The sequence below is a fragment of the Polistes dominula genome, unplaced genomic scaffold (assembly GCF_049000335.1).
Source record: "Polistes dominula isolate Pdom_NZ unplaced genomic scaffold, Pdom_raw_medaka contig_21, whole genome shotgun sequence".
NCBI lineage: Eukaryota > Metazoa > Arthropoda > Insecta > Hymenoptera > Vespidae > Polistes > Polistes dominula.
Genome location: NW_028301061.1, coordinates 4,238,524 through 4,446,294, shown reverse-complemented (window position 1 = coordinate 4,446,294; position 207,771 = coordinate 4,238,524). Strand labels below are relative to the sequence as shown.

At 26.6% G+C, this 207,771-nt stretch overlaps 3 protein-coding genes across 6 annotated transcripts; 2 read left to right on the top strand and 1 right to left on the bottom strand.

The window, feature by feature from the left end:
• Positions 1-320: 320 nt before the first annotated feature.
• Positions 321-183,667, top strand: LOC107065360 (uncharacterized). Its single transcript, XM_015318978.2, has 5 exons — positions 321-681; positions 125,991-126,283; positions 135,502-135,710; positions 173,364-173,707; positions 180,355-183,667. Exons 2-5 carry the CDS (start codon positions 125,992-125,994, stop codon positions 180,482-180,484), a joined length of 975 nt encoding a protein of 324 aa, XP_015174464.1. The 5' UTR covers positions 321-681; position 125,991; the 3' UTR covers positions 180,485-183,667.
• On the top strand, positions 60,259-64,670 carry LOC107065361 (cytochrome P450 4C1). The gene is made up of 12 exons (XM_089176059.1): positions 60,259-60,578; positions 60,652-60,758; positions 60,862-60,952; positions 61,210-61,392; positions 62,112-62,181; positions 62,271-62,397; positions 62,501-62,570; positions 62,675-62,781; positions 62,858-62,926; positions 63,035-63,209; positions 63,908-64,084; positions 64,172-64,670. The coding sequence occupies exons 1-12, from the start codon at positions 60,407-60,409 to the stop codon at positions 64,333-64,335; spliced, it is 1,512 nt and encodes a 503-aa protein (XP_089032185.1). The 5' UTR covers positions 60,259-60,406; the 3' UTR covers positions 64,336-64,670.
• A 10,858-nt stretch (positions 183,668-194,525) lies between the features above and the next one.
• LOC107065362 (uncharacterized) lies at positions 194,526-202,184 on the bottom strand. 4 transcript variants are annotated; one of them, XM_015318984.2, is made up of 3 exons: positions 202,020-202,184; positions 197,068-197,489; positions 194,526-196,859 (listed from the first exon to the last, which is right to left on the bottom strand). In XM_015318984.2, exons 1-3 carry the CDS (start codon positions 202,046-202,048, stop codon positions 196,852-196,854), a joined length of 459 nt encoding a protein of 152 aa, XP_015174470.2. In that variant the 5' UTR covers positions 202,049-202,184; the 3' UTR covers positions 194,526-196,851. The 4 variants fall into 4 exon arrangements, with proteins under 4 accessions (XP_015174470.2, XP_089032377.1, XP_089032378.1 ...); XM_089176251.1 differs by having other exon boundaries at positions 194,526-197,489; XM_089176252.1 differs by lacking the exon at positions 202,020-202,184 and adding an exon at positions 201,625-201,998 and having other exon boundaries at positions 194,526-197,489.
• Positions 202,185-207,771: the final 5,587 nt, after the last annotated feature.

Genomic DNA, 207,771 nt, shown 5'->3' with positions numbered 1-207,771 from the left:
GAGAGAAAAAGAGAGCGAAAGAGAGACAGAGTGTGTGTTTCTAACTGACAGAGAAAGAAAGAAAAATAAAAAAAGAGAGATAGAGTTACTTGAGCACCAATGGAAATGACAAAGATAGAAAAGGAAAAAAAAAGAGAAAGAGAAAAATGTGAGATACGTGATAGAAAGAGACAGGATAGGTAAAAGAGCACTATTTCTATCTTCGTTCAAACTCCCAACGCTCGTTACAATTCTCTCTCTGTCTTCTCTCGCCACCCCTCCAGCTCGTTTCCGATCTCGTTCACCCTTCCTCGGTCCTGCTCTACCTCCCTCTCTTCGCTAAGTTAAGCTCGAACTCGGTTCAGCGGAGTTCAGTCGCGCTACTCGGCCGTGGTGTTCGCGTGCCGTTCGTACCTCTTTTCGACGATCTTTACGATTTCGAAAATCTTATCATTAATATCTTGTTGTATTTCGTTATCTTTCTATCTATCTATCTATTTTTATCTATATATTTGTCTGTCTCTGTAATTAAATAAGTCATTTTAATAAAAAAAAAAGGATATTATTATTTTACATCAAACTGTGTCATCGTCATCGTCAATTGGTGTTTCTATCCGGAGAAATTCGACCGGAAAGGGAGAAGAGGAAAACCAGGGTGTAGGTACGCGTTCGATGTCCTCTTTCGCGGACATTCGCCTCAAGGTAAGAATCTTAGTACACTACTTGTCTTATCTTACTACTGTTTGGATATTTTTCTATTCTTAAAAATGTTAAATACGATACTGTTTATTTACACGTTTCGAAATTGTGTCGATCGTTGAAGATACTTATGTAACTTGACGATTAATTTAAATTAATTGATTTTAATCGTATGTTATTATAATTTATATAGTATCAAATAAATTGTAAAATCTATTTTTTTTGGTTAGTAATTTTGACAGTGGATCAAGTTAAAAAAATTGTAAGATAATTAATATTTTACGATTTATTTTTTAACGTGTATAATTGTTACGTCAAAAAATTATAATCGATTTGAATTTTATACATTTATTTTTTCTAACAATTATTTTCATTATAAAGTCGACATTTTTAACAATTTTATGACTTACATCCATTTTCATAATTAACAGCATATAATTATAATTTTCTACGATTGATCCTGTTGGATTAAGTTATTTCGTGTTTCTCTCTAGCAACTCATTATTCCGTATGTATACGCGTTTTTTCTATGACCGCGTGTTCTTGTTTATGCAAAGTTAGACAGAAAATATAATATTAAAAAAATATTCAAACTTAATACTGACAATTTTGTGATACAAAAAATGTGATGAAGTTAACTTTTTTTTTAATTGTGTACTCCTTTCGTACTTGTCATTAATTTTTTTTTTTTAAATAAGGAAAAGAAAGACAAATATGTATATGTGTTCGCGTTGAAACAGTATAGAACGTGTAAGATGCAGCTAGTATAATATAAAGCTTTGAAGTGTTAATTCAAGAGGTAGAAAGAAGGAAAAACTTTATAATGACACAAGCCAAGGCTCTTTAAAGAGATAGTCAAACTTCGAAAAGGCACGTTTTTCTTCTTCCGGTTTCTTCCGTCTTTCGTTTTCTTCTATATTCCGAATAGGGAAACTTTCGTATTATAATATCAATCCTTTAAAACTAGATAAGAATATAATCAATTTTAATCGAAGCTTACTAAATGTTCAAACATCTTTAACTATTTGACTAACCTAAAGATCAATAAAAAATCACATAATCTAAAATAGTGCAAAGTAAGAAAAAAAAAATCAAATATTTTAGAACCAAATAATAAGAAATTCAAAACAAATGTAATTGTTTAAAGAAAGTTCAGTTCACGTTGAGACTTTTTTTTTTAGCTTTGTTGATTCAACTGTTATTTATTTGGTCGATTTTAATCATTGATAAAAAATACGACGAGAGAGAAGTGAACAAAGTTCGTGACATCGCATTGATAATTAGTGCGTCTATATTTATAGTTCGTTTCGTTTTCAATAGGAATTCTCGTTGTAAGTTGCAAGCGTAAGCGATTAACTTGAAGTTTCATTGAACGTACGTGCCGATTCGTACCACTTGCTTGATTGCTTTGACTCATTCAATGAAAACATTTTACGGAAAGTTCATTTAATGTCCCGAACTATTTTTATTTTTTTTTTTATTTTATATATCTTACTTCCAAAATTATTTTCCATTTCTTTTTTTCATTTCTTTCTTTTTTTTTATTTTCATTTATACTTTTATTTTTTTATTTTCGTATTATCGAATATACATATATCGAGAATCAATGTCAGAGGTTTCTTATCGTACGAGTCTCGTAATACAAATTTTAACATCATTAAAATCTAGATTATTTTTCATCATTTCTTTTTCTTTTTTTCTTTCTTTCCCTTATTTTTGCACAGCATATCTCTGGCAAGATTTTTTTCCCTCGTTTTTTTTTTATTCCCCTTCTTTTTATTTTTCTTTGCTCTTTGCATTTACTGCAGTCAACTGTAACCGACGATGCCATTGTTCGCACGTTTCCATTTCTTGGAAACTAATCTCGTTAATGAACTTCCGAAGTTTGGAAAAATGAGTCTACCGAGCTTTCTTCGGCCCACTAGTTTTTTCTTTGTTTTCTTTATTTTTCTTCTTCTTCTTCTTCTTCTTCTTCTTCTTCTTCTTCTTCTTCTTCTGCTTTTTCATCTGACAATTGTGTTGCTCAGTCTCTGAGAGTTAGAAACAGTTTTAGAATAAATTTATTATATGTATGTATAGTTGTTATTTGGCACGCCACGATATTACACAGTTAAATTATATGAGGTAGCTAATTTTTAATTGAATTTAATAAATATTGTAATATTATCGAGTTTGTTTGGTTTGAAATTCCAATTACCTTGATAGAATAAAAGTATTAATAATGAAAAGTTTCGTGACATAAGGACTTCACGTTTATTGTTTAAAATTAATCATAATTTTGATCAAAAGGAAATAAATTTTGTACAAAACTATTCAAAATTCATATTTTGAAAATATATGGTATCGATTTATACGCTTATGTTCGATAAACATAACCATTTGCAATATATCGAAAGTTATTGTAATCGAACTTGGGGGGAGAAAGGTAATACATTCGCGTGAATTCGATGCTATTGAAATTTTCAAAATGCGGAATAAAAATTGAAACTCGAAAGAATATTATATGTGGCGTTGTAAGATATTTTACAAAAAAAAAGAAAAAGATGGAAAAGAAAAAGAAGAAAAGAACATTTTAAATTTATCGAAAAATTCTCGATTTCCTTGAAAGGATCAAGATTATTATGATGATACGAATATTTTAAGGAATCTTTCCGAACGTATGACGAAAAACTGAAAGAATGATAAGAAGAATTTCTCAATATAGAAAGAAGAAGCTCCTACTTTTAAGAATGAAAAGAAAAAGAAAAATAGAGAAAATAAAAAAAGAAAGAAAAAAGAAGAGAAAAGTTAGAATGAAGGAAGGAAAAGAAAGGATTGATCAAAGACTATCACTCTCGAAGAACTTTTCGATCCTGCTAAAAGAAAAGATGATGAGTAAACGAGGATAGTCGAAGCAACTTCTTTTGCTGGAATAGTCAGAAGAATTCAAAAAAAAAAAAATATATCCAAATTAGTCATGTTCATTCTGGCTCGTCGATGAACAAAACAAAAATTAATATGATCACGAAACTAATTAAAAATAATCTATGGAGAAAAAAGTAAAAGAAATAGAAAATATGGAGTGCCGATTCGTGGATGGAATTCTCTCGAAAAAGGCTAATTTTTGTTTTAAAATGCGACTCTCCTAGTTGTTCGACCACTTTAAGTGCTCCTCAAGAGTGCCTTTCCTACTTTTTCTATCTTTCTCCCTTACTCTAAAATATGTCTTTTAGTTCTAAGGTCTGTGTTTCTTTTCACTGCAAAAACTAACCTTAAAAGAAGAAAAATATAAAGATTGACAATTACTTTGTTTTTTTTACACGGTATACTGGATTTCTATTTTTATCATTTACATTTTTATTTATTTACTTACTTATTCTTATATATTTACACTCACCATAACCATTGTTTGAGAGAGTTTTAAATATTTTGATTTATTTTTGTAACATTATATGTACATTGATAATATTACAAAATACAGTGAGTGTCATTTAACATTGTACATTGTTACGCTTACTAGATTTTTATTTCAAAAATATTGATATAATATGTTTAGAATAAAAAAATTTAGAAATAAATACATAACGTTTTTTTAACGTTTATGTAATTGTTTACAATAAAATACATATGTTTTTAATAAGGATTGTATTACATATATATATATATAAATATGATGTTTAAATAAGAAAAGTATAATTTTTAATCTTATTTATTATGAGTATTATTTTTAGTATACATATATTTTTTTGTATTTTTATTTCTTTAATGGATATTAAATTGATATTGATATTAAAAAAAACATTTAAATAGCAGTAAAAACAAAGGATGACCAATCGTTAGACATGATATTCTTTTTATTTTTACAGTTATAAAAACATGTACGATTTTAATGTACGAGCTTTTTTCCGTAAATTATTTTTGTCTTATTTGTTATAGATAAAATTTTCTAATTAAACTCATTAAAGGTGTATTTAAAGTAAATTATTATATTTATTTTTAAATTGTTTTCACCCTAAACACACTGTATCAATAGTTTTTAAGCCAAAAAGTAATAAGAGGAATGGTGTATGATTTTAAAGGATACTGACTGTATTATTATTAGTACTATATAGTTTCTTCACTTATTCCTTTATCTATTACTATAATTTTATATGTGTAAACTAATTTATTTATTGTGTATTTATGTCAATATTTAATGCAAATAATAATTATTACATATAAGAAAAATAGATGTGTAATCAAAAAGTCAACCTTATAAGCCTTTTTTTTTAAATATATGACGGTTTTCCAAATTTAGACAACTATACTTAAAAAACCTAATTTATATACAAAAAGAAGAGAAAAATGTTACATCAGGAATTTCAGTTTTTTATTGAGTTATACAAACTTTGTGTTCCCGAAATGTGTAATTACGTATTTTCCATTAGAATGCACAAAAGGTCCAATGCGTTTATATGTTTTGCGTAGATACATTTTTTCATATACTTTAATTATATATAAATACTTCTTTTAGGTTGAGTAACAAGTTTCTTCGAATTTTAATGTAAAAGTATGATGCATTTTTTATATATTTTCTATGTAGCCTTTTGCAAATGATCTAACATTGTTTTCTTTTTTTTCTTTTTTTTTTATTCAAAATAATGATTCCCTTTCGGGATACATGGAGATCTAAAATTGTTTGGTAATCAATTTTTAATTTCTTACCGATATCATGGCCATTAATATTTTAATCTTACTTAATTTTTCCTGTGATTTTAACGAATTTTTGAATGAATGGTCGATCAGAGAGAGATGTATTTTTGACATCAAAATTTTTAGATTAAAAATGTTTAAACTTTTTTTGTGCCACAAATACTGATACTGTATCTTATTCATGAGTATCACAAATTTTTTTAGCAATTTAATTCGTATTTTTCATTTTTTCTGATAAAATTTCAAGATATTTCGAAGTTCTTTTTTATTTTATTCATTTTCAAAACGCAATAATTTTTTACCGAATAAATAAATCTAATGACATATTTTTTTGTTATTATGATAATGTTTTCATTTAAACGGATTTATTTTAACGTACTTGAACTTGAACCTGAATGCGTTATGTGCAAACACAAATTCGGAGATTCTCTATTGTAATTTATTTTTTTATAATAAATGCATAAATTTATCTATAATTATATTCTAAATATTTGAAGTACGATAAGAAAATTAATGAAATAAATATGTAAATTCATTAACTGGGGATACCATTAATGAAATGATTAGGAAAACTTTAGAAGTCAAATTTATAATTATTTAAACATTAAACAAATATGAAAAAATTAATAGTGTTGCTTGATTTTATAATTAGTTGATGAATTCACCATTTGTGAAATAAAAAAAAAATACTGACGATTTTTACAGTTCTAATTACGAGGTTTTCATTTACATGCAGCTTTCGTAGAACCAATTATCTGTGTAAGGAAAAAGATTTCTATACTTTATGATATGTCACCTTTTAAACTCATTTAAGTTTTGTCAAATCCGATTTTTATTATCACAATTATACGATCCCAAGGCTATTTACCAGAAAAATACAAAGAAATTTTGTATTCAACCCAATAACAACACAATTACTTTATATATTTAGATAAACATTCAAAATGGCAAGAATGTAAACTAATGAATCATAGTTATATATTTATTTTGTCTATTATATATAGAAAAAAAATCCTTCTATTGCTTTAAAAAAATATATGGAATATTGTTAAACATCATTATTATTTATTAACAGAAAGAAATCTTTGATACATAAATCAGATAAACGATATTGGGGACAAAGAACCTCAATCAATTGAAAATAAACCACGATAAGCTAGCTGTTTCTCCGACATGTGCTTCTTCACTACTTCGACGTCAAGAAAATCGCAGCTGAAATGCATCCCTTATTATTCGAAGTTTATGGTAATGAAACCCCATCGGAAATAATATGTAGAGTTTGATTTGAATGATATCGAAACGGTGATTTTGACGTAAGAGATAAAGTACGTTCCTGACAATCGAAAAAATTTGAAGATGTTCAGCGGCAAGAATTGTTTGATGAAAATCCAGCTAAAACGTTTTCATGCCATGAGGAAAATTCATAAGAAAGAGAAATAATTATCACATATTTTAAAAACTAATAAATGGCATTATATCAAGAATTGCAATTTGAAATCAATTAAAAATAAAAGTTTATTTTAAATATGTACGATCCGAAAAGGATCGTACGGTGATTAGCGGTATTCGAAATTCGCGCGCGTCCACTTCCATCGATTGGGATTCTAGATCGATACTCATTGCGAGCATCGATCAACTATTAGTAACTATCGAAGCGTTGCTCTAGCTACCCCCACCTCTCGCATCCCCACTTCTCATCGCCCTAGTACGTACGTCCTGCTGGGACCGTACAAAGGGGCATTCTTTCTATTCTTCACCGGACGCCTACGACTACACATCTTGAGGGATTATAGAGGCTTAGGAATTCACAAAGGACAACGAAGAGAATATCCTCATCTTCAAGACTCGTGAAAGTGAGCCTATTCAACATCACAACCCTTAAGGTTGTGATCGCTATATTTGCGGAGTGCGAGAGGTGAGATCTTTCCAATATATATATATTTCACATCGACGGTATTCTCCCTCGTGGTAACGCCACGTGGTGCATTCTTATTGTATAATCAAGTAACATCCAGGGTTTTTATGCCGCAAGGCTTTTCCCTGACGAGCCAATAAAAAAGGCATTGTTTCTTTGGTTGGCTCAACCACGTGTTTTATTTTACACCTTAACCTAACCCTTTATTCTCCACTTCATAGCATAAACAAATTGCCAGAGGACTCTTAATTGAGGAATTTCGGCCATAACAAAATATCTATGTTTATTAGTATTAATGCTACATATTTTATGTACATGATTAATTGCAGATCACGATTCTTAGAGGAAAATTTTCAATAATGGAATAAAATTGCAGTTCTTGTTTTTATACTACATATTTGAGAAATTAATAAAATAAGCTCAAATTGTATATTTTATATATTTCTGAAATATCGTTTAAATAATACATTAATTTTAGCCAACTAATGAAAAATAATAGTTCCTACCTAAAACAAATGATTTAAAAGTGGTTTACGATAGTAACTCATATTTTACTCTTAATTTTACATTCCTTTAGATCATAATTTGTTTTCTTATAAAATAGGAATAAATGTACTGTTTTTCTTGGAAAACGTAATATCGAGCCATATCAATTTTCAATAAGACGATAAGATGGAATTTTTAAAGGGAATAAATTATTTTAATGCATGTTTTAGCAAAGTATGAGATTTCCTCTTCGTCAAGTGATATACCAACGTTCGAAAAGCCAATAATCCGTCAGTTCTCTAGTCCTGTATGTTCGGTAATACACACACACACACACACACACACACACACACACACACACACACACACACACACACACATGCAACGTAAAAATTTTTATTCATTTTCCTTCTTCTCAATATCTCATAAATTCTGATTAATATGTACTTTCGATCGCACTTTGGTATTTTTAATCAGAAGTTTGCAAAAATTAAAATAAATCTCAAATTAACATAAAATCTCAAATGAATTATAAGGGAAGTTATTTTAAAAGAATGCACCAATAGTTTCCAACTTGTAATACGTGGGTCATATACGACCCACCGCTGAAATGGATGCAACCCGCTATAAAATTATAAATTTCTTTTAAAAATATTTTTTACATAATTTACTTCCTTCTGTATTGAAAGAATTTCATTTGAATCACTATATTTTATATTTGCTACCCCAGAAACAATTATATTTTTTTTAAATGTGACTCAAGGAAGCTATTACATCATATAATGATTTTTATAATATAAGAAAAATATCTAGCAATTCATAGTATTATCTATTGTATTTATTAGCTATACAGGGTCCAGTTGAATAAAATATACAAGCTAAGATAAGTTGTTTTTTTTTACTGAAAAAAAGAAAAAAAGAATACGATTATTTTATTTGAGGCTTTGTTTCCAAGAATATGAAATTTGAATTTTCATTCTGTTTACATTCTATTCTTATGAGGATATGATGAAAATATAATTCTTTCCAAAAATAGACATAAGAACATAACCCAATAAACTACAATCTTCCATCATTTTGAGAAAAAAAGATTTATTCTAAGAAAGTTGGAGTCTTATGTTTTTGGGAGTACATTTAATAAAGAGTATATATGTCTAATCTTTTTATATATTGTTTATATAGTTTTTTATATACATTGGTTCCTCATAGTGGAGGGTAATATGATCTCTATAAGAAGTTTAAAAAAAGAAATAAAAATAAAGAAAACAAGTTTTATAATTTTCCTTCTTGTGATATAAAAAAGATGTTACATTAATCTTGATTTAAAAATAGTATAATGCAACGATGTTTCTATTTTTGTCGATATTTAAATTTTCGTGAAAAGAAAAAGAAAATATGTGTTCTTCTTATTTATAAACTATTAACACTATATTTCTTTACTTCTATGTTATCAAAGAATTTATTTTATTGGGTTACTACATTAACATTACTTTTGTAAAAATTTCTAAAATATATTTCATATGCATTTTCATAATTTTCACTATTTTCATAATACGTATTAAGTCCGATTAGATTATTTTTTTAATTTTTTTTAAAAACCAAAATTTTTTTTATTTAAATTTTAAATAAAAATTTAAAACCGTCAAAATTATGAAACGTTTGAATGAAATATTAAATTGGAAGACTATATTATCACTTCTTTCTCTATTTAATACATCAAAGAAGATATTCTGTCTTCAAGATATGGGTTTGAAGGGGGAAGGGGGTGCTGTAGACGGCGCTGGGTGAGTGTATGTGTGTGGGTGTTGAGTAAAAGGGAAAAGGAAGACTTTGCATCTACTCTTCATTCTCCCTCGACTTATTCGAGTACTTTTGTAAAGTTTTCTAACCGGTCATAAAACAGTCATCTGAAATGGTGAGTGAAGGTAGTAAAAAAGAACAAAATTCAATAGGAGTACGGCCGTGTTGGAGTAGGAAAAAAAATTTATTCTACGTGCCTCATTCACCGAGAATCTTTTCCTCCTTTTTTTTCTTTTTTTTCCCTCCAATCCCTTCCCTTTTTTCCTTGTGCACAGTATCAGCCAGGAAAAGAGCTTCTAGCAAAATTGTACTCCGAGACACTCGATTTTTATCATGAATACCAACATTTGAGAACGGCCGATGAGATGAGAAGGAGCGTACGTGAGAGAGTATCGAACTGATAAAAAGAAACTATGACATACATATATAATGCATTAGAAATCTTCAAGTAAACTTGAAAATATGTCAAAGGATTTGCTGTGTTAAGATACTTTAAAATTTTTCTTCTTCAAGTGTTCAAAATATCGATGTCATTTTAAAAATTTAAATATCCTTGAATTGAGAGCGGAATTCTTTTTTTCTTTTTTTTTTCTTTTATCCATCCATCTTGTGAAAAAAAATGTTCTTTACAATGTACGTTGTTGAAATATTAATAGTTATGGATACAAATGATTTTATATTGCCTAATGTGTGTAATATAAATCATTATTTTCAGGTAACTTCATTTATATTTTAGCAATATCGATAGTATAGGTGTAAAAGTTAAATATGTATTTTACAAAAAAGACTCACACACCCACATCGAATTTTACTTGTAATGATTTTCATTTGTTTTTTTTTTCTTTTCGAATTCCCACTAATTAATAGTTCTTGTTTTATTTGTTTAATTTCGTTTTTTATTTAAATTAATTGCAGAACTATTATTAAAAAATTATATAAAAATTTATGTTAATAAAAAATCAATGTATATATACCAAATTATAAGTACTTTGCTACAAATCTGCTGATTAGTATTTTCTATTTTTAATAAATTTTTTATTACTGAGAAACATTTTATTCTTACAATTAGAGAAATATAATTTTATATAAATAAATAATAAAATTGATCTTACAAGAATTTTCTTACCTACACAAGAAATAAAAAAATACAAATATTATTTTTGGAAGTAGTACTTTTCTGCATTTTATAATACTTTTGAGAACATACTTCTGTGAGACCTATTTTCTTATCATTTATGCAAAATTATATTTCTTTTAATATTAAATACTCTTTAGAAATAAGATTTTATATCAATTTTCAAGTTTAATAATCATAAGATACGTTCATTTGTTTTATAATTTAGAAACATTGCATTATAAGTATATATCAATTTTTTTAAATTTACAGTAGGGTACGACTATTCTTATGTGACTCGCTGTATATGTAAAAATGATTGGAACATACAATAACTTACAAAAGTATTCGAACGATCACAATTAAAACTTTAAAAAAATTAAAATCTGTCTTGTTGACTAATATTCTTAAAGTAATGGTGCAATTACTAAAATACACAACTATCAAATTATAAATATAAATTTTGAAGTGATTTATATAATATTCTTGGAGCTTATGAATAATTCATTGCAAACATGTATGAGAAAACAAGATCACAAAAATCTATCAATGGTATTAGTTATTCACACCTAATGTTGCATTAATAATTATAGAAATCCTTTTTGTGTTTTATTACAACCTTGATGCAATGCTGCATGCTGTGAACAAACTTTTCGGTTATTGCAGTTTCCTGTCAACAAATTCATGATTGAATTAATGTCTAAACTTCGTGGAGGTGTTTGTAGAATATATATATATATATATATATTGTGTATTATATAATAAATATTCTTTTACAATATTTGTAAAATGCTTGAGGCCAATGACTTGCTAGAAATAAACAGTTTTCAACCATATCAAATTTATAGCAATTTCTTTTAATTTGTTATTAAAAATATTTGAATATTTATGTTTTATCTCAAATGCTATTTATAAAAACGAGATTTCCAGTACTGTTTGCGACACTGAATAAATCCCTTCAACATAAAACTACAACTGTATTTTATAGTGGAACGTAAATTTTTAACTTTCATTTCAGAATTGGGTTTTCTCCAAACATAACGACATCTACCCAATCCAACGACATTAAATTTACTTCTTCAGAAGATATTACTTTATTCCAAACAACATTATATCTATATTTATATATTCTTTTGCCAATTTTAAACATTTAGCAGGATTCGTTAAGTTATTGAAAAATTTTCTTCTTGGAATTTTACTATTAAAAATCATTAATATAGAAAATCTTGAAGATATAATTTAAGATAAAAATCCTATTTAAAATTGTTGAGAACCATTTGTGCATGGTTTATAACTGACATATTTTAATTCTTTTTTTATTTCGTTTAAAATAATTTTTTTTTTTTCTACTAGTTAGTTTTTTTTGATGGACTTATACCGCGTTTGTTCGTAATTGTTTCTTCCGTTCTTTATTTTCTAATAATATATTGTTAATATACATTTTTCTACTAATTATGCAATCTGCCCATTTGATTTACCTTCTTTTTTCATTTTTAATCTAAATCTATCTGTCTTGTTTCCGGTTTACTGAAACTTATTTTCACTGATAATAAACCATGAATATTGTGCTGGGGAAAACATTTATTTCTATTTACCCAATAGATGGTCTCTGGTTTGCATTATTTTGGCAATATTAAACGTATTTAGCAATACTTGCGTGCATTTGAGAGCGAGCATATCATAGAGCAATTTAAAACAATAGTGATATTAGTTTATTTAGTCAAAATTTTTTGCGTTTCAAAAATGGGTGAAAATAAAAAGAAATTGTATGAATTCGAAATTCTATTATAGTTTTTATATAAATTTATATATTCATATATAAATATAAAAAATACGATTAAGCTGTTAAAATATATTGTGCCGTTTATGAATATGATACAACATCAGTCTTAGAGTAATCGCAATATTACTTTTAGAATTTTAGTCTAATATACATATTTTTAATATTTGATATTTCATTATAAAGCATTCGAATACATTTATTCTTTCAATTTTTCATTTGAAAAAAATATAAAAGACGAAAAATATTCGTTATGTTTTCATTTATTTGTGTAAATATAACTTTATACTTTTAATGTTACTATATAAAATACAAACGAACCAATTTGGTTACTTTCAACATTAAACCAAAGTAAAGCGAATAAACACTTTTTGTATTTATGATTAAATAACAACTTTTTAATCGTCATACATAAAAACTTATAACAAAAATCAATAAAAATAAATACAGAAATTAGAATAAACTATGAATATTTTATGTATCGATGATCGTTCCGATTACATATTATTTTTTAACAGGACAAAATTATTGTAAACAACCTATACAAGACTACGTTGATAGGATCCCTGTTTATAAAATGTATTAAAAATACGATTAAAAATATTGTTACATATATATACATTCATATCGACCAGAAAATTATTTTAAAAATAATAAATAAATATGAACAATTTAATTCAAACTTGGAAAAAAAGAACAACAGAAAGTTTAACAAATTAAATCGTTTTTGTCCCTCTTTGTAGTAAGCACGGCACTTACCACTATGCTGTTTTGATACTGAAATATGTATTAAATTCTTTGGTACTTGCCTATATGAGCAACAATTCAGGACCGTATCTATGCTTAAAATAAAAACTATTATATAATATATTATTTACTAGTAACTTATTAATAGGCTTTATGCTGCTAGTTTTAATTAACTAGTAGCCGAAAAATAAACTTTTCGTTGATTTCGATTATTAATTACTCGACCAAGAATCAGCTCTACCTAAATAATTAATGTTTTATTTCTTTAATATTTTATATTTTTATACATATTATTTTTGTAATATAAAAATACAGAAAAAAAATGTTTTGTTATTTCACCTTTCTGAATATTGTTATGAGTAATTATTCACATTTTTTGCAGAAGAAATGATGTATTATAGATTTGTTTTTTATTTTCTTAATACAAGCTCTTCAATGTTAATATATAATCAAATTACATATTGATAAATAATTAGAAACATTGCTAGACTTGACATAATTAATGAATATTGTTTAATTGACCAATATGCAAACTTTTAATTTTCTCGAAACAATAAAAAATGATGAAAATAACAAAAAAAAATTTGAAAAAACACTTTCAAAATAAATGGTTCGTATAGGTTTTTCATTTGATTCTCATTATAACCTCATATAACTTGTGTAATCATTGATACGAGAATCGTCAGAGTTATTTGCAACCGAAATTCGTAATTTCAGCTCTCTTTAAGACAGTTAAACTGTTCTTTAATTCTTAATTTAACAAAAAAACCTTAATTAGGCTTTTTTGGAATAATTGAAGATTTCGGATTGTTTAATCATCAAGAAAAGAATGTTTTCCTTGGTTTTATGAGTTATTGCTAGGAAAGATTGTTTGCAGCTTAGGTTTTAAACGATGTTTTTATTGTACGGTTCGCTAATTGCGATAATATGTCCTAAGTAAACCGGGACTTCAAATAGGTTAGTGAAAATAAGCTTTTTCTAAATCAACATCATTCAAACTCTCTTCATTCCAGCAAATAATCTCAATAACTTAATTCTGGCAACATTGTGAACTCAATATCTATGATGACCTGATCAAAATTAATATTATTTACTAAATATGTTCTTGAGGAAATTTAATTATTTTATCTTTCTTTCCATTTGGCTCAACAATAAACTAATAAATAATTTTTGTAATAACGAGATAAACTAGATGAGTAGATGAGAATGATATGACTGCATTTTTCATAATTGCGTAATTATGGTAATGAACTTAATTGATTCGAAAGAAATTACGTAGTTTATACTATTTTATTGAAATGCTGCATTAATATTTAAAAAAAAATATATAAATTATATCCCGCAAATTTATTATTTACCAATTTTTTATGAATTCTTTCTATGTGTTTATTATCTCGTTTGTTAAAGATTCATACCTAATTTGTAGGAAAATATTTTCGCATAAAATGTATCTATCTCTTTTCTAAACTAATAAAAGGTAATCGTTTACTTTTAAGAGCAAAAATTATTTTCACGAATTGCTCGATAAGGTAGAAGTCAAAGTTTTTAACGAACTAATTGTAAAGATGGCGTGACAGGGCAATACAAAAAGAAATTTCCTTGCTGCTTCGGAAGCGATTTTGTACCTTAACTTATTGCTGAGATGCAATATATAGCCTTAATGTACTCCTAAAACTGTGTTAAATATTAAAAATTCAGAGCTTAGTACTTTTAATGTGTCTTCTTAGAAACAAATTTTTTTGTCTAGTAAAAGTATTGTTCAAGTTTATTTTTTTTTTTTCATTTTAAAAAGAAAACTTTTTTATTTTGAGGAAAAATAGATAAATTCTTAACAGAAACCGAACACAATGTCAATTTTTATAGTAACAGAATAATAAAATATATCTTTAATTATTAATAATTGAATTCGTGTCTTTTTTTATATTATCTTCCTCTGCTCTTACAATTTTGAAATTTAAGTTCTTATAGTCAGACAATTAAGAAGGCAATTTTCATAGTACGAAAAGTGAAGATTATTTCATGACTATACGAATATATATCTGTGGTGGTGTGCTACACTTACAATATCTTAAGAATTTCGTTCCTCCCCCTTTTTCCGTGTTTTAAACAAAGTTCACTAAAGCAAATTTTATAAATTGATCGAAGCTTGTTAAGCTCTTAAGCACTGCTGAATGCTGCGTGGGGTTATTTTTCTGTACGACAAGGTTAACACAACTAGAATTACGTAATTTTTTATGTAAACGATAAAACTATAATGTGTGACGAACAATGCTGTTCTCTTCGCAAATACATTTTAATGAAATTTTTAATGATTACATTATAATTTTTCTTAAAGAGATGGTAAACATATAGTTTAATTTTGACAATTTACTTTAGTAATTAATAATAAAATTAAATATAATATATTTTAAAAGATGTTATCCGCGAAAGCTACTATAGTGGAGCGTCGTACTGGAAGATTATATCCACAAAAGCCACTATAGTGGCGCGACGTGCTTAGAAAGTTAAAGACATTGTATAGAAATTTAAAAATTTCCATGCTTTGTTTCGCTTACACGAGGTAAAAAATATTCCCCCTTCTTCGTTCTCTAAACATAATCAAAAGAAATTAATTTTATAGATTGATCAAAACTCTTTGAATATTCTATAGAATGTTCTACTCGATCAGATATTCTATACAATCCGTTAAACAAAGTTATAATAATAATGAATGATATCAAAGTTTTTTATACTTTTACGACGTTCTGAAAAGTTACTATAAGACTCAAACTATTCCTATACCAGTTATCAAGAAAGAAGATTTCACTTGGGCACAAAGTTGCACGAAAAAAGCCACAGTTTTCTCAAGCTATTTTTGCAATACATTTAAACCAAATATAACGATCTCCTCTGAAGTCACTCCTTACCAATCCTTATCGTTATCAAATAAACCAAACCGCATCAAAAACATAGCACAAATCACAGCCAAGGAGATCGTTAAACTTATCAATGAAACACGAAACAATAAGTTACCTGCAGTAGACCTGTCAGCGGCAAAACACTCAACCAACTACTAACAAGGACAATAAGAATGTTCACTATAATTTTTAATGTTGCCTTAAGAATCAAATTTTTCCCATCTTCTTGGAAAAAAGTTCAGTTTATTAGGCTTAAAAAGTCAAGAAAAAGAGATTTTCACTTTTTTCTTTAATTATGAAACTTTTAGAAAAGATAATACTACATAGAATGAAAGTACTAATCAACGAAAATAAAATAGATACATCTCAACTTTGGAATTAAATTCGCTATGATCGACAAATTCATCGAATGACTAACACAATACATCGGCTATTGAGAGTAAGGACTATTTTATTGCTATCTTTCAAGATATAAAAAAAGCTTTTGACAAAGTGTGGTACGAAAATCTTCTATCTAAAATTCAACCAAATTTTCCTCTGTCCTATTACTAACTACTACTTTAATATTACCCAGAAGATAAATCATTTTTTTTTTTTTTGTAAAAGTCTAAGATTCTCTTATTTAAAAGCATTTAACGTTGAAAGTGGTATTCCCTAAGGAAATGTACTGGATACTATTTTATAAACTCTATTCACTGCAAATATTCCTACTATTCATGATATTGTAATATTAACGTTTACGGATAACACAGCTATCATAGATACTCAAAAAGATCTCATATCAGCATACCTTTTATTTCTAGCAACATAAAATTACAATAGAACGATGGTTAAATCTATGGAAAATAAAAGTAAATACCAGCAAATGTGAGTGTAAATACCAAAAATCATTCATAAAATTTTTTAAATAAAATACTTAGATATTCGCATAGACGCAAGACTAATATGAAAACAACATATTTTTTTTTGTTATTAATAAAGGAATATAGAATGAATTCTCAGCCGAGAATTATAAGTAATTTTTTTTGACCTGATACATTGACATGAGTTGTTAAAAATAAATAAGTATAAGCTTAATTTTTAATATTTTTTAAAAAATTACTTATGTCTACAATTTTTTATTTGCCATTTCGTTTTTCTCAATCTACATTTTTAACTCATAATTAGCAATTCGAAATATTTTAATATACAACTTCTCATTAAAATTGTAAAATATATTCATATATTGATCTACATTTTTTTAGATTTGTGGCCATAGTGCAATAATGATAAATCGATAAAAGTGATATTTTTTTTTCTCGTTATCAAGAAATTAAAAATGCAGAATATAAAATATTCTTATCGACGACTCAGATAATTTTATTCCATATTTAATATCATTACTGGCTTGTGATTTTCTTTTTTATTAAATATTATACTTCTCTTTGAATCTTGCAATATATCTCATAATAAAAATGTGACAATTATTTTTCTGAATAAAATGAAACATATACTATAAATATTATCATGTTCAGTCCAGACAAATACGTCCCTTCTAAAGGAACTAACAAAAATAATCATGTTTACTAGTATTTGTTAGATGGTATGTACACTACTAGCGCAAAGTTTCGTATCACTATGTAAATTAAGAGAAATAGTATATTTAGAGGAAAAATTGAATGCTTTTAAAAATTTAAAAATTATTTTTGTCGTAATTCATGGTATACATTTCTAAAGTTTTTCAATAGAAAGTCATTTTAATTGAAATGGAAATTGACCTTGTATAAGGTTTTTTAAAAGCATAATAAATTCTCATGACAAAGCTTTGTCTTATTGATGAGGAATCTTATAGAAATTTTCTTCATCGGTCAACATAATTGATTTCAAATACGTTTGTAATATTACAAAAGCATTATAAATCTGTCTGTGTCTACTTTGTTATATTGAATTTAATTAGTTTTACTTGTTAGTTTGCATTTAACGTTTTAATTGCATCTAATTAGTTCGTCAATTGTATTGAGTAAAACTTTATGCTGTAAAGAATGTACAGAATAGAAGAATTCTAGATTCCGAACGTTTAATCGTTTTATCTGTAAGAATAAGTTTAACGGTGTGGAAGATATGTATTTAAAATTTTTCTTCTCTTTAAAAATGTTAATATGTGTAGATTTAGGAATAGCAGGAAGCGCAACAAAAGCTTCAAATTAATTCTTGAAGAAACATTTTTAATTGTAGTCAAATTTTTATAATTATCCTTGACTTTTCTCTTGAATCTTTCTTTTTCGAAATATCTACAAAAATTGTATCTTCACTGCATTGTTTTGGAGCCGCATGTTAAATAGCAGCTATAGTCAAACAATTTATTTCTAAATCAACTAAAATCTTAATAATAGCACCGTGTTTCTAGTATTTCTTCAGTTGTAACAACTTTTGTAATAAATTGGTGCACTAATTATTGATAAAATGCTTCGATTTGGTACTACTTTTTTACAATCCGACATTACTTTCACTAAAATTCCCCATTTTCTAGAAACAGGGAATGTTACTTTACTTTACGAAAAAAATAGAATATTTTTCTGATTAAAAAACTTACAACCAAAACATATGTCTGCCTACTGTCATCCGTTATCTGACGATTATCATTAGTTTCAAACTAAGGTTACTTTAATTGTTTACCATATCTCTTAATATTAAATGTTTTGAAAAATGTATATCATATTTTCGGACACAGATAGTATTTCTTTATAACACAAATAAATGATTATTTTTCTTCAAATAACCTTTTTATCAAACAAATCATTTTTATTTTTAAATATAGCCGTACAATATATGTATGTTTTAGATTTCTACAATATGGAGTCTTGTCATTGATTCAAATATGTTTAATAGAAATTAAAGAATTTTTTTTCTTGTTAGGAAGAAATCCTTTTTTACTGCATATGAAGACTCAAGAAAAAGAAAAATCAACAAATGATAGTAAACTTTTTGCCGGTATCGTACTTCTATGTTTTCTTTCCTGTCTTTCTCGTTTATTAAATTCCTTTTTATAACATTTACGAATGTATCGTCGCGCGAAAATAATCAAATGTATGCGTTAACGTAGAATATAGAAAAAAATATAAAGGATAGTATAAGAAGTTGATAAGACAAGATTCCTTGTTATTTGTTTATAGATAAATAATGTATGTTTTACGTTTGATAATGAGATCAGTCACGTGTTTTCTCTTTCTCCCTTTCTCTCTCTCTCTTTTTCTCTTTTCATTTTTCTCCATTTCTTTCTCATTTTCTTTTTCCTTCCTACCGTCGCTGTTTTTGTGCCTGCATCTTTTCACTTTTTCGTTTTTCTTTCCATTCTCGTTTCTTGTCTACAGCATCAGGACTTGGCGTAAATCTTCATTCATTTTCCAGATATACGAACAAAAGCTTCGTATGACGTAAGCTTGGCACAGTCTATAACAGCCTAGCCGTTGTTTTTGCTTTTTAAGAATCGTGGAGAAAAACTTGCATGCTCCTTGTACCCTTCCTAATGCGAATACTTTAAATACAAAGTTCTGTAATTTCTCAGAATCTTTAAATAAGCATCAAGGATTTCTGCGTTTCTCAACTAATTTCGTAATTTATGAACGAAGATGAAGATTTTTCTGAAATTAAATAAGATATTTCATTATTTCAATGTAAATCTTTTTCTAATTGAAAAGAATAACCATTAATTATAAAAATTTAGAAATAATTACAATGCAAAAAAGTAAAATAATCATAATAATTTTAATACTTACATGTTATTATCTTATTTTCTTAAAACAGAATATGCACAATATTTTTGTTCTTCAGAGTTATATCAATGATTTCTTTTTTAGTAAAGTAACTTTTCAGATATCTTGAATTTAAATGATTAATAAACAAAAAATTGTTATTTAAATAATAAAGTATAAATCTAATAGAAATAAATGTTAAGTGATTCTATAGTAAATGGTTTTCTTCATTTCATAAAAACTAAAAACGACCTGGTAAAGCTTATTTCGTTTTTTTAAACGTCGATAGACATGAACACACCATCAATTTTGCAACATGCTTTGATTCATTGGCATCTTTCAACGTTAATCCTAAACAACGTGATCGTGCTACGTTACGCTTAAACGGTTAATTAACGTCAATTAAAATCTTAGAAACTGCCTATAATAATAATCTGCTAGAATAAATAAATAAAATTATTGAAAATTTTGTAGGTAGGTATTTAAGCTGCAATTATGAATCTATTGTTAAATTCTTGTGATTATGTATAATTAATCATATTTTATTAATCATATATAAATAACCAAAATAAAGTATCAATAAAAACAATAAATATAAATATACAGCACTTTTATTTTAAAATTTATCAGGAATAAATTAATTTCTTATTACTCATGCGGGATAAGTAGTATCTTAGCCCCCGCTGTTGCGGTTGAAAAATAGCTAATTATCCATTTTACAATTACAACATGAGTTTTGAGCAAATCAAACGTTTATTTGTGTGCGATCAGTTTATTTGTCGCACGCAAATTTTACTTAGTTCACGTAAATTATATTTTGCTTATGCAAATTGATAGAAAAAAAATGAATAACGAAACAAATTACAATTAAAGTGCCAATATTTAAAAAGTGTAGTTGGCAATTAAGAAGCTTATTTACATAAAAATAAAAGTAATAAAATTAATAAAAAATGAATTCTAATCCCGATCTGATCCTAGAAACTGATGAAAGTTTTGACGAGGAGTCTATACCACCTGAAATAGTAGTAATTTTTTTTAATTTTCAGTTCTTTGATTTTGGTCTGGGGGGGCTTCGCCTCCCCCCAATCCTCCACCGGGGCTTCGCCCCTGGACCCCAAAATTGCTTGAAAGCATGGCACCGCATTTGTAATAAAAAATAGTATCTGCAACTCGTGCGATATTGTCGATTGCCGACTCGAGCGAATGAGTACACTGCACTCACTTCACTCGTGCGTTCAACTTCGCTCTCATGGGAAATCGACAACTTATCGCACAATATACTAATAAGTAATTTTGATTTTAGATATCAAAGAGGAAGCTCAAAACAATATTAATACAATTTTACGTCTCACTCTTGCCATGTATATTTTAAAAATTTTAAATAGTATTTCTATATTTGATAGATCATTTTAAAGATAATAAAAATTTACATTTAATTATAATTAAAAATGTCTTTGGATATATGTATTATACTTAAAGATGGTACAAAATTTTGAAAATAATGTAAATCAAAAATAAAAAGTAAAAAAAAGACAAACGAATTATTTAAATGGAAGGATCCTTAAGATTCATGCATATGCTGATCTCTTTTCTTGGTGGTACTAAATTTTATTCCCGGACTCTTAGTGAAAATCGTTTGAAAGTTCATTAGTTATGCATGGAAATGTGTACGGAAAAAGTCGATAATTTAAAGGCTGGTTTGTCAAAAATTGACTTGCAGTTTTCTTTGAACGTATCTTCCTTCGATTAGAAGAGAAAACTTCGTATTTTTTTATCTTTTTATTGGAAAATTTGAAAATCACTCCTGAATTGTTTCCTTTAACGTATAACCTTTGATAAAAGGTTCACGTACAATTCTAGTAACTATGAGAGACGACGGGTTACATGGGATGATTTATGCTCACATATGCGTTGAGGTTAAACGTCCGTTATCGTTACTGTACAAATTTATGATAAATATACAATTTGCTGATATACGTGTTCGTAAAGCGAAAGGCTTTTCTACAATTTTTCTACAATGCTAGAGTACCAAATTCATGTGAAAAATGAGAATCGAATTTTTCTTCCTTTCTTTTTCTTTTTGTTACCTTTACAAATATTCCTTCTAAAAGTATTTCGAATGTTTATATTAATGCAATTATTTGGAAGTTAATCGATTTTAGATTACCAGCTCAAATTTAACAAAATATAGTTCAGGGAAATGCTGTACTATTTTATCGCATCATTATCAATCATCTAATAGATAGCATGGTAATTGTATTACAACTGGACAAGAGATGATTCTATGTTACTTATCAAAATTACAAAATTTTAATATAACAAATATTTTTCTTGGTAAACTAAAAAGAAGATATATTTACAAAATATTTATATATTCAACCATCTTATAATACGATGTTCGGTAGTATTACCATTATCGAATTACCTTGAGTATTCGATAAACTATAAACACAACGAGCTTATAGATATTGAAAACATTACATAACGTGGTGGTAGTGCTATCAATAGTTGATCATTGGCTTTTTATATAGAACGTTAATATCGTTGGATAGAAAAATGGTGAGGTCTATTTCATCAAAAGATTTAACCTAAATTATAATAACCTTTCGAAAATTCTGCTAGAGGTTTTTTATTTCTAAAATTTTATTTTCTTAAGGTCATTCTTTCACAAAATTCAAGGTTTTATATTTGAGTTTTTTTTTTTTTACATAGAAAAATAAAAACTCTAGTACGATATCTCTATCTTTATCTTATCCTAATTCTTATCTTTTCACCTTCTCTTTTCGTTTGCACTTTTTCTTCAACAAGAGCAAATAATTACATAACGAAGAGTCGTTTGAAAAATTTGAATGAGCCTTTTTTAAAAATGCAGTGATCCACTTGAGAAAATCGCTCGGTGACCTGGTGTTTAATTGAATAACCACCAACGCGGATTCGAGGTTTTTCTAAATTTTTTTCTTTTCCAGAATTTTTCAGACACGAAAAAAAAGGTCGGATTCAAATTAGATGTATCTCATTAATGACTTGCTTCGAGTCCGAGTTCGAGTCGAGAATCTTAGTCTTCGATAGACACAAATTAATCGATTATTGTTTCAATTTCGTCAGAAAAGAAAATTTTCCAGTTTCTTCCAATTTTAGTGTATGTCATTTATGTAGCAAAATCTGGTTTTACAGAATAATTTGACTTAGCTTTTGCATCTATCATATAACGTTCCATGAAAATGTATCAATATTTTTACTTTAATCTAAATTTTTCTTAGAAATTTTAATGCAACAACGGAACAAATTTTTTTCGTATTTTGTATTTAACAATCTTCAAATTCTTCAAAAACTGATAATATGCCGACCTTGCTCTTTGGTCGATATGGTTCATTTTTAATATAAAAATTTCTAAATTGAAAATGCTTGAATCATTTTTAAGTCATGTGTACTGAAACTGTATTATGTTTGTAAACATTAAAAATTATTTTAATAGCTTGAGTCGCATTATTTCTTTTTTATAATGAAATTTCGTATGTATTAAACTTCTTTTATTTTTAAAACGTAAGAACTGTCAACTGAATAAGCGAATATCACAACTTTTATACTATTTTGTCTATGCCATATTTTAAATGTACTTAAATCCGATTAATATTATTGGAGTTATGCGATCCTAAATTCATTAACTGCGAAAATATGAAGAAACTTGTTTCTCAATCAAATATTTCTAATCATCTTTTCAATAAAATTAGTATTTTTCTTTATAAATTATGAAAAATTATTTCATTTATCAATTTCATTGTTAATTTTTACTTATTGATATTCCTTTAATTTTGCTTACATTTGTTTTAAAATTGTGCAGTCATGTGATTATTTTTTTTTAAATGGTCGATATATTCTTTATTACATACAATTAAATCCTCTACAATTAAGAATTTATAATCCCTTACAAAGTATTTCTATTACATTAACCCACCAAAAGTTTTTATTTCCCATGACAAATTCGTCTTTTATTTGCAAAAACGCAATTACTTTCTGTCACATCCAATATTTCCAGGTGTTTGATTATTCTTTTTTGCGTCTCTGTATTTTTTTGTTAGAATTATTATCTTATCATCGTTTGCTCTATTCTGTATTCATTTTTTTTTATTACAATTGCTAACAAATTCCTGAAAATTTTAAGTTTCAAAATATTGTGAAGCAAAATCATAGTTTGAAATTTTTTTTATGGATTATGGGATTTTAAACATTCCATTATTTTTTAATATTTATAGAAAAAGAAATCGTTTTGATCTTTTTTAACCATATTGTTTACGCTATCGGATTCGATAAATATTATCTAACTTTCAAAATCCTGAAGCCATACTTCAGAAAACATGAAAGAAACTTTTCTCCTAACCTAATATTATTTTATAATATCTATTTTATTTTTCGAAAAGATATATGGATCTTAGTAAGAGGACATTATTTGATAAAATTAATGAGGTTTAATATATATTGTATAATGTTATTAGATACAAGAACATGTTTATCACAACTGTGATAAACAATATTAAATATCGAAGAAATCAATAAAGACAAACCCTAAACCACAAAAGCAACGAACTAAATTGGTAAAGTCGTCATCTGTATTACATTAACGTAACGATTACTATTAATTTAACATAACCAATAAAAACTTCTTTATAGTGTGGTTATAAAATCTAGCTTCAGCTATCAAAAAAATGAATAACTTTGAAAGTTATTCATTTATTTTTTATTAGTATTTTAAAATTTAATATTTATTTACTCCGAATGATATATATTCTTTAAAAATCACTAAAAAAAAATTCGAATTATGAAAAGTTAATTAGGTCTAATTGTGACGTAAAAAGAAAAATCTGTTGGTTTGCTTCATTACCTTTTTAAAAAATCATAAAAATAAAGATAAAGATAAGGGAAGAGTTGATGGTGTGGTTTCATACAAAATATTATAGTCTCGTTAGAGGACCTTAATTAAAATTTCTTAGTGTTGCGGAACGTCGTTAGGCACCTGCGCAAAAAAAATAGCTCTGCGTCTTCCTGTCGACAAGAAAAAATAACCGAGTCCTGTAACTTCAATCCTTTTTCGTAAAATTTTGTTTAAAAATTTGCGAGTTTGCTTTCTTTTTTTTCTATCTTTTAATCACTTTTTTTCGTCTTATTTATACTATCTTTAAAAGTAATTTCTCTATGTTGCAAATATCTTCCCAAAGTTAATCAAGTGTTGATTACAAAATTCGTCTATTTAAAAATTTAAAAAGAATTTTTTTATGAATATTTTATAAAATGTACAATCTCTTCAAAGACGTTAACATATTAAAAAATCAATTTGTCAGATAGTACGTTCAATTCTTGAATATGATAATATTATTTGGTCTCAATAATTCTGTTTTTATATTTATGACGTAGAAATAGTTCAAAACAAATTTTTAAAACTTACTAACAAACATAAAGGAAAACTAATGTCGCTCAATGTTGTAACTATGATGACATTATTAGGTATGTAAATAAGAGGATAATATCTGAGATTGTTTATTAGTAAAATAGCTAAAGGCCTTCTCAATAGTTCAAATATCATGAATTTTTTCTCTCTCAATTTTCCATCGAAGAATCTTCGAAACCATCTTTACTATACACTAAACATCACATTAAATATGGTTACTATATAATAGCTACTTAAATATAGTTATCATTAATGTTATTTTTTATCAATAAAATATTAATTTTATTCGATTAATCTATATTAATTCTAAAACAATGTCTTAAGTGTTTCTCATTATAACTTATTTTATAATATTTTTATTTTCTGTTCTCTATTCTCAAAATAGTTGATTTGAATTATACATCAAAAGGTAGATCTCCTTAATAAATAAATAAATAAATAAATAAATAAATAAATAAATAAATAAATATATATATATATATATATATATATATATATATATATATATATATATATATATTATATATAAATGAATAAATATATCCATATTACTTTTTTTAAACGTTCTGTATCAAAAAAGTGGTAACAATTTTTGGTCTCTTTTAATTTCACTATTTTCTTTCGACGATTTCATTTTTATCACACAAAATAAAATTTAAGTTAAACAAACATCAAGTTATTTAATATTTTCGTTTGTTCTTTTAATTCAAAAGCGGTTTTTTGTAATTGGAATAAAATCGATTCGAATAAATGAACTTCATCAAAATTATTCGATGAAATTAAAAGCCAGTAAGTGTTCTGTGAAAAAAATAGAGAGAGTTTACTATCTTCATTTTTTTTTTTTAACATAATAAAAAATTTGAGAATTGTGCAAATTTTATCACGTGAAGAAATGAAAACAGATTATAATATGAAAGTTTAATAAAATAAAAAAAAGATTTGATATAAAAAAATCAGAAAAATAACATATATAATAAATTTTAGCATATAGGAAGCGTTTGACCTAACGAAACTTAAAACAAAAAAATTGGACTTTTTCTGTTATTTAATTACTTCTTATTATTAAATTTACTAAATCTAACAAAAATAAATACTTGTTTTATCTTCCTAACTCTTATATTTACCCGTCTATTTATTTATTATTAACCTGATATATAAAATAGATAAAACGTTCCATTAAAATTTCATTCCTTATAAAATGTTCCGGATAAAAGTTTGGAAAGAACGTTTGGGAAAAAGTTTGGCAAACGCAGGGGATAGTTATTGACATTTCGTAAATGTTACAGTAGGTATCAGTTACATCTTAAGCGGTTCTTAAGGTCAAATATTCTTAGCTTTTAATAAGGAAAATATTAGGTATAGAATATAAAGAAGAAAAGAGAGAGAGAGAGAGAGAGATACATAAAGATTTAGGGATAGAAAATATTGATTTATTGTCTATAGGAAAATATACCTATATTGTATATTCCATTCAGAATGTATTGTATACGATACATTCTTTTTCATGGGTTCTCTTGCGGCTAATACAACTGGCGTTTCTTTAGAATAAAAAAATAAAAAGAATTTATAGGAAGGAAATTGTATAAATGACGTGAAATCGTGGTCGATGCAGGGACATGTAGCAAATTATGAATATAACGAACCATAGCCGTTTTTACGTAATTATTTTAAAGTATGCATGTGTAAGTCGCTATTGTATTACATTTATAATGATATTTTTGTTAAAACTATGTTTAATAAAACTTTTTTTACTCAGTACAGTGTATTCTACATACCATATAAATATTGAATGGTTTATTTTGAGCATTCTTTATATAACTCGTTTATAATAACATTCTTTATACATTAAAATATAAAAAGAATTGTTAATTAATCGATGGAAATGTCTATTATTACTTGAAAACACCAAGTATATGATCGGAGTACTGTCTTTCTCGAAATTCACCATCAGACTGGCAGGTTGTTCTCTTTCTCTCTAATTTCTTTTATTAAATATTGTTTATATGACTTTCCGAACGTTGTTTATGTGTATAAGGATAATAATATTCATAATAAAGAGAGTTTAAGATTATAACGTTCCAATTTTAGTATTTTTTTAATTTTTATGTAATTATTTTAACGCTCCTTCGCAATGATGACTTCGAGAGTAAAAATACTAAAATGGAAACGTCATAACTTTAAATTCTCTTTAATAGGAATATTATTACCATTGTATACATGCGCAACAAACGGAAAGTCATATAAACAACATTTAATAAAAGAAATTTCATAGAGAACAACATGCCAGTCGGTACTCCGATCATATTTTTGTTGTTTTCAAGTAACAATAGACATTTTCATGTATTAATTAACAATTCTTTTTATACTCTTATTCACTCTACTTATATTATAAGAGTTATTATATACGAGTTGTATACAGAATGTTCAACATAAACCATTCAATCTCTATTTTTGGGAAAGTACCTTAATTTACTATATATATATATATATATATATATATATATATATATATATATATATATATATATATATATATATATATAGAGAGAGAGAGAGAGAGAGAGAGAGAGAGAATATTCATATTCAAAAATATAATGAACCTTCGCTTAAACGATAACATCAAATAAGGAAACATATTTTTCGTTTTTGGGTTTAAAACTGTGCAAATATTATTCGGGGTTTGGCAAAGCTGTCTATAGCCAAAGATTATCTTTTAAAATAATATCGGACAAGGTTTATTTCCTATTTATTTTGAATTTTCCTCACTCATAATATAATCGTCTTTTGTGAAAGACAACGTTCGTTTAATTAACATTTGTATAGAAAAACCAAACTCATCCAAGATCAATGGAAAATTAGTCCTCTCTTTTAATATTTGATTGCAAGTTGCATAAGATGACTCGAGATATTCTTGAATAAATCCTCGTTTAAGGCAGTCATATATATTCGGTCATACTAATTTATACTCATTAGGCAATAATTGTTTTCAGTCAATCTCATTTTTGTATCTGTTACAATATAAACTATATTCGTTCATGTCTGATAATTAAGGTCAAGCTTGTTTCCATTTATTTTACAACTTTTATTGCGTTACCTTAACGGTCATGTGGTAGACATCGGAAATCCGAAAGAAAAGGTCTTTGTAAAAGGTTCGGTTCTAGACGTGCTCGATAACATTGAGTCGACACGTCGTATCATTCAACGTGAATATCTTTTGTTATATGTATTTAGTACTGCATTATTTCTAGTAAAAGTAACTTTATATTGTACAGTTAGTTATTTTATATTTATTACTACACTATTTCTTGTTAAATCCTATTTTGTGAAATTTCTTTCTTTGTAAATTATATCTTAATGTATATTTCAAACATTGACAAATCACATAATCTTAGTGATGTAAAATAAAAATTTTTTTATTTAATTAAACTAAAAATATTAAATGAAAAAACGATTTTGCCCTAAAAAAAAAATATTAATTTTTATTAAAAGGCGGATAAAGATGATAATAGTAATAAATTGTCTTTGATGATATTATTTTTCCACAGAGAAAATTTTCAAAGAAAAGTAGTTTCATCGTTCTTTTAAAATATGAAACTCATTTTATTGAGAAAGTTTGTAGATACATTTCAAAGTTGAGGGACATGAAAAGTAGTATTCCCTATGCGGTTAAAATAAACTGATTATAATTTTTATGAAGGATAAACTCGAGCATTTCATTTGAACACTGTCCGTAGATGTAATACGAGTGTATAACTAGTACTTAATGAGAATTCCAGATTTTTCCTTTCTAGACGATGTAGATATTTCAAAACTTATTCTTGTGCTCTTGTTGTGTAATGTAGGTTATTGTTTCTTTTTTATTAGTACTTTTTTCTTTCCTTCTAATATAAATGGAAAGTCTCTCATTTTCTCTACACTTCGCAGTCTCATTAAAAATGTAAAAGGTAATCAAGACTTAACTTGAAGACAATAAATAGAAGAATATTAAAAATTTATAAAAAACATGTAAATATTATTTATGTTTATATCTATATATTGTATATATGATTATATATATATATATAAAACACGCATATATGTTATGTATTTATGTTTCCGTTAAGGCGTATAATTTTGTTGAAACCTAAAATAACTAGAACTAACATGCAATAACTTGGTGTTTTAGAAAAATCATATAAAAGAGGATTTTATTTTACACTAAACAAGTTATTTTATAAAATTATTGGGTAATATATGAATTCGTGAGTGTCAATAGTTAATGGATAAAATTAAAATTTGATCTATCTTCAAAGTATTTTTTTTTTTTACAACAATACTCGTTGTTATCCATTCTTATCTTTTCAGTACTTTAAAAATCAATGTTGTGTTAGCCGTGCTGTTCTATTGGATCTAATTCACGAATCGAATTTCAATTTCATACTTTACTTACTTGCCTCTCGTGAATTAATATGTTGTCACTTAAATTATTTAATTTTACCTTATTTAATATTTTAACTAATTGGTATAGTTATTTCATATATTCTCTGATATTTAGAAAAGTAAATTTTCCAAGATTGTAAATTCAATCAAGAGAATTAACATATTCAATAAATTTTATAGGTTATTTTTTTCGAAAACAAAGCTTCATATAAATGAAGTTTATTCTCCATTTTCGACTTAGTTTTCTATGTAGACTTACCCCTTGTTCGTTAGTATCATCAATTAAAAGACATCCTGTATATAGTAATAGTAATTGTCAAACTCTGACACGAGCGAAATTTAATTATTCAATTTTTTTTCTTATATATTGAATCAAGGAAAACATTTCTTCGTATTTTTTCCGGCAAATGACTTAAAAATGACATAATTCTGATAATAATATAACTAAATTTGGTATTACTTTCGTGCATTCGAAAGCAAACATATTACAGAGCAATTTAAAAATAATCGTGATATTTGTTCATTTAGTCAAAATTTTTTGCTTTTAAAAAGTGAATGAAAAAAATGTATTCGAATTTTTATTATAAAATAGAAGAATGCAACTGTAACTAATAAAACAATTTGTTACGTTTATGGAGATGATGGAGTATTATCGATACGCGTAGCCTAAAGATTATTCAAGCGTTTTTAATTTGGAAATTTAAGTTTAAAGGTCTAGGTTTAAGATTCTATTTACATATCGTGTTATTTAATTGATTCCGATCAACTATAAATGGTTCTTAAGATAGAAGTATCTTGTAAATAGGGGAAAACTTTTAGACTAAACCTTTAGATAAATAAATAATCTAATGCACTTGCACTTATCTAAAATTATGTTTGAAATTTCTCATCCATTACTCTTAAACTATCTTTTACTCTCTTAACCGTTAATTAATACATAATTGAATAAATATAGAGGAGATGAGATAATATTATGGTTCTCTTTTAATTTTCGTAATATATCAAAAATATGATTTATTATAATATTTGTTTAATCTATTAACTATATATTATGTATATGGGAAATTATTTATATTAGGTTGAGTATAGTTATTGATTATAAACATAAATTATTATACTAGGTTTAGAATTATATACTAATTATATATATTTGGTTGAGTATAGTTTTTGATAATAAATATAAATTACATAACCTCAACAACAACATTTGCTTGTCATTCCAAAATAAAAGGATTAGTTTTAGGTTAAGAAAACAGAAATGTTAAATTTTTTTTCTTATTATATTTGATAAAGGCACGTAGATATTTATAAGGAAAGTCATATATATATATATGTAGGGATAATTTATTTAGGGTGAGAGGTGCGAGGTGAACATACACCCAGTTTAATCCTACTAATAAGATTTATTTAAAACAGGTATTAGAAAAGGTACAATATTAGTTTCACAATCTTACGGTTACAACTTAGATGAGCGACTGAATTCTTACGACTGTTACAACTGATACAACTGCGACTGTTACAACTGATATCTAACTACGGCTACGACTGCTACTACTTTACTTCTACGACTGAGACTACATTACTTCTACGACTGAGACTGCTTTACTTCTACAACTCAGACTACTTTCCTTCTACCACCGAGACTACTCCTTTCTTATTCCTTTCCATGTCTTTTATATCAGAAATCGCCTACACCCCTTTTTGAGAGGGAAGAAGCTTACAAATCTTACTGACCAATAGCCTAAAGATCCACCCCATAGTCCACCGACAGGTACAGCCTATGGTTTTCGGTAGTGGGAACTATGTATACAGAAACTTAATCTAGCACATCGGAATGTTACCCCATTTTATGGCATCGCATATGTTTACACAAGTATCTGAAATTCTTTCAAAGGTCCCTACACTGCACACATGGTTTTTTATTACACCAATATCCTAATAACCTTCAAGGTTCGTTTATGGTTTTATAGCCCACCTAATCTTTTCTTTTAGTCTGAATAGATTTTTCCTTTACAATAAGATCTACAGAAAGGACTGAATACTAGTTTTTGTCTACCTCTGCTACACTTAAAACTCTCCTACATATATATATTTATTTATTTGTTTCTATTATCAAATATAAATTGACAATTATCGAAACTATACATCCTTATAATATTGATCCTCAATAAAGTCATATAACTTTTATAAGAAATTGTAAGGAAAAGAAGAAAAAAGAGCCGGTCAAATATTTATTGCTAATGGTGGACCAATTTATGGTTTTACTTTTTACGATGAAAAAAAAGATAGTGTATTAATTTATCATTGATAATAATATGATAAACTATTGGACACACAGATTTTGTGCTCATAGTATAAAGAAAAAGAGTACATGTATGATTTTCATTTATAAATAATAGAAATTTTATTAATTTATTTTAACATAAATAAACAATTATTTTTTATAATGTTTGTTAATGTTATATTACCTTCACTTTTGTAAAAAATTTTGTGAAATAAATATTTTTCATTATACATGTTAAATTCAATAAAATATTCTTTGTTTTACTTTAATTTTTACTCATACATATCTTTATTAATTTACTTACGTTTAAAAAAAATTATTAAAATTAATTAAATTATACTTTGTTCTGCAATATTTTCGAAAATATCAAAAATGTTAAATATCAGTACAAATAACACTAAAATATCTATACGGAAGCAATCGTTGCATTCTATCTCACGGATAAAACGAGAATTTTTTAATTGTTTTCTGTTTTGGATTATTTTACGTGCAATGTACACTACAAACATATCTATATTCTAGTCTACCCAAGATGGAAAGTAGATAAAAGTACAAGAAAAAGAGCGAACATGCAAATATGAGAGTGGTTTTCGGGGAAAAATGGAAAATACATAAACCGAACTAAAATTTACCATTCTATTATTTTTATTTTTTCACTGTTGGAAAGTGTCGAGAAAAATGCATGCGATTCTTTACAACATTCCAATGTTTAAATTTTCACAACTTTATATATTATCGTTGCCTTGTCATGCTTTCCATATTATGGTATAATTTTTTTATTTCTATAATTTATGAATCTATATTATTAAATTTATGTTTCTTTTATTTCTAAATATATTTACCTTTACATAGATTATTATATACGTGTCTATAATTATAACGATAAACTAAGTGAACAAATTTTTCTTATAATTTATTCTGTAATACAATTAAATTTAATTATAATATATAATAAGTAATTTATAATAATGTATTTCTTATATTTGTGATATATACTAACAATAAGTAAAAAATTGTAAATAATGTTTTAACTATATCCCCTGTCATAATTACCGGCACGAATATATTTTTTTGTAACGTTCTTTTTTCTCTACTATTCTACAATTACAACATACATATACAATATATATAAATACGAATTCATATCTCATTTTATTTCACATATAACAAAAAATATACTGTTTTCTAGCTCTTCCCTTTTATGAAATTGTTTTATAATATAAATGAATAATGTTTATCTTTAGATTTTAATTATTTTTTTTTTGCCACGAATATTTTTTTTTTTGCGTGATTCACAGTTGTTAATTTTGTCGTTTAACTGAATATGTCAGCACATAATAATATAAGTAGAATCATTTAAGTTTAATTCGCATAAATTTAAAGCCGATTCGTGAAGTTCACTTATAATAGACTTTCGCAACAGATTATGTATACAGTCATTATATCTTTTATAGAGATAATTAAGGAAGTTTATTATCACGATTGCTTTTATTTTTTCATTAAAACTGAAATGTTTTGAAATATTTAATATACGTTAGGGTTATAAATTAATTTTGTGCTTTTTTTAAAAAAGTATTTATTTATAAAACTGAATTAATTTTTATTAATATATAATAATATAAGCATATAATGTTACGTATACAATTTTAAATAATCATATTATTACTATAAAAGAAATATTATTTTGATACCTTTCACGACAATAAACATCCTCAATAAATTAAATTTGTGTTCAATAAATTCATATAATTGAATGAAAAAAATTAATTTTTAAATAAATTTGTACCAACAATGTTTTTATTTTTAATTCGATTTTGTTTTTGACCCATACGTTGTTTACTAATGAAAATACTCTTTCAATAGTATAAGTAGATCTAACCCTTAACACTTCATGTGTGCCTCTTAGGCACCATCGATTTTCGGCGTTCTACTTCAAATATATCGTTGGGTCGTTATTGGTAATTATTACGAATCAAAAATTATACTCCTCAGTCATTGACAAGCGTCACTGTAGTATTTAAAATCAAAATTAACACTTCATTGTAGTATTTCAAATCTTACACTTTAAATTTTGTAAGTCAAAGTATGATTGTTAATTAAAATTCGGAGCGTTAAGGGCTAATAAGAGGTAACAAGAAAAAATTTAATAATTTTTAAAGAAAGTTTCAAGATTTATATATATGTGTTGGCATATGAAATATTTACAAATTTCAAATCATCTACTTTGGCAGGTCTTGATAATTTATTATTTTACTTTCATGAATAAGAAAAAAATACAAAATGACCTTTAAAAAAATTTCTAAAGGACAATGCAGTAAAATAAAAAATCATATATATATATATATGTACTATTTAAGTAACAGTTATATTTTATAAGAAAATGTAAATTATTTTTTATAAATTACATGCTTAACGTATTAAAATACTTTCATTGCACGAAAAAATTTTCATGTTCCAGATTGTTATAAAAATGTATATTTGTAAAGAAATTTAATTAGTAATTATTTACATTTATATTCAAAAGATTGTAGCCATAATTATACACTTTTGCAGTGATGCGAGACATATTCTTTATTAATGTCAATTATAAAATATCCTTTTACCAATTTTTATATATTATTTCTAGCATATAATACTGTGTTTTTGTACCATAAAATAAAAAAAAAAACAATAATTTTTTGAATCCTTCAAAAAATGAGGTATATTTTTGAATAAAAATTTTGTTTTTCCAGCTTATTGTAATTAATTTAAGACGAGCGCGTCAGCCCTTTCCAACACTTTTTGCATATGCATGGAGTAGCGCAACGGCGCTCCTCGACATTCAAAGGGTTAACTCTTTCATCCCAACGTAAGTACGAGCGAGCGTGCTTTCTTTATAAAAGGAGGTCTGCCGCAATTGTCTATTTTTTAGATAATTGGATGCACCTATATGCAGTCTAATAAAATAAACTTCTATAATTTAATGAAAACGAAATTTGAAATAAAAACAAATATTTTTTTAATTACATTTTTTTATTTATATACTTATTTTTATAATAAATTATAGCAAAAAACAATTCAAAATATAATTTTTATTTATATTAAAATCAATTCCAATAGTTTTTTTTTAGTTTTTGGTAAACTATTCTACGAATATTTGTTTTATTTAGCATATATATATATATATATATATCATACTTGGCCATACTGAAAACAACATTCAATGTTCATCTATTCACTGTTCATCTTTTAAAATTTCTATAATACTGAGTGCTTAAGTGAAAAAAATAATATCGCTCGACTGACTAAACCGGAACTCAAATCCAGTTCTTCCACTTTCTGAGCAACTATTCTATTCATTGAGTTATCCAGGATCATCGATCAACCTCTTCACGAATACCTGTTTTATTTAGCACGAACGTGTTCGATATCACAATATTGTTATAATATACTTCATTCCATGCTACTTTTACGTTTTAGGTTAGGTCGTGTTCTTTTCTTTTTACATGCAACGTTCAATATTTACGAAGACTATGGTCAAGTAACCCAATATAGGTTTTTTTATATTATATATAATAATATTTATTATTTATATTATTTATGTTATTTATTTAAATTATAAAAATATATATTATATTATTACTTAATCTAAGGGTTATCATCGACCATAAACCAAACGAACAAAATAAATGAAGAACTTAGGAAAAGATTTAGGCAGTGCATGCTTTTATTCGGTCAATAAATTATTCAGCTCGCTTTTGTGTGTCTGGGCGCTTAAAAATCAAAGTATACAGGAGATCATCCTACCGGTAGTCCTTTATGGCGGCGAAACGTTGTCATTTACGTTACGGAACGAAAAGAAATTTAAGATATTCGAAAATAAAGTTCTTCGTAAAATCATTCCGATTAAAATGGGCAGGTCACATGGCGCGCATGGGGGAGGAGTGAACAGCGCATAAAATACTGATTGGTATACCGAACAGAAAAAGACCAGTCGATAGACCGAGACGTAGATGGGAGGATAATATCAGGAGGGATCTTAAAAAAATAGGCTACGAAGACCGCGAATGGAGGGGTCGCGTTCAGGAACGGGAACACTGGCGGGATTTAATATTTGAGGCAATGAACTTTCGACTTCCTAACGCCGATTAATAATATTAATAATAATAAGGAACGGGATGATAAACATTTTTTAGAAACCCGCCTTACTGTTCACAAAGAAAAGATTTACATAATTTTAAATAAACATCCTGAAGATTTCGTTTTTGCTATCGTTCACGGAAAATACAGATTATTCGATGAAGGATCAATTATCATATTCATATGCAGAGACTCATAAAAATTCGTAGATTCTAAAATCGTCTGGACTTCACCTCCAGAAGGTAAACTCTTTGTTGATTCATTAAACCATTGAACCTTGTAAGCTTTAATATCATTACCCAATAAGGAGTTGAATTGGGTGCTCTATAACCTGATTCGTTATGCAACGGAGTAACTGATCTAGAAAATGGGAACAGAAATAGGTTTGTAAAGAAAGTCAGGAAAAAAAGCGGAACATTTCTAATTCTTTTGTTGAATTCTGTACTTCTGTTACAATTAAGAAGTCTGTATTTTGTTTTTAAAGTCCGTATTCTGCATTCTATAAAATCAGTGAATCATTTAATAAGATTGATCAATAACGTTAAATAAATAAATATTGAAGATATACGAATTTGAAAGTCATTAAAATACAGTTTTTACTTGCGACTAGAACTATTTTATTGTTTTTGATTAAAGTATTGATAGAAGTCTATTCCACCAGTTACAGGAAAAGATAATAATTTTACTTTAATTCTTAATTATCTACCTTTACTGTAATATAATTCCAATCATATTCCTACTATAACTAACCTCTTAGACTTCTAATTACCATTTATCATACATCCAAATTTCATATCACTTGCCAACACAGTTACAATTCTTTAAGTCATTCTCTGGTAAAGGTTTCGCAACTTGACCAAAAATTGACCACACTTTTTATTACGTCCAAGGAATTAACACTACCTTTCCTCTTCTATCACTTATAATTAAATTCTCTTACATTTATTATTATTATTATTATTATTATTATTATTATTATTATTATTATTATTATTGGTTGATTATTTTAATCTTTATCGTATTGTGTCTTTATTATTCTCCCTTTAAGGGGTTTTGAGTCACCATTCTACAACACCTTCCCATACATTGCCCACTTTTCTAATAAATTCGTCATTTTATTTTTACTGCCTTTCTGAAATTAACAGCACATGGTATTTCGAACGGATCATCTATGAATGTATTAAAAATATCCATCGTTTCTTAACTTTAATTATTATACAATAATTAGTTTTTTCAATCTGTCGAAGCAGTTAACTGTCTTTTACCTTATAATTACATTTTCTTTAAAAATTTTAACAGTAAAAAAAAATAAAAATCCTTATTTATGGTAAACGATTAAAAGAACAAAATAGAAATTGTTTATTGTTTTTCTTTAGAATCATATTATCATTATTTTTAATAACTATAGATGTAAAATAGAATTTGATGAAGTTATTTATATTTAAATGTTGAACAAATATTTAAAAAGGTAACAAATTATTCTGTTTTACATAAAAAACGAGTTAATGCTAAAATTACCATGACCGGTCAAATGAACTATTTTAAATTTTAAATTGTAAGTAGTATTTAGCCCTTTTTTGCATTTTATATTACTTTGGAGATGATTGGGCATAGTCTTGAAAGACTAATTTTCTTATCGTTTATGTAAATTTATACTTCCCTTACAACAAAATGCTCTATTTCAATAAAGTCGATATCAACTCTTATAAGCTTAATAATATTGAAATAAGTACATACGTATTTATGTATAAAAATTTCGAAAAATTAAATTATAAACAAACCTAAATTGTTTAAAATTAATATTTGGGATACGAATATTTTGATGACACATTGTAATAAAAAATTTGAAGTTAGCCGAATAATATTTTTAGAAGTTATGAAACATTTATTGCAAAGATGTATTAAAACAGGGTCACAAAAGTGTTTGAATGACATTAATTATGCGTTCCGTATTTTATATTTAACATTTGATTGTACATTCTTTGGCTTTAATTACGGCTTTGAAACGATATTGCATAAAGCGCACTTACTTTTTAATTCTAATTTTGATAAAATTCCATAAAATTAATGAAAATATTTCGTAGTATTTTAATCTCTTGTTTATTTTCACTCATAAATTATTCAATAGGATAATACCGTTTAAATGATATTTTTATTTTTTTATGTACATACATATCAAAATGTCGAAAAAGAACAGTCAACAAAGCGACTTAGCGCAAAAAAAAATCTCCGAAATGCGAAAAAAACATTTAAACAGGGAATTTTCAAGAAAAAATTATTGAAAGATGACATATTCCATTTTCTACGTATTAAAATGTCCTGTTTTTTTTTTTTTTTTTTTTTGTTAAACTAAATATTTGTCTTTGTTAAAGATTAAGCCCTGTTAAACGTTTGAAAGGACTTGGTTGGGATCCAAGATTTTTAAACTTTTATCAAACTTTTCGCAATGTTGATGCTCTTTTTTCCAACTAGTTACGAATTTCCCAATTCTTTGGCTTTTACAAATATTCTTATAGATATATCACTAAAAACATAAACTATCTTAAAAATTATTCAATATCAAACAAATTTTGTTGTTAAGAAATTGCATTTAATTGAAATTCTTCTAACATTGCATGTTTTGAATACAACTGACTCTTTATAAAATCTTGCATCAGTCAGTTTTGTAATTATTAATATTCCATTTGTTTTACGAAGGAGTAAATGAACCAAAAAGTGGGAGGAGGTGGAAATAGACCAGAAAGAAAGATTCTAAAACCAAAAATGTCACTTATATTTTCCTTGTACAATCTTACACTCCCAGTGTTTAGTTAGTAAAACTGTATTCTGTATACAGTATTCATTTTAATTGATATTAGTTATTAAGTTTGTATATTGAATCTTCAGGAACTTATAATAAATCGATAAATGAATCTAACTTTAGCTTAACAGAATATCCTGATTCATGTGTTAACATGTATTATATTTTTGTTCAACAATGATGCGAACTATGGTAGAGGCAACATTCTATTAATAGAAATAGTAAATGATTTTACTATCCATTTTAATAGCGTGTTCTTTGTTTGCTAGAATTCTGACCTCTCTCCTATTCAAGAACTTTCTCTGTCATCCTATTCAACTATATCGTATGTATCGTCACTTTCTGTCGAACTCATTTTCCTAAAGATTATTTTCTGGTAAAGACCTCGCAGCTTGACCAAAATCTGACAAACATTATACAAAGTGGACTAATTACTTTTAGCACCTTAAATATCTCCGTTATGTTTTACATTATAAAAAATAGTATATATACAAAACTTCTTTAATTGGAAGGGAGACATAAAGTAGTGTAAATATTTTTTGTCATGGTTGCAGACGTATGAAAGTTTTCAAAGTCAACTTGGTTTTTTAAATGGAATTATATATTTTAATATAATCCATTTTAATATTAATGTTATTAATATATCAATATCAAATATATTATAAATTAAATTATGTATTTTTTTTGCGATATTCTAATACTAAAAAAAAAAAACGAATCAAAATGATCTCACATGAACATTTCATTCTGATGATTTACTTTTGAGTCATTCATACTTAAAAATAATTACTTTGTCCAGTATTAATATCTGTTATTTGTAATAATCAGAGAAAAAATGTTTATAGTACAGAACCTAAATGGGGAATATTGCGATGCCTGTTTTCTTTCCTTAGGTAGAGACATAAATGAAATTTCAAGGTCATCTTTATTATTTTAAATGGGATGACCTACTTTTTGTTACTGCTTTGCGATAGTTAGTTTTAAGACAATTTCAGTAAGCCATTAGTGATCTTCTATAATGTAAGAGCGTTTATTTTATTATAACATTTAAGTTTGAACCAGACATGTAACATTTGACAACAGGATTTTGCAGAAAGAAATAAAACTTGGTAAAGATTGATCACTTAAATGAGTTTTATATAAATAAGTATGTGTATAAATTGTTTATTAATTCCTTGTTAAAATTTTACTTGCACTATTATTGTTTTTCTTCATTTGATATTAACTGTTATAATTATAAATATTTGTTATATTATTTTATTATTAACCTTTGAAACTCAAAATATTTCCTGTCAAAATTTATTAAAAATGGTAAAATTTCTTAATGGTAAATAACTTAATAAATATTATAAATAATAGGGGAAAAGCTTTAAACTTATATTTTAAATAACAAAATATTCACCTTTTAAATCAATACGTAAAAATGAAGAAACTTGTAGATATATATATATATATATAATATTAATAAAATTTAAATTATTTAACTATTTGGCAATGAATAAACATATTTTACTTTAATTCCACTATAATTAATAATTCATCTATCTATGACAAATCTCAAAAGGATATATATAAATAATAGTAAAGAGTATTCATCTTACACAACATATAAAGATAATTGCATTTATTCTTACTGGAAGCAACAAAATTATATTATTATAAATTATATTAATATGCATCTATAGTCCACATCAGTAATTTTCATTGGACGCATATACGAGTTCCAAGTGTTAAATAAATTATTTTTTTTATTACTCGAACCAATATCAATTTAATTATTGTTTGCCTTCAATTGAAAGAAAGAAAACTTTTTTTAAAATGACTTATTAATTTTATAAGAAATAAAATTATTCGACTTTTACGCCAATTATCGGCGAGCGTTACATAAATTCACAATTCACGCTATTGTTTATTTCAGACAAGATATCCTATTGAATTTATTCAACAAAACAAAGAAAAGCTTACAAATGTATTGTAGAAAATAAAAGAAGCTCGATGATATTCGTATTCTCTTATTTTTTTTTATAAGTATTTTGTTGAAAAAAAAAATATTTTGAAATTTTTCTCATTCCATTCTGTTTTCTTTTCTCATGCAATTTTCTAAATATGAAAAAAGTTTTATTAAAAGGAAAAAATATAAAAGGTTGAGAAGGGAATTAGAAAACAAAAACTACGGGAAATAAGAGAAAGAATAGAAAATATTATAAGATGATATGAAAGAGAGAATTTGTACTTTTCCCTATCTCTCTCTTTTTCTCTCTTTCTTTCTCTTTCTGTTTTTCTTTTCCTACTTATAAATGGAATAGAAAAGAGATCGAATTTTTATCTTTTTTGTCCTTATCTTTATCTTTTTCGCTTTTATGTAGTTCTGAGACCGTGAGACTTCCAAAGATGTTTTCAAAGTCTTCAATAAAATAATCTTGAACTATGAAAATTGTTGAATGAATGATATACAGCTGCGTGAAATATAAAGCGAGAAAGAATAGACATTCTTTTATGTATACATGGGGATGTGTGTGTGTGAGTGTGTAAAATTGAACGTAGTAAAACGTGTTATTGAGGAAAACGATGGGACTCAATGCAAGATTACGTGAGGAGAAAAAGAAAATAATATTTTTAAAAGAGAGAGAAAGAGAGAGAGAAAAAGAAGAAGAGAGAATAGAGAATGAGAGAGAGATAAAGTGAGAAGGAAAGAAATAGAAAAGGGAAAATAGTAATACCTACCACGATATGCTTACCATAAGTGTTCTTACACTATGACCTACGGTACTTGAACTTTATCGTCAGAAAAGATGTACCTTAATAGAGAAAACGGAACACGAGAATAATACATCCCATTCCTCGATTTATGTCGTACTATTTGTGGACGAGTTCATTTTTTTTATTTTTATACAAGGTAAATAATCCCAACGTTACGTGACCAGAAAAATATATTTTTAACATTAGTCTCACTTCTTTAAAGTTTGAATGATAATTGAGTTACTTTAGTATTTCAAAAAAAGTACAAAAATTTAATTATAAATATAAAAATAACAAGTACGATTCATTTTGGTTTTTTTGAATTTTTCTTATTTTATTTCTTTTTTTGTTTCTTTTAAAAAAAAATATGTGAAATAAAAATTTTCATAACGGAAATCGATGTTTTCTTCTCCTGATTAATTCTATTAACGTTATTTTTAACAGATATAAAAAAGAATATATATATATATATATATCCGTGTAAATCTGTGTAAAATGAAATTACGATAGTTGAAATTTATCGAAAAAATTACATGAATTATTCGATAGTTTTAAAATTAGAGAGTTTTAGGCTTTGTATTACTGAGTTAATTTGAACAATTATTTTTCACATTTATTAATAAATAGGATCTCTTTTGAATATTTATTTACTATATTAAAAGATTTCAAAGCATATACCTCGGTGTTTTAGAAAGTTGCAACTTTCTTACAAAGACATCGTTAAATATTAAGCAATTTTCATTATTTTAAAACATTAACGACTTCTTATTTGTGTGAAACTTAGGTTCCAGCAGTTTCTGTGATATTATACAATCTAGATATCGAACAAAACTCAATGTGAAGACAAAAATAAGGATTACTGTATTAAATTTATTTCCAGAATTTAACACTTTGTCGACCGGCTATTTTTTTAAGAATTTATCTCATGTCACCGGCTATTACTTCGTAACTGAATTGTAAAGTAAAACAATATAAGTAATTTTTAATAAATTTTACTTATTATTAGACTTTAAATATTTATTCTTTGTATGATAAACAGTATAACAATAGTATAAAAAACTCTGTTACTATTGTAATATTTATTTTCTTTTAAATAGCGTGATGGGAAAAAAAAAGCGCATTACGATTTAACTCGTGACCGGTCAGCAACGTTCGGTTACAGAAACGCGAGTTAACTCAAAACCGGTCAACAAAGTTTTAAGATAATATAAGTTGACCAAAATGCTCATCAATCATAATATTTAAATCATAATTGTTATATTATAATTAATTAAATTTGTTTAATTATTTTTCTTGAGATCAGAAATGCGTTTCATTTATTTTTGATATAAATTATTAGCTTTTTTGCATTGTACATTTTTTATAATAAAATTTGATATCGAATCCTTAGAGAAATTTGAATGCAACAAAATTGTCGACAATCGGAAAATATTAAGATCCACTGCATTACAATATTAGTTTATTATATTCTTGTGTTCTCTTTTTTATAAATGTAGATTCTGAAATAGTATAGCTCAGACAAAAGATAAACTATCTTTGTCTTGAACTATTTTTTATAAAAGCTTAAATTTTAATAAGTATAATTGAAAGGTACGTCTAAAAATCTTCGTTATGTATTCTAAGTTTTTTTTTATTAAATATATGACTAAAAATGATACTCTAGGTTTATTATTTTTCTAATAAATTAAGACTCGTGATGCATTTTATATTCTGAAAATAATAAAATTGTACAAAAAATGGTAAAATATAATAAATAAAGAACTATCGCAGAAATAATATTAGAATTTTATATTAATAATAATTATAATATTAATAATAACAATAATGAGCTTTCGGGTGTCAAAAAAGAAAAACTATTTTTAAAGGGATGCTTAAATAGTAGCTATTTGATTTAATAATATTTTCAATTAACGTATAAATTTTAATATCCGTGGATTTATTCTAATATCAATGAAAAAAGAAATATACTCATAGTTATCCATCGTTATCGAATATTATCATATTTCGATAATAATTTAATTCCCATTTAAATATTTTTGATTTGAATTTGCATAATATTATAATTAGGAAGGTGTATGGTGCCAATTTTATATTCAATTATTTGAATATCGAATCTTGTTGACACAAGTTAATATACTATGCTTATATACAGGGTGATAAGATAATCTTGGTACAATCGTGCTAGTGATGAATAAAATAAACATATTACGTAACATTTTTTAATCTAAAAATTTAATATAAAAAATACTAATATATATTTATTAATATGTAAATATACATATCAATAATATGTTAATTGAACAAATAAATGTAAGAGTTAAGAAAACAAAACAAAAATTTGTTCTTTCTAAATTTGGTAAATTTAATGACAGAAAATAGTTAGCTAAATTTTGCTAGCCGTAAAGATTCTTTTCTTTTATTTCCAATTTGATTAAATCAGACATTTTTTTATATGCTAATATTTATTTTATATCTAAATGTTTTCTCAGACATTTTGATATCAAATCATATTGTTCTCTTATTAAACGTTCATATTATTCTCTGATTTTATATTTTTACGTAACAACTATTGCACGTACGATATATGATTTCTTCTAAATTTATAAGAATTCTCAAATTTTTATTCTGTTAATACAAGAAAATAAAAATAGTTTAATTTGTTCACAAAACATTAATTGGCTTTTAACAGAACATAGTTTAAGAAAATGACGCACTATTACTCCATATCGGGGCAGTAATTGTAATACAACCAGACAAAAAATGATTCTATGTGACAAAATAAAACAAAATTTTGATATCACATTTTTTCATTTGAACCTTCGTTTTAGTAAAAACTGTGTTTGATAGTTGAACAATTAAGTACGATCAATTTATAGTTATTCTGATTATTGTTATTTATCTTTATGCAAGATAATGTTGATAAACATCGATGATAACATTATTGTAACACAGAAATTGTAGTTTATCAGGAAGTGTAACAGTTTGTTTCCATTTATCTCGAATTACCGTAAAGATATAGCAAAATATTCTAATCGAGATCATATGAATAGAGTAATACATTTAGGAGAAAAACGATTTCGGGAAAAATATTGTCAAAACCACTTGTACGATAATAATATAAAGTAATAGTAGGCAATAAAAAATAAAATGTGATTATATCACTGTCAATATTTATAAATACTAACAATAAGTTGCATAGAAACATTTGATGGATGAATAATGGAAAAAAAATCAAATTTAACGATTCGAAAAATTAAATTTATTTTTTTGGTAAATAAAATTTCAGATGAAAAAATATTTATTAACTTTATGTTCTATTTTTTTCATTCCGTTTTTTGGTTGTACAACGATTTCTTTTTCAACCTTTATATGTATATAAAATATTGCAAAGATACAAAATACGCGACAATAAATGTATTAATAGAAATATTGTTCATCGGTCACGCGGGTTAACCTCGTTGAATTGTTATTAAGCTATGAATAAAATTAACCATCAATTTTTAATAATAATATTATTTGTTAATATTATATAAACTGAACAAGAATTATATTGGATTTGTTATCCATTTAGAACGCAGCGAGACAGGAAACGAGATGTAAAAAGGAAGTGAAAAGAGAGAGAGAATGGGTGGGAAGGAGAGGAAGAGATACAGAGCTCAGTGACCTGATACTGACCTGATTTTCAGGCCTCCGGCAAAATCCACCCGCGCAGAACCTCTAGCATCGACTGTATATACAAACCAACCTACCTAAATGCAAACCCAATTTCAGCTTTCTCTTATCGACGGTTAAAGTCACTTCTGTATTGTTGTTTCTATCGTTTTATTATTAAATTTTCTAGTAGTTTCGACTCCTGTTATTCGTCGTATTACTTGTATCCAAAAAATAAATCCTATCATTGCACCCTTTCTCCTTCCCCCTATAATTATCTTATTTTTTTCTACTATTTATTAGGTAGTAAACTTAATTTCAGACATTTTTTCGTTTCTGAAATATATGGTAATAATTTCTATTTCTCATGAATTTTTTTCATAATGTGCAAATATCTTGAAACAGGCATTGGACTAACTTTAAAGCTTTCGAAAAGTTGAAAAGCATTTGAGCTGCGTTTTTACAGTGAATTCTTGTAGCTCAGCAACTTCAAAAATTTAGGTTATACTTTTTAGTTCTTTGTTTCTTACTTTAATATTACCACTGTATCGAAAGCGTTCAAACCAATCTCTAAATGTTCTTATCGATGGAGTTTCATTACCATAAACTTCAAATAAAAAGTTATATTCTCCACTGTGGTTTTCTTGAGATTGAAGTAGTGAAGAAGTTAATGTTGGAAAAACAACTTATCGTTGTTCATTTTCAATGGATTGATAAATCTTCTTGGTATCGAGAAATTCAATCTGTAAAGACTGAGTCCCTTTCAGCAGTTTCTCAGCTACAAAAAACATGTGACTTTACCGGCAAAACTTATTAATCTTAGAGTGACTAATACTTTGTAGTAGCGACTAACAGAAATTAAATTTATCAACTAATAAATACACTATATAATATTATATATATTATACTTACTATATTATATTATATTATAAACGATATTAATATATATAATATACTATAATTACAATAACTACAAATATAATATATATATTATCAACTGTGATATACACACTTATATTTTTATCAACGGTCTTACCAAATTTCATTATTAGAAAATTATTTTTTGAGGAAGAAATAGCACACATCAGCAAATTAAACAAAGCTTTAAGCTCATAGAAACTATTGTGTAAGGAATCTTTAATAGACAATAAGTCATAGGAATATTCTTTATTGTAAATTTAAAATAATTAATATTTTGTTATAAAAAATGCAAATCTTTAAAATTTTTATGCACAGATATTGTAGGATTATCCAACTTTTAAATTGATTTTTTATTACAGAACATTTTATTCTTTGAAAAATATAGTTTTTTTTTAGTAATACAAAATTCTCTACATTTAAAAGACATTAAATCTCTTTTAATATTAAATACACATGTATTCAATATTTTTCAATATTTTGTGTTACTAGGGTTGGTGGCCCAACAGTATTTGTACTTACGTAAAATATAATAAAAATATAATTATTATTTTTGTAAGTAATATTTAGTTAGATTTGCTTTGCATCTCATAATGCTTTTGAAACGATTAAGCATATTTTACGAGACCAATTTTTTTACTAATTATGTAAAATTTCACTTCTCTCTTATAATAAAATGCTCTTTTGCAATAAAATTGATGTGAATTGAAATGTTAAATATTCATAAAATATATTTATGCATATAATATTTATTTTTATAACTATTGGTAACGTTGGTCCCTCTAATAAGGTTTAAGTTATATAAGGTATTCGTGATGATCCTTAATAAGGTGTTATTTAAGACAGCTTTTCTGCTTCGGCCCTTGATAAGGTAGTTATAGTGGTAATAGTTAGTAACGTTAATGCCACAGGTGTACACTTAAGCGAGTACATGTAGGTGTTACTCTATTCTTAGGTAGTATGGCTAAACGAGCAACCCCCATAGGTGTTTACTATCGTCTAGTATTATCTTGGAGGTATAGTACAAGTAAGTAGGTAATCGGTCAGACGAGCTATTCCTAGGTATCTAGGATTGTCCAAATTACAACATTGTGGCAAATTACAAGATAATATCACGTTATTTATAATAGAAAACACTTTCTAGCTATAACTTTGTAATTTATATATATATATAATAGTATATAGTATATAATATAATATATACTAATAAATATAATATAATATATACTAATAAATATAATATAATATAATATATATATATATATACTTATTTTATAACTCTTTTGGGTCATATTTATCGTTTTTTTTTCTTAAGTGTGGATGGATAGTTCGTAAAGATTTCTATTTCTTTGTACCTGTACTAATTTAGAAGTATGATTATTGTATAATAAATTATTTTAAATATTTCACATAGATACGTATTCCTTTAGCTGTATTAGTGTATTAGTCTACAATAACGACACTGTGTGTGTCTCAGAAGTTGTCGATAATTATATCTTATTTTATATTGACAGAGAATTAAGTTTGTTTTCCATTTTGAAATAATTTTGTTCTTTTTTTCTAATTCTCCTTTTTTCATGATTGTAAAGTAAGCTTAATAAATGTTTTTTTTTCTTTTCTTTCTCTAGAATATTTTATATTAATTTTATAAGGAATAAAATTAAAAAAAAGAAAGTGCATTTGTATTATAGGACGTCTAAATTTGTGTGTGTGCTAACGTTATCAATTTCTATTACAAAATCAACATTATTATGCAAATAAAATGCAGTTCATGCTGAAAAAATGTATGTTTCGTGTGTCAATGCAACGAATATCATACTGAAAAATGTATCGTTTCAGGTACGGTAAAAATTAATTTTTATTATTTAATTTTTAATTTTTTTTATTTATATATATTATGTGCGTAATAATGTGGATTTCTTAATAAAAGGCAAAACGCTCTTATTGCCTTTTACTTTTTATCATGAAGTCTAATCGGTTTCAAAGTTAGTAAATAACTAAATAGTTATAGCTTTTTAGGGTAATAGTAGAGGGTAAATAGTATTAGCTTTGCGTGTTTCAGTGCCACGAGTGCATTTCACGTGATTTGCCTGCCACGCTAACATGAATTTCTTATTATGTGTTTAATGCATTATTTGCGGTGAGGTCACCGGTGACCACGGATGCATTGTACACCATTTTTGTGATTAGCAATAGTTTAAAACTGTCCAAAAATGGTAATAAATTAGAATTTATGGAAATCTGTAGTTGATTTGTTTGATCAAATGATTGCTTATAGTTCATTACTGCGAAAAGCTATAAAATGTAACTGGACATTTGACAATAGAACTTTTACAGATTATTTATGTTGTAAATTAAATGATGTTATACAAACAAATAATTTAAAAAATATTTTAATTCCTGATTTTAGGATGAAGTTAACGATTTATTTAGTGAAATGTTTTGATGAAAAAGATTGCATTTTATCAAGCAATTACATACGAGAAAAACCGTTGTAATATGTCATGCACATTTTCTTTTTATTAATAAAATTATTTTTGCATGTTCTTTAGGTCATTATTTTCTTCAAATCTTTATAAAAACAATGGTATTATTTTAAAATTTATCAGTATCGATATTTATTTTCACCGGTGACCTAAACGGCAGTCAACGTGTTAACGACTAATATCGCATATAAGATTTAATAGACTGCTAGGTGAGAGAGATGAATATTTATAGAATAAATATTGTCATATTTAAGCACTCACATTACAAGAATTGTAATTGCGGAAAGATTTTTAATGTTAATATAGCGTAGCAGTGAAGGTAAATACTAACATGAGACTGTATGGAAAAAGTGGGGGAAGGGGTTGGCATTAACTTAGGTTAGCATTGCTTTATTAGAAAAACATCAAGTTATTATTCCTTTGTTATATTGTTTTAAATTAATGATAGTGTTCGTTATTATATATATATATATTAGGGTGGGTCAAAAAAATGACTTTTTTTTTTTTTCAAGTGCCACGGAAAAATGGGTTGCTATACACCTTAAAACAATTCTCAACAAATATGAGCTCTTAATTTTAATAGGAAGATCCTCCGAATCGCATTTTCTTATTTTGTTCTCAGTCCAATAGAATAAAATTCATACCTCATCATTAATTGATTGTACAGAAAAATGTTCAAGACGAATTTTGTAGGAAATTTACTGTTCTACTAAAAAGGTATCTTATATTTTTTCCGTAAACCTCACCATTTGAATGATATTGAAGATTTGAGTTTGATGATTTTTAGACAAATTTCATTTTTGTTTATGAATTTTATAACTCGACAATAAATGACTATTAAAAAGTGCACAATACAAATTTTTGTAGGAAATTAACTGCTCTATAAAAATGGTGTCGTGTGTTTTGGCGATTAAATTAAGCGTTCAAAAGATATTCATCATCAAACTTTCATGTGTACTGATTTTTGTATCTGAATATAATATGGTAAATAAACATTACTTTTAATAACTTTAAACTAAAAATAAGTTTAATTAATATAATAATGTTAAATACAAAATTTGAGTTGTTTTCTGACACACCTTCTATAGACGTACGTATCATGTTTAAAAATTGGTAATTAAAATATTTATTTGATAAATTTTAAGAACAGATAATTAATAAATAAAAATAATAATTTTCATTAACATCATGATTTTGTCCAGTTTATTTTATCAAATGTTTTGTCTCTTTTTTATATTTTCCAGTACTGTTTTCTTTCAACAATTTTATTTTATAAATATCTTAAAAAAGTATGCAATAAAAGAAACATTTTAATGAGCATCAAGACCTTGTTAACTTGTTCCATTTAGTGTTTTAGAATCCTTTGTCTAATTTCCTATCTCTTTGTGATTGTTAAAAATGTATTTTTTTTCTTTTTTGTTTTTTCGGATATATTCAGGAGTCTATCGACTAGCCGATAACACGATACGTTACCGCTTTATCAGAAAGTTGATTAATCGCGTACAGTATGAGACGATTCTATTCGATAGAATTGAATTTTCCGTAAATCTACACTGGAAACGATTGTTGATTCTATTGACGACTGCATAACTTCAAAACCTATTTCTCTTTTTATATCTCTTTCTCTGTCTTTCTTCTTTTCTTAATGTAACTGAAAAAATATTACGTAAAGAAAGGAACCATGGGAGAGATGATTTTTTATGACCAAGAAAATAAATAAAAAAAGAGAATCGAAGAGAGAAAGAGAGAGAAAAAGTAAAATTAAGACCGGGAGTTTCAATAAATAAAAAAGAGGTCAGACGTTTTGTAATATTCTGTACTTGTATACGAGATAAAAAAAAAATCGTTTCACTCGTACGGTCTCATAATAGTGGAAATCGTGAATAGACCGTTCCTCAAAATCTTCTTTAATTTTACCCTTAGTCTTTTTTTCTAATTTTCTCTAGACTTTTCGGTTTTTCTAGAGTCTATTAACTTTTTCTCTTTTTCCATTTTTTTTCTCTCTCTCTCTCTCTCTTTCTAGAATTAGATTTATTAATTGACGGTTTTTAAGAATAAATTGAAATAAAACATGAAGTCTTAAAATACGTTTTTTTACTACTTTTCTACATACAATTTTTAAATAATTCCAATCACAATAATTCCCGGCTCATAGTTCATACTAACTTTTTCATAACAAACGGATTCATAACTAACTAGTTGTCTGAATTATAATAATAACTAATCTTAATAGAACAAATCATTTAATCTACAGATTAGCTACGTAATGGGCACATTAACGGCTACCGAGCTTTAATAACATAATCACAAATCCTAGTTACAGGATCTTTTCTTGTAATTAATCTTAAAACATATTATATCCCACATTGATACAATCTTGATTAAATTTTACAAGAACATTTGGTTGTCCACATATACAATGTTTATTTAAAATCAGTTTCACGACAAAATTCGATTTTACTCACTACAAATCTCGACTCAATCTCACAACACCACATTTAGTTAAACACAGACACAGTTTTGATTCATTGTCAATCTCAAGTTATATTCAATCGCATTTAGATAAAATCTGGACTTTCAATTAGTCTCAAAACACATTTAGTCGCATACGATTCTATTTTCAATACAATCTCATTTGGGAATATAGTGTCAGTCACATTCGGTCTCTCATTTGTAAACTCTGAACAATTCATGAATGACACGTAATCTAAAATTGTAAATCACGAGTAATCCATAATTCGTATCTAAAATAATATATATTTATTTTGTTATTCGAATTCATGTAATTACAAATAAATATATTTTTTTCTCTCATTCTTATCACACAAATATTTTTTGGTACTTCGAGAGTTCTATACATTCAATAACATGCAATTCGTTATAAATTCGAACATTATTTTTTTTTCTTTTCCTTGAGTTCTTTCTTTATGTTACTCAAGTATTTCAAATACTCTATTTTCTTCATTTAAAGTTGCAGATGCAATGATAAGATTGTTATAATTTATAATGAATAAGGGAAACAGACAAAAATGAGAAAATAAAGTTAAAAAGATAAGAGAGATAGACAAAAAGTTTTTCAACAAATATCGATGTGTAAGTCCATTTCTTACGAACTCATAAAACTTTTTACATTTCTTTTCTTTCTATTTTTAGTTAATATAATAAAAAATAAGAAACATTTCTACAGAATATAAAAAAAAATTTAAGCAATTTATTGAATAATGAAATATAATTTGAAACAAATTAGCATTTTCACTAGCTACCTTATTCTAATCTACGTGATTACTGTTCCAATATTGTTAAACATTATCTTTATTCTAAAATTTTTTTCTAAATATTTTAGAATTTATATATTTATAAATTATTATAAATTTACATATTTTATAATTTTTAAATATTACATAATTTTTTTTTCTAACTGTGTCCAAAAAATAGTTTAAACAAAGAGATATATAGAAGCAATAAAAAAAACACCAACCATTTTATAATAGAAGTTTATGATAAATTTAACAAAAAATGATTAAAGAGGAAACATTCTTCATATTTAACAACAAAGGACTAACTAACAGAAAACGAAAAATTTTAAATGTCATCCTAATTCTTAGGACTGATATTAACGTAATAATGGATTTGAAGTAATCCAAAAATTTACCAAATGTTGAATATGAAAAATTATAATTAAAATGAAAAAAATTAACAAAAAGACACTTCGTATGACAGACATACGAGAAATGAAATTTTGTTTTTGTTTCATAAATCAGTGTAGGTAAGAGGATAAAATATAGAATATTATTTTATTCCATTAATTCAGGATATTGAAAAAAGTAAGACATATGAGAAATGTAACCATTTAATAGAAGGTTAGTTAAGGAGAAGAAAAGAGAGATAAAAAGGGGATAGTTCAAGGAAGCAACGATGTTTCGTGTTTATTCGTTAACAAACGACGTCGTTTGTTAATAAAACGACGGACATATAATACTCGCTGTATCATACGATCCATGTTGCATTACATTCTTCGTAATGTTTCTGTTGTCACATTTTTTTCACGTGTTGTTTCCATTATTGCGATAATCTTGAAAAATTCATTCAAAGTCACTGAACAAGTCGACAAAGAAATTAAAATATTATAAAAACAGAAGAGACAAACTTTAACTTATATTAGCATGTTCGATATTAAATCGACTGTGATAAGTTTTTTATTTTGCAAATTTGGCCACTGCAATTGTTTCGTAAAATAATGCACAATTGTACTTGTGATTTCAATCTCAAGTTTGCAGAATTTTTATAAAAATTTTCTTTACACAAGCCTTACATTTATCGGTGATTAAATGACAAATTATTTTATGGTTCATATCAGCTTAATCCGAAAATCTAATTTAAAGAATAAAACACTCCACCATTAAGTTTAAAAAAAAAAACATCTGATTCATAATCAGAAAACCCAGAAATCTTCGAATAATACTTTTAAAAAATATTAAATTAATTTACTAAAGAACAGTTCGCCATTTTCCTTCTAATTTTTTGTTTAAATACAAAAATTTATTTTAGATTCATAATCAGCGAGCTCAAAATCTCTCAAATATCAATTAAAAAAAAAAAAAAACTATATCTTCACATGAATCCTACATTTTCGGGAATTGGGTCTATTATGGGCTATTTGGCTTGGTTAAACTTAAAGATATATTATATAGACTTATCTCTATTAACTATCTGCTCTTGCTGGTATTTTTGATTGCTTCTACTCGACAACTTCATAAAACTAAATTTTTCCGTTGTTTTTCCAGAACTAAAAAAAAACTTTCTTTTTTTTCTCTTTAAGTATGTGTGGACAATTCCTAAGAAGTTCTATTTCTTTTAATCTATATTAATCTTGAAGTATGATTATTATACATGTCAGAATTATGTGTAGAAAGTGAATTAGTAGCAAGAAAAACTTTTACAAACTTGTTTGCATGAAAGAATAGGATAAAAGGGTAAATATGAGCCGATTATTTTGAAAGTGGCTTAAGTCCATTTATGTTCGAATATAGATATTGAAAGATTTGCGTTTGATTAAATTTAAGAATACATATAATAGATAACATATACATATAATAGAATAATTTTTCTCAGTTTTCTAAAGGTGTAAAATTTATCATCTCAATTAGCATAATTAGCATTATTTGGAAAATAATATGTTTTCAATAGCTATGATTGGACTAAAGCCACTTTCAAAATAAACTTTTTCATCATTTTATTAACCGGCAAATTTTCGTGTTTACCAAATCTTAATGCATTTAAATATATGAGTAAAAAGTATCATCTCAGAATGAAAAGAGATCATGTTAACATGTAACTACTATGTTAGCTAACTTAATCTCTTTTTGAAAATGGACTTAGGCCACTTTTAATGATCAATATTAATGATCACAATATTATATCCATGCACCACAATATTAATGATCATGTACAAAGAAAATAATGATCATAAGTCAATAGATAAAATGTTGCGTTTCTCAGATAATATCAATGTTACTCTCAATGTCATCGGATTTCTATCAATTAAGTCGGCTTAAGTCGAATTCGGTTCACTTTGAATTTCTATTCAGTTTATGGAGATAGTAATTTGTGTCAATATAACAGGTATACAGGTATAGAAATATATCAAATAATTGATTCAACGTTTGGTAATGCAAAAGCTCCTAACTACGAGTGACCCATTATACGAATCGTCCATGCAAAGGTCTCGTATGACCGACCGATTCATGTAGGGGTCATTTCATGCGAAGATACGTATGTACGAACAAATTTATATAGAACACAAGCTCTCTTGTACATAATACCGATAATCTCACTAAAGCTTGCCTAATGGACATAATTAATAGTGAAGGTAACTGAACAACTTACTGAAATAAAACATAATTTCTTGTATGCATTTTTGTAATACTTTATCACAAATAATTATTGAGTTTCGGTTTTTTCAAATAGACTGTGTAAATTTATACTACTTTCATTATACCTAAAGTATAAAAAATTTGTTTTCTCGGAATCACAAGACGAGTAGATGATCAAAATGTAGGTGAGTATTCAATTAATTAATTTTATTCTAACTATTACAATACTAAATAACATACTTAATCATAAACTTTATTTAGGGATTCGTGAACATTGATCTCGTTTATTTCTTAGAAAACTTTTCATTTGCTACGTGCACTCGTTTTCAATGTATCAAAGGAGTATTCCTATGTATAACTATATATACCTAATGTAGTAACTTTACATTGTAAATTTGAAATAATTGATATTTGTTTGCAACGTAAATTTTTAAAATTTGTATGCACAGATATTGTAGGATTATACATATACATGTAAATATCAAATTGATTTAAATTTTATTCTATAAAATTTTATTTTTAGCAAAATATAGTTTTTTTTAAATAATACAAAATTGATGCCACAAGAGTATTTTTACTTACATAAGATATACTAAAAATATAATTCTTTTTTTGTAACTATGCAGAATTTAACTTCTTCCTATAATAAAATCTTTATTTGCAATAAAATTGATATAAATTGAAAAGTCGAATATACTTAAAATATATTTATGTATATAAGAATTTTAAAATATTGTATATAAAAGAAAATATTGATTTTTTTTTTAAATTAACAGTAGGGGTATGAATATTCCTGTATATTTAATAAATTCACCGTACATTTAAAATAACAATCTTTAAATATGTACACTTATTTTTTTACGCATATACAAAAAAAAAACTATTGTAGAAATCAATAGAAATAAATAAAACAATGAGTTTCTTTCTGTATATCGATAAAGTTTTTTTCCCATTGTTATGCAATTTGATCATAAAAATTCATCGTTACCGAAAATTTTCTCGTCTCTATTATTTTTTTCGTAATCCGCAATTGCCGGTGAAACCGCAGCTTTTGTTTCGCGTTAAAAGCCACTCTACAAACGTTCATTTCCTTGGCTTCGACGGATCAAGGGTTTTAGGGTGCTTTTCAGAGGACGTAAACATACAGATACATACATACATACACACGCACACACACATATACACAAATGTATTTTTACCTACTATAGATGCCATCGATTTAGGCATGTGAAAGTAAATACATATATATATGTATTTGCATACGTATATGTATATATATATATATATATATATATATATATATATATATATATATAAGCTATTAACGGAAGTGAAAATGCGTGGAGGCTCGTTCAAACGTCGATCGAAGAGACAAAACCCGTGTTTCTATCATTCATCGTTGAAATTACCAAGAACGAAGGAAAAACGACGAGGATTTTCTACGGTTGATACCAGAATCGTACTTTTCCGATATTTTTCGTGCTGTCAAGGATGGATCGACAAAATGGAAGTTGATCAACGAACGTCACACCGAGACTGACAGAGATAGACACAGAGAAAACGAGAATAAAAGAGAAAAAAGAGGAAACAATTGAAAAAAAAAATCAACGATTTTTACTCGACAGATTTGTTAAATTGAATTTTTTCCTTTTACTTCTTTTTATTTTTACTTTCTTTTTTTACAATGCTTTCGATCGAAGTTCTAAGTATTACAGTAATAAACTATCTCTGTCAAGAGTTATCCTTGAAATTAATGAGATTATGATTCGTATATTATGTTTAATAACAGGTAAATAAATAGTTAATCGATATTTTTAATATTATACAATACATAAAAATATTTAGTAGATTTTTAATTTTTCATTAATATACTTATAAATACAATGCAGAACAATATTATTGAAAATTACATTGCTGTTTTTGTTTTCTTCATTTTTATAACACTTTCCATTACTTTAAATTGTTCGCATCAGTAATAAACTATTATTGTGAAAACATATCTTTGAAAGTTGATAATTTAATCCAATACTATTGAACAATATATACTTGTTTAATTTTTTTCTTAATTTTATCAAATTTTTTTATTTTAATTCTAAACAGTAGTGGTAAACTTTAACTGCAAAGTTATTTTTAAAATTAATAAAGCTGTAATTCATCAATTTAGTTGGTCAATGAATATTATCGAAAGTTTTAATATTATTTACAAAATATGTTAAAAAATATAAAATCACATTCAATAATTTTTCATTACAAATGTAATATAATCTAATACTACTTTTACGTCCTGTGGCGTAATAAAAAATGTGGTCAATTTTTGGTCAAGCTGCGAAGAATTTATTAGGGAACGACCTAAAAAATTGCGGCTGACTTGACGAGTGATGAGATTTAGATGTGAGAAATTGGAGGAAAAGAAGATAGTCTAACTATAAATTTGATCGAAATTCTATTGCAGCGAAGATAAATAATTATGAATTAAAATAAGATGCTTACTTTTGCTGTATCTGGTGTGGTAGGCCTTTGTTTCTGCTTCGATCAACAGAAATAAAATAATTTTAATCTTTAAGATTATTCTTTTATGTTATCGATCGATCAATCTTATAAAATGTTTCATTGATTTTGCAGAACAGAATACAGACTTATTACAATAATTGAAACACAATACAAACATATAATCAAAACAGAAATCAGACTTATCATTGAAACTGAATACAGGCTTATTAACTAAAGCAGACTTACGATTAGTATGAACTAAAACAAAAATACCGAATTATAGAAAAATTATCTATAATTCTTTCCTATATCAATAATCCTAATCAATAATATTATCAATAATCCTTTCCTATATAATAATTCTAATCCTTTATCAATAATCCTAACTTTTCTTCCTGATTTTCTTTATAGACCTATTCCTACTTCCACTTCTTAAATCAGTTACTTCGTTGCATAACCAATCAGTTTGCAGGATATAAAACTTTGTTTCTTATTGGATAGTTACATTGACGCCTACAAGGTTCATTGATTTAAAAAATTGATAAAGAGTATACATTCTGGGGGTGAAGTTCATACGATTTTATAATCCACAGATTTTTATGAGTTTCCACCTGCGAATATGAGAACTGATTCTTCATCGAGTAGTTTATATTTTTGAGAATAATAGCAAAGTCAAAATTTCCAGGATGTTTAACCTTTTATTTGTGAAAGAAATCTTAAATCTGAAAAATGTTTGTAATTTGTTTTCTTAGTTTATATATAAGCCTTCAGCAAGAAAAATATTGAGCGAGGCAGGTATAGAAAAAAATAATCATGTGTGCAGATCACACGTGTTAGAAGTGAAACCTTCAAAAAACTAAGTTTCGAGAGAATGAGACAAATGCACAGTTTCAAGAATAAGATAATTGTAGGATTTATTTATTATAATATTATAACCATATATAACAAAGGGCACCAGTATGATCAGTGGGTGGAATAGCTGATAAAAACTACACTTTTCCAAATTCTATCAATTAAGATTGGATGCTGAATGCCATAGCCATAGATAGAAACAAATATATATATTTAAAATCTTATGATAATAATCGATATACACAACTGCAATTTTTTAATTGAAAGATGATGAACAACGACTGATGACGATTGGCGACTGGCGACTTTTCATGATGATTCAATAATCGCTTCTTTATTTCCATCCGCACGCGGTTCTCGAATTTTCCAAAACGTCCGGTCTGATGCAATAAACAAAGCATCGGTATCGTTCGGGAACCTTCCTGACTCACACAGACTTACACACTTTATATATAATTCTTCTTCGTTCATCTTGCAGTGATAATTTTTTAAGTCTTTCTCCAATATTTAATAACATAATTTTACAGTATTTTTTTCTTATTCTCTGCACTGTCGACTAGCTAACACTATAATTTTTCGCTGTCTGACGTGTTGATAAGCCGTCATTCAAAAAAGAAATTACTTTTTTTAAACAATTTGAAGACATTACCTTCATATTTGCTTTAATTTACTTGCGTACTTTTCTGTTTGACTGATTGCGAGAATTGATTTTGTTGCAAGTAGGGTAATTTTTTCGATGCTCTTTAACAAAAAAGTTTGATGATGAATATCTTTTGAACGCTTAATTTAATCGCCAAAACACACGACACCATTTTTATAGAGCAGTTAATTTCCTACAAAAATTTGTATTGTGCACTTTTTAATAGTCATTTATTGTCGAGTTATAAAATTCATAAACAAAAATGAAATTTGTCTAAAAATCATCAAACTCAAATCTTCAATATCATTCAAATGGTGAGGTTTACGGAAAAAATATAAGATACCTTTTTAGTAGAACAGTAAATTTCCTACAAAATTCGTCTTGAACATTTTTCTGTACAATCAATTAATGATGAGGTATGAATTTTATTCTATTGGACTGAGAACAAAATAAGAAAATGCGATTCGGAGGATCTTCCTATTAAAATTAAGAGCTCATATTTGGTGAGAATTTTGTTAAGGTGTCTAGCAACCTATTTTTCCGTGTCACTTGTACACAAAAAAATAATTGATTTTTTTGACCCATCCTAATGTTCATTTTTTAATATTTATTTACATTCTTAGCAATAAATAAAGATTTATATAAAACTAGTAAATATTGGTTCAGTTATGCTCTTTACTGTATGTTACATGGAGTTGAATACAGGTTATAAAGAAAAAAAAGAAATATATCTTTATCTAAGTATCAATTATTTATAAGATATTCATAAAACAACTCGTCAAAAGGCACATTAATATGCATGTCGAGGGCATTTATAATATAAAAAACTTGCAACATATAAACATTCTCTATAATGTATTTTCTTAACTCATATGTTTAGCATTTAAAAAAAAATAGAAAAAACTATTTAATTTTTCTCGAATAATTAAAGATAATTGCCGTTTTTATGTGATGAGGTAAAATAGAATCACATTATTTTTATATGTGAATAAATATACGTCTCGCTACTCCTCTAGTTTTTCTCTGCAGTAGAACAAATTTAAAGAAAAACTAATAAAATTTTTTCAAAAATCGACTACGTACATTATATTTATGTTGATCCAACTAGCATAAATGTTAATTTCTCGCTGTTCCATTTAGGACATCAAAGTAATTTAAACGAAGGAAAAGTGTTGAGGAATTGAGTAGGCTTAATGAGAAGAACGCCGAGCATTTGCTGTGAGTGGTCAGATTTATTTAAAAACGTAAGCAGACAAGCAGATTAAATCCCAAACAGAAAAGTGTACAAGTTTCGTGGTTTTAGAGAAGTATATTTTAACCAATCTACCAAAAGCCTCAGTTTATTGGAGAATAATTTTCACAGCAGTTACCGGTGCAATGAAAAAAATACGGAAAACCTAACTATGAATATTATATCAAGTTAATAACTCGTAAGACAAAATAAAAATAGACTTATCTTACATATTGTAAAAAAAACTTAAATATCGAGGTAAAGAAAAAAAAGAAATATAAATCATGTGACGTAAATAATTAGCATTTCTTATGAATTTCTTATTATCCTATATATATAGCATTGAGCAATGTAAAAATTATGTACCTAATTTATTTCATATACTTATGCAAATATCCATTCGAACAAAAAATAAAATAAAAATGAGATTTATTTGTCCCACCTTGCGCACTGAAATCATCGTCTTCTTTAAATAAACCAAGCTCTTTTTGATTTTCTTTCAATCATTGCTAAGACACGAAGATAGCTTGAAGTTTCTGTGCTTTGTTAAATTTTCTGTTCCAAATTTACATAAAAAGGACTTAGAATATTTTTAAACCAAAAGACTATCTCTATAATATTTTTTGATTCAATTAAAACAATATGGAATTTATTGAAAAATTTATTAGTTTACCAGTAATAATACTTTTATTATACTATGTGATAAAATATTTAATAAATAAAATACATGAATATAATTTGGTAAAAGGGTTCTCAGGACCTAAAGCATATCCTCTCATTGGAAATCTACATACATTTCTTGGTGATACTAAAGGTTAGTTTGCCTCTTATGTTTATAATACTTACATTCTTGCAAATAGTATTAATTGAATTTATCTTATAATTAGACATAACTAAAAAATTATTAAAAGCAATTGAAAACTCTCCATCACCATGGAGATTTTGGATAGGGCCAAAATTATATATAGTCTTGGATGATCCGGAACATATTGAAGTAAGATTCATAAACATTTCTATAATTTCCCACGATGAATTTTTAACAGTTAAATTCTTCTTACATTTTTCATTTTTATATTTTTGAATTCTTCTTTTTCTAGATTATTTCTAAACACTCAAATGCTTTTGAGAAAGGTCCCATATATGATTTTATGAAACCTGGTATTGGTAATGGTTTGATATCTGCTTCAGGTAAACTATAGAATTATACTTTTATCTTTTAATTGAAAGAATTATACTTAAATATATATTACTAACATAGAATTCTTTTTAAAAATAACCTAAAAATAATTGCTAATTAGAGACTTTTCTCTTTCTTTTCGCATATGACGTGTACACTAATGCATGAAGCATACATCTAAAACAGTTATTTTTTTCTATATCGAAACTTTTTAATATAAAAAAGAAAAATATACTATACTTGATTAAAACATATTTTTTATTTAAAGCATCAATATGGAACAAACATCGAAAATTGTTGAATCCAGTATTCAAAATACAAATTCTTTCTGACCATATGAGTAAGATAATAAAACAATCACACCGATTAACGAAAACTATTGAAAGTTATAATGAACAAAAAATAGACATACTACATTACACAAATCTTTTTACTTTGGATACGATATATGGTAAGATTTTGAAATATTTGAAGTTTAGGAAATTTCTTAAAAAACAAAAAAAATAAAAAAACTCCCTTATTATAAAAAATTTGTTAATATTTGTGTGAGAGTGAGAGAAAGACGAAGAGTGCGAGTGTATGGTGTGCGTGAAAACAATTGGTGAATGTGAAAGATGTGTAAGAGTATGCAACGATATCGGTATAAGTGTGAGTGCACGCAGCGATATCGGTATAAGTGTGAGTGCGCGTAGCGATATGGATATGAGTGTGAGTGCGCGCAGCGATATGGGTATAAGTGTGAGTGCATGCAGCAGTATGAATATGAGTGTGTCTAGTAAGAAAGAAAAGCGAGCGTGCACCCCGAAGTCTCTCGAATATTCCCGAACCGGAAATCGGGAAAAGGTCTTCTGTTTAATCGGTCGGGAATAGTCTGGAGATTTCGAGAATGATTGACGGAAGTGATTGGGACCATTGGTGGGGTGAATGTGTATATAAGCGCGGCGAAGAATGCAATCTTCGCCTTCTTGATTCGGTGCGACTATTTGTGAGTGAAAGAGTGTAATACGAGTGTACTTAAGATTTCTAACTATTGTTACTTTCTTTTCTTTTCTTTTCTATCTCTTTATTATTATATTAAACCTTAATAATTAAATATTTGTTCTATTATAATAAATATTTCTATTTTAAATTTAAATAAATCTTACATTTGTTTTCTTTTTGTATTGACAGATACAATGTTTGGTCGGGATTTTAATTTCCAAAATAATCCAGAATGTAGACTTCATGACAATATTTCAGAGTAATAATAATAATAATATTTAAAAATTTTTTTAAATATCGAATTTTATGACACATTTTGATTTCTTTCTGATTTTTATTTTTATTCAGATTAATAGGCATAATTACCCAAAGGATCTACAAATTCTGGTTGCATCCGGATATTATTTTCTACAATTTACCTATAGGAAAAAGATTTCGAGAAACTTTAGCACACTTGGATACATTAACCTGGAAGGTATAAATAAAGACAAAAATTATTTATTAAATTTATCACATTGTACATATATTATTTTATTACTGCATTAAAATATATATATATATATAACTCATTTGTTAAGATAATAAAGGAACAAAAAGAATCTATGCAAGAAAAGAAAATTAATGGCGAAATGAAAGAAAAAGATTCAAGTAAGAAAAACTATTCAATAATCTAATTCTATTTTTTAACAAATTGTTGCAATAAAATTTTCTTAACATGCTAAAAAGTATATTAATTATTTTTTTTAATAAAGCAATAGATACTTCTCTATTTCTTGACACGATATTCAAATCATTCTATGAGGGAAAAGAATATACGGAACAAGATATTCGAGACGAGATAAATACAATAGTTACAGCTGTAAGTAAGATTTTGCTACTTTAAACAAAACTTTGATTATAAGAAAAAGAAAAAGAAAAATTTTTATATTTTTTAGGGAAGTGATACAAGTTCTATTTCAATTACTTTTGTGTTGCTAATGTTAGCTATTTATCCAAACATTCAAGTACGTATGAGTAAAACTTAATTGCAATATTCACTGTCACTGTTTTTAAAAAACAACACATAATTTTATACTAAAGTTGAATCAAGTTTTCCACATCTTAAATTGCAGGAACAAGTATACGAAGAGCTCTATCAAATATATGGTTCTTCCGATCCAGTAGATGAAAATACTTCATATCAAGATACTAAGAATTTAAAATTTTTGGAAAGAGTGATCAAAGAGACTTTTCGTCTTCTCACACCTGTTCCTTTTATAGCACGAAGTGTATGTGAAGATATACAAGGTATTCATACACATACTGAATAAATATTTGTATATACAGGGTGATTCTTGTAACGGAGGCGGCTAATAACCTTTTTTTTAAGTAACAATAGAAAAAAATCATAAAGGAAAAACTTATATAGCACAACAAATGTCAACTTTCTATGACCTTACTTTTTTTGAAAATATTATTCCAATATTAATCCAAATCAATCAAAAAATGTGATGAAAAATGTAAAAAAGCGCAATAAAATGTGCGTATTTAATTGTTTAGAATGAAATGGAGAAACATTCGAACATTTATTGTAATAAAATATATTACTGATATTAAACTTCAAATATCTCATAAACTATTGACATTTCAATGACCTTCATTTAATACTTTTTAACGCAGAATAAAAAAAAGGAATCGAATAGTATAAAAAAAAATATAAAGTTCCATTTAAAAAAAAGTGCAACTGCATCTAGCATGTGCATCGATGCATTTTCAAAAAAAAGTAAGGTCATAGAAAGTTAACATTTGTTGTGCTATATAAGTTTTTCCTTTATGATTTTTTTCTATTGTTACTTAAAAAAAGTTATTAGCGGCCTCCGTTACAAGAATCAACCTGTATATTTTTACAATTTACGTTATTATTTCATATTAATATATTTACGTTTAATACGTTAAATAATTTACGTTTTATATAGTAATTGCATATATTTATTAATTTTTTAAAGTAAGCGAGGGTGTAATAGTACCAAAAAATTCTATTTGTATACTCATGCTTTACGCACTTCATCGAAACGAGAAATATTGGAAAAATCCTTTACAATTTAATCCTGATAGATTTTTATCTGGCAATTACAATATTAAACATTTTTTACCATTCGGCACTGGACCAAGAGGATGTATTGGTAACAGTATATATTTATAGAATCAAAAGAGTGTATAATATAGAGATGATTATTATAATACATGTGCAATGAATTTGATTTTTATAGGTTGGAACTTTGCAATGACTGAAATTAAAGTCGTAGTTGCTACTGTATTGAGAAAATTTTCTGTTCATGTAGATGTCCCACTAAAATTGGAAGACATAGCTGTACAAATGGGTATAACAATGAAACCTACGAAAAAGATTTTTTTAAGGTTTAAGAAGCGATAATATTTATTATTATTGTTATTATTTTTTTAATCTTTTAAGAAATTGTTTTAAAATAAGCTGTCTGAAAACATTTCTTATGTCTTACCAGTCTTTAATGTTATCGGTATTTTTATTTTAAATTATAAATGATTCAATAGATTTATTAACGAAAAAAAATAATTATTAGAGGAGTAAGGGGTTTAAATAATTATTATTATTATTTAGGGGAGTAAGGGAGTAAGGGGTTGTGAAGTATACTAATGAGAATGTATAGGTAAACTTTTAAGAGAAACTGTTTGCACCATGTTAATCTTTATAATTCTAGAATAGTCAAATATATCTTTTATTATTAATAATAAAAATCATGTCTTTTTTCTATATTACCTTCTCCTCTGTTCTTACAAATTTGAAATTCAAGTTTTTGGAGTCAGATATAGTTAAGAAGTTGCATGCACAGTGCGGAAAGTTCTGGTAAAATGCAATGAGAGATCTAATAAAGATATTGCCTAGAAATGTTTTTTCAATCTATAGCCTGTCACACTTCGAGACCCTTATTATTTATAACATATTTCGTCTTTATTCTTTGGACCACAAACTTATCTTTCTAAATACTCTCGTCTAAATAAAAATCTGAACAACGAAAAATCTAAAAAATGCATTGAATCGTATCGCTCTGTCAGCTTATCGAATTGTGTACACTACGAGTCTCAAATTTCAGCCCCGTGGTAAGCTCCACCAATTCACGCTGGGCGTTCAACATCTTAAAAATGATTTTATTTTATTGAAACATTAGTATAAGTTTCTTAAATACGCAAATATTACAATTAATAATATAATTTTCTTACATGCGACTTAAAATGTGACAGTAACTTACTTGCTTTTGAATGGAATTTATCAGCTGCTCCTAATGTATTCTACAGTGTTCTCTAATTCTTTTTCTCTGATGTATCTTATAATAATTTTTTTTTTGTAAAATATTGCAGACAGTACATTTATTATATTCTATACATTTCATGATTATTAATGATAATATTTGCGAAATAAAGAATTTAATATAAATTTTTCAATAAAATAGAAACATTTTTTAATAGAAATAGAAAAATAGAAATAGAAAAATAGAAATAGAAAACTAGAAAAGAAATGACACGTATATATATACCTTCCAGACTCACACAGACTTACACACTTTACAACTTACAAAGACAGACTTCATACCTTCTTTCTTTATTTCGACCGTCGGTTCGTTTGGACCTTATACTTTTGTTGCATACCTACGTGCTTACCTCTGTTTATTCTTCTATCCTTCTATCGCTCCTACCAACAAACATTTTGAGTATCGAAATAATATGTGTCCACGCTTCGTAGTATCCAGTCGCAACAAGCACACACATATACAACCAGGAGCGATAACTACGAAGCAGAGCATAAAAAGGAGACCGAGAATGGGAAAAACTATATAGCTATATTCTGTCTCATTCTCTCGCAGGCTCAATCCTATATGTTTGTCTCTATTTCTCCTCTTACTAAATATCGTGGCCGTTGCCAAGAAGCCCACCGCTCCGTTGCCTGAACCACCCGCGTTTCATTTTTTTCAAATCATTCCCTATTCTAAAGAAGTTTCCACTTCAATAATATAGAATTATTTATATATATATATAGAATTAAATTATATATTGAATTTTATTAATTAATTAATCATTTTTGTTTCATCGGTTTCACGTTCTTCCGTTTTACAATTTTCAAATCACCCTGATTCTAAAGAAGTTTTCACTTCAAAAAAGATTTCAATAGGTTTTATACTTTAACTACCCTGTTTCACTTCAGTTTTCGCATCCAAATCTCATCACTCTCAAAGCCACCCACAATTCCTTATGACATTCTCTGGTAAAGGGTTAATTGCTTGATCAAAAACAGGCCACATCTTTTATTACATCACAGAACTCAACAATATTATTGATTTATATTTATAGTATTTATAATAAACAATCGTAACCAAGGATTATATTCATTTGAAGTTATGATTCAAGTATTGGGTTGACTAATAAGTTATGTTCGAATTTTCTATATTTCATACTTAAATAAACACAAAACTAAATAAGATAATTTTTTATTTATAATACTATACAATGGAAGTAATCTAATTCAATGATATCATAGATATTACTCTTTTATCAACACATTACAAGTGAACTTCATTCAATACAATACAATAATGTTCTATACAATTTAATTTTCCTAATTTACATATAAAATATCACAAATTATTAGCGACATTATTTATTGTAAACCCAATAGAATATTATTCCCCGTTGAATCAAAAAGTTTCATTTGCGTGCAAATTTTGTAATTACATATTAACTCCCACCGAACTTACCTAGCGAAGTAATATTCTTTCGTGTTCTTTAATTTCAATCACAAGAAAAAAGTATTCGAAATATGAAAGTCCTTTTAGAGAAACAAGAGGAAATAGTCGGTAAAGTAGTTATCTACGAAAAAAAATTGATATTTTAGACAAACTTTAAGTAGATGTTCGTATTAAATTTTTTCGCAGAAGAGCAAGAGGGCGAGAAAGTGAAAAACTGAAAAAGAGATAAAAAAAAGTAGAGAGAAAGAAAGTTAGCGAGAGAGAGAGGGGGGGGGGGGAGAAAGGAAAAATAAAAGGAAGAGAGGAAACAAAAAGTTTTGCGAATGAGCAAGGGGCGCGTTATTTATTTCAGCCACCTTTCTACTTATCATCACGCTCGGTCGGATTCGAATCGTGACTATATCCTTTCTTTCCGCGGAGATGAATAAACTGCGATTTAAAATCTGGGTCATGCAACACGAATTTTCAATGCTTTCGTTCGTACAAACAAGAGCCAACTAGTACAAGAAAGAAAACAAGCCGTGTACAGAACACGTATGAGGTTCTTCATATGCATATTTTTATGTATGCATATGCTAATATCAATATATTACTGCGGCCATTGTATAGATTGCCCACTGAGATTGGGCAATGTATATTTTGTGCATGTTTTTCATACATGGCAATGATCAATCTATAGAATACCCAAAGGTTTTCGATCAATCAATAAAATGTGTCTCAGTAGAGTATGTTTAAAGAATGGGTTGGGTGGGAAGGGGGTGAGAGTGAAGTAATTTTTTGAGGAACAACAGTTAAACTTTAAACAGAAACCGAACATCATATTGATTTTTACAGTTACAGAATAACCGAATGTACCTTTAATTATTAACCCTTTCTTATCGGTAGTCCAGTCTACAAAAGTACCGTCACTGATGTTTCTGTATATACGTTATTCTAAATCTTATATAACATATAATCTTATATAAATTGTGTTGAATAAAATAATCGTTGCTCTAATATGACAAATATAAGTTAATTTTTAACATAAAATATATTACAAAATTATAGGTAATATAAGTATTTCTATATTTACAAAACTTTACCTGTAGACGACATATATATACAGCGCTCATACCCACAGGTCATCTCGTGGATGTCGAATATATGCGGAGCTCGAAGCGAAAAAGTTAATAACAGAATTCGTGTTTTTTTCTATGTTACTTCTTTCTACTCTTACAACGTTGTAAGTTTGGAAAATCAAGTTCGTAATAATACCGAAAGTGAAGATCATTTTATGATTGTACGAACATACACCTGTCGTAGTTTGTTTCACTTTTAAGTGCTTAAAATCACTTCTACTTTCTCCTTCTCCTCTTTTCTTCGTGTTTTAAACACACTTCACTGAAACATATTTTATAGATTCATCAAAACCTTCTGGGTATATTATAGATTGACCGGGTAATGTATAAAATATAATAGTTAATATATATACTGTTCAATTTTAGTGAGCATTTTATCGAATGCCTCAGGTAATCCATAAAATTCTCGAAATATATACATTGACCGCCACATATACATATATCTGTGTATGTTTTTTTTTTATAAAAATCTGTATTATTGTATAACAACGATAATGTCGTTCAAGGATGAATCTCCAAAAAAGAAAAAACCAAAATACATGTTTTACTGTGGAAATATTTATTTGTAACGTTCTTACTATATCCCATAACTCGGACATAACTTTACTAACAAAAAAGAAAAAAGTAAGGTTAGACCTTTTCTACTCAGAAGAAAAAAAGTCATTGATCATTTTATCACAGTACATCATGGCAATCTATATTTACATGTAAACGCCTATTAGTCAATGTGTGTTTGATTAATTAGATTTCGGCTTTCATTACAATTTATTACTAATTCCGATAAATATAGTGTATATTTCTCAGATTCTCATGAGACATTAGTTATATTTAAAAAAGAAATAAGGAAGAGAAAGAGAAAAAGTACCTATGCTACTATACAGGGTGTCCCTTTAAAACACCCTATTAAATATCCTATTAAAACATCTTATAAGCTATTTAAATATATTCTTTATTTCTGACAATACAAACAAATATTGTTCACTTAATTCAAATAGTTTCAAAAGTATACAAAATATATTTTTTTTATAAGTGTAGTTGTTTATAGATTTTTTCTAGGTCAACCATGTAATAAAAAGTACATGTATCCGTTTATAAATTTATTTTGAAATATTCTTGGATGCAAAAAATGTAAAGATTCGTGTAGAATTTATTTTGTAAGCGATATCAATCTTTAAGCACAAAAACTAATCATATCTTATCAAACCAATAAATAAACAGAATTAATATTTCTATAAATTTTTACCCTTGAAGTACTATGGATGCATATATACGTCCAAAAACAAAACAATCTGTATGAACTAAGAACTTTTATTTATTTTTTCGATATTCTTCGTGTTTGGGGGATTTTTTTTCCTTTCTTTTATTCAATCAAAATAGTTCAAATTATCAGAACAATTAATCCGTTCTTAATAATTACAACCCTTGCAATCACTCTCTTCTTAAAGGGCTAATAAGATGTTCTCTTAAGTGATAATATTTACTTACGATAGTAGCAATGTTTTGATAAACGTTAACAGTTGCAAATGTATATTGTTTTTATTTACAATTGTATTCAGTTCAGTATTTTTTTAATCACTACAAATTTTTCTGTTTTAAGACTGACTTAACATTCTAATTTAACATTCAGTGAATACTTAAATATTTACAGAGCAATGTTGATTGTTACGATTATAATCATAAATTGATGATTATAATCTTTCCTCTATTTTAAAATATGATATTTTACTGAAAATAAGTTTCTCACAAGTTTTCTAATTTTAATATTCAAAATTATTTCGAGATCATTTTTTATACTTACAAGTACAATATTATATGAACAATGACACAAAAACAACAAAAAATGTGTTTATATAACATATATACGTAAAAAATATGAATAATTTTATAAAAATAATTAAAAAATTAAATTTAAGCAAAAATTATTTTTTCTTGCATTTAATTAGATTGAAATCCTTGAAATTATTTAAATAAGTAGACAAATATTTTAAATATTATAGCAGATATATGAAATATTTTAGTGACCTGTTTTTAAAGGAAACACCCTATATATCGAGCAGGACGGTAGGAGATAGTAGATTCGGATATAACATCGTGTTCATTGTACCACATACTCGTATGGAACGAGTTCGTATGTACAATTCATGTAGAAATTCGTTGAACTAACAATTGTTATGTGCGCAGTGAACGAATGGACGAGATTTTAACTACAGCCGAAATCTAGGACGAACCGCATGCCTATCTTTAAAAAGTTCCTATCATTGAATGACTATCGAGATATGTTGTATACAAGGTGGGCTAATTTAATTAAAACATTTTTAAAAATATATCCATTATTGACGATTAAAAAAAAATATTTAGGATAAAATTGGGTCATTTAAAAGGTTCGCATGTAGAGGTAAGATGATTTTATTTTTTAAATCATTCTCTTTTTCACACAAATTTTAAAATATTTGTTATTAAAAAGGAATATGAATTTAAATTTTTTGCAAATGCATACATACGTGTACTTCTGTACTTGTGAAAAAAATATGATCCTAATTCTGTAGATCATCTTTAGTTTTTTATCTTCTTTTCTCAAATAATTTTTTTTAATTTCAACTAAAAAAGACGAAACAGCTTTTTATAGTTACGTAAGAGATTCAGACATTTTTTAAAAATATCCTACTAATTAATAAACTTTTGACGTTGTACCTTAATGCTTTTTTTTTGTTCAAAAAGATTTAAGGAATAAATTTAAGGAAAAATGTTGATATTATTGCTTATAAAAATATCTATAATTTAAAAATCTTATAAAAATGTGACTTTGACAGAAAGGTTTTCTTTACATATGCTTTTTTAAATACTGTAACTTAGCTTGACAAGTTATTTCATAAAACTACACATTATGGAAGTGTTCTGATTTAAATATTTCACCCTATATATATATATATATATATATATATATATATATATATATATATATATATATATATATATATATATATACATAAAGATCAAAAATCGATTATAAATATTGAACAAATCTTAGAATTTGAATATTCGTAAAAAAAATAATTAAACACAATAAAAAATTAATCTTTTAAATTATAAAATTGTTTTTACTGAGTAATTTTAATTTCATCATACTAAAAAAATGTTATTGCTCTAAATAATTTTCTTCTACATAGAGAACCTGTCAGTTATATTGAGAAATCGTTTCGAAATACAGTCAATAGGCACAACAGGAGGAAAACGAATAAAACGCGAACAAGAAGAAAAAGAAAAAAAGAACTATCATTCTGTCATACGAGAACACGTTCATATTCTCGTAAAATTCTCATACGATTGGGAATTTAATCTATTGAGTTCTTGTTACGCATTGAAATTAGATATAGTCGGCAAGATAAACAAGATTTTTGCAATAAAGATATACAAGTTAAAAATACATTATAGAAGTTAAAAATAAGAATATGAATGTTCACGAATAAGTAAATAAGTTTTATTATAAACTACGAAAGAGAGAAAAAAATGAAAAGAGTTTTGTAAAAATCAATTATTTGATTGAATTGTATGACAAAAATAGTCTAACATAAAGACTTACATTTGGAACACGATGCACAAATTGTAAGTTTTTTCTAAAAACATGTCTTATACTTTATACAAAGCTTGTTAAGAAAACATAACCAACACCATAATACAAATTGATCAAATAATATATTAACACAGAACATTTCTTATTAAAACAGTTTATTCAATTTCAGAAACATAAATTCATGATTGTAGTATGTTCTAGGGTTTACTATTTCTATACATTTAAACTGTTAACATTTCTAATACTCGTAACTGCATTTTTTACATTTGCCGATGATACAACCATTTTAGTTAGAAACACAAAACTGCAGACTGCATCTTTTAAATTTTACAAACACTTCTTAAAACTAGAATATTAGTAAAACGTATGGAAAATAAAAATAAACATTGATAAATGTAACCACATAACTTTCACCTTAAAGATAATGATTATTCCAACAATATTCTTAAACAATAAAACTATACCTAAAATGAAAATAGAAAAATATTAAAGTATTGGCGCAGCAGGGTTAGAGTAAATCACGTTTATTTGAATGTATATGGGGTATTCCATACCAAATCAACCACTTTTGACCCTGACCCTTTTCGATTTGGCTGAAAGTTTTTCATCCTATTCTACCCTATGAAAAACAGTTCTCTGAATTTTTTCAAATTTTTTTACCAAACCCAAAAAAATTATTAATTTTTGAAAAAATGGCTCTTTTTTTTAAATGGCTATAACATCATCAAAATTCAACCTATTGAAACGCTTTTTTTTTTTAATTTTTGTTTTTACGAGAAAAAAATACAAAAAAATTTTAAGATGATAAACTCCCTGAAATTTTCGCACTGTTTGAGAAAAACCGTTATTTTCTCGAAGTTCGTCATTTTTAATTTTTTTTTATTTCCTGAAAAAAAAACTTTAACTAATTCTGCGATTATCCCCGAAAATTCCAGAGTGGACCGAGTAAGTTTTCTATTTTTTTTTATTTAATTGAAAAAATATTTTTTAATTTTTTTTGTTTTGAAAAACTTTGTTTTTTGAGACTATAAATTGAGTATATAATATTGTAAAATTGTTTAATTGCATAATTTTTAACTACAAATTAAAACAATACAATTATCCTAGTGACTTTACTAAAAATTTCACGGAAAAGATTAACCCAGGTGAATGCAGACAAAACAATGACCTCATATCTTCACAATTTATGTTCTAGTATTGTACGAATTATTTCTTACGAGGAATACATTTATGTGATATAAATACTCAACATTGTTAATGGAATTTACGTAATGTTCTTACTGGACAAATTCTAAAGCTTTAAAAAAAAAAATAAAAAATAATAACAAATAAACGATAGGAAATACGGTTTTATATTTATTCTGATTACTAAGGAAAGTCAGAACTTCACGTTCATTGTTCGAAAAATTTTTTAAATGATATTTAGCCCATGTTTTGGTACACTGTACGTGAATGCAACTTATCAGCTATAAAAAATATGGCGTATAACTTTGATTATTATGATTATTATAGTTAAGAAAATTTTTCATGAGTAAAGAACCTTGCTATTCTATTTGTATAAATTCTGTACATATTTGTTAAGATGGAAACTGATCTTGATAAAGGAAAGTATAAGATAGCGTGGAATGAAATAATATTTCATCAAATTTATAAAAGTATTTTATTTATTCCAATGTAACAATATGAACACTAAATTAATCACACATTATTCGGTACCAAATCATTTGTAGACGATAAACTTATATTCAGTTATTTTTTCTTATATTCAATTTCAGTTGAAGAAAACCATACGATAAGTTTATAAAATCAAATATCATAGAATACGTTAGGCCTTAGATATAAGGTATCGTTTATTTAAAAGGTTCCACTCAAGGATGAAGAAAAATTATGATGGTCATAAATTCTCAAACCAATTCAACGACCATCGAAACATATTGGCGTAACTAAAAAGCATACCAATGTCGGGTCCTTCCAGTGGTATACAACACTTAAGTAAATATGAGACAATGCACATGGGAAGGGTACGGAAAGGAAATTTCTTATATTCCCAGAAACCCCACACTACCATCCTTCCCAAAAACATAAACTTTCCCATCGGGTCACTCTGGTGGGTGGACCCTCCTACTATTGGTTAATAAGTTTCATTCAGTTCCTTCCCTTTCCAAAGAGGTGTAACTAATTTAGATATAAAACCATGTGAAATCAAGTAAGAACGGGCTGTTCGTAATGCATACTGTCTGTTCGTAATACATCTACTTTGTTAATACGTCTTCATCGTTATACATTCTATTCGTTATACATTTTTTGTTATACATTTTTACACCTCATACTTTATACAGTCCACATCGAACAATTGTAACACAGTTGCCAAGACTTAAATTAATAAATCATTGTTTACTAAAGAATTGCCTTTAGTATACTATAAAACCATTCACACCGTAGTAATATACCGTCGTGAGACTTCCGTACAGAACGCGCGTATAATTGCAACTTAAAAATTGTACGTTAGTTTGAAACGGATTCTCGTCAACATAACATATAGTGCGCGCGAACATATTTTGGTCCTTCGAGCCGGATATATTAGTCGGACTTATCAGTCGGATATATCTACTGCATACGCAAGTGCGCGATCATACTCACAGACAATCAGACATTAAGTGAAGAGTTAAGTGAATAGTGAAGTGAAGAGTGAACATAAAACAGACTTTTGTATATGCTGCCGAGTGGACAATCTATTTGCTGCTATATGTGAAATCAAACTCAAGAATGCTCGTTAATGTATTACCAATGAGGAAATGACCAGGTGTTAAGACAATAGGATCGTTTGAATCAGAGGAAATAGGAGTAAGTAAGTGAGAATTTAGTATTGTTTCAACTTCAATGATAAAGTATTGAATTCTTTGAAAATGCATAGCTGATTACTACTTACTCTTTTTACGTGGCGTTTAAAGATTTTACACCTGCCTCCCAAAAGTCTCCGCAGTGTGGGAGCGAGGCGGTGAAAAGTGCCACGTAATGGCTTGATCTGAAAGATAAATTTGACTTTCTTTCTATGACCTTCTTGGTGAAGTAAAGTAAATCTCTTTCATCTCATGATTAGTTCCGACGGACATGGTTCCATTGTCGGAATAAATGTCCTTAATTTCCTCTTCGAATGATGAATTTCTTAATGCTGCACTAATCCTTCAGTGGTCATATCACTAACGATTTCCAATATAATATTATGTAATGTATTATATTATTTATTTATTTGTTCTGATTTTTGCATAATAATTTGGCATAATGATTTTGCATAGCAAGTTTGGCCGTTGCAATAACTGTACCAGTGAAACTTAATTTAATTGAGATTGCTATAAATTTCGCATGATGATTTTCCATAATGATTTTGGCCGTTACAATAACTGGATCAATTAAGCCTAACGGATCGAATATTTTCGCAATGTTTGATAAGACGATCCGCTTGGTGACGTATATGTGTGATAATTGACGCTACCATGTATGAGATACTCGTCTCGCGAATTTCAATCAATCCCTAATGTTTTGAATGTGTCCTCGTTACTCAGTTGCAGTTGTATGTTGACACTTTGTGATGGTAACCCATATGTGAGTTGAGACTCATTTGCAGCCTATTGACGAAATTGAACCTTTCGAGCTGCAGAAGTTTTATTAACTCGTCTCGTATATGCAAGGCCTTTTCGTAAGATTCTGCTCCTGTAATTAGATCGTCGACATATAAGTCTTGTGTGACGATTTTGGCGGTTATTGAAGTTTAAGACCTTCATGTTTACCAATTTATGCAATATGCGACTTGCCAAAAATGGTGCTGACGCAAGACCGAGTGTAACGGTATTCAATTCGTATGATTTTAGAAAAGTTGTAGCGTTCGTGATTATCGATGTTGATTGCAAGGCTAATGGCTGCTTGCAAAACAAATGGATGCTTGCAAGGAAAATGGCCACTTGCAAGGCGAATGCTGCTTTACAACAACGAATAGTATAGTTGCAATTTTTAATGTCTACAAATAATACATGTTTATATTGGCGAAAGCGTAAATGCGTGAAATATGTTATCTTGAATTGTGGGGACGACCATAAGTGAGTCATTCAAAGATACCCCGTGGCTAGATTTCGTCGAGCCGTCGAACACCACTCGTAATTTCGTAGTAGTATTTGTTTCCTTCCAGACGGCATGATGAAGTAAATAGATTCTCCTTATGTGAAGTGATCCTCTTGTGTTTTGTCCTATGTGGAGATCGATGTATCCTTGCGTAATTGCAATATCTTATTGCATGAACTTTGGATTTTCTTCAAGGATCTCTGCAAAGCGTTGAACTCTGTGTTCAACTGTTTATCTTGGAGTATCGCAATTGAGATTTTTTATGTTGAATAGCAATGCCATAACGAACAGTTTCGTAACGTTTGACATTGTCTTTTCAAGACGTTGAATATGTGTTGATCTGTTATCTTGAAGTCTTGCAGTTAAGATTTCTTTATGTTGAATACCAATGTCATAGCGACCAATTTCGTTACGTTTAATATCGTTTCTTCAAGACGTTGAGTCTGTGTGATTCTTTGATTTTAAAAAATTTAGTTATGTTAAATTACAATGGTGTAAAGTGATAAGAATTCTAATTGTGAATGATTGAATGGTCGACTTGGAAGTAAATTTGAAATGTATAGTACTGTGTAGAAACGCAATGTTTTTACATAGTTGTTGTATCGCGATTGTATTGTAGCGGTTACTAAATGATTTGTGTGATTGTGGTATCGTTATTTAAACCACCAAGAGTTATATCGTATTTCTTCATTGTTAGATTAAATTTCCTTGCTAAGTTTACTGTAATGAAATTTAAATTAAAGTATTTGTCCAATAAAGTACGACATTGAAAATTAGCTCTTGATATTTATTTAATATGTGTAACCGCGCGATGATGATAAATTCGTGTGTGTGTATGTTCCAACTATCAGAGTACTTCCAGTAGATGATGATATTTGTATGTGTTGATAATCATTCTTATTTGAGAGGAGGAGATTCATGTGCTGTCAGCAAGTGTACTAGTGAATTGTGTTTTTTTTACATATTTCACAACTGCCACCTTTGCATTGCATTGTTTTGTGTCCCATTCGTAAACAATTGAGACAAATATTCGCTTGTCTTTTCGCTTTGTAAACAGGATATGGTTAATTATTATCTGCTACATATACTTGCTTTATTGGTGTCATCCTTTAAGGTTCGTATCTTATTGGAGATTCTATGGTTAAATCGTTTTAACATGTCTTAACGCTATCACTTGTTCGTTATCATAATTTACTTTCAATACATTCCATGCTTCTTCGTAATTCTCATCGGTGATGACGAATGAGTCAATAAGCTTTGATGTACCTTCAATTAAAGCTGAGCGTAAGTACTGGAGCTTTTGCGCGTTTGACAAGCTTTAATGCTGATGTATAATGGTCTTGAATGAATTTTCGAAAGTTCGCCAGTGCTAGTACCTTCTGTCAAATTTGGGAAGTTTTATCTTTGGTAATCTTATGGTAGCAGTGTTATTCTGCGATTCGATAGACGTTGGTGTATGATTGACTTGCTCACGTGGCGTAACCGTATGCCGCGTATCTGTATATGATATTAACCAATCCCTGGCATCTACCAGTGCATCATAGAAATGGTCTAGTATTTCGAATCGTGTAGAAAGGTGATCTACTGTGGGTTCTAATTTTTACAATTGAGTTTGTATGTCCTCAAATGAAGTAAATGCTTCTTCTAATTTTTCAACACGAATCGCTAATGCCGTCTTATTGTCATGTTCCCCGAATTTATCAACAAATTTCTTGAAATGTGTTACTTTGATTTTGAAAACATCACGTCGATCGATTAATTCAGCAATTTGTTTTGCACTTTCATTAGCAATGATTGATGTAGGTAAATAGAATAGGACAGGAAACGATAGACTTGGTAACTCTTTAGTATAACGAGCTTACCTTGATTGATTCACAATTGATGATTTTGTGTGAAGAGATGTGGTCAATGTTGCCAATGTCTTTGTTGTTATTGACCACGTATTGAATGACTGAACTGTCCGTAACTTTGTTTTATGTTCACTCTTCACTTCACTATTCACTTAACTCTTCACTTAATGTCTGATTGTCTGTGAGTATGATCGCGCACTTGCGTATGCAGTAGATATATCCGACTGATAAGTCCGACTAATATATCCGGCTCGAAGGACCAAAATATGTTCGCGCGCACTATATGTTATGTTGACGCGAATCCGTTTCAAACTAACGTACAATTTTTAAGTTGCAATTATACGCGCGTTCTGTACGGAAGTCTCACGACGGTATATTAATACGGTGTGAGTGGTTTTATAGTATACTAAAGGCAATTCTTTAGTAAACAATGATTTATTAACTGAAATCTTGGCAACTGTGTTACAATTGTTCGATGTGGACTGTATAAGGTATGAGGTGTAAAAATGTATAACAAAAAATGTATAACGAATAGAATGTATAACGATGAAGACGTATTAACAAAGTAGATGTATTACGAACAGACAGTATGCATTACGAACAGCCCGTTCTTACTTGATTTCACATGGTTTTATATCTAAATTAGTTACACCTCTTTGGAAAGGGAAGGAACTGAATGAAACTTATTAACCAATAGTAGGAGGGTCCACCCACCAGAGTGACCCGATGGGAAAGTTTATGTTTTTGGGAAGGATGGTAGTGTGGGGTTTCTGGGAATATAAGAAATTTCCTTTCCGTACCCTTCCCATGTGCATTGTCTCATATTTACTTAAGTGTTGTATACCACTGGAAGGACCCGACATTGGTATGCTTTTTAGTTACGCCAATATGTTTCGATGGTCGTTGAATTGGTTTGAGAATTTATGACCATCATAATTTTTCTTCATCCTTGAGTGGAACCTTTTAAATAAATGATACCTTATATCTAAGGCCTAACGTATTCTATGATATTTGATTTCATAAACTTATCGTATGGTTTTCTTCAACTGAAATTGAATATAAGAAAAAATAACTGAATATAAGTTTATCGTCTACAAATGATTTGGTACCGAGTACACATTATTAATTATTAATCATTTTTGATTAATAATTAAGTTAGTTCATAATTATACTATCTTTTATTATTAATGAATTCCATTAGCATTAATTATTTCGCGTTTGACAAGTTCGCGAATGCGTTGTTCTAATTTCTATTTGAGTTAATGAATTTAATTTTTTTTTGCTAATAAAAATGGTTTATTATAGAGAGCTGTAAGATCTTTGTGATCTATTAATTATACAAAATAAAAATTAGTTCAAATAAGTATGGATTTTTGGCAAATTTTGATAAAGATATTAACATTTTCACGAAAATTGTTAAAAATCTGATCTGGTTTTCTCAAAAATCTGGTAGTTGATTATGTAACTTGACGAAGATGATAGTATAGTAGATCTTTCACAACTTGATGCACCAAGTTTCTTGTTAAAAAATGTCCTATCATTTATTAAATTTGCGTCTATGAGAGGTAAGACATGTAATCTTTTATTTCTTTTGATATCTGAAGAAAGTAAAGATTAAAATTTATCGTTTAGAAAGTAAACAAAATGTTCTTTGTATAAAAAACTTCTTTTAAGGGAAAATAGCACGTATTTTTTTATTTTTATTTCGATTAGAATTGAAAAAAAGCTAAGAAAAGTTATCTTAATTACTTATCGGATCTAAAGTAAATTTAAGGAAGTGTAGGAAGCATTAAAGTTCATTGTGGAATGAACAGATGTTTTAAAGCAAACTTTTATTTTATATACTAGTCCTTGGTATATCATTTTAAAGATCATTCAATGCTTACACTTAGATGATATTAGTTAAATCTTATATTGTAACATTTATACTCATTTACAGTTCATTAAAAGAATGACATCTATCATTAAAAATCACGAGCTATAGGAATTTATTTATTGGGGTAAAAAGTTTCTTCGTATTTTAAAAGTGAAACAAATTTTTTCTGTACTTTGTATCAAGCCTTTTCGAAATAATTAGTATATGGCTTTAGGGATCGTATAACTTTGAAAATAATAATCGGATTTGCCAGTAGAACAAATATGAACGAAAAACATCAAACAGATTTATTTCACTAAAAAAAAAAAAAAATATTGAAAAATATTGAAAAACTCGAATCTCGTAATTGAATAAAAAAAATACTTCAAACTGATTTTACTTTCAATAATATTTTGAACATTTGTATGAGGAATGCCATTAGAAATTGTCGCCAACTAGGACGAACATAAGCGTCAAAGCCAACGATGACAAAGTGATAATTTTAGCAAAAAAAGTTCGGAGACAAACGAAAGAATAATCAAACACCTAAAAATATTGGCTTGGACAGAAAGTAATTGCTTTTTTGTTTCTATGTAAATGAATGGTGATTTTTTTTTTTTTTTTATGGAAAACTAAAACTTTTTAGAAGGTTCATAAAATAAACTTACTTTCACAGAGATTATACATTTTCAATCGTATGTAAATTTGATTCTTTATGATAAAAAGTGTATCGACAATTTTAAAAAATAGTCGTATAATTGCAGAATTTAAAAACAATTATAACATAAATCAGTACAACTTTATTTAGTGAAAATTAACAAAGAAATTGATAAATGAATTGATGTTTCAGTACTTATAAGAAGAAATAGAAATTTCATTTAAAATATGATAAGATACATTGGGATGAAGAAAACGTTTTTTTCATATTTTCTTGATAGATTGTAAAAATATTAATCGAATCCAGCAATATTTGTTTACGTTTAAATGTTAACATATCATAAAGAAATTTAATTAAATTTAAAAAATTTTGTAATGTTTATTTAATCAAAAATTATTTCTCACCATCCTATGATTCGATACATAGGGAATTTTTTTTAATTAAACATTTTACTGACAACATTTTATTAAATTTTCTTTAACCTTAGTCATCTTTTATTTCCAAAAACAATTTTCATCCACGTAAGTAAGAAGAAATGTTCTGTAATCCGTTGGAAATATACATATATACAGGATACCTGTAATGTATGATTTAATGTATTTTTCTTAGAAATAAAATAAAATAATTAAACTAAGAATAATGAAAAAAAAACACAAACATCAGTTTCAGATAAAAAAACAAATCATGATCCCTTAATGCTTCGGTTAAAACTTATCAACTAAAGTCGTAGGACGGTATTCATTAAAAATATAATTGTTCAAGTATTACATTGTATTATAAAAAAAATAAGACAATAATTAATGTTTTAAACAAATTTTTAAAATTACATCTCCTCTACCTTAATGTCGATGTAGATATAACATAAATAGCAAGAAATTCTGTTACATCCACTTTAATATCTCTGAAAACGTTTTGATGCAATCCCAGGCAGCACAAATTCTTATCAAGAAATCCTCTTCATTAACTGCAGGTGTTTTATAGACAACACTTTTTACTTGACCCCGTAAGGAAAAATCGATAACTATTTCTGATAACTTGTGATCAATAATAACAGCTATGGTTCTGGATAAATTAATCATTTTATTTTTTTTATTTTTTGTATACATAGTAAAAGTAATATTAATACTTTTGGTAATACTTTGGTTCGTAACTTGGTTACGAATTTTGTTTTCATTATGATATTAAGATAAAAATAATATTATTTCATTTTTTGAGACAAGCGATTTTTTTTTCTTTGTAAATTACATCATACAGCAAAAACATCTTACGATTCATGGTTCTATGAGTTACATCTTTTGACTATACAGGGTTAGTCAAAATTAATCGTATAACTGAATATTAAAAGTATGCCAAATATGAATATCAAAGTTAATGTCAAATTATAAGCACAAAAAAAATATAATAAATAAATCAAGTGACACTTTTAAAAAAAATATCAACAATTTATCATTTTGTTTTCATTTTTTTTTTAAGGAAAAATTTCAATCTAAAAAGATAAAAAAGAAAAAGCTTAAGGTAAAGTATTCTTTACGCAAGTAATCAAAAGATTCGTAGTAGAGGATTAACTTTTTAAAACTTTAAGTAGCCTGGGGGATGCTTTGTTGGACAAGTTCATCTTCCGACAGCCGGATATTGGTAGAACGTACAGGAATAAGGCATCGTCGGCCATAATCCCTAATGATCACTACCTAGGTCTCGAGATTCTGAAGCAGGTTCCTAATAATCTACCACTGAACTAATCTAGTCGACCTCGATTCCCTAAGAGAACTGATCTACGACGTTAAATTCAATGTAAGAAGCCGATGATGATATCTGTACCGTTATTTATTCGATCCAATCATACTTTCATCATTTCCATGATAATATTAAAGAATTTTTCAAGATCTTTTAGGAAGTAAAGAAATTTTTCTAGTATCTAAACGTTAATAAAGCTAAAAACTTGAACCGAATATATTAACGTTTCTGTTAACTTGTCCAATTAGTGTTATGTTTCACTTATGTTTTACCTCATTTCCCATCTACTACTACTACTTCTACTTACTACTATTACTAAAACTGATATTCTGCTATTACATCTACTGTTATTAGTATTATTACCATATTATCGTTATCATTATTATATTTTAATGATAATTGTTATTATCACATTTTCATTATCGTAATTATTATAAATTGATCAATATTATTATCATATTACGATACCATCGTTGTTGTTATCATATTATTATTGTCATTATTATCATCGAACTGTTATTATTATTGTATTAGTACTATTATTTATTACTATTTTTATTATTGGTGGATTGTCAATTGCTGGATCTACACATTTTCTTCATATCTTACATAATTTATTTTATTTCTACTTAAATTAGATTCTTTTCTAATTCCAACAAATTTCTATAACGAACTTCACCATTTCTTTTATCCAAGAACTAATTATATTATTTCAAAATCTACTCTTATAAAAAACAAAACACAATAATACAATAAACTAACTTATATCGTAAAGCAGTAGATCACAAAGTATTTCGATTTTCGATGACCTTAACGAATCTAAACTTACCTATGGCACCTGATATCGAATTCTATAATTAGAAGTACATTTTGCAACAATTTGTAGCAAGGATTAGATAAAAATCAATAAAAAAAAACACTTTTAGATCACAAAAAAATTTAATTCAAATTAAACTAATTAAAATAGTTATTGGGATGGATGAGTTTGTTGGTCACAGCACATTTTCTCAAATCGTGGATTTTAAACACAATAATCCTCATTTCCTTCTTCAGATTAATTTTCAAGCAACACATCAATTTTATCATAACAATTGACAAAAATCCAGCTTTGCACAAATAAATAATCGCAAATAGAACTAAAATGAAAATATTTTGCGGCGCTTATGTAAGAAAGTTTTCATTTCCTCAGATGATTAGGTCTATATTTCGAAAACTATTATTCTAATGTATTACCCTAAATTTATTTTATAATGATGCAAACTTCACGATATACCAGCCAAAATTTCTTCAAATATTCTTTTTTTTTATTTTTTCCATTCAAATCTTTTCCCAACTCCCACGCAAATTTCGAATATGTTGATTTTTTTTCATGTCTGTTCTAAGTTCACTCAACAAAGGAAAAATTATTCACCTAAATATGCCTGATGTCGTTAACGATTGTCCAACTCGAAATATTTCCTTTTGCTATTATCGCTCATATACATGTACATACACATATAAATTCATATATATTTATATTAATACATAAACACATAACTATTAATCTTTATAACAATGAAAAGAAAGAATTATTTTATGTGTTCTCAAGTTGTAACAAATTTTTTGAAATACTATTTACTGATGAACATTGCAAAATAAAGTGCAATTAATTAAATAAGATAAAGTAATATTGTTAATGAAAATTAAAAAATATTCCTCCTAATTTTTCTAAAAATTTACGACAAATACAATTTAATTTTCGACTCAACTATATTATTTCAAAATCTATTCTTAACTATAAAAAAAATTTCTTCAATTATTAATGACAAGCTTAATAAAATAAAGTACACGTATTAAACGAAGTTCTAAAGTTTTTTTTATTGTATTTCGAAGCAAACTCATACCAATTTGGTTACTTTTAAATCTGATACGTAACATCAGAAACGATCAAAGTGCAAATTAAGAACTTACAAGTACAAGTTAAAACAATTCTAAACGAAAATCCAGAGAATTTCTACAATCAAGGAATATAAGCTAATGCGAATTTTGAATAATAAAAAAACGAGAATAGCTCCGTGAACTATCGATTAATTTTGGTTGAACATTTCGATAGGAATTTAATGCAAATTCGTGGTTTGAAATCGAAGAAGTTTAATTCGAGTCAATGGTAATGTCGAGTCCAGCACGTTAATTGGAAATTGTGTAGATCGAAGCTTGTTCGTTTAGCAGCGGTGACAACATGCAACCATGTAAGTCCTTCGAGCGATTAGTTTCATTCAAATGAATCTAACGATTTAATTGACAACATCAAATTATGAAATTAATTTCGATCAAATTATAAAATTTATTTTTTCTCTTAGAAAAAAGGATACGTTCAAATTAATTTCTAGTAATCGTTCGAAATAACTTTTTTTAATTGAATCAATTTTTTGTTAATGCAAATAAATATTGTGTTCGGAGAAAAACAGAAGCAGACTGTTAACTACTGTAGACTCACAAAGGTCTACTCAAGAAATCAAAATTAACCTAGGTTTGGGTTAGTTTTTGCAAATCCTTTTTTCCATTTTGTTGAAATACTATCTTTGTATCCTTTTCTAAATAGCAAAAATTATAGACAACAGATATTAAAGTATTTGTTATTTTATTTGATAATTTTAATTATTTTAATTTTTATTTCTTTATCTCGAATGGGTCCCTATGATAGAATGACCCATAAATATTATGCTTAAGTCCGTCCCTGTAGCACTGAATATGCTGATAATGTTTTGGAATTATGATTCATTAATAACAAACTTCCTTATCACTCTAATAAAAGGCAATATTTCTTAACAGATGTTTATGGTAAAAAGATTACTTATACAAATCGTCGTGCCTATTATCACGATTAAAATAAGTGTCTTACTAATAAATGGGCTAAACACACTATTGATTAATAAAAAAAAAGCTTATTAGACTGCGGCTTAATATTTATCATTAAAATTAAAAAACTTGAAATAATTTTTTATAAATATGACTGGTTGAAATAAAATGAATCTACGTTAATTTTGATTCCCTTTTTTAATCATAAATATGTATAATATTTTGCATATATTTTTTTCTATCGCCATTTATTTTATTTTAGATTTATATTAAATGAAAATTTAAAAATATATGAATAAAGATTTATTTTTCTTGTATAATGTATTTTACATTTTCAGTTATTTTAACCGATATGGTAGAAGTACGGTGAATAACAAAAATATTCTGACAAAAGCTTCAAAATCTGTATTCTTTATTTTAAATAAATATGAAATAAAAAAAGAAACAGCATTTTGCAAAATTGCAATAAAGTTTATTAAATAAGAATATTTTATTTATATTTGTTACATTTATACATATAGTGTACATATATAGCTGAAATATAAATAAATTTTAATTAACATAATTGGAATAATACATTTTATATAATTAATAAAATTATTAAGAGTCATACCAAAATATTTAATACGTTCATCGTTTTGCCCCGTAGTGAGATCAATTGATAAATTTAATTTCGTCGAATATACATTTATTTATTTATTTGTTTATTAATCATTCAAAAAAAGTCTCATTTATAGTATATAAAGGGATAGTATATAGTATATAAAATAATCGAATGATATTTTAGTAAATTGTTTCTAACAGTAATTAATAAAAAAGATAATCACAAAAATTAAAATGTTTTAAACTTATACAGATTGAGTCACGGGAAATGTGACGTTTCAAAATAACTCGTAAAATATACATTGTATGAAAAACTTTTTTCATGCATAGTTAAACAATTTTAGGGAGCGGATGTAATGGTAAACAAAACTTTTTTTGAAGGTCATTTTTTTATAAGATATCTATGTCATCGGTTTTTTTTTTTTTAATTGAAATTAGTAATTTCTTTTTTGGATTGTGATAAAGAATCAAATTCTGTATAAAAAATTATTATACTATGTTGGGCCTAAAAGTAAAAATAATTTTGATTTATAACGTAAAAAATAACGTTAAAATATAACTTTAGAAAAAAGTTTTGTTTAAAAAATAAATAGATTAATACAGAGTATTAGATAGGTTAGTTCAATACTAAAAAATTAGAAATATCTTTTTAGCAATTATTTTAAAACTAAATTGTGTCCCATACTTTTTGAATTACACTTTAAATTACACTTTAAATGATCTTTAATTTGAGAATTATATTTAAAATTACAAAAATAATTTTAATTTTATTATTAAATCGTTAATTGGCTGCAAAAAACATGTTGTTAACATCAATACGTATTTATTATCATTGTTCAGGTTAGTTGAAATTATTAAAATATTTTTATTTACCTAATTGCTTGTATTAGAGTACTAATGATGATTATTATTAAGTTACATGGTAATAATTTTTTGTTGTATTTTTGTTTTTATTTTTCAAAGCTATTTATAAGCTACCCTGCATAAATATTAAATGAAAATTTAGAACAAAATGTGATGAAAGAAAGAATATTAAATTATGAAAAGTAAGGAAATTTTAATATAACTCTATTTTAATTTTAATGAATACGAAGAAATACGAAAGTTCTCGAGTATTAATATCATCAATAAAAGGACGAACGCGCTTTAAGTCAAATGTGGTAAAAGGTGCAATTGTTCAAAGAAATAATTTTATAAATTAAAAGAGAGCTTTTATTGCCAATTTTCCTTGACGTACAGATATCGTCAAACAAAAGCCAAAAGCTATTCTTCCCTTTGATCATGACGCTATTAAATAATGTTATTACGGTTTACTCATAATTTCTTTAATATTTAGTCACTTTTATTTATTATCAATTGATAAATTGAAACAAAAATTACTACAATTATAAACAGATAAAAATTTCTTTTATGCTTAATACCATATTGATCTTATGTTATCGATCATATTAGACACCGAACATTTTCACAAAGATTTCTACCTTTTTCGTTTTCGATACCTCACATGACCGTTACAGTAATCCAGTAATTTAATATATTAAATGAAATAAATAAATTAAATAAAAAACAGAATTAGAAATAAATGGACACCAGTTTGATCGTTTAGAGGGTTACTCTTTACCTAGATTTTTCTATAAATCGAAAATAGTATTTTTGTTTAAAAATTTTTTTAGTGTCTTGAAAAATGGTTGAAGAATTTTTATTGACGTGACTATCACAGAAAAACCAATTTTAGGTATCTTTGCCTAATCCCGTACTCCAGGCTATATGAAACTTTAAACGCTTATATCTAAAAGCTATATGGTTTTAAATTGCTTTCAGATTATGACCACAGGTTCATGACCGATTCATTTACAATTTATACAGGTCCTATTTAGCTTAGATTTTCTATTAAAATGCATAGAATTTTTTTTTTCATCTAGAAAATATTTTTTTGATAAAAGATTCTCTATAAAATTATACTTTGAAAACTAGATATTTCTTCTATCATATCATCCATTATTTTCACAAAAATCAATATTTTAAAAATATTCTATGCTCTTCGATAGACAATGTTTTTGTACAATTGACAAAAGGAAAGCTAAGTTAATAGTATACTAATTTTTTAAAAATTATAGGTATTTATTTGCTGTAAGATGCCTTACTTAATTGTTTCAAAGAAAACTAAAAGAATCACATGCACTATTATACATCAGTTCGTTTCATATTAGATAGAAAAAAAAAATTGTATACACCCCAATTCAACAAAAAAACAAATTATAGAAAAAAATATATATGGGTAGATTAAAAAGTTTTGAGTCTATCACAAAGAGGACTGAAAAATGTTGAGTTTAGCACGACAAGCTCAAAGAGTTAAAATAGATGCATTATCCTTAAAATTTTCCTGAGCTATATTGACCTTCGCTGCTCGACTATACTATTTGTAGAATTGGTCCAAAATAATAGAAAAATATTCTTTGGGAATATTTTTCGTTTCGTTTGAGAAAGTTATTTCTTGTTATTGTCAGCTCGACAAATTTCAATCTGTACTTGCACAATCATCAATTCGGAAACCAAAAAATATACTTTTATTATTTATATACTTTTGAGAGAAATTTCATTCATTTTTTTCAATTATTCGCTATTTTTTTAAGTGATTAAACTAGGTTTATAAAAATAGAGAATACTAAGAAGGAATAAAATGATGAAGTACGAGTTCTTAATTACGATAATGTACGGTAGATAATTCTCTTATTTTCTTTTCATCAATGAGAGAAATGGATTTTTAATAGTTTCCTTAAATCTTCGTTAGGATCATATGGACCGTTTATTTTGAAAAAGTGGTATAAGTCCATTTAAAAAAAAAGGGATATCACGTAATCTATGAGACAAACAAAAATATAATATAACATTTCAAAAAAAAAAAAACCACTTCTATTTTATTTCTCGTTATTATTTGTAAATAAAATTGGATTAATTTGAAATATATTTTAAGTGACATTTGATTTTTCAAAGTTAAAATTAAACTATTTAAACAACTGATAAATTTAGAAAGTGGTCGAAGTCCAATTGCAGCCTGAAAATATACATTATTTTTGTTAAATTAGTCTAAAAGAAATATATATAATCAAATTATAAATCAGCCCTTTGAACTAGAAATTTTTTTTCATTCATATTACCAGCAACTAAAATTAATTTCAATAAAAAAATCATATTCACATATTATAGATAAATGACATATGCGAATTAAAAGAAAAGTCATAGTTAATATGTTGTAGACTAAATTGAATTTGCACTAGTTTTTTCTTTTTTATATTTATTTTCTTCGTTGTCTCATAGTGAAGCCCTCTAATGCAAAATATTAATGGAAAAATTGCCAGATTTGACACAATTAATGAATATTTTTGAATTGGCCAATATGAAAACCTTTCATTTTTTTGAAACAACAGAAAAATGACTTACATTACTTTCAAAATAAACGGTCCATATCACAAATCATTTGATGTGATTGTTCTGTAGATAATCGATTGTATATTTTCTTTGCTTTCTTTTTTATTAGTGGGATTTAATTACCATGCTCAAAATTAGGACACTATAGGTTCATACTGGCTTTATTAAGGATCTTATAGATTTGCAATTTACTCTGTTTGTGTTCAATTTCAAGGCGCTAGTTATGAACCAAGATTTTCTGATTATTTTATCTATTTGATCTTTTCTTTTACATATAATTTTCAGTTTAATTTATTATCCAAACGTAGACCGAGATATTAAACGAATTTTATTTGTGAGTTTTACATGACGTGAAAATCAATTTTTGGTAATCGTATTTAACATTTAGATTAAATGTGATTAGTCTTGAAATGAAAGATAAACTATTCTATTAATTTATATTTACTTTCGTTTTTCCTTAACTTTCTTTCAATCCTTCACCAATCTCTTCTTTTTGCCATCTTTCTCTATGTCTCTCCCTACTATTACATTTTTATATTAATGGTAAAGAAAAAAGAACAAAAACAAGAGAGCATAGAATAAAAGTTAAGATAAATTGGAAGATAACGAGATAAACTTGATCGTTTCAAAGTTTTTCGATCATTAATCGACGTTTCTGAAATATTTCTTCGAGAAAAAACCGGGACACGAGCCAAGAAACTTGCAAAATTTCGTTTCAATGATGTTAAAAGATATAGAAAGATGATAAGAACGAATAAAGTAAAAAGGAATAAGAAAGAGATAAATCGAAAAATGCGATACTAAAAAGCTTTCAATGAGAAGAGTCGATGAGAAAAGGGTGAAACTTCGAATTAACTTTGCCGAGCGATAAGAGAAAGAAAAAGAGAAAGAGAGAGAGAGAGAGAGAGAGAGAGAGAGAGAGAGTGGAAAGAAAGAAAGCTTTAACGAGTGCTTAACTTTGATGACTATCGCCCACCTCGATGCTGTTTTCGCTCGAGCAAATTAAGGGTGGAATAATATAGGTCATAGTGATCGAGCGTAGGTAATTCGAAACGGTTTTTCAGTCTGGTAAAAACTATGCCAGAAAAACTTTACTCTCAAAACTTTTGTCTATCAAGTTAATAGAACTAAATCGAGAAGTTTTACTTATGCAATTATTATTATTATTTTTTTTTTGTATTATAAAATATTATCTGTTTTTTTGTTTTTTTTTTTTCTGATAATTAAAGAAATTACGATGAACGAAATTATTTTTGAAATATGTATAATGAATAAGACTGGTTTATGCTAATGACATTAAAGATTTTCGAACTTTGATGAGAAATCTGAAGAAACTTTGGAAACTTCAGAACAGTTCAAATATGAAAGTTCTATTGTTGAAGACGAATATTAAGTATATTAATTGCTCTAAAACTATTATGAAAAAGATATAATGTCTTTTAGTTTCTGAAGAATCTTAAGCATCATTATGTATATATAACGATTAAGAAATTACTTTATCAAGTTGTAGAATATACTATGAAATCGGATGTAACACTTATGTTAGAATAAGTACAGACAATTATTTATATTTATTACATTGATTATAATTTCATTCGCATGATTAATATAAATATATCTTGAAAATAACAAACGAGTGCTTGAAAAGAAAAGAGGTTAAAGTAACATTATTTTTGTAGGGTTCAGAGAAAAATAAAAAAAATAACAATAACTGATAACTGATACAGAATAACAAATAGACGAAAATTAACTAACAGACCGAGATTAACTTAACTTCTTAACTTAACTTCTTAACTTCTTTACACATATTTATACCAAAAGTATTCTATTTCCTTTTGGAGAGGGACAGGGAACATATGAATCTTATTGGCCTCCGGTATTACTAGAGGTGGGGCTGTAAATCAGAAAAAGATCGGACTCTTTCGGAAGCGGCAGTCTTTTATTGCCGGCATCGCTTTAATGTTACCGCTAACGGTTTCTCTTAAGTAACTGATACCTTTATATCCTCAAAACGCATCGAAAAAATCACAAGGTTTTGTTTAACGAAGATTTAAGATCGCACTTCAAACATTTAACAGGAAATTAAATAAATATAGAAAGACAGGAAATCATATAATATAAGGCTTATCGCTTACAAAGAAAAAGAAAATTAAAATATGTAACATTATAAAAGATTTATTGTCTACATTTTTTAACTTGAAATAACTGCATAACTACAAACTTGATTAGATTGTATTATTTAAAAAAATTATTATATTAATTATATATAACACAATTAATATTTATGCAATTAATAATAATTATAATAATAATAGATATAATTAATATTATTATATCAATATTTTTTTTATAATTATTTTATATTATTATTGGGTTAAGTATTAAGTTTCTTCATATTCTACTTTCTCAAAAGATGAAATTAGAAACTCTTAGAAATCTAACTGAATCATTTGTTTCACAAGCATGACTATGGGGACAAATAACAGTAAACCTCATGATAATTAATAATTTATTAATAACATAAAAATGAATAATTTAAGATCAATAATTGAACAACAAAAAACGACAGATATAACTATTCTACATGAAAAATAAAATGACTATTAAACTAATATTAAAATTTATTAAATCTTCATGAAAAGAATTCAGAAATTTGTTCCTGATAAACTTATCCATATTGTGAAAGATATGTAATTAACTGATAAAATTACATTGAAATTTCTCATGTTACCATTTTCTTTTCTCTCTTTTCTCCTTTCCTTTTTCCATCTTTGTGCAAAGAGATTTTAATTTCCTTATTGACGAGCAAGTTTATAAGGCAAAGCTTTGGATAAAGCTTCAATGCTTCATTTTCAAATTACGCGTATTTATACCTTTGATCGTGATAGGACATACTATTTCACTAAAGCTCGAATCGATAGACGTGACATTTGCTTGAAACGTAGGAACTTTATGGGAAATGCACGGAAGGACAGGATTAAAGCTTCTCGTATATTTTGTCGAGACGATTGCAAAAAATTCTATATTTGTCGTATGAAACCCGAAGCTTACGATTCCTGATTTGTTCGTATGCGTAGCACGATAAAAGAAAGATCATGAGATTATCAATTATATTTCTATCTTTGTGTAAGATTTCTTGAATAAATTAAAATTAGTATATTTCTATAGCAATTTTCTATATCTGGAAGTAAAGCATTAATAATAGAAATTTTTTTTATAAGTTTCAAACTGAAAGAAGGAAGTAGCCGAAGGCCAAATTTAATAATGCGTGTTTCTGAAAGCTTTTCTGCATCTTTAAACAAATCTTTTTTTATCAAAAACAGTACTTTAACCTCGTGGGATTTGTTTTTAACTGTATTAAAAACTTATTACATGTCTAATGGTTGTTATAATATAAAAGACATTAAAATGATATTATTAACATTTTCAAGTTATATTTCCTTCTATTATAGATCGAGGAAAACATTTTTGTGTACTCTAACATAAAAGTAAAATATATTTTGTATTCAACCCAAATGGCTTTAGGGTCGATATTTAGTTTCTCATTGATATTATGATAGCTAATAGATTAATCTTGTTAAATATTTTCCATAAACTCATTGATTTTTTTAGTGATAGGTAGATCAGAACTACGTTCAACTTTGAAATCAAAATTTTCAAACAGAAAACGTTCAAATTAACTTTATGCTACACGTAACGACATTGCATTATAGTTAGAAGCATCATAAGTGTTTTTAATAATCTGAGTCGAATTCTTTTCTTTTCGATAATAAAATTTCTAAATGTAAATATTTTATCTTCATTTGTACTCATTTTTAAGATGATTAATCCATGATATGCAATCATTCATATGCACGCAAATATTATCAGACTCGATTAATATTATTAGAATTATGTGATCCTAAATTCCATTACCGAGAAAATATGAGAAAATGTTTTCCTCAAGTCTATAGCTTTTTTCATATTTTTAGTGAAATTGGTTTTTCTTCTTACGCATAATTATTATTATTATTATTATTATTATTATTATTATTATTATTATTATTATTATTATTATTAACTGGCATTAGGAACTCGAAAGTTCATTGCCGCAAATACCAAATCCCGCCATTGTTCCCGTCCCTGAGAGCGATCCTTCAATTCGCGGTCTTCGTATTCTATTTTTTTCAGGTCTCTTCTAATATTATCCTCCCATCTACTTCTCGGTCTACCTAGTGGTCTTTTCCCGTTTGGTATACGGACCAATATTTTGTGCGCCGTTTGATCCTCCCCTACGCGCGCCACGTGACCTGCCTATCTTAATCGGCGTGATTTTACGACGTTAATAATGTTCGGTTTGTTGTACAATCGATGTACTTCTACGTTAAGGAGTTTTCTCTCTTCGCCCGTTTCCTAAACGCGTTTTGCACCGAAGATTTTACGAAGAATTTTATTTTTGAAAACCCTAAATTTCTTTTCGTCCAGTAACGTAAGCGACCACGATTCGCTACCATAAAGGACTACCGGCAGGATGATTGTCCTGTATATCCTGATTTTTAATGGCCTAAACAGCAACCGCGAGCTGAGTAATTTGTTAACCGAATAAAAACATGAGTTGCCTAGATTGATTCTTTTCTTAATTTCTTCGTTAATTTCGTTCGTCTGGTTTATGATCGATCCTAAATATACCAAAAGTTGCTGACTCGCTCAAAAGTTTTATCCCAGACGACCAAAGTTCCAGTACTAGGCCTATTCTGAACTCTATCGGTTACCATATATTTGGTTTTTTCCGCGCTTATTTGCAGTCCCAGATCTTTAGTATTATCTTTTTACGCATAAACAATTATAAAACATTAACTTATTTATCAATTTTTCTATTACCTTCTATTAATTAATATTCCACTGATTAGATTTATAATTGTTTTTAAATTGTGCAATCATGTGAATACTTTATTTAATAGTCAATACAGTCTTTGTTGCAAAAAATCAAATTTTGATACGATTGAAAATTTATAATTCCATGGAAAATATTTTCATTGCGTTAACCTACTGAATGTTTTTTTTTCTCATAAAAAATTCACCCTCCATTTACATAGAAGCAAAAACGCATTACTTTCTGTAAAATCCAATATTTTCAGGTGGTTGATTATTCTTTTGTATGTTTTTGCATATTTTCACAAGAATTTTCATTTTTTCATTATTAAGCAAAATCAGTGATTGAAATTTATTTATGAATTACGATATTTGTTTTTTGTTAGATCCGATTAATATTACCAAAGTTATATAATCCTAGAGTCATCCACCGGAATGAAAAGAAAAATCTTATTATGCAATATGAGACATATTATACATGATTATTTCCCTAACTTGACCACCTTAAATATATCTTATTTTGTAAGATAAACAAAAAATCTTATTTTAAAAAAATACGATTATCTTTATATCTTGAAAAAAATGACGTTGAGAAAAAAATTCGGCCCATTATCTTCTGGTCGTGTTTTCGAACAAAATATTTTTTTTTGCCAACATTCTTTTCTATTGTATGAAATAAGCGATATGTTGAATATAGTCAAGTTAATTGAAAGAATCTGTATATTAATAATCTCTGATTAATTTTCTCAAAATTTAAATTTAATAATTCAATTTTTTTTAAATAATTTGAAAATTTAGTCTAGTGTAAAATATAAATAAATATAAAGTTTGAATATTTCTTTTGACATTAAAATGTTAATTTTTTTTCTCATAATAAAAATATCGTCTTTTTAAAAATCTTTTATGCATAAATGACATTTAGAAAAAGAATAATTAATTAATAACAAAATGACATCTTTCAGCTGATTTTTGAAAAGACAAGTACAGTAAACAGTATACTTTATTTTAGATATCAAAAATTGTAAAGATAGGTTGATTTCAATTTCATGTCAAAATCTTGAACAATAAGAATAATTTCGAGAATTTCCCGATCTAATATTTAAGATGTTTGTATTTACTATTTTATTTATTAAAATTTCCTAATATCGTTCATAATCAGATATTGTGAGGTTCATTTGCGGTTTTTGTGGAAGACTTATTTTAATATACAGAAGAGCTTTCAAAGCGTTGTTAAATCTTTCCTTTATCTTCTTTTTATGAAACTTTCATAATTTCATAAAGATATTTATTCTTTCTTTATTTACTCTTTTATACAAATAAATAATACTGTGTAACTACATAATAATACATAATCGAAACATTCAACGATGATAGAAATAATTTTGATAATTGTACAAGCTTACACTTATTATCAAACAAAAAATAAATCAGTAAACGAAAATTTTGGTTTCTCATATGACAGACACATGATTCCCTTGCATTTACCTAATCAAAATATATTTGAATGAAAGTTTCCATCACCATTACACATTTAATAAGTTTTTAATATTATTAATAATCAAATTATCTGTGGCTTTAACAAATCTTGTCTAAAATTGGCTTGTTCAATGATAAAGGAAAGCTTTCAGAAACACGCGTTATTAAATTCTGCCTCTAGGTTCTCTTTCTCCTCTATTTTAAAATTAATTCTTTTTTTTGTCACTTTTCTTTTCAGATATAAAAGCTTATGGAAATACATTGACCTCGATTTCTTTGAATAATTTCAAAATAATAGGAATAGTCTTGATAATTTAATGATTTAACTTTTAATGTATTACAAATGAAGGATCACCAAGCGGAAGTTCTGGGTTTTTTATACGACAAATGCAGGACTCTTTTGAAATGATTCGAGAAAAATATATATAAACAAACATATCTAACGAAATATTATATTTCTAGTGAAAAGCACTTAGAATTTATTTGGTATTATAAATCAGCAATTAGAAATCTGAAATAGATCATATGGTCTCATTCAAAATTTTTAAATTGTCTCTGATTTCAACTTTTTCATGTGAAAATTGTTTTACGCGTTACAAGGTCTACTAAACACATTCCACAGGGTTAAAAGTCCTATGATAAAAAACTTTTTTTTTATTTTATACTAGCGACAGGAATTAATAATTTTATTATGTTAATAGAGTGATATATGTTTACACTTATCATTGTAATGTATCATACTTATTTTAATGTATCACATCAGAAAAAATTACTTATAATTCTCCCAGAGTATTAATTATATTTACTTCTTTTGATAAAAAAAAAATTACCAATATTTTCGACATTTGGATAGATTGTGAGTTGTTGCTGTGTTTTGTTTCGTCACTGATAATGAATGTTTTCCAAATGTTAAAAAAGATTCCAATTAAAACTTTTATATCTATTTCATTAGTGATTACAAGTCAATTGTTTATTTCTGACATAACATTCTAATAATATTGAAACATAATATATATTATATTAATTTACAAAATCACCACACACACACACACAAAACAAAATTTAACAAATAATTATTACATAGTTATATGCGCACACATTGTAGATATAATGAGAAAACGAATGAAAATAAATGGTTTTAAATATATGTAAGGTGAGTCACGGAACATAACGTTTCAAAATAACTCGTAAAATACACATTGCATTAACAAATTTTCCAACATAGTTAAATTATTTCCGGGGCGGATGTAATGTTAAACAAGACTTTTTTCAAAGGTTAATTTTTTATGAGATATCAAGATCATCGATTCTTTTCAAATAGAATGTCTAAGTTTGTTTTCTTGATTCTGATAAAGAATCAAACTCTGCATAAAAAGTTAATATACTATGTTGGATCTAATTAATTCAGATGAGACTTTATTGTATTTGATAATAACAATTGATTTGGTGGTAGATATATTTAAACGTTGGTGAATGTTTCCGATAATTAACCAAGAACGAGGAAATCACGTTGCCGTACGTCAAGCAATTAATAAGCAAAAATGAATATCTTCATAAAGGCTTTAAAAAAGGAAAAATAAAATAACCGATGGTAAAAATTAATTAAACATATTTTTAAAAACTGTTGTTTATCTTGAAACCCCAGTCTTTTTTATGAAATACATAGATTGAACCTTGTAAAATTTGATTATTAATAGCATGTGAGACATTTATTAAAAATATTTAATATGCCTACAACAGAAAATTGAAACTCATTTGTGACGAGGAAATAGGAGAATGTGTGTGTATGTAAGAGTGAAAGAGAAAGGGAGAAAGAGAGAGAGGAGGGGGGATAAAGGGGAAAGGTGGAAAGAGGATGTGAGAGAACTTTACACCTGTGGAACTTCCTATAGCTACCGCGCGTGCCGTACATATTGGATTTGACCTCACAGATCTATTGAAGCTTTGATCAAAGAACGAAATTCAAAACTGCTCCTGTTACGAACATTTCGATTCAATTTTTGATTACTTTACAAATCTTTCCTATTTATTTACTTCTTTTTATCTACTTTTAATTTGTTACCCTTTTTCATGTTGTTTGTTTTATCGCATTTGTTTTTATTCTTTTTTCATTTTTTCTTTTAATCTTAACAGAGTAAGAATTCTGTTTTATTTTTGAATATGCACTCGTTTCTCAATTATTTCTATATATATTATATTCTCGATTATCAAAATAATAATTTGAATCCTGTAATATCTACATGATCCTTAATTATTTAATATTTGCATAACTTTTTGTATTATTATTTAATATTCATAGGATAATGTATTAGAATATTTAAGCATTTAATCCATAAGCATTTAATTATAATAAATTAATAAGCATGTTAATTTATTACATTTTTTAATACAATTAAATAAACAAAATCATTACAACAAAATTTCTAATCGACTTGAAATATTTCATGCTGTCCCCTCTTTTGAAAAAATCTTTTATCTCTTTCATTTCTTATTTCAATATTCATCGATTTGTTTAGGTCTAAGCGTAAGGTAAAGGTTTAGTATTTGAGTGCAGTTAGAATTCGTCTGTATTTTTTTTAACTTGTTACAAGAACACGTAACAAAAATAGAAAAAGGGATAAGAGCAAACCCAAATAAATGCAGTCCACCTTTCACTTTCGTATTGTTAAAAAAAAGGTTTCCCGAATATTAAACTAAATAACATAGTTATTTCACAAACAAAATAGATCAAATAATTAGGATTATACTTATTGTGAGCTGCATTTCAGGAATGGTTCACAAAACCAGCGAAAGATTGTTTTCTGAATCAATCACGTTGTGGATCCTTCCTCAAAGGATAGAACATTCTGATGTTTATGCTGATATAACGAAACGGAGGGACGCTCGTAACCAATGGGGGGTTTTCTACCCCCTCCATTCCACATTTTTGGGAGGAGACATGGACGAACAACTTGGCTAGGTATAGAAAAGGTTTTATAGTTCGACCAATAGACCTTCCAATTCTATATTAAAACGTTAACTGCCATGTTGGTCATATGTGATCGGCCATAGTTTTTCTAATGATGCCAGGATGGTCATTGATAATCAAAACGTTTGAACTTTTTATAATTGTAAAAATTAAATAAAAATTGTCAGTTAGTGCATTTTGAATATACCCAATAAATAGAAGATACTTTGAAATAAAAAGTGATCCATTGAACACTAAAAAATTTTTATTAGAACATCAATAAATAAAATATTGGAAAAAATTTTGCATCTAACGGTGCAGTGTCTTCAAACACTTTAAACAACTTGGTTTGTGGTCAACTTCTTGGTCCGATTTTTAGCAATTTTTCATCCTAATAGTTTAACATTTCTCTTATAAAATTTTCTGCAAAATTTTCGTACCAGGTATGTTTTCTCTTTTTTTCTTCTGTATTTCGTGCCGCTATTTTCGGCACGAGTGAGTGTATTTGATTGCATTGCACTGTATAAGATGTATTGCGAATGCTATTCTAAATTCTAAAACCTCGATTTTTGTTTTTATGCTGGTTTATAGAATATCGTCGCGTTTGAAATTGATGTATTTAATAATAATTCTAAAGCTAATGTTACATAACACTTTAGGGTTTTTCTTTGTGATGTTGAATATACTAACATTTTATCTGATAAATCTACAGTACATTTTCCTATGTTGTAATTGGTTAAGAATTATTCGTTGCAACAAATTCCTCAACCTTTCCTGAAATTTGACGGAACACAAATACCTTATTATTATATATTGAATGAGCAAATACTGTTTACTAATATCTTTTACACATTTCACCAATATATTCAAGACGTGCGAGACATGTCTAATCGGAATTCTTCTGTTTGGTGCCAGTGGTTATAAAAACAATTAAATTTTTTTTCAATGTTATCCATGTGTAATTTAATTATTTATTTTGTTTGGAAAAAGTACTAAACTTTCTCTCTATTTCGTAAATCTTTGACATATTTTTTAAATGGATTTTTTTTATGCGGTCTCTCATAGCACCACAGTTATTTTACCAGCGCTTGCCCAATTGTTTTGCGCATGTTACCAACGTGTTGATATTTTGATATTTCCCCGATATTTTCACATTATTCTAATGTTGTTCAACCAAACGTTATAATGCTCGAAAATTGCAAATTTTTCAAAACTTCGATCTCTGTACAACCTATAAAAGGAATATCAGGATTAGCAAAGCGAATCTACATCTGAAAATTAATATTCCATATATTGAAAAAGCTATACACTTTCTTATTAGCAATAAAAATTAACAAATCAAGATACATTATAACCCACTCTTGAAATAGATAGATTGAACTGATAAAAACAAACTTTCATATCGACATAACATGAAACTATTCAGTTGTTATCCTGTAACTTAATTCACCTGACCTGCTATTTAACACTTTCCACCTAGAAGCGATTTATCATCACTGCTAGAAGATCCATTCTCCTTTTGAACAACTTTACCCTGTGTCAGGAAATTGACATCATCATTTACAGATTCACTGGACCATTGGACCGTTAGACCATACTCGATCGACGATAAAGTACCCTGATTAATCTAACTACGGACAAATGATCGTTATTTTCTTCAGACATGCTTTACGTTTGATATTTGATGTAATTACTTCCTGCTGGATAATGATATCTACACTCTTCATGATATAACAGGTTTTTGAAAGTTTTTCCTTTAAAATACTTAAGCTGTTTATTTTGGAAGTGGCCTAAATTCATTTATGTTCTAATCGAGATATTGAAGGGTCTGCGTTTGATTAAAAAGTGAAATTTATCATCCTAATTAAAAGAATTAACATTATTTAAAAAATAATATATTTTTAATGACTATGATTGGACTTACTCTACTTTTAAAATAAAGGATTCAATTATTCTACAAACAACATGTTGACAAATATTGAAACAATAATTCAAGATAAGTACAAGTTAAAAAGAACATTGTTACTCAGGAACTGTGTACATACACACAAAGTAAATAACAAAACAAAACAAAAAGATCAAGGAATCGAAGGGTTGAAAAATGTATAACTGATATAACTAAACTAAATATACTTCGTAATGTAAGAAGCTAACCTTTTAACGTGTTAATAAATGAAAGTTATTTTGTTCTCTTAATTATAGTCATTTAAATACTTATTGTTTTTAGATTAAACCAAATTAGCAATAAACAACTGAAGTAATTTTTTACAATTTTGATACTTTTCATTATAGTAAAAACTATACGTCGCACGAATAACAAAATAAGACGAATTTAACTACGAACCTTTCAAAAGTTCATTATTCAGTGAAAACGTTCGACGCAAGACAGCATTAGTTTTCCTTTCTAGTTAAATGAAAATAAAAATAATAACGCGGTACTAACAATAGCAGTGATGAAATATTGTTTCATAGAGAAAATTGCTTATTATATTTTTTTAAAACATTCGACATTTAACGTACCACGAATAGTTTTTAATTAAAAATTACATTTTTCCATTCAATTTTATTGATTTTCTTCATTTGATTTTACTTTACAATTACAATTTTAAATATCGTTTTATTGTTATTTAAAAATTATTTTATTCATTATTTAATGCAATACCAAATCGATTGTTATTTCAATTCAATTTTTAACAGTAGGATTTTGTTTCAGTACCGAACAGTTGACCGATTGAGGAATAAATAGAATTCAAAATTAATATTATTACTTTTTTAATTTTACTTAATAACAATTATAAATTTATAGTAATATTATAATGTAAGATTTAAGAATCGATCGTTCTTTATTTTTGTAATTGTAAGGATTTATAGTTTTGTTTGAGTTAATGTTTTAATTCTTCCGTTAAAAATAACCCACATACGTATCGTCCTTGCGAAAATTTAATTACATTAAGTACATACATTTATGCGAATTTATATGGAACTATAAATTTAATAAAAAATAATGAAAAATGCAATTATCTTATTAATACAAAATTACTTTATCTATTACGTATGCCAATATTAAATTAATTATTAATCGTATTTAATTTGAAGAAATATAAATTTCGTAAAAGACTAGTCATTTAGTAGATTAAAATATAAATAGGAATATTTAAATTGTTTGTAGATTTTATGTTAATTATTAATATTTCATAACTACGTATAAATACAATGTGATTTTATAAGTTGGTTAACCGCAATGATACTGATGCAAAGTGCACATGACTCTGTCTTTGTTCCAAAGAAAAAATCCTATTTAATGTGCATAAATAAAGTTTTGAATAGACTTTTTTTCTTATGCTAATAATTTAAAAACACGTTGATTTAATTCCATAATAACGAGATGTCGGAAATCTCTAATGTAACTTTAATTCGTTATTTTCTTTTAATGTTTTAATTTTTACACTTTTTCAATCTTTTCCATATCACCCTTTCATCATAAATGCTTCCATCTTTTTTCTATTTCAAAGTAATTATATTTATTATCTTCTTTTCTATGAAAACATGTACGCGTGCTTTATCATAAAGAATAACAAAAGGATTACGTAGGTAAACATAATATTTCTAACAAGTGTTTTTTAAAAGAGAATTGTTTTCCTTTACCGTACTTTTAGAATAAAAAGAAATAACTTTGTTCAAATTTACACTATTAACGCTATGTAGAAAATTACATTATATGCACAATAAAACGCATTTCTGTGTCTTCTGTAGGTTTTCATTAAATAATTTCTAAATTATTACTTTTGATTAACAACGTTCACTACATTGTTATTACAAATTTGTAAAATCATTTGATGTTTAAAATATTTTTTAACAATACATTTACAGTTTTCAACATTATTATATAGGTGACCCTCCTGTAATAATTTTTAAATATGTAAAAATCACGTTATTTAGTGCTGTAGAAGTTCAGTGTTGTATAAAGGTTTTCGCATTTTTCTTATCGTGTAAGAGCGTTCTAATTATCTTTACAATGTTCTAATCGTGTTTTAGGAGGGTTTACACAAATTATGAATCGTGATATAGCAAAATCGTGTTATACGAGAGCAATATCTGTTTGTATAAAAAATTAAAAGTTATGGGATTTTAGATGTAGCTTTGAAGCTAAATCTAAAAATTTATATATTTTTTTTTATAATTTCTATATTTTTATATATATAATATTATTATGTAATATTATTATATATTCTAAAATATATATTTTTTTTTTATTTTTTTCCATACATTTTTTATTTCTATTATAATTAAGCGTTCAAAAGTTTCAATGTTAAAAAACAAATTCATATTCATTTTTACCTCATAAGATCATTTAATATTTTTGAAATATTCTTTGAGAATTATATGTATGTTTCTTAACATAATCGTATTTTTTTTTTTTTTTCAAAAAAATTAAAAGATCATAGAATTTCAATGTAGCCGCAAAAAAACATTTTTATACTTTCTCGTTAATTTTCAATTCGTAAATAAATTTCCGGTAGTCTCGTTATAAAAAAAAAAAAGAGGAGTAAAATTATTTCTTTTTTTAGAAGTTACTCGTAGAAATGAAAAAAAGAATAGTATAGTAAATTTTAACAACCGGCTAGTAGAAGCGTAGTAGATATTATATTATTATTTTAGATGAAAATATATATATATATATATATGTCGAGCTTAGTTCGAGTTTTGAGCTCTCGAAATTGTAACTATAGTAACAGTATGGAAATGGCTGGTAAGCTCCGAACTTATGAACCGCCATAGTTCTAAAAGCGATTATCAAAAGTGACATCGAACTACTTCTACTGTTCAGGAATACTCGAGCAACACGAGTACACATTTAGTATGACTACTGAATTTGATCAGAATATCAAGAAATCCCTTCTTCCTTCTGAAAAGCGGTCTAGACAAATCTGGTTTCACTCTCAAATCATTTCTCAACAATTATATTCTCCATTATAGTTTCAAACTGTTATCAAATTGTTTTGTCGAAGATTTAAGCATAACCTCAAATAACTTATTTTTAATTACATTTATTCTCGTGATTTTAATTTTATAAATAAATAAAAAGTTTTAATAACATTCATATTAACTAGATTAGATCAATATCTACTTAGACAATTACAATGACAATACATTTGTCATTGAGAAATGGTAATTTTTGTGTTAAAATGAGTATATTTATTACGTGGAATGAATAATTACTATTTTCTACAATATAGAATAAGAATAATTATTATTTTCTTAAATATATATATATATATATATATTTAAATTTTAATTTTAATGAAAATGAAAATATATATATATATATATATATATACATTTCGAAATGTTTAAATATTTAAACAACAAGACTAAATAAAATGAAAAATACAAAATATAAAAAATAATTAGGAAAATACTTTGTATAGTGCGAACAAAATAGAACAAACTTGGCCAACTAAATCTAAAGCTACACGTCTATTCGAAAAACATTTTTCGGGTTATATACCAAGCACATCGTCAAAAAACAATAGTACAAGAAATTGTTTGCATTATTAAAAAAATAATATACAAAAAGAATCAAGAAATTACAATTCAACTAAGGAAGTGCAATTATGTATTGTACGTTGCTTTAATAAATATCATTCAAAAACAACGAATAAAATTTCTAACTAATTATTTTTCTAAGTACAGGTACTTCTTATAATACGGTAGACAGGTTTCTAGAAAATACAGTATTTTGTGAGACCGTATTATATAAGACACAGAGTTTATTATTCCTTTGCTTCATTATTTCAAAGTAATTAAATTTTTAAATATGTTAAGCAACCATTATTTTATCCAGTGCTGTAACAAGATTTTTGCAATTTTTTTATCATGTTACAATGAAACCGTTTTATTGGATGTCATGTTGTAAGAGAGCTACCTGTAATTGATTTAGGGTTTGTTCATTTCCTACAAAAACTATGTGACTACATTAAGTAAGTAAACAAATGTTAATAATAAAATAATTATTCTTATTAAAAAATAAAGCAATCATTTGATTACAACTTAAAACACAATATAATAACAGCTGCACACTATATGTTTGACGAGTATAATTGTAATTGCTTCATTTTGGATACACATATTACGAGCAAACTTTTCAAAGTTCATTACAGCGAACTAATTAAAATATACAACAAATTGAAACAATATATTCCCTAAAAAATTTCTAGTATCTATTTAATAATACCATTATATTTACTATTTTAATATAATTTATATTATTTTTATGAAATTTCCATATAGTTGTTTTCAATAATATCTTGAATAATTTATTAATAATAACGTTAATTCTAGTAATTAAAATCATTCACCTTGAAAAATCGTACTTATTCTATCGAATTATAGTTATTCAACGAAAATTTATTATTTCTTGTAATAATTAAACTGTGAATCTGTATGTACTGAAAATATGCCAGTAATCTATGAAACGTTAACAGGAAAAACGTGCAAATATGCATAGAAAATGAAAGAATATATCCGATTTTGAAGATTTAAGGTATTTATTTAATAGAACCATTATAACTATTTCAAAAACACATAAATTACTGACGTTGTGCTAATTAGGAAAACAGTAAAATGAAATCTGTTTGTACAAATTCATGCTATTTATACAGAATAGGAATAATTTCACTGACTTAGATAAGTTTGAAATATGTTTGTAAGATAAACATTCTAAGCATTTTTTCATATACATAATTGTGCTCAATTTTAGAGAAATACATACAAGTATATTTCTAATTATACGTATGTATTTAATAGTATTATTTTTATTTTAAGGTTTAGATTAGAGTCTTAGAATTGAAGTATTTAAATAATATAAATCTTTTAAAATTAAAATTATATTTAAATTTAATTTGGAAATTGATAGCAATTTAAATATAATTACAATGTATATGTAAATTAAATTTTATTGAACCTAATTCGGTTTTTAGGATAGATAGTAAGTAGAAATATTTCCGCCATTATATAAAAGAAATGCTATTATATATCTAAATAATCAATGCTATAGTGTAATTTGTTTATGGATTCAAACAATATTTCAAATCTAAATAAAATTAGATTACTTATTAACCATTCCAATAAGTTATATATTAATATCAATTAAATCATCAAAAATAATTTCACTTATAATTAAACTCTATTGCAAATACTTGAAAAACTAAGACCAACCTAAAATACATATGTGTAAGAAAAAAAATATTTAGAATCTTGACTTTGACAGCATACTTTAAGGTCATAAAAATCGATAAAATTTAATTACTATTTCGCATGATTAACAAAGTATGACTTTATTTATTTAATAATTTGTCTTATCAAATTAAAATTTCAAAAGTATCTTTTAATATTTCTTATTTTTGGTATGCATCTTATTCGAATTCTCTGACGAATCATAAATACGTAGAAGATAAGCCATAAAGTAGATAGAAGAGACTTATAACAGAAACAGCGTATCATGCTATATGCTTGACATATTTTACCAGGAACGAGAGCTTATTAGGTTACGAGATCTATCTGGAAATACGGGGAACGAGTAAGCACGGAGTGAAATGATAGAAAATAGTAGAGCGGTTAAACGAAAGTTAGGGGAGGGAGGTAGAGGGTAAAGACCAGGTGAATCCAGGTCATATCGGGCGAGGAACCAGTAACACCGGGTCATGAGCCACCCTTTTCCACCCTGTTTTAACTAGGTCACTTGTCAAGGCCTTTTCCCTTCTCACTGAACGAACGTTAACCCAAAACGAACAAAGTTGAAATAAATTAGAAAAAAATGTTTAATAAGAATATAAAATTTCGATATACATGTTTGATATGTTTATGTGTGATGGCAAAGTGCTTGATATATATGTATATATATACATATATGCGTCGTTAGCAATATGACTGATAAAAATAATTTTTTTGTCGGTGAAAAGATAATTAATTTCTTCGGTTCTGATTTTCACGGATGCGTAGATGAAGTACAGCACTAGAAATGCTGAGAGGTACTGAGAAACCTAGCAAGCATTTGCAACAGTAGACTCAGCATTCACGAATACTTAGTATAGGATGTAAAGAAATTAGAAAAATTGTAATGACAGTTAGTTAGAAATTTCAAGAGTATGAAAATTAGAATTCAAAAGGATGTCAATATCGTTTATGTTCAAATAAAAGTCATTAACCAACATTGATGCTATTATTTGATAAATAAAATTTTTAATGAAAAATATCAAATTTTAGAAAAAAAAAATTTTTTTTGATTAATGCTTTCGCACACCACTATTGATTCTTTTTGGTGAATACTGTATAGTGTATTCAAAAAAATAATTTTCTCACAAAAAAGATGAAAGTGTTATTATTGACTTTTGGTTGATAAACTAAATTTAAAAACACGTACTTACTTAAAGTAATATGAATTTTTATAATCAATTTATAAAAAATAAATAATCTAAGAATATTTTTATTTTAATAATGAAAAATGCATAAAAAAATAATGAAAAATTATTTTATTGAAATAATAATAATATAATGAATTAATATGTATTTTCAAAAATGTTTCTTTACTTTAATTTTTATATTATTCAGTTGACGTCAAACTTATTAAAAACTATATAATAATAATAATCCTACAAACCTACAGAAACATTTTAAAAATAATTATAAGTCTTATTACATTATTCTAATGAAAAAAACACAAAAAATTATTGATTGCCTTAACTGTCGAATAAATTTATAATAGTTTTCCTTGTTTTTTAAGATTTTTTTTTTTTTGAAATCTTGTATCATACAGAAATTATTATCATATTGACTTACTGTTACTATTGAAAAATATGAAAACAATGTTTACTATTTATTATATATAAAAATCTAATATTTCTTATTACACATTAAATATTTGTAATATAATCTACATAAATATTTTATATTAATTATATTATAAATATTTTTAATGTAATTAAAATATCTAAAGAATTAAAAAATTTGTGATTCAAATAAAATTTAAGTAAACACCATCAGTAACAATATATAATATGTTAATGACATCTCGCACAATTTTATACTGTAATAATTACATAAGTTTTACGCACGTGTAAACACGAGAATACTAGTAATCAGTCAAGAACGTATTATAACACATTATTGATTATTTTATCAAAAAACTTAACGCGTTTCATAATAGCTGTATTATAAATTATAATTGAATTAAAATATTTAAAAATCTAGAAAATTGTGTTTTTCTATATATATATTTTTTAGTACAATTAAGGTAAATATTATTAAACACAAATTATATATACGCTGCAGATTCTTCTAGCATGAATAATATTTTCGTTGTTTCGAATAAGCTGCTGTACTGAAAAAAAGGGTTACATTAAAGGAAGTTGTGATTCAACCAATATATAGGGTGTCTGAAGTTTTACAAATGGTAAAAACATTATAATTGTATTCGATGCTCAAAATTAATACAAAGAAAAATGTCATATAAAAATAGGGTATTTAAAGCTTTATTCAAAAATTATAACATGAATAGTATATTTATCTAAATAAACTATTCAAAATGTTACCCGTCTATGAGAGTATAAGTTCAACACCACTGCAGTAAGCTGTTGTTCGGACATAGGAAATTTCTTGTGGATTTCTATTATTTTCTACAACTGCATCCTTAATTACTTTTACCAGTGTAACTATCTTAGTTGTATAAATTTCTTGTTTTAGTTTTCTTCACAAATAAAAACCAAGTAGGGTGAGGTGATTCTAGGTAGCCAAGCTATTGTTCAGAGAAGAATAGCTTTATTCATTTCTAAATAGTAAACATAGTACACAGAATCGCTAAACATCATCTTTAATCAGAACACTTAGACAGTTATACAATTTATGTTATAACTTTTGAATAAAGCTTTAAGTAACCCATGTTTGTATAACATTTTTTTCTCTTATTTTTGAGCGTAAAATACACTTTCAACGTTTGTACGAAAAAAACTTTAGACACCCTGTATATATAAACATCAAGCGTATATTTTATACTCTGTGGATTTTAATATCACTTGAAATAAATTCAAATAATACGAACAACATCAAATAGTAGATGTTATTAATACTAGCATTATATATAAGGCTAATTTACTATTTACAAAAATATAAGAAATAGAGATAATTAAAAATGATTATTTAAAATAAATATAAATAATGAAATAGATACACAAGATTTATGATATTAAATAGAATTAAACAGATATATATTTCCCATATTAGGAAAATTATTTATTATTTATGTTGATTTTGAAATCATTGCAATTAAATTCCATTGATCAGTTTTGTGTCTAATCTTTTATGGATGCATAATTGCATAAGTATTTTTTTGTATAAAAAAATGCCAATTAATAATAATAATTATTATTATATGTTATTTTTTATATTTAGATTTATTAGATAGAATTTGTTCTCATTACAAAAATTATCATAATGAAAATTAATATTATTCACAGTGTTCTTTATTATCATGTAGATAAAAAATGTAAAAAAATAATAATTATTAGGCGAATAAACGAATAATTTTTTGTTATGAACTTAGTTGTATTTTAGCTCTATATTTTTAAGACAATTATTACGTTTTGTATTATTATTGATATTTACCTAATTACGCTTATGTTGTTAATCCTTAGAATTAAATTATATTTAAGAAAACTAATGAAGCGTAGTTGTTTTATATTTTTCGTTTTTAGATTGATATTTATTTCGATAATTAATAAATCGAAAAATTATTCATTACTGAGCGCATTTTAATGAGTTCGCCTCCCGTTTTTCATTAACGTTTTTCTCTTTATTTTCTTTTCAAAATGCATACGAGTAAACTATTGAGGTAAAAAGTGAAATATTTTCTGATATATATTCAGAATTACTCGATTCGATATTTTTCGGCCAAAAAAATATTTATTGTAACTTATTATTAATTATATATATATATATATATATATATATATATATATATAAATTTTTATATATTATATATAATATAATTTATAATATATATTTATTGTAACTTATTTATTCATGAAAAAAATTAGAGAAATAAACTTATGTTACTTTTTATAAATTATCAATATAATTTGAAAAATCATATTTATCATTTCATTATTAAATTGAAAAGAAAAGGCTTGATATTATAGTACAAATTAATTATTCAATTGATATCATATTGAAAAAAAAATATGTAACTAAATTTGCTGCGATACAGAATGATTGATAAAATGAGAAATAATTTGTTTAATATAATAATATTATTAAAATTATGACCAAATAATATAAATACATTTATTTTTTAATTAGTTTAATAACTAATTGTAAAAAGTTTAAAATTAACAATATAAATACTTCTAGTCGAAGTTTTTCGTTGAGATGGAATATTTTATTGTCAGAGTAAATTTCCTTGATTGATTATACCAGGCGTAAAACAAAATTATAATCGTTTTTCTTTGAAATTAAATAACACAGAAAATTTTAGTGTGACAAGACTCGAAACAATGATCAATACGCAAACTGATATTGCATTCTTTGCCTTGATATAGATAAAAGCATACATATATGCATTTATTACACTGAAAGGGTTAATCCTTTATTTCTTCTAACACCTGTTTGATAATTCAGCAACTGGGTTAATAACACATATATAGCATTTTAATCGATAACACCTGTGCACCACAGTATTTACAATTAGAACAATGGGTTTGAATGCGAGTGTATATGAGTTTGAAAAGACAAATCCTTAATATATGTAAATAATATTGAGGTAAAATAGTAAAATGAAAACAATTTCCTTAATAAATAGTATAGCTAACGTTATGAACAATTAGGATAATTACATTTGTTTCCACTGTTAATTAAATATTAGGAAATAGTTAACTACATTGTAAATAAACAATTTAGTTACTTTTATTTTCCAATAATAATTGATAACAAAATGTTATGTATTATACTGTTTTAATTATTTCTTTCCTCAAACAAAAAATTGTTTATTAATTCAGTAATGAGGAATAATATACGGGTTTCGATCGGTGATACGTATACAACAAAATATTTAGAGGGTTAGGTATGAGAATAAGAATATGTGTGTGTCAAATGAATATGAATTTAGAAGTACGAATCCTAGATAATAAATAAAACTAATGGTGAGTAAAATAAATTGAGAAACAGTTAGTCTAATTGTTAATATAATTAACTTTATGACCAGCTGATACAAATACGTGGCAAGTTTAGAGTACTTTATAAATATTATTTGAAGCATGTTACTATATTATATTTATATTATATATATATAATTTATAATATTATTAAATTATATCATGCGTATTGATAAATATTAATTGACGCAATTCTATCAATATTTGTTATAAAATTGTGGAACCTTTCAAATATTACTCACTTTTAATTAAACGTTCAATAAAAAGTACCCTGAATTTTTCAATAATTTTTAAAAATTTTATTTACAACAAATAACACACATAAACGAAATAATATTATTAATTACAAATTTAGAATTGACAAAACAAAATCAGATTTAAAGAAAAATACCAGACCTCTTTTAATGATAAATATTATGTAATCCTATAGTATGAGATTGTGTTCAGTTACGATATTCGTGTTTTCTTTTTTAAAACAATTATAAAAAAAAAAAAAAAATATTGTAACTATGATGAATAAGAACAATTCTTTCTCATATTGCAGTTTAGATTTCAGATCTGCAAAAGTGATATAATATCAGTTACATATCGATTCTATGATCGTTATTTTTTCGATTCTGCATCTCTTATAATTCACTTCAATATAGAATATAACAAAATATATAGATGCACAGTATATACAAATATAATATTGATTCAATTTTGGTTTTATAGTTATTATTTTTCGGTTCTTATCGATTCGAACAGTAGCCAAAACATAACTACAAAATATTAGTTATAAAAACAATATACAATCGATGCATGATTCTAAAGAACTGTAATAAAAACTGGTAAAGAGATAAAAAATAATTGTTATAGAAACAATATGGAACAAATATAATATTAGTTTTGATATATTTATAACTTTCTCACACCAGAGTACTACAGTTTGTACTACTCGTAGTTCCCGCATGTTGGTTCCACTAGGCGGTTCGTAATTTTGTTGATCAAAATTGTAACCTATACTAAATCAAAAAAATAAAAATTGAATGGGTACCTAAAAGAATAACTTATAATAAATTATTTGTTATGAATGTTAAAAATTGCCAAAGCTTGCAATACATAACAGAAGCCCTTCATCCAGACATCAAATCAATTGTAAAACCATTATAGAACCGATGTATTATCAGTTCTAATATTGAAACCAATATGAGATAAAATCGTAATACTTAGAATAATTATAACTTAGTTCTTTTAAGTATTTCAATCTTACATTATTCGATATATAAAAATTTGAAACAGTTATTTTCAGAGTACAACTTAAGCCCCTAGTCTTAAGCCTTTATCTGTATTTCTATACAGGGTGTATCTTGTAACTGGGACAGGCAATAACTTCTTTTTAAGTAACAATAGAGAAAAATGATAAAGAAAAAGGTATATGGCACAAAACATGTCACCTTCCTATGACCTTACTTTTTTTGAAAATGCATCGATGCACCCTCTAGATGCAGTTGCACTTATTTTTTAAATGAAACACTACATTTCTTTTTATACTGTTCAATTCCTTTCTTTATTCTGCGTAAAGAAGTATTAAGTGAAGGTCATCGAAATGTCAATAGTCTACGAGATATTTGAAGTTTTATATCAGTAATGTATTTTATTACAATAAATGTTCGAATGTTCCTCCATTGCATTATAAACATTTTCTAATGCGTTTTTTTACATTTTTCATTACATTTTTCGTAAAAGTGAATTCATCTGTCCATAATATTCTTTGTGCAAAATTTTCCCTTCGTTGTACTTGTCTAAGAAAAAATTGATAAAAATGCATTGTTCTAATATCATCCTCCACATGTAAAGTGTGTCCTATCGAATAATGATATGGATGATATTTATATTCTTTTAAAATTCGCATTACAGAACTTTGACTAATATTTCATTCCCTGACTATTTCTCGTGACGAAGCATTGGGATTCCCTGTTACGTATACCAATACATTGACAATTATTTGTTCACATTGAACCATTGGTTTTTCAACTACTCGCTTTGGTTTAACAAATGAACCGTGGGCACTCAAATTTTGTTCTATTTTATGAAAATATGATCGTTGCGGCTGCCTGCGATTAGGATATCTCTGATGACATGCATCTTTGGCGGTAACTGAATTTTTATTACATTCCACAAACACAATGAACATATCCACTCTTTCGTCGTTTGTAAAGAATAACTTAGCGATATCTAAGCAAATACTCGAAAATCATGACGCTTTATTGATAACTAATAATCAACTGACTGAAATGTAAATCAAAATATTATGGATTCTAGCTAGTAAGAAAAACATTGGCAGTCAAAGATAAATACAAAATAGTAAATACGGCATTGGTAGTATGTACAATCCGTATTAAGAGTTTCAGCACTTATTGTAATAAAATACATTGCTGATATAAAACATCAAATATCTCGTAAACTATTGACATTTCGATGACCTTCACTTAATACTTTTTTACACAGAATAAAGAAAGGAATTGAACAGTATAAAAAAAAATGTACTGTTTCATTTAAAAAATAAGTGCAACTGCATCTAGCGGTTGCATCGATGCATTTTCAAAAAAAGTAAGGTCATAGGAAGGTGACATGTGTTGTGCTATATACCTTTTTCTTTATCATTTTTCTCTATTGTTACTTAAAAAGAAGTTATTACCAGTTACAAGATTCACCCTGTATAATACAGTATTCTATATAATACGTAATATTTAGAATAATTATGACATTTTATTAGTACTTTTAAATATTTGAATTTTACATTACTTGACATAAAAATTTGAAACAGCTATTTTCACAGCACAATATAAGCCCCGAGTTTTAAGCCCTTATCTGTATTTCTATCTATTAGCTTGTACTGGTAACTAATACATGTTTACTTTAATGCCTACCCGATTTTACGATGTCGCTATATCATGGCTCCTACTATAGATAGTCCCGTATAAGCCTTAAGCTGCTCGGTGTGGTATCATCGGATTGTTATCTGGTAGGACGGATACAGATAACCCCCATATAACAGAACACTCCTATAACATGACCTGAGAACTAGGGAAATTTCAATATAACACAAGGAAGTAGTGAGAGAATTTAAATACAAATATTATATTTTGTAGGAAAATGATAAATGACTTTATTAAAACCTGAGTACTATGTCACATTTGTTTACAGAACTTAATAATATTAAAATCATAAATTTTTATATGTAGAATAAATTATTAGTTTATTATACAATTTATAAAAAATAATTTGATTTATTAGAAAATTAACATTATTTCTACCGAAGGTGTCAAACAACACTTTTTAAAATTTTTGGCTGAAATTATAATCATTAGATTATTTGATTTTTATAAATAAATTTTTGACTATTTCTATAATCGTTGTTGAAATTATTATATATGATATCTTTTTTTTCAATATTAAATTAATTATTAATAATTATTCTTATGATATTAGAGATTAGTTATACACACGTCAAAAGACACCTTTTTAAAAAGTTTTTTAAATTATTTCTGTCGAGAACTATCGACGATATCAAAGACACGACACCTTTCTTGAAAAATTTCTACGTATGTTTTTTCACAAACGGTTAAATATCTAGCTTTTTTAAAAAAAGTTAAACGAATATACTCAAGAACTATTACAAGTGTGCAAGGTTTGGAAAAAATTCGAGAGGGGTTACTCTGACGGTTCTCTTGTAAGCGCCCACAAAAGTACCTGTTCCCATTATTTACAGTCGATAAATCTAATCATAAGTATTTTAAAATCCTTGTACATATTTACTTTATGAATAAGAGATCCTATGGTATATCTTACATTTTTTTTATTAATAATAATAATCAATTCTCAGCCGAGAATTATAAGTAATTTTTGCTGACGTCATGTATTGACATAAGTTGTTAAAAATAATATTACAAAGAGATAAGTGTAAACTGATATAACTGTTATAATATAACCATATTATTATTTAAGAAAATTGTATTCCTAGGTAGCAAGGGTAGAACCTTTTTAGTCTACGTACTAAATTAGTTTCCCAGAAAATTATTAAATAGATTTTTCGGATGATTTGCTAAATTATTTGTTTAACATTTATTGAAGTTTAAATGTTTCTTTTATAATATAATAGAAATTCCCCTAAATATTTATGGATTTGTTCATTAGTTACGTACCAAGAAGCACTGCAAATTTATAATATATAATAAAATAATTTAGAATAAATATATCATGTTATATAAATTAGAATAAAGATTTTTACTTGAAAACTATTAATATACAGTCAAACTTTGCGTTACGAATAACTTGGTTTACGAATGTTTCGCAAGATGAGCAAAATATTTGAATTTAATAAACGAATGATCTTTTGCAATATGATCAGTATGAATACGCTTGTCGTCTGCTAAGTGTATTCGTAATAAGTAAAGTATAGATTAAAATGTTTAATTTTCTCTTAGTATTTTTTATTTCATATCATTTTCATATAAATAAATAAGTGTCTTATTTTCCATTATATTTTCTTACGACGAAATTCGCTTTGATATATGGGTGCTTTGGACTAAAAGGACATTTCTAGAATGAATTATGATCGCTAACCGAGATTACACTATAATGTGTTTAGAATGTAGACAATTAAAAAATAAATACCCATCTTAATTACATATTTAATGAGTTAAATTTGAATGCTTCGTTTATAATAAATTAGTTAAACAAAGACCAAAATAATGTACAGAAAACACCTTTACGTTAAAATATCAGTAGTACACCTGTACCAGGGTGAATTGCAAATACTACATAGTAGTTTTAATTGAAATCGTTGTAAAATTTCGATGTTAGAATTACCAACATTTCCCCATAATGTATTTTATATGAACAATATCTATTGAAACGAAGAAATACAGAAAGACATTCTTGTCAGCGGAATTTGAGAACAGTGTAGTTTAATATGAAAAGCTGTTAGCTATGTGTTGAATAGACATAGCAGCACCTTAGCACCAAGCTGATAAAGTGTATTGATTGTAATTAACGAAACGACTTTAAATATACTTTAATGTATATTTAAACAGCTTACGTCGAATCTTCTGAAATATTCTGAAATGGCAATTGTCCATCCTTCCCCCTCCCCCTCTTTCTACTCTTAGCTTCGTATAATGAACTCCTACTCTTAACTTCGTATAATGAGCCCCCTTTTAAAACTTTCGTACTATTCTTTTGCCAGACGTTCACAAGGACACATTTTTGGACACAATTTATCATTCATTGTTGCATCAAAAAAAAAACCCTTGTAAACTACAGCAAAACGAATTTTATCGAGTGTGAATAAATATCTCTATATTTAATTCTAACAATCGATAAAACAACTCGCAAAATGTTTCACGAGACAAATTGAGGTAAAATTTTGGGAGTTAAATAAAAAAACGTGTTGTAAAAAATTCAGTTGTAATCTCGATTATTCGTTGAACCATGATTTATTTCGCTATTTGTCTTCTGATCACGCTGGTCAATCAAAATTCTATTGTTCATGAATTACAAAAGTCTCAGAAAACCACCAAAGAGAAACGAATTTCATATTTTTCAACGTTTCTAAGATACATAATCTAAAAAAATGCTAAGAATATTTATAAATAAGGCATACCTACACGTTTTAACCATAAACAAAAATTAAAAACGAAATTTATAAATGTACTTTTCAGAAGCTTACAGTTACAGTACTTTATAAAATGAACTAATAAATTAATCTCTAGATTTAACTCTGATTGAACTATTATGGGAAGAACTTGATAGAGTTGCACGAACAGAACGTCTTACTAACTCGTTATGGTCTGTTAATGACATTAATAGTAATGACATAATGTTAATGATAGGGTTCATACACATGAATTCAAGCCGAAACATTAGATAAATTAGTAGTAGCTGCAATACAACAGTCATCAGAACTAAAGGTTTTCACTTTAATGAGAAATTATTACAGCTAAAACAGGAATAGTATAAAGCCAATTATTATATAGTGCATTCCCAAATGGATCTAACACTCAGTATGATTGTATTACTTTACATGAAACAAATAATTAATTTTGATATTTTACACAAAAATTACATTTCTTCTATCTGTTTTCAGACTTTTAACAATCACTGTTTTGTTTGATTAATTATTGATTATTTTAATAAAAATATTTCTTTTTACTATACAGAAATAAAATAGCATTGTTTTTTTAATTGTTGGAAAACTTTCATCCTGTTCGCATTTTTATTCCATGTAATACGTATTAGTTTAACACAACCATTTTATAGAAATTTAACCATTAATAACTTTTAATAACACTTAATCAAACTAAATTAAACCTAACATTTTTTAGATCGTTTATTATACTTCTCATCTTCCAACGTAATATTATTAGCCCACAGTTTTCATAATATTCAATAATACAATAATGAGTAAATACAAAAGCTTTATTATCGTGCCATAAAGAGCTACATGCAATATCATATAACTATTTCATAGTTCTCATCATAACTGATGATAGGACATAATTCGTTAGGCTAGAGGCATTAAAAGCTCACCGTAGATGAAATAGGCATTAAAATTTACTGGATATAAATCCAACGGATATTCACTCGCAAGATTCATTAAAATAAAACGATAAAGTTGTTCGTTAAAATTTTAATTGATGTTTTTTTTCCTACAATAATTAAAGTTTGTCTTTGTTTTTACGAGTAATCCAGGTAATAAAGATCGTTTGCGCATAATTGCAAAACAGGTTATTTTTTCTTCTTCCAGTTTAAACTTGATCCATCTTCTAAACCCTGTTATCTTGATACTGCAAAAATCACGTACTTTAATACGTACTGTTTGTGTCATTAAAATGAATCCTACTGTATTACGTTTTGCTAACTGTTGATGTAAAATTTTCGATCAGTTCTTGGGTGAGAAACTTTTTATTGTTAAAAGTGATGAAGCAATGTTGCTTACAGTCAAGAATTGATCGAATGAACTTACACATTGGTGAAAAATATAACAGATGAATTTATGAAAAAATAAATAAAATTATTTTGTTTAAAAAAAAAAATATATTTATACATATAAAAATTCAGTGTCACAATGTTTGTCTACTTATAACTCTGAAACTACTCAACCGATCTTAATGAAAATAATTCTTATTTTCTGTGATTTGTTAATACTTAGAATATAGGATAGTATTTATCGCGATTTTTTTTATTCTTTATTGCTAATTTAAGGATTTATTATTTAGAGGTTATGTAGATCTTTAGGTTTTGTAAGTATTCAATAGATGGCGCCGTATTTCAATTCAATTATTTCAATTTTTTTATTACTCATGCGGGATAAGTAGAATCTTAGCCCCCGCTGTTGCGGTTGAAAAATAGCTAGTTACCCATATTACAATTACAACATGAGTTTTGAGTAAATCAAACGTTTATTTGTGTGCGATAAGTTTACTTGTCACACGCAAATTTTACTTAGCTCACGTAAATTATATTTTGTGTATACAAATTGATAGACAAAAAATAAACAAAAAATATAAAACGAAAAAAAGAAGACTCTTTGACTCTTTTGTCTCAAATATGAGACGAATAAAATGTAAAATTAAAAATTTTATGTTATTTTGTATTTAATTTTAACTTTTGAAAATTATATGTAAATATTAATTTAACTGCATTTAATAATTTAGTATTATATTAAATCAACGTGTTTTAACAAAGCCACAGCTACGTGTGTCCGGGGCATCTAGTACATATATTTTAATATTAAAATCTTTTTCTAATTTCTTTATGCAAAATAATTCTTATTATTTAAATTACCCTTTTTAATAAAAATCAAGTTCATTGAATCTTATTTGATACAAAACAAAATATTCATTACTTCAAATAAGCTTTATGGGGCAAAGTAAGAGAAAAAAATAATTTGATCTATTTCGAATGATAAGAAGTTACTATAGTTAATATTAATAATATTTCAACTTGAATAGCATTCTATTTAAACTTTTGTTAAGAGATATCTTTCTTCTTGCTATTTTATGCGAAAGATGTTGCCATTAAGATGGAAATTCCTTTGAAAGGAAAGATCAATCAAATGCACTTTAAATCAAATCCGATGGATGCTTCTGGTAATAAACGTCGCTCATGGGACGTCTATTTCAATCCATTAGTCTCTAATAAGATTCTACATGGCACTTCGCTCGGAATATCATTTCTCATTTCTGTTTTTTTCTTTTTCTTTTTTTTTTTCAAAGAACGCATTAAAATAATATCTTTCATTAATGTCGTCTACTAAAAATAACTTTTCTTCAACTTTAATTACGGGGGAAGAGTAGTGTAATAATTAAAAAATATATGTTTATCTTTTGTATCAAATTATTTAAAACAATAGAATAAGATAACAACAAGAAATATAATAATGCTTTAATAGGTATAAATGAAACGTTAGACGTAAAATATTAATAATAAGATTAAGAATAATCAAGCAAACATCGTTCTTTTCTTCAACGAAGCGTAAAATCATTATTCGGTTTTCTCACATTATAGTTTATACTATTTATTTTGTTCTCATCTTAGTACTAGATTGTAGTAAAGCATCAAGAAGTGAAGAGAGTGAAGCAGAAAATTGTGAAATTAACAAAATTGTGTGGTACGTGTTTATAGTCAAACTTAAAGTAATGAAGAAATAAATATTATTATACTTATTTATTTTTCTTCGGTGTATATTAAAAATTAAAATATTTTTACCTAAGCTTTGCTAAACTTATATTATAATTATATATTTTAAGGAGGTTTACAGAGTTGAAAATTAAGCCACATTCATTACAACAACTCTAACTCAAATGTTTAAATCGTTCAAAAATTACAGAGAAATCAAAGAAGTTAAAAAAACCAAAAGCTCAACATTTTTACGAATACCAATTAAAAACAGGCTGAAGATATTTCAAGGTTTTTGAAAATAAATACAGATAAAATAATTAACAATTTTTAAAAAGTAAACACGTAATTAAAAAAAATAAATTACAAAACTAAATATGCGACAGCAAATAACTGCTAACTTTATTTAATGGAGAATTAAAACCAAAAGAAAACAATTAAAAAAATATTACACATAACACAAGAAAGCTATTAAACGTACTAATTAAATTTGAATCACCGAAAGTAAAACGTGACATATCACAATGCTTTTACCCTCATTTGTCAAGCATATGATCATAAGACAAATGATTGTAATAGATTACTGGCTTGAATTAAATGTGCTGGAAATAATAACTTTCTGCTCATAGAAGTACGAAGGAGAAAATTTATAGAGCATTTTTATGTTTTATGCTACCTTATATAAAATTGTAAACTTCCTTAAAACATATTTCCGACATTATTTACAATTTTTTGTATTTAACAATTATTAATAAATTTTTTATGTGATATTTAAAAAAAGATGTTTAAAAACGTTTGATTTTGTGCTATTAATTTGCAAATTTTAAAAAATTTCTAGTTTGTAAATAATTACAAGTCAAATTATTTTCTAACACCAATTGTAAGAAAAAGAATTGCATACTATTTCCAATAACAACAATTAATTTACTCTTACCAAATATCATAACACCTTCTTTGTGAAAATATCAACTCTTTAACTTTATTATAATCTACTTTTTAATTTAATAGTACCTAAGAAATTTATTTATAAATAATTCCTGAATGCAACATAATCTCATACATATATCTGTAAAAAATTTCGATATTCATATTTACCCGTTAATTAAGGCAACATCTTTGAAAAGTGTGTATATAAATTATTTCGTCAAGATATATCAATAAGGAATATACTCGCTAAACACAGTTTAAAGATTTTTTGGAAGAAAACATTTCAGAATAGAAATTCAGAAAACTGCTTTCCCAATTGTTTAAAAATATTAAAATTATATTACCAATCTTTACATGATACGAATTAAATTGCAATAATAGCAAATCAAATAATAAAACTATTTAAAATAATTAATAATTAATTCTATAATAACTATAATACAATACAACTAATAAGACATATAATTAAAATAACGACACGTCAAAATAAACTTAAACAGAAATTACAGGAACTTAAAGTATTTATTTACTCACATGATTTCAATATTATAATAACTTTGAGAACTTATTTAAAAAAAAAAAATAAAAATTATTCAGAAATCTCATATTAAATTAAACTGTGTATTCCATTTTAAACAATGTGGCTAAATACCGTGGAATTACTTTTTCATTTAAGAAATGAGAATCTCAGAATAATTAGGAAGCTCATGGTTATCACAATTAATTGTAAAATAGTGGATTCAATAGTTACAGAATATAAAACTGAATCATTCAAGTTAGAAAGAATCATTAAATGCCAATTATTACAAAGAATGACAGAATTGAGTCATCATGAATTTGTTCGATTTGACAAATGAAAGATGACTTATTTAATTTAAAAATGTTATAACAGTTGTTGATACAGCGAAAGAAAAAAATATGGCATACTTAAAAAATATGTTCTGTGAAAAATAAGTATTTAAAAGACTCTTCTAAAAAATCAAATAAAAATCAGTAACGTGTCGTGGTTTTAAGACTTGAAGGATCTTAAATTTTTTATAATATTTTGTAAATGCAGTATACACTTGTTAAAGTAATATATTAAAATTACATTATAATTAAAAAAGAAATAAAACCTGTACAAATATTATTTATTAAAGATAATATTAAACATTTTACATTACTTACTAATAAAATCTATTCTCTTTGTTTTGTTTCTAACAAAATATTAAATAACTTTATCCGTGATGTTTGTAAGATTGTTAAAGATTAGATGGAACACAGAATAGTTCTAAATTACGGTAATAGCTCACATCTCATTATGACGCGCATATGCTAACACATGTAGCTACAAAACAACGTAGTAAACATGTGTCCTTCTAAATGCCACAAGATAGATTTTTATTATTTCTTATAAAAAGTAAGAGAATTTTATAAGATTAAATATAATATTATAACTAAATATAAATAAATAAATAAGTTTATTTATATATATATATATGGAAAAAAGTTGAGGTAATTGCAATTTCGCACTAGCTTTGAATAAACCACCTATGACAGATACTCACAAAGAAATGAAAAAAATACTATTGTAATCTACATCGGAACTATTGAATATGATAAAAAAATTTTCATGTTCATCTAAGCAATTCGAGAATTAAATCATACAGTAGTTCGTGACTCTATTACATATATAAATTAATTATCGATTGTAAATTAGTCAAGTGTTTCGATTTTGGACTAATCAATAAACGTGTTCAGTCTCGCTTATTGAATATCAATAATTGAACGTTCAAGAAAAATGTGAAAACGGTAATGAAAAAATTCAATAGGAACATAAATCATACATTCGAACCGAAGTGAGTGCTGCAATCATCACGGCGTTATCGATCTTTCAAACTCGAGTGCTTTCAAAGCTACCCTGAGTCTCGCTAAATATTTAATCGCGTTAAGCTTTGTTCCAAACTATTGGCAGAATCCTTACGTTTGAAAAAAATCCGATACTCGTTCGACGAGCACAAACACGGAATCAACTGAGGATTTTGAAATAAAGATAAAAAAAAAATTTTTTTTAATCGATAAATAAGGGAATAATGGACATTTCATACACTCTTTTTAAAACATGAGAAAGTGAATTTAGGAGAAAATGCAATTTAATTAAAAAACAAAAGTTTTTATAATTTACAAATTTTTTTCATACATCTTGGTAACAAATGGAAAAACAATACGAAGTTAAATTACTTCTTAATCAATGATTGTAAAAATGTATTATCATTCAAATGGTGAGGTTTACGGAAAAAGTATAAGATACCTTTTTTTGTAGAGCATTAAATTTTCTGTACAATCAATAAATAATGAGGTATGAATTTTAATCTATTGGACTGAAAAAAAAAATTAAAAACTGCGATGCGGAGGATCTTCCTATTAAAATTAAGAGCTCATATTGGGTGAGAATTCTTTTAAGGTGTCTAGGAACCAATTTTTGCGTGGCACTTGAAAAAAAAAAAATAAGTCATTTTTTTGACCCACCCTAATATTTATAATGGTTTAAAAAATTAACATTAGGATGATCGTTATTTAAATTTTGAGAAAAATTTAAATTAGCACTATCCTAAATTTAGCACAAAATAAATAAGGAAAATATAATTGTTTAATTTCAAATTTTATTAGTAATATTAATGTGTTGATTCATATCAGTTTCGATGTAAAATCGATAAACAACCGAAAATAATTAAACCAATATAATATAATATTATAATTTGTAAATTATATAATAATGTACTGTAATATTAAAATATTATTCTAATGGATCAAAACCGATATGGGAACGAATTTACCTACAGAAACAAATTATAACATTTGTTCGGTTCCCATAGTTTTTTCTTAGATAACTTTGTTATTATAGTTTTTAACTATTATTTGAAATATTTTTATATATCGTTAATTAAAACAAACATAGAAAACCACAAAAAAATATAATTATTTTACAAATCTCACATTTATAAATATTCAGAGTATTATGTTTGCTTTATAACATTTTTATAATTATGATAATGAAGAACAATGCTTAATAGCTAAATATTATGTTAAAAATTTAATTATACTTTATTAATATCAATCAGTTAACTCTCTTATTTCCTGCTTTTACATGTGATAGCCATTTTCATTCTTTATTTTCATATAACAGTTTATTTAAAATCTTATTAATGGTATAATGAATACTGTCACCTATAACAGATGATGTAAAAGTGTGATGTATGTATATTGGGTGAGATAGACAGCACAAATACATTAGTATATCTTAATTACATATTTAATGAGTTTAACTTGCTTTATTTATAATAAATCAGTTAAACACGGACAAAAATAATGTATAGAAAATGCGTGTACCTTAAAATTGTACATTCTATTATAACTGTAAATGCAGGGGAAATACAATATCTGATGATTGGTCATCTCTCGTTTTTAATATTATTTAAATATTTCTTTACATCGGTTTCAGTTAAATATTCTTTAAAGTAAGAATAATACAAAGTACATATTTATTAATATTATAAAACGTACAGAACGTACAACAGAAAACGCCTGTACGTTAGTATAACTGTAAGAACAGAAGAAATATCATTTTTGACGATTCAGAATCCTTTGTTTTAATTGTCATTTAAATGTTTTTTAGTATCAGAATCAGTTAAATATCCATTAAACTAAGAATAATAAAAATTACATTTGTTTAAAGTGATATATTTATTAATATACGTCGAATATTAAACAATTTCGATCTGATATTCTGAAAAATGTTTAACTCAAACAAATGTATTTTAGTTTAATTAATCTCAAATATTAGTAGAGTATATTAAAATGTTATATTTAGATTAAGAGATTGTTAATTAATCGATGGAAACGTATATTGTAATTTAAATGTACAGAGTATAAGTTAAACGTACCGTTCATTTTGAAATTCAACGTTGAACTGACCGTTTATCCTCAGTTGAAATTCTTTCATTGATTATGGTTTATATAACTTTTAGAAAAATAAATTCTATTTACTATGCATATTATTTTCGTTATATACGTGTAACCATCAGAGAAGAATCATATAAACAACGTTTAATAAAATAACTTTCACAGAGAACATCGAGTCATATCAGTTTATTGTTTGATTTTGCTCGCGCACACTACATGTTATGCTGACGCGAATCCGTTTTAAACTAACGTACAATTTTTAAGTTGCAATTATACGCGCGTTCTGTATGGAAAGTCTCCCAACGGTATATTAATAGTGGTTGAGTGGTTTTGCAGTATACTAAAGGCAATTCTTCAGTCAACAATGATTTTTTAACTTGAGTCTTGGCGACTATGCTACAATTGTTTGATGTGGTCTGTATAAATGTATGATGTGTAAAATGTATAACACAAAAATGTATAACGAATAGAGTATATAAGGATAAAGAGTATTTCGGACAGACGTATTAACAAAGTAGATGTATTACAAACAGACGTATTACGGACAGACGTCTCTTACTTGATTTCATATGTTTTTATATCTAAATTAGTTACACCCCTCTTGGAGAGGGAAAGAAAAAAATGAACTTAATAACCAATAGTAAAAGGGTCCACCCACCAGAATGTCCCCATGGGAAGGCTTATATTTTTGGGAAGGATTGTAGTGGGGGTTTTTAGGAATATAAGGAATTTCCTTTATGAATAGTATCCCTCCCATCTGTATTGGCTTATGTTTACTCAAGTATTGTATACCACTCGAAGGACCTCTGACACTGCACATATTTTTAGTCGCACCAATATGTTTCGATGGTCGTTGAATTGGTTTGAGAATTTATGACCATCATAATTTTTTTTAATCTTTGAGTGGAACCTTTTAAATAAACGACACCTTATACCTAAGGCTTAATATATTCTATGATATTTGATTTCATAAACTTAACAAATGGTTTTCTTCAACTGAAATTGAATATAAGAAAAAATAACTGAATATAAGTTTATCGTCTACAAATGATTTGGTACCGAACAGATTTCGAAGAGGAACTTATGTCTAACTTATTCTCTGTACATATAGATTACAATATATATTTTCCTTCGATTAATTAACAATCATTTTAGGTACATTTTAATATATTTTATTTTAATATATTATTATATATTATGTAATATACATTTTAATATACTCTACTAATATTTAATATTGATTAAACAAAAATACATTTGTTTTAACTTTTCTGACAAATGATGACTTTCAATTAAAAATTTTCCATTTTATATCGATATTGTTTAACATTCAAAGTATATTTATAAATATGTTATTTTAAAGCAAATATATTTTGTACTATTGTTACTCTAGTTAGTTTTAACCTGATTTTGATACTAAAAAATATTTAAATAACATTAAAAACATAGGATTATCAATCGTCAAACATAGAATTATATTGCTTTTACAGATAAACTAACATACACAATTTTTACCTACAGACGTTTTCCTTGCATTGTTTTTGTCTTTGTTTTAATAATTTATTATAAATGAAACATTAAAGTTAAACTCATTAAATATGTAATTAAGATAGGTATTTATTTCTTAATTGTCTTCATCCTAAACACATTACAGTGTATAATCTCGGTTAGCGAGAATAATTCGTTCCAGAAATGTGCTTTTAATCCAAAGTACCCATATATCAAAGCGAATTTTGTCCTAAAAAAAACATAATAAAAAATAATAAGGAAGAAAATAGGATAATAATTTATTTATATAAAAATGATATGAAATACAAAATATTATAATAAAAGAAAATTAAACATGTTAATCTACACTTTACTTATTACGAATACATTCAGCAGACAACAAGCGTATTCATACTGATCATATTGCAAAAGATCATTCATTTATTAAATCCAAATTTTTTGCTCGTCTTGCAAAACACTTGTAAACCAAGTTATTCGTAGCGTAAAGTTTGACTGCATATCAATAATTTTCAAGTAAACATCCGGTAAACACATAACGGTGTATGATTTTAAAGGGGACACACTATATATTTTTTATTCTAATTTATACATATGATAAACATTTGCAATGCCCCCCTGGTACGTAACTAATGAAAGAATCTATAAATATTTAGAAATTTCTATAATAAAAGAAACATTCAAACTTCAGCGAACGTTAAAAAAATCATTTAGTAAATTATCTGAATCCTCTAGCAAATAATTTTCTGAAAAACTCTAATTTAATACGTAAACTAAAAAGGTTCTATCCTTTCTACCTAGGAATAAAATTTTCCTAAATAATAATATTATTATACTGTAACAGTAATATTCGTTTACACTTACCTTTTAGTAACATTATTTTTAACAACTTATGTCAATATATCACGTCAGCAAAAATTACTTATAGCTTTCGGATGAGAATTGATTGTATTTTTCTCTATTAATAGAAAAAAAATACACATAATTGAGATAATTTTTCTTTTTTTTTTTATATTGTTGCAGAATGTCTAAAGAAAATGCAGCAGTGTGCGGTTGCGGTATAGCCGTAGATGTATCTAGAAGAAAAGTACCAGTCCCGTTACCCATATGGAGGCACGGCAAATCTGATGGTCGAAACTCGAAAAAACAAAACGATGGTCGTGGATCAAAACATAGAAATTCTGAAACTGGAAGCAGTAGTTCTGCGAGCGATCACTCAAAACCGATGACGAAGAGTAACAAACAAGAAAGACGTTTAAATCAAACGAGAAGGACTCGAAGCGCTGAACGGGTTGAATCTTATTACACATACATTGGTAAGTATAGCATTTAATCATGTTAAAACAACTTATTAAATATAATCTTTAATTCAAATTACTCTGTCACGTTATCGTACTTTAAAACAATTGGATACAAATTAGACTGTGACGAAATAATGTTTAAATTATACACGATAAACATAATAAGAAAAAAATTGCAAGACAATGGTTACCAAAGTGTATTATTATACAATTTTCATCATTTTAATTCCATTTGTGACTTTTTATTTGTGAGAAAATAATGGTTTTCGGCAGTTACCGTAAAATCAAAATGTCGTCTGTCCAATACCACAAATTCCTTATAGACGATAAACTTTATATTTGTTATTTTTCATAATATTCAATTTCTGTGAAACAGATCCTGCAATAAGCCTATGAAATAAAATATCATAAAATACGACAGGCAACAGGTATAAGGTATTGTTTACCTAAATTTTAAGAAATTCTAAAGGGCCATAAAATCCCAAACCATCTCAAAGATCAAAGAAACATATGGTGCGATGAAAACCCTTTATGTAGTGTCGGGCCCTTTGAAGGTTTCTGATTCATATCTAAGCACGTACGATACCATAAAAGGAAATAACATTCCAATATTCTCGATTACGTTTTTTTATGCATTGTTTTCACTACCAAAAATCATGGGCTGTACCCATCGGTGGACTATGGGGTGGATTCTCATGCTATTGGTCAATAAGATTAATAATCTCCTTCCCTCTCCAAAGGGGTGTACCTAATTTAGTTATAAAAGCATGTGAAATCACGTAAGAACTCACTGTCTGTCCGAAATACTCTTCATCGTTATACATTTTGTATACAGTCCACATTAAACAATTGTAACATAATCGCCAAGACTCAAATTAATAAATCATTGTTGACTAAAGAATTGCCTTTAGTATACTACAAAACCACTCACACCGTATTAATATACCGTTGGGAGACTTTCCGTACAGAACGCGCGTATAATTGCAACTTAAAAACTGTATGTTAGTTTAAAACGGATTCGCGTCAGCATAACATATAGTGCGCGTGAACATCGTCCGAAAATTAATGTAGAGAAATTAAATAAGGGTAGATATATATAATTTAATTTCACAATTTGAGAAAATTTGCAGTAATTTACAAAATGATCTATCCAACTAATTATAAACAATTAATTGAGTTTGTTCAATTACTTATTTTTGAAATCTAAAATTTCTTTGTTTTTTCTTTATTTTTTTTTTTTTAAACCCTTACGAAAAATAATTGAATATTTTGCAAAGTGTACGTATTAAAATTTGACTTATGATGCGTAGTGTGACGTTCCGCTACGATAATTCTATTTCGAATTTATTTTTCTTTTTTAATTGCCTCATTTTATTTTCAACATTCTTTCACGAAAAATTAACTTGGCATATAAAGGGCACCCTTCTGTTCCTTCGATTTCGATAAATCGATCACGTGTTAACCAAAAATGCAACACAAACATAATGATAGATGATTGATTCTTTCGCGTGGGAACGAAAAGGGGGGATTAGCGTGAAAATCATGATTAAACATATCATGAAAAAAAACAATTACAGTGAAGTAACCGATGCCTGAAAACGAAGATGTTGGAAAACGTAGAAATTCCTGCGTAAACCATAAGCGCCAGAACATCGTCAAAAAAATCCGAATTTACCTTAGCGGTTGTTACTATGTGCGAACCGAATCAATTATAGTGGCAAAACATCACATTTGAAATCTATTCTAATTCTAGTCTAATTCAGAAATCTATCTAATTCAGAAAATCTAAATTCAGAAAATTTATAAAAGTTCAAAATTACTGTTATATTATAAGATTAGACAAAAAACCCTATATTTATTACATATTACATCATAAGTGTAATTGGACCTTTATACATAAATATAAATAAAAATAGAAATAAAAAAAAATATAGAAAAATGTGCATTGCAAGCAAAAAAAGTGTATTCAAATATGAAAGAAAAACCTAATAATCTCAATTCCTTTTTCTCATAAATTTAACCACCGTTAAGCTATCCGAAACATTTACTAAATATTTAAGACAATTTTGGGTTAACAGGCTTATACGTAGAGATAAAAACGTCTAGAAAATGTGAAATATTATTACATAAATAAAAGCAATACTTTCTTTTAAGCTTTATAAATTATTAGGAGTATTAATCCCGTATATTATAGCTAGTGAGTTACATCTTATTCAATCATACGTGAATTTTACTGAGCATCATAAACAATTTAAATATCTATCTTGTTATTATATATATTATATAATGTTCACTTTTGGTAAGTTGTTTATTTCTTAGTTATTTTAATTTTATTTATTCTTAAATACGCGCGCACACACACATACAAACACTGCTTCTAGTACAATAACAACAAATATTACTACTATTGTTAATATTACTATTACTACGATTAGTAGTACCTTTATTACCTATTAGTAGGTAAAACTCTTACCAATACTTTTACTACGATAAATATTAATAAAACTCATACTAAACTACTACTGTTACTACTACTACCAGCTAATAAAACTTTTATTACTCCTATTATTAATACTACTACTACTTCATATTCTAATATAAAAAAAATAATATGTTTTGGTTAACAATGTATGGTGTGTGAAAAAACGGATAAGATAAATCTTGAAAATATATGGGACAGAAAGTGCAAGAATATTAGATACCAGCTAGAGTGGATCAGCAGCTTAATAATGTAAACAGTCGAATAGCAATTGAGTGTTTCACGGTGAGACAAAAACCGAATAAAGAAAAAAAACCTAAAAAGGAAGTCAGCGTCTAGTAGTCAAACAGCAAACATATTTTACTGCATTACCCTTTGACTGCTAAAGGCGTATATATACGCTCTCACAAATCCATCAATATACTCGAAAGGCGTATAAATACGCTCTCACAAATCCATCAATATACTCGAAAGGCCTAAATATACGTCCTCTGTATTTTTTTACTATTACATCTTTATTGCTATTTTACAGATTAATTTTACATGGAATTTATTGATATGTAACATAGCAACTAAATTACTTACAAAAAATTTTTTTAATTCCTATTTTTTTTTATTTGCCATAATTATCTGCTTTGGTTAGCTGTCAATAGAAAAACAGTCGCAGCAACTGACATGCGAAAATCGCGCCGTTCGTATTAATGGATTAGTTCGTGAGCGCGCAGCAGTCAAAGGGTTAATATTTTTGTATTTCATTTATAATAATATAATGCACTTCCCAGAAGAGAAGTTTCCTTCCATAAAGAATCTATCATTAACATTATCGGAATTCCAAGTTTCTGTTCATCAGATATCCTTTCGGAAAACTGGTTAGAAAGAGGGAATCCTGCACATGTTGAGTTTAATAATTAATTGAAATAATGATGTTCGATCTAACACTAATCTAACAACATAGAATTTTCGTATTAATTTTACAGCATTATCGATTATTTGGTCTGATATGAGTTTAAACCTAGATTATTACTGTTGTAAGCTTCAACACGAATCTTATAACAGTAGGTTCTAGCTTTAGTCTTATTAAATTATCGGTTGTTTTTTTTGACATGGATATAACTCTAGATTGTTAATAAGCTTCATTAATAATCGGATTAATATTCTTCCTCAATTAATTTAATTGTCTTCTACTGGTATGATGCTAATCCTATTATCTCCATTAACAATATTAATTAAGAACATTTGAAAGCGTTTGAATATGCTTAACAATTTATTATCTCTCTTTGCAATAATCTTTAGTCTTATACGATATTATTAAATTGTATAATTGTTTTAAATTTCTTCCGATTATATTTGAACTCTATTATAGATCTTGTTATTCTTAGGATCGAATAATATCATTATCATCTCCGTTTATTTAATCTACTTGACAATATTTATATTCTTAATTATCTTACAATTTATCTTATCTTATATCTTACTATTTTGTACAGTCTTTAAATTAATAAGTAAATGCTAACTTTTTTAACCTTAAAAAAATGTTCTTATTCTTTTAGTGATATTTATATTAACACTAAACTTATTAAATCGATCAAATTGAACGTTTTTAAACTTTTTCATATAATTTTTGCATATAACGTTATCATATTGTTATTTATCTTTACTGATGTTTTAACATATTTGTATATAGAATAAACTTTTAATTATTTAGTCCGACTGTTAATTATTTTAAACGAAAAACACATGTAGTCTATTTCATCTTTTGTCATATATTTTCTCCTAAACTTTAAAAATCAGTGAAAGAAAAATGTTATCTAAATATGGCATGATCAACTGAAAATGAAATGAGTCTTTTTTATTAGATTGTTTAAGGGATATCCTCCATCTTTCATTAAAAAAGTATAAGCATACCATAGAACTTAGTATCAAAGTATAATTTTATAATTATAAGAGGTAGGATAACAGTAAAAAACTCTCTAAAAATTTTTCTTTCATATTTTGTATTTTGAATTTAACTTATTATTCTGTAGCGAATATTTATCCTGCAAAAGAATTAAATATGAAATAATTCAGAAAATATTACGTTAGTAGGCAAAATAAATAATATATACGAAGAGCATTCGAATTTCGATTAACAGGAACTTTTTAAAAGTGAAGATAACAGAGGAAAAAATTATGACAAGTTCTCCCGCGGGAATAATAAAGAGGAAAATATTTGAGTTGAAATGGAAGAAAAAAATAAATTTTAGTCGATATTTTGTTAAAGTTATTTGATTTATTATTTAATATAGTATCAAATTGACTATTATCTACGTTCACTTGTGACAAATATAACTTTTTATAATAATCGATCGTTTTGACACAATCTCAATAGAAATAAGTATACATAAAAGATTGGTAGGGGAGTTTAACGTTAATTAAATTAAATTATACAAATTTATAAAATAAATTTATTTAATTTTCATTTTTTTCAGTTCAATAAGAAATTAACATTTATCTTGATTTAATTGCAAAAAATATAATTTTTATCAAAAATCGATCATTTCGGCCAATCGCGATAGAAATAGATTGTATAAAAAATGTTGATAGATTTTTTTTACAAGAATTTCATCATTTTGTTGTTAATCAAGCAATTAAATATCAATCCTAATGTAAACATACTTACTTTTTAAATAACACATATTGACGTTAATTCTCTAGAGGAATGTTTAGGTGTATTTCTTTAAGGTTATAAGTATATATGTATTCAATTAACAAAGTGTTTATATTCTTCTTATTTGAAGTAAGAGTGAAGTATTTTATTTAATTTGTCGCATGCTAATACAATGTCAATTCTTTGTAAATAAAACATTTACTAACATTTTATATTCCACAACGGTAGTCAATATAAGCATCACGTTAAACAAATAAAATTTTATAAGTACGAAACATTAGTCACTTTATCAGGAACGCTACTCATACAATTATTATTTATCTATAACCACTCAAATATATTATTACACATTAATGAATTTCACAGAATACCTACATCATATCACAAATAATTAATACGAATATTAATTAATTCAAATCTAATCTTGCACTATTCATATTAATTTAAACTCATAAACAGAATTTCTTTGAAATCTCATATTCTCATTTAAACATATGCATTTTCTTTTTATTTTGTTATATTAACGTTTATCCTTTTTCATTTATATTAGTTTTACTTTTTCTTATATTGTTTTATTAACTTCAAATGTTCTAAGAGAATAAATGCATCTAATTATTTTAAGAAATATTTAGAATAAAATTCTGAAATTTTTGTCATTTGTAAAAAACTTACTGTTAATAATAATTGTAATTGATTGTAAGAGAGAAGAATCCTTTAATTTTCTTTGAAATATATTATTTTATATCTTTCTTGTTTATTTACATACACATGCCACTTTAACTGACCTGTTTCTTACAATCTTTCTTAAAAAAAAAAAAAAAATAAAAACGGAACTATTGTTTTACATAGATATTTTACATTTATACTGCTTTTATTTCTCAATTTTAAAAATCGTGGGCTGTATGGCACCATGCAAAACACTTTTTATTGTTCTCATATTACGACTCGCCAATTCCATTGTTGCTTCGTTTCTTTTGTTCTTCGAAACTTCCACCGTGCTACAACTCATCCCTTGCCGTTGAATTTTAAGACGATTCTCTCGTATTTTGATTTCCGATTTCAAAATATTTATACGTATTATGTTCACAACTAAAATATTTATTTGTTTTAAATATTTTTTCTTTTGTCTTCTTCGAGCAAACATTTCGAAAAAAAATTTTTTTTTTCTTTCAATATCGAATTCAATAAATTTTTCATTTGTGGATGACAGGTAAAAATTTATTTTTTAATGGTCCGTAAAACGTTTTATAAAATTTCGAATTTTTTTAAAATAATTCTACGTTAACATTGAAAATTACTTTTAAATAAATTATAAGTTTAATTGTAAATCTTTAAATTTTTTCATTCGAGTCTATACTAATCCTTTATTTTTTTGTACACTGTAAAAAAGTATAAATGTTTGTAATATTATCACGTGTTTTCATATTATTTGTAATATTGCTTGTCATAAATATCGATTAAACTGTTACGACTGAAGAGACAAATCTTCATTCTGGTCAAATTGTAACAATACCCTGTTATGTTGAAACTTGAACGGTGTATTTGTACCACTCGTTATTCTCTTTATTGTTATTGTTTTAATCGACTATTATTCAATTTGTCACAAATTTGCTCCTATCTACGTTTTAACAATCAATGTAATTTTCGTTGTCAATTGAAATTTATTACTTTATGAAAGTAATAAATGAAATATTATTAAAATGTTCGGAAAATAATTTTAAATGAGGCGATTATAAATAAATAATTTAAAATGATTTTAATGAGGCGATTTTTTAATATTTAGAATCCACAAATCGTTCGAAATAATCATAAATGGTCTTATTTTTATTAAATTCAAATTCTTAATTACTTTTCATATTGTTTTGTGACAATCAGCATCAACTACTGCCTTTATTTTGTCATTTACTTCAACTAGAATGACTTAGATGACCTAAACATGGTGCATCTTTAACACGTTGACTGCATTGAGGTTAAAATTATTATTTAAAATATTTTGAAAATTCTCCTTGATTTAAGTTTTGATGCACTGTGCGTAAGATTTTGATTTATCAGAAAATAAAATATGTAGTTATGTTTATTCTGTTTGTGAATGCTAAAGAAAGTCTTTATAAATAATAAAACTTTCCATTTATATTTTTGTGTCCTGTAATCATTTTTGTTTTTTTTTGAATAAAAATGAACTTCATAAATAAATAAAAATATATGCGAAAGTATTTTATTTATTTTCCTAATAGTCACTGAAGAAATCACAATTGTTCAATCGTATTATTATTAATTGTGTTCGATTAATAATCAAGTTAATTCGTAATCGTGCTATCTATCATTCTTAATGAATTCTATTATCATTAATTGTTTCGTGTCTGATAAGTTCACGAACGCTTGGTTTAATTTCAATTTGAGGAAAATTAATTTAAACTCTTTTTTAGTTAATATTAATTACCGAATGGTGTGAAATCTCGTTGGTCGATCAAATGTTCGAAGTGAAAATTACAATTATTAAAAACTTTAAATAAGTATGTGATATTGCACATCCTAATAAAGAGTTCAAAATTCGTACGATAATTAAATCCCTAATAAAAATACTATTTTTGCACAAAGTTTTAAGTTTTACTTTAAATTCTATATTTGTAATATAGAATTTATACTTTGAACTATGATTTTACAATTTGAAATAAGTTTCTATATTTTGATCGTAGTTTTTACACTGAAATCTAGAAACCGTATTACTCGCATCAATACCTTAAATAATTATAGAGACTATCTAATCTTAATTTTAAATGGAAGCAAATATAAAATTAGAATTTTAAAAATCCAAATTACTGTTCAGTCAGACAAATTACTTTCTTGTAGTGAAATATGAAGTGTAAATAGTTCGTAGAACAAATTTAAAATGAAATATAAACAATAATCCAGAAAAAGAGAGAGATGTATTTCTGTATTTTTGGTCACCAAGGACTTTTAATTAATTACATCCTAGCAGTCATTTTTTTGTTTGAGGAACGTATATTTTCTGCATTTTTTGTTTGAATATTAATGGTTGTGTCAGGATTGCATCTAAATTTGCTTTTCGTCAGTGTACTAAAAATTAGCACTTATTAAACATCTACCGCTTCATAAAATTTCATCTATTGATATTTAATTATGCGAAATGGTACACATTTCTAAATTAATTGTGTGTTCGAATTTGTGATATAGTATATTTACAATACTTAAAACAAAAAATTATTATAATCAAAGTTAACTTTGTATTCTGTACTTTTTCTTCTAGCTAATACTATTTTCACTATAATCCCCCATTTCCTAAAAACACTGGATTCTACTTTGTTTTATTATAAATACAATATTTTACTTTTAAAAAATTGATTACTTGATCAAAAACAAATATCTGGCTACTATCATCCGTTATTCTACTATAACTGTTAATTGCATCTAACCATACAACATTACTTTTATTTATTTTTTATTACATTGATTAGTTCATTCGTTAATCTTTAATGTTTTTAAAAAGTTGTATACTATATTTTTATACAGAGGAAAAATATCTTTTAGTATTCTTTAGTAAGGAAAGAAATTTTTATTTTAGCTTTTTCTATTTATAAAGTTAAAAATCATAAATTAGAAATCTTCCTAATTAAATTAATAATAAAATCTTCCTAATAAAACTATCAGTAATCGAATAAAGTTATTTCAAGTTTGAAATGATCTTTTGATCTATTTTATTATAATCGTTCATTAAATATTATAATATTTATATTCATTGGGGGGGGGGGTTGGAATTTTAAGTTTCTAAATATACAAAATTAATTACAAACTTTCGACAGATAATATCTCCGGTAGATAAGATCCTTTCTTTGAAACATTAATTAGATGTCTCGAAGAGAAGAAAAGTCATTTTCTAACAATCTTTTAGTAGTTATTTCAATGTTTAGATAATAGTAAATATTTTATAAAAAATGTTTAGATATAATAAATAAACAAATAAATATATATACAATTGTAAAATGTAGACAATTTTAATTTTATGATTAAAGCCAATTATTTGATTGATCATGGTGCGTTTAATGTTAATTTCGTTCGACTACTCTAATTAATCACCATTTTCTGCAGATTCAAATTCGAGTATACTAAATGGAGCAATTCGTGAAACCATACCCGAGGCTCTCTACGTGACTATACCAGAAACGCCGAACGTGACGCCAAATGATACCAGAAGTAGTCTAACGAATGCACAAAACCGTTCACCACCTGTCTACACAATTCCTTCGATGACTTCACCACCGCCTACATATGACGCTTCTATCGCTAAATCGGGGCAGGTAAGTTTTCTCATTTATTTAATAAAAAATTAATACAATAAAATATATATTTCTTTTTAACAATTTTGGATTTATTTTATCTCTCGTAATTGAAACCTTATTTTGCAATTTTTTAATATCTTGAACAATATTACTTATATTGAAGAATGTTACTTGCTATAAAGATTATATTTTACTAATACATTAAAATAATATATTCTTATATCTATCAAATAAAATTTTTTCACTGCAAAGAAGTTAACAATAAAATAAATACAATTTGTATTTTATTACAAAATTATAGGTTTTTATATTTATAGACTGTAAATTACAATATTAACTTGGCTAATATTCGTCTTCTAATAATTACAGTGGATTTCCGTATAACACGGTTTACGTTACGCGTTGTATAAAAACTTTTCTCGTTTAATATAATTTTTTTTTTTTTGTAAGATAATAATATTTTTAGAACTCTGACGCCTTACTATTTTTTCTTTTGCGTTTTTTCCCAAAACTGCTTTTTTCAAACTGGTATATAAGATATCTCAAGATCTACTTAACCGATTTTGTTAAAATTTACAATACATATTCTAAGACGTGACATAGGATTTTTTTAATTTAGTGCCGTATTAAATAATTATAAATTTTTTAAATTCAAGATTTCGATAAAAATTAGAGTTTTTCTTTTCAAACAGTTCTTATTTCTACAAAAAAAAAAAACATTTTTAAATTTTTCTCTACGTCACGTCTTAGCTATTACCTTCGTAAATAAGAAAAATCTTTTTTTTATTTTTCGAACAATGCCTAACAGAAAAAATAAGTCCACCATCCACAAAGATTTTTTAAACACAGTCCTTCTTAATAGCTCATATCTGTTTTCTTTTTTTAAATTCTTTTTATTTGTTATTATTTTAAATTATATATTCTTAATACTACCATGAATATATGTATAATAAAAATTATTTTTTTAAGCACCAAGGTGGTGTAATCTCTTAAGAAAATTTTTGATGTTTAGTTAGTATTATACAATAGTTCAATAATATACCTGATTTTCAGAGATGTCTTAAATTCAAACTATCCGTTTCTGAATATTCCTTGAACTTTAGGATCTTTGGTACATACATCGTGTATTTAACACTTATGTCATTAATGTATTTAGATATATTGTTTCTATTTGGTGTTAGATCGGTGAGAAGTTTCTAATGTTTTTTGAAAGACGATATCACACTCAGATCATTATATAACTTTCTCTTCATGTTACTCTTTGACGTATCAGATGCAACGCTCAATTAAATTTAATTTTTAATTGGAGTAAATTCCTACATTTGATTATGTAGTACATTGTAGGAGAATTCGCGTTATATGAGAAAGACAGTCGAACGCAATATCTTCAGCGTGTTATAGGAATTTGTGCTTGTAAACATTCGCGTTCTATCGTAGTTTACTATATATTCATTCATTATTATTAAAGCTGTACATTGGAAAGACTAATGAAATATCTTACTATAAAGAATGTTATGTAATTGATAGTACTTGCTAGTAGGGAGTGATTCGACATGAAAAATTAAATAAAAAATATAGAATAAAATTTATTCATATAATATAAGTTTGAAAATTTGTCATGTAAGGGTACACTATAGACAGTTTAAATTCGACAGATTTTATTATCTTATTCTTGAAAATTTCGAAGATCATATTTGTGCTTCTTAATATATTTACAAACATTGTCAATGTAATGATATCTCTTTTTTAAAGTCTACTTTTATACTTATCGAAAAAGGCACATTAAAAATGAATTTTTATTATTTATTTTATATTATTTAATTTATAATTTTTAATTCTATTATTTGAGTAATAATGTTGATTTTCTAAAAAAAATTTATAACGTTAGCAAAAACAAAATTCATACGCCCTATAACACAAATGCACCCATTTTTTAATTATATTCCCTATAAAATTAACATCGTTTCATCGAGTTTCAAATCACAACGATTTGAAAGAAGTTTTCATCTTAAAAATTGATCTTACATAAAGCTTTAGATAAGGGAGTATAGTAGGACGATATTAAATTGGAAACATCTTACATAAGATTTTACTTCGTTATAATAGATAACAATGTGTAGTTTTTCATAATTATATATTTTTTTGCCTATATTTGACTTCATAATAAATAAATAAAAAATTCTTTGTTTTTCAATGAGAATTTCAAGAGACTTGAACAAAAAGTTCAATGTAAGGTGTACACACACTGAACGTATTAAATATACATAAAGAATATCATAGAAATAAAAAAAAAAAAGTGTTAACAGCACACGGTGTTCCCAAGCGGTCACCCATCCAAGTACTAATCGTGCCCAGTGCTGCTTAACTTTAGTGATCGGACTAGAACTGGTGCTTTTTTTTTTTTATTGATGTTTATTTTCTCTTTTATAAAAATACATTTTTTCTTTTACATATATGGTGTTTGAAAATACATCACAAAAATATACCATAAATCTTACTGTCTGTATTTATTAACTTAGTCTAGTGAACGCGTTAATAAACTAATTTTATTTATTATTCTAGTAACATTTTACTAAAACTAGTATAATTATCAGTCAATTATTTTGATTATCACTTTTATGTTTCCAAGTTTTGGAGAAAAAACAGAGATCCTGTTTACGAATAAACTATCCCTCTGCAAAAAACCTGTTCTAACCGTTACTTTATATTAATTTTTTAATCTTACCTTTTGCTCACTATTTAGCTTATTTTAGATACGAATTATTTAATAAAAAAGGATAAATATAAATATAATTATACAGTATAGTGAACACTTAACAAGAAATCTTAAAAACCTACTATTTACGTATGTACAAGAATACTAATGCTTAATATTACAACTTTTGTGGTTTAGAGAAACTGAGTCTATTACTTCTTCCTATCCCTTATTACTAAGTCATATCTTTTTTTTAATTTTTGTATAGAGTTATCCTCATTACTGATCCACCAATATTTTTTAGATAATCTTGAGAAGTCCATAATATCTTTCTTTGGTAATGCTGTCGAGTATCTAAGATTAACTTCTTGTTTATTTCTTATTCTGTCTTTATAAGTAATTTTTTTATTGGCTTTATTTCTAAAAATGTGGTATATTATTGGTACATTATTTTGGTTTTGTATTAATCCATCCTGGTCCATTGTTATAAAAGCTTCAGGGGGAATAAATCCTGATTCAAACGATCTTTCATGATATTGTCTATTCGGGTATACAATTGATCTTATTAGATTATTATCTATCTTTTTTATATTAGCAAAATAATTTCGAGTGAGCTTGATAATAAAATTATCAATTCTATTAATAATGACTTTTCTATATAGTGTATCATTGCTGATATATTTTTTATATCCTGTGTCTGCGGACCTGTACATATTATAACAAGCACATAAACATTTTCTTTCAAATAATCTAAGCTTTCCAGCAGTTGAGTCATTAAAGTTCATCCATACAGGGCAGGCATACGTTATTATAGGTCTTATTAGAAGCTGATAACATATTTCTTTGATCTTAGGATATAGGTGCCTCGAATAAAAGATTCTGCAGTTTGCCAACGAGAACTAGTGCTTTCTGCACGGTATGGCCGTTAACAGTTAATTAGAATATACTAAATACACTAATCTCGCCTCGCAGCTTCTACGACGTTGTAAACAACGGTAGTCCGATAAAGCATGTCGCATATGAAAACATGGTATCATGGAAATTTTTGATCGAACCGTCAAAAAGTTCTGACACTTATATAGTTAGAAAGTTGACAAGGAATCGTTAAGTATGTGGCTTCGTTTAAAAACAAAAAAAAAGATATTATCAAAAAATGTTAAATTAACCCTTTACGGACGGAAGGCGCCGCTCAGACGCCACATTCTGAGGCTACTAGGTATATCTTGAATAAAACGAAAAACCAAGCTTCGAGAAAAATGAGACGAATGCAGAGTATTAGGGGTAAGATAATTGTATGGAGATTATTCATATGATATATGAGCAGTAAGGATTAAGAACGAAATATATCGATTATAAGATTCTTAATTATTAATTATTTACGATGATCGTTTTCACTATTTTGTTCCGGGGACACATTATTACACGCATTTGAAATATTACTTTTCGCATTTATTAGCGCCTTTCAGCGTTAACGAAATTAACGAATTAAGTTAACGAAACTATTTTTAACCATTTTATTTTTGATTTTCTGCTGATCTTCATGAAATTGTTCGGTATTAGTTTTCCGCATACTTTGTATTTTGCGCAGATTTATCAAAAGTAAAATCTTCTGGTGAAAGTGATAGACTATAATGAAGTGAAATAGGGATTAATTCAAATAAGAAATAAAACACATGATCAAACCAATAGAAAACATAATAATACATTGTTGCGTCTTCAAAAAAAAGCTTCGTGGCCTAACAAACCCTAGTTGATATATTAGAAATAAAAATTACTGGCGTTCAACCAAAGATTGGACACGTGGCTTACCTTACCATCGCCTATTTACAAATACAACGACAAAACCTTGTTAATGATAAATGTAAAGAATAATGGTACTTAGCCTTTTTTCTCCGTTTCTGTCTATTCTTTGTCACTTTTTTTTGGAAATTCTTCGCTGGTTGTCTAAAATGTATCTTCGTAGGCGTTCAGTGAAAGAATAGGACGATTTTCTTTGCTAAAAGACTGATCAAGGTGTGCTTAGCAACGTTTTGAAAAGTGGGGATACCCAAATAATAAGAAACACATGAATATATTATTTCTTCGTTAACCCCTAACAATGTAAAACAAAATGCTAACAGGCGAGCTTAGCAACAGACGTTCCTAGAAACGATTTGAAGATTAAAGAGTTGATAATAAAAACACTTGGATATTTTCTAAATAACTAAAGACAGGAATATTATCGCTTACATAAAGAAAAGAAAAAAAAAGAATAAATACCAACTCGTCATACAAACGTACAACACATACGTGAAACTCTCAAAATGCGTACAGCACACGCGTTGAATGCTTGGACATGTACACACCTACACACTTGGAACGCTTTGACCAGATCAAGTAGTAGGCAAAGCAATGTAAATATATACATACTATATACGACATATGCAAGCGTACACAAGCACAAATTGTACACGCTTACAATTAGTAGACAAGAGTGGGGAGTGGGGGTACGAAGCACCGCATAAAGAGAGATATACCGAGATAATAAGAAACAAATGACTGTCTTCTATTTCATTCTCTCGCAGGCTAAATCTTATAGATGTATATATGTAGTAATTTTTGGTTTGGGTTAGAGGTGCGAGGTTACATACATAACAACTGAATAACGACTGATGATAACTTATAACGACCGATGACGACTTCTAATACAATTGCGACTAACTACGACTGATCACTAACTACCTATCTGCCCTTTGACTCAATCCTGGTCCCTTTATATCCATCCGCATCGTTCCCGAATTTTCCAAACGTCCGGTTCGATGCAATAAACAAAGCATCGATATCGTTCGAGAACCTTTTAAACTCACACTCACACAGACTTACACACACAACTTATAAAGAACAGACCACACACCGTCTTTTTTTATTTTGACTGTCGGTTCCTTTGTCCTTTATTGTTTCGTCGCCTACCCGTTTATCTATGTTTATTCTTCTACTCTGAAAACTCTCCTACATATAAGTTTGTCTCTTTTTTATGACGTATTTCCGTTTCACGATTTCCAAATCACCTCGATTCTAAAATGGTTTTTACTTCAAAAAGAAAAACATACTTTTCACTGTCGAGCTATTATGATTACTATACTACTACAGCTAAAGAAATTCGCATATTATATGAAATTTTAAATCGCGTTTTATAACAAACGACTGAGTATATACGCCTAGTTTAAAGACACAATGATTATTCTCATGGACTACTACAAGTGTACAAAATTTGAAAAAAATCGGAGGGAAGTCTACTTAACCATCACCTGATTAGTTTTTAGACTTGTAAATTCACGAAGACAGCAAAAATTGGAGAATTTATAGTCTCCGATTTAAAAAAAAAAATTGTATGCAATTGTAGAACTAGTTTATGAAATTACATTGCACCATACGAGAGAGGAGCAATACTCAACAATTTCCAATTGGATGGCTAATTGGACGGTCTGAGATATGGGTGGGGAGACACAGGTGTTAAGTGTTCTGATTCATGCTCCGCTCGTTCCGGGGTTGATGATAACACCAGTGAACATGTCTAGGTGGGCGTATCTGTGACGTGTCGGAATCATTTGAGTGGTGGAGATGAGTCTCTTGAAGCCTCTTGAGAGAATTGAGATGGTTGTTCCATTTTCGTTCCAATTGTTATAAACGTTTCTAAATTTACCCACTTTAATTATCGATATAAAGACTTCATCTTCAATTTTTAGTTCTTGTTCAACTAATTTTCGATCATAATAATTTTTACTTTTAATTTTGTATTGTTCTAAATGTTAACCAAATTTGTCTATCGTGTCATTTATATCACTTAAATATTGTATATATGTATGTATGTAAGATCAAAATTTTCTAAATGAGCTCAACAACTGTATAAAATTTGGTGTTGCAAAAACAACTTGTCTTGTCAATCAAGTGTACGCGTATTTGACGAATTTTCAAATTTATTTTTCTCAGAAACAGAAATTTATATATATATGTATATGTATATTTATGAAAATATTTTATTGAACATGTTTGACTTAGTTTTTTATTTCGAACCATCACTCGTTCGTTTATATCACCAATTCAAAATACTTAGCAAATATGTAAGATTATTATACTTATTTAAAAAAAAAAAACCGATACAAGATATAATAATGACACACAAAAAATATAATAAATATATCGTTTGTAAACATTTTCGAAATATTTTCGACTTTTGAGTACAATGAACTAAACTTATTTGTCGATTGTTCCTTCTATTGAAACTACATATATGAACAAGAATCCAAACAACGGACTCCAATAAATAGCCTAACGTTGTTTGGCTTCCTATGACAAGGATTTAGTCGTCTTTCATTTAGAAAATCAATGGTCTTCTAAGAGCCACTTGAGTGATAAGTTACTAACGTCGGAAATGAAACGTACGAATAAATAAAATCAATCAAAGTTTCATTTTTAAAAGAAAACTTTCTGATCCCATATATGTGATATTATTATTATTATTACTATTATTATTATTATTATTATTATTATTATTATTATTATTATTATTATTATTATTATTATTATTATTATTATTATTATTATTATTAACCTCTTGCACTACACTGAAATTCGGAACAAGTCGTGCCTAAACCATGCACCCAAATGGCTGCGAAAAGAAACGATGCGCGAAGCCCGAGTGTTAAAACTTTAGTTTTCAAATGTTATTTGGACTACAAAAATGCATTTTAAGTATCACAAAACTACATTGGGAAACAAAATATAAAAGACCCATGCATATAAAGAAGAAAAGAATAGAGATAAGATCTCACTCAAACATTCATACTTTGCCGAGATTAAGAGCACAAGTATGACTTGTGATATTTATGTTTGGTCCAAAACAATCGATTACGAGTCAGACTCGTGACATTCAAGTCTGACCTACAATTTTCATCACGAGTCAGACTCGTGAAAATAGTGCAAGGAGTTAATTGGTGTTAGGAACTCTCGAAAGTTCATTGAGCAAATACTAAATTCCGCCATTGTGCTCGTTCCTGACGCAACCCCTCCATTCGCAGTCTTCGTAGTCTATTTTCTTAAGATCCCTCCTGATAATGTCCTCTCATCTACGTCTCGGTCTACCCAGTGGTCTTTTCCCGTTCGGTATACCGACCAGTATTTTTTGCACCGTTCGATCCTCCCCTATGCGCGCCCCGTGACCTGTCCATCTTAATCGGCGTGATTTTACAACGTTAATGATGTCCTGTTTGTTGTACAGTCGGTGTATTTCTACGTTACTAAGTTTTCTCCATTCACCCGTTTCTTCATCGCATTTTACACCGAAGATTTTACGAAGAACTTTAATTTCAAAAACTCTAAATTTCTTTTCGTCCTGTAATGTAAGTGACCATGTTTCGCTACCATAAAGGTCTACCGGTAGGGTGATCGTCTTGTTTATTCGGATTTGTAAACGCCTAGACAGTACTCACGAGCTGAGTAATTTATTAACCGAATAAAAGCAAGCATTTTTTAATTATTGGAATATAACACAAAGATAAGGGTTAACGAAAAATACATATTTTGTAAAATAATTTTATAAAATTTTATCCAAATTTAAACTTACCTATATCCAATCACAATATTGCATTTCTTTATAAGATTGTAACAAACAAAAAAGATATATTAATATTTAATAATTACATTGAAATATCGGTATAAATAATAAGTATTTCATCAAAGTATTTACGGAAATAATCTAGTAATAAAAATATTAAAATACACAATGATTATAAACAAATAAATATAAATAATTGAATCTTCATTCCTATTATCAAAGTATATTATTAAATAGAATTCTAACTTCTCTAATTGTAAGTCAAATCAAATGCACTTGGAATGGTTCTTCGTCTTGCCTGCAGTCATACAAGCCATACAATTACGTAGCAGTAACCGTAGTAACTGATTTCTATTCACTCAGATACTATTTAGAGACATTGAGAGTGTGTGTAATGGTCAATGGTTGAGCAATATATCGCTTGGTCGGTTCTTGGAAGCTCCTTGTGAACTAACTCGTGTAATTTACAAGCTTCTCACATACAGCACATATCAAGATTTGTCCATAAAAATTAAATCTAGTAAGTAGAATAATTTAGAATAGAAATAACAAAATAAAGTTATATTATAAAATTAAATTTTAACATTTAAATATTTATTTTATCTTCCAAAGTAAAACTAATATAGAGAGAGTTATGCATTTAATAATAAGTATAAATATATATGGTTGGGCATATTTTTATTTACATTATATACACACATATAACAGTCATGTGTACACATATAACAGTGTATGTATAACAGTCTATATACATATATAGACTGTTTCAATGCATTCTATGATTAAAAAATATTGGAAAAATGAAAAATTATCGAGTCTTTAATATTTCATTAGGAATTTATTGCAAAGATATCAAAATTATAAACTGGGTTCTTGTTTGATTCTTCATGAGAAGACACTGTTATATAATAATGATTAAAAAATATAATCACTAATAGCGAACATAATCTATCTTACTTAATTTAATGTCACCAACGTTTCTATGCAGAAATAAAGATTTAGAAAATTTAATCACACATTTATAATAATAATATTTTTCTTCTAACGTTATAAAAAGGTTATAAAAAAATGTTGTATAGTAATAAACTATCTCAAATTGTTAAATATCATCAAGATTTCCATGTAAAATCAAACAAGTAACCAGTTAATTATCATTTTGATAGATTTCTTCTAATTTTTAAAATAAAACATTTATAACTCTGTCTTTAAATATTTCTACTACTTCGAGAATATAATTGTTAATGAACAATTGTCCTAATTGATTTTTTTATATTTTAGTCATAATAAAAAGATTTATTTCAAAATCTGCTGAAACCTCATTAATAGCCCCCTTCTCCAACTTTTGACCTTTCTGCAATTGTAATAACTTTTGCGATACACTATTACGCTTATTATTAATTAATTGCTTGGATTTTGTACTTCTTCTTTGCAATCCAATACTACTTTCATTAAAATTTGCCATTTCATAAAAACAGTGGATGTATTATTTTATTTTAAAAAAATATTATATTTTTCTAATCTAATCAAAAACATTTCCTAATCAAAAACAAATGCTTACTTACTATCATCCGTTATTTTTTGATAACTGTCAGTTACAAGTTATGGTTACTTGATTACTCTTCAACAGTCTGGTCATGTTACAAAAACTAGTTCTTGTATCAACATTTAATTCAAGCAAAGATTGGTACGTGAACATACAAGTTTATACATAGATGTATGATACATTGAATACAATAATGAGGCAATAAAATGACGATTTCTTTAGAAAAATTTGTTGTATGTGAGAAAGTAACGTAGAACAAATAATTCAAACCAGTAAAAAGGAGAAGAGTAAAAACAAAAGCTAATTGATTACTAAATGTTTCAACTTATTTGTAACCTTCAATATTTTTTATAAATGTAAACCATATTTTGGAGTAAAGAGAATAAGTAGTTTTTTCTCTTAATCATAAAATATTCTGATGTATTAAAAACAAAATACTCTGTATAATCAGTAAATATTATAATAGTTTTTTTTTAACGAAGACATTTTAAAAATTCACTGACCTAGTTATTGTAGATCAGTATTTGTTATAAATTCGTGAAGGCATGTTATGATTGTGAGAACAAAAGTGGTAAAATAGTGTAATTGTATAAGAGAAATGGGAGAAAAGAAAAATGATGAATGAGATGAAAAGGTTAAAGCCAAATTCGGTGCAGGGTTCTTTCGGAACGGAGATTCTTTCCAATTCGTTTGGTTATTCCATTTGGTCATGTGTAGTTTATCGGCGCCGACTGGAACATAAATCCTGTAAACATATCGTGTCAACTTTCAAAAAATATCTTCTGCACATCGCGTTTTCATGAAAAAAGAACAAAGAGTATCTATGAAACAAGAGATCCATGCTACTGTCACCCTTTGTTTTCGTTCTTATCGATGACATTTTTACGTTATCTTGTTTTTAGACTGAAAAAAAATACTTTCTCTATATTATTTTTTTAGTAATCAATCACTTATATTAAATAATATTTGATATTTAGCACTAGAATTATGGAAAAGTTGTCAAAATGTTAGATTAAACTAAAATGAATTTAAATTATTTTCTTATTTTTTTGCTTCTTTAAAAATAATAATATAATAGAATACAAATCTTATAAAAATCTATAACAATATGATAATTTGCAATAGTATTCCTTTTATTCTGGAACAATCAATTATATTTGGATCAATACAGATTGAAGAAATATTTGAATTTAGTGATTTACTTTTCTTGAATAACATATTTTATCAATAACGTATTGTATTTTACTATTTTAATTGGCATGGCAGAAATAAAATGAATAACGATAATATTCCGACCTCAGCGTTATTACAAAAGTAATTTTTTCTATTTCCTATATATGTGCAGTAAAAAAGAAATATCAATATACTACATTGCAGTATAGTCTTTATTTAAAAAACATGAAAAACTTCTAAAATTGATATACATAATTAATAAATAATGGAAGAAAAATCAAAGTAATAACTAGTTCTGAGATTTACAAAATATTGGAGTATATTATTTATTTCTCGTTTTAACATTTTTTATTTTTGGTATAAATATGTTTAATAATATGCATTTATTTTGAAATAATAAGTTATTTATTCTAAAACAATAGTTAATGGAAATAATAAATAATTATTAGAAAAATATTTATTTTTCTTACATTAAATTATTTATTAATAAATATATATTTGTGTATTTACATGTATATTATGTATATAAATTAATTATTAGTGATTCCAATGTCAAATATTCCTAATTCAATTCAATAGAATATATTTTCAAAGTTTTTTATTGATATTTAATGTTTCGGAATCAATAATTCTTCAAACCGACTTTCTCAAAAATCTTCTAAAGTTTTCTTCTTAAAAGTTCTTCTTCTGCCAAAAACTTTGAAGAAAAACAAGCATATTTACATTTGTCCATATCTGCAATAATGGTAATTGGAGACAGTAAGAGAAAATATGTTTTGCGAAGAATTTTGATGTCGTTTCGAGCAAATGAAACGTGCACGATGATCGCATTTCGTTTTCATTGCCAAACCGGAACATTATCGTAAGAACGAGTATCAATAATATGCATTTTATGTACAATTTTCACTGTACACAAAATTACGATCCCAATTTGAAAGTTTAAATAATTTAAATAATTAATTTAACATTAATTATAGACAAAATTATATATATAGAAATATTTAAAAAATATTGAATGATTTATCGTATCTATTTATGAACAATAAATTAAGCATTAACTTAGTTTAAATAGTCAAATAATCCAATTTTTTAAAAAGAAATAAATATTTAATTCAAATATTTAAAATTAGTGATTATTTATTTTTTTCCTTTTTTTTATCTTCGATTAAAAAATATAATTATCTAACATTTGCTAGAAGTTAACTTTAACTTTTACGGTTACAAGAAATTTTCAAAGTGGTTGCCATTAGCTTCCAGACATTTATGTGTAAGGTGAACTACTCTTTGAACAATGTTGGCCAAAGTGTCCAGTGGGATTGCTACACATACATTTTCAATTTAATCTCAAAGGGCTGCCAGAGTGTAGATGGTTTTCTGCAATACGCGTCATCTCATAGAATCTCCCATAGGTAAAAGTCTAAAGGTGGTAAATCAAGAGAACGTGCGAGGAATTTAACTCAACTGCACTTCTTCATCCCAGTCAGTATCGTTGCAAATTTTCATTTAAATAAGCTCGTAACTGTTGATGCAGTAATAATAGATAATGTATATTATTATTTATTATTTTTTACCATGGTTTTAGTTGTTATTTCTTGATGCTTTTTAGCCACGAATAAAGTTTTCATACATTTTTTAGCGGACTTTGCATTTACTTATAAAGGGTAATAAAAATATGGGTCAAATATTTTGAGTACTTCAGTGGCTTATAGTACATTTGAAAATAAATAAAAAATATCTTATCAGCATGAATTTTATAATCAATTGTTCCTATGTGAATTAATTTATATTATTTAAGAACGTTACATTTTTAGTTAACGAATTATTTGGCAACATATTGAATCTAAACAAAAGAATTGGTTTAGAGATACATACATTAAGTCAAGGGGTTGTCAAAATAGGTTTATTATGAAAATAAACAAGATATATTATTATAAGATTATTAACAAGATTATCTATTACTGAAATCATAAAAGATTACTTTATAAACGTTAACATAATATGTACACGTAATAAATATTCTAGTCTTTTTTCTTGCATTTAAACGCATTTCTTATATCAATGGTATATATCATGGATTGAGATACACTTGTAAATATTCTTTGAAATAGTATAATTTTTTGAATTAGTAAATTCTTCTGTATATTTTCAATATGTTGCCAAGAGACTCGTTTATCATATCAAACGCTTATAAATAAAAAAAAAATTAATTTATATCGAAAGTGTTTATATTAAGATCAAGGTTAAATAATTATTTTTTGCTATTATTATGATAAGTATTATAAGCACATAAAATATTATACCCTGTTTTTTTTACCACCCTGTATACTGATATCGCTAGGTATAACATTCCTAATCACTCTACAGTTTTTTCCTACACTTTGGTATCTTTGTGCTGTTTTCTTTTTATTTTTTATTTTTTTTTCATTACCTTCCAACTTTTTTATTTCGTATTCGATCGTTTCGGTTTAATCTCGCATTGCATCGCTATTAAACCATGAAATTCAAACTTTCCCGTGAGTTCTAATTTCCTAGATTCTCCACGAATTGGGATCATTACTCAACGTATTTCTTTTATACTAAATATCGAAATATTTTTTCCTTTCATTCGGTATATTCTAAAAAAAAAATCGTTAATATTTCTTCGATATAAATATTTTCTTGTTTAAATAATCCCCTTCTCTATACGAACGTTAATTTTACGAGCTATTAATATAATGATTTTTTTTAATATAAACAAAATTATGTTCCATATAACAATTCCTCTTTGAAAAAAATTTCTTATATGTTGTTTTTTTATACTTGCATATGATAATTTATCATTTAAACTGAAATAAAAATAGTTTTTACTATCTCATCCTTCTATTTTCGTAATTACTATAATTACTTAGGATAATTATAGTTATTCTTTTTCTTTTTTATTTCCTTCATCTTTTACGTTAAATGTTTCTTATCGAAAAATATAATGGGTGTTCTTTCATCGATTACAGCTCTAATAAAATTAATTTTATACGATTTCGATCTCCCTTTTTTTCTAAATATACAGTCGGTCACAAAAATATTAAGACATTGGCAAATTATATTGTAATTTATACAGGGTGAGTCAGAATTTACTGTATATTTGAATATATTTCTTGAATTTAAAATTACAAATTCATCAAAATCAAAATGATTTCAAAGAACGAACATGGTTTTCATAACATTATGTGTTTTAATGTCATTTTCTTTAGGTGTTTAATGTAATAAATCCAAATTATTACCAGCTTGCTAACTAAATCTTACTTTATGATTTTTATTTGTTAAGAAAAATTGTTAATGACGTAAAAAACATCTAAAAAAATGATATTAGAAAACACGATGTTACAATGACCATGTGCCTTTTTCGAAACCATTTTAATATTTTGTGATTTTAATTCAAACAAAAATATTTAGTTGTTTGGTTAATTTTGATTCACTCTATATATTAATTATAACTTAATATACAAAAAATAAAAAATGTGTAAATAATAAAATTTTTAATTTTAATTCGAACTGTGAAATTTAAATTAATTTTATTACTTTTTATTTTTTTTCAACCACAAAATATTTGCTAATTATTAATAAAAGTACTAATCAAGTCGACAGAAATAATATTAATCTAACATGTTTTCTAAATAATTGGTGATACCAACTAACAGGGGGATAGAATTCTACATGAAAAATAAAAGCGAAAATGCAGAGTAAAATTTTTTTCATATAATTAATTATCTTATTATGCTAATAGAATTATGTATGTTTACATTTATCATTGTAACATCTCTTGTTACTCATGTTAATGTATCACGTCAGCATAAATTACTTATAATTTTCGCTGAGAATTGATTGTATTTTTTTCTATTAACAACAAAAACATATAGGGCTTTGTTTTCGAGAAAAATACACTTAAAAATAGTGCTCAATAAATTCTCAATAAATATTAGCAGTTTTACGAAATAATATTTTCTTTATTTCAATGGAAAACAATTAATTGCTGAATATAAAAAGTTGTATTCCTGTTTTAATGAACAATTCCGTATGAAGTTCTAAAAACACTAATCAAACTTCAATACTTTTATTTTTTATATACGTTCTTAACTTTTTGTCAATATTGTTTTTACAAATATTATCTGTTTCATACTCCGCAAATTAAAATTTTCTGAAATACATTTATTGCTATTATATATTTTATATTTTAGGTTACTTTTTAATAAACTTTAATTTCCCATTACTTTGATTATTTAAACAGTTAATTGTAAAAAGAATTAAAATGTTCAATTTTTTTTGTTAAATGGAAACTGTAAAACCCTTTCTGGTTCATTATATATTAATTTAATAAATAGAACACAATACTTAAAATTATATTAGTTTCCGAATATTTATAACTTTTGAATTATTAATAATTTCTTTAATTGTTGAAATAATTATTGGTAGAAAATAAAAATTATTTACATTATTTTTCTTAATAACTACAGAATTTTATTCAACATAAAAAAGCAAGCGTTTTTTTTCTGTTTATTGTATATTACATAATACTCAAAATTATAGTGTTGCTAAGATATTTTTGCGAATGACTGTACTTGATTCAACCTTTCTAATCTGCTCTCGATAATAAAAAGAACTTTACCAAGCGATAGCCTTAAGGGATCGCTTTTTATCTCTTTTTTCGTCGTCTTTTATCACATCTTTGACCTTAAAAGTCGTTTTGTTTCTAAAGGTCAAGAGAAATTTCATTGACATTGAAATCGTCACAAAGATGGTTGTTTGTAACTTTTTTCTTTCATAATTGGTCTGCCTTTTTTGTTCGCATCTCACTTTTTTTGGTATGTCTGTATTCAATAAAAATACGTATCTTTAGAAAAGTAAATGAAAAGCATGTCGATAAGCTATCGTTTGTGAAGATTCATTAAGAGTAATGAAATTTAACTTTAAGTATAAGAATCTTTTAAAGTATAAAATTAAATTGAAATTTACAGAAAATCCATTAGAAATTGTTTATACAGGGTGTCTCAGATTTGAATGTTATAATTTTATCGATATGCTTTATGATACTAAATAAGAAAAAAATTTTATGTAAAAATAGGTCACATAGAACTTTTTTAAAAAGTTATAACAAAAATTCGGAATACAAATAATAGTAATCGATTTGCTGTTACTATGAACATTGATTTGAATAAAGCAGGAATATTTATACTCAGTTTATTTATTTAAGCTGTGTTTAGTACCTTTTTGAGATCTCCTTAGATTGAAATCAATTTTCGCTAGTAATAATTATTATAAAATTTGATTTTTGATCGTTATCAAACATGTATTGTCAAGAACGGTAGTAGACATTTTAAAATAAAGTATAAATTAAATCTAGATGTGACGATGTCAAATAGTAAATCTATTCTAGTCAATACTCATAGTAACAACAAGTTATTTAGCATAATAGAATATACTAGCGAAGTGTGAACATTAAAAACTAGGACACTCTGTATACACTAAGTCGGCAAAAAGAAGTCTTACACATTTCATTTGTTTTTTAGCATCAAAAAATAACGACTACAACAGTGACAAACAATAATAAATAATAATATGAATTATTTATTATTACCATCATACTACACTAAACATATGGGAATTTATCTTATGTTAATGAGAATTTGCAAAAACACTAGCTAGGTAGATGAGGTACAGTTAAGTTCTTCTGATTTACCACCTGTAGACTATTATCTATGGAGGATTTTATGGGATGACGCATATAGCAGAAAACCGACTACACTGTCAGCCCTTTGAGATTAAATTGAAAATGCATGTGTTGCAATCCCACTGGACACTTTGGCCAACATTGTTCATCTTACACATAAATGTCCAGACATTTGCAGAAGCTAATAGCAACCATTTTGAACAACTATTGTAATTGTAAAGGTAGAAGATAACTTTTATGAGTCTTGTTTGGATGTGTGATATCTGAATAAATATTTAATATTAAAATATATTAATAATATATTTACATTTTTCTCTTTCTGTAACGTGAATACATTTCTTTGACGATATTTCTAAATTCATAGTTATTTATTTTCAGATTAGATTTATCTTTTTTTTCGTTTTAATTATTTTAAACATATCGATTTATTACGAATTTCGTAGAAATGTTAACTTTCATATTCTTCATTTACAAAATTTTTCAATTAATTAATCTCACAGAAATCGAAAACTTATTTCACAAATTTATCTCGTTTGTATCGTTACAAACGAACTAGATTGTTCGTGAGGATAAAACGAAAAAGAAGAAACAAAAACAGGCAGAAGAATAGAGAGAGAGAGAGAGAGAGAGAGAGAGATAATTTAAAAAATACATAGTAAAAGAATGAAAGATAAAACTATATGATCATTGATATAGAACGAAGTCTTTTAAATGCATCCAAAGAGTTGAAAGTTTATCTGTCAAGATCGATAGCATGAACGGTAGAAACAGATACCGCGAGAAATCGAGTGTGTAATTTACTCCTTTCCGGAGTCTTGATTTTAAAATACGTTCATACAACAACCTAAATCGGGTTGTCGGAAAAGATAATTGTTTAATTGAGCGCATCACTTCGTTATTCGATTTAATGCTAACATACTTCGACCAGTCAAATAATCGGTTTTACACTTGGAATAAAAATTCCGCCTTGATTATTATTTCTATTTTTTTTATTAAAGTTTATTTTACCACTATAATTAATAATTTTTTTTTTTAATATCTTTAAAATTCTTTATTTATTAACTAGGTAAATGTAAACTATCAACATTTAAATTTTACATTTATTGATATTGCTTATTTTGTTATTTAAATTTACTCTAAAGTTACAATTATTATGTTAAAACAATTATTAAATATTGTTATATTATATCTGTAAATATAATGTCTTTCTTGTTATTTAATTAAGTATCAAAGTGACTATTATTTTCATTTAATTATATAACGTAAATATAATTTATTGTAAAATCTACACATTTAAGCAGTTAATGAATATGAGTATATGAATTATTGGCAGATTTAGAGTAAAGATAATTAATTCGTAATTTTTCTTTTAAATACTGAAATTTTTCCAGTTCAAAAGCAATCCACTGAAAAACTTTTTTAATCAATAGTAAAATGATTTTAACAAGTCAAAGAATAATATGGTAATGAATGCAACTCATTTAAAATTTTATGCGATAAATTGTGAGACCATATAATTGATTTTCCGCTATTGTTTCAATATTTATTATTTATATTTGAAATAAATATATTTAATTCTTTCCTCTTTTGTCTTTCATTCGAGCACTTTTTATACATTGTACTGTAAGAAAAAGAAAAAATAATTTATTTTTTATTCAATACTATTGAATACAATAATACAGACTGTAAAGAGATAAACGTTGATTATTGAAGCTGATTTATTGATTAAACGAAAGCTTGAATATAAAATACTTGTTTGAATTTATTATGACAATGATAAATCATAATAATAATCAGATTATAGTCAGATAAATTTTCTGTTTTATTATTAATTAGATACCATAATATATTTCATTATTATATTATTATGCGTATTACAGGAATAAACTTTTTTAAAATTATTATTCTTATAATACTACTATTACTATCATTAATATTATTCTTCTTTCTACGAGTTCAAGTCAATTTTCTATGAAAACCTTTTCCTCATGAAGCTCGCATTTCCAAAGAGGTTAGGTCTTTTAACGTTTCTCTGGAATCAACAGTACACAGTTCTCCGAATGGGTCACCAATATAAACATCGTTTCTTGACTTTAGTGATCATACAGGAACAAGTTTTTTCAAAAGTTGCTAAAGAACTTTGACTAATATTCTTCTAATAAAAGATATATTAAAGGGAAAATTTAATTTCTGTTATTTTTTTTTTCTCTAAAATATATGGTAATTATTTTCTTTCATTATTAATTCTTCCCACGGAATGCATGTGTCCGTTTGCCTTTATTTTATTCCATATTTAATTATTTTCGAAATTTCCTTGCATCGTTGTTCTGCTATTTTTGAGTATTCTTGAATTTGGGAAATCTTTTCTCTAATTCTTTAAATCAATAAAAAAGAATGCATATTTTTTGTCTCCAGATTTTACAATTATGAAGATATAAACACTAATGAATCGAGCTTAAAATTGTCGGAGAGAACTTCATCAAATAAAAACAAATAAAAAATATTTTCCTGAAATTTAAAACCAGTTATCGATGTATCTAAATCCACGCTTGAACTTAACATTTTGATTGCCATGTTGGTTTTATATGAACTGCTACTGTTTTTCCAGTGATTCTACGATTTACAATTGTAAAAATTGAATAAAAATTGTCAGTTAATGTATATGAATACATATAACCAATAAGTAGAAGTAAAAAGTAAAAATAAAAAGCCCCATTGAACACTTAAAAATTTTTAACATCAATAAATAAAATATTAGAAAATATTTTTCATATAACGGTGCAGTGTCTTAAAACACTTCAAACATAAATTTAACTCATCAATGCAATCTGAATAGTAGGTGATCAATTTTTTAGTCCGATTTTTAGCAATTTTTGATCCTAATAGTTTAACATTTTTCTTATATAATTCTCTGCACACAAAATTTTCGTGTCAGGTACTTTTTCTCTTCTTTCTTCTGTATTTCGTGCCGCAATTTTCGTCGAATAAGTGTATTTGACTTCTCTGGTGCATGAAACTGTATAAGATTCATTGCGAATGCCATTCTAAATTCTCATACCTCGATTTTTGTTTTTATGCTAGTTTATAGAGTATCATCGCATTTGAAATTGATATATTCAATAATAGCTCTAAAGGTAATATTATATAAAACTTTAGGGTGTTTCTGTGTAATGTGCAATGTACTATCATTTTATCTGATAAATCTATAGCACATTTTCCTATGTTTTAATCGTTCAGAAATTATTCATAGCAACAAATTCCTCAACCTGTTCTGAAATTTGACGGAATACACATACCTTAACACGTTGCCGCACACTTTTAATTTGACGATCGTGCTCAGAAACACAGAGATCGAACGGCTAGAGCCATCATTTGCGGCAACGTGTTAATATTATGTATAGAATGATCAAATACTGTTTATTAATATCTTCTACACGTTTCACCAATATATTCTGGACGTTTTACTTACAACGAAATTATTAATACGAATAATTCGTATAAATAAACAAAGTTTTGTTAAATTTGTTGTTATCAAGCGTCACTAAGGTACCATAGTGGTTACCATAAGTGAAATAATAATCACCACCGTGACCATCAATAAGATAAATGCTCCATTGGGCTAGGAATGTTGTCTTATTTCATCAATTTATTATTATTTTGTCATTATATGTTTTGAATAATGAAAATACTCCTGTGACACCCAGAACGAGATATTTGATTTCGGCCTGGCATTCAAAGTGTTAACTATTTTATTATATATGAGCCATGTTGGTCCGGACCAGTGTATACCGCATACAAATTATTTAGATCATCACTTGATGATAAATTTAACCAAGTGTGCAAAGTTTTAATATATACGCGACTGTTCGAGTAATGAGCTGAGTGCCTGTTGCACGCATACAAATCGTCGGAGGCTGTTTATAAATAAATAAACCGATTATTTTCCTGGAAACCATTTTGTTAATATCCTTTGTTCATACTGTTGATGAAAATATGTTTCAAAAGTACGACCAAGTTCTTGGAAACGCTATTAAAATAACATTTAACACATTTGACAACTATAAAATTGTGTGAGCTAGGTTTTCATCTAGCAATTCTTACAGTTCTATATTTTATAATTTTTTCGATCGTCTGAAACGTTCTTTGTTTCTTACGTCAAAATTACCGTTTTGAAAAAGTCCATAAAAAACTATACGCGTCTTTCCTATGGGGTTTTATTAATATACACTTCGAACAATAAACAATGAATTTCAGTTTCTGTTTTATTTAGATTAAAATATTGAGGAGTTTTATTTGTGAAGTTCGAATTTATTTCAATAATGTAGAAACTGTATAAGACATACGATCTTACCGACTAAACTTGTCTGTGTTAAAATCAACACCTTTTAGTATCAAACGGTGATAAAATTACCTTTAATTACTATTAAAGAATCGATTATTAAATATCAGTTTTTATCATTTATTATCAGTTTTTTTTATCAATATTATTGCATAGTATTATTTATTTTATTATTATTTTATATAATCAGTATGTAAGAATATTTCAAAATACACGACTCCCACGATTCACATGGATTTTTACGTTTTACATGTAGTAAATAATCTCTCCTTTTACGTGGCTTTTATATACGCGGTTTCAATTAACACGATCTCATATTACGCGGTCAGAAAATTTATTTTCTTATCTAGTCTCGTGTTCTAAGTTTAAAGCAAAAAATACTACTATACAAATACTATTAATATAAAATTAAAAACGAAGTATTATAAATTAAAGAAAAATTATTGATAAATAAAATTACATATTCAATATGTTATAAATTTCTCTATATCTATTGATAATAATTACAAATAAATAATAATTATTAATAAACTAATATTCGCTATCTCTATTTGTACAAAATATATAAAATAAATATTCTAATAATTAATATCGTTTAATATTATTCTTTGTTGTATATTAATAGACTTTAATTATAATTTATTTCTTTTAACATGACTTTTGTTTCACATAAAAAATAAATGACATAAGTTGAATAATCCGTTTAAATCGGAAAGTATACTTGAACACATATGTCAGACATATTCAGAATCGAAAACAGATTGTCGTCAGGAAAAGTTAGAATGATTCGAAGTCGTTAAAAACATCCGTTTGATGCATTTTAAGAGGATTTGAATGAAGAATCGCTTTTGGATTCACGACGTGAATTTCCGAAAAAGTTGCAAAGCTTTGTTGTTCTTACTACGCCATAAACGAGTTTTTCCATTCATGAATCTACTGGATAGAGTTGCCTAATTTGAATAAACGCAATTCCGTCTATGCTTTAATATTTTCTTATGACTTTGTCTATATATAAGTTACACACACACATTCATGCTTTGAAATTTTTCATTTAAATTTCTGACGATGTGTACGTATTTTCTGTCTTTCTCTCTCTCTCTCTTTCTCTCTCTCTCTCTCTCTCTCTCTTCCTATCTTATTTTTTCGTCATATTCTTTCTCCTTTCTCATCATAGATATCTTTACATTTTCTTCTTCATATTTCTGATTTCGACTAACACTTTTATTATCAGAAAAATATTCTCTTATTTTCATAAATGAACGAACGAACGTGTTCTGATTTAGTAATAGGATTCTGACAGAACTGTAAGATATGATTTCTCCTCGCATATATATATGTGGGGTGCGAGAATGTGAGTGAGAACACTTAAGCATGAGTGGGCCAGAGAGTACTTATCGGATATAGTTAGGCAAAGGATAAACTATGTAATATAAACAGCCGAATAACGATAGAAAGAGCGTCACCCAAGGAAGTAAATTAAAGAAAAGAAACCAAGAGTCAGTCATCGTTTAGTAGCCGAGCAAAGAAGGCGTTTTACCATCACTGTATTTTTACTTCTTTATATTAAATATATTGCATATCCGTGAAGAGAGGTTTTTCTTTCTACATCAACCTATTAATAACACCGCGGAATTCTTTCCTTTTTACTCGTTAGATATCCTTTAGGAAGACTAACAGAAGAAGGGGAATCCCACATTTGGGGGCTCAGCCGGGATTATAGAAAGAAAATAGGTCTCACGATTGCAATATCAAGTCGTGTAAAGCTGTTTTAAGTTGTAAAGTTGTGTTACGGTTCCCAACAGTGTGAATCCGATTGAAAAGTTGAAGAAGGGCGTTGCGCGTAAAAGTGGACCACGCGTGAATGCTAGATTAAAAGTTGCATAGTAATCGGTAGTGTTGGTGTAACAGTAAGATAGTAAGACGGTAGTAAGCGTTAAAAGTAAGTAAAGAGGCTAGAACGATGGCTCAAGTTAAGGTAACATATGAAACAAAGGAGAGAGAAGAAGAGAGTGGATGTGAAGAGTTGGATGAAACGATCGTCGAAGGCACATCACGAGGAAGACGAAAGCCGGAACAGAAAGGCAAAGGTAAAAATAAAGTAGCTGAAGAAGAGGAAGAAGAAGAAATAATTAATTACACAAGTGAACAGATTGATTCAATGAAGTTGATAGAGTTAAAGAATGCAGTAAAGAAATTAGGATTATCTACAGTGGGTAACAAACAGACGCTTAGAGATCGCTTAAAAGACGCGATGGGGATTAAAGAAAGTGAAGACGAGGAAGAAGAATCCGAATTCGAGAGCGAACGAGAAGAAGGATCGCATAGATATTCACAAAACAACAGAAGAGCGGTTGAGGCCACTACGCAGCGATTAGCTTCGTTCACCATAAGGGATGTAGAAGACAGCCTATCATACTTCAGCGGAGACGATATGCTACCAGTAGATCAGTGGATCAACGACTTTGAAGATACCAGTGCAGTATTGGGTTGGAACGAGTTGCAAAAGTTTGTGTACGGAAAGCGTATGCTGAAGGGATCGGCAAGGCAATTCATCACCTTCGAAAAAGAAATTAAGTCATGGAACAGTTTAAAGCGTAGTTTACTTAAAGAATTTAAAACCGAGGTAAATCAGGCAACGATTCATTCGCAATTATTTAAGCGCAGGCAACAACCAAACGAAAGTAGTCGTAAGTACATTTACAGTATGCGAGAAATCGCGAATCAAGGCAATGTCGATGAAATAGCTCTTATACAATATATAGCAAACGGTTTACAAGGCGATCGTCGCGATAAGGCGGTTTTGTATGGGTCACGAACGCTCACAGAGCTAAAAAGCAATATCGAAATATTCGAGAAAATAAAAGAAGGTATTGGACAAGGGATGCGAGATAGAAAGGGGGGACAAAGAAACGTGGCAACGGCGCGCGTTAATTCGTCACCAACAGTAAAAAGAGATGGTTGTTACGGATGTGGCTCGATAGAACATAGGTTTCGTGCATGCCCAGATAGAAACAAGGGACGCAAATGTTTTAAATGTAATGACTTCGGACACATAGCACCTTATTGTAATAAGTCGAGTCAACCAGCGGAAAATGTAACGAGCGTCAATTGTCTCCACACTTTTACGGATAGAATTGCGATTAAAATAAATGGTTTATTTGTATATGCGTTATTAGATACAGGAAGCGAAGTAAACTTAATCAATTCAGAGATATATAATAAGATAGGGAAACCAGCGTTATGTGAAACCGCTCGACGATTTACAGGATTAGGTAACGCGATAACCAAGCCGATAGGGAAATTTGAAGCAAATATCGATATCGAAGGCGATAAGTATGCGACGGATGTATTTGTAGTGGGTCCTTCAGATATGCGTGACGAAGTTCTTTTAGGAAAAGAACTATTAAGAGAGTTGGACGTTCGTATAAATAAAGGGCGGATAAAAATACAACGATCAGACGAAAGATCTAGCGATACGACTAAGAATGAATCGATCAAGCCAAGCGAATATGGTACCTGCGATAAGAGTGAGAATGCAACATGTACAGACGATAAGAGCGCAGACAAGGAAGTCGAGAGTATTAGTGCAATGATGAGAATAAGTTACGTAGATACGAATGAAATCGAGGTAAAGATGCCATATAAGACGCGTGTAGAGAAATTAATACAGAATTATGAACCGAATGCTGGAATAGATGCCCGAACGGAGACTAAAATAATATTAACAGATAGTATTCCAATTTGTTCCAAGCCGAGGAGATTAGCTCCGAAAGAAAAGAATATAGTAGCACAGCAGATAGATGAGTGGTTAAACGAAGGGATAATTCGACCAAGTACGAGCGAATATAGTAGTCCGGTAGTGGTAGTACCAAAGAAAGACGGAACGTATAGAGTTTGTGTTGATTTTCGTAGATTAAATGCAAAGATAATAAGGGATCGATTTCCAATGCCATTAATCGAGGATTGTATCGATGCGTTGACACGGGCGAAGGTGTTCTCGATAATTGATCTTAAGAATGGATTTTTTCATGTTAGAATCGCGGAAGATAGTTGTAAGTTCACTTCATTTGTTACTCAAGACGGTCAATTTGAATTCCTTAAAACACCTTTTGGATTATGCAATAGCCCTACTAGTTTTCTAAGATTTGTTGATGAGGTCTTTGGCGATTTAGTAAGAAGAAAAGTAGTGATAACGTATATGGATGATCTTATTATCCCAGGTGTTGATAACGAGGAGGCGTATGAAAGGTTAGAAGAAACATTGAAAGTTGCAGCGCGAAGTGGATTAATTATAAATTGGAAGAAATGCAAATTCCTTCAGGAGACAATCGAATTTTTAGGTCACATAATACAGGATGGGAATATCCGCCCATCACCAGCGAAGATAAAGGCAGTACAACATTTTCCGGAACCAAGAAATAAAAAGCAGGTGCAGAGTTTTTTAGGATTAACAGGATATTTCCGTAAATTCATTAAAGATTATGCAAAGATAGCAAGGTCATTATCAGATTTGTTAAAGTCGAATAGGGCATTCATTTTCGATACAGACGAAAGAAGATCATTTTCACAGTTAAAATATCTATTATCTAAAGAACCGGTACTCCGTATTTACGATCCCGAAGCGATAACGGAGTTACATACAGATGCAAGTATAGATGGATTAGGTGCCGTATTATTGCAAAGGTACAGCAATGAAAACGATTTTCATCCAGTTTATTACATGAGTCGTAAAACATCAGAAGCCGAGCGAAAATACCACTCATACGAGTTGGAAATTTTGGCGATAATTAAGGCAGTTCAGAAGTTTCGAGTTTATTTGTTAGGGATTAAATTCAAATTAGTTACCGATTGTCAGGCGTTTCAAAAGACACTTAAAAAACAGGATTTAGCGCCTAAAGTGGCCAGGTGGGCATTGTCACTAGAAGAATTCGATTATGAAGTTGAACACCGCGCGGGAGAAAGATTAAAACATGTAGACGCGCTTAGTCGTTTTCCAGTTAGATGTATCGAAGACACGCTTTTACAGAATATTAGAAAGAAACAGGAAGAGGAGGAAAGGTTACGTGTTATACGTCAAATAGTCGAAAAAGAACCATACGAAGACTATTTTTTGGAAAATAATGTTCTAATGAAAAATGTAAACGGCAAAAAGGTAATAGTGTTACCTACGAGCATGCAGGTTAATGTAATTAAAAAGATTCACGAGAATGGACATTTTTCTGTACGTAAAGTGGCTGAAAGAGTGAAAGAGGAATTTTATGTACCAAACTTAAATGAAAAGATAGAAAAAATAGTTAGTTGTTGCATACCGTGTATATTAGCAGAGCGTAAGCAGGGAAAGGAAGAAGGTTTGTTAGAACCGATACCGAAGGGGGATAGACCACTTGAAACTTATCATATTGACCACTTAGGACCAATGACGGCGACGAACAAGACGTATAAACATATTCTGGTTATCGTAGATGGATTTTCTAAATTTGTTTGGTTATATCCGACTAAGTCGACGGCTTCACGAGAGACGATAGACAAATTGACGATACAACAGAGGACGTTCGGTAACCCGACGCGTATAGTAACAGACAGAGGGACAGCATTCACATCAGTAGATTTTAAAGAGTATTGTATGGCAGAAAACATTGAACATATTTTAACTACCACCGGTATACCAAGAGGAAACGGTCAAGTCGAAAGGGTCAATCGCATTATTATCTCGGTATTGACTAAATTATCAATAGATGCGCCAGATAAATGGTATAAACATGTAGATAAAGTTCAGAGAGCGATTAATAGTACTCATCAGCGTGGCATAGATAGGTCACCTTTCGAGGTAATGTTCGGTACGAAAATGAAACAGCGAGAAGATTTGACAGTTTTAACATTAATAGAGAAGGAAGCAATAGCGCAGTTTTCAGACGAACGTATAGAATTAAGACAAGCAGCTAAAGAAAGTTTGTTAAAAGTTCAAGAAGAGAATCGGCGTAATTATAACCGTAAATGTAAGAAAGCGACTGTATATAATGAAGGCGATTTAGTGGCGATAAAACGTACGCAATTTGGTGCAGGATTAAAAATACAAAAGAAATTTTTAGGACCGTACAAAATATCTAGATGTAAAGGAAAAAATAGATATGAGGTGATTCGTGTGGGTGAAGGTGAAGGACCAAAAATAACCACAACGGCGGCAGATTATATGAAACCGTTCGAAGGGTTTTCTTCGGGGACCGAAGAAATAGCAGAATGGCCGAGTGTGGGGTGCGAGAATGTGAGTGAGAACACTTAAGCATGAGTGGGCCAGAGAGTACTTATCGGATATAGTTAGGCAAAGGATAAACTATGTAATATAAACAGCCGAATAACGATAGAAAGAGCGTCACCCAAGGAAGTAAATTAAAGAAAAGAAACCAAGAGTCAGTCATCGTTTAGTAGCCGAGCAAAGAAGGCGTTTTACCATCACTGTATTTTTACTTCTTTATATTAAATATATTGCATATCCGTGAAGAGAGGTTTTTCTTTCTACATCAACCTATTAATAACACCGCGGAATTCTTTCCTTTTTACTCGTTAGATATCCTTTAGGAAGACTAACAGAAGAAGGGGAATCCCACATATATATGTCTCGTATTTTTATTCATTTTGAAGAAACAGGACGGAAAAAATTAAAGGGAAAGAAAGAAATATAAAGAGAAAATGAACACAATGAAAGAAAATATAAGGAAATTCCAGTTGGAATCGAGAAGCATTTTTGTTATTTTGTTTTATTTTATTTTATTTTTTTTTTTATATGAAACGAAGAATAAAATATTATTTTGTAATATTTTAATATTTGTTGAGATGGAAATTTTTATTTAACAGAAAATATAATATTTTAGTAGAGAAAATATGAATATATAATAAATGTTTCTATTAAAATATAATATGTTACAGCATCTATATATTATCGATACATAAATAATTTAAAACATCAAAAACCTTGCGAAATATTTCATTTTTTACAGGATATGCTTATATTAACAATTAAAATTTCTTTAAAAGTTGTTCAATAAATATGAAATTTTATTTTGTTTTATAACAAGTACAAATTTGATGTAGCTAAATTAAATAAATTGAATTTTCATTGAAAAAAATTTTTTATGTATTACTCTTTCATTACTTATCATTAACTATGCATGTTTTTGTGTATTCACAAAACATGTACCAATAAATAAATTAATTTTTAAATATAATGATTATATTTTTGCTGAAATACATGTACATTTAATATGGAAAATGTCAATTTTTCCTAATATGGAATATTAAAATGAAGATGATATCAAGTATATATTTTAGATGTGCTTGCAGTTATAAAAATACAGATAACTGTTAATGTAAAGATCTTGTTTAATTTTTTCCATAACTTTATCAATTTTTTTGGTGATTCGTTGACCAAACCTAAGTAGATGTTTTATATAAAAATTTTCAAATAAAAAAAGCTCGAACTATTTTGTGTCATGCGCACTGATACTGTATCATGTCTATGAATATCACTAATTTTTTTACCAGAGACCTGAGTCGCGATTTTTTCTTTTTTGCAATAAAATTTTCAGATATATTAAATTTCTTCTTTATTTTCATTTATTTTACAGGACGCAATAACTTTTGACCGAATAAAGAAATATTACCATTTTTGTTAAAAATTTCTTTATGATATGTCACTTTTCAAACGCTCAAAAATATTGCTAAATTCTATTAATATTATTAAAATTATACAGTTTCAAATTCATCTATATAGAAAATATGACGAATCTCTTTCCCTAAATCAATATGGTATTTCATATTTGGTAAAATATTTGAAAATCCTTATTTTTAACTTTTTAATAATTTTGTTATTATAACTTCAAGACATTTAAAATTTTACAATTTAACATTTTTAAATCTGTTAATTTTGTCATGTTTTACGTGATTTTTATTAAAAAATAATATTTGAACTATGATCAAATATATTTTCAATATAGTTATCCTATACGTAAATGGATATTTATGTTTAGTAAAAATAATTAGACGAGATTATCTACATCGAATACACGAATTTAGATTATCCTGAATTAATATAGACAAGAAATTCTTCGCAAATCGATATTTCAATCAAGCAGATTGCAAATTTACTTGGCATATCGCAGCTTATTAGTTTCGCTGCAAGGAAGTTACACGTTTTTTCGAAGGACGTTAAACAAGATAATTAATTAAAATTTATTAAAATAGTTCTATGTTTTATCAAAGACATTAAAGTATAGACAATTCATTTTACAAATTATTTATACTGGCTTTTAAAAGTAAGTTCGAGTACGAAATATTACACCTTAAAGTATGCAACTCTTTATACTTATTAAACAAATGAATATAACTTAACCGATTTCAAATTCTGGGTACAAGTTACCATACTTGTACAATACGTTATTAATCGTAAAAAGTTTATAAAGTTTTTCAATATAATAAATTATATTTATTAAATAATTGTAAACAGAATAAAAAGTAATAATCATGCATTAATTGTTATGTTTAAAATAGAGGATGGTGCAAATAAGATTTTTCAGAGGTCTTTTTCTTAGATTTGACTGAAGATATCACAACTTCATTTTACCATTAATTAAATTTAATAAGTGGGTCAATGTTTTAGTATGCAACTCATTAGTTCAAGTTGACCTTGCAGATGAAAGAGTGAAATTTTAAAGAAAAAAAAATTATATTAATTTAATTTAAAAAAGTAGTTTACATTATTGTTATTCAGTTTTTTGGTGGTTATGATTAAAAAAAGCTAGTATATTAACAACATGGGTTAAATAATAGACAAATTTACAATATTTAAATTTAGAAATACAAAATAAAAATTTTTTAGAAATATAAGATCTATCTACCGATACGAAATCGGGAGACATCAGATTTTATCAGATTTCAAATTGGAGGTTATAATTATTTGTAAAAAAAATAGAAAAAAATCTGTCGAAACAGATAATGAATAAGCAGACTTATCTCGTATAAGTAGAACAAGAAAAACGCGTTTTTACGGAAACAATTTAAATAAATGCTATTTAATTATAAATATTAAAAAAAATAAATTTAACCTTTAACTTAAAACTAAAATATCATAATCCCTTTTTTTTGGTTATGTTTCTGAATTTTCGAAAAGAAAAACTATATGTAAAAGTTTATTTGAACCACTCTTATAAATAAATAATTAAAGAAAATCTCAAAAAAAAAAACAATAAATATTTTGATTATATTACATTCAATAATTAATCTTTTATATTATTATCGAGTTCTTGATTTGTAGGAAAGAACTGTTAAAAATCCTTGATATAAGATTAATTATCATATTTTCTGATTTTATTGCGATACATATCAAGTACTATTAGTATTCCAAGATCTTAGCATTCACTTTGAGAAAGGAAATCTAACTTAACCTAATTGCGAATCCAATTCAAAGGTCATAGAAAAAGGTTTTTTTTAGTCGTTGCCAAGACTTCGTTGGAAATCAATCTCGTATTAAGAGAGTTTCTTCTGTAAATCAATTCATTATATCAGACCGACGATACGATAATCCAATTACTATTCAATAATCCAATATTCGGTAAAGAAGAAAATAAGGAAAGTATAAAGAAGGATCGTAGCTCTTGAAAAGGATATATCTAAATAAATACGAATGAAAAAGGATAAAATCGAGATGAAAAGAAGAAAAGAATCAAAGATCATAACAAAAACGTTTAGTTTTCTTTTTTTCTTCTTTCACCTTATCCTTTTGATCTAGAGAGTACGGAAAACCGGAAGTGAATGGTATCGAAAGCACAAATAAATGTCTATTGAAATATAGCTTTCTTTTTTTCTTTTTTATGCATTAAATAAAGTCAATAAGAAGATATAAGGCAAAGAAGGAAATATAAAAAATAAAAATTCGACAATTCCTACGATTGAATATTATTATATTTACTTTCAAGTTTTAAAAATGATTTAACTTTTTTACATTTAAATTTATCAAAACTAGAAAATAGTAACTAGTTATTGATAAAACATCTTTTGCAAAAGGAATAAACGATTTTTTAATAATTTTTTTTTAATTTGGATTTAATTTAAATTCAGTATAAATAAAACATTGTTAAAAAAAATATAAACTCAGATTGTGTTTTTTCTTACACAATTGATTACCTGTAAAATAATTTCAAAATTATTTTCCTCGTACTCGTTTGGTTCGTTAATATTACGTTTCACGGAACATTTTTAGAAATATTTTCGAGAAAAAAAAATTTTTATACGTTAGGCTATAGGAAATTAATTCTTAAATAAGAACACACACACACACACATATAAAAAATTCTAATTTTTTTTACTAATACTTATATTATCTTAATTGTTATTTTGTGTTTATAATTAAATCTGATCATTTATGATCTTCATTAACGAGAAATTTAATTGGCTTCTAGCTAGATATATATTAGGAGTACAAATAAGTTTCTGCCGTTTTGAGAGAGATGGCATGGCACGAGGATTACGTTAGAATTCGCAGATGATAACCGGCTTGAAAATTAGGTTGCTCATTCAAGAGCAACATAACCCTATCATATTATTAACTTCGTATTAGCATCATATATTTTTTTTTATCCAAAAATTTCTAAATTTGAGCCAAATAAGCGTCATTTACGGGAACTTTTAATTTACTTCTTTAATTAAAAAAAAATCTGCATCTGAGGCGCATCGATTGCTCGTAAAAGCACATAATGAGGCTGCCTTGAGTGAGAGAACATGTCGTAAGTGGTTTCAAAAGTTTAAAAACGATGATTTTTACGTTAAAGACAAAGATCGCAGTGGAAGGCCAAAAATTTACGAGGATGCATAATTGGAGGAATTATTGGAGGAAGATTAGTCTCAAACACAAAAGAAGCTTGCACTTACTTTAGAAGTCACTCAGCAAGCAGTCTCACATCGTTTAAATTATTAATAAACAAGGTAATTGGGTTCCATACGAAATTATGTCGAGAGATGTTGAACGCTGATTATGCATGAGTGAAATGCGGATATATTATGATAATCCAAAAAGAAGAAAATCATGGGGACTACCTGGCCACGCGTCAACATCCACAGCAAAACCGAATATTCATGGAAAAAAACTCATGCTGTGTATTTGGTGGGATCAGCTGGGTGTGGTGTATTACGAGTTGCTTAATCCAAGCGAAACAATCACTGGAATTCTCTACCGAACACAATTGATGAGATTGAGCCGAGCTCTGAAGGAAAGACGCCCTCAATACTACTCCAGACACGACAAAATTATTCTTCTACATGATAATGCTCGTCCGCATATAGCGGTTCCGGTGAAAAACTATTTGAAAACACTTGATTGGGAAGTACTACCCCACCCGCCGTATTCACCAGACAATGCGCCGTCCGACTATCATCTGTTCCGGTCAATGGCACATGCTCTGTCGGAGCAGCGGTTTACATCATATGAAGATACCAAAAATTGGGTTGATTCGTGGATAGCCTCAAAATATAAGGAGTTCTTCAGACATGGAATCCGAACGCTACCTGAAAGATGGGAAAAAGTAGTTGCTAGTGATGGACAATACTTCGATTAAATTTAAACTACCGTTCTTTCACAATAAATATTACTTTTTTGACAAAAAATGGCGGAAACTTATTTGTACTCCTAATATTAAAAATGTAATGTTTAATACAAAAAGAAACTTAAAAAGCATACCTTGTTTCTACTAAGGAAAATAATTTGATTAGTAATAAAACCATAACAAACTATAATTGCAAAGGAAAAACATCATCAAAAGAGTACCTTTGATCATTTTTAATTAATTATTCATTTTTATTTAAATATTGTTTTTTATTTGTTTTTAATTAGAAACATATTTTGATAGTTATATAAAAAATTTGGACGATTAATAAGAAAATGATTTAAATAAAATGTATGGGATGTATGCATACATTTCTAAATTAATAGATAATTATTATTTATATTTACAAATGATAAATATAATATTTATACTAAATGTCTAAACCTATTATTGAAAAAAAAAAAAATATAAAAGAATATCAATATTAATTTATGATTGGAATTACAATATTTTATTTCATATTTAAAGGTATGACTTTCCAATTAATGTTTTGTATAAACATATAATTGTTTCATCATTTCAAATACATGCCAACAAAAATTTCTAGTTTTTCTTTTGCTCAGTAAAAGGATTTTTGTAATATTCTATAAATATAATTGGAATATAGGATAAATTTATTTTAAAAAATTAAAATAATATATACAGTACTTGTCAGAAGTCTTATTACATATTAAAAATAAATCAATTAAACTTTAAAATTTATTTTCTCTTAGTTTTATATGTAAAAACTTTATTCTACATTTTCGACTTATGTTAGTTTTTTTCTTTTATATAGAATTACCCTTTTGATCTCTTGTAGCTGAAGTTAAAGGAGATCCTATACATGTATAAAAGTTAAAGTATCAAAAAAATATTACAAAAATTCATGGAACATTTTGAATTACGCAAGTAAACTTACTTGTAAAATAAGAGATAATGCGTGAGGTGAATAAATTTATTCCAAAAATTGATTCAGAGAGAGATGAAAGTTTTGGATATCCGAAACTTTAGTGTATTTTGGAATGATCCGATTATAGAGAGATTGTTAAACCTCGGAAAGTTTTTGAGTAACTATCCAATGATGCTCGACGTTTTGGTTAGATTTCGTGTAGAATGAAACTCGGACGGAGTCTCGTGAAAATATTTAATTTAAAATGAATTTTAAGCTACGTCAGGAATGGAGACGAGACCAAAAGCCTGAAAAAGTTTATGCTTCGCGAAACTATGGCTGGAAGTTAACTACTCAGTTAATCGTAAGATTAATTTGCATTTTAATTCAATGCTTTGTAATTTCGCGATTTTAATCATTTACGTTCGAATGCGTACTACTTTTACATTCAATTCTTCATTTCAAAATAAAATAAATTGGGTATCTGTAATACTAATCGATAAACCATTAGGTTGATGCCAATATAATTGCGGGATTTATTATTTTGTATTTTTTAAGCCAATTTTTAATTAATTATCTTTTATTTAATGATGGTTACGTAATACTCTATTGTAAAAGGTGAAATTAATACTTTCGATGTTTGTTCATATTATATTTTCATTGTTTTATGTTGTCGAATTTCATTAATTACCTTTAAATTAATCAACGGACAAAAGCGAATCCCTGTGATTTCTTTTGTAAGAGTTTAAATTGAAATTTAAAGCAGAAAAAACTACTTGAACTATAAAATATATATCTCAATAAAACAATTCATTTATGTTACTTACAAAATACCTATTACCTAGTATAATTATAGAAACTTACTTTCATATATATGTACGTATCTAACCACAAATTTTGAATTCATGTACACGGTGTTTTGTTTGCAATAGATCATTTGTATATCAACTGTATCTGTGATAATGCGAAAAATATTTTTAAATATAATTTAAATGGTTTGAAAAAATGTATAACAGAGAAAAAGCTTGATTTTTTTATAAATGTCAATGTTTTTAAGATAAACCTATGTTTTTGCCTTAAATACATACATTTCTTGTACTTAATGTTACCGTTAATATTATCGTACATTAATTCATACATTATACAATAGTATGACCTTTAAGTGATTTCATACAATAACTTATTTATAATTCATAATTTATATGAATTTTTTATCTATGATACTTGAAAATTAAAAACCGGCTTTATTTACCAACTCTTATTTTCTTTTTTTCACCTTTTTAAAAATTTATTTAAACGAATATGCGATGAAAGTACGGGAAAGATAATATTTTCTCAATTAATTTTATAAAAAATTATTAATTAAATGGCCTCGTTTTCTCGAGTTTACTTAATCCAAACGATAAATAGTCTGAACTCGATCTTTTGATTATTATCTTTCCTCCGATTACTTAGACTTCTCTTACCAAACGAATAATAAAATACAACGAAGATTGAATTTAACGGGGCTAACAAGCAAGAATTAAGAGAAAACTTGAAGAACAAGATTCGAATTACAAATAGTAAAAAAACAAAAAAATAAAGAAAGATATTCACTTTATCTCACACGCCCGTCGTATAATTCAACCAGCGTACCGGAATTAAGCTCGCTGCAACTTCGTTATTATTATTTATGAAATATTTACCGTCATCAAAATAAAACTACTTCGTAAAAAATTATTTTCTAATTTGACTGAAAAAATTTGATGATGTTGAACTGTAAGATTTATAGCTCGATGAAAATCTATAACTTAAATGATTTGTAAGTTTTAGAAAGCTCTAAACATTATTCCAATATTCATTTAAAATGGTTTTCATGTCATAAGAAAAACTCATAAGGAAGAAAAATGACTATCATTTATTTTATACAAACAACAATGCATTAAGTGTACTATTTTATTACATTTTTAATCATAGTTTCAGGATATATAATTTTGTACAAATTAATAAACGAAAACTTACTAATTTTGGTACATTTAAACGCGTTGTACAAACACACACTCACACACAAATGAGTGAAGGTGTAAATAATTAAATATTACACCAAAATATATCAATTGTATAATTTTTTATCGCAAAAATTTTATTGATAAAATATAACTTTTTCTACGTTTGTCAAACTTTTAGGATTAGGTCTTCCACATTAGGTACACCTTATTCTATTACAAATATTCAGAGAAAATGAAGTGTAAAAGAACACAGAAAACACTTGAACTCATTACTCTTATGTAATCAATCTCTGTTTATAATAAAAACTACTTAACTTAAGTTCTTTCAGTCATAAAAACAAAAAGAAAATGTCATTAGTAAATAAACGTTTTTCTTTCTTAAAAGAAGAAATTCATCGTAATTGAACTTTAACCTTTCCTAGTTGATTTCTTTTTTAAATTATTCAAATGAAAAAAATTAAATTATTCAAATATTATATGAAATTCGTGAATACGTTGATAAGCTTTGAAATTTTAACATGTTCAAAGTGTAGCGCTGAAGACTTAATGTATATTGTAGAAGTTGTTAACATAGTTTAGGAAGATACTTGTAACATTTACTAACTACGAGAACGCAATTCCTGTAGTTGTGGTTAGCGTAAGTCGAAACCCATTGTGGTTTCATTCGACCAGACATTGCGATTTCCTGGGTTCCATTTCTAACTGTATCCTAGAAGATAGGCTATTTACGAAACAAAACTCTAATTGGTAAAACGTTAATGATCATTACTCAGTCATTAAGTTAGTCGCGCTAGTTATCGAACAAAGAAAAAAAAAACAAAGAAATCATAAATTAATTTCGTCCAGTCCAGGCTCGAATCAAGAATACATTGCGCCCCGTGGTTATGAGATTTATTTATTATTCATTTATTATTATTATTTAATTTTTTATTTAATTACATACATCAAAATTTATTATATCTAACATGAAATTATAAAAGCTACAGATTACAACCAATTGCAAAAAAACTTTTGCGGTCAAGCATTAGAAAATTAATAAAATCATTGTTTTACCAACAATGTCTCGTCCTTCTGTTTTATTTTAATACGATTATTTCTTTTTTATAACGCTGTTAGAAATTCTTTCTGTTAGAAAGCTTTTAAAATATTTAAAATAATTTCTATGCTATAGTTTATCATTTAGGTTACACATTAGATAAATTATCCTGCATGTATGCTCCACTTAGTGAAAATTTTCATCACACACACACAGAAATATTATAAGAATAAAAAAGACGTTCACTTAGTTTCTAATGATAATTGAAATAAATAATGGATCATTCGTGAATATTAAAAAGATTCTTAACGTTTCTCAAGTTACTGAAATAAACCACAAGAATTTTCCTTAAAGCTTCGATCTTCTTAAGGAACGAGATAATTCTTCTTCTTTCATCAAAACGAGAATATTTCTAAGGAATTACTTAAGACAGAAGAATCCTTAATTGTACCGCTAGTTCAATTTTGCTAAAACTCACACTTCGAAGATAGTTTTGCAAAATTCATTAAATTCTCATGAAACGAGATCCATTCGTTTCTTACAATGAAGTGACTCATTCAATATCACACAATAACCTTTGTTTAACGGGTGAACTAAAAAGCAAAGTAAATATATGGTCGATTAGGAAGCTGATATTATGGTATACCAAATTACTAAACAAATTTCAACTAGATATTTCCTTAGTTTTCCTTATTCCAAAAACAAGAGGTCTATCTTGATCATTGATCAAATAACATTATTTGTAAATTTATTCTTTACATATAAAAAAAAAACCTATTAAAAAAATTGATTACATAAAATTGATACAATCATCATAAAACTCTTCTTGAACGATGCTACAATACATGAATATAAATGAATGAAATTAAAAAATACGAATTTTATAAATTAACAAAAAAAAATTCTAAAATAAATGAAATACCTAAAAATTAATTCAAAATAACTCATAATTAATCTTCTATAAATGTTTGAAATATAAATAAAATTAAAAAAAGGAAGTACGAATAATTCTTCCCAAAAGTATTTCTATTTTAGATTATAATTCCTGAAACAATTAACTGATTTAATTAATATTAATTCGTAGTCCGGTTTGCTGCCTACGTACGACGAATGCCTGCATCACAAATACGAGATGATATCGCGTTCTCACACGCCCCCACCCCCATGGTCCGACTCGACAACAAATTCATCATCAACGACGCCATCTTCGTCAGTTTTCCGAGCACGTCGTGAGCTTGGAGAGTATCTCGCACAGTTGACGATCTCACAACAGAATAACGAGCATTTTGCTCAACATCAACAGCACCAGCAACAGCAACAGCAACACTCTGGTCCTGTCCATCGGGACGGTAGTTGTCTCACGAACCAGAAAATCTACAGGGAACAGCATATCAGAGTGCAACAGCGAACACGACCAATGCCTCCCAGGTGAGAATTTTTAGACATGTAGAGAGAGAAAGAGAGAGAGAGATCAGTTTTAGTGTTAAACCTAGCATAAACTCAACCATCTTTCACTTTGTCGATCGTTCTACACCCTGTGATATAATTTGCATTACTATTAGACGTCATGCTATTCTAACGTCTCGTAGGATTATAGTAGTAAAAGTTTTGTTTGAAAATACTGTGGTCTTTGGAGAAAAGGACAAATTAATTCTTTCACGTTTTCTTTTTAATCTTGACTTCCTAATAAGAGTCAAAGTATTTTAGAATTTTTATTCGACACAAAAAAATCTCCAAAGTTTCGCTAGTATTAATACTAGAAAGTTTAACAAGAACATTAAAGTTAATTCATATATGTTTATTTCATATATTTTTATTTGTATAAATTTACAAGAATTTATGAAAAAACACTTTATGGTTAACTCAGTAGAGGAAAAAGATGATAATACAGATTTTTAGTTTCATATGTTTTTGCAAAATTACGAACACCATGGAAAAAAATTTATAAGCAAGAGAGAGAGAAACTAGGTAACAAATATTTTAATAACGAAAGAAAGGTATGAATTAAGTTCACCGCTGTACATATTTTATATCTCTCCAGGATTTAATCTAAAATTGAAGGTCTTCAATAATAAGATAAAGTAGCCTAGTGATTTATAAATGTGTATTTACTCGTTCTCGTATCTTACTTTTATTTTCGACATTCGCTTAATTCTTTTTCATATTTTAATGTTATCAATCTCTTAAATTATTACGCATATTTCGAGAATATTCGATTTGCATGCATATTCGATCAAAGCTGGCTTATTTGGCTTAAATCTGATCGAAGTGGTTGTCAGCAAGATCATCCAATTAGAAACATTAGTTTGACCCCTTATTGTTAATACATTCACACACAAACACACACGCACATAAACACTATAGGCATATATTATCCAATAAACAAATGGTTTTAAACCGATATTACGCAAAATTACGAAAACTAGGAATTAATTGCACGTTTAACGCTGTGCTTTTATTTCTGACACAAGCCAAATTCAAAAATTTTGTTTAAAACAATTTAATCTAGAACTTTAGGATAGAGAGAGAGAGAGACTCTTTAAGAATAAGGTGAAGTAGCAAGTGTTCTTAAAATGAGTCTTTTGTCTTTCGCATTCTACAATGAACTTCCGTTCTTTATACCTTTCGACACTCATGTCCTTTTTTCTTAACGTTATAAATCTCCCCCCTTTCCCCACTCTCATTCATATTTCGAGAATGTTCGATTTTTACCTATATTTGATCAAAGTTCGCTAGAATAAAGAAAAACTATCCTGAACCCGTTTGTTTTCTACTTAATCAAACCGAGGCTGTCATTGCGATCATGTAACTTACTATATTGTTCCTTTTTCCATTTATCTCTAATACCATAAACACCATGAATGCATGCTATAATATTATTCTTTACAATAAGGTGAATAATGAACGGTTTATTCTTGAGATTTACATTTTATCGTTAATTTTATTTTATTATTAGTGATTATAATATTCCACACATTTTCCTTATTATCCAATCCCACATAACATAAAAACTTTCTAAAAACTTTCTAAAATATTTCTTGAAAAGCTTTAAACCTTTCAAAAAGGTTTCTAAAAAATCTTTCTACAAGGTGAAAATATCCGCGTTAAGAGACTTGCAAAAGATTACTCTATCAGTAAAATATTTTAGAAATGTTTTTAAAATATTTTTGTAAAATCTTTTATGAATCTTTTTCAAAATATTTTAGAATGATGCCTACAAGGTTTCTGAATGATTTTTTTGGAAATATTTAACAAAACTTTCGCTGAAAGATTTCAAAACTTATCGTGTTATTTGGGATAGTGTTCTGTGACTTCGAAAAGGTTAAGAGTAATTGCTATAATCCATTACGACACAAAAAAATAAAAGCAATCGATTATCAAAGCATATACTGGCTAATATCATATGGTTGGTCTAACAATAAGTTGTCTTACAAGGGATGGGACAAAACAAATAACCTCAGTATTTTCAAAATTTTACAAACTTGTAGAGATCGTTTAGGAAAAACGTTTTTATTTTATTAGAAAATCAAATTTATACATTCTGTAAATAAATATGATTAATAATTATGAATTAAAGAACACACATATACATATCTATTTTCAAATAGAATTTATCTATTACACAAATAATATATAATTAATAATTTCATATTAAATAACACATATATATTTACAAATAGAATTTGTTTATTATACAAGTAATATATAATGAATAATTATTAACACACTTATATATATATATATATATGGGGCATTCCACGTCAAATCGGCCACTTTTAACCCCGACCCCTTTCGATTTGGCTAAAAGTTTTTTATCCTATTCTACCCTATAGAAAACAATTTTCAGAATTGTTTCAAATTTTTTTACCAAGCCCAAAAAAAATTATTAATTTTTGAAAAAATGGCTCTTTTTTTTAAATGGCTATAACTTCTTCAAAATTCAACCTATTGAGAAGTTTTTTTTTAAATTTTTGTTTTTAAATGTACTTTTCAGAAAAAAATACAAAAAAAATTTAAAATTATAAAATGCATGAAATTTTCGCATTTTTTAAGAAAAACCGTTATTTTCTCGAAGTTCGCCATTTTTTTTTTATTTACTGAAAAAACTTTGACTTATTCTGCGATTATTCCCGCCAGTCCCACAGTGGATCCAGTTAGTTTTTTATTTTTTTTATTTAATTGAAAGAAAATTTTCAAAATTTAAAATGTTTTTTTTTTTAAACTTTGTTTTTTGAGACTATATATATATATATTTATATATTTTATATATTTATATATTCGTAAATAGTATAAACTTAACAACTTCTATTTATAATGCAAATGCATTTTATTTTTCATTATATTCATCAAAAAAGTATGATTAATTATTTCAATAAGAAAAAGAATATGTTACTGTTTATTTCGAGAAAAAAAAATTATAAAAAGAAGATTAAAATTAATGAAACATACTGTACAAAAGCAAAAAAAAAGAAATACAGAAAATTTAAATTAAAGAAAAAACAATTGGTATATAAACATGTTCGTAAATTTTTTTATTTCCGATATCTTTGTAAATAATTGAGTTTTGATCACTATTCCTTGTTTGTATTGTATAATCCTAAACTACCTCTACAATTGTGTAAAGTTTTGAAAATATTTAAGGTTATTGATTTTTTCTCAACTTTGGTAAACCTAAAGAAACGAAGGCCGTTATTAGGCAACCAACTGTTGTTAAATTAATGACCTAGGACAAGGATGATGTTTTGATAATGATCAGACACTAAAAATTGAAAATATTATATAAAATGTATGAGAATCAAATAATTTTCGATCAATGCAAAAACTTGTGAATGCTCTTTTAACGATGTTTGGGTCAACATATTCGCGTGAAAAATTATTTTCTTCAATGAATTTTACAAAATCGACGAATCAAATAAAAATGAAATGTCTGTGAAACGTATAAAACCAATGAACGGAATATAAACCTTATTTTTCAAAACTATCCTAAAATAAATGACCTTAATTTTTTTTTTGCTTTTCAGTTATCAGTTAACAAAGTTGATCCCTTTATACCCCTCCCCTCTCTTAAAGTAACCTCCCTCAATTACTGACTAACAAATTAAAGTTACAAACTATGAGATAAGTTGAATTTGACACAAGCATCCAAAAAGGTTTGCCATCCCTGATTTAGGAAAATCTTAACAGAAAACAAAAGTGTTAGGACCTGATTTAGGGGACGCAGAATTGTCCTAGATTATTTCGACATTCGAACCAAAGAGGTAATTACTAATTACTAATTACTAATTGTTAATTACTGTTTGATTCCGTTGTTCTACTTAAAGAAAATGTTTTTGTTTAAGTTCTTGTTTAATTCCATATTGTGACTAACAATATCCTTACCAAAATAAATGAGATAATGTTAAAATAATAACTAGAGTAATTAATTTGTAACAATTGAAATTTGAAGTCATAAGTTATCTTACTATAGTGTTTGAATATTTTGAGAAATGTATACATAGTTAGTTAATATATAAATTAAACGGATAACTCCATGATTCACTAGACGTCTCTTTTATTTTATACAAATTCCGAAAGATTAATCATTTTACCTGTTTATTTAACATTTATGAATTATTTAATTATAATAATTCTGAAAAATTGTTTCTCTTTTCTCAAGAATACGAAAAAAAAAAAATATTTATTCTTTATTTTCCTATAAAGTGTCCTAAGAATTTGGAAAATTGGAAACGTTTCTATAAACGTCAATTTGCCTACTGCTTTCGGATTTTCGTGATAGTTGTATGGAATTGTAGGAAGAGCTGAACGTTTAGTTAAAGTTTAGCAAACGCGACCATAACGCAGCCACAAGCTCATACTACCTTTGTCAATTTCAGACGTAGAACTTTATCGAATATTCCTCACGGACAATTGAGGGCTACTGTGTGTATCCATTCAATGCAAATGGCTATTAATTCCATACCATAAATAAACTAGAAAGCAAGACGATGGAAATCGAAATATCCGACTCAAAATCCAATCTACATTTTATTCCAATTAACTTCATCTAACGACATTTCTCAGAAATCAAATAAATTTGACGAGTACAATGACTTTGAACGCGAGCTGTACGTTTTATGATTTCAACTTTAAAATAATAATAATAATAACAATATATTGTTTTCATGACCTAAAAAGTCCATATCGATCTTGCGCTTTAAAAAATATGTAGAAAATTAAAAAAAAAAAAAGTAAAAAAATAAAAAATAAAAAACTAAAACAATTGAAGAGAATACATGAATTTAATAAACGGAGTAAAAGATTGTCCATTTATTGAACTTCATAAATTGAATCTCTCTTTTTCCTGTAATTCGTCTCGTTTTTTTATTTCTTTAAAAAACAAAATAATTATTATATAACCAAAAACAAATTAATATTAGAAAATACTTTATCTAAAATCCTATATGGAAGGGATGCAAATAAAAACATGTTTTACATTTTTTTTTAAACTAAAGAAAAAACGAAGTTTTTATTTATTTATTGGCATTATAAATTTGTATATGTTGAATTTTATCTCTTACAGAAAAAGTATTCATTACATATACATGCCAACATTTAAAAATATTCTATACGAATATAAATGTGAATATGCAGAAATATGTATATTTACACACAACAGTGAAAATATATTTAAAATACCATTTTCCTGCTCGCTATGCGATGTAATTGAACCGTTTCGTTTAATGCATGATTTCTCGGAAGACCGCAAAAATATTTTACTACATTTTCATTTCCAAAGTAATTCTAACGTATAGACAAATATTGCTTTGATGATGGATTTTCGATATTTGCTTTCCTGTCTTATCGACGTACAAATGGCAATCGTTTTTATAATACGATTGCGGTAAATATCTATAAATAAGTAAAAATATTTACGCGTATAAGTTGACGTGCGTGCACATACGTTAAAGTTTAAAGAACTACATGTATCATATATAAGATGATTATTAAAACTAGAACAGACTAACTGTTTTTTAATAAGTAAAAACAAAAAAAAGAAAAAGAAATTATATGAAATAATGCGTCATAACTTCCTGTTTTTTTATTATTTATTTGGATAAACCGATGCACTTGCCAGGTACTTTTGCACTTTATTCTTTAATGCAACTCCAATTTTGTTTTTAACCAATAGATTACTTTTTGAATCGTGCATATATAAAAATACTAATTCAGTTTAATGAGAATGTCAATACTTTACAATATATTTGACGTTTTATATCGTTATTATTTTATATCAATTTACTTTTATTGAAAAATTTTACTTTTTAATTTGCCTATCAAAAACTTCTATCAGAGTGCAAATATGGAGTAAAAAAAATTGGAAATATAAAAAATGTCATAACCAATAACATATAGAATGTAAAATATTTCAAATTCAATAATACTTCATTTTCAATAAAAATCTTTCAAAAGAAAAATTCAACTGCTAATATAATTGTATTAAAAAAAAAAAAAAAAAAAAAACGAAATACGAAATACATTGCGTGATTTTTAATAATTCACATTGTTTACTATCCAAAATATTGCAGTATTTAATACGAAAAGTACAGTTTTCATTTATGCAGGATGTTTCAAAATGTGTGCGTATAATTTTAGGACTACTTTCAGTTCTCTGGGACAAAAAAAAACAGCTCATATATTTATATACCGAAATTCTTGTTTCCAAATTCCAAACTATAGGCATTCTTATATTTTTCGTATTGTTCAATGATTCATAGAAGCTGTTAAAAGAAGTAAATCTTTTCATTCGTTCAAAAATACTAGGTTATGTTTAAATTTTTTCAACAACCCGAGTTAAGTTTACTTAAAATTAAAGCTTACTTGAATCAAAAAAAAGCAGTCAATAAAATTATCAGAATTACTAATAAATAAAAACAAATTATAATTCTGAAACAAGGATATAATTATAAGCAAACATTTGAGGTTATGTTCATATATTTTGAAATATCTTTTCTAAACATATATCATATTAAAAAAATGTATTTCACTAGGTCAATTGATATAGTACTAACCTAATAAAAATCAATAAATAATTTCAGGTCACAGAGCGAGAGTCGGGCACATCAACAAAGACTTGCAACGATGTACGAAGATGGTGCTTTTTGCATGGAAACAACGGCACTAACTTCGATGTTTGAACATGGCGTAGCTTTTTGTAGTCTAATGTAAGAGATAACTTTCGTGAGAAAGAACTATTAACTAATATTAAAAGTCATATATCACGATCGTAATTTTGATTCTCCGAAAAAAAGAAAAATAAAATTCAAGAAGATTAACAATACCAACAAATTCATTATTGTTCTCTTCGTGTAAGCTCTACTATCGTGTTTGTGTGCTAAATCATTAAATTATATTAACGAATTTTTATCTTTTGATCTATTGCTCGATTAATCACTGTCTTAAAAGAATGATCGATTGCAATAGAAAAAAAGAAAGAAAATACAAATAACAGCTTATATAAGGTTCAACAAAAAGTTATCAATTATTTTTTTGAATTATCGATTGACCTAATGCATTTGGTTTTTCAATTTTTTTTTACTGGGTAACAATAGTTGGCAACTAAAAAATATATTCGTAAAATGCATAGAAGATACCAGATAAAGATGTCTATATACTATTAAGTATTTAAATACAAGTTATATTAAAATATAATATTTAACGTGTATATGCATGCTTAAATATATGTATAAGAGTAGTTTGTTTTTTAAATAAGTGTATATTATTTTTTATCAGTTTCATCTTTATATTCGTAATGTCAGGTTTGAAATCATATATCCAGTGAGTGACTTTAAAATCGTACACCGTTACTCTTAATAAATTTTTGCTCGAAAACTATTAATTTAATGTGTTTAGGATGAAGAAAATTTTGAAATAAATTCATTAGTATACCATAATTACATATTTAATAAGTTAAACTTCAATGCTTTATTTATAATAGTTTAATTAGGCAAAGATAGGAATAATGTACAGAAACCACCTATACCTTAAAATTGTATATATTAGTATAACTCTAAAAGCAATGCAATACCACGTTTACCATGTTTTTTGATGAATGATACAAAATATATTTGCTTACAAATGACATATTTATAAATATACCTTGAATAATAAACAACATCGATATAATATGAAAAATTTTTAACTGAAAGTAATTATTAGTCAGAAAAGTTAAAACATATGTATTTTAGTTTAATCAATCTTAAATATTGGTAAAGTATATTAAAAAGCTATATTTACCTGAAATGATTATTAATTAATCAAAGGAAAATGTATATTGTAATATAAATGCATAAAGTATAAGTTGGATGTACCTTTCTCTTCGAAATCCAGTAACAAACTAGCTCGTTAGTCCTCTGTGAAAGTTCTTTTATTAAACTTTGTTTATATGACTCTTCTCTGATGACTACACCTGTATAACAAAAATAATATGTGTAGTAAATAAAGTTTAATTTAGTTAATATATTTATAATAATTTAGTTAAAATATATATATATACTGCCGGGAGGTACTGCTAAATATTTAGGGGTAACCCTAAATACGATACGAAGTTGTCCTTCTAGCCGCATATCAAGGCCGCTGCACAGAGGGCGGCTACTAAGACGACTGCCCTCGCCCGCCTCATGGCAAATACAAGAGGACCCAAACAAAAAATTAGGACATTACTGATAGCGGTCACCCACTCGATCCTCTTCTATGAGGCCGAGATATGGGGGGATGCGATGCGGGTCAAGAAATACTGACAGGCGATGGTGGCGGTACAGCGGCGGGGGGCACTTCGCATTGTGTGCGCTTACCGCACTGTCTCCGCGGCAACGGTGTTCGTGATAGCTGGCGTCATTCCCGTAGACCTCTTAGCACAGGAGCGCAAAAGAATATTCGCGTCATGTGTAGAATTGGGGAGGGAAAGGGCCGCCACAGAGGCGCGGACAGAGACTCTGAACAGCTGTCAAACCCGCTGGACGGAAGGCGACAAAGACAGGTGGACGAGACGGCTCATAACGGACGTACGATTGTGGTCGGAGAGGAATCACGGGGATGTAAATTTTTACTTAACTCAGTTCCTCTCTGGCCACGGATATTTCCGCAGGTACCTGTACCGTATGGGGAAAGTAACGTCCCCGTCGTGCAGATACTGCGGACATACTCAGGATGACGCGGAACACACATTTTTCGTGTGCTCGCGGTGGACAGACACCAGACGGACGCTACGAACCAGGACAGGAGATCTGACCCCAAACCACATAGTGTTCGCTATGACTCAGGACCAGGAAAAGTGGGATGACGTGACGCGTTATGTGACGAACGTACTTAAACAAAAACGAACAGACGGATGCCTAGAAGGCTGACGAACAAACTGAGAGGATGATCAGACATGCCGGCCAGCCCGAAGTAATGTGCACAACAATCCCGGACTGGTTCAGGGACAGCCGAAGTCAACCACTGACTTCATAAAACATATATATATATATAAAGTTTATTCTTTTCAAAGTTATTTAAACAACAATCAATAAAAAAATATCAGCTGATTTTCATAGAGGACAAACAGTCAGTCTAACGTTGAATTTCGAAGTGAACGGTACGTCTAACTCATACTTTTTGCACTTAAGTTAACATATACGTTTCCTTCGATTAATTAATAATTATTTATATATAAGGTAAATATAACATTTTAATATACTCTACTAATATTTGAGATTAATTAAACTAAAATACATTTATTTGAGTTGAAAACTTTTTCTAATAAAATATCAGATCGAAATTGTTTAATATTTGAAGTATATTAATAGATACGTACTTTGTATTATTCTTATTTTTTAAAGAGTAATTAATTAAATCTTATATTAAAAAATATTTAAATGAAATTAATAACAAGAGATGACCAATCATCAGACATGATATTAAACTTGCTTTCACAGTTATACTAACATGTACAATTTTAAGATACTGGCATTATTTATATATTATTATTGTCTGTGTCTAACTGATTTATTATAAATAAAGCATTCAAGTTGAACTCATTAAATATTTAATTAAAGTATGCTAATGTATTTATTTTTAAATTGTTTTCATTCCAAACACATATATCAATAGTTTTCAAGCCAAAACGGTGTACGATTATAAAAGACACTTACTGTAAGTTGTTAACAAGAACGAACGTTTTTTTAAATGCAATATTATAGATAATGATATGAAAGTTATATGTATGAAATACGAAGAACGATCTAGGAAGCTTTCAGTATTCAGTTTATGGCATTTTACAAATATAAAATATATATTATATGATATAATAAATATATAGAGAGTTATATACAAATATTATTATATTTAATAAAATAATTCAATTAAATATAATTTTAATATTTTATTATATTCAATTAACACTATTATATTATATAACAATATTATATATAAAAGTATATAAATGCATCTAAAACTTTTTTCATATGATACTTTTTTCACATGACATATTTAACACATTCTAGTTAATTATTCATTTTTATATATTATATCATATAATATATATATATATATATATATATATATATATATATATATATATTAATATTTATTATACTTATGTAAAAACGCGGCCTACTTTGTTTGAATCGATAAACTTTATATTTTTAAAATAATGAGTCTACTTTAAATAATAGGAATGATAAAAGTAATAACTTAAAAAGTCAATATATATATTGTTATCTGGTTACGTGCATAGGTTTTATCATGAAAATCAAATAATTCACAATAGCGAATGAAATAGGTATTTCCAATTCTTTTTATCTTGCCAGACTGATCCGGGAATATGGTTTTTCAATGTTTTGTCGATCATCTGTCATTTCTTATCACGTCGAAAGCTCGAACAACACTATTTATTTCTCTATTAACAATGTATTTATTCCGTTATGAAACTTTTCCTGTTCTCGTATATTAGTTTTTTTTTTTTTTTTTTTTTAATAAAAATTCTGCGTGTCGAAATCAAAAAATCTAGAGAATAGTGATTTATAAATATTACAGAAAAAATGCCGATCACTATCGACTACTGTCAATATTTGACTTTTTGTCTTTTTTCTGGCTTTATTCTCTTCCCAAGAAATATTGGGAATAAAAATATTTGTTTCTCTTTTAACAACTTCGATTAAAAAAAAAAAAAATCAAATAAAAAACTGACGTGACAACGTTCTGTGTTCACAATAAAATAGAAGAATTTAAATTTAAAGATAAATGTGAAATAGCATGCGAATATATATATATATAACCAACTTTTTAACATCTTTTTTTGCTTATTTTATTTTTTTAAATAGTTTGTTTGTTAAAATTTCTTGACAAGTAACATTTATGAAATAAAAATAGAAGGAGAGAGATAAGAATAGAACAAAAAAAAATTTTTTTTTAATCAAACCGCATTCCTTTTTCTCTTTTTATTTACATATAATGTAATATAATATATATTTCCAAAAGTTACTTCACCGAGAAAGAAAATCAATATTGATTTATTTCTAGAATTAAGTTTGTTCTTTTTCATTTCCAAATATGAATGTTAAGTTGCAGTGTTTTTTTTTTTTTGAAAAAAAAAAGTATTGGCCAACTTACTACTCACCGAAAAAAAAAAACTTTTAATTTTTCTTTAAATCGACTTTTCGAATACCCGGTATCCATACCTAAATAAAGAGATTGAAAAGTTTTGAAATAAACGCAGAAACTACTCTTTTTTTTTATTACCAAATGATCTTTTATTTTTAATAGAAAATACAAGTTTATTTTTCTTTTAGGATCAAAACTTTTCAACCTACCCTCGTATATTATATTATATTATAATAATTCTATTTAATTACATATATGTGTGGGACCGAAAATCTCAATGCCAGAAAAAATAGGCAATTGTGGAGTAGTTGACCGAAGGGCTCTGGATACTCTTCAGAAGTTTTATCACTCTTCAGAAGTTTTATCACTCTCCAGAAAAACGAAATACCTGGTCAAGTCAGTCTAATGGGCAATTTTTTGTCACTAATTCTACATATATAGGGTGACTAAGATATGCGTATTCGAATAAAATGTTATTTAAATATAAATCACTTAAAGTATTATTCAAAAGTTATAACTTAAATTGTAAAACTATTTAAATGTGCTGTTTAAAGATGATTTTCAGCTATTTAACGTATATTGTTTACTATTTTAACATAACTCAACATATTCTTCTTTAAATATTAGGTTGGCAAACTAAAATCTTCTAACCTCAATACATTAGATTTCTATATGTAGGAGAAAACTAAGACAAGAAATTTATACAACTGAAATAACTACATTTACAATTAATGGTAATGTAAACAGAATTTGGGACGCAATTACAAAATTTAATAGAAATCTACGAGAAAATGGCCGTGTCATAAACAAAAAATTTTGAACAGTAAATTTAGATATTTTTACAATTTATGTTAAAATAATTTTGAAAAAACATTCAAATGATTTATGTTTATAAAACATAGTTGTTTTATTTTTTAGCATAAAATACGTTCACAACGTGTGTACGAAATAATCTCAGACACCCCGTATTTATAGTTATTGTGACCCTTTGCAAATGATAAGATCGTTATCATAAAAATCGTAATATAGTTGGATTTTTAAAGATATCGATTTTAATAACAGAAAATTTTTTCGATTAATTCAGAAATAGAAATTTGTCATCAATAATGAAAATAATCTCTAATTGGATTATTACAAAAATAAATAAATAAAAACATGTTTGTGTGTGTGTGTGTATGTGTGTGTGTAATGCAAATCATCTATAAATAAAAAATAATAAGAGTTCTACAAAGTTACAAATTATGAATGTGTAGTTTTATCCAATACGAAATTAGAGATATATAAAAGAAATCAGTATTAACGTCATATTACACATAGAAATCGTGACGAAAATTTGAAAAATAGAATAAAAAATAAAAAAGATTGTTACCATTTATCATGTATTAATTATTTGATTGGATACCTACAAAGGTACGAAAAAAAATAACGTTAAAATGTTGGAAGTTTAAAAATGATCAAAGAATATAAATGATTATAATGATCGCGTATTGTATATTCCTATGATCGATAAATTTGCAAAAAACGATCATTGAAATATAAAAATAAAATAGTAAAAGAAGATACTCTTGTAAAATCTGATATTTAGAAAAATAAACAATTAAAATTTAAATCGGTCGATGAAAAGAAAAATAACTAAACTTTTTTTTTAAATTTAAAATTTACATCTTACGAATTCACGATCGATATAAAATTTTACGTTTTAAATATATCTAGAATTTATCAAATTATATCAAATAAATTTTGAAATATTTTGTAATCTTACGCATTAATTAATCGTTCATTTAGACTAATAATATAACATTTAAGATAGCAAAGAAAATTGTTTAACAAATTTACGTCGATTATTCTATAACATTCTCGCATGAGAATAATTATTATTTAAAAAGAATTATAATAATTAAAAATCATTTATTAATATAGAGTATGTAAATGAACAATATAAATTAAATTGATGTTATTTTTCTGATCCGATTTTTCGATTTATCATAAGCGTAATGTTCATTTAATCTATCATTTTAACGATATCGATGTTATCTTAAAAATATATTCATAAGAATGAATAAATATAAATTATTAGAGGTGTATATATACGATGCTTCAAATATATTGCTGGAAAGTATATCGATAATATCGTTTTTCAATTCGATTGCTACGATATATACCTACTATATTAGTTATCGTCATGTCTAAACGCACACTAAATAAAACCACTTTGTTTCATGAGACAATGTGCGTGAATTATTTTTTAAAAAAGCCGAACTTGTTACCGAATGCATATAAAATACACGAATATTATAGTAATAATATTAGCGCTGATAAGAATAATAATTATAAGGAAAACTAATCGCAGTACTATTACTACTACTACTACTAATAATAATAATAATAAATATAATAATAATAATAATAATAATAATAATAATAATAATAATGGTAATGATAATTTTAACAAAACAAAGCTAGCACTAAAATATCAACTTATTAAAACGCACACAATTCACCATATTACAAATACAAATCGAAAAATATATATTTAAAAACGAAGAACACTAATTACAGGGTGTCTAAAAAAATCCTCGTTACTGATAAAAGAAAATTAAAGTAAAAGACAATATTGTCTTAAATGATAATATTTTGTTTTTCATTTCAAAATATGAATTTCTGTTAACAAATTTTGACCAATTTTTTAATAAGCCCATGATTTATAGCCACACCAAGTATTTATCAAAAAACAATTTTATAACTTTGGAGACACCCTTATACCGAAACATGACAATTGACCTAAGCCTAATTATAAAATGCGATAAAAGAAAAAAATAAGAAAATATTATTTAATCAATGACCGAAGAACTAGGAAAATAAGGAATAGTGGAAGTTATAAGACTTAATATAACAACTGCAAAACATAAATGCGAAAATTAATCGTCATCTTAAAATATTAAGACTCCTTATAATCATACAAGAAAAAAATATTCAAAAAACTGAAAACAGAAGCAATAGTTTTAATCAGAATCATTTGTTAAACAATTGGATACAGTTTTTTTTTCAAAACTGTTTCAATCCCCTGCTTATCGTCATTTTATTACAATCATAGCCATAATCTGAAATGCAATATAGCAGTTATAAAATATGACATCTAATCGCAATCCGTAACATCATTAAAGTCATAAAAACATTTCTGATAATGATAATAATACTAATAATAATAAAAATATAATAATAATAATAATAATAATAATAATAATAATAAATTCAAAAAAATTAATAGAATATTCAGTGCATGAATATTAACACATATAATATAAATATGAATATAAATACATATATTTATATTTATATTATATAGAAAAACAAAGTTTATAATAATATAATATACAATTTATCTGCAATGTGGTGCACCTTACTTGATTATTTCGAATAATTTCTAAGTTCTACATTAAACGAAAAATTTATTTCTACAGAAATTCTTTGGTACTAACAGAAGCATTATGTTATGCACATGAATTCTTAATGGAAGCATTTGAGAGATTTTAAAGTGAACTTGATTCTTATAACTGAATACCCTATTATTTATGACAGTTAACAAGACAAATAATTTGTAAGTAAAAAAGTAATAAAAATTATTTCTAAAGCTAATTGTTAATTAGATATTAACGAAAATTTGATCAGCATAGAATTATTTTTAAAAATTATTGCTTCCTAGTGACAATAGTAATTGTCTCCTAATTTTTGTTCGTGAAAAAATTGCAAATATATAAATCATTCAAAGTAGGACAACAATAAAAATTGTTTATGCTGAAAATTGTAATCTTTATTAAGTGTTATATAGTAGATTCCTAGAATAGTGAGTATTAAAGAATTATTGTTAAGCATTTGATTAAGAAACAATTGGTAAAATTACTCACGCTTATCAAAATATTTCTCAATATAACTTCTGATAAATCGATAAATGATCTCGTGCTAAAATCGGAATAATTTGGAATCATTTTTAATATAATAAAAATATTAGTATCGTTGGTAATAAATTTGTTAGGTTTATATTTAAAAACATAAAAACTTTCAGTTTCTTGAAACGAATGGAAAAGTCTGTGAAACAAACACTGTTATGGTTGATTTCATTAAAGATATTTTTCAGCATTAGAAATTTCAACTTTCCAATCTTACGGCACTCACTGTAAATTAAAAACATATTTAAGTACGAACTATTATTCAATTTTATTTTTAGCATCTTTCGATTGACAATACTTTCGATAATGAAATGACAGTGAATATACAGAAATCATCTAATTGTAAGACAAGGAAAGTAAGTATACGTGAAATGTTGATAAAAATTATAAAATAAATACCGTCGCGTGTCAGTTGATAACATAATTATTTCAAAAACATTTTATGCTGATCAAATTTTTGCTAATACCTCGTTAATATCTCGTCAATAATAAATTTTAGGGCAAATAATGTTGAGTACTTTTTTATTTAAGAAATTCATTTTTTTTCAAATTATTAATAAAAAATAGGATACCTTATTTAAAAAAACAAAAATGATTTTTATATCTCGTAAATGCCTCAACTTTATAAAAAAAATCATTATACCGTAATAATAACTATTAAAATAATCATTATTTCGTATATAATCACTGTAATAATAATTTTTCATGTAATGGACAATTTAGAAATTTTTTCAGGTAATTAAATAAGGTGTTTCATACTATATATATGGAAAAAGAACCCAGAACTGCCAAGATCGCAAAAGTTCTAACAATTTCTAAATCTTTTCCCTAAATTATAAGGACTTTAACTATGAAAGTTAATGTTTCGGTAAGCGAAAAAAAAAACAAACAAACAAAAAAATAAATAAAAAAAATCTTGTATATCGACGTATAGCAGTATTATTCGAAAACTATAATACTTATTTAAAATTAAATTAAAAATAAATAATAATAATAATTATTATTATTATTATAATAATAAATATAATAGAAAAAAGTCGCATGCTTTATGGTATTACGAAAAAAAAAAAAAAATAAAGAAATGAAACAACAAATCTTGAATAATAATTAACAACAATAGCTAAACGTGAATTACGAAAGTTGTACAAATGGAATAATTTTGTCGATTGCTATGAACATAACTGTTATAATCGCATTATTGACGATGTTTAAACGCATTGGAAAATCGAACGTATAAATATAGTCATACGTGTATATATCTATTTATGTTTTATCTCAATTTTACGATTAAAAATATATTCCTTTCTTTTCGAATGATATAAATATACATTGACGTTAAATCATCACGAGTAATGTGTGATTAATTTTATAAATATTAAACAGATAAACATGTAAAGTATGTTAATTGGTTTATTGCATTAATGCGTACGTTTGTGTTGCTTGTAAAATTTCTTTTTTCTGCGCGAATTATACGCTTAAAATAATTTTCTATTATATCTATAAATATAATTTTACGTACTCATTCAAACTAGAAACATCAATATCAGATTATCATTCGAACAATTTTCTCTTTTTGTGATTAACTTAAGAAAACAAAGTAGGGTAACTGTCTGTAATATAAAATATAAAAATATCACAGAGCAGTGAAGAACGTAAATTATTAAATAATATACGAGATATCTCATTAAAAAAAAAAAAAAAATTAAATCAACATTTGAGTATTTTTTGAAACGTTGTTATTTGTGTTTAACACTGTGAAGAACTTTTTGACGCACACACACAAAATTGATTAAATTTTGGAGTAACCTACATTTACAGATATTATTTCTATATGATTTATTATTGAAAATGTTTTTTTTTTTAATATTCAAAAGCAATTTACAGTTAAATATGCATTTTTTTTATAAATATGGTTATTATTTTTTATACCTAAATGAAATATTAAAATTATTAATAATGACGATCCTCCCCTCCCCAAAAAACCGTTTATTTTATGGTTAATACCAATTAAAGTTGCAATAATAAAGAAAAATTGATATTCAGGTTATAAACAGTAAGTTCATTTAATCGCATTTATGTGGCAAACCTGTATTAGGTAGAAAATAATTAATAGAATATAAAATAAATTGAAAAAAACTAGAGAATACATATTTTTTACTTTTATTACTCCAATAAATACTTATTTTTTCATAGTTAAAATCCAATCTTTTTAATTAATAACAAATTTTGTTAGTTTTTTTCATATTAGATACCATTTTATCAACTTGTTTGACTATTTTTACATTTTTAACTATTGTTTACATTTGTAACCAACATTTTAAGTCATTAAAAATTTTACAAAGTTAACTGTTCATATACGAAAATTAATTGTAATTATTTTATCATATCCTAACGCAAATTTCATTAAAAACAAAAATAATATTTGACGAACTTTTATTCCTTTTTGTCATTGTTTCGACTATAATCGAGTTTAAGTACAATTATAACAATCGTTTGAATTATGTTTCATAGCACATAAGTTATACCGAATGTTTATATTTTTTTTGGATTTAACATTATTGCCAACACGAAAATTACAATGTCGAATTACGGGTTTTATGCTCTAACACACATAATTATATTATTAGACTTACTATAACAACTATTCTTACTATTATTTAATTTTATTATTGATGTATTACATAAACATGTATCTCAAAAATAATCAAATGTAGTTAAAAGAACTTTTTTTTTACTTTAAATTTGATATTTATTAATATTTAAACTTTTATTTTTAAAGATTATGTTCTAAATTGTATTTATTTTTTATTTATTTTTTAAAACTTCATATACTTGTTGTTATTAAATAATTAAGTATGAAATGCCTGATTTCCAACTGAATATATTTAAAGTAATCAAACGTTTTATACATAATGACTTAATACAAAGAATTAAGTCGTAATCAAATAATTGTTTTATTATTTTTTACATAAAAAAATAATTAATTAGAAGTTTTATTTGGTGAATAAAGTTGAGTAATGTAAGATGTAATACATAATTACACTTCGTAAATTGAACATCAATATCTTGATTCTTTCCGAATATTATTCTTGTAACAATGTTAACATCATCGTGTAGAATTACCTTTTTAAAATTTACTTGATATATAATTTGAACAATTTTTCCTTATTAAATATGTACTATTAAGTTTTCTTGACCGAATTATTTCTACTTTGTTCATGTTAAATATAATATTTTTATAATAATAAAACTATAAATAATTATTGATAGTTTTATTCGTTTTTTATTTCGTCTTATATTAGACTGCAAATAATTAAAATATCTTGAAGTTTATAAATATATTTCAGTTTATACTGAAATTGTAATTTAAATAACAATTGGTAATTATTTTTTCATCATAACGAGTATACCCGTCAAAACATAAAATAATTCTTTTTCTCGATAACAAGTATGTTTTTCAATTACAGCTAACAAATTAGTTAGAAAAGAGACAGTTACTCTAACTTTCTTTTTCTAAATATACTATATTACTTTAACTTGGTATATTTATAAAATTTATAAAAATGACAAACACTTTATTTACATGATCACAAAGTCGTATGTAGTAAAATTTCAACTATTGTTTCGGTATAATTGATATTATATTTACTACTTCCATGTAATGGCATCGAAAAGAAAAACGTGTAATACTAACGATGCGTTGAAAATAAAAAAAGGAACAAAAGGAACTCTACAAACTATAAGAAATAATGAAAATCAACGCAAATTTCTTTATACCAAAAAAAATTCATAAATTAATTCGTATACTAGAGATTTAACTGTATTTACTATTACCGTTTATTGATTTTATTTATTCTAAAAATATTTATATTAACTTATCTCTTTCTAATGAAGAAGTGAAGAATGAACTTAAATAATAAAATAATTATTAATTGGTACGTTTGTAAATATATCTTATTCAATTATCTCTAAGTTTGATAAAGATAAAAGATAAACGACTGGTGTTTATATAATAATTTTCGATATAATAGAGTAGAATTAATGAAAATTTAATTTGTAGATCATTCAATTATTTATTTATAAATAATCTATGGATTCTTAGAAATTAAATAAATCCTAAACGAAAATTACTATCACGGAACTATCATTAAGTATGTACATTTAAATATTTAATAGAGAGAAGAAGAGAAAGAAAAACAAGAGAGACAGAGAGAAAAAAAATGATGTTCGAAATGAAAGTATTTGTTTGAACATTGATCTTGTCAATTTAATATAAATGTTTCTCAACGATAAACGCATAATTGTCGATCGAGCTTTAACCAAGAGGAAGGAAATAATTAATTAATTTGATAGAAAAATAGAAACGAAAACGTTCAACTACATAGATGTATAATATGTATTTGCGTGTTGCGTGCGTGTGCATGAGTTTTCTTTTTTTTTATATATAAAAATATTTTTTTACATAAATTATATATTTTTTGATGAAGATACAAAAACAAAGATTGCTAATTTTTTTTTTTTTTTAACAAATTCGAATTAATTTCAAACAAAATACAACATGATCGGACAAAGATTAACCGTTTATGAAATAATTATTAATTAGACTTTTAATTCCATATATTTAGAAACGTACTGTAAAATATTTGTGAATGAAAGTAAAAAGTGAATAGAAATATGGGATTTAAATTATTTTATACGTTTAGCAATAAATTAAACGTTTCAATAAATTCCATCTGTCATTTTATGTTATTTTATTATCTTAAAGATTATAATTCGAGTCTCAAAAGTTTATGTAAAATTATTTTAGCATTTATACATTAAATATAAGTAGGATTAACCTTTGTGTGAAAAATAATTATTTATTATATAAATTATAATTGTATATTTAAAAATTTTAAATAATTAGAAAGAAATTTAGACAAATTTTGTTTCAATTTTTATTAATACATAAGAATAGAAATGCAGAAAAAGGAAATTTATATTTTTATATGATAAATAATGTTTTTCCTTTTTTACGTAAGATTTTTCGAATGGATGATTATGAAATCATGTATTAACTTTAGAATCAATTATCGTGCGTTAATGCGAAATTAAATGTTTGCTATTTCACATTTAAATGTTAACAATAAAAGTAACATCTTATTAACCTCGACAAAAAAAAATTAATAATAAACGGTATCAATAAACGAAAGCTAAATTAGTTATGTAACGATATAGGTCAAAAAGAAACATGAAAAAAAATAACGTATTAACAAGAAATCGAACTATATTGCAATTACGATCCACACTGTATGTTGTGTATATTATGAATGTTTAGAGGACCAAGAAATATAATATACCGATATAAAGAAAAATTGTCTAGTTCTTTGTTTTACTGTATCGAATCTCTAAGTTTTTAAATCTAATTACGAATTTGAATTATCAGAAAATATTGGATTAGCAAAAAAGTTTTTTTCATATTTTAATGCAAAGTGAAATAAATTTTTGTTTTATATTTTCTATCCAATCTTCTCCAAATTTAATTTTAACTATATTATTATCTTCTATATACTTACATGCATGTGTAAATATGTAATGTAATATTTTAACTTGATATTGAAAAATGGGTCATTCTACTAGAATTTCAAAGATTTCTTGGGTTTCTATATTACCTTGAGAAATAGATTTGCATAGATGTAAGATCAGTTCACATGTGCATTTTTATTTCCATCATTTTTTACAATAGCAGTGATTATCTTACATTTACATAACAATCATATTTAATTACAATTCATAATACAATACAAAATTGGCATTGTTTATGTAGTACATAAAAAATCAGTTAAAGTACAATATGTATTTTTATTTCCTTCATATCTTTTTTTTTATTTGGCACTTATTAACTTCTTGTATTATGTGATAATCGTGATAATCATATTTAATTAAAATTTATTAAAATATATATATATATATAATTAGCATTGCTTACGTGGTATAAATAAAAAGCGTAAAAATATAAAATAATAATGTGTCTTTTTACTTTCCCTTTTACGAGTGTGAGTTATTTCTTTACAATCACCATCTCACACCTTATCCAATAAAATCAAGAAGATTATGCTTTTATTCTTTTTTTCTATAATCAATAGCACAGCATTTTTGTTTTTCTGAACAAGTCACTCATGCATTTTATTAACCGTATCCACATTGTTTGACTTGAATGATTTGACGGAAAGTATTATAATTACCCAACTTTACTACACTGTTGACTCATACATGATAAAGTACGAAAAATAAAATTCCATATCAAAACAATTAATGAAATCGCGAGAAGAAATGAAGTTATATTATTACGTAACAATGATGTGTAATATAAAAGTAAATATACAAAATGATATCTCTTGAACTTTAATGATTATCATACTAATCGAGTGAAAGTATTAAAGTAAGATAATAACTTGTTAGTTACAGGAAAGTTTATATATTTCATAATGATTATAAATTTTCATACATCGCATGTTATTCTATATAAGAATCTTTATCTGTACAGAACGTTATAAGATTTCTTTTGTTTCATTATTAAGATAACTTAAACAAATGTTTATAAAAGAATTTCAATAATTTCACAAATTAAAAATTCGTAATTTTTTTTTTTGTAAATACGAAAAAAATAGAAAATGCATTTGAAGAAAAAATTATTTAATTTATTTAACATATCAAATAATTGAATAAAATATAAGATGTCATAATCTAACATACATCCACACACACAAATATTTTTTTATGATAAATTATGAACTATACGAATAATCTCTTCCGAAAAAACGAAATTTAACGATCCTACGTAAAGTTAGACAAAATTAGAAAATTGAAATAAATAAACATACATTCACATACAACAAACGAAATTATCAAAATGAATAATAATATAAAATCCAGCAATATTGACGTTACATATTTACGGAACATATTTATCAAAATAATTTAATAAAATAACAAATACCGCAATCGCATAAGTTGAATGATAAACAACGACTTATATCGTTTTAGTTTAGCCTAAAATCAGTAATTTATATTTCCATCCTTTTTTATGAAGAAATAAGAAAATTACTAATTTACGTTGTTATAATTACTAATAGTATAATTTACTAGCCATTATTCCATAAAAAGCATCAATGGCAATGTGTTAAAGCATTTATAAAAAAGCATAGAAATTTTAAACCTAATTTTTCCTATTAATAATTAGTAAATAGCTAAAACTTATTGTCAGATTAGCATAAATGTTAGTTAATGATTATTGGCTCTTTTAATTAAACGTTTTTTAACTACAAGAGCTTTAACAATGTTTACAAAAATAATATGATGAAATTGAGAGATAAATAAAACACCTGTGTGCAGCTTAAAAAGAATGAATTGTTGTTGTTATTATTATTATTATTATTAAATGATATTAAGAACTTGAAGGCTTATTTTTTCGAATACTAAAGATCCCGTTAATTTATTCAGTTCCTAACCATTTTTCTTCCATTCACAACCTTTGTACCCTACTTTGTTAAAATCCATTTTAATTATTTATCTTTCAATATACGTCTTAGAGTCTTTTCCCATTGGGTTTACCAATTAGTATATTTTATATGTTATTCGATCTTCCTCCATACGCGTTATCACGTAACCTTTCTATCTTAATCAATCGACGTGATTTTGTGACGTAATATCCTGAATATTGTATAATATAATTGATGTAATTCTACATTTCACACTTTTCTCTATTCCCCAGTTTTCTTATAACATTTTTCACCGATGATTTTTTGAAATAGATTATTTTCAAATATGTAGCAAATTGAGTATTATCCCTTGAGTTATCCAAAGTCAACCTTTTTACTAATATTTATTTACATATTTATATAAAATATTGTATTATTATATAAAATTTATTTCGTATTTGACACGTAGACGCTCGATCCCACAAATACCTTAAATTTGATGTCTTATCTTTAAACGTAAATGACCATACTTCGTTGCCATAAAGGATTACCTTTCTGTAAATTTTAATTTTGAAACATTTAATCAAAATCCGTGAAACGAATATTTTAATAATCGAATAAAAACATGCATCCTTAAATGAATTTTTTTCATAAAAACATCAGATTAATCGTAATAACGTAGAAAAATAAATATCCGTTTAAAATCCATCAACTTTGATGCCATTTGGTATACGAAAGATTCTCTGTTTTAATGGAAGCTCACCAATGAGATAATTTTTAAGTGTTTCTTGTGCGATTTTCGAATGTCCCGCTCCAAAAAAGCTCAGAGTAGCGTCTCTTCCAGCATATTCTAAAAGAACATCTTGTCCACCAGGATGATTCTTCAATAATTCGGTACAATCGTAAACGTAATCGTAAATTACAATCCAAATACTATCAGGTGTATCATGCCAAGCAACTTCATCCAAACTAATACAACGAAGTTCACTAAGTTTGTTACCATCTTCGTTTCGTTTAGATTTTCTCGAAGCTTTTTCCTTTGACGTAACATTGGAAGATGTCTCAGAAGTTTGTTCTTTATTGACGCATACAAAAGTATCACATTTCTTTTCCGAATCTTTCAGATCCATAGTTCGAAAGGTCAAACCAAGAAGATCCATCCTTGTCGAGTTCTCCTGTTCTGTCCTGAAAGAAATATACAATCTCTTTTCAACATAAATTGATAAAATTGACAACATGTGATGATTTATCTTCACTTCTATTTTAAAATACAATTACTTTAACTCTTTGACTACTAGCTACTCTTAGTCGAAGCACTTCTCGTGAGCGGCGTGCGGCCAGCAATAGCGGTCGCTGGGGACTGAATACTTTTTCGGGCAATATGGATCTTGTGAGCGGCATATTAACCTTTGCTTACCACACTGGGTCCAAAGGACCTAGACCTTTTTCGCAACTCAATTTTAAGTACTTAAAGGAAATGATAACCGGTCTACTACACCATTTCCCAATAGTTGAAGAGTTTAAGCACCCTTCAGACCGTTTTGCATAACGTTAGAGCACTTAGTATACTTTTGGTAGCTGTTAAAAAAGTGGTCTGCGTCCAAAGGACCCGAGTGTGATAAGTACGTTTGAAAATAATTTTTTGGAATGAATTTTTTTTTATGTATTTTGGCTTTAGATTGAAGAAAAAAGTATATAATATATGTTTAGCAACGTTTAATTTTTTTATAACAAATATATAACATTTTAATAACGATAATTGTTTATTGGAGCGACGATATACGATTCACGCTATACGCTATTTTGTTAGAGTATAAACACGTGGCGCTGTTTGCCATGAACATTTTGTCGCTATGTGCAACGATTGTTGTGATATATAATAAAAAAAATACTATTTTTATACATGTTTCATTCATTTTACATTAATTTCATATAAATGTAATAAAATAATAAGATTTTGAATAAATATAATACTCCAACAGCTGATATAATGGAGTATTTTGAAAAAAACGAGTATTTCATTTTTTCATCTTTTTTTCGGTAATCATTCTTCAAATTAAATATACTTTTTGAAAGATCCACTAAACTACTATTTTTTTTTTCTTGTACTAATGCACTAGTAGAAGACTCAGCTAAATCTTTAGGCCTTAAATTTGGTAATTTTTTAAACATATTTAAATTTAATTTAAAGCTATATAACCTATATAATCTTTTTAAGTAAGTATTAAAGAAGTCTCAAAAAAATGTTGAAGTAAATCTATGCAATAGTTTCTTTTTTATAACAATTTTTCTCACCCGGGTCCAAAAAACCCGGGTGTGGTAAGCGTGTTACTCCAGGGAAGTGAAGTAAACAAAGGTTAATACATTGTAATATAATTCATAATCCAATTACTATTACTTTGCCTACTGCAAAACGGATCAAATAATTTTTTGTATTTTTAACATATATTGTTTATTTACCAATGGTTAAGTTTTAAAACACCATAATTTGATAGTTATAAATTATAACTATACATTTTTTTTATAACTTATATAATGTATATATTTGGATATTAGAAATTGAAAAATTGAACAAACAACAAGTAAGTAACATAAGTACTGAAAATCTAAACAAAAAATTTATTAATTTTCATTTATTATTTTTTAATTACACAAAAGTAGATTATTTATTAATAAAATGTAATATTACAATAAGTATGCTAATGCAACGATCACACCTCCCTCGCAACAAATGAAACGAATTTAAGACAGAGAATGACTGACCAAATAAACGAAATTTCATTTTTTTCGTTGCTAATCAGCGAGGTTTAAGATTTCTGCGAGTGTATTGGACATGTAAAAGAGAAACCATTTCAGAGCATACATATAAAACAACAGTAAATAACCAAAAATTCGCCGAGCGCGCATTTGCGTCCATAGTCTATATCGATGGTTTACGTCGGACGCATATTTAAGCCCATAGGCCCCACCAATAGTTTTCGCTGGACGCACATTTGCTCCCGTAGCAGTCAAAGAGTTAATGAATCATCCTCATCCCCTGTAGGTCAACTTTTAATAAATGTGGTTCAACATAAAATTGTTAAAACATTGAGATTTTAATTGGTTTAATTTTATTTTTATCATTATCTGTTGCAATTCGAGCGTCACACAATTGACCCAAATACCGATAACGCAGAATGCATACGAAGATGTAGTTTAATTTTGTTGAAAATTGGTATTCAATGGTATCGTGGGTCGTTGATTATAAATCTGATATTATTTTTTTTTAAACCAATGCCTTTTTTGCTATCTTAATGCCCCTTTCGCTATCAAAATTTATCACGTTCTCAAAATATTTTGGATCAGTAATAATTCCTTAATTCTAACAAAATTTACGGACCAAGTCAATATAAAACATAAAATAATTTCGCCATTTGTCGACGATAAATTTAAGGATTGCATAAAGAAAATTTGTATGAGAATTTTGAAAACCAAGGATTAAATCACAAATATAGTTGTGTGCATTACATTACAAAATAATTTATAAAAGCTAACGTTCACAATTACGCAAAGTTCGTGCGTTTATTGTGTTATAAACTGCATAATGGATTGTTTTTATAAAATTTACATAGGAAATATTAATAAAAAAAAAAAAACACACGACCTTTTGATTCATCCTTATATTTTGTAAGAGATTCAATAAACAATTTAAATTCAATCAGAGCACATTTAGTCTTAATCATCGTACACTTATAGCTATTTGAAAAAATATATTTCTAATATTTCTATTTATCAGCGAAAAACTCGTTGCAATTTACTTTCTAATAATTATGCAAATTTTTAAAAATAATATTTAATTTTACTTATTGTCAGGCAAAGATTCCACAGTTATAATATGTTGAAATTAGAACAATATTATCTGCAGTTTACGCATTTTCGTGGCTCATTGTGGCAAAAACAAATGCGTTGCGCTCAAAGCTCACTGACAATTTGCACAGGTTTGCATAGGTATTTATCCATAATAAATGATAGATAGAGGTGCCATTGGGTCCTCTAAAAATATTCTAAAGATTAGGAAAATTATTTTTTTCGTGGCATTTATACATTAGTATTAGGAAGGTATTTTTTTCGAATTTGGAAGTTATGTGAATCGTGTTAATACTTTTTATTTAAAAAATTACACCGCTGGAGACAAATAATTTTATTAATTATTGCCCAAAAAAAAAAAAAATTAGGCATATTTGAATTTATACAATCGCGCTGTAATAAAAATAACACATTTACTGAATTTTATAAGTGTTGTTATCGCAAACCCTTTTATACTAAAAAATATATTGAACTTAAATACAAGTACTTCAAAGTTGTGAATGTTGCTATTGTTATTATTATACATGGTGTCAGTATTAATCGAATATTTGACTGTTTCTCTTATATTAAATTTAAAGTTATAAGGTATGTCTAAATTAGAATCAAAATAGTTCTAAAGAAAGCACGTGGTTATAATAAGATCATGTTTTTCAATGTTATTTTTTTAGATAATTTTTAGGTCAAAGGATATAAAGTATGACCTAACAGACACAACAAATAAACAGCTTGCAAACTAAATCTTACATTCCTTGATTTTTATCTGTTAGGATATCAGAAAAATAAAATTCATCGAGAAAAACCAATCACTGCGGAAGACATTAAAAAAAGAATCATCAGAAGTTATAAATAAATTCCCTCTGAAATGAATCATAAGTCATAAGATTTCATATTCTTTGAGACCAAATAAATATATCGTAGTTTAAGGAAATTAATTTGCACATTTAGCATTATATAGATAAAGCAAATTATCCTTACATAAGCAACAAAAATGTAATTCAGAATGCAATACGAAAAGACGCTGATGACCTAAAAAAAAACAACTAAAATGATATTATTAAAAAACATGACATTATAATGAACACATGCGTCCTTCGAAATCATTTTTATTCTAATATAGACATTGTAATTTTAAAACTCAACAGATATATTCAAGAAATTTGGTTAATTCTGACTCACCTCGTGTAATAAAATGTAGAAAAAAATAATATTAAACAAAGAAACACAGTTACGATTACGATAATTCACGTAATTCCACTAATAGTTTCTTTATAAGTACACAAATTTATTTTAATGACTATTCATTTTCATTTACAGAATTATGCATGAATAAAATTTATATATTTAACTTCACACACACACATGCACATATACAGCCTTGTTTATCGCTTTTTCGCTATTTCTTGATATTCCGAGATCGATTTATTATTAAAATAAATAATCGGGTAAATAAGAAAATAAACAAAATTAAACTTACTTATTTGTGATTATTATGAAAAAGAATATTTCAAATTCTGGTACAAAGGTTTTAATATAATGAATTCGTAAATGTAACTATAATAGAACAATATATATTATTGAACGAAATTTATTATAAACGTACTCGATACTTGCTTTATTCGTACTACACCGATACCGAGTTGTAAATATTCTAAATATGTAATATATTCAAGATAAAATTATAAGCTTTGTAATAAATCTCGACCTTCACCTCTTATCTTGATGAACTTGAATACATTTCAAAACTACCAAACACAATCAAAAACAAATTTGCATGTATACTAAATATATAGAGTTAATCGAATGTTTTGTGACATCACACATTACGATTGTGGAAGCAAATAAAAAATAACATTAGGTGATTACACTTACATCAAGGATGATTCTTTCTCGATCGACATTGCACGGCGTACTGACTATCGGTTAAGTCAAAATGTCAATTCCTTTGGCGAAGAGAAAATAATTTCATTACCGGTTGAAACCTGATGCGTGCAAACGAGGTGTTCCCTCGGTCACGCACGGTAATCCAATGCTTCTACTTCGAGTACGTATATATATGGCTTACTTCGTATATTTTCTTATGAAAACTACTTTCTTCAAAACAGATTAATAATATTTTAAACATTAGAAATATTAAGGGAATATTATAATAATATTCTATTTTATGAATATTATTTCATATTATTATTATTAATATTCTTTTTTATAAATATATTATTTATTACATACGTATATTACATTATTTAGTATATTATCTCAGTATATTCATATTAGAGAAATCCGTTAATTAGTAAAATGACCAACTAAATAAATCAATATACTGACCTGTTATAATATGAAATAGGGCAGAACTACGTACTTTAATTATTAATAATTATGTAAGATTCGTGAAAAAAAACTGGACCGCTGGACCGGGGACTCGAACCACGGATCTTTCGCTTTCCGGGCGACTGCTCTTTAACCAATTGAGCTATCCAGGGCCCACCGACCGACCAGTTTCCTTCCACGAATGCTTATCAAGTTTGGCATGGAGGCGTTCGTCCCACAATTATTATATGAATTTTCAAGAGGTAAATACTTAAAATATGAGATTGAAATTTGATTTCAAGTATACAGAAAAATCAAATTGAAGTTTTTTGTTATAGTAATGTAACGGTATAAATTTCTGTTTGTTGTGTTCTCTCTGTATCACCTGTTTCACAAACCAGTTCTGTATGCCAATAAAGCCGATCATGTGTTATTATTTGAAATTATAAAGAATAATAAATAAAAAGTTAGGTTATGTAGGTTGTAAATTGAAGTATTATTATTTAAAGTTATAAACAACAATAGATAAAAAGTATAGTAAGGAGTTTTTCGAATAAAAAAAAGGAAAGTAATAGAACAAAATACTGGGTTCACTTTGCTTGTCACCCTATTTTTGGTACGTTACTGTTGGAACGTCCACATTTGATTATGATCGGAATAGGAAATTTATTTGATACTCAAACGGGAGTATCAAAGAAATGATATATTTTATTTTAAATTATATTTATATTAGTAAATTATACTGGACATCAAATTATAAATACTTTAACTAATTGTTTCTTGATAATCCATAGAATAATTAATTAAACTATAAATTTATTTGTTTGACTGACTGGACCAAGACTCGAACTTTTGGTACCCAACTTTCAAATGAGCATTCTAATCAATAAACTATTCAAAACTCCTTATGTCAATAAATTTCTTCACGAAATTCTTCACAAACAAATTATTTGATACTCGATCTTAAATATCTATATTATTTAATTATAAATATATATATATATATAATTTTATATAAAAATACTTACTCTCAAAATTTCAAAATATTTCATATACAAATCACCAATCGAATTATTTTCAAAAGTATAGTTGTGGGAAATAGTTATTATCACGATCTATGCAGATCAATAGAAATTAGGCACAAACGGACGAACGATCTAGAAAAAGCTATCAATGTAATCATTTATTTCAAATATTTTATTTCGTACTCTAATAAGCGAACTATATTTTCATTCGTATGATTGATATCTGTTTCGGCGTCCAAGCGAAACACGTATCGTAAATATATATTTAATTATTAAATACACTTATATTTTTACTTCTTTCGTTAACCCATACTTTATACCATAAAATTCTACCAATCTTCAACAAATCATTATTTTTCAATAAACTAATTTCTTATTACAATGACAAAACCTACAGTTGTTCGTTCATCGAACGATTACTGATTGAAAATTAAAACAATTTGTAATTAACAAGAATTGCTCCAACATAGTTCCTTGGGTCCTTGCTGCAAATTTTACCTCCTTTCCTTTTAGAAAATTTGCTACAGTAGTTAAATTGATTTTAGGATTATGCTATATATCGTGACAATGTAATTGATTGAAGAACTAAAGTACATTGATATTAATGTTTATTTATGATCGTAAGTGTCCCTGTGTTCTTATTTATCTTTCTTTTTTTCATTTAATCAATTAAAAACTTATCGTTTGTTTTATTTCAATCCAAACAACAGCATTTAATTAATTAAATGAAATTAATTGAACGAATGGATTTAATGGATTTAATTAGTTGACTAATTTATTGATTTTTAGAGTGATTATTTTTTCTACTTAATTAATTTTTTATTGTTACTTATATATACCTTATGATAAATCGTTTAAGAATAATCGCGTAATATAATAAAAATTAATTATAAAATGCAATAATTTTTTGCATTCGTAACGAACAAGATTCGTAATAATTGCACGTTATGAAACATATCAAATGTAAAACAATAAATTTTAGAATCAAAAGAATACTCATCAATCACACTAATAAAAAAAAATTTCTGCCAAAGAAGATTTCTTCGTTATCGACAAAAATGAATATCATCCTGAAAGATTATCTACATATCAAGTGGAAAGTGTTAAACTTTAGAATATAGTATCAATCGTTACATTAACAGAAAAAGGTTATACGAGAAGATTTCTTCGTTATCGACAAGAAAAGATTTCTTCATTAAAAATTATCTACCATAACACAAAGATAACCATTAAATTGAATGTCGATATCATTTGCAATAATAATCAATTAGTGCTGGCATCTTGTGTCAAAAGCACGAACATTATTTAACAGATAAGATGAATAACCGACTAACAGTAACATCAACAACAAAAAATACATGGATAAATATTGTATTAAAAATTTTCAAAAATTAAATATTAAGCGATTAAAAAATTTAACGCTATAGTTTTTAAATAAATATTAACAATCTTACAACCCCTCCCCCATATCTTCTTATATTATATATTTTAGATCAAAAATATAGTAAATTTCCTTTTAAGAAGTGAGGCCGCTCTATTGGTTAAAAACATAACCTGTTTTAGAGAACTTTTTAGGAAAGTATGGTAAGTGGAAAGCAAAATTCGTTTTTGTACTTTAAAATTATATTGTAGCTATTTAAATACATTATTTAATTTTGCGCCTTATTTTACATTGAAAAATAAAAATTTAATATTTTTTACATATATGAATAAAAGAATTTTTTTAAATCGCCAACGTCTTTCCTAAAATATAGTAATTATATACAGTGAATGTAAAAAGTATTTATCGAGCAGCCAATTTGAATAAAAATTTTAAAGAACCTTGTTTTTATTATTAAATCGTCTTAACATAAAATATGCATACTTATTCTTAAAATCTGTAAAACTAATGTTTTTAAAAAAAATTATTTATTTATATTTGTTATCGTAATATTAACAAATTTTTAGAAATTAATAGAAAATATACGTGCAATAAATATCCATTAAATTCATAATCAATAAATAACTAATTATTTTGTAATAACATTAGTTTCAGAGATTTTTAAGTATATGTATATATATATATATTTTTTGTTAACATTTTTTTGTAATAAACAAAATTCTACGAAGTTTTTGTTCAAATTGATTGCTGTATGAATACTTTTTACACTTACTGTAGGTCCAGTATAAATTTCAAATAAACGAGTCACACATGAACTGTTGAAATTTTGTGGAACACTAAGCTCGATATGAGTTTCCATTTGTTAAGCTGTAGCGCTGTCATTTTTTGAAAACCCACAATAGAAAAATTTGTGAATGTTGTTGAAAGTGTTTATAATAAAGTACTATGAACGTATTTTGCCTTGCATTTACCATATTTCCATTATAAAATACTTAAAAATAAATTCTCTTTTTCCAAGTGGTAGAGTGGTTTTATTCCTTAAAGGAGGTATTCTAGTCTAAAACTTTGAAAAATTGGATTGTTACCTTCAATTTTTAAAAGTTTAGAAATCTTTAAAAATATGTTTCAAAAAAAAAATTTTGAAAATTTACAAAATTATAATTTTAATACGGTATGATCAGATATTTCTCAATTTTACTTTAAAATTTTAAACGCATTTTTATTAATACTACTTGTTTCAAACTTATCTTACATGATATCTCAAGTACTATTTATCCAATTGTCTTAAAATTTAGCATGTATCTTCAGTACACGTTGCTTTATAATAGGAACAACGGATATTGCTAAATTTTAATTTCAATTATTTTTAAAAAATAAAATACTTTTAAAAAAAGTAAAGAATACAAAATTTTTTTCAAACAGCCGTTATTTTTATATTTTTCTCATTTTTTTTTTTTATTGTTATTTCTACCATAATAACAATCTTTTTAAAAAAATTTTTTGAATTTTGTTTTTGGTTTTGTTTGAGATGAACACAAACTATAAATCCCATCACTTTTTTTCCACAACAATGTTTAAATAACTGTAAATCTTTGAATTTTTATTTTTAATATAAATAATTGTTATTGTATGATTTTATATTAGTAGTCTTTTTTTATTAAAACCCAAAAGAATCCGAAATTATCACTCTGTAGTTTAGAGTACTCCCTTAAGGGATTACCGCGATCTGTTTTCTGTAATTTTTATGCGTGAAAATTGTCTAATATCAAAACAATGAATAAATCAGGCTTCATTATTTCAAATAATTTAAAAATCAGCCTGGAGACAAATCATCAAGCATCACAAGGGAGTTACTTGTGTAACGTCGGAGAAACGAGTGACCTGTTTCCCTTGTCGCTAGTAGAATCTATTGAATTTCACGAAGCGCGTTACAGAAGTCGTTGCCTTCGATTTTCTGGTAAATAGGATTGCGCGGAACTTTTCTTTGTTCTGGACAACGGAATTCATTGTCAGCAATTTTATAATCGAATTAAAAAAATAAAACCGATTTTTATAAACAGAAAAATCTATATTCAAATCTGAAGAAAAAAAAATATAAATCATCGATTTTTTTTTCAATTTTATTATTATATACGCGTGCATTGAAAAAACATTGGTTTGAAGGAATATTGTCTGCCAAAAGATATGATATCGTAAAAACTTTCATCCGAAAAGAATTCGATCTGATCAATTTTTTCAATTATCTTCTAAGAAAATAAATTAAAAGATAATAGCAGAAAAGCGAAAGAAATAAGAAGAAAACGTAGAATAAAGATAAAGTACAAGAATAAGCGTAAAAATGAAGTGTAACGAAATTCATTGTCAGCAATTTTCTAGTTTTATCGAAAATTCATCTTTTTGCTTTACGAGGTAGAATTTTTATTAAATTTTCTCACATGAAAACATAAATATATAACTTGACAATTTTTGAAAAATGAATAAAAAAAAAAGAAGAAAAAAATGTTGTTTACAAAAAATAAAACATATTTATTCGTAAAAAAAATTATCTCATAATTATAAAAATTATACACAATCGAAAACATTCTAAAGAAACCCCAAAGAAGCTCATATGAATCAATTTATAAATCGTATTCTAAGAAAGTAGAAGAAAGAATGACAGGAAATTTCACATAAATGATCGAAATGTAAAATAAAAAGAATGAAAAAAAGAATAAAGAAATAATAAGAAGAAAAATGTTTTTTCAAAATTCAATTTCATACTTTAACTATTTCACATTTCGTGAATTTACATATTACTTATAATTAGTTGAAATATGTAATTCTAACTTATTTTATACTTCATTTAGATGTTATAGTAAACGGTATAGTAAATTTTATACATTAACTGCTTTACGTCTCATGAATTTATACA

Excerpts from the sequence above, each read along its gene's own strand:
- LOC107065361 (XM_089176059.1), top strand. The coding sequence starts at position 60,407 with ATGGAATTTATTGAAAAATTTATTAGTTTACCAGTAATAATACTTTTA. Across the intron at positions 60,579-60,651 it reads ATTTCTTGGTGATACTAAAG|ACATAACTAAAAAATTATTA; the intron begins GTTAGTTTGCCT and ends TCTTATAATTAG. Across the intron at positions 63,210-63,907 it reads TGTATGTGAAGATATACAAG|TAAGCGAGGGTGTAATAGTA; the intron begins GTATTCATACAC and ends AATTTTTTAAAG.
- LOC107065360 (XM_015318978.2), top strand. The coding sequence starts at position 125,992 with ATGTCTAAAGAAAATGCAGCAGTGTGCGGTTGCGGTATAGCCGTAGAT. Across the intron at positions 126,284-135,501 it reads ATCTTATTACACATACATTG|ATTCAAATTCGAGTATACTA; the intron begins GTAAGTATAGCA and ends CATTTTCTGCAG. Across the intron at positions 135,711-173,363 it reads CTATCGCTAAATCGGGGCAG|TCCGGTTTGCTGCCTACGTA; the intron begins GTAAGTTTTCTC and ends ATTAATTCGTAG.
- LOC107065362 (XM_089176251.1), bottom strand. The coding sequence starts at position 202,048 with ATGTCGATCGAGAAAGAATCATCCTTGAT. Across the intron at positions 197,490-202,019 it reads GAGAAAGAATCATCCTTGAT|GACAGAACAGGAGAACTCGA; the intron begins GTAAGTGTAATC and ends TATTTCTTTCAG.